The sequence below is a fragment of the Poeciliopsis prolifica genome, unplaced genomic scaffold, assembly GCF_027474105.1.
Source record: "Poeciliopsis prolifica strain line A6 unplaced genomic scaffold, Auburn_PproV2 SCAFFOLD013, whole genome shotgun sequence".
NCBI classification, from domain to species: Eukaryota; Metazoa; Chordata; class Actinopteri; order Cyprinodontiformes; family Poeciliidae; genus Poeciliopsis; species Poeciliopsis prolifica.
In genome coordinates, this window is record NW_026562388.1 from 6,334,873 (window position 1) to 6,608,649 (window position 273,777).

The 273,777-nt window shown below is 36.5% G+C and overlaps 1 protein-coding gene and 1 long non-coding RNA gene across 3 annotated transcripts; both read right to left on the reverse strand.

Moving 5' to 3' along the window:
• Positions 1 to 2,023: 2,023 nt before the first annotated feature.
• LOC129365386 (leucine-rich repeat and fibronectin type-III domain-containing protein 2) lies at positions 2,024 to 122,524 on the reverse strand. Its single transcript, XM_055038558.1, has 6 exons — positions 121,749 to 122,524; positions 84,286 to 84,410; positions 62,995 to 63,124; positions 48,028 to 48,115; positions 6,121 to 7,516; positions 2,024 to 3,657 (listed from the first exon to the last, which is right to left on the reverse strand). Exons 5-6 carry the CDS (start codon positions 7,494 to 7,496, stop codon positions 2,667 to 2,669), a joined length of 2,367 nt encoding a protein of 788 aa, XP_054894533.1. The 5' UTR covers positions 7,497 to 7,516; positions 48,028 to 48,115; positions 62,995 to 63,124; positions 84,286 to 84,410; positions 121,749 to 122,524; the 3' UTR covers positions 2,024 to 2,666.
• Positions 122,525 to 185,071: 62,547 nt separating this feature from the next.
• Positions 185,072 to 196,679, reverse strand: LOC129365422 (uncharacterized). 2 transcript variants are annotated; one of them, XR_008606514.1, is made up of 3 exons: positions 196,607 to 196,679; positions 190,116 to 190,157; positions 185,072 to 185,147 (listed from the first exon to the last, which is right to left on the reverse strand). It is a non-coding gene; the product is annotated as an uncharacterized LOC129365422 (long non-coding RNA). The 2 variants fall into 2 exon arrangements; XR_008606513.1 differs by lacking the exon at positions 185,072 to 185,147 and adding an exon at positions 189,590 to 189,797.
• Positions 196,680 to 273,777: the final 77,098 nt, after the last annotated feature.

The window sequence follows — 273,777 nt, forward strand, 5'->3', positions numbered from 1 at the left end:
TCCATTTAACCTGGCTAAATGAGTAATTATCATGCTTTCTTCTTTTTGTTGCCTGAAGAGTTCCAGGATCCGGTGATACATCATGCTGTTGGCTGCTTTGGGCAAATGATTAAAAGGGTTTGATGAATTTCAAACACTATTTGCATTTGGCTACAGTAATTTGTGCTGATAGTAGCTGAAACCACACTCTTAGGGAAACAACGTTCACATCAATGAGCCGTTGGTCTGCAGGGACTCCTGCAAACCAGCACCAGATAATCAAATTACTTTGCAAAGCAGGATTTCAACCTGAGCTGGACAAATGTTATAATTGTCTCCTGGGAGACCAACTTGGTAGGGGGGCGAGCAGAATGAGTATTTGCTGTCAGTATCTTTCCTGAAGCTGGAGTGATCTGAATATTGAGAATTGGGGGGAGGGTAAATTATTGTGAAATCGAGCTAACAGCTCCTACCTGAACTAATTTCACACTCTGAAGCTTGAACTTGAATTTAAAGCTTCCTTTTCAATAGCACTCTGTTTGTTGAGTCACCTACTTTTACATGAAATCTTCTTACTCATCACACATTTTCTCTCCACTCAACAGCAAGGATACAAAAGAAAACAAATATTGCCAGAAGGCCCTCACCTTACCTCAATTGGGGGACACTAATTCATTCCCAATTAAATTAGGAGATTATCTATACAGGCTATTTTGATCAGAAGATCAACAGGTATCCTTTCTAGATGCCAAAACTACGTCAGTTAATGGTATTTATTTGCCAGTGCAACGAAGCACCATCTCTGACTGCCTTCCTGAAGTGGATTTTTTCTTTATAGGAGTTCAATCCCACTGCTGAAAGGTAATTTTAGCTACTTTAATTCACACTTTATTTCATTTGCTCAATCCCCACACTCATAAGTCTGGCCAAGGGATTTCATGTCCACTGATGGGTAAGTTGAGAAGTCTTGCCTCATTTCTTTTGTCACCAATGCAGGGTGGTTCAGTGTTTATTTTGCAGATGTCCCTCCAGTCTTACAGTCAGATCTCTTCCCCTGTTTTACTCCTACACCTAAACAACCAGGATAGTTAAACTACTTTACTTGAAGCAGTATTTTATAAAACTGAGATCTCCAGGTGTAGTTCCCCTCAGTTACGTCCTTCAGTTCATTTGGTGATTTCTCTGAGGGGTTCAGGAGAGAGTTGTAAAATGTAATCTCCACCAAATCTGTGGAAGGGGTTCTTCCAATTTGGCCCAGATGGCAATACCCAAATTACCTTTGTTGGTAATTTGGGCACCTTCTACATAGCAGAGTTTCACACCATTTCCTTATGAGAAGCTAATTCCATCCAGTTGCACAGATGTCTTATTTCCCACAACTAATGACCTTAACTGAGTGATGGAACATATATTGGCGTGTAAATTGAAAGCTTTGTCCGTCAGCTCAGGTCTCTCTTCTTCACTATTCACTGATGCAGTGTCCACATCACAGCAGATGCTGATCTCATCGACAAAGTAATCTACTCCTTAGTTGTACCCTGACTTGTAAACAAGAGCCCCGAGGTTGTTAGGAATCCTCAAGACGGCTGTAAGATTTAGCATTTACAGCAAATCCTGGCAATGGGGCTTTGTGGTCTTGGGACATATCCAAAAAGCTACCAAAGCCACTTCCACTGGGACCTATCAATACAGAGAAGCAATGATTCACAGTTTGGGTATTCTACCCACCATCTCTAGGGCATGCACACTTATATGGACACTATTTGGTTAAGATACCAAACGGTGTCTAAATGACAATTTCATACAAAAGTGACAAAGTACTTGAAGCTTAAAAAAATGGGAAAGATTTGACTGAGTTGTTTTAGACTCTATCCTGATGGTTTTAAGTGGTTCCTGCTCTGATTGGCTGTTAGCTCAATTCCCCAATTTGAGTTCCTATGATTTCTCAAGATGAGATCACTGACTGCTGTGTGCTGCCTTTCAGATACTGATTGGTTAAAAAAAAAAAAAAAAAAAAAAACAAACAAACAAAAAAAAACTTTTGTGAACTTGAGTACAAGCACAGCCTGTGTTTTAAGTTAGCTTTTGTTTTGTTTCTCATACGGTCACCTCATGCATAACCTGAGAAAATGATGATGATAAATCTGCAATTGCTGAGGGAAAATAAGGGTATAAAATGGCAACATGAGAGTTGGTACATCCTGTGTAAACCTGTTTTTAATGTTTTGAGGTGAGTCTTCTGGCGAATCACCTGAAATAATAAATAGTAAAAATGATAAAAAAGAACATGAAAATAAAAAATGACTTTGTTTTAATTTTCTACTATACTAGCTCCTGTGGTCCCCCTCTTTCTACAGCTGGAATATTTCCATTTTGAGTCTGAAACGTGTGATTTAGGTTATCACAGGTGAAGTAAGTCCTCATAGAGTTCAGTTCCTTTAAAGATGTAAATCCAGTATGAGTATCTTATCTTTCTGTAGATAGTTTTTCCATATAGGTAATTTCTCCAGTTGATTCAAAATGAAACATTTTTCAAATATTGTCAAGAGTTTCAATCTTGGACAGTCAGCTTTAGTTTTTTCACATAATCATTATAACAATATTCACATGATTGAAGTTCATACAGAATATTCCACTGTGTTCATGTTTCTTAGTTTTTAATATAGATCTATTGTTTGGTCATAGACTCAGACTGTGCTCTCCATAACCCACTCGGAGCTCTCAAAAGTGGGTTTCTCATCCTCACTGTCGTCGTACTGCAGAAGCATACCGTTAACAGACAGGCTGCGTTTAGTCCAGATGTTACTGATCCTACGTGGCTGACTGCTGCGACACTGCACTGCCCCGACATGCCCCATGTCGAATGAGTGACTCCTCTTGGGTTTATCCTCATGTTGAAACCCAAGTAGACGCCCCAGCATTGTTGTGGACTCAGCCCTCCCAAGTAGGGGTTCTTTGTCAGATGGTGGTGCCACAGCCACTGTCGTCATGGGATTGGCAACAGCAGAGGATGAGGAAACAGAAGCTCCTTGGTGGTCCTTTGCTGCACCCCGTAGCTCTAGCGACGTAAAGGCGCCTAAAAGTTGGTCGAGGTTTTGCCGAGCCTTAGTGCCATGCACATGCCTCCTAAACTTGGTACTTGGCAGGCTGCTGCATTCGCTACTCTGCGCATTATAGCCTGCTCCTCTTCCTGTTTGGCTGTCCAACGAGTTAGAGGACGATGATGACGAAGAAAGGCTACTCTGGAGGGATCCACACTTAAACTCCACCATTTCTTCACGCATAACTACTACTGTGGACTTGACTTGTGGTGGGGCTCCATTGAACCTGTTCACTCCCCCATTTGTCTGGGAGTATGTGTTACTTACAGTGGGTAATTTATTGGTTTGAATCCCACTGGTTACCTTATAGCGCACCATAAGAATGATGATGAAGACCAGCAGAGTCGCAACAATAATGCCACCAATGACCAGAATCATAGTGCCACCCATAAATCCACTGTGCAGAGACTGGCACTGTGGGTAATCTTCTGTGGTGACGAACTGGATACATCCAACAATGTTGGTGGCAGTGAGAGTGGTTGCGGTATCATCCCAGATGGCCAGGACACACAGGTCATACTGCATTCCAGGCACCAGATTGGTGACTATGAAGGCCCGGTGAGTCCTGGGAATCATCCTGAAAGCACAAATGGGAAGATTAAGCGTGACAAAAGTCTTTCCGCAGGGGATCAAAACTGATAAGAATAAACATGCTCATAGCACTTTTGAATTAGACAGAGCATATAAAAGAAATACCAAAGAATAAACATGATATGTAGCATTTTATATGCAGAAAGTAATTTAAAGAGATTACCACTTTTCTTCCACTTTATAACATTTGATTTGAAGGATGCAAATGGTAATGGGATAAAATCTAAATATTCACTTTATGCATATTGTTTGGGTTGCATGCAATTTGTGGTGTGTTTCATTTATCATACCTTACAGTTAATTGGATTATACCAACTGTTTTGGGATGTTTTATTAATTAGACATAAATAATTCTAAGTTACCAAATGGATTCATTCTGAGAAAACAAGCAATTATACTGGATTCCTTTAAGCGGGAATTATAAATAACTATTCTTGTTGATGCTTGAAATGTCTCTTTCTCTCATCTGTTTGATAGTATGATATGCTTTGGATGGTACACCCATCAACTTGTTTGAACTCTGAAGGCACCACTGGGAGTGTTTGTTGCTCAACATAAGTGCCTTGTTATGCAAACTGCAAGTGAACTCATACATTTGCTCTGCTGCCCCTCATGGCCATGATTGATTTTTATTTATCTGAATTCTTAAGTGGAAATCTCAGACAAAGGGGAACATTTGCAAGCAATAAACTTATATTACTTTATCTGATATGAGTTTAGAAACTGGTTTTCATAAGAAGATTTATTCTTGTTCCTGCTCATCCTCGGGCATAAATATGCAATTATAGATACAACATGGTGAACATTAAGAATTAAACAGTAAACGCAGTCTCTAATAATTTATAATTTATCCTCATCAGTCTCTTTCATTGTTTGATGAATTTCAAAATATTTGTTGAAGCATTGCTTTTTCAAAGAAGGGAACCTGGAATTTGATTATGCCATTGCAGCACATTGATTAGTTTTTTTCAGCTATTGTGCTGTAAATATAATATGTTTAAGATCACTGTCCTGTTAAAGAGAATGTTTAATCCAAGCTTCAGATGTCAGAGCAGCAGTTAAATATAAAGTAAAATTAATTATTTAGGTGATTATAAAAGCCTGTCAACAAACATCACATATAGTGTGTTTGCAATTTAAAAACTGACACAAAATTATTTTACGGTACTACTAGCCACCAGGTGAGCGTAAACATTTGCTTCAACATCAAACGTAAATAATGAACTCTTTGACCCTTTTGAGCTACTGCAGCTGCACATTTCTTTTTATTCATTTTGATCTAATGAAAACAGTCCTTTCTGGGAATGCTATAATCCTAAAAACATAATGAATGCAATAGATTTTTGGTCAACAAGTTAATTATGGCTTTTAAATATGCTGCAAAACAATAAAAAGAAACAGGGATGCAATTTAATGTAATTTAAAAGAAAAAAGAAAATGTGGAGAACTGCTTTAGTATTGTCTAGGTCCTCATGAATGCAAATGTAGATGACTCATCCGCTATTGTCACCAGGCAGAAAAAGAGGAAAGCTGGCACAGAATGTTCATGAAAGAGAAGGAAATCAGATAAAAAGCTTATTATTGGATTTGCACAGATGTGAGATGCATCAACTCCGCTTGTGCAAAGTAACATTCTTCATTGCTGTGTTTGGTTATAATCTCAGATTCCCAGCTAAACACCAGTCCTGTGCAGTAATAGCAGAAAATAAATTACCTGATAAGATTTTGAAGAAATTTCCTGTCAATTATTGGAGCTTGGAAGGTGTCACATAAAACTGCTGAGGCTTAGAAAGGTATCTAATTTTCACAATGGCTTGTGCCTTACTATGTGGGCATTCTCTGGAAAGATCTATAAATATTATTTCAGGGTATACTGAATCTGGAAAAAGCTATTTTTCTTCTCCATATGTACCACACCAATTTTTAGCTGAACACTTTGTATTCTATATTTCCAGACAATTATCCATCAGAATTTCTTTTTCCATTTAGCATCTCATCTAAAACAGAATATTGATTTCACAGAGCCCCCAAAGATCTTCTGCTACTGTCGCTAAGGCCCACACTTGTATGGAGTTCAGCAGCTTAAGAGGGATACATTAGAATGAGCTCTATAATCCTTTTTCTTCTTGGGTTTCTAATTAATGGTTCAGGGCAAGGATTTCTCTTTGGATTTCTCAGCATGCAAAAGCTGCATCCCCACAAAACTGTCTGCTTTATGATGAAAAAAAAAGCAACCTAAAACGGATTAAGAATGATGAATGTTGATCTCAGAGTAATGCTTCAGAAGAAATAGTTGTCTCAAGAGCTCTGACAATTAGCAATTAACCCTAATACCTGAACTTATTATGACATTTTGAGGTAAATAAATTATATATCAGTCCTAATTGAGCCCTTTGGTCAGTGAGATTTCAGTTTTATTTTGGAAATAACTGACTGCAGCTTCTCTTACCTGTAAATGAGAACTTCATCATCAGAACAGTTGTACTGAAGCTGGAACATTTTGACCTTTGGGGTTGATTTACTTACAGTCCACTTCACCAAAGCAGAGATGGCAGTAACTTCAGATACAGAAACCACCTTTTCTGGAGGAGGCTTGGGCTCCCCTTTGCCTATCTTAGTAGAGCTTGTGATGTCTGAAAGTCCTGATTTTGGCAGTGTAGTACGATTAGTACTGTTAGTGATATGGGGCAGTTGAATGATTGATAGCTCGATGGAGGCAGTAGACTCCCCTGCGGCGTTGGCAGCAATACAAGTGAAAATGCCATAGTCCTTGGATGTGGTGACTGCTATGTCAAGGGTGCCATTTTCATATACAGTGGCTCTAGAGGAATTGCCAATCAAACGATCATCTGGAGCAACCCAATGCACAGTTGGCATTGGATCTCCAACTGCTTTGCAACGCAAACTAGCTGTTTGGCCCTCCAGCACCAGTAATTTGTGCGTATGTTGAGTGATCAGTGGGGGCTCGCAGACAAATTCCTCCTCACGAACAGACCAAAAGTAGCGCCCCTTTAGACTGGCTGGAGAGGCACATGTTTCCATATCATCCTCACGGTCCAGCCTTCGCAGCCACAGTACCTCACAGTTACAGTGCAGTGGGTTTCCACCGAAGCTCAGAGAGAGTGGAGGTGCATAAGGTGTACTCATTACCATGCTGCTCTGGGACCGTGCAAAGATTGGGTCCGGAGGAAGCTTCTGGAGGCGATTGGATGTCAGATCCAGGCGAGCCAGTTTTTCCAGGTCTGCAAAAGTCCCCTCAGCAATGAAGGCGATGAGGTTATGGTCCAGACTCATCTGATGCAGGTTGACCATCTTACGGATGGCTTCCCAAGGCACACTGCGCAGGTTGTTGTAAGACAAATCCAAATCCTCCAAAGTAAGCAGTAAATCATCAAAAGCTGAATCTGAGATTTGATTTAGTTGATTGTTGTTGAGGATCAGGTGCTGCAGGTTGATCAACCCTCGTAGGTCATCTGCTCCCAGTTCAGTCAACCGGTTGCTGTCAAGGTGCAGTGACCTCAATGTCTCTAGATCAATAAATGAAAAAGGCTGGATGCTTGCGATGGTGTTGCGAGACAAAGTTAGATCCACCAGACCTGTCATGTTGGCAAAGTCCTGAGTGGTGACCTTAAGAATGAAATTGCCTCCCAACCGGAGCTCTACAGTTCTCCGGTCTATGTCCGGTGGAACAAAAAGCAGACCTTTTGAGGGGCACAAGGTCCCCAGAGACTCTGAGAGGTTCTGACAGACGCAGTATTTGGGACATGCATGGACTAATGTCATAGCGGTTCCCAGAATCAGGAGGCAGATGACCACTTTGTCCATGTTACCTCATTTAAAGGAACCTGAAAAAGAAGAAAATAGGAAACTGTTAAGGTTTTGGTATTTTTCACTTGCACAAAATCACTTGTAGTTGGATCATTCTGATTATTATTTTGCAACATAACACAGGGTCGAGTTTCTTAAGGAATTTTACACACTATTGTCATCAAGAGTTTATTTTCTTATTACATAATCACATTACCTATCTTTGTTTCTTTCTTTATCTTTTTGTTTTGACTCACTTTCAGTACTCACCGTTTCTCCATAGCATTTGAACTAATAAAAATAATTCTGGCTAGAAATAGATTGGAGAAGCCGCAGGTGTTCGATGGAATCAGCACGCTTCCATGAACATATTATCAACCCTCACACCTGGCTGAGTCCTCCAAATGAATGGACACCCTTGGCTTCATCTGGTGAACTTTTAATTCCCCAAGATTTGTTTCATTAATTTTGAATATGCTCAAAATTTTAAAATCTATCTTTGTTTTTACCCAAGTAATTTCTACAAATGAAATACTCCTCTTTGGGGTTTTTTTTCTCTGGAATCATGGGCACAATCAGGTTTTTTTTTTTTTTTCCTTTGTGCTAATGTGTATCGGTGAAGCCAATACTGATTGCTTCACATGGATGTTTTTTTTTTTTCTTGGTTTAATTTACAAGACACACTCATGTGTGAACTGTCTTTGAGATTACCATCAGGGTGTGTTCAAGAAGTTCAGGCCATAGAACTAAGCTGAAAAGATGAGTACAAAAACATCAAGACATTCGCTGAGCAACTCGGCTTAATGGTTAAAACTAAAGTTCTGATGTCGCTGTTAGTCAGGTTTTATAATTATGGATCTGTGTTGGTGATAAATTGAGGGATTTCTTTTCCCTGCCATTTGCCGCCTCTCCCATTTATAGAATACATTCCTCTTTTATTTACAGATGTAAATGTAGAGGTATTAGCATGAAAGCACTGTTGTGAGACAAAAGCTCAAAAAAAATTTTGTAAATTGGTGTCTGTATCCCCTCTGTTTTTAGGTTAAAGTATTCACACCCCTTGAATTTCTTCACATTTTGTCACATCGCAATCACAGAAGTTGGCAATCACAGTAAGTTATTGGGATTATATCTGACACAAAGTAACACAATTGTAAAGTTATAAAAATTTGAAAAGTGTGGCATCCATTGTATTTAGTTCTACTTAGTGAACATGGTAAATATTCTTTTACTGCAATTTCAACTGCAAATAATTTGTGATATGATCTCATTAGGGCATGCAATACACATAGTTTTTTTATTACTATTTTTATTATTTTTAACATTCTTGTGTAAAGTCTGTGTTGCACACTTTCCACAAATTATATTGTTTATGTTATTTGCTTGTCTTCACTATGCAGCACTTGTCATAAGTGCAATTAAAACTCTTTTTCCACCTTTTTTATTGAAAACAAATACATTTTCCACTTCTTTAATATTTTTTTTGACTTATATTTCAGAACCCTGAATAAGGAATAAAATCTAAAATATGCAATGCTTTTCAATGGCATACTTACAATTTGCAAATTCCAGAAGAAGGATACTTTTCAATACATATTCATAAGGTAGGCTTGAGAAAGAAATTTAAGTTAATTTAAAGAAGTTAATCCAAAGCTCTTGCTCTAGGTACCCAACAATCCTCCCAAGGTAATTTTAAAGCTACCCATGTTTTTTAACGTAGCTAAAAGAGACCTGAGTAGGTTGAGTAGGTAAAAGCACTTTTCAAAAAAACCTTTGATCCAAGTCTGCCAAACTGCCAGGAGAGGTCAGACATTTTTGAAACATGTAGGACAATATACTTATATGCTGAAGAATTGTACCTATTCAATATATTTAATGGTGAATATTTTAAAAAGTTGAATATCTTCAATCAGTCCGACTTATTTGTCTATTATATACTTATCTGAATCTTTGACCTTTACGTTTTGGATCAATCACTTTTATTCCAGCTCTGCCTGGGTATTTATTTTTGTGACACCCCAACATTATCACTGCCTCCCTATTAGCCTCCTTTAAAAACTCCCTGGACTTTAAAAACTTGATTCCACCCCCTGTGCCACAGTCCACCCAGCTTGGATGCAATGCAATCAAAGCGGCATGCAGCTGATATTAATACAGGGACCTACTGAGGAAACCTATGTGGCAAGTTTGCTCCAACACTGACACAACTATTCTTGACTTTGGTCCCAACGTTGTTAAACATGTGCAACATCAGTGCAATGATTTATTGGACATAAATTTTGTTTTCATCACAAATGCAATATATTCATCACAATGCACAATCCTGCAATTCTCAAGATTTAAAAACAAAAATGGTAATATAAGTGGTGAAATATGTCAGTAAACACGTTTGACATTTTTTTGTTTTATTTGATGGCCAATTTATAATTCACAATGGTAATGTCTGACAAGTTTTTGCAAACTCTAGGTAAAAGCCACAGTCATTGGGTGGGTAATAATAAACTACATGTGCCTTAAAAGCGCGAAAGTCAAAGTATTTCCAGCTGTTGGTGAGAGCTGAACAAGTCCAGTTGGCTTCTTTAAAAACACTTATGTTGTTTACTGTGAGGCTACACTCGATCATAACCTGACCTTTTCTCTCTAAGCTGCCACATGTTACTGAATCATCATATAAAAATTCAAAGAGCTCTGCTGAAACCGTATGAAATTCTCTGTAGAATGGTTTCATTTCATCCATATTTTTGCAGACTTGATGCATACGGTTCTGATCTTCTCAGCACTCTGTAGCTAATCCCCACAAGGCTTCACAGCGAGAACTGTCAGCAATGACGGACAGTTTCTCTCACGGACCTGTTTTAATGGACGGTATCTAGAAGCGCAGACTAAAAAGCCCCTGAAATAGCTTCTTTATTCCAGTTCACAACTCCCTTTTTTCCTCTGAACGGGGACAAGTGAAGCAAGAAATCATTTTGAAAAACAGTAGAAACTGCAGATCTAAAAGTAGAGCCAGCTGAATCTCAGTAATATTAATGATAATGAAATCAGAAATACACCCTGTAGAACGTGCTCTGTTTGTGGTTGCCAATCAATAAAAAAATTGGTAAACATAAAGTCAAACTGACCTGCCAGAGATGCAAAAGGTTCAGCTGTGAGGAGATGAGAGTCATGGACAGCATTTAAGGCCTTTAACTATTTACCTTCTGCCTGCTCTGAATTGTAATAAAACACAACTGCTGCTCAAATACCAAGAGGCTATACAATCCCAAGCTATATTACAGTAATTAAATGGTTGGATTCATTTAAACGGTTTTTAAGCATTTGTAGAAATGTTACATTTCATCTTTGTTAAAGCTTAACTTCTTATTTACAGGGTTTGTGCCCACTATGGAAAGGTAAATGTTATTATTATTATTATTATTATTATTTTTTTTTTTTTTTTATTTTTAAAATAGAGCTTGAAAGTGTTCTTCATTGTCAGGCTTTATGTCTATTTCCAAGGTAAAAAAAAAAAAAAAAAAAACTATCCACCCATTAGTTAATAAGCAGTCTATCCATTCATAAGTTCATACATCCTCCTGTCCATCATGCATCCATTTGTCATTGCATCCACCATCCTATGATCTGGTCATCATTTACACATCTGTTCATCAATTCATCTGACAAACAATTAATTTATTTGTCTCCCCATCCATCCATCCATGCATGCATATATATTTATAGACCTATGTAGAAATACATTTCAATATTAATAATAAAAGAAATTACAAACTAATATAAATTGTCAAAAACTAAAATATAAAGAAAACTTAAGCGTTTTTTATTCTGACTTTTTTTTTTCAAGTCCTTGTCGCATATATTTGCCTTGCAGTCACTTGAAGAAACAGTAGCTGATGGAGATCAATATATTTTTGTGCATTTCCAGAAAGTGAGCATGAATTTATGGATCTAATTTCCTGCCAGGAGCAACAAAGCAGACACATTTCTGATTATCATCTGATCAGATTGCGCCTGTGAGTACATATTAACCTAAAAAATAGATTTATATACCACATGTTTTACTTTAGGTGTGACTGTCAGTTGCTAAATGAAAATTAATAAATATTAATAATATAATATCAATAGTGCTTTTCTTTGTGGTCAACTGCATAAGATTGGATTTTAAAAAAAATCTACCACAATGAAGTCTGTAATTCTTGAAGAAGACAAAATAAGGAGAATGGTGTGAAGTTGGCTCGCCTGCTGATTTAAACATGGAAACAAAAATGCAACTCGGCTGGAGACCTTGTACATAAAGCAGCTACAGTAATAAACAGTTTATCCTCTGATAGTTTTTATATAATTTAATCAGTTACACATGTCAAATTGAGCAACATGTATTGGTAAAAAGTTATCACAGTGTTGTACTTAAAAATGCAAAAAAATTACATTATCTGTTTGTATCAAGTTTTAATTATGTATCCATTTGTCATCTCTGGCTTTATAGTTGACATACTGACCATGTGTTCATTTCATATTCGTTATAGGGAGTGTTTCATTTCTGCTTTGACAACATCAGCCTTTGTTTTGCTACTGCTCTTGAAATATCTCTGGCTTTGAAAGGGAAAAAAAAAAAGTAAGGTCAAAACTCCTTCCAGAAATAGAAATAGTTGAGAATCATGTGGATTTTCTGTACTGTTATAGAATCGTAATCTATCGTTGGTTGAATGGTTGAGTAGCTTCAACCATTCGCTGTATAGGAGAAGACATGCATTTAAATGTTGCAGGAAATCCCTCCAGGATTAGACACATCTAAATTGGTTAGTGAAGATAATTCTTTATGAAGTAACCTAACAACAACCAAAGGTTTGGCTTGATTGAGAAATTGTTTGAAGGTTTTGATTAACCCCTCAATTGGCTCTGAGACCAAACTATATTTTGCTTCAATTGAAAAGTTCTAATTATTTAAGCTTTGTTTTCAAGTAGGGACAAATCCAAGATTTAAAGTGAATAAGACAGCAAAGGAAATGAGTAAGAAAGTGTCTTGCTTCTTATGGTTGAACTGAGGATCCATCTTTCAAAACAGAAATTAAGCCATAAGCTGACATCCACATATTTTGTCAGTTCTTACACAGCACACTTAAGATGCCATGAAAGACTCCTTGAGTTCCAGAGGTTCATCAAGAGACATTTGTCAACCCAGAGTACTAATTATGCAGCACGAAAGAAAAATTTTCTGGAAAAATAAAACACACATGCCCTGACAGTCTCTTCTGGACATCTGTCCAGAGAAAAGCTGCCAACCATTTTGAAAAAAAAAAAAAAATCAGCTGCAACTCCCAGGCAATGATAGTGGAACAACATTTGGGATTACAGGAAGACAAAAGGTCACTCTTTCAAGAGAACAACATTATTTATACATGGAGCTGACAGGCTTTTTCTTGTCTGTGACTGTCAAAGCAAGTGAGAAGTCAAAGGAAAAAGAAGCAGGCTGTCAAACTCAATCTCCAGAGTTAATCTCCACCGACCTAACACGCAGGCTGAATGAGAGATATACGAAACGTGGTGTCCATCCCTAGGTTACAGGTTAGTTTAACTTAGTAAAAATAACTTTTATATTTTGGTGTTGTGTTGTTCTTTTAGCAACCTTCGTAATGTGAATCCCATAAATCTCATTATTTTCATTAGAATGATTTTTAAGAAACAAGTCTGTACAAATAAGTATCCCCAACCTGATTTAGGAATGTATTGTTATATTCTCTATTTCCATTGTGTGTAAATGACATGAATCATTGTACCCAAGGCCTCTCCGTAAGAAATATCTATTTAAGGAAAAAATATATACAGAAATGCCTCTTTCCCTAAGTTTATTGACAATTTCAACATGCTACTTACTGTCTGTTGTTGGAATTTGCTTTCTTTATAAATTTCACAACAGCATTAATGTAGGGTAGCTATATTTTAAATCCAAAAAAAGGACACACCAGTGAAAGACTTTCACATGTCAACAAATACAAAATAATTAGAAATAAATTGAAGGGGTGCACAATATATTGGTGTCAACATCTGTATCAGCTGGTTTTGGTCATATTCTAGCACATTGGATGCAGTCAGATAAGTAAAATTAGGCTGACACGAGCAACTAGCACTTATTATTTTCATTTTCTTGCCATTTGTGTTTGTGTTTGGAAGGGGAAAGTGAGGTACTTTGGCTTGTATTTGTTTTGTTATGTGCCTGTGACAGTGATGCAGCAAAGGATTATGGGATGTTTTAACAGAGAAGCAATGTAAACAATGTGATCACTTTTCAACACTGTCAAAAGGAATCATATAAGCTTATAACAAATACTAAATAGTGTTTAAAAACTGGCATAATGCCAGTGTGCCAGTTTTTGCCAATATCAGAATTGGCAAAAATGGTCATACTTGTGCATCCCCTATAATTACTCTTCTGTATGTATGTTTTACTTAAGTCAAACTGGACAAAACATACACAAATCTTAAATTACATTCAATGTAATAGAAATAATAAAAAAGCAGCAGTCTCATAAAGTCACTTCAAAAAATGTGTATATTCCAGACTTTAGTTTTTGTCTTCATTCTCCTTTGCCAGGTGTGTGCACTATGCAACTCATTTGTTGTGACCAGGATGTTATGAAGGAAATTTATTTTCCCATTAAAGCTACACTTGCATTTTGTAAACATCAGCAGAAGTGCTGGCACACAACTTGTGCTGTCTGTTCTGTCTATGAGCAGATAAAACCACCCACTTGGCAGCAGCTGAAGACAAAGAAGAATGTGACATGAAAGAAAGGCTGTCCATGCATTACACCGGGCGATATAAGTATACCCACTGGTCCCCTGGAAAACGATGAAACCCTAGACATTTTCATCAATCAAATAAAGCCCCTGGATGCCCTGGACAGAAAGTGACAAGTAGACATGTCCGGGGAAAATGATGGTTGGTCACCCACCCTAATTTATTGACACTAAAGCAGTTTTCACACTAGAGTCTTATGGTGGTCATATTGAAGATTAACACATGAACAACCAAGCAAAACAAAAAACTAAATCAATCAATCTCATCTCTACAGAAAAAAAAAGTATGAAAAAAGAAAAATGACCAAACACAACAGTGACTTATCTTTTTATTTTTATTAATTTAAACCCTGTTAGTAATCAAAACTATTGCTCCACTCTGTTAATTAGGATATCTGTCAATTTTAATAGAGATAATAGTAATAGTAACATAATAATAATAAATATGACGTCAGTATGGCCTTAGTATCAAGAAAGGAGTTTTCAGTATTTGACAACATATAATAAAAAATAAACAAAATAACAGCAAACAAATCAGCTAAATAGAGATAATTGTCAGGTGGTCATACATCATGTTGAAGGGAATATTTCTCATGCAGCCTTTTTATTACTTTAATCTGATGATTTAAGATGTTGAAACTAAAGTGCCTCAAATTGAAAGCTGCTGCTTTGAGTGACAGAAGCGAGCGTAAATCAAAATGTCTGCTTTTTGGCAAGGTGCCAGAACAGCTTTTCTTTTCTTTTTTTTATGTGTTGTGAGTATAGGTCTCTTACGTAAGCGTAACCTTCATATGAACATGACTTCTGCAGCTGTTTTGCCATCTGTTTTACAAAACTCCAACTGTTCTGTAGGTAGTGCTGGCCCTGAGAGAGAGGACAGTAATCCTGATGGCTTCTTCTTCCCTTTCTGCAGCAACAAATCGCTCCATTGTTGAAATTCAAGGATTTAATGCAGACAGGTCACTCCGCAGTCTGCTGAACACTTTAGACCCCAATTCATGCTCAAGAAGCATTTCTCTGTTTTCCTTTCACTGTAGAATTGTTTCTTTTGTGACACTTTGGTTTGTTATTTTTGACTTTTCTGTCCTTTTCATATCATTTGATTTTTCTTTATACAGTGCCTTGCATAACTTTTGTCCTTTGATTTTGCCACATTTGAATCGCAAGCTGCACGATATTCCGTTTGGATTTTATGTCATAACCACACCCTATTACAGTATATCTGTCAACATTTTAAAGATCTCAAATGTTGCCCTGCGTTTGAGAATGATGCTTCTCCCTCTTTTTCAGCATGATGAGGGTTTGTTTAGAGTGATGTAAAGAGTTAGTCATCTACTTCACATGTTTTTTTTTTGGTATAATCTGACCCAACAATCTTCTACATGCCTTTCGAGTCATTTACATCTAAAACATACAGGATAGTGGTCTCTGAAGACCAGTATTGGGAACCACTGATCTACATGGCTGGCAGAATACTGTAAATAGGATATATTTTGCCTTTCTTTTGAATACTTTTCCATACAGAGATGCTAGAGCCCTACTGCAGCTCATCCAGTTACCATTGCTGCTTCTCTGATTAAAGCTGTTCTTGTGCAGGTGAGCGCCTTCCCTGTTGTGCCATACTCTCTGGATTTTGGACAATGGACAGAACAGAGCTCTGTGAGGTGTTGAAAGATTGGGTTATTGTTTTATGACCTGGCCCGGCTTTTAATCTCTTCACTTCTCTGACCTCCTTGCTGTGTTCCTTGGACTTCATGGAGTTGTTTGTTCACTCATAACCACTTAGATCACCTAACAGCTGAATAAATCATTAGAATTGATTAGAAGTTGTTTTCACTTGATTTTATTTAGTCACTTATCAGATTGAAGAAGGCTAAAAAATCATATGCAGGTTACACTGTAAGTATTTTGTTGCAGGGAAAAAAAATAGCAGTAATTTTTAGGTTCGAAAGTCTACTTGATAGTCTTTATTTCTCTCTGGAGACATTACTTTATTTGTTTCACTCTTTAAGTTACCCTTTATCGCAAAGGATTTAGTTTTCTGGTTCATGTGTTTATTTTCTGCCCGTCCCTTGATCCCAGAAGCATCCCTTGGAATTTCAGGTCGGTCACACCTTGCCTGTATGTGTGTCGTTTCCAAGCATTTTGAGAGCATTTCACAATTGCCTTTATGTTGGTTTGTCATATACATTCAGATTACCACATGGAAGTTTGTGTTTTTAACATGTATGTCCTCCCATTAGAAGGAAACTTAAAAAGGGAGGAATTTTCACTACATGCCCATTGGAGAAACATATTTTTAACATTTTCTATGCATTTTAACTTTTGCAGAGATAAAATGCAGTAACTCAACAAAAGTACATTTAAGTAAAGGCAAAATAATGAAACAAAAAATGCCACCTAGTCTCCAAGCACACTTCTGAGAGGACAGACAAAAGTGGACTCAGTTGCATTACATCCCTCTCCCTCTCTCTGCTCTGCAATTTGATAAAACAAGTCAGGATGACAGCTAAACCTGCAAGTGTTGTGCACAAACCACTGATGCCGCCTTGCATCATTTGTGGGTGCTGACACTGAAAATGGTGACAGCAGCTTTCTCTGTGCACATATAAAGTTGCCCCAAGACAGAATATAAATGATGGACTTAAGGTCTTTCTGTTTCTTTTTTCCGAACATGAATTATTACATTCTGACATCTTTTTAAAGCCAATCTGAATAGATTGACACATTTTGAAATCAGAAAGCGTCAATCAAATGCCAGCGCTGCTTAAATTTAATAATTGGTCATAAAAATCGGTGGCATTAAATGCCACCAATCATTTGTATTAACTGCCAACAAGACTTGCATCTTGATAGTGACTGGAATCATGCCAAATGTTCTTTGGGAACCTTTCAGAGGTGAGCTTGTTGATATGGCTTGAATCATTGGCTTACAGCATAACCCAAGCGAGAATGAGAATGTCAGAAAATGAAAAGTGGGCATTAACCTTAAGGACTTTGTGGTCCAGAGGAGAATTCAAAGCTTGAGCTACACCACATCATTAATGTTCTGAAGACAACCACCATGTGTGACAAGATGGTCTCTTTTGTGCTGGTTTTTAGGCTAAGATAATACAGGCTTTGTGTTCTTTTTGGTTATGGTATCTTGCAGCTTTGGAGCGTTTTAATATACAGTTACTGTAAGTGATCTTGGTACAGTTGATTTAGTTTACACTGCAATGTATTCACATCAAGACAAATGCATCTCACTGAGGAGAAAAACTACCACAGTTGGTTTCAAATGTCCAATACACCTCAGGTGTGAAAATATCCTTAAAAATGACTTTGTCTTCTTTCTTTTTTGACTGACAAATGTTTTGTTTCTTGAATGTCTTTTTAGATTGAGGCCTAATGTCTTGATTTTTTGCCTACTTCATTTTTTAAAAGTGGATGTCTGGGTGTGGCTGGTGAAGTCAGAATAAAAATGTAAATAGTTAATCCATAAATTAAAAGGGAATTAGTTTTAATAGCCTGAAATCTGAAAAAAACGTTTTGCATTTCTCCAAGGTTAGGAATGCACAATTGGCATTGGCTAGTTAATACATTTTCAACAAATTGGTATTAGTTTGATGAATGAGATAGGGAGGGCCGATATTAACAAGTCATATTTATCTCCATCTTGTTTGCTGTTTGTGGATGTATTTTGGATGGGCATGTGATGGTGATGATGAAGCACGGAACTGAGGCATGTTTAACTAAAGACAAGTAATGTCAGCCACATGGTCATTTTTTACTGCATCGAAGAGGTAAGGTAGTATGAGAACAATTTCGGTCAGCAAAATTAATATCAGAGAAGAGCCCACATTCTAATATAACTACAAGTTATTTCTTTCTGATATTGAAATTTGTTTGATCTCAAAACACTGAAGTTTGTCAAAGAAGGAAGTCTGAAGAAGTCATGTGTAATTTGAGTATTGTGTTAAGCACACCCTTATTTTCAACTCGAATAGAGGAGCTTCTGGACTTCAGCTCTGAGATTTCAGGAAAGCTGAGGACAATGAGCAACAATGTCGGTGGTTGAAGGACGGCCTGTTTAAACTTCAGGTTATTTGGCAAAGTTTCTTTTTGCATGTCTTGATCCTTTAGTGTTTGAGTTTATGTGCTCCCACATTCTCTGGGTGATGTAATCCTGCTGAAGAAGCCCAAATTCTCACCATGCTTAACCTTGTCAGAAAACAAACAAACAACAACAAAAAAAAGAACTCCCCCAGTGCTGAGTTCATTTTTCTCAAACTTCATAGAAGCCAGAGAGTTTTTAGCTGGTAAACACGATTTCTCTGAAAGAGTCTTATGGCGTCTGCAGTTTTTCGAGTTGTGATAAGGTTTGCACTTTTAAACAAGGCAAAAATGAAGGGAACTGTTTTGTGGGGCTTGAGGAGAGGTTTTAACGGGAGAATCAAACATTTCTGTTTTCTGAGGTCACACTCAGAATTTAATCCTTTACTCAGTCTACATCAGGGGCTTTAAAAATGCAGCAGCAGTGACTCAGCTGTGGGCTACAACATAAGCCTTTCTTTTTTAAAGCACTGATTTGTTTACATTTTGGGAAACTTGCACCTTTAACAGTTTACATAATTTCTCATTAACTGCTTTGGATTTTATTATTGCTGTGAATGAATCATGAATAATTCACGTGGATGTTAAAAGCAGAAATCTCAAGTGACCATGACTTTCAGAAGATAAATGCTTCTATGCGATTAAATTTGTCTGAGTTGTGTCTGTCAATAACATATCCAGAACCTTGAAAATCACTACAACCACTTTTTTACATTTTGAAATTAGTAAATGGACAATTTTTTATTTTATTTTTATTTTATTTGTCATAAACCAAAACAAAGAATTATATAATTGAATAGTGAAAGATGGATGGTTTTCAGTTTTTTGTAACAAAGGTGTGAAATGTGCCTTTGCACTTGCGAACATTTATCATAGCTGCAAGTCAGTGGCGTGCGGTGCGGCACGAAGCTGGTGAGGCACTGACTTAATCATAATAAGATATACAAATGTAGACCACCTGCATGTAGTTGTTTACATAAGGAAATTTTGTGCATGTGGACAACGCTGGAGGGCAAAGAGACTATTCTTTTACATGTCATCCTTGGCTGCGCGGCCGCGCTAGGATAATTCCGTTAAATCAATGAAACTTGGACATTTAGGTATTATTAATTCCGTGCTGTGCACCACAGCAAAGGGAAAAATTGTTGAAGAACAACTCAAAACCACATCTTTCTCACTGTTTGCATTGGCCAGGCTACACACAGACTCGTCGCCATAGCTACTTACCTCAATGCCCCTCAAAACCACTGAAATGTTTCCCACACAAAGAGCAGCACATTCAGTCTGTTGCAGTAGCATGGTTTTAGGCGTAATGTTTATTTTGCAATTATTAATAAGTTATTGCTCTGGTACAAGGAGAAAACTATTGCTGCACTTGACTTTACTGTATAGCTAGCTCACTGTTACTGTATCTTACTCTGCAGTTGTGCAGAGTAACTCATGATTAGCTCATGATCCAATGTCTTGGATCATGAGCGCCCCCTGCCATGAGGCAGCAAAGCTACCTGCCTCACCTTGAATCTGTTCTCTGCTGTTTCTGATCGCTCCTCAGCACACAAAACACTTTACACACACAGTTGGTGACAAAAAACACTGTACATTATATACATAAACTAAATTATGGAATATCAGTTCATATATTAAATGCTTTTTAACCATTTTATTGATGATGTACAGACACCAATAAAATACTCATGCTCTCAAAATGCTCTCAAAATGTTCACGAGAGGTTTCGCAATCCCAGGTGAGGCTCAACTCGCTGCTGCCTCACCACCTGCGCTTCTGAGCATTTGAATGGGAAAATGCGAAAATTCAGCGATTTTGAAGAAAACATAATCAAAATTGATTAAGCTAAATATATAAAAAACATACTTTACAGTACAAACCTCAACTCAATTTATATATGGGTCGAGAATTAAATTTAAATTTAAATCGAGAATTACATTTTCTCACATTTTTTTTCCAAACAGCTCAGCTCAGCTCAGCTGGCGGCATCTTTGAACAGTCATTTTAAAGGCTATTTATCTTTGGTCCGTACTTTGACAAGGCTACTCTAACAAATTAATATGTTTTGCGCCAGAACTCTGTATGTTTATGTTCACTCTCCTGCTGGAACAGCAGCAGCTTTCCTTCCAATGTTGCACTATATTTGCATCAAAGATTATTCCTCTCACCCCAACAGGTTTGCTCAAAAATAACAAGTATTTTTAAAGAGAAGAACTTTGCCAGAAGGCCATCTTTATTTTATTTTTTATCTTCATTAATCATACAGGTCAACGCCTCAAAGGCCATGGGTCTTTTTTTTTTCCTCTCTGGATGTCAGCTTTGTGCAGCTGACATTCAAAAGCAAACACTGAGTAATCAGAGGGAAATCACAAATCCTTCTTGTTATTTGATAAAAGCTCCTGTTGTATAGTCAGTAAATGAATGGCAGAGTAACAGATGGGGATTTAACATAAGCCACATGGTTTCTGACAGCAATAAAAATAAAACCAGTCCAGGGAATAAAATAAAAAAGTGACCTAATTAACCTTTAGCTAATTTCCTGATTGTGAGATGTTTTACTGTTTTGTGCATACATTTCATTATGATATTTTGAAATTGAATATATAAACCCAAAAATTAACACTAATATAAAAACAGCCAATATGGAGTTTTCTAGTGGGCATTTAACCTGAGTTAGCCTTGTTTAATCTGAGAATCTAAATGTCTGTATTTTGAGGTAAAGTTTAATCATCTGAGCAGAGCATGTTGTGTTACATTGTCAGCAAAACTGCAGAAAATATGAGCCAAGGGGGTTTTCAAATGATTTCTACAGATGGAGAATTACCGGTTTTATTTTCTTAACCACCACTATAACAACGTGGGCAATTCAAGCCACCTGGAGCTTGTCACTTTGTGACTCATTGATTATTGTTCCACAAATGCATAAGCTTACGCTCAGTTCTAAATGTTATCTTGGTTTTTATACATTTCTTTTTACACTTTAGCTTATCAGGTGTGTAGAAGGAGCAAAAAGGTGTAAATGTTCCTGGAATTACACATTTGTTTCAATTTCCGTTATTTTTCACAGCAAAAGGATCCAAAAACACTCCTTTTTTTAAAAACAGCACGTGAGTACCATGTGCTTTTGGGCCCTCTGGACAAGACAAAGCATTATGCAAGTACAAGCAATTTACCATTTATGATTTGATAAACCTTTAGGCTGCATTCTTGCTTTCCTTGTGATTGCTTTTTGATCATTATTTTGTACATATTTCCTAATTGTTGGTTATGGATATAACCAGCATTAGCTACAAGTCTAAAAACAGTTATAGGGAACGTTGCTTACGAAATCCATCTATTCTACTGACTTTTGCTGTTTCAGCCTACTTTCTCTTTTTGTTGTGACTTGGCATTCATTTTCGTAAATAAACCTAAAATTTATTTTACAGTTAAAAATGTAGGATTTCATAATTCTCTAACTTTTCTTACAGTCCAATTCATTTTATCTTATGGTGGCAGACTGACTCCTCATAACTCAGCTAAATCTCTGCTCCTTTTGAGATGTGGTTTGGGAATAAAAATATAAGAACCAAGCCAGACTGAGTGAGCTCTCTGTGCATGGTCGGACGTCTCCCACACAGCTCCGTTTGAAGCTGCGTACATCGTTCCAGTTGTGGATTCGCTGCTGCATCCATCATACAACACTCCTCACACCTCCCGAGGCAAGGCGCAGGCTGTGCACTATCTCAGACATAAATGGGTAACTGACAAGCCGCACTGCCCACGCCTCATGTCTTTACTCTCTTCATCCAGCCAAAGAGTCTCCCCTCCTCGCCCTCCATATATCTGGTTCATTTAATATTTAGTTGGCCCCCTGCCATGCACATCACATCATCAGTCCGACCTGCTGAACTTTCTGGCCAGAACCTCTGAATCTTTCAAGCATGAGATGCAGCAAAAGGTGAGGGTATTCAGGGTCAGGGGTGATCGTCTTTGTGCATTTGTTTTTCTAAACAGCTCATCTTAGCTTGAGCTCTTGTTTACAAGGAATGAAGAATAAGAATCAGCTTTTAAATTCAACATCTGAATATAAATTCAATGTGTGTTTTATAAAGTTGAGAAATACGACTTTTAAGTGGAAATATAAATGTCGTCATGCCATGATGGAAAGATATCAGCTATTGTTGGTGCCAATCAATCTTGATCTTTGACCAATTTGAATTTTAGAATTGTATAGTTATGAAGCAGGAAATGTTTACGACAATGTTCACAAAAATCCTACCAAATGCACCCCTCTGCCAATTAACATGTTGTAGGCTCAAGTCAAGGACAAGACAACTAGAAAAAAGACAGGAAAAAAAAGCCCTGTTTGTAATCACTGCCAGGAGAAACCCTGACCCTTTAGACAGTTATAGGAGCAGGACTTTGATTTGATAGATGCATTTAATAAAGCCACCTGACAATTTTAACAATACACTTCACTTGAAGTCGAGATGTTTGACTACTAATCCATCATGTAAAGAACAGTTGTGGTGGGGTGATGATTTGGTTTTGTTTTGCAGCTACAGACCTGGAGCCCCTTGCGCTCGTTGAATCACAAAGGCATCAGAGGATAAAGTTCTCTCCATACAAGTATTTCACACACAATATATGTATTTTTCATTAAATAGAATATTAGAAAACATTTGAAAAATCTGTGAAAACATTGTTTTTATTTTCAAAAAATACCCCAAACAAAACAGTTGGAATATTTGAAATATTCTGGATATCGGAACCTAAAGCCTCAGTCTCACATTGTGAATGTAAACTTCAGATGTAAATAATGAGAATCCAACAAACTCTTACCAAATCTTGACTTTTTTTATATATATTTTGAAAATCTATGTTTTTAAAAACACCTTTGATGCCCAAAAAGCAGTAACTATTAAGCCAGATCTAATGTTTTGGCTCACAGACTGATATGCCCAAGTGTTTAACAATTTATTATGTTTATTTATGTCACCAACGCAGAACTAAATTCCTCATCTGACGTTCAAAGTGAATAAAACTGCAGCAGTTCAGTGACTCTGCTTTGCTTGAAGAATGACTATATAATGTTGGCTCATTAACCTTCAAGTCAAGTATAAAATGAATCGGTTGGAAAAAGGGGAATGAATGCTGTTCAATACATTGAACCCTGTAGTCAACTTTATTTACAGTCTTGACCTATTGAGGTTTGATATAAATTAGCCAGACTTCCTGGAAAGAGATTTAATTTTTCCATCTTGCTTGGATTATCTGTTTACAATCTGAAAGCAGAGGGTGTTTCACATTAACACAAACTGCCTGATAACGAGTCAGGATCAGGACTGTCCCAGGACTTACGTTGTGCTTTTTTGTTGTTTATTTTCATCATTTCATATTTAGAAATAAATAGGCCGTAAACAGTAATATTTACATACAAGTGCATCACTATAAATTCTAAGTAAATCCCAGTTTGTTTTTTTTACCTCTGATCTTTTTTACACACTAAGTTTAGTTAAAAATTTTGTTCAGGAATGGTGGTTCTATTCTTCACTAGTCTACTGTAGGGATGAAAAGGTTAGGGTTTAATTACATCAATACAAGTTCCAAATGTTGGTATCACTGCTCTAAAATTTAATTATCATTAAAGTAAAATTAATGCCACTATATGAAGAAAGTATTTTTTTTTCTTAATGTCCATCAACTGTGCAGTTCTGCTCAGAAACAGAAAGAGCTAAATCTGAAACAGGAATGCTTCAACACATACTTGGCTGTATTTTTGGACTCATTGCATCAGGAAGTGTTTTTACGACTTATTTCTTCCAAACAATAAGAAGAAAATGATTCATAATAGTCCTCCACTTCCAGCTGCCACAAGCTGCACAATGTTTAGTTCCATTTAGCTTTTGGCGAGATGCTTGTGATCCTCAAAGTGGTCTGATTTGTCTACTTAACCTATCAGCTTGTCAGATTTCTTGTATTAGCACAATTTGTCAGAGGTTCTGCTTGTACTCAGCAGGACTGCCAAAGTAATACAAGTTTAACAAACATGTTTGTTTTTCTCTAAAGCATCAGTGCAGCAGATGTACAAATTTCACAACAGGAGTCTGAGACTTGTATACGGTGCTCTTAGTTTCAGAAGTCATACAGGAAACTACATGAAACATACTGTTAGGTATTTTCCTCGAACCTACAATAAAATAACCACAGACAACGTATATGAATTAAATATGGTCAGGCTTCTGCAGAAGGAGAAATCCCGATCAACAGCCCCTCCGGGCTGGTCAATAGAGAGTTCTGATCTGCTTTCACGTGAGCTCCCTCTTTATTGTCAAAGCATCAAACAACAGAGGTCGTAAAACATTTAACACAAACAGACCAACAACTCAGTTCCAGGTGTGATATCTAATTTACAATCTGAGCCCAGTTCAGCTCTGGGTCAAACTGTCACCTAAGACCGGGTAGATAAACACCAGAGAAAACTTTAGGGTCTGAGAACCATAAAGTTTTACTATCTCGCATGAAGACAGTCGTAACCTCCAGGTCAGTTTATACTAAAATCACAATAATACTTTAGACTGAATATAAACTAAAGTAACAATAAAATGATAATAATAAAAAATATCTAACATTCCCCCCTTTTTATCATTTTACTATGTGTATAAACTGCTATGCAGAAGCCAAATATAGAAAAGAAAATAAAAGAAAATAATAAAAAACCAATCTAAACACAGAGAATACATAATTAATAAAAGTTATATAATGAAATACATGAAAAAACAAAAGAATAAACAGTAAAAAATCAAATGCAGTTTTCTTATCCTAAACATCACTTGTTCCCACATTTTCGGTGTAGGAGTCATTCAGCAAATGAATTCATCTGTTTATTGATTTCAGAAATTCATCATTGTTCAGAAAATCGTCAGAAACTTGGAACAAGTCATCTTCAGTTGTTTCATAAGATGCCTTTGTCAGCTGATAGTTAATAACAGTCGTGTTAATTGTTTTAAATATCATATTTCGTAGACAAGGAATAATGCAACCCGTAAAAAGACAGAACAGAATTAACACAATCAGAATAGGTGTCACAAGCTTTAACAGCAAGGACCACCATGTTCCAGAAGTGAGCCATGAAAGCAAATCAAAAGAAGATGAGCCGCGTGTTCCACTTTCCACATACTGTTTTAAATCTTACACCACGTTGGGCCAATGATTTTGCAGACCCCTCCCTGAGGGGCAGTGAGACAGTCCAGGACAACACGGTTTTGCATAACCATGTTTCTCAGTTCAGTCAGTTCTTTCATGGTGCCATTGGCCAGCTGGTATGTGATGTTGATCAGTCGTAATAATCCGTACCTGTTTATCTCAAACATGGTATCGAATCTCTCCTAGACCAACCCACGGAAAAAGACCTTGCATGAATTTTTCTCCGCCGTTCCAAATCCTGAATTCCCATGGAACTCCAGTATGTGTTGTTAGGCCTCCCCATCTTTTGACCTCTGGCATAGCTGTTCGCTTGGAGCGGGTGTGTAGATCATTTTGTGCTTTCCAGTCTGCTAATATCCGAGAGCCATAATCTCCTGGCACTATGGCGGTGCACAGTGTTGTCATCTGTCTCCTCTTAGTCTTATGCGTGATGTTGAAACTCCTCTCCTGAAGCAGGTTGTGACAATCTGGGTTTTCCTTCCAGACTTTGCAGTGTGGAGTCGCCCTTTGACCCCTGCAGGCTGTGCAGTCGATGAAATCCTGTGTCGGTTCGCAGTAGGTGTAAACTCTGTTACACAAGTGCCAGGGCAACGTCCCTAGAACAACATGTCCATTATTATACACACAGATCCTCAGAGATTCTGGTTTGGCTCCTGCCAACGAAATGATCTCTGGTATTTTCCATACAGTTTGTTGAGATGACGAAAAGGAATTACATCATCTGCCAGTGAACAATTTAGAAATTGAAACAGTCCTTGCACTGCCTCTCCCATCCGGAGGTCAGCTGAGTAGTCCTTCTCACGTGGTCTGGTGCTTAGAACATAGAGACACATCTGTTTGTCGTCAGCAATGTTACCTGGTCGGAGACCTGAGTTGTATGGAAACTGGCAGCTGCGCACACACGTAGCAGTTCACAGCATAATGTGGAATCCAGGCTCTGCAATAATTGCAAAGTCCGAGAAATGACATCATTTGCTTTTTAGTTTCTGGTTTAGGTGCTTCAGAAATTGTCTCTTTCCTTGCTTTTTGTATCTGCTTTCCCTCAGCAGAAAGTGTATGTCCCAAATAATTTACTTCTTCTCTCACCCACTGCAGCTTATCTTTATAGTATTTACTAAAGTATTTTATTAGGGATATTCTTTGTTGACTTAATAATTCCTGTATGTTAACAGGTCAATAAGCAACACAGGCTCACTTTATAGTTTAAAGAACATCATAATTAGTTTCTTTTCAGTTGTGAAATGTTTAAAACTTCGCTTATCTTTTTTATTACACCTAAAGCATTTGCTTTCCCAAACACAGAAACAAAAAACATTAAGAGCTGTAATGTCTTTTGGAGAATCCAATAAATGAACTTTGTGGCCAGTTTGCATCCTTAAGAGGGGCCTTTGTTTCAAAGAAAAGTCATTAAGGTTTCTCAACAGATCCACTCCCTGAATTTAGAAACTAAAGCTGCATCAAAACCTGCCTTATGTGAGAATAAGCAACATCACTACAACATCCTATAACCTTTGGTTTCGAACAAAACTATAAGATTTAAAAACAAGCTCTATTCCTTACGGAAAAAGGTTATTTAAATCCTTTGCAGTTTTAGTTTTCACAATTTACATTTAAGGTTATTCCATTAGTCTGAGTAATCTCTATTGTCAGACCACAAGACAAATCCACACCTCCACCTCATGAACTTTCCTTCACCTCTTGGAGGGGGTGATTTTATGGCAGGAAAGAGAGCTAATAAGGATTTCTGGAGAAACTCCTAATTGTTCTGTTTTCCTACAGTCAAGGATGAAAACCTTACACATGTGGAGACTCATCTGTTGCTCCATTAGGGTTGTACCATAGAATATGTTTTTATTTCACCTAATTTTAAGATTTGGGAGTCTTCTATTGCTTATTTCTAAATTTGTTATTCTCCTTTAACATAGACTAGTGTTGTGATGAGGTTTCATATGGTGGTCAATTGGATCTGGTGGGGGTAGAAGTTGCAGAGCTGCTGCTGTAAACGGGGATTGCAACTCCTCCCTTCGGCTTCATTTTTCTCTAGTCTAAATAAACATACTTGTTGCTTTTTCTGTTTTGTTCTTATTATTTCTTATGTTTATTTCTTATTTTATTTGCAACCCTTTCTTCTTTCTGTAGTTGCTTTTAATCATCTTTTTTATTTAAGTTTAGTACCGATTCTCTACAAGGTGTCCCACATGCACCATAGTCAAACAAGAGAGTCATCTTTTTCCCATTAACCAATAGGTTAATTTCAGGCTTAATGTTATCTAGTGATAGGAAATCTGGTAAATTTCCTTTGTTTGATCAATTTCCATTTCATTCTTTTCATCTAATTTGGGACGCGAAGTCTCATTATATGACTCTGGTGCACTTGTTTACTCATATTCTAACATCTTCAGATCATGCAACGCATTTTTTATTATTTTATTTTTAGATCATCCTTTTATTTTATTTCATTTATTTACTGAACCATTTATTTATTCAGATCCTTGTTTATTTATTTGCCAATACTCTATATCTTCCTAACCTTCTTTCCCTCACTTTTTTGGACTTCCTTTTGTTTTACTTATTTATTTAAAAGTTTTCAATCACACTCTTTTACGCCAGCATGAACACAAACAGAAACACAGAACACAAAACGATTAGTCAGATATGTAGTCAGTCAAAATTTTTATCAGTCATCGATTATCAGTCAGTCCTCATCTTTTGCTTTTCTCAAATTGTTTAGCAACTTATACTTAATTTTATTAAATTTTACTGAAGCTTCAGAAACTTTCCAATATTTTTGGTTAACATTTTTCATGTTTTAATTTATTTATTTCTTCCTTTAAACAGTGTTCTTCAGGATCCTGTTTTAAATAATGTGCACATTTAAAAAGATATCTCAAACTTATGTTAGGCTCTAACAACAACCAATATTTTCCTGATGTCTGGTACCACTTTTCGAACTAGCGCTTGTTTCCAGTTTACACACCACGTTTTTCAATTGTTTTACTTTCAACACGCCATCTATACCATATTTCTTCTATTTAGTCCAGTACTTGGTTGATTCCTGCTCTTTCTCGGTTTGTATTCCGGCAATTTGCTGCTGGCAGAAGGAGGTGACCTAAAACGCTGGCCCAGCGAGGAAGTTACCCCCCGGGACTTTTCAAAACAGGTCCGCAGAACCTGACTACCGGTAGATTTCAGCGCGTCATACTCCTTCCGTCAGCGGCGTGTGTGTAAGGAATCCCGGACGAGCCTCCAATTTTTTTTCCATTGATCAATTTTTTTAGCTTCCCATCTATTTTATATTTCTTTTTCCATTTTTTTTATTTTTATTTATGTATACCATGCTACCAGGAAATCTGGACAGCATGTATTTCTCATCCCCATCGGGGCCCTCAACGAGTGAGGAATTACACGAATTTGCATTTTCCATTATACAAATCACTTGCAGTTTTGGCTTCAAATTTTTATTTATTTAAAATTTAGTCCAGTTTTGCTAACTCCTAGGGAGTTCTATGAACTGGGGATCTTTTCAGTAGGCCAGCAATTAAAAATACCTTGTTGTGGTATTCTCCACTTCAACTCTTTCGAGTGGGAGAATCTTGCCTCTGCATCCACAAGAGGTTTGCTGCTTACCCCCTACTGTTTTATATGAGGTAAAATACAGAGCCGTATTTAAACCTCCACACAGTCTTTCACGCATACGCACACATCAACAAAGCAGCACACAAACCAGCAATGACATATAACAAGACAAAACTGAGATTTTTAGCCAAAATACCATTTGACAAGGAACCACTCACACCTCAGAGTTTTAGTTAAAAACATCGTTTAACAAGGGCACTCACACCTCAGAGTTTTAGTCAACTCGCTGGTTGGCAGGGATTCTCAAACCCCAGAATTTTAGTTAACTCGCTGGTTAACAAGGGCATTCAAACCTCAGAGTTTTAGTCAACACGCTGGTTGGCAGGGATTCTCAAACCCCAGAATTTTAGTTAACTCGCTGGTTAACAAGGGCATTCAAACCTCAGAGTTTTAGTCAACACGCTGGTTGGCAGGGATTCTCAAACCCCAGAATTTTAGTTAACTCGCTGGTTAACAAGGGCATTCAAACCTCAGAGTTTTAGTCAACACGCTGGTTGGCAGGGATTCTCAAACCCCAGAATTTTAGTTAACTCGCTGGTTAACAAGGGCATTCAAACCTCAGAGTTTTAGTCAACACGCTGGTTGGCAGGGATTCTCAAACCCCAGAATTTTAGTTAACTCGCTGGTTAACAAGGGCATTCAAACCTCAGAGTTTTAGTCAACACGCTGGTTGGCAGGGATTCTCAAACCCCAGAATTTTAGTTAACTCGCTGGTTAACAAGGGCATTCAAACCTCAGAGTTTTAGTCAACACGTCATTTGACAAGGGCACTCACACCTTAAAAAAAAATAAATAAATAACCATTTAATTCACCTACGTTTTCGTAGTTCTCAAGTTGTCCAGTCGGATCTCGTCACTCCGCCGTTGACAGACAAAGTCGGACCTGTGTCGCTGGCCCAGCAAAGAATTCACTTCCTGGGTCTTTCTTTCCAGGTCTCCAAATGACTCTGGCCGTGCACGGATTCAGCGCGTCTTCCTCTGCCTGACAGCGGGGGGTTGAGAGATCCCGGGTTTCGGCACCAATAAATGTTAGGTATTTTCCTCGAACCTACAATAAAATAACCACAGACAACGTATATGAATTAAATATGGTCAGGCTTCTGCAGAAGGAGAAATCCCGATCAACAGCCCCTCCGGGCTGGTCAATAGAGAGTTCTGATCTGCTTTCACGTGAGCTCCCTCTTTATTGTCAAAGCATCAAAACAACAGAGGTCGTAAAACATTTAACACAAACAGACCAACAACTCAGTTCCAGGTGTGATATCTAATTACAATCTGAGCCCAGTTCAGCTCTGGGTCAAACTGTCACCTAAGACCGGGTAGATAAACACCAGAGAAAACTTTAGGGTCTGAGAACCATAAAGTTTACTATCTCGCATGAAGACAGTCGTAACCTCCAGGTCAGTTTATACTAAAATCACAATAAATAACTTTAGATAATAAAGTAACAATAAAATAATAATAAAACATCTACACACACATTCAGAAGGATTTCAGTCAAACTAAGGCTACAAACATTATGAGTGAAGTTCGTCAGAAATAAATGTGACATTTACATACAAGCATATACAACTAAGCTCAAAATTATTCAAACCCTGTGAGACTCCTAATTGGTCACCAATTAGAAGTAGGGTTTGGTTACTAAAAAACAAATTATTTTTGCATTGATCATTTAGAAGGCTGTTTTTGATAAGCCATTTTTGAAACAAAAAATTAAAAAAGCTAAATTACTTTAAAGTCAGAATCCTATTTTCAATAATGCTTGTGTCATTTGTTATTGAAAACAAACTATGCTTGAGTTAAATTATTTCAATCTGCCAGTGGTATAAACAATTGGACTTTACTCAGTCCAACGTGCAAACAGTTATTCAAAATTGTTACTATTGTTACATCCCCAGTTCTAGTATAACAAATATTTTGACTCCATAATTGGAACAGAAATTATTGAATAAAATCATCTATTACCACCAGAATTTTAATGAACTGGGTTCTCGTGTCAGGGGGAGTGTCTTTAAAAAGCAGGACACTGAGGAAATATTCAGGTGACGCAAGTTAAAACGTTCGGGAAAGGGGGAAAAAAGGTGCTTGGATGATTAATTTTATACACTCTATTTATACTATGATATGAGGTTACAATGTGTGGGTCAGAAGATTTTGATGAGTTTGTGCCCTCTTGCTTTAGATTTTAATGACAAAATGAGTGGACTACCATGAATTTCCGCCAGAAGTCTTTCACTCCAATTTGAGATGTAATTCTGCCTTGTAAAACATCTGTCTGTGCCTTATGACCTCTATCATAACATGAAAATTCCATCTGCATGTCCAGACACCTTCATATCCATTTTTTTACTCTCTGTAAAGATTTAGGAAAAAAAAAATCTTTGTAACATTTTCTTTATAATAATGTTTTGTGTTTCCAACACGTCTAACAAAGGCCTCTAAAGAAAGGTTAAAACTTATCTATGGTGAGTCCCATTAGATGTTGGGACACTGTTATTTTCCCTCTTACAAATGGCACTTCAGTATATTTTATGTTCAAGTAGATAAAGGAATCAATGAAACACCTTTTTCTTGACATTTAAAGAGTTCTGTGATTCTGCTGGATAATTTAACTCTTATATTGACCTTCTACAGAAAAGCTGGCTGTTTGACCAGAACCAAAGTTGGCAGACAAGTCTCTAAGAAGCTTAGGAACTTGTTTCTCTCAGGAGTTTAAGAAGCATTTACTCACAGGTAAACACCCATTTAATACTAATAGTGCTTTACGTGCGAGAACTTGGAAAATAACAACTCACTCCACTTTCCAACACCGCTGATGGACAGTAGCATACGCAAAATCCTCATTTCAAAATTCATTTGTCCACGTGAGCTAGATTTTAACCCTGAAATTAAATGAAGTTGGTTTGAATGTCGCAGACCACTCCAGAAACCTGGGACACCAGTGTCACTGTTCACATTTAGTCTAGCTTTGCATATCCATGCACTGAGCAGTGGCGTGACCAGCCAGAAAATAAACCATATTAGACATCCAACAAATGGAAGTATGCACATTATAGAATAATATAGCACTCTTCCAGGATTTAAATGAAAAAGTTACTTTACAGCCAAATCTAATTATTAGCAGATCTTTCACTCATCTATTTATCTGACATCTGCAAGGCTTGTGGCGCTGAAACTTGGCAGATCAAATGGAACATTTTCAGGATTAAAAACATGTGACTTGTTTGTTTGGGGGGCTTCCAAGTCTCAGTATGAACAAAAAAATAAATAAAATAAATCGACTCCTGACAATAAGTTGGGTGGGGATTTTCTCTTGCTCTGTGGACTTATGTGTCATTTTCTTCATGTGCCATTTTCTTTTGGATGTATCAAGTTTTGTCGCAGTGGAGAAGACAATCTCAGAAATACAGACAATTCTCATTGGAGCGCCTGTTTGGTCACTTGAAGTATTTAGTAGACAATGCCCTTCAGACGCAGAGAAAAACCTTGGCCAATACTCTTAAAAAATAATTTAAAACACATCTCTGAAGGAATAGCACCGGCTTCCTTGCTCTCTTATCAGAAGCTGCCAGATGCCAGCCCACAACACCATCCCACACACAGCCCGAAGGTGCACCACAACATGAAGTCTTTGCAGTGGGGAGGCAGATACAGTAGAGAGGAAGCGGTAGGGAGGAAGAGGAAGAAAGAGATGAATAGCCTAGGAACATTCAGAAGAAGTAGAGCACCATGCGGGGGAGGAGGGATGAGTGTAGTAGTATAGGGAAAAACTGGTGTCAGAGACCAATCTCTTCTTTCCCCCTGCTGTGCAGGAGAGGCTAAAGACCAAAGGAAGACAACTTTGGATGTCTTCTGACAGTTTGATGTGTGACTGTGAAAAGTGAAGTAAGAAACAAGTCATATTTGTAGGTTCCCTCTGCAGGTCTTTGCCAATAGTAAAAAAAAAAAGCTGTAAATCACTTGTGAGTAACAAGTTCCATCCATTTTCCTTGTTATGGCTTGGGAATGCAGCACTTGTGCAGATACTGTATGCAAAAAACCTTCAGGCTGTCTTTACTGTGGGAGGAAGCTTTCTAAATTTTACACGTGGAAGGCAGAAACCCTTTCACCAGTGCGAAAGACACTGTCTGATGAAGCCATCTGTGATTAGATTTTGACAGGCTGCTGAAAGTACGTCGGTTGACAGCCTCGAAATTCAATTTTACTTCACATTTCTTGTGCGCTCTGCTTAAGGACGACGATATGTGGCGACGATCAGATGTACACACACAGATGTACGTGCTGCAGTACTCGCATGAGTGCTGGCAGCTGCTCACTGCCTTAACTTCTTTTTTTGCTGCCAGCAAAAGCTGATTACCAGTGCCAGTCGTCCTCCAAACAAACAGTAGGGAGTTAGCAGGGTGTGCAAGGAGCGCAGTTTAGTCAAACAGAAAGATAGAGAGATGGGAACATGGGAAGGGGTGTCAGAAAGGTTCCTGAGTATTGTATGAAAACATCATTTAGGTTTGTGGTGACACAACAGAGACTGAGGTTCTGGGATGGGATGAGGTCAGACATGCTGAAGCAGAAGGCAATGAAGGCTTCTAGAGGCAAGATGAAGAATTTTTGTAATTTATCTTGGATATAAATGGTAACTGTTAAAGGTAATTAATAGTTAGAAATGTGTTGAAGAAGTTTTGGGCAAAGAAGATATCTGACAGTTCTGATTTTTATTTTATTTTTTATTGGAGCTTTCCAGACTTTTATTGGGTTGATAAAATAAGACACAAATTACCTCTTAGAACAACTAGATGAAATGCTCAAGTGAGTCCAGGCGATCTGCCAGTTGGGCTACAACCAGGAACTTAACATGAGCAAACATCCAGACTGTAATAGCACAAAGGCAGTTGACCAGCTATTCATGCTGCCTCATTGATATGTATATTATCGGCAAATTGATAAAATTTTGATGTTTGTAACTTGTTTTTACAATCTAAAAAACACTAATTGGAAGATTTCAACTCTGATTTGAAATTACAACTGAATGACCGGTCTTATTATATGACTTAAAATGACACCTGAAAATACTTTGATAAGGCTGTATGTAAGCCCCCTTAAATAAACAAATGGTATGAAAAAAGTTAGGAAATTGTAACATGAATAAACTTGAACATGGAATTTTGAAATAAATTCCATGAACCCAAATAAAATTATATATAATAAAAAATTGTAATAGTTGTCTTTCAATGAAAGTAATGCATTTAATAAAGTACTTTTTGGCATTTGAAGGTTTTATAAATGTACATTTAAAGGTGAGATGGGAGAGATTTAATGCTAAACAGACCTGAGTTTTGTATAATTTCCTTAATGTTTGCTCATACAATGCACTGCCTATTTAACCAAAACTCTGTCATTAAGCTTTAGTCCTGAGTTGGTCTGTTGGCCTACAAAGCACCTCACTCTAGCCCTTCCACACTCAGTTGCACCAGACCAGCGGCAGCATCAATTAGCAAACACATGATGGAAATGTGAACCTGCTTAGCTCCTAAGAATGGTTGTACATGGCATAAATAGGAGGCACAGAAAAGCATTGTCGTGGTGACATGCTGAAGATGGAGTCGGGGCCTCTTAAAGAGACAGACGGCAATTTTAAGTTATCACATATGACAGTGATACAAAGTCCAATTTATTTTACATTTATATATATATATATACAGCATTTTCACAACATCTGAAGGTAACAGTTATGTAAGTTATGTGCAAGAAAAATAGACAATACCCACTCTCTGAGAAATAAGTGTTCTTAGGTTAAATGCCTCCAGAAATTGTACTTTTTACATTATCTTCAGAAGGCAGAAAACAGATCATTTTCACAATAATTCCACCAAAGCATGAGCAGAATATGTTTACCATTGCATCTAATTTAACCTGGCTGGGGACTGAGTTCATTTGGCCAAAGCCCTAAGACCATGCAAGCAAAGCTGAGATGACAAGACAATCAGCAGGAGAATGTTTGCAAGCACAATTAATGCAGCCATCTGCAATTCAAACTTTACCCAGCATTAAAACCTCTAATGCAGTAAAACCCAACCCATCTGCCACTGCAGCAAGGAGAAAACAAACACCGACAAGTTTAAGCAAGCATAAATTTAACCCTGCTCGTTCCATAGACTGAGGGCGACAGAAATGATATCGGCTGATTAGTCTCCATTTGCATCGTCCTAATGCTCATGCAAGCAAAACGTGTCTGTTTATGCAGAAGTCTGTCCATATGGGGAACTGTTATATAATTTATACTGCAGGTGTTAAAGAGCTTAAGCTTCCTGAATGAGACACAAGCAGATTTTAAATAAGTTCTGTCATATAGAGAGGAGTGCTAGTCTGTTTGGAAAATGGCTGACAGGCAGGAGCCTTTAGAGAGAGATATGCTCAAAACACAAGGTTAAGATATCCAGAACCAATGAGCCAGCTTTTTGTCAAACAAATAGGTCTTATGTATGACATTGCTTGTGGACAATGCACAATGTTTGTAATATGTTCTGCAGGCGAGCCAGCAGAGAAGCCTCATATCAAATACAAATAATCCGCATATGATTGAGTCAGCCAATATTTCAGCTACAATAACAGGATTAACTTTTGTTTCCCACTCAATATGTGTTGTACTTTCAAAGGCTGATAAGGTTCGCTGTTTAATTAGATTCAGAAATAATACATGATAATAGAAGAACACAAAGAATTGTATGATTAAAGCAGGCAGCGATTTGGAGATACTAAATGTTCCCTTTGATGTGAGACGCTCTTTCCAGCATGTGCAGCTCAACAAACAGCCTTTTCGCAGAGCAGATGCTGCTGCCTCTCTTTGTCCTGAAACTGTCCCAGCAACGAGGGACAGATCTCCAATCAGCAGAGGCGCTTACAACGCTGGTAATTTATAGTACTCTCCTGTGCATGCAGATGCTACTGAAGTAGCACACTAAAGCTCAACTGTGGTGTTCTGATTGCCTCTGATCCATCTAAGCTCCCTAATATCTCCAAAATCGATCACTGCAGGCAAACGCTTCATCAACATTATATTGTAAAACAATTAATCTTTCACCTGAATTGGAAAAATGCCAACTTGTGCAGGTTAAGCACAAAACTGGAGCCGCTGGAAGGTAGAGAGAGAAACATTTTCTTACAATGTTGTGTTCAAACTGCTTCTTCCAGGGTCAATTCACCCCCACCAACCAGAAAAAGCTGCTCAGTAAAAGCTCCAGGGATGTACCGGAAGGTCCAAGGTTCTGACCTGGCCTCCAAACTCCCCAGATCCCCAACCAATTAAGTACCAACAGTTTGGACTGAACAGGATCCACAGTGGCCTAAATAGGCTGGACAAAACAGAAAGAATATAGCATAAAGCATCTTCAAATAATACACAACATGCTCAGAGGTTTCACTTCTTAACAGCAACTGTGACTCAAAGCCATATCAGACGTGTATGTTTATTATGGAAGACGCTTGGATATTATTATAAAAATCTTGAGATTTAAAGACATAATTTTGATTATTGGACATTTTGGAGATCTCTGTACATTGGTTAACAACAGTTAGTTAATACAATAGTTAAACTCAACCCAATTTAGAGAATCGGCAAGAATTTTAAACACTTAAGTTAAGCGACCAGCTATTCAAAGCTAGGGCAATTCCAAAGTAGGAAAGCAAAGAAAGTCTGTGTGCACCGTACTTATTTTCCACTCGGTGTCTGTAAATAATGTACAAGCATCTCATAATCTCTTGACAATTCAAAAAAGGCATAAAATGCAATTACATGTACGATAATGGAATCTTAGATATTTTAAGTGCTTGCGTAGAAGGCAATAGGACTTGTTTTGTTTCTTTTAGACATTTGCCCAAAAGGCTTTTTCAGTTGTTATCATAGCTAACAAAATTCGGACTGTTAAAGTGTTGAACAATCACACTCACCGACCTGTCAAGGTCATTGATAGAGCTGTTAGGGTCACTACTACTTTCTGTGACCTACTAGTTGTCATTTATGCTAAAATGTTAGTCTACCATCATAGCTGCTCAAGTCTAAAATACAGTCTCAGAACATATTGCTACAAGCACATACATCCGCCAAAGGCCCCAACATACCTCATCCAAAGCCAAACGTGTGATGTGCTGCATTGTGGTTTTGACATGTTCATTGCACACATCTTTCACATAATGGCGCTGACCACCTGGGGTACATCCCTTCAGCTTTCATATACGCCGCGACCCGGGCAAGTTCCCTCTATGCATTCTGTTTTACTTTAAGAAAATGGTCACAGACAGCGCCACACTTTTCTGCAGACAGCCTCCTCCATGAACCAATGTTATAATTGCAGTCCAGGAGTTATTAGTCATTCATCAATCATATTGTAGGTGTTATTTAGTGAAGAATCACAAAAATGTACATAATTCCTCATCGCTTCACAAAAATGTTCCTCAAATAAACTCGATAAAAACGTTTAATTGAGTCCCACCACAAATATTGATATGCGTTAATGTTCCCATGGAACCAAAAGCAGGAAAAATAGTTAAAGCAGCAAATAATTCCTGAGGCGACACTGTTGTAGGCCTTCATCTGATCCACGTGAACATGACAACCAAACCAAACCTTCAGAACCATCTAGCAAGGTGAAGGATCTAGTCCACTGTTCCACAGCATGAACAAAAGCCATATTGCTTCTCCTTATCTGAGATACAACCGTCAATCCAAGGAAACTTTCTGAAGAGCTTAGAGCAAACTTTCCCAAAGAGGCTGATTTAGAAATTTGATCACTTAAAACTGGATCTCAGTTACCAGCCTCTAAAGTAAAGATCAGAACCATCATTCAGTATTCTACTTTGATGGGGTTGTGGCTAAACCTATTCTAATTTAATCTAACTGTCTTAAAGTTAAATTTTAGGAATGGTTTTACTGTCATAAAATGTCATCAGTAATTTATTTGGTGCGAACAGCATTCTCTATTGGGAAATGTATCTTTGAACTTGAGTACAATCTTTGTCGTTCCTTAGATTTACACACAAAAATTGTCTAGGTTTTAGTTATTTCAAGATGGATTAATAAAATGTTGAATTTCATTTATTTCTTTTCATGTTGTTTACATCTGAGGACTTTGAAGGCAAAATGGAGACCGTCCAGAAAATATTTGAGTCACAACTCGTCTGTGATGTTAATGTTTACACAGAAAAAGGTTCAGCTTTAGCCTCAGTGCTTTAGGGGGAATGTAGGCACATCTGAATGGCTAAAGCAAAGCATATTGATTAAATATAGCAGCCAAAGAGTGAGTGTCAGGGAGGAGGAGTGAGTAGACAACCTCCAAAAATCAATTTATTGATCCTTGTTGGCGGCTACCTGCTTCTTTTGACAAGGCAGGATTCTCAGATAAACATCTTGCATGCACTGAAATCAGACATCCGATATTGTAAGCACTCCTTAAAACAAACTGTAACTGTCAAAGCTTTTATTAGTCTTGTTCTACATTTTTATCAAAGTCAGGATATATCATCAGTCTTTATCATCCCAGATATACATTTTTTGATCATTAATAACTTATTCCGTATCAATGTTTTTTTTAAATGGATTTCTACTCTTTCATGACAATATAATAGTATAGATAATTCAGTTAAAGCAAAAAGAAAAAAAACATGTGAATTAATCTTAACACTAGCACACCAATCTTTTTTCTCATTCTGTATATCATCTCATCAGAATAAGAATAAGACTTAGAATAAGACTTTGGTCTTGCATTTCCATTAATGACTAATTCTGGAGCATGTTCTCTGACATCAAAGCTCAAAAGTAATAATACATTAGAAGCAAGTTTTCACTAGTTGACTACAAACATGGAAAAATGATCTCAAGTCATACTTCAAGAGGACGTTGCCACAGTTGCCACAAGTGGGAAAGTAGAAACCGTCTGCTGCTCCTCAAAGCATAACTGCTTGCAGACAGTTGCTCTGGAGCAAAGCAGTTTGTGTTGAAACAAAGGAAAGCACATTGGAGAAGCCATTGTTGCTATCCACCAACAATTGGGTGGCAATTGCTGGTGGATAACTCATATGACTCTGATACCAAAGACTCAAATGAAAATGGATCATAAACAGCAAATATTTTGAAACAATTCAAGGTGATGCAAGGGCCCAATCAAAATTTTGATTTCAATCCAATAAAAAAGGCTTTTGTGTACCTTAAGAAAGTGTTTCCCAACCCTCCTCCACAAGGCACACTGTACTTCTAGTTTTTGATGTTTCCCTGCTTTAATCCGCCTGATTCAGCTGATTGCAGTTCAGTAAACACCTGCCAATTGAAATCACCTCATCCAGGGAAACACGTAAAACATGCAGGGCATGTTACAACATTGCTACAAACTGTAGCAATGTTGTAAAAAAGAATACGAGAGGCTGATTTAGTCATAGAACAAATGACGGTTGCAAGGTATTGCAGATACAGGCTGTTGACTTGTGGAGTGCACCTAATTTTTTTGGATGATGATATTTTCTTGCCTGTCATTTCAGGTGTGTACTTATTAAAGTGCTTATTTTTGCTGTAAAAATGTTTCAGAGGATGAGAAAAAGGATATTTCTGCAACAGGCTACTGATGCAACATAGGGCAATGTTAACAAATTCAACCTACGGGTTTCTATCTGCTTTGCATGATACTGAAATGAAGTCAAAACAGCTGAGCAAAGAGGATGTCGGGAAGACAGGTGAAGGATGATGCTGTGCAGAACAGGGGAAAAAAAAGTTTAGCAGATAGACAACAGGATTATTAATGCGTTCCTGCAGGTGAGATTTCCAAAGACGGCATCACAAAAGCCACTCTCTCTCTCTGAGCAAGAGCAAGTTCTGCATTCAGACTTTCCCTCCTTTCCACAGCGAGAAAACGCATCAGACAAAAGCACATGGCAGCCTCTGCAGCCTTTTAAATAGCATTAGTTATGCTCCACAAGTTTGTCACACCAAATTGTATGAAAAGTTGTGTGGATTCAGTTCAGACCAGTTCCCCTCTTCCTCAAAAATTGTGCATCGGGTGTGCGCAGCAAAGTGTCAGAGGTGGCCTAGTTTTTCGGGATGTTTCATATCTGAAGGGCTTTGCTGGAGGGGGAGTTTCATCTCCGGACTAAAACTGATTAATTATTATCCGTTGAAATCACATAATGAAAGCACAAAGCAATTGAAAAGCTAATAAGCAATTAAATCAGAGAAATAGACATGATTATGTATTCATCTGTGTTATTCTGCTAAAAAGGATTCAATGGCTCAAAGTAAAACTCTCTGGGCTTGTGATTTCTTTACCCCCCTCCAAAAAAAAAGCAAAAAAAAAAAAAAAAAAAGACATTTACTTCAGAACAAGAAGAAAAACATTATGTATATTGTTACCTTTTGATCAAGTAATGTGCAATGAGAAAACATTGTGTAGGCGTGATTGCAAAATACCTGCACCATGTACTATGTAATTCACAATAACTTAAAGAGAGGCTTGCTTGATTGCAACAATGGATTACCTTAAACTACAAAATGTCAAAAAGGTGTGAGAACTGCAAGATGTGTTGAATGAAATCAAACTAAGAATCTCTGGCACCGGGTTAGCTTTATGTTTTATGGTGGCAAAGGACTGGAGTTGTAACAGGACATTGGCAGAAAAATAGAAGATTACATATTTTAATAAAATAAAATAATCTCTCAAGGTTAACACAGGAACAGGTGATGACAAAGACGAAGGCTAACAGATGACTAGACGAGAAGTGAAAAGAAAACCAATGAGAAAACCTTATTCTGTGAAAGTTAAGAATCAAGGCTTTTGGGTCATTTTAAAAATGATTTTCAATGCAATTTCTTTGTTTAGTTCAGTGTCATATTCTTAAGAAATGGACAAATGTAAGCTAACTGAAAATAATTGTTTTATAGCAAATCTGCTTGCAAATGAGTTAGTATATGTAAAAGTAAGAACAAAGTGATTTTCATGTTTTAAAAGTGCCAAGCAAATAGCTACAAAATGCCATTATGTGGTTGATTAAAGATATTTGACTTGCAGTGGTTTTTTAAAACAATTAAGAAAACTTTTTGGAAACCAAAATAAACTGAAAGGGGGAATGAACAGTAAAATTTGAATGTACAAATGCTCTTTTTTAAAAGAATACATTTTGCTCTGAATCCCTTAAAGTGGAGCTCGGCATCTCCATTGAAAATCGTTTAAAGGAACACTGCAAAGATCAGAGCATTTTCCATGGCGCCACTGAAGCAGAACGAGCCTCTGAGTCTGATATGGATACCCTAATAAGTTGATCTCTATAGCATGTAAGACGACAGTGGGAAATCTCAAAGCTAAAGCATGAAAAGGTTTAAAAGCCTCGTGTATTGAGTGGATGACAAGCTCATCGAATGAAGAAATAAATCAAACCATAACTAAGCGAATGAGTCCGTATGTATCTCAATACTCCAAATTGAGTTTCTGAGCAGCAGCCAGTATTTGGTTTGACATTTGGTAGTTTTGTTGTTAACAAGGCAAGTGTTGTGGTATCTTTCTGTGTGTGTGTGTTTTGAGCTAGAGGACCTAAATGAGCAAGAAGACATCAAAAGAAACAGGGGGGGATAGGGGGAGCCAACAAGACATAAAAGGGAATCATTAAAAAAATTGTGATTTAAAAGGAGACTTATTCTGTCTTCAGCTGTCCATTAGGTTTTGTAACTTTTTTAAATATTTTTTTTATGATTTTGTTATGAGTTTGTTCGGAAACCAATGAAAACCTGAAATAATACATACATAAAGGAATTATTGTAACTTGTCTACTTACAAAGTATTTCAAGACATCAAGGAATATGCTAAAAATAAAAAAAAAAATGAACTAAATTCTTGGAAAAGAAAGGTGGAGGACTTAGATTTGAGCAACTCACAATTGTGTATTTGAAGATTAGTATTGAAAAGGAAAAGTAGGAAAAAGTAAACAAATATTAAGTAAAGCACACAAAACCATAAAATTCCTTTAATCGGCTTACCGAACATGGCGATCATAACGTACAAAAAAAGCGAAGATGGCTGACCATAAATGATGGAAAAGGATGAGACTATTTTAAAATGTTGGTATTTGTTTTTTTTTTTTTTTTTTAAAAAGAACAAAATATATTTTCTATATGTAATATAAATCACAATAATTAAATCAAATGCTCAGTTCATTACTATGTATTTCTTACTGTAAATATGTACTCAGTCATTCTCAAGCCTATGGTGAATCACTCAACAGCACTTTAAATGTCTAACACGATTAGACGTTTGAAGTGAGTTGTAGCTCATTGAAAACCAAGGGTGACAGTATACTGGATGACTAATTCAACACAGTTTATATTGTTCTCTGTGAAAGTAGCTCCCATAGCAACTCCAATAGTCGGCTCCCTTCTCTGTATCTTTGATCACTATTCTTTCATCTTTTGTGAGCCTGGCGCTGGCACAAAATTGCAGCTTAGTGTGATATATGACATTCCATCTCAGCAGCGTATGAAAAATAAATTAGATTTCCCTACACCATTTCCTGATCAGCCCTTCCACCTCCCTCATCTCCACCACCAAGGCCCTTCCCTCCTGAATTCACACCTGCCTCTCTTCTTCCGGCCCATGCATGCGAAAGCTCGACTGCAAGAAACAAACACAGAGGGTGCGTTCGCACCAAGTGTGTCACAGCAGGTTTCAAACTCAACACCAAATGGCTTCAAATCTTTTAGTCTTACTCTGAATCACCCCATCTATACAGGCAGTAGAATTGAGTGATTTTAAAACATTTGCATGCAAGAAAAACCTACAATAGCAGATCACTTTTCATTCTGTCATCCTAGGTGTCTAGAAAATCTTCCCTTTTCAGTTCCAGTTGATACAAACAGCAAGTTCAGTTTTAGTTCTTTATTTAAAAGAAACTTTAACCATGTGAAAGACGAGCTCTACTAATCATATTTATCAAAGTAATGGTAAATTATTCTGCAATTTTAAACTCTGACTTATTTTTAAGATATTCTTTTTCACAAAGGAGAAAGAAAGAAATTACTTTAAGAAAAAAAAAATCTTCCTTCATTCCTTGGAGAAATCAAGAAAGACAAGGAAACGAGGGAAGTTGAACATGTGGTGCTTCCTACAACTTTGATAACAAACCAACTGGTGAACATTAATTAACCTGGATAAACAAACTATGTGGTGTTCAGGTGAAGAATACACCTCAATAGGCCAGACTGCAAATAAATTTAACTGAAACACATCCTAATGTACAAACCAGAAAAGGTTCAGCTTCCCTGAAGGGCACTCAGACTGATTAGTCAAACTTTCACAGTAATGCCCAAAAAACAAAAAAAAAAACAAAAAACAAACAAAAAAAAAAAAGAGTATATGAGAACAAAACTAGGTAAAACATTAAAGGTGCAAATTATCTGACTGAAGCTTTGCTCCACCAATGTGAAACCGTCCACACAAAGTGTGAAACATACTTTTATTAAGACGTCAGACTAGTGGAATCACACATTGAAAGGGGGAACTAATTGAAACAATACATGATGGATTTCCCAAGACCTTGCAAAGGGTGGAGTTATTCCTTTATTGAGTGGAAGCTTGTCGGATTTCCTCACCATGAGTCAAAAATGATTTATCAGGCCTTCAGTCAGTGTGCTATCTAAAAATCTTTTTGGGGATTTTTTCACTATGCATGTGAGTCCTCTGTTAGTCAGGGGAAGATTAATAAAAACTTCACACATAAAAGAGCCTTTAATGGAAATTAAACAGGAAAATTAAACTTTATAAGCTACAACATTTTATAGCAGAGAATCCATATGAAATATCCACATAATTTATAGACATGTTTTTTTCCCAAACAGTTACATTTATATGCTAAAATAGCACTAAATTTACTTTTTCTACTCTTGTATGCGTCATATTTTTGTGTCAGTAAAACCCCAAAACAACAAGACTCTCTTCCACTGGTGTTCACTCTCACTTGAATCATTATAACCCCCCTGCAGCCTACATTTAAGCATTGTTTTGTTTTGATACAGGATTTACTAAGCTCATAAAAAAACTTGAATGCAGACAAGAAAAAAGTTTATTTTGCACATTCTCTATGAGTCTCTCCTCTGGAGAGAACAGGCACAAAGCATCAAAAACGTGCGCTTACTCTTGATCACATTAAATCCATCATGATGCAAAGTGTGCATGAAGAAAGTAGGACAGCTTTCACCGCAGCTCAGAACTGACACTTGCTTTACAACAGAGACATCATCATTAACAGATGAAGCCTCGTTCTGAAGCAACATGACACTCCACCCGTATTCTTCACAATCTGCTGCAGCGGCTGGTTAGCTCAAGATTTCCCAGGAAACTGTCCAATCCAATAAATCTTGGCTCCCATTTAGCTTTAACTGCAAAGTTGTAACCTCATCCGACTGTTGCCAGAGACAGAATGTTTCTCGATTAGAAAACATTTGATGCTTCATCGAGATGTTTATATAAAATCAAAATGGAGTCATTTTTATGATGGTGTTAGGATTTTGTATTTGATCTGTCATCTTTCAGGGATGAAATGTTTTCCCAATATCGGCAATGCAATTTTTTCTTCTTCTTCTCCACACATGAACAACATTGTACACACAGGTTCTCATATATCCATACATCCCTACTGATATTTGATCAAATGTCTCTTAGCAAGCAGCATGTTTCTTTGCTGAATCCTTCTTATGATTGTATATTTTGCAAAATTTCTTGGTAGAATTGGTAGAATTCATTGAAATTTAAGTTAAAACGGTTTAAGATGTTCACGAACAGCCCATAAACCAAGACTCAAACACATCATGCAACTGCTGCTGAAAGAACAACATCTCTGTTCTTTCAGACAGACTTTGACATAGTCCACATTTATGCAATACACAAATGCGACCCAAATCCACTTATTTAGTCCATATGTGACCTATATGCAACTTTTTCACTTTTTTTCAAATTGGCCCATTTCCGATTTGTTCACCACACAAAAATATGATTTGTGCTACTTTCTTGTTTTGCTAAATTGGAAACATATTTGATTGTTTTCAAATATGTAGTTAGAACGGTTATGTTGCATTTTATCTGACTTTTATGAAATTTATATGAGTTGTTCATCATATTTCTGCACCGCCATGAGCCAAACATGGTAAATCCAGAGGTAAACAATGGCTGAAAATTATAATTTTGAACTTGAGGAAGAAGTCTGTCGCTGAAATGCATCACATCACATTTCCACCATTCCTGGCTCTGACTGCACATCCAAACAGGCTTATCTATGGAAGTATCAGTTAGCAATGACCATTTACGGAGCACTATTAGTTTTGCTAGTTTCTCTTTTGATTGGGCCTCTTCATTTTGTTATGATCTATCTTTACTGTTGGCTCCCATTCCTGAATAATGTTAAAATCAATATGTAGATGGCTCCATCCATTATTACTTACATAATCAACCTTGTTTTAAATGCAAGTTTTGTACGACAGATGACTTTTATGTTTTACTTGGAAATCAATTTGTATTTCAATATATTTGTCTGATGTTTACTTTTGCAGTAATCTTAAGCTCCAGCAAATTTTTATTTGACATTTCACACACAATTAGACTAATACTTCCTTTCTGGCACTTCCATTTTCAAAAACACAAACGTGTTAAAAAATAAATACATGCATTGTGCTTTTGAAAATGCACCATGAACTACAAGAAAGTACACACTTCCAAATCTATAGTTTTTTTTTTTTTTAACAACTTCAGTGGTCCTTCTTTCCTGTGAGCTGAGTGAAAGCAATCTTTTTATCAGAACTCTGTATGCTGATTTTACAAGTGTGTTTAATCCATACTGCTAAGATTGAATATCTCCACAAAAATTAAGTGTGAAAAGAACATATCGAATATGCCTAGATTAATGTGTCAGGGATGCTTTGTCAAGTTAAAAAAAAACAAGGCATTACTGTAGTTCGAAACTTAAAAAAAAAAAGAACAAATTGCCTACTAGATTAGAATGTAGATAGGAAACTGTATTAATTCCTTTTGGATATTTGCTGAGGAAAATAGTGAAATGTACCTAACAAGAGGTTCAAGTATACCAGTGTGTTATAGTTCAACAAACAAAACAAAAAAACGAGGAAATTGATTTGGGACACGATATTTGTAACTATAAAAGCTATTTGAGGCTGATGTGTGAGTATATTTCAGATGTGTCTTGCTGAAATTAATGTGCCGTTTTATTTATCTTCGAAGTTGGAACACACCTGAGATGACAGCATTTAAATTAACATAACAGGAGAAGTCGGGATTTTAACATGGCAACACCCAATAAGAGATTGCTTGCGATATCTCAGACTCTGAAGATTTCACCACCAGAGTAATACATTCACCGGAATACTGTAATACATATGAATGTTATTTCCATTGACATGACCAACTTTGCACTATAAATACCCATATATCAACTTTGCACACACTCAGTTTGTGCTGAGCATATTGAGGGAGAAAAGCACATCTTCATTTTTTTTAAAGCTCACTGCAGAATCCAGGAAGATATTATCAAAATGTTTTCTTCTGAAACTGAACAGAAATAATGATGAAAAAATTACTTGTGTTGGGGTAAAAAAAAATGGCTGATGTCTCCAAGCGAATGTCTTAGTGCAGTAACAAAAACCCCTTTAGCTAAAGCCCACAAAGAAAGTCTCAGCTTGAGCAGAGATAAAACATTCACATGCATCATTACTGTGATCAGTTGGGGAAAAATACTCTGCAAATGGTTCATGAGAAAAAAAGAAATGAGGAATACTTCATTTAAAAATAATTGTGGTTATAATATGCAAGCATTATAAGCTATGCAAACATTCACATGTGTAGGAAGTGTTGATAGCCTTTGAGTTTACGGCATCAATGTGATGCAGAAAGGGTTAAATTATACACAACTTTTACACATTTTTTTGGTACTTTTTGTATTGTCTCTTTAAAAAAATGTGTCTTGACATAATCAAGATTAAAAAATACATCATTATTTTAAATTTATTTACAAGACACAACAGAGAAGATGTGAAAAAACAAACAAGCAAACGATAGCAAACTAAATCCAATTGCTGCTCCTCTAGATTGCAAGGGGAAGCTCCTCTAAAAGCAGAACTTTTCTGAGTTTGCTGTTCGGAACCAGAGGGAAAGACATTAGCAATTACTTTACCAAAGTAATTGTTGTTGCCTATCAGTCAAGTGTCATAAGGTCATGTTCAGTTAATTTAAAGTCAATCACTTAACACATAGATTATTCCCAAGTGAAAAAGTTTCCCAGATGTAGAAATTTCCAGCAAATTCCAAGACAGACCATGCAAATCTCAGATGAAGTTCTTGCATTTTCTCTAAGACTAAAAAGACTTTGTTTTTGAAGTGGGTTAGGATTAGCCACTCTGGAACAATGTCATGTACATGATGAAATGGTTAGGTTAACTTTAAGTGAGCTATGTATGAGTTACTATCTGGGAAACCTAAATGAGCTGTAAAAAAGTTTACTTCACAATGAATTAACACTTAAAACAATTGCACAGGGGTATTGCAGCTACAGGTGACTGTATGAACTGTTGCATTTCCTACATAGTTTTTTTTGTTTGTTTTTATTTTGGCTTCTTTGATTAATAAATATTAACAGTGTGACATTATTATATTTTATTTTATTTTGTTAACTTCTTCCTCTTGAAAAAAAAGCAAGAATAAATTCAGAAACCAGATCAGAAAGTTCCACATTATGACCTTAAGATTCTGAGCTTTTGATTCAAAAGCGATGTCAGACTTCACGGTGTGGCAAAAGGCAACCTTACCTATATTGTGGTGTATTGTGCCATATGGTTCCTCAGAAAATCCTCCAGGCCACACATTCACTCTCAGAGAGAAGGAGGAACACTCAGCCTACAAAAGGAGATAAAAGAAAATGGCGCTCAAAGTCCACGTCCCACACATCGCTTTTGCATGAACATGTCTGTGGGAAAGGTGTTAAAAATGAAAAGGTCAAGTGCCGTTCCTTAGCAGGTGAATACAAAATCAGCCTTCATGCATTAACAAATCACTTGATGTTTTACATATTTGACCTTTGTGACTGTTCATAATTCTTTCTTTCTGAAACAGTTAGAAAACTGAGCTATCTCCTCTACATCCGAAACAAAACAGGCGTGATTATACGTCTCCGCTGAGGGCAAATCTCACCGCTAAGCTACAAAACCCTTTAAAAATTCAGACAGCACAGCTATGATTTGGAGTGAATTATGTGCTTCTCAAACAAAAGCAGGGTGAAAGTAGAGAAAGAGGGGGATAATATTGCTGTAAGGAAAAATTATTGAAATTTTGCACAGCAGGGTGTTTATGCTGGGCTTTGGCTCCCAAGTGACATTCTAATCTCTGCAATGACTTGACGAGCGTTATTTGTCTCTTTGTTCTCTGATTTTTCGTGGCCAGTCATCCCTACAAGCTGTTTTCCTTTCTAAACACGCAGCAGGGGCGCTGCATTACGTGTTTGCATTGGGTGATTGTGTGGGAGTGAGAATGCGGGTGCAGACACATGCATGTCAGCGAGGACATCTGAGTCCTGCTTCATGTGTGAGGAACCGTTAATGACAAGGCTCACAAAGATCATGCACTTATGACATGTTTATCTACAGAAGCTAACAGAGGAAACATGTGGTTCTTTGGTTTTGTTCTCTGGCTGTAACAGTGATTATTTCCTTTTGGGGCTCATGAGATCTGGTTTCACTAAACCACATGATCCAGCCATTTCTATCGATGCTGATACCCGAACCAATCGCGTTCATAGACATCCAGACTCTCGCATTATTCTGCCCCTGGTGTCGCTTTCCAGTTCATTATTTTGGTGTTCACCCTCAATTTTGCCCTTGTGGTCCAGCACCGGATGTCTGCCTGATGGGTGAAAACCTTGCAAGAACGTCACCATACAGTTCTTTGACAACTGAATGGAGTCCTACTTTAGTTTCTGGCTTTAGTTTTACTGGACTTTACCTTCCACTTCTTATCAAATCAAACAAAAAGGCCAAAATTACCAAGTTATAACAATCGATTAATATATCAATCAATCCATAATTGAGGTATCCAAAAAAAAAAAACACAACAAAAACCCAATGGATTAACAATTAAAAATCTAACTATTTAAAAAATGTAAGAACAAAAAATCTAAGCATATTTAAATACTTCAAAAAATAAATTGAAAATGAGCAGATGATTTCATAGCTAAGTCAGAAACATAACTACGGTAAAAATAAATCCATAACCAAATGGAATAACAGAAAAATGAGCTAGTTAGTAAAGTGAAAAAAATAAAATGTACAGATTAATAAAATAATAGTGAATCAGAATTCACTGATGGATAGAAAAATAAACAAGCAAACAGATATTCATTTCACATAATATAACAGTACAAGCATTTTAATACATAAAAGCAAATATTTAATTCTGGAAAATTGTAATGAATTTATTAAGTTAAAATGTAATATATCAACAATATTATGAGAACAAATTTTATGTTGAAACATTTATATTGAATGTTGAAATATGAATATTTTCTTATTATTAAATGTCCTGCAGAGCCCATCTTAAAGAAACACTTTCATGACTGGAAAACAAACCTGGACTCTCTCTCAATCTACTCTTGTATAGAACAAAATTAAGTTTGAACATTAAAGTTAATTATTTTGACATAAACATCTATGATGAAACATTAGCATCTCGCAAGACTGGCAGTTACAGAATAAATACTGTAACTGCAGGTCTCAGTAGTAAAAAAAGTTATCTAAATGTAAATCTGCCACTTTATTTTTTTTGTACAACAGACTCAAAGATGCAGATCAGCAATCTGTTCAGTCATAGGATTTATTTAACAAATCAATATATTTTGTTTTCATTTTTATTACATGGGGAGATGCACCTTTCCCTAAAAATATGTTTAAATGTTATTCTAATTTAAATATATAAACTGCAATGATTGAGGAATGTGATGTGTTTAATGCTGATTATTTTAAATCCCCCGTTTTTGTGGAGTTGTCATTATCCTCTACAGATTAACAGTCACAGATTGCAAACAACACATTATCATTCCCTGTCTTCATTGAGATTCCATTTAAAGCTGCTGCTTTGCGCATTAACCTGCTGCGAAGCACATTCAGGCTTGCAAAATGAGTGTGGGAATTGAGACTTTCAAAGATGCCAGGAGAGCACAATTTTATTACAACACAACAAGACTATTAATCACATTCGCAATGCATTTAGAATCTGTTCACTCCTGTCGGGCACCATCATTTTGATTTTGCAGAGTTTAATTTACAGATATGAAACTGTTGTCCAGGCTGCAATTTTCAGCTTGTAAACATGAAAGGTTCAGAGGAATCAGAAGAGAATGATGGCCGTTGGCTAAGAATGTACAGCAATGTATCCTTAGTTTATCCTTTGCACAGATAAACTTTCACACAGGCTGTGTGTGAAAGCCTGTGTGGAAGATGGTTGAGCCACTTTAAAGTTGCAAAGGCAGCAAGCTGTTCCTATAACAAAAATGCTATTTTTCATTTTATATATCTGCATAAAATGAAAAATCTACAAGCTGTGTCAACTTGTAGATTTCTGTTTTAGAAATAGTTGTTTCTATTTACACTTCATGTAACTTCATAAATTACAAAATCATTAAGTTCATTTTAAAACGTAAAAGTTGTGTATTAGATTATTTTCAGACAATGATGCATGGTAAGCATTACTTCTAGTAAGCTTGATGAATTTAGTTTAAATTTTAATGAAAAGTTCTGTTTGTTTTTTGTGTATTCACTGTTTACAATAGGTTTCACTAATTAAGATGACTGATAATATTCTAATATATTGTGATTATAATACAGTAATGAAGTATCTAGAAGCTTGAGAGAACCACTAACTTTTCAGAACATAACATGAACATTTCAGGAAAACTTTAGGACCCATTGCAACTATGGTTACAAGTCAGCTTGATTTAGCAGAAATGAAATATTTATATTCTAGTTTTTCTGCAGACTCATTCGGTTGTTACACATGACAGTGTCAGTGTTTGAGGCAGACCAAAACATGAGTTTCAATGACAAAACCAGGTTTTTTCCTAGCCTCAAAAATATCTTCCAACTGCGCCTCCTGTGGAGAAGCGTAATCACATTTTCCACAAGGATGGTTGTAGTGCCTGGGAGAAAAGGTTTTATCGAATCCTCAGACGTCATTATGGCAGTCCGTGTAGTTTCCACTCCATATCTGTGACCACTCATCCAGCCAGTGCCATTTAAAGAGCATCAAAGCTGGGAACTTGTTATTACATAGAAAAGAGCTTGAGATAACATACACGGGGAGGAATTACAAGGCAGCTGAGGGACAACTCTGGAACTGTATTCAGACGCTATTCAGAAAAAAAATATTTAATACTCATGCTGAAACAAGAATTTGAATTTTTTTCTGGGTAGGGTTCTAATTAAGTTTCTTTTGTAAAAATTCTTCCTCCGTTGCAGTTTCACAAAACTGCATCAGAGGTTGCTCAAATCTTCGATGCAGTTTTGCAATGAACAAAGAGTTGCTTGGATGAAGTAATTTTGATGGATCATACAATTCTAAAACTACTAAAACAATATTTGCAGGCTTACTTAATGATTTGATTTATTTATTTATTTTAAAGAGTGGGACAGTTTAATCCCAGTCCAAAATCCCATTAAGACTTTTGGACTCTCCATCCACTGTGTCTGTGGTTGAAGTATTTTGAAGCTGGAATAGGTGAAAATATTTGTCTCTGGATGTTCAAATCTGAAGGAGAAAAGTCGTGACAAGACTAACAGCTATCAAGAGGTAGTTACATAGCACGACTCATACATACATTTGTTGTATGCAAATATCGATACAACAATTTGAACAATATCTGTTCACTTCCTTCGACTTTACAGTCTCATACTGCTTTGTTGAAACAAGCTGTTTCAACATAAAATATCAGTAAAATACATTGACTGTTGTGGTTTTTATGGATGAAAGCATAAGTACCTCTGAAAGGCACTGAGTCTTCTGACCTCAAAAGCACATAACTGGTTTACTGTTTGTCCCATAGCTGTTATTATTCCTCAACTGCAGCTCCCTCTCGGAAAATAAAATAAAAAAAATAAACTGGCTTTTTTCTTGTCTGAATGGCAGAAGAAACTATGTCACTCCTGACGCCTCGGCTTGGACGAGTATGAGTGTTAACTTCAGCTTGGATGGCACAGACGTGCGGGCCATCTGGAGTCCTTTCTCCCATGCGAGGTTGGTGGACATGTGGGCTCAAATGGACCCAAGCTAAGTTTAAAACATGTCCCTTGGGAATTTTGGCTGGTTGTCATGAGCACAGAGCAGCTCTTTACCCTGGGGGTAATGTTACACAGGTAGCACTCAGACACTGTGAGCTAAGGGTAATATATAATATAAATGTCTAAATGTGAAATGAAATGTACTGTAAAATTGAAAACGATGACTGAGAATTTTCAAGGTGAAAAGCTTTCCCGAGGCCTTTGCGCCAAGAGCTGGCGTCTGTACAACAGTTTCTCAGAAAATCATCATGAGGGACTTTGTTTTGCCTGCCTCTGTTGACCTTCATAATTTGCTACCTCAAATGTACCTTGATACAGAGCTTTATAAAATAGTGATGGAGATGAGAGCAGATGACTAACCATGGCGGTCCTGCAAAACAATCTAATTAGATTGACATAGTTCAGCTGCTTGTCAATATATTTGGTAAGACTGGCCTGAATAGGAGGTCAGTGCCAAAAATCAGTGTAAAAAAATCTTAGGTGCTGAACATCAGAAGGAGGCTCCACAGATAAAACAATTCAGGCTCATAGATGTGGAAAGTGTCAAACTGAAATGAGATATTAAAAGGCAAAGAATGCAACGACACAATGTTGGCACTGTGCTTATGCAACACAAGAACTGACTATAAGCTAAAACTACATCAACTACCAACTGTAAGTTTGAACTTATATTTCCAAAAGTAGAGCAGTTTGTTCTTGAACTATGAAAGTTTAATAACTTTGAAAAGAAATATGCCCTGATTATAAAATATTTATCTACCCCTTCTAACAGCCAGATGAAAAAAAAGGTAGGCATTTATAGGCTTTATGATGGTTTTATCATTTTTCACTTAGGTTAGTGTATAGGTCTGTTGGTACAGAGTTATATCCAGATAAGTGATCAGGTAAGGGTTTCTCATAGTTTGAGTTCCACATCCGAGTAAGAATACAAGCAAATTAATACTTTAAGTTTTCTACAGTTTGAAGTGTCCAAATACTAGCCTAAGAACATTTTACATGCATTTATGTTCTCTAAACTTTTAGTTGACACTTTTTATAAGAAGTTGTAGTCTAATTTCAATCTATGCCCCGAGTAAGTCTTTTCCTGCCTCTAACAGGTGTTATTTCACACAATCTTCCTCTTAAAGTCCTTCCTGTCTGTCCCGATGAGCTTCCTCACAACATTACTTTGCCATCCCATGTTTCACTGGGCAGGTGATGTGTTTAGTGTGATTTGCTGTTTTAGTTTTTCTACCACAGTTGCTGAGTGCTTTCTTTCAGCAACTTTCCTCTTGCCTCAGTTTCCAAAGGAACAAATTTATGGAGAGGATGAACAATAGTTGTTCTGTCAGCAGGTTCTCCTCCTCTGCATTTCATCTCAGCTTTTCCAGAGCTATCATGCTTTTCCGATTATTTTCTTTTGGTCAAAACTGTCAGTTTAGGTGAATAGCCTTATTTTGGAAGCTGGTGTCCAAAGCTTAGGCTATTGTTTACAATTTATCGTTGCTGTAAACTTCTTCTCTACTTTATTCCTGACCCATCTGTTGTGTTCATGAATATAAACTGCACTTACTGGGCAGTTCACAATTGCGCCACACATGACTGCAATAATCTTTAAAACACATAACTGGTTGCACGTTTTCGATTTGTTGTAGCTATTGTCTGATCCAGCCAGAGAGAGAGAAAAAAAAACCACATAGAAGCTCAGTCTTTTGATCTTGTCAATATATCGAGACGATACACATTTAATGTCTGGCAATCTCAAAAACTGCATAAATAAAACTCAACCTGAGACAATTTTATGCACTGAAATGCATTAGAAGGTAAGCAGATTTAATTCAAAAAGTGAAGACCAAATGTTATGAAGATGAGAAACACACACAGATTGTTTTTCTTGTTTTAGTTCATTATGGCTTCCAGCTAATGAAAACCTAAACAATTGTTTTTGGCACTGAAGTAGAACAATTTAACAACTAAATTAAAGAACATGCTGGCCAATTCAAAACTAAACCCATATACTGTACTGTGTGTGCTTGCAATGATTGGGCAGGCTTTTTTCCAAATGAACTACTGCACCTGTATGGAATGGTTCTTGAAGCACAGACTCTATTGTTCACACACAATGTTTCCAACCCAAACTGTTCAGGAGGGTAACCTTCACAATCTTTTCAAAGCTGATAATAGACTGGAGATTTTTTTGAATTTTAATGTCTAGGACTCAGAGTCTTTTGGGGTTTTTAACAGTATTCTAATTCTAATTTCTTAATCCTTCATGCCTGATTTCAACCCAGAGAAAACCTATAAGCAAATCTGGTCAGGTAGCACACGGTGTCCTTCCAAACATATGATTTATGATGAAGGCATTTACATTTTATTAACAATGTGTCAGCATAATGTAATAGAGAATAATGAGCCCAGTAATAAATTCAATACACATCTTGTAGATAGAAAAAGTAAACTGTAGGACTAAACTTTAATTCTGAGTGTTTTAAAGACTATAGATCCTCTTCATAAAGCATTAAAATCCTTCCAAATAGTTGTTTGGGGAGTTTGTGGGGTTTTTAGGTTATTTTAAGACATTTCCCTGCTGTGAGAGCAGCAGTTTGCTAAATAAACACAACTTTGCTTCTGTGTCAAACAAACTTAAAAGTTGTCCGGAATGAGCCTTTCTATGCAGTGATTGGGTATGCAGGAATAGTGGAATACCTTGAGGCTTGTAGCAGTGTGATAATATTTGCTAAGCGGGAATCAAGGGAAAGAATAAAAATCTGTGATTTTTCCTCCCCTTGTCAATGTCCCACAGTTGTAAAAACCTGCCCTTGAACAAGCACAGAGGGCCATCTGTGACGGACAGGCCTTGAAAGGCGATTTCCTGCTATCACGTTTACTCGTCTCAGCAGGGCCTGTTGCATTACACCCACGCATGGCTCATGCAAACATAAGAAAAAATGGGTCTGTTTCTGATCTAAAGGGCAGGCTACCAACAAAACAATGTACAAATGCAGTGGGTAGCAGGGAATTGCCAAAGGTCAGGAATAAATTAGGATCTCCACAGAGAGCAGAAGTCAAAGTCAATAAGAATAAAAGTACTACTGTTTATGTTTTGTATAAGATCCACTTTCACTCACTGTGAAAAATGGAGAACACAAGGGCCATGAAAATGACAGGAAAGAAAAAATGACATTTGGATGACCTGAAAGACTAAAGTTGCTTCAGAACTCAAACTTTTCTCAAACTATCCTTTCCTGAATGAATGTATTCAACAAACATAAACAACAAAAATACACTGATTTTGATTAGATCTTCAACGAAATGCAGCCAATTTATGAAGGAACCTGCACCATGCTTTAACAACACACTGTACTTCAAAAACCTTGGTGCAGAAGTCATCAGAGGATGGGGCAGATTGGTTTTATTAGGAGTCTGCCGGGTGAAGTGATATTTTCTCATGTACAAGTTCCTTTTTTTATGAAATATTTGGCCGTGTTGTAGTACTCGAGACAGCTTGAGTCCATTTTTTCATGGTCTCGGTCTCGAGCGCTGAGGACTGGACCAGTCAAGGCTGCAACTGTGAAAAAATCACTAAACTTACAGCATACAGTTCAGTTTATTTGTTAACATGTTTTTCACTGGATGGAAAACGCACCGATTAAAATCCAAGCAATAACCTGATTTACCAATTATGTGTTTCTGTTACTAACCCCACCTTTCACTCCAGTGGTTTTCTTTGAGTGGCAGAAGAAGTCTGTCTAATCATCAGTAGCCTAATAGAATCAAAAGAAATCCGATGGCGACAGCTAATTCAGCAGCGCTTCAACTACGTCTATTTTCCTCACATAGAAAAGAAGCTCGAAGAAAGGTAAGTTCCGTTAATATAATGTTAACAAAGCTAGCTGTACAGAGACACATAAGCATTTGTGATAGGATTTTTACGGCTTTAAAAGTGGGTTCTGCTGCAGAACCCACTTTTAGGTTCCAGAACCAAACGCTGATTCTGATTCATTTGGTCCCGTAATGCTTGATTGCAGATTTTTATAAAATATAAATAGTAAAGAATGTCCCCAGTTCACAATTTGACATGGCTATACTCTTTCTTAAAACGGAATAAAATCTATTATTACACCAGTTTGCAGTTTACATCAGTCTTTAATCAGGTAAATTAGTGAATAATATCTTTCAGTTGTACATTTCTGTTAATCTAAGTATTCTATTTTAATAACTGCACATTGTGTTTTTGTACTTTAAATGTACTCTTACTGTAAATCCTCTTATGCATTTTTTATAGTTTTACTTTAGTGTGACAATTTGTGCTTGACTTTCCGGTCAGTTTGCTGCTGGCTCCCCTGAATCTCCCCACTAAGGAAAAGTACAAGTTATTTTTATTTATATTTTTGTGTTAAATATGCAAAAAGAAGCATGCTGAGGCAGCAACTTTGAGTCTCACATCAAGTCTGAATCTGGTTGCTTTCTAAGTTTTGTCCTTTGCTGAATACCGAGAAAACCAAGTACGTTGTTTTTCTAAACAACTGGAGGTTATTTTGCATTTTAATGTTTTAGTGAGGGACAAGGACCTCAATATTGAGTTTGAATTTAAATATCTTTTATCCAAAATGCCCAGGGTGTTAAGTTTGATCCTGAAAAATTCAAACAGACAAGACCTGATTTAGAGTCTGACTTTAAAAAATGAAGGTAATTCTTCTTTTTTTTGTTTTTCAGTGAAGTATGTGATGATTTATTCTTACGTTTGAGCTTTCTTTGTGTACCTAAAAGTGTTTTCCTTTTATAAAAGAGCCTGAAATGTGCTGCCAATGGCAACTCTTGTTCTGATGGAAAAGCTGTGGGCCTTATTTTCAGGACATTCCTCTCAAGAGACCGCAGTTGCTGGGTTACAGAAACACATCTCCAGTGACAGCCAGGATCAGTTTCTTGACATTGTCTTGGTTCCTTCTATGGATTTGATTATTCTCTGAAGGGAAAAGTGACACTGACAAGCATAGACATGTCCTATAAGATGAACCATGGAGTGCAAAACAAACCATAGGCTGTGTAGATATGATATGTAGGAAAATGTGATGCCAGCTGAGAGACAAAATGGACGTTGTAGCCACAAAATGGATGTAGCTTAATTTCCACTTCTTATCTCCACTACTTGTGACAAAAGTTCACAAACTATCACACTACCCATGTTCATTTCCTATTTTAAAGATGGTGAATACTGTTTGTAGTGTGCTTGTTGTGGGAGGACTAGCCAGCAGCACATCTTTGACAGAAATTAGTTCATCAAAAATGTTCATGTAGACTTTGAAATTCACACAGGCGAGCATATTTCTCTAGAAGCTGCACAAAGGATCATCAAAATATTATATTGTCTTCTCAGGAAAAAGCGAAAAGACATGTTTATTTTTGACAGCGGTCTTAAATTTACAGGTTATTTCTTTATTAGGAAGTAAGCATTTTCAAAGAGGTAATTAGGTTTTCCACAACAATGTCTGATTTTTTTTACAAATATTGGTGCATCTTTATACAAAGTACCCTCCATGACACATGAAGCCCATAAAGGAAACTATTGAATCATTCCCAGCTGTTATCACCTTCTCTGCCTGTGATTCTCCAGTTTTAATACCTTGTCAGACATATTAAACTCCTCTGTGGTACAGCATTTCACGCCCATTCCCCTCCCTGCCTTGGATTAAAAAGAAAAAAAAAAATCCCCTCTGAAAGCCATTTATAAATAGAACATGGTATCACTCTGAACATATTTTTGGATAAGGAGCTAAAGTTGCTAAACTTTCAGATTTTTTTTTTTTTTGCCTTCTACTGCTGCTGTCACCAGAGTTTTAGCTTCGTTTGTCAGATGGCGTCATGCAGCTGTATAGCCAGCATATTCGGATTTGGGTCGACCACCGAGAAAATGCAGCTCCAGATTTGTCTCAGTTGTTTCTATGACTCACAATAACAGGTTTTTTAATAGAGAAATCCAGAGAGCTCAACTTCAAAGGGGGGTTAATTTAGATCCTCTCAGCATTTGCCGCTCTGCCACAACCTTTACATGAGAGGAAGAGAGGATTTTTACGGCTTTAATTTGTTTTTCTGCACTTAAACTTCAGAGAGAGTTTGGTTTTACAGCATTAAAACAAAACAAAAAAAGGAATAACAAGAAAAAAAAGACAAATAGTGTTCCCTGAAAAGAGGCAAAAACCTGGAGAGTTAAATAACTGCGACCTGATTTCTCCTAATTTTTCTCTAGTTCTACAGCTGACAAGAAGATCAGCATCCTGACACACACTGTACTTGGGAATTTATGAGATTTCCCCACACTGCCAAAAATGAAAGGAGGGTACGGTGCATGGCATGTGGCAATAGATGAACTGTAAGGAGAGCCTTTGGGGTCTGCCTAATGAGGAGGATTAGGGAGCTGTGATGGGGCCGGTTGTCGGGCGGCCCCAACTTGGCCACTGGGAAACTGAAATAGGATGGAAGAAGTGGAAGCGCAAGTCAAATTTCAGGCTGGATTGTTTAATTGACAAGAGCAATCGAGGGATCGCAGGGTTATACTAACGTTATCATCTCCTTGATGACCTCCTGAGAGAAGATTGAGCGAGAAGGCAATTTAAAGTCCAGAAATGTCTTTTATTTCCCTGCAGAAATATTTTCTACCCTCAGGGGCATATTTACACTGTAAACTTAATTTGAACCTATTAGAACCTATTTTACCACTTTACTGTTCCTATAGTGACACAGAGCTACATATATTTTCAGAAGAAAGTGTCTGACCATTGCACTCCTGACAGGTTGTTAAAGAAAATTCTGCTATTGCAGAGTGAAAAAAGACATTTTTGACAGCCTGGATTTAACTAGTTAAGTCTCACCACAACATTTGAGAAGAAACGTGAGAAATCTCAAGTCAAGTCACCAAATACATTTTTGACTACTTTGCTGGGTGTGATCACCAGTTAGTGAGCAATTTTAGGCTAAAAGTTTACAGCATATTTTTATGACAAGCTTTTATGACAAGCTTTTTAGTATGTAATGCTTAATTTTCCTAGGGTATAGAACTGGGACGACACAGACGGCCATTTTGTTAACAACTCTTAAAAATAGTACTCATAAGAGAACATGACATTGAAGTAAAATTGATGTGTGTCGATATTTCTGATCTAGAAAATAGCTACAGAGATAGAAGACAATCTCTTTCCAAGCCTCAACCTAATTGTTTAAAGTTCTGCGATAAGACTGTACTGATTTCTCTTCGTCAAATTAAGTTGCCAACTAAATAATACTAGACTGTAAAGACCTGATCACAGAAGTAACAATTAAAAGTAGTGTGGCCTAAAGCAAATCTGTATGCCACCTTATCTCAAAAGAAACAGGAAAACAAAGGAAGATGAATTAAGAGACTCGAACTCCAGAGAGTTCATTTCCTAACAAAAGAAAACAAGTTGACATCGCCTGACAGAGATCCACTAGAACAAAGGAAAATTTATTGTAAGAAATTGAGCAAATTTCAGATCTACTGTCAGCCTCTCCACCTTGAAAACAAAAAATAATGTGTGAGCGAGATACAAAAGCACTATGTACTAGTAAGATTATGTGAAATTATTATGACATGGTTTAGATGTATAGAATAAAGTCTCCTTTATGGGTTAAAAATATAGACTTAAAAAATATAGTGATATTAGTGATATTTTCTGATGAAGGTTTGAATTTTTTTTGGGGGGGAGGGCTGTCACTAGAAGCAATAGACACCCAAATGTAAGCAAAAAAGGTTGAAAACAAAATATTCTGTGTAATGTCATACCACAAGCACTCATCTTTGAAAAACCACTAAAGTTTATCCATAGAGTTTGTATTTGCAGCAGCTGTTTATCGAAAGTACTGACATTTTGCAAATTTTTGCTTGTGATCAGTTCAAGCTAGTCATAAAATGAACCGAATATGTTCATACTTTATAAAAGCTTGTACCTATGAGGTTCTTCAGCTGAAAAGCTTTCATACAAATCACTGCTAATAGTACCCACAAAAGCAACCTAGCAATTAGTTAAGGGAAAAGCAATAAATGCTTGGAGATACTGCTAAGTTCAGCGATGTTCCTGCAGTGGCTTTGTTAATGTCATGCTCCTCATGCAAATCCTTTCCTATATAGTACACCTCTGCTGTAAATGTAACTCGCAAAGACTGAATTAGAGGGTCCAGCATAGTCACTCTACTTTAATAAGATGCTAATGGTATTTAATTGTATATATCAATCCAGTAAGTTTTATGTTTCCAAAACAAGTAATATTAATGCATCACACTGACTAAACATCAGTATGACATTTTTGTATTGACCCCGCAAGAATATCAAAGAATTCAGCAATTTTGAGAACATAAAACCCAATTTGCCTAGCAGATTACATCTTAGCTGCAGTTTATTTCATAGTGTGCTAAGAGTCTCCTTGCCACCACTTATCTAAAAGGCCTTATCTGTTTCCACCCTTTAGAAAGCAAAGGTGAGACAATCATGGATTAACTCAATGCCATGGGAGCTTTGCCCCTGGGATAATTAGGAAGAATGACTTCTGCAGGAATAGCACCAAGTGGCACGGACGTTGAATAAGAAAAAGAGAAAAAAATATTTTTATTTTCTAATTTATGCCCTTTGGAATTTGCTGAATGATTGATCTGCTAATAGATATTGTCCATTCATGTTTCCTGTATAACAGATAAGCTACATTTTTACTTGTTAAATATGACAAGAGTTTTATTTGAGATTTTCTACTGTATGTAATTTGTCATACAGTGGAGCTTTCATTGGATTGGACATGTTTAAATTGTTTGTTTCACACCACAGTTGTAAAAAAAAAAAGACCTTTAGATCGTATGAACATTCAAAAGACGGAAGTAGTCTCTTCCATCAGATAGGTTACTGAGGAATAGATTGGTATTTTGAGAGTTACATACTTCCATATACTAACAGCTCTATGCCAAAAGTCTAGTGTTGCCTATTGTTCTGCAACACAATATTTGTTTAGTAATAATAACTGCACTCACAAAATGCAGTTATTGCTTGAAAGCTCTTGGACTTAACAAATATTGTTGGTTTTAGAAAGCAAATCCAAAGCATTAGATATGTGGTGTGACTCAGTCCCCAGTTTGTGTCCCTAATGTTGTGTCAAAGTGTTTGCTTAGCAAAGTGGGTGTTTCTCACTATGATGCATGTCTATCCACAAAAACTGCATCTACAGACGTCTTTAACACAAAAATGTAGTGGAGAGACAATCTGTCAAACAGCCTCCAGTTTTAGCTGTCATGGATGATGATCTTAAAAAAAGGAAATAAAACAGTCTGAAAAATGTTTTCTGTCAGAGAAAATGATTCCAAGTGGAGAAAAAAAAATATGACAGCTAAGTGAGAGGCTGTGATGAATGGACATCATGCAGGAATGCGAGTTTTAACAGATTTTATGCTTTAGAAGAGAAAAATGTTCAGTGTGATGGATCTGCTATGATAATATATCAGGAAAACTTTCTGGATGACATGTTTACCCTTTACGTAGAAGGTACAGGTAATTTTCAAATGGAAAAATATTTTAATCAAGTAAAGTTATACCCATAAAAATGACATAAAAAGAGTCAAAGAGCTACATTTTTATAATAAAAATAAACAATTATAGATTTTAGTGAGATATTTAGGAATTTTTAACTTTTTTTACATTATTAGTTGAAACATCCTACAGCTTAAGACCAAATACATCACCTTACCAAACCGATACACATTTATCTAATTTCACAAGTTGGCATGCTACCACCATACATTTCTGCTGCACTTCTTTGCAAAATATCTCAAACACTATATGACTGGATTAAGAACTCCAGTGGAAACTATTGCCACAGAATTTCAAGAATTAATTTAAGTCTGAAGTTGTGACACAAGATCTTGGTACCTCTGAACCCCATATTGCTAATATCAATCCTTTTTAAAATGAACGCAAAAAAATTATTTTCAGGTTAGTATTTTCTTCTCTCTGATAGATTCTAGATTACAATTAGAGCCATGGGATTGTAGAAGTATAAAAAAAATACAGCATTTTTTTTTTTGCTCATTTCAGTAGATATGTTTTTGAGTTTTTTCCTGGCAACTTTGTCAAAAAGTCTAATGGGTCTTATTTGCCTTACGGTGTTGGTAGCTTATCTCTGGTACAAAAAAAGAAAAAAAAAAGAAAGTTTGATATTTTCCTTGTTGCGTGGTTGACCTTATTCAATTACAGGCCTGACTAGCTACATCTGGTTTAGGCAACCACAGTCTGAACCACAAGATGAACAGCTTCCAAGATCCGTGGGCTGCTAGAGGTAGATCCAACATAATCCTCACATCATCAACACTGCAGTATCCCCACACACCCACCCAGTGCAAAATGAAGGCTGCATAATAATCTAAAACCTAACATCTGTGCAAAACATCTCAGTCGTAGTAAATGAATACATGCATACTCACAAACACAGGCTTCTGCTGTTTGATCAGGTAAGATATCCAAACACATATTGATTCATTTGAGAAATATAGGGTCCAAGTCCACTTTGCATCTTCTTGGCTGTATTTGTCTCGTTTTGGTTTTTCAAGCCACCTTCAAAAACACAGAGAGAAGCACAACAGTTGGTTTGAAGCTTCAGTAATTTATCTTACAAAGTATTAAAACAGCGACAGATGTTTTTTTTTTTTTTTTTTGTCATAAGATATGGCATTTGGTATTATTAGAGTTAGGACATCAAATATTAAAAGTGCACTTTAGAGTCCAAGATGAAACAGAACAGCACCTCTTTAGCTCACGTTGGTTTTTACAGCCCTCCATATCTTTGATTAAAGCCTCCAGACTTAAAGGTCTGTTTAAGGAAAATACAGAAAGGTCAAACAGTGGATGATTCACATCCATATCAAAGGAGTCCATCCTGACAACATATGATCACTTTATAAAAATGAGGAAATCATGAGTTGTGCAGCAATATAAAAAAAAAACAACAACAAAGCATTAACACATCCCCTCATTAAAATGCTGTGACCATGTCAGAGCACATGTCCTCCCAGAAACCCTCTCCCGCTTTTCATCCTAATGAGTGAAGATGAAAGCGTGCCGAGATTGAAACAGACAGGACAGGGTTTTAGCAATATTTATTTGGGAGAAGACTGAATGTTCTGGCTTCAGGTTGAGCTGTCCAAGGTGAGTAAACAAAAGTGTTCCCATTGTCCCTTTGCAATTAGTGCCATCTTTGTTGAATAATACACACATTTTTAAAAGGCAGATTATTCTTAAGATCCTCCATCTGCCAGACATCTAGACAGGATACAAGTGCAAAAATACTGAAATGCTGATTTAATCTAAATCACGTCTAAAAACTTACTATTAACCAGAGTACCAGTTAATATCTTTTATATATATATTTGACAATGTTTATTCTAACAATGGTATTTGATGTAATGTTGCTTGTGTTTATTATGTTTTTTTTTTTGCCATCTAAACCCCAGTAAAATGCACTATACAAATCAACTTGACTTGACTCTTTGGTAGAACTGACTCATGAATGCCAGTGCATCCAAAATTTCCTTAATCGTGTCCTTCATATCAAGTTTATATAAGGGAGTGGGAACTTGCGCTCCGCACCTGTCAGAGTTCTGGATGATATAGATGTATTGCTGTAACTGAGAAGTATGAATAGATATGGAGGTAGAAAAAATGCACATTTTACTTTACAGTATGTGACAAAGTGATTCAGTTTCTGTTCACCGCTTGTCCCTTACTCTTATTTCTGATTCACTTACTTCCTTATAGTTGGTCATAATGCTTAAATTTAAACATTAATTTGAAACTTTGCTTCACTTACTATCCAGGATTTGCTTGTGCAAGCATTATGTTGCAGTTTCTATCTATTTACATGTTTAGGATAAAGCTACTACTTCTTCCTTACCAGTTGAACTGGTTTATTTTGTTTCAAAGTATATTCATGGTATTTGTTTTCCATTTTACTAACCTTGTCGATATGCAGTGTGGCCGGCGTCAAAAGTCACAAATAAAAGTCAGAAGAATCCCGTACCGGTGGCTGATGCTGATGCTGTTTTTTTTTTTTTTGTTCACCTTGCTGATCCTTGACCACACTATTTTACACAATATTAAAATCCTTGGCTCCCAAAATTATGTTGTAATCTCAGACAAAAGTGTCATTAATCATATAGGACTTGAGTACTTGAGTAAACACAAAGGCTCCTACTCCGAGGAAATACCTCCTACCTGTGGGAATAAATAAACACTGTCGCTCAAGAGCTAAAGTATCAGATTTTTAGATGTAAAAGGACTTCTTTGTATCATGTGATTTCTGACTCTCACAGTGACAGCTACAGAATATCCTCCCACAAATCCAATTGACAAGCTCCCTCTGCAGTAAGGGGTTTTACAAAGCTCCAGAGATTTCCTGACTCCCTCGGTTGTAGTGGTTATTTGTTGCCAGGAACACCTCTGCTTTCATTCAAGCAACACAATATGGAAAATGAGATTCTGAAGCCTGGAGGTAGTGCTCTTCATTTTTACACAAACCCACCTACAGCAGCCCAAGCGCCCACCATATCTTGTGGGCTTTCTTTTCTTTTCAGGAGCAAACAGGCATGAAGTTGTGAAAATCCAACCAGAATTGAGGCAGTTAGGGTTTCATTGTGTATAATTGATATACTGTAATTGGTTCATATGTCGCATAAGTCACCAGCAATTGTCAGTTTGATTCATAATTGATAAATTGGAACCAGGGAGGATTTTTTTTTTTTCTTTTCAACACCAGACAACTTTTTAAGCACTTTGAAAACAACAAGTGCGAAACAATGTAACAGTGCAGATACCAGAGAACATGCAAACACAAAATAGCAGATTAGAAGATGAAACCAATAAAACAAGCAGGACAGACAGTAAAACTAAACAAACAAAAAAAATAAAAATCAGAAAATAGTGAATCAAAATACAGACTAAAAATATCTATGAGAAATGTTGCAATATAGTAGGCGTCATCTTTGAGTACCACTTGCACTTGGAAAGTATTTTTCTTTTCAATCACTATCTTTTGGGTCTATTTTCACAATTGAATTAGCACAACATTCATCATTGAGTGTAAAATAAAACTGAGACATAGCAGGTTTGAAGACACGGCAAAAATGGAGCCTTGTAGAGAAGAGGTAAAGATGCAATTATTGAAAGTGACGCCAAAATTGTCACAGAGTTGTACCAAAATAGAGGGAAACTTGTGATCCCCACCCATTATTCTGGTCATTAAGTAGTGAACTCTGCCGAAATCTGTTGGGCTTAATAGCAGAGTTTGTTCACTGTCATCACAGTCTGTTGCTAAAAGAATATAATTAAAAAATCTCAACAAGCTGTTTTTGTCCAGTGGTGAATTTTAAATTCATACTGCAGCACTTACAAGATTGTTTGTTCAGTTGGGAGGGAATTTACTAGGTTGTACCTCTCCCATCTTAGCACATGAAACAGATGAAATGTGTAACAAATAAATCTGAACTAGGGTTACAAATTACTAAAAACAATTCAATATTCAAGGAGAAGTTGGACGATGGATGGATGCTTGTTTTAAAGTATTCATTTCATAATATTAAAGTCATTTTAATTCAATTCTTACTTTAGTTTATGTCATGCTTTGTCGTGCTTTGTTCAGCAGTTTGGGTTCATGTTGTTTGCAAAGTGGGCTATAAATAAGGCTGAGAACATGTCCTCTTAAATGCATGCAAGCGCACACAGAAGGACCCCATCAGGCTGGCGGCTTTGAATCTTCTACTTTCCAGCTGCAGTCAAAACCGATAAATATATGTTTGTGTCATCAATCCTGGTGGGCTCTGGAGTAGGAATGTATTGTGCAGGCTATAAATCATTCTTCCTGCATTTACTTGTCATGTCAGCATGACAACTCGGAAGTCCAAAGAGAGCCTACAGGACTATGTAAGGTTTAAATAAAGGTGGCTGTGAATACATAAAAAGTAAGGTCACATATGTTAAAAGGCTAATAATCCAAACATTCAGTCTATGACATGTATGACAGAAATGTCTTTTTTTCTGTGAACATTCTGTGAAATAAACTAAGAAGGTCATAGAAGGTTGAACGTCAGCCAGAACATCTATTAAAGCTTTAGCTTTTGGTGAAATATCTTGGGGAACGTTGGATGGAGAAACTCATCAGGGGGACATGAATGTTTTAACAGAATCGTCTTTACAACATTTTAAAGTTTTTGACCAATAAGTAGCACTAAATAAAAACGTTTTGTGGGTTCCAAGTGTGCTTCATCACCCCATTGTTGTGTGGGGTGATGTTGCTTCTAATGTGATGTTTGTGAAATACTTTCCGACCAAACAAGATTAAGAGGAACAAGGTCAATGGACTACTTCTGTTCATGACCAGCGTCGGGATGTTATAGTAGTTATAATCAACACTCTTACAGTCTTACAAACTGGGTTCAAAATATGAATTAGGTTAAGTTGCCTTTTTTTCAACAGCAGGCAAAAAGTTATCCACAGATATGTTGTATTTAGCTTCGCTCATCTCTCAGTCAACTCACAAGCTTCCCTGCCACTGCGGGAGAGACGCATCCCTGCAGAATAATGCTGCCATTCCTCTTTATTGCCTTAACTATGGCTTGCTCATGCTGATGTGCTGTGTTAATATTCTGAGACACATAGAAGGTTGAACGTCAGCCAGAACATTTATTAAAGACTAAAACCGGGAGCTGACTCCACACGAGAGACGCAAAAATAACTAAAAGATGTGTCTCCCATTCTGCTTTCAGAAATTCTAGGAACCACCAGCAAACCTGGCAAAGCAAAGAGTTCTGCTAGAAACATGTGGAACAATCAGTTCTATGATGTGTGATGAAGCTTGGTTATTGAGGGATTTATTTGCGAGCAGGAGTGCTCTAGTTTCTATCCTGGATTTAACAAGGAGCCAACGAAAGGAAGCTAATATATGGGAAATATGATGTCTCCTTTTTGTTTTCATCACAACTCTTGATGTAGCGTTTTAGATCAGCTGAAGGGTGGGTTGTCAAAGAATTCATGAAATATTTAAGTATCGCTTTAAAACAACCACAGCAATACATCTTTACAGAGCCACTCGATACCAACAGTGGACTCCTCTTAAATTAAGCTACAGCTTGTGTTTCACTTGTTTGAAACAAGATGTCTACCACTGACTCCAATGGCCTTTTAACATTGAAGATACATTTCAACAATCCAGTAGTAGAGAAGGCATTACAGAATCCTTGAAATTTGTGACTTTGTCAACTCTTTAAAGTTTATTCACAAAGGCTACACGTGTTACTCCATACCTGTCCAAATTTGGCTTATCAAAGACCTGCAGGAATGGTCTGTAAGTCACATCCAATATTTGTCTGCAAATACCCATCACAGAAAAATGACAGGTAGCTGGATATCCTGCGACATCTTCTATCTGCAGGGATTTGCATACGTGTCAACTGAGCTGCAAACGAGGCGCCTGAAAGATTTGGGGTCAGATTAAACACTTTGTACATCCTGCTGTTGTTTTGATCTCTGCAAAGGACTCGGCTTCATGAATGCTAATGAAAGGTGGCGATGTTCATAAAAATCACTTTACTGACTAGTCAATGTCATACAAGAAGGTGTTATATCAGTTGTGATGTCCTCCAAAGTTATTCTTAAAAGTTCATCCACAGATCGTTGAGCAACACGTTGAAGGGGGTAAAAAAAATGCTGATTCGTTCAGATTTGGTTTCCCTCTGATATACACATGGTTCTGAGTCAAACCTAAACTTTCTCTTCTGTGATTTGATCAAGCAAGTCACTTTCTCGCGCAACCTAAACAACTTTTTTTTCAAAAGTCCACTTCCTCCATTTTAAATACACAGCACTTATTTTATGTACACATGATTTGTCACAGCAGCCGTTAACTTGCTCTCACAGCTTTTCAAACCTCCTCTGCACTGAACCTGCTGTGTTCTTACAACATCGTAGGCTGCTGTGTTTAATTCTGCTGCTCATGGCATGTGAGTCAACTAAATGAGCTTTTGCTCCATAATTCATATGTGTTAAAGCAAAAAAAAAAAAAAAAGAAAAGAAAAATTATGTTGAATTGAATTAACGTTATCTCAGCTGAAACCTGCTGCTGTTTGATGTTCGTCTTGATGCACAAGTCTCATTACATAAGTAGAGTTGTTTGAAGAATTGAGGACTTCTCTGCAAAGCAGTTTGTGTGTAGGATAGCCATCAACGTTCCGTTACTAAATATTACATGAACTATATGAGGAATAGATTAACCTTCAGCATACAAGATTAATGTTATCCAAAGGGTGACACATGGATAAGCAGAATATTATAACGTGAATTTGTGCTGAAACATAAAGCCAAACACAGACCAAGTTTTTAAACTCACAAAACTAAATGTTTTCAATTCCTCAGCAAAAATTGCTGGCCTGTTTTTCCAAAATGGAGAATCTAAAAAAGTTAGCAGAGTGAAACCTTTGCAAAGATGGTGTAGCATATTGTAGAGAGGAATATTCAGACTCTTGACCTACAACAATAATTAATGAATCAAAGAGCCCCCAGGGCAAAATCTTGGGATACACAGGACCTTAAAGGGCCAGTATTATGTATATTGCAGACCCATAGTGCCATTTTATTGGAAAATCAATGACTATGTTATCTTCAATTGTTATAAAAATGGGGCGTATACTATAAAATACAACTTACGAGAATTTTGACTTTGCAATATGATGCCCTGAAATTGGCAAATGTCTCTTTAAGAAACTCTTGGTCTTTCCAATAGTCCGCCTTTAGAATGTCATTGCTATTGTGCCTTTTCATTATGCTGTTGCACAGTTAAGATTGAACATTTCAGTGATAAGCATCAATGTCGACATTGCTCTGTTAGGGATGGGATTACAGAAGAAAGCCTGTTTTTCTCTATAAGCAATATAACTGCTAAGATTTGCAAAGCTGCATCTGAATGAGTCACAAGACTTCTGGGACAATGTCTGTTGGACAGATGCAACCAAAATGTAGACTTTTGGCCATAGCCAACAGCACAGTGTTAGGCAAAATTCCAAATACATCATATTGGCACAAATACCATTCCAACTGTTCAGCATGGCAGTGATTGGGTGATGATCTGGGCTTGTTATGCACCTTCTTTTCAAAAAATCAATGATGAACTCCAATTATTAATGTAAAAATAGGTCCCTCTATTATAAGAAGTAAGATTGTTCCTCTTGCTGTTACTCCAGCATGATGGTAAAAAGAGGAGTGTATTTTTAAGCTCTGCTTTCTTCCAAATCAACTTTGACGGGAAGCATGCCCCCATACATTATATGTCTGTAATTTCTAAGTAATTTCTTCAACTTATGTTCGCATTTATGAACTGTTCCCAAATAAGCCAAACAGATGTTTACCTTGTGAGTGTGAGTTGGGGACATTTACAGGGAACAAGATCTATGTTTGACATCACAACAGATGTAGCATAGATTGTGTATTTATAGACTCATTGTTATGCAAAGAAGCTCCTTTTGGTACCATTTAAGTTATGTCCTTGAATGAAAAGTTTGAGTATGGTATTGTTTGTGTGTATATGTTAAATTCCTTAAATGATTTTACTCTTGCACAAATGATTTTAAAGGAATATTTAAAGGTTTTTATAAAGAGACCCATGTTCAATGTCAAATTACAACATAGGCAGATTCGATATGCAAGATGTAAGTTTAAGATGGATTACAACCAAAACAGATTTTTAAAACAAGCCTATTCTCATTTTATCCCCCAGTGGACAGGTGAGTTAAAATTGTTTGAACTTACTTTGTTAGAATGAATAATATCTGTGTGTGTGTATGTGTGTGTGTGTATTTCTCATTAAATAAAAAGCAGCAGAGCGGCAGTATTAAATGTAGGTGGTGTTACGGAGGTGAAGCTGCTCTCCTCGGCAGCGGGTCAGTCACAGACGACAAAGGCTGGCATTTTTAAAGGTCAGCTCACACAATGTGAATGCAAGGTAACTCTTCCTCCTCTCAACCTCTACTCATGGCACCACCACCGTTTTCCTTTCCTGCTGGCAGATAACTGGTAGGTCATGACCATGCTATTGCTAAGATGTTTTAAATGCTGAATTTTAGCTTGTCCTCACTTGCATACAACTAGAAGGTTTGAAGAGAAACGTGCATGTGTTCCTAATAGCAATAGGAAGCACGACTTTTACAAAAAACAACTTTAACACCCCACCTACAGTCATCAAGAATGGAGAATGTATGACTGTACAGTCATACAGAATAAAAAATGAAATGAGATTCCAATGTGTTGTGGCCCAGTTCTGGTTTAGAAATGATCTGTCTGCAACTTAGGTGTTGCATTGAAAATAATAGGCTTAATTAGTTCTGGCATCTATTTAATTCTGGGCAGAAGATACCCAGGCAGAACCAGAACTCACTGGATGAACTAAAAATGGATGAATGGGTGAAAGACTTCAGATACAATTGAATGGCTTCCATCACATTTACTCAATTGGAACATTATTAGAAGATGCACCCTTTTAAATAAATCTGCATTTAATTTGGGAAAATCAGCCTCATTCTAATCCTCCAAAGAATCCCTTTGGTATCTTGCTTTGAAATAAGATAATCAACAGTCTAGAAAACTAAACATTTTCCAAGGGAGGTTTAAAAGGTTTAACAACCATTAGCCTGAACAAGAATTAATTTCTTTAATCCTGCTATAATCATCTAACCTCTCTCCCTGGGAACCATTTTGAAGCCTTTAAGATGGGTTACTTTCATTGATTTTATATAGAAGTAACATATCAATACTGACTTAATTAGACAACGGACACATTAAGTTTTAAACAGCAACTAATTAATCTTATAACAAATGGTCTGCTGCTTTCAGTCCTTTTTCTTTTTGGTCAAAATGAGAATAAATCCCCTGGCAGGCATTGATAACACCGACCTTCATGTTGCACAAAGAGCTCCTGCTCTTTCTGCATTACATCTAATTAACTTCATGAGATCCTACATAAAATATTCCATTAAAAATTCACTAAGCTGTCAGTCAGAGGAATATGACTGAATAGCTTTGCTTCCCTTTGATGAGAGCAGTGATGTTTGTTGGTAACACTGCAGCTTTCCGCCTCCTGAACACTATTCCATCCAGCTGCTGACAGCAAACATAAACAATAACAAGAAAAAAAAAGAGATGCTGAAGCACAAAAATACCAGAACCGCCCCAGAGAGACTTGAATAAAGAATCAGGGTCGCCTCTAAATTTAGCTTTGGAAACAGCACACAGCAAGCATCCTCTGATGATGATGATGATGATGAAGGGAGTGTGAAGTTTGCTCCACATTTGCATGACGTGCGACTTTTGTTTTTTGGCAGTACAATGTATGTATGTGTCAGTTAATTAGATGGGGAGAAAGCAGATCCCTCCATCGCTCGTTTCTTTGATCAATAAAACATGATGGATTTTTGTCAGAAGTACTTGGAAAATATAATTAAATGGATTTCCTTCCATATTTAATGTAATTCTCTCCCAATTGCTGTTTTAATGAACTTTGAGTGCCTTGGTTGAATAGCATTATTTGCTATGAATCACATGTTTTTCTACTCTTGGTGATGAGTTGTGTAAACACAATTTACTTGCTACTAGTTATAAAACTGCTACTTTCTCAGGACCAACTCTTTGCCAGCAAAAGAGTTATGAGCAGGAACAGCTAAAAATATACACTTTCTAAATATATTTGATACTTACTAAAAATGCAAAGTTGGTCTAGCAGATGCAATTACATAATGCACTTAAAATTTTGACCTAACAGTGATGCTGTTGTAGATTTGCTGCTGGGTAGCAGATACAAAATAACAGCTGCAATAAAGTAGCCTTAGACAAAAGGAAATACATGCCTATCAGTATTTAAAGACATTTAAAATTTGGCTTAAAGTTTTAAATACATTGTTTGTGCTGTATTAGACTTGTCCGTATTAGTATGTCTTATCTCATAGCACAGATGCTAATCATTAGTACTTATTACGTTTCTACACAGTCATCAGCATTGTGATAGTGGACTTGAAAAAGTAAAAAAATAAATAAAAAAAATGAATATAATCAGAAAAAAGTATCTGTGCAATGCATCCAAAACACCAAGGGTGACAATAGGTTTCTGATTTGTCTCTTTAAGACAGAGCATTTATCACGACCACCTGGAGACACCCAAACACCAAAAACAAAGCAAATAATCTTTAAATCACTGCTAAGCCTGTTCCAGTCATTTGCTTCACTATCAGTTCAGTTTCAACAGCTGTCTCTACGGAGCTCATCCCATTCCTCCTTGCAGATCCTCTCATATCACCTCAGATTAGATGGGAAGCCTCTTTGAGAAGTCTTTTTTTAGCCATCTTCTGGGTTAAAATGTGGGCCAAAGTTCAGTTACACACACACACGCACGCAGTCACACATAGCACTGCACTGTCTGCACGCTTCAGGTCATCTTTGTCCTGAAAGATGCCCCTGTGCCAAGTGGCCGTAATCTCTGTGAAGCTTGTATTCTTCCAACACCTCTTTGTGTTTGTCTACAGTCATTTTTTTTACACTTTGCTGCTGCTGAAAAGGGCCCCCAAAGCAGAATGTTTTCCTCAGGGGTCTTTGGAGTGCTGCTCTGAATTTCATTTTTTTACTTCACACAGTGTGAAATGTAACATATTATACAAACTACAGAACAACAATCCACGTTCAATCTATCACAACACACAATAAACAGAACTTTCTGGCAAACAGTCTAACCATCTGTAAATACTCATATTTTTACTCTACTGTAATATCTCCATAGAAAAAAACTACATGTTTATGCATTATGTAATTTACTGTCTTTATCATACTCCTGTCATCTAATGGTAATTTGTTGTTTATCAAACTTAAGGATGTAATTTTCTGAAGTTAAGAGCGGAAATGTTCCATTTCCATGCTGAAAGCTCTCTATCTACAAAAGCTTAATTTAAGACAATTTCACACTAATCATACTTAAATTAAATGAAGGACTCACTAAAGTGACTGACTTTCAGTTTGCTGTCGACATGACTTTATTTTATGAATCCTGAGCAATTCCATATCTAGTTTGGTGACATAAAGTTTTAATGTCCAGTTTGTATCAGGAGATTTGATTGAGTGATTCTCACCTTGCTTTTCTATTTTCTTTTTGCTGGCATACAGATGTTCATTTTCATTTCTGAATGATAACGCGGGACTGTAAAGTTGTTTTAAACCACTTTTTATTTTCCTTCACGCTACAATTAGCATTTTCATCTAAACATGCTAATTGTAGCATATTTAGAATTGCAATGTTAGTACGAGGGCCCTATTTTCTGTTGAATGATGCAATCTGACAGGGTTCTGGTAAGAAAGCTCAAATCACTTTTAATTTTTTTTTGCTAAGTTGGTGAACACTGAAAATTATAAGCAACCAAATTCAAAGAAAAATTACTGAAAGGAAAACTAGACAACTGATGCTACACCACTTCACTTTCTTTAAAGAAAAATATGAGTAGATTAAAAATAGTATAAGATGTTTGCACAACACAAATGTTGCTGAAGGTGACTTTGAGAATTATGACTCTCAAAGTCATAATTCTTTGAGAGTGGCTGTCCGATCAGCTGTTCCTCAAAACCCAACCAAAGTGGCTCTGTTGGCTTCACAATGTTTTGGGTCTGTTACTACTGTATCCACACTGATTTACATAACAAATATTACTCAAGGTATTTTTTACACAAGGCAGGAAAAAAATGGCAGTTTTAAACAAAGTCTTACTCTTCCAGGAATATAGAAAGTGAAGTAAACTAAAGGTGAACGCCATAAAGTCTGACAGTGAAATAAAGGAAACATCCAAGCTGGTTTTCTATCCCTTATCAATACTTTTTAATCAAGACCTCATTTTCTCCTATCTCCTTCCATTGTTATGATTATAAAACTTCTACCTCACACACATAAAAGGTTGACTCAGGTGTGTCGTTCTCTGGCTTGATAAAGAGTAATGTTGAGCTAGGGGCTGAAATACTTTCAGAAAACAAAAATCCAACTAGCTTTGCTCAAAATACTGAAAGAAAATATGTATTAATGTGAAACAACACACATGGATATATTTAATTGGTTTACACTGAATATTTTCCTCCTTTTGGAACTATTTTAGAGCTGAAAATCACACTCCACGCACAGCAGCTATGGAAATCTAAACTTTACAGAAGAAGTAGTCATTAGAGGAGTAGTGGACACCACAAAAGTTTCAAACCCTTTTTACCTGGCTGTATATTTGTCTTAAAGAATTTGATGAAAATCATTCACAGGTTTGATGTGTAATTATATTGCTCCGATAGATCTTTTGTCGAATCAATTTCCTTTTAATCAGGATGCAGAAATGCAATGCAACGTTTCAAAGTCAGAATCTACATTCTGGGAATACACATGCAGACATCACAATGATTGTGTTACTGTGTCCAAATGTCACTGGTAATTGCCAGCAATTACCAGTGACAATGCTTTATACCATTGTCTGGAAATTGTTGGTGTTTTCAGTTTCAAATGATGGTTGGAAAAAAGTTGTATATTTAGCTGTGACGTCATTGTTTCGCAAAGAACATATCCCTCAATACTCAGCTATGCACCATCTTATAGCTTTTGTTCTCAAAGTTGTACATAATTTTGGATATTTGAAATGTGATATTGTGTAGCTATAGGTGCACAGAGGCTGTAGGATCAGCTGCCAGCCAATTTTCCAAGATCCATGACGAAGGGAGACTTGGGTGGATACCAATAATTTTCTGCTCTGCTTCACATTTCTGTTTAGCAAGTGGAAAGTTGTAGCTTTATTTATTTTTCTGTCCATTTGTGAATAATTTTGATTAAAATATTCTATAAATGTAAAATATGCAAGATACTTATTTTTAAGGGCTTTTTGTTTACCTTAGTAGAGCTCTAAGTTGAAAAGATTCAATGATATTGGTACACAATGTAATATCTCACTGTTCAGACAAATGTAGAGACTATTACAACGCCTCTGAACATCAAACAAAAAAAGCCTTTAATATCAGTCTACTTATAGGATGAACTCCATTTGGACCGAACTCCTCAGTCTAAATGGCAATTGGAAGAATCATGGGATTCTGTAATACTTGGCCCATAATATCACTGCATTGCAGTGGCTGGAACCATCATTGTCATCTGTACCCCTCACATATTGCTGGGCAACTGCACAACAGTGCCACCCAGCCTCATCCAAACTCACAATGTGACCCCTATCAAACTTCATCCACTGCTGTAATGCTCTCTAAGCTATCACCCAGTCACTCTGTGTTTTCTGTTGAGTAAAAACCTACACAAATTAACCTGACTGAAGTGTGACTCAAAGGAGCAACAAAGTTGTAGCAAATTACACAAAGTCTAACAACTAAAAGACCTCTGGGGTAAAACATTTGCAGCTGACTCTGTTAATTAAAAATACATTGAATAGTTACTTGTTAATAGCCTTGTTATTAAGGAAGAAACACATGCTAAGCAATTTCTAATTTAGTCTCAATTTAAGTGTCTTGTTTGGATATAATAAAGCTAATTAAGAATGCTTTGGACTTTCAGACACCAAGAAGCTCTGAGTTTTTTCTCTTTCTTCTGTTTCTTGTGGGGTTTCTCAGTCTTTTTAATAACAGGATCTAAACCAATCAAATCAACTCATTTTGTTTAAATATTAGCACACAATAAAAACAAAGTTGATTAGACAATTTATTCAGGAGCCCCAGTTGTTAAACACTTATGTACATCAGTGGCTTAAATATAATTAATTATTTTCTCTCTGGCCTGGTGTTAAATTATAATGAGCATCCTAAATTTTGTGGTCTTAATTAGATTTTCTTAACTACTACATAGTTACTGAACACTCGCATGTCAATTAACCTATTTTAACAAGAGCCTCAACTGCACAACTTAAAAAAGTAACTGCACAAGTGAATTAAAAACAGTGCCCAAACAAGTAGCATCAGGCTACCATCAATGACTTCTAATTTTCTGTTTAGTCTTATTGGTTATTGTGGAGAGATTATGGTTGGAATCATTTATGTATCTGCTTCTCATTTCTTATAATTTCATAAAACCCAAAACCATTTTTAAAGTACCTTCATGCAACAGTTGTGTTTGATGCGCCTAAACTTTCATTCAAACTTTGAGAAACTGTTAAGTGCTAAATGTGAGCCAAAAGCACATTCAGGAGGCACAATTGGGTTTCTAGTTCTGGTTGTGAATCAATATTACATAAATATGGAGTACAGATATTACACTCTGTGCCAAGGTTCACCCAACCAGATATGACATTTTTGAAGGTTTTGTTGACATGTGGAAAGGTTATGGATGTATTAATCCCTGTGGAGTGATGGTGGGTAATGTTTTTCTAAACATCATTAAAACATATAGTTTTCTTTGTAGATAATGAGTCTATTTTTTGCTGTGTGAGGAAGTCTACCAGATCTTCCCCTTGTCATGGATCATCTTGAAAATAAATCTTAACATTTAATATTTTTTTATGTTTTGAAAAAGACCTCATTAAATGTCATTGGGCTTAGGAATAATGATTTTAATTTATAATCTATGACAATTCTATTTTTAGAAATATTCGAAAGCATTGATCAGTCAGACTTCAAACTGAGTCTGACTTACAAAAAAATGACTTGTGAACAGGGGATGAAGAAATACTGATTCATGTTTGCATAATTATGAGCTACAGCTCACTTCTCCAGACTGAAGACTAAGCCTAAAGGACACCTAAGGCAGACGTTTGTACATTTTGTACATGACAGTACAGCAGCATCACTTGCTAAAAGTCCAAAGAGATGGTGAATATTTGAAGCTGCTTCGTCGGTGTCCTACCTTGTGTGTTTGTGTATGTGTTTGCTCAGAGACAAATGAAAGCTTTCACTGCTGCTACCATCTTCCTCTCCTTCCTGCGAACAATTTCACACAAACTTTCTGCAGCATCTCTGGGTGTCCCCACCCAGAGATGCTTTCTCCAGGAACTATCTAACCACATGTCGTTGTCTGAGATGAAGTGACCCTAGAGTATGAAATGCCTTCTTCACGCAAGTGAAAAATGCAAGCGATGTGAGGTAGGTGAATAAGGTCGGTCAGATTTGTTTCCCCCCGGGTGGGTGGGTTTAGGAGGTAATGTACCGTACAGGAGATCCTTGACTAAGGTGTTTACGTGGCTCTCGTTTAAAATGCTACATCCCTGAGGCTCATGGCTCTGTTCATCAAGCACATTGACAGTTTTAGGACAAGTTCATAAACAGCTGCTTTAGGATGCTGTGATATTCAAGGATGCCACAGTCTAGAAATTTTCTGATCAAAGCTAAGTCATAGGAGTTTAAAAATGCTGCCTAGAAAACAGCTGCATTTTATACTAAGCAGCACTTTATTTGATTTAGGACATGAAATTGATTTATTTGGTGACACATAAATATGCTATGCTGAGTGCTTCAATGTAAAAGACTTCCTCCCAAAACATACTTCAACAGCATTTCATAAATCCAGGTCAAATCAAGTTATTATCTGTGTATTTTCTGGAGCACATCACATTTTAGATGAAAAAAAGCATAAACCAAGTTTTGTTGTAAAGAGCATGAAATACATCACATTTTCTCCCCCCAAAATATTGTCACAATAATGTCATCAGTTCTAGTGAAAAATATATTTTCCTAGACCCAAAATAAATGATTAAATGGCAAATAAAATAGATACAAGACAGTTAATAAAATGGATAAAGACAAAGTGAAGTAATCAAAGAGCCTGAGCTCATTTTAATGTAACACAAACCATTATATAAATGACTTTATACTCACTGACACTGCTGGGGAACAGCACATTGAGATTACTAATTGTTTATTGGCTTTTATTAAAATTTAAATCATAACGTATCATCTGTCTATATAACTGGGTTCTGGTCTGCATGAAGATCTTTATTAGCTTCATCAATAAAATCTGTTAAGAGCGGATATTTTGCAGCTTGGACTTAGTATCAGTTTCTTGACAAAGAAAAGCTGAATAGAAATTACCAAAATGCAAATCTTGCCGCTGTTGAATTTGAAACTTTAAAAAATATACTATATTTCATATCTCAAATTGCACTGCTTTTTTTCAAGTCAGTCTTTTACTGCATGTCTTTCATATGAATATTCAAATTGGTATGTAGACACCATTTTTCATACTTACACCGGGAATCTTGGCAGATGTTTTGTGAAAAATTGTCATTTATTTTTGAACTACCTAAAATAGCTCATTGCCAGTCTTTTAATGACATATATGAAACATGTTGCTTAGATTAAATCCCACCTAAGCATGCAGGGAGATTATTAATCATGTAATGTATTAACAATCTCTGATACAAATGCATACAACTCGGATTACGTAAAACAGAACACAGTGACATATCATACAAATTTATATTTACAGCAGTTCCAAATACAGCGGTTCATTATTTCTAATTAGCTCAACCTTCTGTCCATTTCCTGGTTTAAGGTTAAAGATGTTAATCCAGAGGTTGTGCTGATGTCAATTTATTGAAGAAATGTTCAGAAAACCAGACAGCTGTATGTGAGTAGACTACATATGCCTATTTATACAAACCCATTAAAATATTTTTAAACAAACATAGCAAACCAGAGGACAGCAGCTCCATGTGTTTGACCAAGACTAGACAATAACATATTACATCATTAAAAAAATCTATTAATCTTAATTTTGGTAGCAGCATTTTGATGGTATTATTTTAATTTGCCTTAAACTGCATAACTCCATGAATCCATCTTGGTTTCATATTGGTGGTGGAGCTGGTGGTGTACTGGTACAGGTGATATTTTCAGAGAAAACTCTGGGCACTTGGATGCATTAATGGTGGTCATTTGATGCCAAAATCTGACTGTTACCTCTGGTAGGAATATGGACCATACCACAAACCCTAAATCATCTAAAACTGGTATTCTGAATTTGATCATGGTTACTATGCTCTAAAGCACAGGTGTCGAACTCCAGACCTGGAAGGCCACTGCCCTGCAACTTTTAGATGTGCCTCTGTTGCACCACACCTGAATATAATAAATAGGTCATTAGCAATGCTCTGGAGAATTGATCTACACAAGTAGGTAATTAAACCATTTCATTCCAGTCTTTTGTACCTGTGGCACATCGAAAAACTGCAGGACAGAGGACTGGACTTTGACACCCCTGCTCTAAGGGTATCCATAGTCACTAGATTTCAATCTAAAGGAGGACCTTTGGAGAAAGGTGAAACAAGAAATTCACATCTTGGGTTTGCAGCAGACTAATCTGATGTAACTGCACAATGACGTCGACATGGACCAAAATGTCTAAGAAGAAAAGAAGTTCTGAAGACAAGAGGTGATCCAGCCCAATGGATGACCACCGCTGGGGAATGTGTATCTTAAATTTTCCATTAGTTTACTCAGAAATGCTGAGATGACCAGAATTACAGTAATCTAAGTGCAATTCACAAAGCAAAACTAAACATAAACTAAACAAAACCAAAACGCACAAAATACTCATAACTAAAGTAGAATAGATAGAAGTCCCAGAGGCACAATTTGTATCCAGCCTGTCTTTTGCTGATCCTGTTCAATGGAACATCCATCTTGAAAGATGTTTGTATTACCTTCCACTATCACCACTGTTTGGTGGAATATTTTACAATGTATAGAGCCTAAAGCAAACAGCAGGGGCCCTCACCTCATCTTCAGATACCATGATCTCCATGAGAGTTCCCTGAATTTCCTATAAAGTAAGGGAAATTGCTGGGAGAGCAGTGATGTGGAACTAAAGGGAAATGCGAGAGATGAAATAAAGAACAAAAAAACAACGAGGGAGGGAAAATGGATAAAAAGAGGGAAAAAAACAATTACTAAACATTTATGACGTGTATAGAAGTGGGATGAGAGATAAAAATGAGATTTTGTGGCAACTGATATGACAAAGTCCTGAGAGAATCTCTCCTATTAGAGTTTGCATGTTTTGCCTATGAAAAGTATCCCTTGGATGTTTTACCCTTTTTGTTGCATCTAAAAATCAACCTTGTTCAACAAAAGTTTACTTTTTTGTCAAAAAAATTGGCAATCGATTCTGCCTTGCAAAATGTTCCGAGTCTGTCATGTTGCATGGGGGTCAGATGTGAACAGCCGTTTTCAGTCCACCCGTTAAGTTCTATTGGCTTAAGGTCTGGGCTTTGACTGTGCCTTTCTGGAAAACAAATGTTCTCTGAAACTGTAGTTCTCTTGCAGATTGAAACAGTTTGTCCTTCTTGATTCCCTGTAGTTTCCTGGATCCATTGTGCCTTTACAAGCCTTCCATTGCCTAGAAGCACCCCGATTCAATGATGCTGTCACCACCATGCTTCATAGTGGAATCTTGTGCTTTTAGTGATGTGCAATGCTTGGTGATTCCCAATCATAGCATCCTGTCTGATGGCCAAAAAGGCTCAGATGTTTCTGTCTGAACTTTCTTCCACTTGGCCATGGAGTCGCCATGAGACTTGATGTGAGTTTTCTTCAGCAGCGCCTTTATCATTGACTCTCACCCTTAATGCCTTGACTGGTGAAAAACCTTTGCAGTACTTGTTCTTGTATCCATAGTTTCTTCCATCTCAGCTGCTGAACTTGTAACTTCTTCAGTACAGTCATAGGTAACTTGGTGACCTATCTCACTACTCTCCTTGCATGGGAGCTAATAGTCTGCAGCTCTTTCTCAGTGAGCAGCAACAACCTCACTCACTGAGGAAACCATGCCAATGTGTAAGTCTTTCATGACAGCACATGCTCAACACGCACACAGTTGTAACATGAAAGTGACATTCCTCCTGCTTTGTCCAAAATCAACTTCTATTTTTTCTATCAACTTTCTGCTTAAGCTTGTGACGCTTAACAAGCTCAAATGTGTGATATAGCAGTAGCAGAGGAGGACACAAAGGACATGAGGAAGAAAACAAGGAAGAGAGAAGTGGGCAGATGAGGATGAGGAGGGAAACGAGAGAAAGGCAGAGCAGAAAAAGAATGTTCACTCGAGGACTGAGGAAAAATAGATGAGAGAAAAGAAGGGTGGAAAATAAAGAGGACATATTTTTTAAAAGCATCTGTCAAGTTATCAGGGTCAGATAAAAGCCTAATTCATATTTTAGTAAATTCATATTTTATTGACATTTCAAGATTTGTTTCTAAAAATCTTGAAACAAAGATTAAAGCACTCAAACTCAACTTGAGTTTGAGGTTAGAGTTTTGATTATTTTCTTGTACGCTGATATCACACAGTAGATAAACTGATGGAAGAAAGACATTTTATATTGCCTAGAGTAGTTTGATATTAGATTGTTGAAGGTATTTTCTTCACAATTTTGGAACTTACTTTCAGCTTCAACTACTTGTGAAGCTATACTTTGATGGACTGTAGTGGAAATTAGAGCAGGGTGCAGGTATATTCTGACAGATGTAATCATAAAGTTGTATTATACCATTGTTGACATTGCTGATTGAACATAAAAAATAATTTCAGGAAGAATATCGACAAATAGAGAATCTTGCCATAACTACTGTTATTAATTTTTAAAAACATTCTTTAACAACCTGAGGGTTCAATCCTGCAAGGCAAGTCAAAAGAGATCTGAAAAGAAAGGGGAGATTTATTTTTCCATGACACCCTCCCAAGGAATTAATATGATTTTTTTTCTGTTTATTGTCTTCCCCCCACCCCCAACAAAAAAAAAAAAAATGAAATGGATTTTTGCCCCTGGTAGGAAGTGTTTTCTTTAACCACATCAAAACAATTTTCTCCAATGTGATGAATCTGCAGTGTTGACGTGTGAAAGAAGATGTCCCGTCATGACTGACACCTTAAAAGCTTTTTGAACAGCATGTCACATAAACCAGACAGACATCCTGGCTATCACCTTTATTATTTTTCCATTGACTAAAACCTGCAGCACTCCAGCATGCTCGCTGCAGTAACACAAGCTGGCAGCATTTAATCTGCTAATGCAATTAGCCCAGTTTTCAACGAGACACAGATCTATAGGGAAGCAATTAAAATCCAAATTCTTCTCAGAGTGTGGACTTCACAGGGAAAAAAACCCTTTGACAATAAAGTGTTTGTTTTGGAGAGTTGATAAGTGATTTTAATGTTTTGGATAAAGACAATGCTAAGGAGGGAAATGGAGAACAGTAGGAAGGACAGGAGAAGAAAGTGAGAATGGGGAAGAGAAGGAAGGCGAAAATACAAGGAGGTTGAAAAAGAAAAGAAAACAAACTCAAACGAAGAAGGAAGACAAAGGAGCCTCACAGGACTGGAAAAATATATATATATATATATATGAAAATCAGAAGCAGAAGGCTTCAATAAGAGAAGTAAAAGCAAAGCTTTCCAAGTTCATTGCTGTCAACTTCATCGACAGCAGCTGAACTTGACATCACAGCGCTTGTCTTGCACAAGTTAGCTTTTACAGGCATCTGTACGGCCAAACAAACTCTACCTTAGTAGTGCTGTAGCGATACATCTAGATCACCATAGAAATGCAACATGATATGGAGTTTAGCACAATAATATAAGAAATTAACAATATTTCTATGAAACAAGAAAATGCTCTGAAGATTTACTGGTTAAACAATTTCAACATTGTTGAATAATCTAATCCAGATTTGACTATCTATGAAATGTTTTTTTTTTTTTTTCTTATCAAGAGAAATAATTCAACCTTAAATTTAAAGACTTTAATCAGCAAACTAGAAGTAAGAAAGGATAAAATGATGATGAAAATCAAATTAGTTATATGTACCAAGTAAAAACAGTAAATTATGAAAAAGTAGATAACAATAGAACCAATAAAATTATGTACTAATATCACAGTCCAGGATGTATTTAAATACTGAAAATCAAAGGATTGTATTGAAGAGTTTTTTTTGTGGGGGACATGAATTAGCTAAAAATTAATTAGGCAAATTGATAGACCTGGTATTATATGAATTTTCAAAGACTTTTTAAAAAATGTTCAAGGTTCTACATGTTGAATCTTTTGCCTAAAATGTAGATCATATCTGAATGCATCTACTGAAACAGAGTAATTAATCTGGTTTTATGATGCAAAGACTGCAAATCTGAGTCATTAAAATGTTTGTTTTTATGGTTGCAAGCCTTTTTAATGAACCAGCCTTTAATTGGACAAAGTATTTTAATTTTCAATATTTTTAATAGAGAAAATGTTTTCACACACTCATTTTTGAGATACAAATTGCCTTTTTGAATGAATTAAATCTGCATTAAAAGTTTCCAAAATAAAGTAAAGCTCTATGTTCTTCTGATCTGATCTTATTTGTGCATGTACTGTTCACATAGTTTCACATGATGCAGTTTTTAGGCTTTATTTTAGTCTTTTACAGGAGTTAAGGCTGGAAGACAAAAGTGGTAGCAAGACGATTAAAAACATTGATTAGAAAACATAAAGAAAAGGAGGAAGAAATGAGCAAAAGATAAATAGTGAAAAAGAGCAGTGATAAAGTATGAGAGGTAAATGCAAAAAGCGTATTCTCCTGTTTCTGTTCTTGTGCGTGACAGGGGCTGCTACTAAGATATTATCATCCTAATTCTTTACACAAACAACTAGCAGAAAGAGGGAAGCCTTCTCAGTCTGTTTAAACAAAGACAAACTTTGTTCACTGACCTTGAATTTCTCCTTTGGGCAACAGTGAGTCACAGGTCCTCCTCCCCCTGCAGATGAATGCTACAATATTTGTGTGTGTTTGTGCCAGGGAAGACGTCCTCCACCTCATCCGCTCAATCTTTTACCTGCAGGAAGACAACGGAGGACACAAGGGATGAGAAATGGCACTACTCTGACATTTTTGTGATGCCTTATCTTTTTATTTAGAAAGAAAGAATAGGAAGGCTTCTTTTAGCCTTGCAAATATCTGCAGTTCAAATAGTGGATATATGTTTACCTCAGGCAGTATTTGCAGATTTTATTTATTTATTTATTTATTTTTTTGCTCTACATGCTTCTTGTTTTGAATGTGTTTCTGCAAGCTTTCTCAAATCGCAAAGGCCTGAACTTCCAGAAAATGTAAATCATAAACCATTGACACTGGGTGTCTATCCAAGTTGAAAACACATCAATCTTTGTTTTGCATCTGTTAAAATTTGGTGTCAAATGTCCTTCACATAATTCAAATTCATATTTCAGCATCAAGAAGGAGACAAAAAGTTATTTCTTGCGACATGATAGACCAACAAAACCAATATTCTTTTAGAATTGAATTAAAGGGGCAGTGCCATTTTATAGGACAGGAAAGTAACCATGTCACCTTCAGTTATGAAAATGCTGTGTCAAACATGATTTAGAATAAAGTTGACTTCATAATTGAATGCCTTGAAATTGGGCCTTATGTCCGAGCTTATATGGAATTTCTCATATTATTTTACTCTTTTGTTCTTGTACCACCAGTTAAAGGTTGACTGGGTTTATGTGCATTAAAATCTCTTCCACCAGTGAACCTATTGTTTCCCTCAGCAGTGCCCCATCATCCAGATTTGGGTCGACTTAAACTGAAGTCACACATTTATCACTCTGGCCTTGTAAATAGCTTCAGCATTTTTCTAGGCAGGTGCCGACAACTTACATAACTCAACACGAAGCCGGACTCAGTTTGAGCTAAGTGCCGTGCCAATTACAGCATGACACCCCCATCCATACATATTCTCAAGGATATTAATAATTTATGATACATGCCTTTATTGATTTTGAGCCATCTCCTTGGCTTTACTTTGCTAAAGTTAGGTCTTATGGTTGAATTTTTTTTGATAGCGTCTTCACTGAAATCTCATTTCTTCCAATTAAGAAAAAAAAAACATTACACAATGAAAGCTGGTATTGAAAATATGTCGATATGTAAAGTTTTTCTAAAAGTATCAACTTTATATTCACTGATCACATGTAACATTAAGCCTAATATGCCTAATATGCTTTGAGACATGGAAGCCACGACACTGATGAAGATGTTCGGAGCAGATCCTTAAAGTCCAATGTCCCAAGGTGGAAGCTCTATTGATTGGACTTGTTTGTTAAGTACAATCCAACATTTATTTGGATGTCATCACAAAACCAATAAAATGAAGATTGGCTCCTTAAAATATCTCACCTAACAATTTGCAACGTCGGGAAAACAGTGTTTTTCACTTAACTTGTCAGTGGTCATAATTTTATGTCAGATGAACATACTCATCATTCTCCCAAAAGAGTATATCCACAAATTATATAGATTCTAAGGGTGTGGCAGTTTTTAGTTTTTAGTTTTCCTTTAAAAGCTGAGGTTTACCAGTCTTGTTTTGGAGTTATATGCTTTTAATTAATTTGCTTTATGCAATTTGTAAATATGTGCTTTATTCTGTGTTATATTTAACACGTTCATCTACAAAACCTCACTTATTTGGTGAAATAATAAAGATAAAATAAGAGTTAAATTTCTATTTTAGGATTCCCTTCAGCCAAATTTTTCAAACAGAAACCTAATTATTTAACCTGAAAAAGCCTCTTTTGATTCTAGTTTCAATTCCAAATTTACTGTCAAATTAAGTTTTATATATATATATTATATATATATATATTATATATATATATATATATATATATAGAAACTAGAGAAATACCAGGGCCTCAGGGAGGAACTGGAGAGGGCCTGGAAGGTGAAGACCACAGTGGTGCCTGTGGTCATCGGTGCCCTCGGGGCAGTAACCCCCAAACTGGAGCAGTGGCTACAACAGATCCCAGGAACAACATCAGACATCTCAGTCCAGAAATGTGCAGTCCTTGGCACAGCCAAGATACTGCGCAGAACCCTCAAGCTCCCAGGCCTCTGGTAGAGGACCCGAGCTCAGAGGATAAGAACCACCCGCGGTGGGTGAGAAGGGAATTTTTTTTATATATATATATATATATATATATATATATATATATATATATATATATATTATATATATATATATATATATATATAACTCAGCATTAAATTGAGCCTTTCACCTACTCTTGACTCATAAATTTACACTTAACATGATACCCTCCAAATGATTTTAATCCAACACTATCAAATTGTTGCTAATTAAAAAGGAAAGCCCTTGACGCGCTTCACTTTCCTGCTGCCTTCAGCTTTCACTGCACAAACACTGCAATGTTGAAACATGATGAAAGGTTAACGAGGGGTGGTTTGTTTTCCAATGCATCACCAATTAAGACAAGTCAGCATTTATTTGTCCTGTAATGAATCATGGCAAAAAGCTCCGCAAAGTGGATCATTTTAAGCTATCCATTGGCAGTGGATATTGAAAAAAAAAAAAAAAAAAAAAAAACAGCGTTCCTTCTGTCTTTGACAGCTGCCTCAGTCATTCACTGCAAAAAAAACAAAAACAAAAAAACACTTGATGTCATTACTGAATGTTTACAGAAATAATTTCAAGAGGGATAGAAACCTTGACATTGTTTGTCAAATGGGTAAAGATGTCATTATTCCGCATGATTCACCAGTTTCCATACCTGCCGTGAGTTATTACTTCAGTTTCCAACCTGCGGCCTTTTCAAATCTGAGGTTCTAAAAAAATGCAGCAAAATAAAACGACAACATGTGACATGTGACAGTGTGCCTTATCTGCTCAGAATTACATGCATAGATTGCCTGTATGTTATTTTGCATTGGAGACTTAAAATGTGTTTGCCTACATTTCCACTGGGAACATGCAATTGAAAACAAACATATCAGCTTGAGTCCACCCCCTGCTCTGTCTTATATTTTCTACTCAAGTGCCTGTCTCTCTGATGCCTTATTTGAGTCACCTTTCTGTGTTTGCTTCAGTAGATTGTTCTGCAGCTCCATTAGCAAAAAAAAGTTGTGCTCAGACTCTGGCAGGTTGACACCAACTCTCAGTGAAATACTACCTACAGCCAAGTCCAGAAGGTTATTAGTAATATTTCTATAGAGAAAAACAAACTCTTTGAAATTGGATGAGACGTATACAAATTCAATGTATAAAAATGTGAATGAAAGTCCATAGTTGATCAGATTCACAGTCAGAGAACCATCACAAGATTACCAATGTCATTAAAACCTGCCATATTTAAATGTTAGTGCTGCATCATGCAAACACTGCATTAGTATCCTGCAGAAATATCCAGTGATAATAAGAGGATTTTGTGAATGCTGTACAGAGTGCTGACCATAATTGCCAGAGCACTGTATTCATCAACCCCACTGCAGTCTGGAGTTGGAAGCTGTTTTAAGATGATTTATTCTCAGATTTATTCTCTTGGTCATATTACCAAGACAGGGTCAACAAACAACTACAAATGACATTTGTAATTCCAGCTGGAATTAGTGATATTGAGTCGTACTCAGGCTAACTAAACTAGAAATGTCCCTTTATAACTGCAGTTATACATTTTACAGGTTTTTACAAATCTTCAGAAGGATTGCTGAAAAGTGTAGAGTCCTCTTTCTCTGACCCACTTTGGCCAGTTGTTGGCCTCTTTAACACAGTCACCAGCACCTGATAGCTTTTCTCTGAGAATTCTCAATCAGGCATGAAAGAAAGTTTTATAGACAGGTACCCCGGCTGTACATAATCAAAATTCAGTTAATTCACTATTGGTTCCCAAAATTAATATACTTGGAAAAACAAATTTTTCATAATTTCATTTATAGGCCACACAAAATGTTATATAGTGTCATTACGCTTAAATTAATAAAAAAAAAAAAATAACTAAAACAAAAAAATGCTGCTGAGCAACAAAACGTATTTGCCACCATCCAGGTTTTCTGTTTATGTGTGATACAGAAATATTTCAGCTTATCAAACCATTTTGAAGATCAGCTATCATGATAAAAAAGCAACCCCAGAGCCTAACAATATAAATATTGGCTCAGCAGTGGTTTTGGCTTTGAGACTCCTTGAAGGATGGCGTTTTGCCTTCCTGCTGATCTGGGCACACATCTTGACTGTGGAAAGTGAGGCCTGCAGAACTTAAGATGCTGGTGTGTACCCAGTGGAAGTGTACACTTAAAAAAAATCTGAATTGCTTTTTCTTTTATCTATTTGTGAATTATTGTTTTCACTGTGACTTGCAGGAGTACCAAAGCTTTTGATAGTGTAACCACTTTCCAGACACTGTAGATTTAGAGCATAATATGTTTCCTTTGGAGGTTTTTTAGTCTCCAGTTCAGGCTATTTATTTCTGCAAATCAGGCAGTAGTGAGCCCTAGGTGTGACAAGTGAAAATGAACTCAACTTTCCAAAAAATATTTCAGTATTTAACAAGGGAAAGAAATTAAATTGTTTTTAGATATTAGGCCAGGATTGTTTGACCAGCTTTCACCCCTTAATGACTAGAAACATCATTTGAAAATTGCTTTTTGTTTTTACTCAGAGCACTCAGTTTGATGTTGACATTTGGTGATTTAAAAATATTTAAGTGTGACAGAAAAGGAAAAATAAATGTCAGCAATAACTCCTTCAAAGTTCACTTTGACTATTCATTCACAAAAAATTCTGAGTAAATATTGATAAAAAAAAAAAAGAAATTTAATTTCAAATATTTGGGGACAGCAGCCTCTACATAACATATTATCAGTTTGGCACTCTGTGGTTCGAGCATGTCTAACACTTTCTGTATACCAAATATGTAAGCACGTAGGCGCGTGGATTAAACATTTATAATAGCACCCAGGCTAGCTAAGCTTTGTCACTGAGCAGATTTACCTTGCTGTTAAGCTTCTTATGGCACCTGTCAGCCCCCTTTTCAGCCTGACAATTGTGAGGACATAAAATTCATTTTCATTTACAACAATTTAGTTCATTTACAGCAGAAGGGACACTCAGGGGAAACATTTCTGTGCCAGATAGGGAGCTGTAGCAGTCGTCTACTTTAGGTGAAGACTATAAAGTCATAAAATATTAAAGATGAAGCAATAAAGATTTCATATTAGAGTCTCAAAAGACATTGCGTTCATTCACTCTCATGAAAATAAAAATCCAAGCCAGTCAAATGAGCCACACTGTGACTGTGATATACTGACACAAAAGCCCTCAGGTGTAAAAGAGCTCATCTCAGTCTCACTTCTCACAATCTACTGACGTCAAAATGCTCCTCTGAGCAAATTGTAAACACTGACTTAACACAGGATGAAACATTTATGAATAGCTGGTGCTTTTGAAATGCTTGGTAAAACTCAGACAACTTGTCCCTGACCCATCTGAGCATGGCAGATACAGCAGCTTATGGTTTTATTGCGTTGCCGGACGCTCTTGATCAAAGTTACGCTGCCATGAGGAGGTTTTAATGCTCCCCTACCAAGCCTCCTATGCACATGGATGATGATTCATGCAGGTTTTAATGTGATTTTCATGTTCTGCTCATCAGCATTACCTGACAAAAAGCCTGTGGACTCATACAGAGACATGGAGACTGCGAGCACAGAGCATATCTCAGAACTCCAAGCATTTACACATATCAGAGCAGAGAATGGCTGCTTCTATAGGCAATTTGGAAGAAGAATTTGTTATTTATATGGCAGTAGCAAAGTGAGGGTCAAACCTCTGACAGTGCAAAACATTGATCTTCCACTGGTAAACATAAGCCTAAAGTATGAGCATGTTATAGTGGTTGAACGCAGCGTGTTTACCGTCTTCTTATCTGATCAACTCCAGCAACAAAGTGACACAAAATAAGCATCCACAGACAACTCTTAACCTCCCAGTGTCACTCCGGAAAAATAGCAAGAGAGTAATGAAGAGAAAACAACTCCTTTGGTTAAATCAAATGCAGACGTCGAAGAATCGGTTCCCCTGCACAGACGGGCAGACGCACAAACAAAGCCAAAACATGTAATGTCTGTCACTGGGAGCATTTTGTCTGAGTTGTTGATGTCCCTTTTTTTTTTTTTTTTGCTCTTAATTATCAGCCAGAGCAGTGATTAAACGATACGCAAGACTACTTCCCACAATTAGCATTTTGTATACCACGCAATCAGCAATTGTAAACAAGACAGAAATATACAGGGGTGTGATAATGCAGCCCTATGATTAAATAAGTGCTGTTAAAACAACATGAACAACAACAATGGACACACGGGCTACAATCAATGCTTTTGTTATCTTCTGCTAACATTATAGAAGAAGCACTTGTTCTTCCTACAGTTATAACACACACAGTTAAGTGACACATTTGGAAGATATTTCAGATTTCAGACATGAAACTACTCAGAATTTTACATTTCAGAGGGAACTTGGGATGGTGCATTGATCTTGTTATAATAACTGGGGCTGCATATTTTTTTTAGGAAAACATGTAACATGATTAACCCACATTTTTCTCACTCTTATTTTTCTGAGATCCCTACAATTTTGTGAGCTTTTGCATGCTCATCACTAGAATCTATGCCAAGAGAGAAACTGGAGGCAGTGAAAACCCATCCATGTGGCCAAATGTTGCTGGTATGCAAAACTGAACATGGATCCTAAAATAAAAGGGCCCATCAATGATTGTCTTCAAGAAGAATCATCTGGTGGTGACATTTCACTGGCTGAGATGTATTATATTATGCAGCTTTAGTTAAAGTAGAAATAATTTATATTAGTATTAGTCTCAACATTTTTAACGCAATGATCAAAGTGTGTGGGACATTTTTAACATTTATGGCTTTAGATTTCTGTTTTAATAGAAATCTAAAGCCATTTCTATTAAAACAGCAGAGAATGAAACTGATCAAACTTGATGAACACCGTGCAAAAGTGTCATAGCAACAACAAAAATGCCTACGTCAAGCTACTAGGTCTAAGCAAAAATATGTTCCATGTCAATTAGTTTAGCTAACAATCAGTTTTACTTAAGAATATACTCTTTGGCCTTATTTTTATTGCGTACATCTGGCTATACAGCACTAATTTTATGAGTCATTTACCATTTCTGATACCACAAGGTATCAGAAATCTTCCTCAGAGACTTTGACATGACATTATTGAACAGTTGCAGCAGACTTGTTGGCCCCACATCAATGATGGCTCTCCTGTTCTACCACATCCTAAAGAGGCCCTAATTGATTTACATCTGGTGACTCCTTAGGCCATTGGAGAACATTACATCATTTTTATATTCAGGAAATCCATTTGAAATGATTTTCAGCTTTGCAACACGGAGAACTATCCTGCTGGAAGTAGCCATGAGAAGATGGGTCCTCTGGGGTCATAAAGGGATAGAAAAGTAAAAAAGTAGTGAATTGGTACTAGAGTGACAATGACTAAGCCAAGAAAATATCCCCGACATCATCATACTGTCATCAGCAAACTGAAATGGTAATAACACTACTCATCAAAACAAATAATGTTTTGATGAGATGGTTTTTGTCTTGTATTCTCGCCGACTTACTCTTAGCTGACAGGGGTTACACCTGGTACAGCCACACTTAAAGATTTTAATGTGTAGTGCATTCAGAAACAATATCTTACAAACTTTGGTTGTAATTAAGATCAGAATAGCTTTATAGGCCAACGTTTTATCCACAGTTAGTGGAACCAACCTACCCATTATACTCCAACTTCACCAACACATTTCTGTCCACACTGTCATCATCAGTTGGAAATTTCCTTCTTTTCATACCACTTTCTGTCAACCCAGGAGGGTTGTGAATGAACATTCCAGTAGATCACTGGTTTCTGAAATATTCCGAACAACCCATCTTGCACCAAAAAGCAAAGCCACTGAAGAGCTTTTGCTCACCCATTTTCATATCTAGAGCAAATTAAAACAAAGATGCCAGAATGTATTGGGTTGTTACCGTTCATCTGTTTGCCTGATTTGCTGTTTCCGTTGTGAAAAAATTGTACCTATAAAGTGACCCGGTAGATGTACTTGTATAAATAAGCAGCTTATAATTTACTGTATGGAGGCTGAATTATGTGAAACCATCTATTATTAATGATGATTATCGATGCACCAATGCATACATCACTTTAATGCTGCTTTTTATTACCTTAATTTGCAATTGGATTATTTAATGCATTTAAACTGCAGTAAATCCTTAAGAGCTGGAGTCTCGCATCTTCTGTAGTCACCATTCATTTTAATTGAGTGTGTGATTACCAGGTTTCTGTAGAACTTCACTGCAAGCTAAGTCAATAATTCAACTGTCTGAATTGGGATGTTGGGGCAGGAGCACGTCATAGGTCTACAGGACATCAACACTTGTTGGAGTTGCCCATCCTAGCTTTCCACTGAATGGATGTCTAAATTCGGAAATAGATTCTGCTTAAACCTGAATCATGCTGTAGCTGTTAAAGACATATAAGAAAATATTTCTTATATTAACTCATATTATCTTCTTTCTTAGTCATGCTCTTAACAGCATAAATGCTGTTTTGAAAGTGAGTGCCAACATATTACAGTGGATGCTCAATGAATCTGTATTAGAACTGCTTTGGTTGCACAGTCTTCAAACTGAGTCCACACAAAGCTGAATTTAGTCACTTAACCTCATACTTTGCTGCAGTTCATTGGCTTCTTAACTTTGGTTCTCGCTGAGTCTTGAGAATTGTTAGCAGACTATCTGCAGAAATTGTTTTAATTTGTCTCCCTGACTGCTGGCTGTGTATTTGGCAGGACAGGTGCAGCTACATTTACCCTAAAAAAAGTACACAACCATGAAAAAAAAAAAAGTTGCTTCCAATAAAAAGCAAGCATTGCAAACCTGGTAAATGCCCTCATGCAGCATCCCCAGTAAGTTTTGCATATACACCAAACAAATATAGGAATAAAAATAATCCCCTGCTCACTGCGAGGAGCTCACTAACACATTACTGACGCATCGCATGAAACAGATCAATAGGATCCAGAAACATGAGGTCAACCTGTCGTTTACATTGTGAATGATCCAAGTTTAGCTGGATTAGCTGTGACTTTATTCGGATGAAAAAGTGTTGCAACCCTGAAATCCTTTAATCCATAGGGAGGAAAAACCTTAACTCACCCAACAGCAGGAAATGTTGGATTAAGGTTTTGACTGAAAAGTTTAGGAGAAATTGTGTCAAAAGTTTCCCTTGCAGTTTTAGTCATTATTTACAGCTTTCGTGGAATTATAAAACATTGAGTGATCCAAATTCATCTGTAACTGGATATTTTATTTTATTTTTACCATAAAGCTGTCATCAAAATTAGCTGAAATAACCACCTGACCTGTGTGTCATGATGACTTTCACTTTTTTCAATTAATTTCTGAAACAGCCTTTCAATAATATCTATTTTTACTCCTGTCAGCTTTTTTATTCAGCTAAGACATCTTTCTAAGATAAGATCTCTGGTGTCAAAAGCTGAAGAGGAGATGAATATTCATGCTTTTATTTAATCTGATCTTAAACACCCTCACAGCCTTTTTTGTGTTGGAATAAGGAAGCTCTTCAGTCAGTTCAGAATGCTGCTGCAAGGCTTTGACAACACAGAAGACACAGCACATTTCTCTAATTTCAATCTATTCACATTGGGTTCTGCTACATTTTGAATGTTTTTAGTCTTTTCTTTTAGAGACCTGTGTGGTCAAGTCCCAGCCTATATCTCCAACTTTCAAAAACCCGCAGCTCAATCTAAGATCTTTTGGTCAAAGGCTATTATTGGTTCTGCATACAAACTTTAAGAGGTTACCTCTCTACCAAAAGAGGTAGATAGGTTTACTCTCTTAGAGCAATGCCCCCCTGAGTGTGCATAGATTATCTCTATCTTTGTGATGTGATTCTTTTGAAGAGCAGCTGAAGACTTATTTATTCAGATTGACTTTTAACTAGTTGTCTGCTGCATGATATTATGTGTATGCTGTTTGATCCTTCCTTTAATGTCTTTATCTATTGTATTTATGATTATTTTATTATGAAGCACAGGGAAAAGTGCTGTATACATAATATTTACTTACTTACTGTCTTACACTAATAAACCCTGAACAGGTTTCTACAGAACTTATTGATAAAGTGTTATTGCCATTTATTATTCTTAATTATGTAGAAGTAAAGACACATCTAAATCATGCAGAACCAGAATTTGGAAAATAAGTTGTTAAATGGTAAATAGCCCATGAGTGCATTTGCGCTACCCCAGTTAGAGAAGAAATCTGGATTACAACTGCAAAATATTCCCTGAAAACTCGGATGCAGGACGTTATTTACAATCTTAGAAGTTGAAAAGAACCCAAGAACATTTTGGTGTCCAGTGAAATCATCTTCTTAATATCAACCTTTTTCTATACCCTCAATACTGGAAATGTTTAGTACAAATACACTAGAACACATGCAAATACATATGTTTCACTGTGCCACTGAATGGGGGTGCAAACAACAATCATCATAGTGTCATACTGGCAAAGTGTGCCTGTTGATGACTCTCTCTCTCCACGTGAAATTCAAGTCATGTGCCTGGAAATCTAATTAAGCTAATTCAAAGCTTCATTCCGGCCTCCTTTAAAGCTTGAGCTTAAGAAGAGTAGAAAGGCAATGAGGGGTGAATCTAATTAGAGACGCTTCAAATATGTTTCCCTGAGACCTGCCAATATGTTTAAAAGGACAGCTATCTTTGACGCTGCAATGGTACTAAAAAGGTCCGATTACCAGGAGACCATCTGTAGGTAGCTGTGAAAAAAGTGTGCCTCTGCTTTTGCTGGTCCCAAGTAAACAGCTTGTTGTTTCAGTTAATCCATCCTGTGGAAGGGTTTTATAAATCCACCAGTGGCTTTTTCAACAGCAGCCTCATATTACAAATTTCTGCAGCCTACGGTCACTGTTTCTACTAAAGCCTATGCGCTACAGGTCAATAACTGTGCTTCATTTTTCTTTCTGTCTGTTTTAACTCAGCTCTTCCTTCAGGCAACCAAACTGGGGAGAGCTTGGCATTGAAAAGAACCAATTTGTTAAAAGGACTGTGGAGTGCTCTTGTCTAATGTTTCATTAAATTATCCCTATTCACCCGCTTCTAGTCTGTAGTAAAGCCTCTTATGGCAGCAGTGGGATTTCAAGCAGCAGAGCCGAGGTCAGTGCTTTGCAATCTGATATTTCTTTATGTGGATTTTGAATGTTGCTTCAATTGCGGTTGCATATGATGTTGATGTGTTTTTGTTCAGCTGTCCTTCCATTGACTTGAAGGACTTTGATGTGTTCAAGCCATAACTGCAATATGGTTGTTGCACCTCAGTAACACAGATGCATCTTCCTTATGTTTCAATGTTATAGGAAGACAAGCTGCCTTTGGTAATTACCGCTTCTTCTCACACATTTAAAACTACAGGATGCAAAGTTTCACTTCGATCTAAGTCAGGCTGCCAAAATTTATTTCAACAGGTTACAAGTTAATGCTTGGTTGAAACTGAGTATTGGAAGTAAAGAAAGTAATTTTGTCAAGAAGAGTTAGCTAACCCCCTACCCCCACCAAAATAATGTGTCACTGCGCTGATATTGGTGTGATGTTAACATGGGTTGTATGCTTTTAAATATTTATCTTTTGATTTATCATCGGTCTTAATCTGAGACAAGACCATAAGGACATACAGCCACAATATCTAAGGTGTGAGGTTTTGTTATGGCTAAAAATGCTAGGAAAATTTCAAAGCAAAAGTCATCATCCCAGCGATATACATATATATCACTGAACTTGGGTTATTAAAAAAAAAAAAAACAACAACACTTGGCAGAAACCAGCATCCATTTCTTTGAAATAATAATAAAATTTTAAAAAATCGAGTTTTCTGATTAGATTGCCACTGGCTTTATGGACAAATTTTTTTGTCTGATTTGTAAAACTGTTCATCGTGCACCTTGTTCTTTGAGGTGCATTCTTGAACCTTGGACTGGTGCCCAATACATAATTTTAAGTGCATATTTTGAAAGATGTGATTTTCAGGAGAAAAAATGTTAATGCATTTATGCAAGTTCAACGCAGCAAAAAGTGATAGCTAATTAGCTGGTTTTGCTGATTGTTGGCTAGTTATTGCTGAAGTTATAATTTAAGTTTAAGTAAAAAAAAGATGCTGAATAAAACAAAAATGTTAGGACAAAAGAAGATTTTTTTTTTACCTCTTCTCACCAATTATTTAAACATGAACCACATCCAGATTTCATATTTCAGTTTTTACAAAATCTCATTTCAAACATGCCAGTATCATTTTATGTTGAAGATTTGCTTGACATTTGTCTGATTGCTTTACATTCAGTACCTCAGTACCAGTTAAAATATGCTTGTAAAGCGGCTGCCGTGTTTATTCACAGTGTTTTTTTTTTCCCAGTTCTAGTTTCAGAAACAGTAAAATGCTAACACACAGCCTGAGGCATATTAGTATATTGGAGGGCAAGAAGACATAGTGCTTTACTCTGTACTTACAACATCTTTAATCTATAATGGATCCATGCTGCTAACCACCCGCATGCAAGTTTGATGTGAGTCACCGCTGAACCACTGGAACTGAATTGCATGCAAGAAAAAAATAAATACATTTACAGATGATTTGTTTTTCTTACATACATACCATTGTGTATTCTGGCATCACTGTGAGCATATGACACTGTCACACTGATTCAGTACAACAGGCTAACGCAGCCAAAGAGGATTCTCTCATCTGAAATTAATGGGCTTCCTTTGAATTGCTATGCATTATGCATATAAGATGAGTGGCTTTATTTAAAAATCCTTGGTCTTCCAACTTGTTTCTTACTGATTCTTCCCTCTTTTAGTTACAAACACAAAGCATGGTAAGTCACAGAATAACTTAAGAAGACTTACATACAAACTTGATCTCTTCACAGATCAGAAGGCTGATACAATAGTTAGTGCACATAATGCTTTTTTTTCCTCTGCTCACAAAAAAAAAATCCATTCAGTTCATAAACAGACTTGTCATACTCACTGTGGCATTGTTTCTGTCTCTATTTACTGAACAAGTGATTCGTCAGCCACATATTTTTCAAGCAAAAGAAGAAACCATCACACTCAAGGATTTGGCTTTAAAAGAGCACAGGACAATATTTGCTCTGCAAGGATTAATATTTCTTCGCAGATAGTAATGATGTGACCTGAATAATCTCAGCAATACTGGATGAATAATGAAATATGAATAACATTGTCTCTAAGAATGAAGAAAAGCTGTTGGGTGAATCTCAATGTAGCTAATAAATATCTTGTATGGTGTGGGAGTCCTGGTGGATTTTTTTTATTTATTTTTAAATGTATTTTTTATTTAATTCTTATAAGTATTGTTTTCTGTTATTTTACTCTTGCCGTTTTCTTCCATATATTCACTCACTTACAGGGTATTTTCTGCTTTGTTTTCATATTTTCTCTAAAACAATCAGATTCCTGTAATGCTTTGACGTGGTGCTGATGGCTGGATATGTTTTTGCAGGCTTGAATCGCTCAATAAAAAAGACTCAAATGCATCGGATGAACCGCTGTATTTAGTTAACTCATATAAAACAAAGAACTCATTTCATTACGGATCATTTCATGATGAGTTTTAAAAAAACAAAGTTCCACAATATACAATCGAAAACAAACATGGTCATAATTTCAACAAGTCAGATGCATTATCAAGCTTTGTCTTTGTTCAGTTTCATTTTCTTATCCAGTTTTCAGCACTGGGGAAACAATCATCAATTTCTCTGTTTGACCCACAACTCTGAATCCTCAGGAGAAAAGAAGAGGCAGTGCAAACTCATCTGGCAAATCAATGACCTGGCAAAGTTGTCATTGCTTTGTTTTAGATTTTGAGACACACAGGCAGGATACACATGTGATACTCCTTTAAAAAAACATCTAGAAAAGCAGCCAAAATTCATTAACATCAACTGTTTCCTAAGACATCAATACACTTTGAAATATTAGGACCACTTTAGTAAATCATACATGTTTTCAAAATCCACTCTGCAGCTTTTTCTTTTCACGAACTGGAGTGGAATGTTAGATTATTTGGCAAACCATGAACATGCCTCCTACATGATCAGCATCTTTTGCTGCATTTCCCACCACTTAAAATATTTAGCCTTATCAGACATTATGGGAATATTAACATTTATTTAGATCTGCATCACTTACGCTGTTGATCAAAGGCTGGCTTTTTTTTCTTTTGGAAAGCATTCTAGATGTTCAATTTAACTCTTTATTTTAAAGCTTCCAACCTTCTTACACCCACATGAGCATATATGTGGTGCAAAAGGTTTAGGATTAGCAGCACCATACAGGAAATAAAGAAAATGTCCATCATATGAAAATGCATGGCAGAGAAAACCACGCTTCTGTTGGATATTTTTCTTACAATTCCAGGAGCTTTAAACCTATACACGACAACATATAGTAGTGTATATGTTCAACCATGGAACATATACACTTCTATATGTAATGTATGTCTCTCTTGTGTGTGTGCAAGAGAGAAAAGAAATGCATGCGCGTGCAATATTTTATTATATTTATATATTTATTATAATAGTTTATATGTGCAATCTTCGACTCTCTTGAAAGCGTCTTGAAGATTCTCTTTCTTGTTTCTTCAAGAAAGTGAGTATTTCTTGAAGACTCTCTCTTCAAGAAAGATGAAGAGTGATGACTTCATCTTTCTTCATTCATCAATATTTTGAAATGTTAAATTTCAGCTCATCAGCATGATCTCCAGAATTCATAGCAACCCATGTCATGACGCAGCTAACAAAACATCAGAGATTCAGTTTTTCAGTATGCTCCAACTCACCAATACTTGATAACACTATTTATCTGACTAAATTTGAAGTTGTTGAAAAATGTATATTTTGTTTTTCCCCTATTTTATTTTCTTTCACAGCAATTGGCTTCTACAGACAGCAACACTGTTTGGTTCTGACTCACACCATCAGGACATACTTGATTAGATGGAAATCTCTAAGCTGGAGCTTATCTCAAAATGCAACTCAGTATTTGCATTAATAGAGCTGGTCAGAGCATCATTATAGCAGCAATTTGAATAAAATTAGAAGCCTCACCATTAGTTTGTGCAAATCTTGCCACATGTTTGCTATAAAACTAACCCTTGCATCCCATTTGTCACGAATATAGAAACCACTTTGCCAGGACACTGATTAAATGAGGGAGAAATTAAATCTTATATTTTTCTCCCTGTACTTAAAAATACAAACATGATCTCCATGAAAGCTCAACATTCTGCCAAGTTTTACAGAGGAATCTATAAAAATAAGAAAATGTGCTAACAGTCTAAACTGAACAAGCACATTAGTGTATTAGTTCTGCCTCCATCTTTTACTTCCAGGCATGTTCAGAATTGAAGAAGCCTTTTAGATGAGAGGTAAAAATAGATTTTTCAAGAAACAATCCTAACTCTAAAATTGAGACAAATTAGAAGAATAATTATGTTGACATATTTTGACTTTTAACATGTAAAAGTTGAAGTTTTTTCCGTTTGTTTTTTATCTTTATACACTGTTCACAAGTTTTCACTTTCCAAATGGATTCTGAGGTAACAACAACAAGCTGTATAGCATTTGCTGACCATTTCAAGGAGAGCTGTATTTCTTCAATGAGGGATGGCCATGCTCTTTAGCTCACAGGGGAATAAAAATAAAAAAATAAAATGGGACAGGGAAGTAAATACTTCAAAATAGCATATTATAGAAAACGTTAAGCCATACCCAAATATTGCAACTCCAAACACATCCAGGTTTTTTTTATGGTGGCCAGTACTTCTCCTGGCCGTCTTCATATGATTTTTGCTTTTTCCCTGATTTGAAGGCCATCCATGAAAGACACAGAAGCACAGAGATGCATTTTCCTTCAGTTGACCATATACTGTATGCCAGGTTTCAAACTAATAGCTCTATAGGAATCTTTGTCAGAGCTAAAATCCTATTTTCTGTCTGTCAAACTGTGTTACGTTTGATATTTTTCATAGGCCATCTAAAGCTAAAGGAACAAATTGTAAACGCGGTCTATCTTACACATACATGTCTGTGGACGTCTTCACAGACAGCCAAACTTTCGCCTTCCATCATCTTCCAAGTTGACATCAGATGTACAGAAAGTTAGCTGCCTCAGGGAGTTTCTAAAATCTTCTTCAGAAAAGTAGTTTGACTTGTGAACATCTTATGAGTGAACAACGTGTGCAGAGCCTCAGGCTCTGACACTCAGACTGATGTGACAAATGTAACATTTGAAAGTCTTCCACTGTCAAACAGCTTCGCCATGCCCAGCAGCAAAAATTGATATGGATCATGTTAGCTATTCAGCCCAGCTACGACCACTAAAACTCAATTTCTGATGTTCTAGGCGATGATTCAACTCATTTTAAAAGACTTTAAAGGGACAGTGAATGTTTAATCAACAACAGCCACCGTGTTGCTTCATTATTTTTTATTACTTGTTAGTTTATAAATTAATTAATTAGTTGTTGGTTAATTATTTTATTTCATAGACCAAAACAAATTAGCATATTATTGTTACATGAAAAAACAACAAAAAAATTATTTTCAAAATTTTTCTAATAAAAATCTGAAAAGTGCAGATTCCATATGAAATGTGGCCGACAGATTTTTCATTTAAGAATTCAAGGCAGCTGATTGACAGTGTTTTAGGTCGATATCAATTTTGTCTCATTAATTTTTTTTGTCATTTTTTTATGTGATTCAAAGTTTGCCAATATTTTCTCACATGGAACCTGTGTGTTAGTAGGCATTAGTTGAACCCAGTTGAACAAGTAACTTCATTTTCTTTCAGTAATCCTATTAAACTTGCATCGCACTTAATGTATGGCATAAATGACAATATGGAAACTAAAAAGGAACTGTTAAATTTTGGGACACAGTGAAAAGCTTCTTGTAGACCTGTAATATTTAGGCCAAAGTCTCCTGAGAAATGCTGAGAAACTCTTTCTGTTATATGATTGTCAGTTTGTAGCAACCGTGTCTGTTTGGAGACATTCAAACATCTCTGGTTTCAGTCAGCCAACAGTGAGACTTTCTTGTCTTGACCCCCAAAGTAAAATGAAGTGGAAGCTGAAAGCTTTCTTTCACTCCAAGAGCACATGCGATCACTCCTGAATTAAACATCCACTGCTGAGCTTTTGCAAAGATCCCACAACAAGCTGCACCGACCAAACAAATCCCAGTTCAAGCATGCATGTTTTCCCTCAAGACCCAGTTTATTCACCCATAATTCCTTTAACCTCAATTAGACATCTTCTGGCTATGATACAGCACACAAAGGAACAAACGTGTCTGCTGTATCAGAGTTGAATGCAGAGTCTCTACCCTGGAGTTTTCCCATTCACTTCGAAGGTACAGTAAAAAAAGAAAAAGAAAAAGTTGCAAAAAGCCTATGCGCCTAAGTGCCCACTGATGCTGCATGCACACATGAAGCCTTTTCAAGCACAACCTGAACTGATCAACTATTTTTATCTCACCATTGCAACCTGAAGCCATTCTATCATGTAGTCTGTCTGCAGGCAAATAGAAATCCAAACCAAACTTCGCTTAAAATATTTGCTGACTTTGAATGCGAACTCTTAAGGAACTCCGTCTAGGCTGAGATTCAAACCTTTCCCTTCCCCATTTGTCCCTCTTAACCTCTGTGCTAAAGACCCACAGAGATGCCAACAGATTTGGACTTAGGCTCTTGTGTCCCATAATCTCTGAATGGCAACTGTTAAACCAAAAAAGGATGATGGAAAAAAATAAGACAATACCTTTTTCTGACAAGCATTATCACAAATCTTTGATAAATATATGCCACTCTGACTTTGGTGTTAGATTTTGATAAATGGCCTGTACCATCCTACAGCACTTCAAACTACATTCACTCATTCATCCATTTGTCAACAAATTCACATACTGATGGTGGCAAGCTACACTCTAGCCACAGCTGCCCTGGGGTAATCTGACAGAAGTGAGGTCGCCATGCGCTGGTGCTACCAGACCCTCTCACCACCACCAGCAGGCAAAACGGGTAGAGTGTCTTACCTGAAGACACACCGAAACGGAACGGTTATTATAGGACAAACTCCTGCCATCATCACAACTGTCACACCCTTATTTTGTTTGCTTTTATGAGATGCTGTTGGCCTATTACACATTTGTTTGAAGGGACAATCTTCATACATTTCTTGAATATTTATTATGCTCTTTTGAAGGATGCAGATGATCGAATAAGGCAAATGCCTTGATTTGTTTGTATGTTAGGATGAGCTCAGATGTGAATTCTCTGTTTTGGCATTTTGCCCTGCCAAAGTGGCTGAGGAGGAAAGGACATCACGGCTGAGGCTCAATTCGTTCAGGAATGTCAGAACTATAACAGCCTACTTTAAAAGACCTGCATTTCTTTAAATTCTAGTGAATTTAAAGAAATTCTAGTGAATTTAAAGAAATACGGGCAATGATAACAATTTCTCGGATATCAGAGAGCTTGGATAACAGATTGCTATTCTAACAAATAATGGGATTTTGTTTTTACTTCACATCTATATGCTTGTTTAGATGTATATAGTACTTTTTACCCCTAATCCAATTTACATGGAAAACAAAATAACATAAAAAAGGCTATTTATTTACAGAGATTTAGGAAGTCAAGTCAGAATAAAGAAATTTATAAAAACAGAAAAACAGGAAAACATTCACTGAATGAAGTGCTTAAAACCAAATACTTCTGCAGGACTATAAGGAAGCTGCTTTAAATCTTAAACCACTGCTTCACTTCTTTTATTAAAATTTAATACACATGAGAGCTCAAATTTAGCAACAGCCCCAAGATATCATACCGTGGCGATACCGTTATAAGTCAGAAAATATTAGATTTATCTACTTTATTTGTTTAAATTATTTTTTCTTTCCACACATTAAGCAAATCATCAGCTTGGACTCTTTTGTTCAAACTTTCTTATTTTTTTTATGCATTCATCATCAACATATAGATAAGACAAAGTATTGAGGTGACAATAGAACATGAATAATAAGAAAGAAATCCTTCATTAAGAGGCAAAATGGATTAAAGAGCTGAAACTGAGAGCATAGAGAAAATGTGATCTAAAATATGCCACACATATCACACAGAACTCATATTTTGTTTTCAAGGAGGGCAGATTGCAATAAATTTTGATTCAGCAACAATAACAATGTTCTAATATCGCCCTTTCAAAAGGTAGTTCAGTTCACGCTTCATCCGACTTCAGTTGAATGCACCACTGTAGCACCACTTCAACAAATATTGCCTCAATTGGCTAAAAAATGTATTAAATCCAATATTACAGACAGATTCAAAGTCAGTTACATGCACTTCACTTTCTACCAACTGGATTAATTTTTTTAGCCAGAGGAGAAGAACACAGGAAAAAGTCAAACCCCTCTAAAAAAAAAGAGAGAAATCAGGCAGCCAAACAAGAAAAGAAAAGGGAGGAAGAGAAAAGAGAGATGAGCAGCAGCACACACAAGCAGTAGTAGTAGCAGAAATATCAGCAGGAGTTGTCAGAGAATAAAAGCTGCCCATGAGCGCTAACACATATTCAGTACCATTACAATGCCATCTGCATCAAAGGTATTACCACCAATCGTTTGACAGAGATGTTACTCCTCACTCATCACTGTAAAATCGGTTTATTTCGATATGTTTACATCTTTGCAGGGAGTGATTATATATTTAACATTAGTGGGCTGGCTGTAATCTCATGAGAATTACATGACTCAGGCTTGAAGAGGCATAGTCTAGATCAGGGGTGCTCAAGTCCAGTCCTCAAGAGCTACCGTCCTGCAACTTTTAGCTGCAGCCATACTCCAGTAGACCAGGCTCAGCTATGAACAGGCCTGGTAAAGAGTCATTCATTTGATTCAGGTGTGTTGGAGCAGGGATGCATTTGATAGTTGCAGGATGGTAGCTCTCGAGGACTGGACTTGAGCACCCCTGGTCTAGATAATGGTTTCACAATCATATGTATTTAACTCTTCAGTGCCTTTGTAAAATCGTAAAGAACCAGAATTTGTAAAATGGAATGTCATGAGATATGACCCTCAGTTTGACCAGCAGCTGGTCCCTCATCATGTCCAGATGATAGCACTGAGGATGAAACACAAGGTGAGCTCATGAAGGTAGTTAAGATATTCAATTTGTTTTCTACACCTAAAAGTTAAGATGTTTCATGTCTGGCCATTTCATCTTTATTGTTCTGGAAGTTAGGCCTATTCATAGAATAGAGGCTCATCTTGACTTATTCAGCTTAGACCAGTTTTTCAAAGTGTGTTACAACGTGTGTTATTTACAGCCACAAAGTATGTTGTGATCCCCCTGTTTTGTTGGATTTTCAATGTAATTTCATCAACATGACACTAATGTGCCTTATTATCTATCAGCTTGATGTGTCCAAAATGTATTTACAGTTTAAATCAATGGTTTGAGTGTAACTGATCCTTTTGTTGTGACGTCTAGCTTCTTGTGAAAAAACTCAAACCAGTCACAGTAACACCATGCTCCAAATGAAACTTTGGTCAGCACTCATGAGATAAAAAAACCCCCAAAAAACAGTTTGCAAAGAAAGGGCAGGTTACGAGCCTGAAATGATGTGATGTTAACAGCGAAGCTCCGTCATTGTTTTTGCTACACGCTTTCCCAATCCACAGTACGTTCTATTATTTATTGCAGCCTACATCCTGACTGCAGTAGTTGGCAGACGATAGAGTGCTAGGGATGCTGAGAAACAGATAGATGACACAACTCTACTGCTTGAAATGCTCGACTCTCCGCTGCAGGACAGCGAAGGATGAGCAATTTGGATGAATGACTCAGTCTTTTTCCTAAAGTGTAACCCTGCTGTTGTTGGGGAGAGACTTCTTTACGGCCCGACAGCAGCTTTAACAACTTTGTGAAAGTTCACTGTTTTTTGTTAAATATTTGTAACAGTATATACGTTTGGCTATTATTTAGAACAACATGAAATAAATTGTTTTTACAATGAAAACTATTACATAATACAGCACACATGTTTTGTACGTGTTAGAATAAAGTGTTAGAAGATAATTTGCTTCTCATTGATCGAACAGGAGTCGATAAGTACCAAGTGATCACTTCTCTGCCTGTAAATTCTCTAATGGTATAATATGGCGAACCACAAATCATTTTCAAGTCACGTTCAAGTTGTTTTTATTTGTACATTATTGATAATATAACACTTATGATTTTCTGTTATTTTTATTTTCTGTAGGTTTTTGAGATTCATTTTTCATACTAAATCTGATAAACACTGAATGAAAAGCTTCTATTTTCTTTGAAAGAATCCATACAATAAATGCTTTCTATAAAGCATGAACAACAGTTAACTAAAGTACTTGTAGGTTAATTCAGATGTTTTGTTGTTTGTTTGTTTTTTTTTTGTTTTGTTTTCAGAAAGATTTGATGTTTACTTTCAGTAAATTAGGTATTAAATGTCTTCATGACGATGGCAGAAGCAACATTGCTAAATTAGAAGTGGTTCCAAGTAAAGAGCTATTTAAAAGCACTCCACTGAGCCAAACCATCTTGCACACAAAACCTGGCAGCATTGCCATCGCTATTTAAAATTAATTCCTTAGGTTTTGTGTAGAATCTATGTAATTTGATAGATTTATTCACCACTTCAACTTTCTTTGGTACATTTAAGTGAGAGCATGTTGATTTATTCATTTTTTTCTAGCTTGACCTACTTTTAACCTGATTATTTGATGCTGCCATATTTTCAGAGAAGATCTTGCAGAAGAAAAAACTGCCTCATCAGTTCTTAAATATGAAATCTTTATCCTTCTTAAGCAGCTACATTAAGGGGTTCAGAAAATAAACATCCATGTTTATTCCAGTATCAGTCTGTTACTAGCCTGTAGTTCGAAATAAATATTTACTTGGCTTTCCCCTTTAAACTGTAGCTAAGATGTGCTGCTTGTTTTCCACATGATTACATGAAATGGTGTAATTGTGCTGTAATTAGCAATAATAAGATGCTGGCAAGCAAATTCTGGGATACAGGGAAACCTGCCAGAAGTGGAAAAATTAGGTGAGAACTAAACTATTTACATGCTTTGGGCCTTTAATGATCGGTTATTGCAACTTCAAGTTCCAACAAAATAAAACACAAAAAATATGGATAAAATTCTAAGCAGTATATATCGCTGAATCTAGTCTATAGTATTCTTACTAATCCTATCTTGAAATTGAAGTTGTGTATTGTGTGGATGTCTGTTCTCAGAGAGACGAACAGTTTTAATCAAAAATATAGTCAGACCCAGAGAAAAATGTTAATGTGTTTAGTTTGTAATAGAAAAACACAAGAGTAGAAATGTGTTTGCATAATCCAAAAGCAGAATGAGATGTCACTGATTAAATCTAGTGCATGCTGAAGTAAGAGCTCACTCGTGGTAATGGAGAAGATTAAAAATCTTTACCTTTTCAGTCAGTAAAGACTGAAAAGCCTTTATCGAAAACAGCAGAAGCTCAGAACTTGTCACTGGCCAATGTGAGCCTATGAATAGTTCATAGTGATCACTCTTCCAGGCTAAGAGTCATATTCCAGTAGCAGCCTAAATAATACTGATCTTTGGAAGCAAAAGCAGCAACCAGTGCAGCAGTAAACAATTCTGAAGCAAAAAATATATATATATATCCAAAGAAAGCAGAGGGAATATAATAAGCAGTCAAAAAAAAATCCATGATTTTTTTCTTTTTCTATTTCTAAATGTAGGGAATTCATCAAACCCCATTTTATTATGTTTTCAGCGATTCACTTGATATGCATTACATAAAACAGCCAAGAGAAACATATTGCACTGAGATTAACTTTCTTTTTACAGCAGTGAGTGAAACAGGAACTAATCAGTGAACAATGCTGGATCTGAGCTGAGCCTCACATGCTCTGCATGATTCAGCTTCAATGAAAGATAAATTTCTTCACTCAAACTGTCTCCTAATACTTACACTCGAGTAAGTTGCTTCATCTCCTGCAAGCAATAACAGGAGTGACACGGACTGATTTTCAGAATCTGACAAAAACGATATGCTACTCAGTACATCAATCACATAAGTCTGGATCTGTAGTGACATCACAGTAAATCTAAAGCTATCCATTTACTCCAACCATCAGGTCTACTGAACATTTCCCACATGTCTGTCGGCAAGAAAATCTAAAACCTAACCTCGATTCTGTCAATAAATGTCTCTCAAATTCAAATACAAACTGGACAAAATAAATCCTTAGAACACAGACTGAAACAAAATACACATTTGTGAATCTGACCAGTAAGTATTTATTCATGTAAAGGAAAACCAAATTTAGACTTAATAAGATTTATGTTTTTACTGCATCCTGTAGCATCACTATGTAGACTTACAGAAAATGCTCAGACTGCATAATGTGAACTGTGTTTTTCATAATGTTGGCAGAGTGATGAGGAGATAATTGGAGCAAAATATTAAACATTGAAATATATTTACATCCATTTCAAAGAAAGGGGAAGAAAACTGACTATTAGAGTCTAACCTCCAGATGCCAACTTTCAATTAGTCCAGACAACACAAATCAAAGCACAATCAATTTGAGTTTTACCAGAAGTATTTAGGATTTTGGAGCTTCAAAGCATGTTGTCAAGACAGAAAAGTGCTAGTTTAGTATTTTTTTTAATTAAAAATACGTCCAAATAGAAGGTTTTATGATTTATGCTTGACTCTTCAGCATTTATTATCTGCAGCAAAACACCTATGGAAGTATCTCCTCCCCATCACCCTCCAGACCTCTAAAAGGTGTTTGATGAAAATCGGTGAAAGGCTAATGAACAGCAGCAAGCACTGGGTTCGGCCACCAAACACACACACAGAGTCTTTGTGTGCAGAGCTGAATTGATAACTGTGGCATTTTGGCCAGTGTGGAGCGATCTGAATGGCTCTCTCTCTCCCCGGCGGGCTGGTCTGCTTCTGTTTAACATGCTCCATGCCTTTGGCATTTATGAACGGTTCAAATGACCTTTTTAAAAATTGGGTTGCATTTTGTGTATTCAGGGCCGAAAAAAAAAAGAAAAAGAAAAAAAAAAAAAAAAAGAAGCATCTGAAGTAATTTAAAAAGGCAAAAATATGTGTTCGGGTTCAGTCTGCCACATTCTTTCACAGTTCTTAGTTAGGGAAGGAACTTGTTATTCACTGCATAATGAATCAGGACCCCACACTGGTGACATCTCATTTAACTCCCAGACATTTTGTTTCTCATAAATGTGAAACCATCAGCTGAGAGATGTTACTTTCGCGACCATATTCCTTTCAAACTTGTGTGAAGTGTGTAAACATTGTCACTGAGAGGAAAATTCAAAGCACTAATGTGTTCATGTAATAACAGATAATGTTCTTCAAAAGAATGAATATATTATCAGAGTGAGAGAAATAAAAGATCTGCTGTATCAAATGAGGAGTAAGACCATGATTAGGAGTCAAATGAGTTTCCTTAGGCGCAGAACAAGCTTGATTACCTGCATTAATGGGAATTAGTGGTGTTAATGGAAATGGAAAGAAGTGCATGGACTGAAATTGGTCCTTGGCTAGGAAACAGCAAATTATGTGTTTTAAGTGCTGCTAGTAAAAGGTTAGATCACTTTCTCCCTTTTTCATAAAAGAAGGGAAGAAAAAAAAATACTTATGATCTACGACAGCTCAGAACTCAAGTATATGGGAGTGTGTACATAAATGCTGATATTTCAAACCAAGGGACACGTGTAATCTCAATATTTTTCTGAGAAACGTAACCGGATCTGAAAAGGCAAAAGACCACCCTTATAATGACAAAACTGGACAGAATCCCAACACCCATAGGAATCTCTGCATTCAAAACTTTGTTCAAGCCCACTTAATCCCTCATATAATATTGTGCAAGAATTGAGCGTACAGAGAGAAGGACCTTTGACAACTCCCCAGCTATGCACTTGTCTCTTTACCTCGTCCAACACATTTTACAGGACCTTGGGACTGAAAAGGCCAAAGAAAACACTGATTTTATGTTTGAAAGATTTCTGTGTTGATTTGGACATTTGTTTTGGATTATTATGCTACTTAATGATTCTCTTAAGACCCGCTTTGAATTCTCTGGCAAAAACAGATCAATTTGTATTTTAACTCTTTTTACAATTCAAAGTGTGCATGATGCTCTGTGCTTAAAGAAGGTTCTCAGGATTTTTTTGGAGAGAAACAGACCCCACAGTATCACAATCCCTTTACCAGTTGCAAGAGTCCTTGATTACAGGACTGTTGCAACTGTTACAAGAAAATACAGAAAGCTTCACCTGCTCCTCCTCTGGATGTCAGACACAGAGCCTGAGCCTGGGAACCATCAGGAGAATTCACTTCAAATAGGTAGGCTTTGTTTTCCCTTTTTATTATTTAGTGGAATTTGTGACAAAAAGGCTTGTGTGTGAGCGAATGTGCCGCATCATGGGTGTTGGGCCAGGTTTGGATCCAAAATGTTGTTTTTTGCTCTTTTTGAGACTTGCAGTACAAAAGTGTGGAAACTTAAGTTGGACTCTGAAAACTAAAACTGCACAATGTATAAAAAATACACATAAGGAAATGCATTTATTGTATTTCTTCAGAAAATTACCTGTAGTGAGATTAATATGGCTTTATAAGCAACTGATAGATTAATTCACCATATTTGAGTTATTTAGCATTACTACAGCAGTGGGTTTATTTCAAGGAGGCACATCAAATATATTGTTTTCAGAATAAAATCCAAAAATACATCAGTAAGAGAACTGCAGAACCACACAAGCCTGATTCTTTGAGTTTGACTTCAAGATGCACAAAGGTGCCACATTCATAACAATAACATGTGTTTAGTAACACCATTGTAATGCTCTGCCATCATATATTCTGTGTCACACAGAAAAACATACTTTGGAGTAAATTTTGCACTACAGCCAGATAGAACGAGAAGACTCTGATAATATGGTGGTCAAAATATACTAAGAGTGTCAGTAAAATTGTCAAGAGTCCCGTCTCTCAGAAGCCTCTCAGAAAAAAACAAAAAAAAAATCAACATAATCCAAGTGTATCATAAGAAGCCAGACTACAGTTTGTAAATTCTCTCAGGTGGAAAGACCTTGATTTTCTTTTAAAATGTGCCTTGTGGTCTGATGAAACTAAAATTTCAGTGTTTGGCCATGATGTTCATTGTGGCATTCGGAAGAAAATGTTAGAAAACGTACAATTATAGCAGCATAAAGCTGTGCGGAGGTTCTGAAGCACTTCACAAAAATAGCACATTATGAGGAAAGAACTTGAAACAACATGTCAACACATGGTTAAGCTTTGAGTACAAGTTGCTCTTCCAAATGGACAGTGACTAATTATAAATTAGTAGCAGATTGCCTTAAGTAAAGTTAATGTTTTAAAACAGCAATTCTAAAACTCTGATCTCAGTTCTACAGAAGACGGTGCGTGCAACCAACACGGCCAGCAAACTTGACACCAGTTTTGTCAAAAAGAACGTACCAAAGATTTAGAGAACTACTGTGAGAAGCTTTTGGAAGGAGACTCAACATTATTTACACAAGTTGTAAAGTTTATAAAGCAGTTTGACCAAATATTATGTTTGTAAACATCTACACTGGAAGAAAAAAAAATGTTTTAGTACTTGTTCTATTTGGAAGAGTCCTACCTGACCTAAAGCAGTAATCTTCAACTATAAATAAAAATAATTGCATTTTTAAATAATAAATATAAATATCTGGCTCCATAAATATAGTTGTCATTTAAAAGAGTTACTTTCTTATAAACAATAATCTATTATGGATGTAAAGTGGAATATTTTATGATGACAGACAATTACAATCCCCTTGGAAAGTCAGAGTTGGAAAGCGATCTAAATTACATTTAAAATATAGAAATGGAAACTTTGAAATTGTGACTCTTAATGTTTTTAATCCTATTAAAATATGACAAAATCCTTATTTTCACAGGCCTGTGTTCTAAAGGTTGGATGACTGCTCCCGTCAAAGTAAACTTCATCCTCCCTGATTAAACAGATCCCCATTAGGCAGACTCTTTAAATGTCAGTCAGCCTGGCTCCACTACTGATGGGCTCACGCTGTGCAAAACACCAAGCCCACCCAACAAATAAGAACATTGACTTTTTTTTTCTTTTCTCATGACTTACAAGCCTCAACTGCATCAGACACTTTCCTGCATTCGATTACATCCTGTGACTGCTCGTTGTCTGAGGCTCACACATTAAGAACTTCTCTTGCAGCTGTGGGTGTGTGTTTGGAGAGCCTGACTGACACCGTTCACTGCATGCTGATTAAAGTGACAAAGCAGATCTGCAATCAGGGAGGCTGAACCAGGGAGAGTAAATACTGGCAGACAGGTTTCAGCTGCAGTCAGTGTGAGCTCTGATTGATCAAACGTAACCCTGTTTAAAAGCAAACTGTGCTTTTTACAAGTTCTGGACTTGTCTGTGGCAAGAGAGGAAGTGACAGCAAGAAATCCTTCATTTTAACTCCTTTGGAGGGGAATTTTATTGCTCTAAGATGGGCAGCCTGACCTGCTGTCAGTTTGAGTTTAAAGCCTAGTAAGACCAGCTGCATGTTTTCGAGTCGACATATTTAGCACATTTGTCATATTGGTTATTGTTGAACCGTGCAAGGTGTTCAAAGGTTCTCAGATCCACTCAATAGTCCAGAAAGTACAACAATGAAGAGATGGAAAAGCAAATTCAAATGTGAAACACATCATATCTAATATTGACAGACATGTCAAAAGGGCGCCATAATCACTATAAAGTTGAGGAGGGACATAAATTTATAAATTAGCTGTAAAATAGTTATTTTCAAACAAATCTTATGCAAGAATTTTAGCATGACAATAGAAATATGTAGATCAGAAAAAATTTACTGATATCAACAGATCAGTAAATTTTTTCGGCTGAGGGTTGAATGGAAACTGGTGAAGATATGAAGTGCTAGAGGCAAACAAAATGATAAAGCAAGGCTGCAGCATGTTATTCTATGAAGACATCAGAATGTGTGAATATAAATTTACAAGGTTTTGCCAAACAGGTATCAGAGGCTGACATGACAAAACTGAGATCGCAGCATCTGGTATCTTATTGTTCCTGAAATGAAGCTAGCTGCAATGCAGTCTTAAAGAAAGCAATTTAGGATAGTAAAATATAAATACAAGAAGCTTATTAATGAAACTGCAAAAAAATAATAAGCATCTTTCAGTTTTCATTCAAATAAAATCCCCCATTCAAGAGGTGCGATGCAAATGGAATGCAAGAAAAAAAAATTTGGAACATGAATGGAAATTAAATAAACTATCTTGAGCAAATATTAACATGATCATGATCTAAAACGCAAGTAAAACAATGGTGTTCCATCTTTACATTACTCTAATTTAGGGCTCGACTATAAATATGACAAATGATAAATTGGTCCCCCAATTCCATCAATTCTAAACTGAAGAAAACTGAAAATGTCCTGTTAGCATTTTTAATGCAAAAAAATTTAAATTGACACATTTAAAATTTTAATTTATTAAATTTTGTACAACAACACAGAGTTTATATCTAACCCAAACTGAACCAAATGAAAAAACAAGCAATTAAAGAGCTTCACTAAAGGAATGTATATGGATACAGTACTGGGGGAATGTGAACCTTTGCAGTCAGACAAGGACAACACTTAGCAAACCCATCAACGGAGCAATCATCTGGGAGGACCTGAGAGGAGAACAGTGAGATTAAAAGACCAGCTATCAATTCATCAAAGCGGCTGCTGTGAGGGAACTCCAACTTTAAGGCAGAATGGGGACATTTTCTGCCTAATGACAGCAATTTATAAAAGCGAACAGACAACTTTGAAATTGGGATCTTGATTTATAATGAATCTTTTAAAACTTTGACTTTGGGAATTTTTAGTTGTTGATGATGCGATTGCTGCACTAAAATGGGCTTTACCTCCAGAGAGTTCCAGGATAAAGGAACTTCACAGGTCTGTGACTTCAACGCTCAAGGACACGGTGAAGAAAATTGAACTCAGCAGGAGAACAGCTTCTCCAGCAGCTTTATGAGCAGAATATCAAATTTCTTGTCTTTTGGTTTCATTTTTTATTTTTATTTTTTGCAGAATCTGCCTCTGCAGAAGGATAATAACAATCTACTGGATGCATGAGCAATTGACCGTTTGAACCCACTTCAGGTGAGTTTGTCATGAATAAGTGCAACTGCTCCATGTTTGAAAACCTGAATGCAGACCAGTGATTTTCCTCCTGGTTGCCCGGTCACAGCGGCCTTGTTTGTTTGTACCCCCTCCTGAATACTTTATTTTGCTCAAGAAGATAAGCTTTTCTGGCTGTTTTCTAAATTATAGCATCTTCACAGTGGTGACATCCCTGCAGAGCCTGAATGTTATCGCTCCTCTGCGGTGTGAGCAGCTCTCCGTTTAGGATCTGTTTTCTCAGCTACCTTGGAGGCCCCGCCACACACGAGAGAGGAAGATGATGCTTTTGTCATGTTCTCTGATAACTTCACCAAGCCTGTTTTTTTTTTTTTTTTTATCTTCATGCTAAAAATGAATGAGTGACAGAGAGATGAATAGAGATGAGAAGAGCCATATAGACTGAGGACATTAAAGGGGCGTAAGTGGAAATGTAAACGACTGCAGTGTGGGGGAACCATCAGGTGTTTCCTTCATATTAGCTCTAACAAAGTTTAATTGCCTCCTGTGTTTACTGCAAGGCAGAGAGGTGGAAGCAGACAGCAGTGGATTAATCTAAATGACATCAAAGTGTCCTCTGGTGAAGACCCCACAGGAAGCAAACAAATCAAGCAGGATCTACTCCAACAGCGTGTAGTGTGTGCAGCAAGTATACAGCATTAAGATTAAGAAAACCTTGATACGAGTGGAGACCAGCTACCGATCTGCTTTAAATTAAATAGTTGCTGAAGGCAAATGACAAGGCAACTACTTGTTCAACTCTGGGCTTAGACCACGACATCAAAAGAGTGCTGAGTCTTGTTATTGTTTTCCATTATCACCTTCTACAATGAGGCTGTTCAAGATGACAGTGGCTTCTCACTCGTACTTTGGATAATTATACTTATGAGAGGTATTGCCTGGCCCCCTTGTGCTCATAAGAATGACGGCTGAGAAGGCTGTAATGATGTGTATTTTATCTCAGCATATATTTTCTAGGAGAAACCTTACGAGCACACTTTATTAAATTCATGCCTATTGGTGTGTTTCACTTGCCTACAAAGTGGTAATTCTTGCTTTCTGAGGAAGGTGTGTCCCTCCTGGCTGACTGTAAACCAGTTGCAAGTTAGGAAATCACTAGGATTTACTCCTTGTTGTGCTCAATGACAAGGCTAATGTTAGCTCTATAAGCTGGAAACAATCTACTGTTGCATTCAAACACCATAAAGTCCCTTTCGAATGTATTAATTAGCTTTGAACCGAGTACATATTTTACAACCACAAAGTTCATTCTGTTGTATTTAGATTTTCTGTGATATACCAATAAAAGGAAACATGTTATATACCAAAATAATAACAATAAAGTTAAATAAAAAGGACACATGTCTGTCAGTGTTTTTAGAAAATAAAAAAGTAAATATGTTATGTGGATCTAGTCCTGTTTAGCCTTATTAACATCCAGACCAACTGATTGGCTTCAAAAGTCATGTATTTAACAAGCAGACTTTACCTGTTTCTAATTTAAACTCTGTATAAATCCAGTGGTTCTGTAAAAGTCTCAGAGGACTAACCAGACAGAACATGGGATAAAGTTGTGAAGAAATTTAAAGCAGGGTTGGATTATTCTTCTTGGAAATTCCAGAGGGAATTTGATGAGATGGAATAAATCAATTTCTAAAATCTTTGTTTGGGCTTAAGAACTGTGGCCCTGAAAAATCCTTCATTGTTGAAGACTTTAAAGTCTTAGAGTATCTGCAAGAAATTAGAAGGAATTTTAAGGAATATTTATTCCTGAAGGCTGGACTTGAAATGACTAAATATTATATGAATAATAATTGAGCTATATTTTACTGGGTTCTCCTGTGTCAGTACTTTGTACAATCGTACAAAGTACTTCGTACTATAATTACAGCAGAAAAGTATGTCTCTACCAGATGTGTATGACTACAGTCTGAATCTTTTTCTCCTTTCTTCTTTACAAACTAGCACAAAATCAATGTCAGATTTGATGTGCAGCATCTGAGAATTATCACTTTTCAAGACTTACACAGATTCTCAATTAGATATAAATTTACCAAATGCTTTAATCTAATCCGTTCCATAATAGCTGTGGCTGTATGTTCTATCAAGTAGGAAGGTTTCTGTCAGTGTTTTGCAGGTCTTCTTCATCGATTGGCCGTCATTTAGCTCCATCCACCTTCTGATCAACTCTTTCCATTTTCCCTGTCCCACTCTTTCATAAAGATAAGATTTTTCAAGTGTACATTAAAGTAGTTACCCTGTCGTCTGATCCTCCCACCTGATCTATCCAGAATTATCATATGCTGCTCGATTGCCTCTGCCTTTAAAGCTGTCTGTGTCCAGTTTGTCCTCTAATGTGGATGGCCACGTCTTGGTGTATTTGCATTCGTGTTGGATTATTTCTGTCTAGACCAATGTTTTCTAAAAACAAACAAACAAACAAAAAAAAAAAAACTCTGAGGGCTTCAAAAGACACCAGCATTCACACAAAGATGGAGCAGCTAAGTGGACTCTATTTAAGCAATGCTTTTCAGTTTTCTTTTATTTATATAAAGATTTTCTTAATACACTTTAAATAACAACTAAACAAAAATGTTGCATTTAGTGTCTTAAAATACCGCAGTTTTACTGGAAAATAAATTCCAAGTAAAGAAAAAAGAGACAGATGCGTGGAGAAAAGGAGCAGCTTTAGCAGAACGGTTTCTGTCAAAAACAGTTTTAGCTAATCACCCCTCACTGGCTTCTACGTTGGCAGACGTTTCTGCCACCTTTCTCCTCCAAGGCTGTGATCCATGAAGCCTGTGAGTTGTAAATTATTGTAACAGGCAGCGGTACATTACACCTTGAGTTTGCTGACAGGAAGCCAACCCTCAGTCAACGAGGAAATGGTTGAACACTCAGAGGACGACAGTCCTCACAAACTTTAAAGTGGCACAAAATAGGGTATGCTTTAAATGTGAACATAGGGAACATAATGTCAGGTTTTCCACAGTCTATATTTGTGCTTGGACCTTCAATCTAAGCAGCTTGCAGGCTTTTAAAATCTAAAAGTCGGTTGAAATCCAGCTGGAGTGGGCTGCAACTGCTGACTTAGATAAATGATCCTGCCATTACCTGATGGGCACCACTGTGCTCAAAAGTGCAGCGGCAACAACAGCAAAGCAGTCATGTGGGAGGAGAGAAAGAGGTCACAGCAGAGCGGGCTCTGCCGAAGTTGGAAATTAAACAGAATAAAGCATATGAAACCCAAAAGGTGAATTTGGTCCTCTGTAACCTGACCATGTGGTGTTGTTTTCCCTCCTAATGTATTTAAAGTGCTTAGCTGTGATGGTAGCAAGTGTTTGAGACCCAGACACGCTGGTTCCAGCAGAAAACGACTAAACGCTCTCGTGTTTCACATCCGCTGCCGTCTGTCCCCACAATTGTGCTGCTGGTCAGTGAGCTGTGGCAAAGTGACGATCCAACTTCTGCTTCACAAAAGGGAGGAAGCTCCCGGAGGTCTTCTCCAAAGCGCCATGACGTCTCGACCCTCCAAAACCCAGAGCTCGCTTTGATTCACAAATGCTTCCTGCTGCGATGGTTAGAGCAGGAAGCAGATCAAAGCACAGCTGGATCAGCAGCAAGGCCACCTGAATGACATGCAGGCAGGTGGACGCAAACAAAATATTAAGCTAATACATGAAACGTATCTGCACTTTATCATCTGTTTGCTGAGACAGGAAACACAAGTTTATCTCAGTACCTGCCATGTTTTTCCACCTACTTCAGGTGAACATCAGTAGAACATTGTTACTGAGCATTATAAAGAAGGTTTGACTTGTTGAAAACATTTAGTTTTCTGTGCTCCTGAATGGTAACGTGAACAGTGACATCAGAAGAGCTATTTTGAAGCAATCATTAAATAGTTACCAGCAGCTTGAGTCACCCTTTAGCAGACTGCGAGATGCTACAAGAAGTCTCAGAAAACCTTAAAATCTCATCACAGCATGATATTTTATAAACACAATGCAACCTTATGCACTTCTATTCTAGTTATTATATTTTAGTAGTCAAAATATTCTTCTACTTATGAAGTCTTGCATTTTCTGATTAGATTGTTGCTGCTTGAATACTTGATCACTTCTTTTGTTTTACTTTTTCATACAGTTCACTATATAATGGAGTAAATGGAATCTCATTGATTTTGATTAGTCACAGGATGATAGTCACTTTTGTGAACTATATTACTTTAACATCGTACTCAAATGATGTAAAGCAAATTAATAGCAAGTTATAATTTCCAGTTATTGCTGTGGAAATTACATTTGCTTTACCTTTTCGCTCAGTCTCACCATTCTAACACCACTGGCATGTGACTGAAACCACGTGAAAGCAGAGCTATAGATGACTCTGAAAAGACTTCAGGGTTGCTTCTTTCAATTTCTGCTAGTAGGAAGCTACAGATCCCACACTTGAGTCTTTGGAGGCAGCTGGTGAAACAAAAAATAAGTACATGAAAAAAGGAGCAGTCTTTCTTCATGCTGAAAACTACTAGTTTTCAGCACCGAGAGGAGGTTTTTGAAATCATCCTTTTCAAAACCTCCACACTTGACATCCCTTTGTCTTTCTTGGGTTTCTGAATAGGTGAGTAAGTATTTCTCAAAATAAGGATTTTCTTGAAGAAATAAAATGCTTGAACTGTTGGGTCAAACTGCTCATATGATCGCACCTGGATTACTTTAACAAAAAATATCAAAATCTACTGCAGTTTTCCACGACTTCTAATTTTAGTCACAAAAGCCAAATAGCATGGCTGAATTATTAAAAATAAAAAAAGAAAATTAGTCACTGACAAATGTATTCTGATTACCAAGACCAAAATGTTAATTAAAAAATGTTTATAAATGTTTAGCCAATAAAAATGTTCATTTTGGCTTGGTTTTTCACAAAGAAAAAGACCATAATGAAATGTATAAAAATTAGTGGTTGTAATGTGAAAAAATGTGAAAACAATCCCATTGTACCGGTACCTTTGCAAGGCACTGTGAATATTCAAGTCTTGGATGGTTGTCAAATTTGTATCATAGCAGTTTAAAAGAGGTGTAGGAAAAAAAGAATTCATGTGAGGTTTCCACCCTGGCAGCTGATGCTGAACATATGCTGCAGCAAGGCCACAGTTGCAGGGCACAAACACAAACAAAAGACCAACTCGGTGACAACCGCAGCAATAATTCAACAGGAAAATGTGTCCCTGTAATTCATGGCAATTTGAGGTGAGGGACCATGATGAAAATGCTCTGCAGCTGCGCTCTATTCCCAGATTAACTTTACTGTAAATCCATCATTGCTCTTGGATCAAATGTATTTGACTGGTTGCATGTTAGAGCTTCACAACCTTTCATTTTGGATTTATTTGTCTGTTTTCAATCCTTTTCAAACAATTATGCCACTGAAGGTGAGTAAAGATTTGCATTTCTCTTTGCTTCAATGCAAAATCCCTAATTATTCCCTGTTTTGTTTCTGAACTTCATTTTTCTCCTTCAGGCCAAGAACTGAACCCAAATTGATCTCCTTCAAAGTTTAGTGGAACAGCCTCCGCTACACCTCCCTGCTACTTGTCGCTGTGTATTTTCCATTGCAAAACAACAACTTTCCAACATTCATCGGGAGCCTTCTGTGCATGCCAAGCTGCTCCCCGAGGTAAAACTGCCCTACTTCTCCCAGTGTCCTCTCCATCCATCTGCCGTACCCGTGGATTGCGTTCGCCTGCAATCGCAGGTTACCTCATCTGTCAAAGCGGCCCTATCAATTTCAGCCAGCAGCCTCAACAGAAGGAATTAACCCTCCAGCGTCATCCTGGCGTCTAGCACTGAGAGACAAACGCCACTGATACCGCCATATCAGATGAGGAGAGCTGACACTAATGTTGTGACTGTTTGTGGTGAGCAGCGTGAATAACAATGAATGCAGAGTAAGAATTAATTAATGTCTCGCTCGTGTGACTCCCTGGCAAGAACAACATGATTATCTACTTTAAGGGGCACAATAAGCTGTATTCAGTTAACTGAAACAGAAACATTTGAATTTAACACAAATTGGTCGTTTTTGTTGCCAATCATGAAGATATAACAAAACCAAATTAAATTCACTTAAACACGTTTAGTTACATTTACTGGCTGATAGTATTGATGTCAAAATAGAAAACATACAAATGCAATGTGACTGAGGCCCCTGGTTGGAGGTCAATCTCATGCTGCTTCAAGCTTTAAAATCTAGATTTTGTGTGCCACTGATGTATCAGCAAGCTGTACGCTGAATATAAACAACTTCAATGGAGATGATGGATAGCTGAAGCCTTCCTGTCTGGAAAACTGTCATGTCACATAACATGAGTAATCTAGTTTGAGAACTTGGTCTTAACAAAACAAAAATAAATGTCAGGAGACCAAAGTAAAGGTAGCTTCACAGGAACTTCTTGTTTCCTGGGGGAATTCCTTTCATGTTTAGCAAATAATACTAATGAAAACCTTTAGGGGATATAGCAAATATTGCTTGTCACCTAAAGAGGCAGGGAAAAAAAAGCTGATTGAATAAATTTGAAAGCTTCAAAACACTCAATCGGGGCCCAACATTATTGCTGAAAAAGAACTAGAAAGTGGAAGTTCAATTCAAATATTCAGTGGCAAATTATTTATTTTTTTCCAGTGACATATTAAATGGCAAAGAGGGTGAGTGAGCTTAAAAAGTACATGCTATAGAGGTGAATATTAATCAAGAAAGATTAATGTCTTGGACTGACACTGAACTAAAACAACGGGACCTGTTTCTCCTCTATTCTCTTTGCTCTCTTTTGCTTCTGCAAATGAACATGAGACTGAATATATAAGTATGTATTGTATATAAACATATAGTTATACAAAGAGAGAATGAGAGAGAACGCATCTGCCACTGAGTCATTGTGTTTTCATGTGTACAGTGACTTTGCTTGAAAAAAACAGCTTATCCTAAAAATATGTTGGCAGTTTAGAAAAGAGGTAAAAACTAAATAAATAAATAAATAAATAAATAAATAAATAAATAAATAAATAAATAAATAAATAAAAGCCCCCACTGTGGGAGTGGAAACGCTGCGTCCTGCGGCAGTTGGACTTGTGTGCGCTGTCCACGGTGCTGAACCGCACGCACAGTCCGACCGGCTGGTCTCCACCTCCGGACACCGATTTCTCACTGCGACTCCGCGACTGCCGTGTAATCCACAAGAGGGTGGTGAATACAGAAGGTGGTGGAGTTGGTGCCTCATGGCGGCCATAGAGCCCACTAACCTCAGACATACACACAAGCATGCAAATAGCTGCGTTTGCTTGCACATGCACGAGCCAATATTTTCCTTAGGATGTCAAGGGAATTTCTCAATAACCCTCCTCCCCTCTCTCTCTCTCTCTCACACACACACACACGCACACCCCCCCCCCCCCCCACACACACACACACACACGCACACACAGCAGTCCATTTGTACAACTTAGAGAGAGTTTATTACGAAGCTTTGTGAATTACAAGGGGATATTTTGGAAGAAAAAAGACAATCTCGCAAACAGACTTAATCGACGCTACTCTCCTGCGTGCACACAATCACAAACGTGCCTTCGGATGTACATTTTTAACTCAATTAAATGTCCAACTGAGAACTCCAGCTGCTCTTCGCTGACCAGGTTACTTTCTGTGAGAAGCGGTAATTGTCCGAAGACTGAGCCACCCTTCATCCAATAAACACCCCACCTTGCCTTTATGTAAGCTGCCGCAAAAATGTAAACTGACTCTTCATGATCGCCGTGCATGCAGCAGATGAAGAATAAACATGAAACAGAACAGATCTAATCTCTTGGGGCTTTTGATGTTATGTCTTACCTGCACCGGCGGATAATGATCCATTATTTGACAATCGGAGAACTCCTTTTTTTTTCTTTCCCCTTCCCAAGGTTTGAGCCTTACAGCCGCTCCCTTTCCATTCCTCCACTAATTCCAGAAGAACCGCAAAACCAGGCGCCCGCCGACCGCATATCGCTCCTTCTCTCGCTCGAGACGAGTTTTTTTCCCTCCCCGCACCAGCAGATGCTGCGTTAAATCTGCGCTTTTTTAGCCGGAAGCCAAGCTGCGACATGGAGCTTCACAGCATTCTTTTTGTAGTAAAAATAACCAGCTCGCTGCAGTTGTCTGTGCATTTCCTCGCCGGCAAAAGTCGCTACATTCGCACAAACAGGTCTCTCCCCCCCTGTCTGCTCTTCGCTTATCGAATCCTCGTCCTCGGAACGGTTGCAATATCCAAAGTAGTTATCCGAACAGAAAGCAGGAATTCTTTCAAAAGGAGACAAAAAAAAAAATCCAAAACAACAAAGTTTATCTTTAATATTTCAGAGGTGACTTGCTCGTCCGGAGAGCGCGTAGATGGAGTATTTAGAGTCTCCTTGGTGGAAAGGCTGCAATAGAAAAGCGAAAAACCCTAGATGGCACAAACACCATGAAGCATCCCGGAGCCCAAAGAGAGGAGAACCAGCAGGGGCGTAAAAGGAGCAGGTCAGCCAGGAGCTCAGCTCCAGTGCACCCACACTATCGTAGGGAAACCAAAAAAACAAAACAAAACAAAAAAAACAAAGTGGGGCGTTGATTGTGCTTAATGAGCTACTTTGGCAACGTCCACAGGGAACAGAACCGTCTGCAGCGGATTAAGGACCTACCTGGGATTACCTTGTGTTTAGCGCCTGTTTAGCCTATCAGAGCTGTTGGCAAGCACGGACTTGTAGTATATGTGTCAGTACGGGCAAATGGGTTTGCGCTGTGTCAGTCCTGTGGTCTATCTGGAAGGCGCAGTTTATGAAATAACCACATACCACAATGACCAAAGGCATTCATGTCCCGTGAGTCATTTCGCTCTTTGTCACACAACAACCACACATTTCAACCAAATTAATATCATTTTAGGGCGACAGAATGTAAAACATGCCTGCAAAGTGAGAGAGAAATAATTCTTTGTTTTTTGGGAGGGTTTTTACAAATAAAAATTTGACTTACATTTTAGATTTTTTTTTCAGGCCCCTGATTTTATAAATTACAGAACTATTGCTCTACATATTCTGAGTTTTGCACTTCAAAAGGAAACAGCTTATGCTCAGACTGATTGGATGGAGATAACGTCTGTTATTAAATCTTACACTAATTTTTATTTGTAATAATAATTAAATACAATAAAGATAACTCATTACAAATGCACGCTACAGTTTTGCTCTTTTATTTGTTTGTTGTGTGCTTGTTTGTTTTTTGTCCTGTTCTGTCCAGTTGTGGTCTACTTTGTGTTTCTCTTCTACATAAATCCTAAGAAATTGCATTATTGTTTGAGGTTATAGTGCAATAAAATCTGACATAGCTTTTGGGTGTGAATACTTTTTTGAGGCTTTACAATATCAGAAACAAACCATGGGAAGTCAAAAGGACACACACACAAACCTTAAGCTAGAACAAAAACTGAACAAATTTAATAATGCATTTAATACTATTAGCTTAGGATCACATTATGTACACATTTCATGCTGCAGCTGTTCATTAGACTTTAATTTAACCCAATTGATCTGTCCAAGAGGACCAAAACCTCACGGTGTACGTTCATATATCATCAAAACCTGGATAGACACAAACCAGAACTGGTTCATTAGGTCCAGTTTTCCTGCAGCTGTCAGCTTTAAAATGATAGTTGTCTTTGGTGAGATGATCTCCATAGCTTTGAAAAGTGAACTATAAAACCTTTAGTGTTACAGTAAATTAAAGTAAGTTTTATTTTAATTCTCACGATGATTTTAATTTCAAATGAGCTTAGATGAATGATAACGATACAACATGCAGGATCATTATTTATTTAATAAGTCCACATAAATTCCTGCTGTAATATTTAGAAAAGAGCTATATGCTGGCAATGAAATCAACTAATTTATTGATTATCACCTGCAGTGTGACCACCTCTATAATAGGTGTTTGTCAATATAGACAAATGTTTTATGCTAACTGTAAAGCACAGTGGAGAAAGAATGATGACTTGGGTTAATTGAGTTTGCTGATTACTTGGGTAGTTAGTTCAGTAAATTGGTTACTTTGTTCACTGACTTGGTACTTGTTCCTTTCAAGAGAGTTGTTTTAATAACCGCAATCATAAACTGATTTCCTACACCTGACATTTAGCTTTTCTTTAAAAAGAGAAAAGAAATTTACAAATACTGCCATTATTGGTGATTGTAGAAACTAACAAATTACAGATGTGACATGCTCTTGTGTTGGTTTTTGTGGCACCTATATGAACTGTCTTCACTGTGTAATAGACTGTCAAGTCAAGTCATCCTGCCACAGTTTACATCCTCTTTTCAAAGAGACTAAGCAAAGCAAAATGCTTCCACACTGACTTTAAAGGAAACTGACAGGCCAGCTCCATTTGTTCACCAGTGACTTCTGACTAAAGGTTTTAGTCTGTGGCAGATTTACACAAATTACAAACTTCATAAAATCTAGGAGCACTTGCACAAAGCTTCAGAAAGACCTGGAAATAGCTGATACACCTATTCCTTTAAAAAAATAAGCAAATAATAACTAGAAGAAAATAGTTTAGAGCCCAAAGCTGGATTGTTTGGAAGTTGCTACACACATTAAGGGTTGGATGTTTTTGCATGTCACCTCAGAGAAACACAATGCCAGAAGTGAAGTTTAATTGGAATTTGCATTACTCCACATGGTACTACCAGATTCCAGCAAACATAAAGGAAAGATGAACTGAGAAAAGAACTGGGACATTCTTCAGAAGAATGCATCCAAATTACCCCCAGTATCTCCAGCATTTGTGGACAGTTTGTGTGAAAGAATAGGTAAAATCACAACTGAGCAATGCATGTGACTATCTTCCTCAGGATGTTGAATGCTTCTTTCCTGTTTCTACCAATACCTTAATTTGATATGATTTTTGTTTATTATTTGTGTGAAGATTTGTGATATTTAAATCAACAGAGTGCAGGCATGATTTGAAACTAGCTGCTCATCTCACCAGTGAAAAGGCTAATGAACCACGTAGTATTCGGCTCTACTGTAATATGTAATTTTTTTTCAAACTCCTTGAGATTTTCGAAATCAGCTGTCAAGCTACGCATAAGTCATTATAATTATTCTTAACAAGGATTTTTTTTTATGGTGCCATAAACAGAGCTGGATTACAAAGGAAAATGTGAAAAGACAAAAAAAAAGAGCTTGAAACTGATACATTTTCTCAAGCTTAAAGGCAAACATGACGATACCATGGAAACAAACATGTTGAAGTAAAAATAAGAGATCATGAGTGCAAAATGTGATATCAGTTTAGAGAAAGAAACTGCCTTCTTTATAACAATTTTATATAGAAGGCAGAGTCTAGAAGCATGAAAATACTGAACATGTTCTTCATGTCACTTTTGGTTTTCAATTATTCTACATCCAAAACTTTATCAAACCATCTTCAAAATAACTGAAGCAAAATGAGAACCTCTTAGTGATTGCTTTGGACCCTGAATTGTTGCCAGAGTAAACATTCATCCACTTTTAAAACAATACAGCAAGTATAACCCAGATAAACATGCATGAACACTCACCCTTATGGTGCATCTGTTCTGTCCTTGTCTGCACTCTGGTGGTGTGTGACCCTGCTCCTGCTGTGCTTTGCAGTATTTTCTTTTTGACCTGTTCTGCAGGGACATGCCACGCTCCAGTTCCAGGCCTATGTGATTTCTGGGCTTTCCAAGAGGGCCTCGATGACCATCTTCCCTCTTGCCATACACCCACAAACAGACATATGAAAAGTCTTGTCAGCTAAGAAATGACAAAATGGCAGCATCTATTTTTAATAGCTTTTGTTGTGGTTAAAAAGCAAAAATCCCTTTATGGGTTTTCATGACACTGATTTTGTGACACAGATAATGCAACCAGACCTATCGCACCACTTATGCTATTGCTTTTAAAGCATTAAAATTAGTTCATTACATAAAAATGAGGGAAATCTGTTGTACCTTCTGGTCCAGATCTAGACATATGGGTTGGCTTCACATTTTTATAGTTTATGATTGTATTTCCAATTCCATTTACATCCCATGAGGCAAATCATTTTGAATTTGGATCACTTAGAGATAAGCAGTTATTTTGTGAGTGTATGCGTGTGCATGCGTGTGTGTTCATGTGTTTACGATGCAGAAAGAGAGAGGGGCATGTGTGTGTTTGTGAGATGGTGAAGGAAAGTAAGAATGGGAGACCAGGGAGATGCATGCATCAAAATTACAATGAATGTTAACACTGAAGTTATCAAATGGCAATACAAGTCACCTATCATCTAGTCAGTGTTACTGTTTAATCCTCCCTGCAGTTGTATTCACTATAGCCACAGAATAATCTCCTGATCCCAGAACAGCTGGCCATTTACATAAAACCTGTCAACAGTGACAACAGAGCTGGTTCCCTCTGCAATGAGCTTTTCCTCACAGGAAATTTAGGAGAGCCTTTGGTCATTCATACTTTAGTTTGAATGACCAGACTCAAACTCTCAAACGATGTTCAAACATCAGCTCAGTGTAGGTTGTCAGCCTCAAACTTTGGTTTTCCATTTGTTGTTTTTGAAGTACATATTTTAATATTCTAATATTGATCAGGTCAAAGGAGGTGTGAAAGTGCAAACAGAGTTTAAATACCACCTTTGAAAAAAACTTTGGAAATATCACTTAAAGGACATATGAGAAGATTTGGGTGCTTGGACAGAACATATACATGTATTAAAGTACAGGCAGTTTAAAGCATTTGTGATCAACAGCTCTGGGTTGCAGTCTAACTCAGCTTGTTCTGCGTCTTCTGCTTTTAGGAGAGGGGATGATGGATGGGAGAGTGAATATCTGAGCTCTGAGACTGACTCTGTGATAAGAAAGAGATCCTGTCTATCAGCGGCTAAATCAGGCACAGGCTTCTCATTAATTAGTGAACGAGAACAGCAGAGAGGAACAGAAGGAGGTGAATGACGCAGTTATGTTGTTGGGGTGATGGAATAAGCTATCAAGCAGTGATCACATGAATGACCCAGTTTTTCAAAGACATCTGTCTTTAATACAGACAGAAAAGCAATGTCACAGAACACATCATGAGCTAAAAGTAATCATTATTTTGTTATTTGATGAAACTTGGATAACATAGGAAGCTGTCATGGTATAGTCCCTTCTGCTTTGCTTTCAGAAAATGTATTAAAATTAAAATCAGCTTTGATTATAAAATATTAGATGAATTGTCTTACATTATTTGTGATGCTATTGATTAAATATTAATAATATCATGCAGTCACACAAGCTAAAAGCAGACAAAAAAACATTTTTGCAAATGTATGTGTGTATTATTGAGATTCTGTAGTGGGTTGATTTATTGCATCTGTAACAAAACAAATAATCTGATTTCTGATAAAATATAATTTATCAGAATGTTACATCAGAATGTAACAGAATTTATCATTTTAACATAATTTATCTGTTTATCTCTCTGTTTGAGATAAATAGAGGATATCATTGATGATACCAGAGGAAAACAAATTTGAAGAGGACACAACAGCTTGAAACTGAAAAGTAAAGGCATGTTTGTGCTGAGGATCTAACTCACTGTAAAAGGAAGTAATTAAAACAGGTTGTCTGTTGGAAAAGAAAAACAAAACTTCACAATAACAGTAATTTATCTTATGTAGTTCATGATTGTGCTGTTTGGAGATTAGCATTTATGCTAAATAATAGTGATTATGTGTACAATTTTTTGTGCTTTCAATATGTGCATGTTGTCATAATGAAGAATTCAGTTTAGACTTTCTTCTAAATTGTGCAACACCTTCCACAATAAGCTTTTGACTTCTGCTAATTCAGCTGCGTATTTGTAGAAAATAAACTATTTTTGCTTTCACCGTCTGACTGATTTTATCTGCATCGCTCCAAAGCTGCTCTGACAGCATGATGGTGAAGATGCATAGCTCCGATCCTACTTTCCTTTGTTGCAATCCATCAAAGGCAAAAGGAATAGCCTGAGTTTGTCGCTTTATTTCTGCTGGTGGGCCATCCTTAGTGTCTGTGACCCAGTAACCACCTGACTAATAGAAGCAGCTGAATGAAAAACTAAGCAGCACACAGGAAGACTTTGAGAGGAAGTGAAGCTCATTTCATCTGTCAGACAACCTTTTGTGAGACTTTATGAAATTCTCTGAAAGTGACTGATGATCATTGAGAGTGTGTCCTGATTACAAGGCCATTTAGATGGTGCTGGCATTATGCAATTATCATCCATTAGTGATACTGTAGGATATTTGTCAAAGACTGTAGCTTCTAATTAATATGTGTGTCATTTTACACACTGACCTTTATGCTGCATGTCTCAAGATGTACAAAACAAAGAGGGTTTCTTTGTTTGAGGACTTCAGCGAAACCAAATATTCTTTATCTGACATACAGAATATTTTACTGAGATAAAAAATAAATCTGTGCGAAATTTGAAGCTTTTGGAACCATCAGTCTGCTTTAATTAAATTTTAGGGAAAGTAATTTATGTTAGCGGTTTGGTCAGACTTAAACATGAGGATCGTCATGTAATGACATGAGTCAGTCTGACAGGTCTTATTTGCTTCTCTTTTACTGGGAATTAATTCATCAACAGATGGGAAAGAGATAATTAAATGCAGCCAGCAACCAGTCTGAAGTGTTTAAGGTTGTTCCTAGGAACCCAGGAACTGTTGCTTTTCCAGAACATTTTTGAGATAAACACTTAAATCATGTTGCAAAGATTTTTGTTTACACTGGCACATTTAAATAAAATCTAGTGGACCCACTTACTTTATCAGCAGACTCACTCAGAGAACATCAATGAAAAAACAGCATCATAAAGAACAAGTTGTACTCTAGAGAAGTCAAGGATTGATCAAATTAAATAGGATTAGTAAACAAACAACAATCCAAGCTTTGAACATCTTGCAAAACAATAATCGTTCTATCATCTGAAAAATAACAAGAGTATGACAACTACCAAGAAAAGGCTCTCTTGAGATCCATTTTTTTCTCTTCTTCAGACAATGTGCAGCTGGCTCCACTAGAGCTCTCAAAACATCGAATCTAATCTGCAACCTTCTAATTCAAGATGACTACTGTAGCTACTGAGCCACAGTTGGACCACCAACATTAGAGCATTGTTGTTACAGAGGGCTCTACACTGAAAAAAATAAGTCATTGGATGAACATAAAAAAATTATGGAAAGGATTTCCACCTGATTACTTTGCTTTATTTCAGCACCATGTACTTGTGTTACTCCTATTTAAAGCAAATGTGTTAGGTCAACCTAATTTATTAAGATTATTCCAATGTAAAGCAAATGTGTTGGCTCAACTTGTTACAATGGTGAATCAATGGGTGATTCTAAATCAAACATGTTGGCTCAACATAATATATTGTGGTTATTCTTATATAAATAAAATGAGTTGGCAAAACATAATTCATTAAGGTTGTTCTAATTTAAACCAAATATTGGCTTAACCAGAATTATGGTAATGCAATGGATGATTGTAAATCAAATGAGTTGGCTCAACTCCATTCATTAAGGTTATTCAAATTCAAATGAAATGTGTTGGCTCAACATATGTTTAAAGGTTCCTTTAACTCAGTTACTATAGTGTGACCCAGTGTAATGCAATACAGCCAGCCCAACTAATCTGCAATGTTTAGGACCAAATCATTGATGTAACTTCATTAAGATGAATGTAAATCTAGTTGAAACCACCTTATTTTTACAGTGGTACCTTCACACTACCTGATTCAGTAGGTCCAACTCACTAAAAGTAAGTTAGCTCAACAAATATGCTTCATGCTAAAAGACAGCTAGTTAATCGTGTGGAAATCCTTTCCATTATTTCATGATGTTAGTTCAAAGACATTTTTTCAAGCATTAATCAAGCATTTTAAGATAGCACTAGGTGAAAGTGTATTAAGAACACACAACAATTAGAAAAGGTACAACACAATTGTATTTTCAGAATTGTTATACATCGTTTTTTTACACAGCACAAAACACAGCCGAGTTGGACATTGAAATAAAAAAACAACTACAAAAAGGTTACAGTTTCATTTTCCATCTAATTCTTCACAACATAAAACATGCCAGTATATTTGCTCAACTTAGAGAACTGTAACAATATAAATCTTTTCTACTGCAGACTTTAAACACTCATTTTCCATATGAAACTTTACTCAACTTAGCGGCGAGTTTCATATTGAGAACTTGTGCTTTCTTTGATAAGTTCTTTCCATCCAATTTCATTATTATTTCCTGTATTACTTCAAAGGTATGCTTGAGTTTACTGAGCAAGTTGAGTGCTGAACACACTAAACTTGAGGGTAGCTCAAGTTTAGTGCGTAGATTAGTCCCAGCAGCATCACTATTGCAGAAGATACACTGCCCAAGCTGTTCATAACTTCCACCTCCTCCAGGACAATCCCAACATCCAGATGTGCATCGGCAGCCTCTGCACCCTCTGCTCAAATGACGATTCCGAGGACAGTCTCGGCTTTGGCCATTTCTGCACATTCATCAACGTCCTAAGGGAGTTATGGAAGGGTATTGGGGGGGGGGGGAGACAATTCACATATAATTAAATAAATAAATTAGACTGACATTGATTGAGTCACTCATGGACCTTAGTTGTTGAAAGTATTTTAACAACTCTTAGGACCTCTATTGTAAACACAAAGAGAATTTAATTGTTGGATCTTCATTTAGGTACACACAGACCTTTGAGGATGCACTCTCGTCTGACCTCAGCAGTGTCATCCTAAATATGCAGATCAAAAAACAATGAGAACAATCTCAAAACTCCAGCAGTATAGGTTCACACACTTGAAAACATAGCTACATTCAAAGGAAGTCACAACAGTGATCAGTGGCTTGCAGTCTGTTTGAAAGATATTTAAAATTGTTAGTATCCCTTCATTATGCCATGACTAAAATGGAGTTTAACATCTTATTTAAACATCTAACTGAAGCTGTTAGAGGTTTAAATAAAGACATGAATATATCACCAAAGAAATATGTGAAAAGTACAGAATGGTCAACACAGTCTTATCCTTCTACTTAAATGAATATGCAAAGCATTCCATGTCTTACAAGTACATGGACAGTCTATGTGTGCATGGATAACGTCGCATATGTCGGTGTTTAAGTGTAAAATGTTTTAACAGGTCATATCTACGAGACAGAGAGCGACTACACTCCTTACATTTCCACATCCCCACGCAAATAAAGACAAATAAAACAGACTGGCCAAATAAAGTTTAGCTGAACCCTAGCTTTATAAGCTCTCTAACACTACATTCAGTCACTTTAGATCTGGCAAAACTTACTATTAGCCACTGAAATCTATAACTTGATAGCCGATGAGCCCCTTGACCAGAACTTAAGCAGGTGGATTACAGACAGGTGATGTTCTGAAAGAGATCAGATATATTTTCAGCCATTAAAATATGCAATTCATAGTGAACTGAGTTGTATCTTTTGTACAAGTCCCTTGAATGCCTCATGAATATAACCACAGGACACATGCAAGCACATATGTGCAGAACAATGGTGAATTGAACATGGTAGAAAGCAATAGTAACATAGGTCAAAATGAGCACAAACAATCAACACAAAAAACATCAACATTTCAAAATTAAACCAATGAACTTCAATATTGTTTCTGAGCTACAATTATTTGGGGACAACAAAGAAGAGTCCAAAAAAAAAACCAACATCTTTACAGCAGAGGAATATGTATTTTAAAGAAAGAAAATAGAAAGCTCAAGTCTGTAATAATGAATAATCCATTGAGAGTTTTAGCCTGACAAAATATACTAGAAATCCATAACTAACAGGTATTTTAGGAACATTTAACAAAGTTCAGAAAGCAATGCTTTCTGCAGGTTTCACCGACTGAAATGTAAGACTTTTTATTACCATAATTAATTAAGAATCTCGATGATGATAGAAAGGTACCAAAGTGTGTATCTACATTTACCTCCATAGTAACATTACTGAAATAGAATTAAAATAGTTAGAAATAGACTGATGTTAGATCCGTGTGTTAAAAATCCACTAAACCTCCAGGGAGCTCAGGAGGAGCAAAATTGTGACATTTCTGGGTCCATTTGTGTCTCTGGCAGCAGCTTTGTACACTACATATGGCTCTGCAGACTTTTTTCGCACAGAATGTACCTAACATGGTGCGGCGATAAATGTAAACTTACCAATGATATCACATATAGCTATCTGCCTTAACCTAACCGACTTAATCTACAGAACATAAAATAATGTGACACAAGTATGGAACAAGTAGAAAATGGTGCAAATGTTAGAGAAATTTTAAGTTACATATTTTTTATATGGATTTAGATGAAAATAGTTTGACTCTTACCTTCTTCAAATTAAGTAGATGCACGCCAGGAATCTCCCCTCTGCCCTTGAAAAAACCCAACAAGGTGCAAGCCAGTTATCTCGCGTGATTTTCCGTAATCTCTTGATGTCGCTGGATCCCCTTCAGCGGGAGATGAGTTTTTTTTTTTTTTATTGCAAGCGGGAGATGAGTCTGACACAATAGCGCTTTGGAACTGACGTCACTGTGTTTTTTTTATTAGATTAACTTTGACAAATATAGATATTGAATAAAATAAAATAAAAATATAAATATATATAGGCTATATATATCTTGGCACAGCCAAGATACTGCGCAGGACCCTCAAGCTCCCAGGCCTCTGGTAGAGGACCCGAGCTCAGAGGATAAGAACCACCCGCGGTGGGTATATATATGTTAATTAGATGTATTCAAGTTGAGATAACGTCATTCAATCACGTTAGTCCAGTTGAGAGAAAAAACCGATTGTCTCGCGTGTTCTCGCGTGATATCCCGTGATCTCACTCGATGTCGTCAGCACAATATCAGTCTGACTATAATGAATCATGCTAGCTCAACATGATTCAATTTTATAAATGTGAAGTCGTGGAATATCTTGTTTATCCAACATGATTTTATCACGTTTTCGCTTCAAACCCAATATTATTGTGTGAAAGGTACATGATATTATTTTGTTAATGTAATACCCCGACGTTCTTTTTTTTTGGCGGAAGATCTAGCTGACGTAATTGAATCACGTTATCTCACCTTGAATACATTTTATTCCATTTGCGAGAGAAAACCGATTGTCTCGCGTATTCTCGCGTGATATCCCGTGATTTCCCGTAATCTTGCGTGAACTTGCGTGATATCCCGTGATCTCACTCGTGGTCTTCAGCATAGGATCGGTCTGACTATAATGAATCATGTTCGCTCAACATGATTCAATTTTATAAACGTTGAAGTTGTGGAATATCTTGTTTATGCAACATGATTGTATCATGTTTTTTGGCTCAAACATGGAATTATTTAGTTAACAGTACATGATATTCTTTGTTAATGTGATAACCCCTGAGGTTCCTTTTTTACAGTGTACAAAGATTCAATGAGCATACAAGTACACACCACACTTTTCAGATGTTTATTTGTAAACAAACAAAAAAATGTTCAGTTTCTCTCCACTTCATAATTTTGTACTACTTTGTGTCAATTTGTCTTAATAAAATACATTGACGTGTTTTAACACGAACTGAGAAAATAGGTTGTGATTATGCTGTTTAGAGATGAGCATTTATGGTATTTATTTAGCATAAATGCTAATCTAATGCTAATTTGACAAATAGCTGTTGTCTCCTTTGAGTTCAAGACAAACTGCCAAGTCACTCAATTCAACAACGTTTATCGTTTCTCACACTGAATTAAAATTGTAATACTCAGTTTAAATCAGATGACTTTAGTCTGTTTTGTTGCTTGAACTTTTAGTGAGAAATCATCAGGGAGGTCAGCAGAAAAAATTGTCCGCACTCAGGGTGGTCCTCATTAGAGACAGTTACATCATTTTAGTTTACTTCATCTGGAAAAAGCTGCAATCAGTGACCTTTAGGTCTTAAAGTAATGATGGACTGTTATATTTTTACTCATCAAAAAGAAAGTGCTGGAGTTACAGCAATAAACAGAAAAGACTGGATAGATGGATAGATGGATGGATGGATGGATGGATGGATGGATGGATGGATGGATGGATGGATGGATGGATGGATGGATGGATGGATGGATGGATGGATGGATGGATGGATGCCCAATTGAGAAATGATTGCTTCCTGGAGGTGTAGACTGTTTTAAGCGTTACCCAATCACTAAAATTTGCCCATTAGGTAAGCCCTGCACCAGTTCACCACTATGAAGGTTACTGGAAATTGCCTGCCAATTAATGTTGATTCAATGTTTGGAAAGATGTCCAACAATGACTTCTTCTGCTGCCATTGTTTAGACAACAATTCTAAAACAACGCAGAAAGTGAACATCATCATTCACATCTTTGTTGATTGGACCAGTTGAAATACTACCTAATCTAAACCTAAAGAGGGCACAAATATGGGGAGGTGCAAGATATCAATATAAATAAATATGAATGTACAAGGAACAAAGCAGAGGACAATATAAATTCAATGAATACAGAGGAATTAACTAAAATGGCAAGACCTTTTAAACAATGTAGAAAGGAATGAAAAAAAAGTAAAACCTAAAAAAATACACATAAGATAAAACAAAAAAAACACAAATTAAACAAACACAGGATCAAAACATTATATTGTTTTTTTTTAACAATTTAAATTATTACGTATCCTGATTATTCACAATTTTTGAAACTGAAGTTTAAAAATTTTGTTTTTTAAACTAAATTTGAATTTAGTTTAAAAAATAAGATAAAGAAATCAGTAAGGATTCAATCAATGCTTCAAAATATTTTATTTCCACATTGTTGGCCATATCGATGAACTATTTTGTTACATTTCGATATTTAAATCTAATGGTATATATTCAGAAATGCATTGGAAAACTATTTTCAGAAAACCTTGGTCAGGTACTTGTTCAAATTTTCCCTAAGCAATACAAAAAAGAACCATCAATAAAAAAGCACTGACGAAAGGAAAACCACAAAACCAACAACCCAACTCGTTGACATAAATCCATTACAACCTGTTATATCTGCTGATGAGTGCAGCAGCATCTGTGCCTCGATGAAATAATTACCGGTGTGTTTGGGGTCAACAGATTCAACACAGTTCCTCATTTCAGGTCAAGGAACATGTCCATTTAGTTTTGTCTGGAAATGAGTAATCTCAGCAGTCTCAATCTCCGAGGGCAGTGTTAAATTTCCTGCACATGCTCTCTCATCTCCATGAGCAATTACAGGTGTGATGCTGTCAGTATTATTGAAAGAAAAATGATTAATTAACCAAGCAGATGACAGTCAGTTCCTGAATCAGGGGGAAACATTTGTCTTTTAAAGACGCTGGACACTGGATCTGCACAGAAAATCTGTTTATTCGATTGAGACACACTATGTCTGGTAATGAATGTGGAGATAATAATTTTAAAAAACTTGACTTTTGATTGGTATGGCTTCATTTAAAAAAAATAAAATAAATAATAAAATAAAATAATCATAAAAAAAGAGAGTATCCTTGTCCTTTCTTGAAATCCCTCACATAACAAAAACAAAGTGTGTTTCTCTGATATGACAACATGAAGCATGAGCCGTCACTTTTATTGCCGTGCATCTCTTTTACGACACTGTGCTGCAATAGAAGGAAACATAATAAAATAAAAATAAAATCTGTACTTTGAGCCATCACCAGCGTCACGGGGACTAAATTTCTGTCCCTGTTTCATTTTCTCTGACAGTGCAACAATGTAGACTACAAGAAGACAATTTACTGGGAAACAGAAACAACAGGGAAATAAGAGGAAATTGAAAAAGGGAATTTGCAGCATCAGGAAGTTTGCTGCAAAGACTCACAGAAACCCATTGTGCCCAAACATGGAAAAGAGAGTAATTTTATATTTCCAGGACACCCAAACCTGAAATGAAAAAGTCAAATTATGACGGCTCAATTCTGCACTGCATCAAATCACAAGAAAACATGACAGACTTTTAATAATCTAATATGCTCTGCCTTTGAAAGCTACTAAAAACAACTCTTCTTCTCAGAAAGCCACTCTGTAATTAAAGTCTGCCTTGCATTTGCCATCTGATGAGGTTGTCCCATTACGTCCTGTGGTTTCACTTTTTATTACACTTCATTTTCAGATCATCACATAAATGTTAATACGAGACAAAGCTGTGGAAAACCTGGATAAATATATCAAGCAGTTTCAAATGATGATTTTATTTAGAGAAGAAAAAGCTAGCCACACCAAACTGGCCCATTGTGAAAAAAAATAATTACCCATAATTTGTTGTGCCACTTTGGCAGAAAAACCACCCATCAAGCATTTGTGATAACTAAAAATGAGTTTGTTACATCACTGTAGAGGAATTCAGACCACCTAAAACCAGCAAATTGTTTTAATTCAGCGATTATGAGGGGTGTTTAACATATACACCTGCTTAGGGTCATGCAATAATTTCACTGGCAGATTTGATGCCAGACATTCACTAGGGACTTCCAAATCTTTTTTTGAAGTCATTCAGAGGTGGACTTCCTTCAGTGGTTAGGATTACAAAGTGCTATTGAGTTTAAGGCCGTGATCGAACAGCAGGATGTTCACCTGCAGGATCGTTTTAAAGAGAGCAGAAATCATGGTTCCATCAGTTACTGTAAGTAGTCCAGGACTTAAGGAAACAAAGCATTTGAGACCATCAAAATAAAATCACCCTGTTTGGCTTTAGGCCTGATGCTGTAAATTGCTGGGTGAGATTAATGCTAGATCCAATGCTCTACTTACAAACAGTTCAATTTTTTATTCAGTCCACAGAATATGTCCAAACAAGTCACAAGAAAAATCTGTTTTTTTGGAACGTAAACTATGCCTTTGTGGTCTTTTTAGTCAACTGTTGCTCAGGCCGTGGAGCTGTCCTTTGGAAGCCATTTTCATTATTTCTTATTGTCAAATTATGAACACTGATTTCAACAGAGACACATGAGGCTTGCAGATCTCTAGTTGTTCTCTTTGTGACCTTTTTGTGTTCCTGGAGTAATTCTGCTTTGTCTGTCATTCATGAGACTCATTGCTTGCTGGAGTCCGAAAGCCTTAGTTATAGTGTTAATATTCCAAACTGAAAAATGTCACTGACTTTGTTGTCGATATCTGTTGATTAATTTCTTTAGATGAGGACATGATATGTTGCTGTTCTAAGTCCTTTGGCCTGATTCACGATGCCAGACAGGTTCTATTCAGGTTTTAGTATGACTAATGAAATTGAAAAATAACAGAAAAATAATTTTGAAAAATTTAAAAAATCCAAAACATAGTTTACCGCTGTCAATCATTGCTTTAACAAAGGAACATTAACTTTTTCAAACAGATCCAGTTTGCTTTTGATGTCTTTGTTTCCTTAAAAATAAATAATATTATATGAATACATTTGTGCAAGTTATCCTGGATATCAAAATGTGTCTTTGTGATCTGAAACATTTAAGAGAGACAAAAGAGCAAAAACAGAAGAAAATCACAAGGGCACTTATTCAAAAGCACTGAATATATTGTACATAATTGTAGAAGGAAAAAAGAAAACTCAGCTGCATGTCTTCAGAGTGAAATGCCAAAGCTCAGTACTGAAAGCCCTGTTCTGTGAAAAAAAAACATTCTATTAACACAAATGTGCTCCTCAGATAAGAAAATATTTGACAGTGTGTCATAATTTAAAATTACAGAGCTGCTGCCGTCACACGGTGCCAGGTGGAGTCATTGTGTCTTATCGTCCTCACAGAAACAGAACAGAGCTGTTTGATGAACAACCAGCGGTAATGGAGCACATCATGTCCTCTGGCTGTTATCCAACGAGCCACTCTCAACCAAATGAAACACCACATTGTTACTCACTACCTTCAAACGGGATATATTCTATGATTTGATGCCCCTGTAGGAGGAGCAGAACAAAGCCGCCACATGTGTGCGCGACAAAGATGATTCATGCAGCTGTTTACTGATGTTTATTCTGATGATGCCATCTGGGACCCGTGTTATAAACAATGGTAATAGGCCCAAACACTGGGCTTGGAGACAGCAGGTAGACAGACACCAGGCCAAGAGATTTTTGTACATAGCATTTCAAAAGTAGTCACACCCTTAGACATTTTCCACATTTTTCTGTGTTACAACCTAAAATGTTAATTCATATTGCTGGTTTTGTATATGTACAACTAATATTAAGTATTTTATGATTGTTAGGGGAAAGAATATGATACACGGTTTTTAAAATGCACAAATAAAAGTCTGTGAAAGGTCACTTGCATTTGTCTCCATCTCTCTTTGTAAAGATGTCATTTTTATTTTGTTTGTCCCCACTAACAGAATACTTTATAAAACATAAAACTCTACTTTATAAATGACTAAAAAAATATTATACAAGGTACTTGATTCTCTTTATTTACAGAGTAGAGATTTTGTCAAAGCACAAAATCCCCTGACAAAATGTTCTTATTTAGCAAAAAACATTTTTGCACTTAGTTAAATTAAACAGTTAACTGAGTAATTAAGTTAAAATCAAACTTATTAGGTTGAAATTTTGCTGTAAATATTAAAGCTACAAACAAACTATCAGAATGCACTTATTCAGAAAAGCAGCAGTAATACAAATTTACCAAGGTGCCGCTGGTAATATTATGTGCTATTTAGTTTGAGACAGAAGGTGTCTTTCAATTATAACTTCCAATTACAGGGATCTGAAACTTGAAAGATCCTCCAAAAATGACACACAGATCTCATGATCTGTGTGTCATGAGATCACTAACAACGTGTGCTTTGTGAGAAGATTCAAGCAGTCTGTGCCAGTGCTTTGTTTTTTCAGCCGTTTTTGGTTTACACGCATCCTTAAGATAAACAGCCTGTGTAAAAACCTTTGTACATTTTTCCAGTAGTCACACAAACGTACTGGGAGTTGTAATATTTTGATTCACAATTATTTTTTATGCTAGATCACAAGCATTACTAAATACAAAATACATTTCTCCTTCACAGGAAAGTATTTTGTTTCAAAACAGACAATTGAAGACAGAAGTACTGACAAAGTTCCTTTGCCATCCAACTGAATTTATCTTGCTGCCTCTTTCCTTTCAGGGTCACTGAGTCAATCCTACTCCATTTGAGGGGAAAGGAGGGAAAACTGCTCCAAATGTAAAACACCTGTGACAGGCCAACAAATTCACACCTAGGGGTTATTTGGGATGCAACTCCCCCTGACCTGCACGTGACTTGATGGTTTGAAAAGGAGTTCAGAAACCAAAAATCCTTTCTTGGAGATATCTTCCTAGTTTACTGTACACCCCTAAAGTGTTAATCTTAATTTACTCTTTTATTTTCCTTTCAAGGAGACACTTTTTTAAGTTAAGCGCTCATTTAAATACATTTTTTGTTAAGTTTCATTTTCCATGAAGACTGGGTCAATAAATTCAGTTAAATCATTGGGTGATAAAATAATAATAATAATAATAATAATAATAATAATAATAATAATAATAATAATAATAATAATAATAATAATAATAATAATAATAATAATAATAAATCATTCTTTCAGTCTATAATACTCCCAAAAAACAAACAAACAAAAAAAAAAGAAACAATGAACCACAGATCAAGAAAATTAAGGTAGTGTTAAAGAATAAAGAATCTTAAGAACTAATAATATATATGTTGGCTTCTTTTGAAAACATTTCAATCAATCAATCAAATTTTATTTGTATAGCACATTTCAGCAAGGCATTTCAAAGTGCTTTTACACTCTATATTAATATATATTTTCCCATGATACAATTAGCCATACATTGAATAAGAAATACCTTATTTTGTGCTTCAAAACTTGAGAAAAAAGGTTGGAGTCTGCCTGGCTATTATCTGCTGCTGTGATGTGTATTAATTAGGTCTGAAATGATTAAACAGAGGGAAAAAAATAGCTCTGATTTCTAAAAGGTTAACTAAAATTATTCATAACTTCACAAACCAGTACAATTTTTAGCCGTTTCATCTATTGAGAAGATAAAGATAAGCCATTGCAGTAATTTAAATTTTTCTATCAATTTCTCTTAACTTTAATTCACCACAAGTAAACCAATGGCAGATTTATTTATTTATTCTTTTCCCAAATTAAGATAAAACTGAGATCTATATCAACATGATGTTTGCCCTGGAGCTGGATAAAAATTGTAAACCCTGCGCAACCAAAAATGTTGTTTGATATGTTTTTGGTCAAAGACGAGATATGTGATAATTCTTAAAAGTGATTTAACATTCAAAAAATGATTTTGAAAAGTCTGCTACTTGGAGCCAAATATTGGTCATACACTGGACAATGTATTTGTTTGCTGGTGTCATGTAATATTCTCTTTTAGTAAAAAACTGAATTTGGGGCTTTCTGTAATCTTCCAGTCAGATTATAATTCCACTGAAATCCACCTGCAGTCATGAATTTCTACACACTTAGAATGAGGCATTGTTAAAATCTGTATTTTCTCTTTGTGTGTCTTTATGTGCACTGCAGATGATTTGATGCTGTGAAAAATAATCTGCACATCTTTATAATTATGAAGAGCCTGGATCTACATTAACATGTAAAATGTCAAGTGGTAAGAAACCAAGAAAGCAAAACAAATATAAAGATAAAACTAATCTGGGAAAATGTTGCACATGTGTGACTTGCTTTACTTATTTTCAAACCTTTTGTTCTTGACAACTGGTAGCATCCAGAAACAAAACCAAACTAACACAAAAACGAAAAGAAGTTCATTTTTGTGCATGTAATGAAAGTCTATGCTCTTCTGGAGAAGTGGTAAAATTACACAGCTTTACTCTTTGTTCCTGCAATTACGACTATAATAATGTCAGTCATTCCTGAAATCGGTGTTCCACAGCTTTTGTCTTGCCTGTGAGATCTTTATCTTGTCAAAACATTCTTAACAAAGGCACAGAAGTGAATTAATAAGGAATCGAGCCCTTGGCAAGACTGCTGCATCCTATAATCACTGGAGCACTGAGGATGAGCAATCAATACCATAATGCAACATGGCTACTGCTGTGTGGTCCTCGCACACTTGCACAAAACACACACGGATTTGCTTTGTTCCTGCAGGTAGGTTCCTGTTCTTCCTCATGGCTTCAGAAGACTGACAGAAAGAACAAAGTATCATTTCAGAGTCTGAGTAGAAATCAACAGAATCCTTCACCATTTAAATATAATGAACAAGACATTTTCTCAGATGCTAATCAGCTGTCAGCCAATTCACTGGTGAAAATGTTAGCTCAGATCATGCTTCCAGCAGCAACGCTAACCTGTTTTTAGCTATCACTAATTGGCATGGTTACTGTGATTATAAAAGAAGCCCAGTTATATTGTAACCTGAAAAGAAAGTTGGACTTAATTATATAATGTTCCAATTAAAAATCAAGACTCTAAGAAGTGTGGTTGCCATGGTGCATTTGAACAAATCAGAAAAACAGGCAATGCACCATGTATTTACAGCTAGTAGTAATAATATCCATGCAAATTGAATAACGATGATATCAATGTGTGCTGTGTTTTTTCATGTATAAAGAAATTGAATCAGTTAATTAAAAAGTTCTGTCAATATAAAATATGCAGCTTTTTCTGATTTTGGTGTTTGCTGATATCCTTTGATTAATTGTGAGTGTACACATTGATCATGTAAGATGGTTGTTTTAGTGTCATTATAAAATTTACCAAACCCTGTTGTTATATTCATCTAGCTATATATGGACCCAACTCTCTGTCTTCATCCCCCTTTGTATGTTTTTTTCTGCTTTTCTTGTGAGTTCTAAACATTCTGTATTTAAATGTATAGTTTGTACATTTCTGTTATTTTATTTTTACAGGTTTTAGCCCTCAAAACAGCAACATGAAGAGAAGAAGTGATTTATTTTTTCACTCGACATGCAGTTATCTAGTTCTTTCTCTGTCAAAGAAAAATTTTGGTTTTGCCACTTATCCTTTTGCTGGATTGGATGTCCTGTTGTTTATCTAACTCCAACCTTGAGATTTTCCTCATATATTGAAGGTAATGTATGAGAAATTAAATAATCCAAGTCATTCATGTTAATCTCAAACGAATGTAGCACAAATATTTTCATCAGCTGCTCGGTGGAGGCAGGATTGTAGTTTGATCAGTGTGGGAATCTTGATTTGTGTTGATCCTTATTTCTCTTTAAAAGCAGCAACATTAAAGAAAAATGCGAGAAAAACAGATTTTCTGTTCAAAAAGCAGCCTGTCTCCCCAATCAGTAAACGCAAACATGAAGACGACACACCCACCTGATTTCTCAGCAATGTTAAATCCTGAGGACTTCTTTGATATGTGAAGCTTCGGCATAAGGTGACTGTTTTTAGCTTTTATCAAAAGCGCAAAGCTGAAGACTTCAAAGAGCCTGCTTTAAGCTGCAGCTGTTCCCGTCACTTTTCACTTGGATGTCTTTATCAGGTTTAGAAAGATCTATTTTTTCTATCCTGGATCATTTAAAATTCAAACAAAAGCTCAGAACATTTTTATTTATTTTTTTAAACTCTTTTATCTCTTATAAAATTATAGCGTGCAAAAATTGTCACCAATTGCAGCTTTACTGTTCAGAAACCTCAAACTACAAAACTACTCTCATTAAACTGCTTTAGGTCATCTATTTCTCAGGCATGGACTCCAAATATTTGATCCATATTTGAGATGCATAATTTCAAATAATAATAAAAAAAAGAATCTTACCAAAATTAGTTTCCTAATAAGAGGGGAAATTTACATTGTGGATGAAATCCAGTTAGGTTAACCGGGACTTTTTCTGCTCATGTCTTGTTCACTGCGGAGCTCGCAGTGCTCTTCATGCTGCTCAATCAATGCTTTGACTTCAGGAATCAACATGAAGCCACAGGCTGTCATTATTGTTCTCTGCTCAAATTTAAACTTGGAGTTTTCTAAACCATCATTACAATCTTTGATCAACACTTTCTGTTTTGTTACTTAAACAGCTTATCTCAAAGAGAGCTGCTGGAGGCTCTCTTTGTATTTGGCTGATTGAGTAACTCAATCGATTTTTCTTGTAAATTACTAAGTCAAATAATTGCCAAAGTTATTAAACTGTGATAATTAAGTGTGATGAAGGTGGGTGTGTGATATCATTGATGATGATGTCAAACTAAGGTCAAAAACTTGTATCGCCTATGTCGTCATAGTACGTCTCACCCCCATAAGTTCAACAAATGTCAGTGAAAAAGGGCATATCTGGCGTTAGAGGCTTCCAAACATGCAAAAAATACTCTATGGTATAGCTTTGACTTTAAAAGAACAACACTAATAAATGAACTGCCTTCTTTTTAGAACTGAAACATATCGCAAGTCATCATATCCACATATGTTATTTTTCATTTTCTTCTCAACATTCTTGACTGCCTTTGCGTTTGGCCAGCAGACACCACTTGACTCTGAGTGCTTTATGATTAATGCCAGGGGCATACATGAATACAATGTAATTACAGCTTATCAAAGAGGAGGCTGTTACTTTTCAGCAAAAGCAAAGGAGAATCCTGACAGCAATCTAACCACCAACAAAAGGAGAGATTTTTCAAGAATGACTTTCAGCTCAGTTCGTCCCCATTTTGTGTGTCAGGGGCCTTCACTTTGTCTCAAGGTTGCGAATGTTTACAATGTGAGCAAATTATGGATTGTTAAGAATTACTCACTACACAAACATTGTCCGCGGCATAATTTTTTTCACAGGCTTCCAGCACATTTAGAGGGACTGCTGCTGCTGGTTCTAGCAGGGCGAGGGAGGCCGAGGAAATGCATTGTGAATGCACAGGCTACTTCTTTTCTTCTCTGTTTGAAGAAATAAATCCAGAGTACAGGTGCAGAGAATCGTTTGTCCTTTGTTTGCCGTTTGCAGTTTGCAGTTTCACACAACCCAGGCGTTCAGGGACGAACAGAACTCGGCTCCATTACTCAGTTATCCAGCATTTCATTAGATACCTGGCAGCAAATATTAGCTCCTCTGTATTTCTTTCATGGCCTATGGCACCTGTCTGATACCTAATTATTTTAATTCAGCAGGCAAGAGTTTCTTTTTCTCTTCTAGTTTCTAAATTACGCTATTTTCAATCTCACACCAGGTACTGCTGGTGGGGACAGAAAAATACCTGTTTTTGGTATTATTTGGGATGTTTGATTAATCAACTGTGATCTGAGTTTTGTCAGGAATTTGCTCTTCATATATGTTTCGAAACAGAAAACTGTCATGTTAATCATCTTAGCTGGTTTTAAAAGGTGCATATTCAGGTGAATTATGACAAAAGTTCTACTATGAAGCTGGATTTTCTTTTGCTTAGCTTATAGATAATAATAGTTACATCAAAAGAAGTGAAGTACTTCTTTGGAGTCCTGGTCAGAAGTTTAAATGGTTTTGAACTTGTTTCTCATTTCCAGAATGACATCATTATGCAACAGGTTTCAGTTTGCTATGGATTTTTCCTCATCCACATGGAACCAAACTTAAACATCCACACTGAGTCAGGATGTCTAAGGTTAGATTTGTACCAAATATTGCCCCGATATTTTGGTACAAGCTCATTGTCAAGTTGTAGGTTGATCACAAGTTTTGTAGCCAACATGTTTGCTTACTTCTGTCTGAGTACTATTGTCAAAAATTTGGGATAATTTAAATTGGTTCATTTTCTGGCACAGACATGGATTCAGGAATAGTCAAAGCATTTTTTTTTTTTTACTCTTGACGCTTTGGTTTAACACTTATTCTTTTCCAAAACCAGTTTTAATAAATTTTTAAGATCAGTGTCATGTAGGAGGACCATACTGTAATAGTAGTTGATACATTTATATTAAGTTTGAACAGTCTCTCTAAATTCTCCCTTGGTTGGGATCTGCATGTGCATGGCTGTTGGTATTGCCCAGGGTGAACCCCGCTCACTGGAGATAGGCACCAACACCCCTCCCAAGGGACAAGAGTGTACAGAAAATGGATGGAGGGTTAGCTAGCATATCTGCTTTTCAACAAGTTGATAATTGTCTTGCTATAAAGCTCAACGTTTTCATGTTTTTCCTTATATTCAGAATAAAATGTTTTTACTTTTTCCTATAACTGTATTCACTCGACTCTGACCTGTTCTTCAGCCTTTTTCGCTAAGTGGAAAAGTTTACCTGAAAAATGTATGTTCAGCTTTTTGTGCATTCAGATAAAAGGAAACTTTTATGTTTCATTTAGAGATAGATTTATATTGACCAAATGCCTAAATACTTCATCAAGAAAGGTTTGAAAAATCTAAGAAACAGCCATTTGATTTTGCAAATAATTACAGTGTTTGGATGTACAGACTTTTAAAAGGATTCACACCTCTTGTCATAATACAACCACATCACACCATTCCATCTTACCCTCAGTTAACCAGAGACCCCCATGCCATGCCTTTCCTCACCCCACCTTAATCTTAATAGCAAGTTTCTCTCTCTTACATCGGAATCTGCTTCACACCTCTCAAAAACCAGACTTGCCCTGATGCTCAGCACCTCAATCTTTCTCCTCAGTTGCACTTCAACTTGACAGTGCATCCATAAAAAGCCTCTAAAGCAAAATATGTGACAAGATGTAGCTGATGCCCTGCAGACAGTGACATCCAGCCAGAAGAAAAAAAAAAAGGGAGCACCAACCAGCAGTGTAGCTTCGAAATATACAATAGTCCTGCTGTGCCTTTCTGCATGATACCTGCAGGGAAACAAGAACCATGTCCACAAAGCACATTAAGATGTCACACAGCCTGCTGCAAAAGTAAAGGGATTACCCAACTGTTCTAAGCAGAGAACTCAAACCAAAGATTTAGAAGAACATTTAAGGCATAAAAAAACAACATGCGACATGCACAACTTACCTACAAACAGTTGGAACATAACAGTCTCATCAAGAAATGAGGCCACTGGCTAACCAGAAAATATGTATTCAAACATACTGTATGAATAGTCCCACACTGTGCCAAACCAGCAGAACTCATTAACATGTCCGCAAATTAAATAAAGGCTGGAAGGGTAGCAATGGGAAAAATAAAATGGTCAATTTATATGCAAATCTCAACCTTTTCCAGACAAGAGGCAAAAATAATACCCCCTTTTTTCTCTGAAATATTTCCTGAATTACACGTAATGATGTGTACAGCATAATTTGCTTTCCTGTTGGTAGAGTTTCTGTCTGTGCTCATTAGGCCATCTTAAAAATGTCAACCACTTCAGTTTTAAACCCAACCTAATGTGAAAGTCACTAAATAACCTTTCACAATGATTTAAAAAACATTTCTGACTTGGTCAAAACATGCAGAGGTGAGCTCTCTTTTTCTCTTGGTGAGGTCAACATTAGTCCCACTGAGAAAGACATAAGAACTGCAATGCGGCAATGCTGTATGGTTTTTTATGGACATGTTTATTTTATTACTCAGGTCAAATTTTTAATTCTTCAGCTATGTTAAATCAATAACTAAATGCGGAAACTTTGACAGCAATTAAACTTTCTAACAGTATATTGATACCAAGCACATATAAGTTGTGTTTTTAATAGATAAAGAAGGACAAAATTCATATAATAGCCATGATACAATATGCATTACAAACAGGATAACACGCATCAGCTGCTCATTAGCTGTGTTGATTGCAATGCAGTTAGTGTAAAATATTGACCACCTGGTGAATTCTAGCAGAAATCTTGCAACATATTTGAAAATAGAAAAGAAAGCAAAACTAATTTTGGTCAAAAACGCAGCTAGAAATATGCCAGAGGCTTGTTGGTGACTGGGACAAAGTCAGCATGTATTGACAGCCTCAGATGTGCATCAAAAACAACTTCCCATGTATTCCAAGGTAACTCCCTGCCCCAGTAGAGTCTGATGGCACTACACTGAAGGTTAAATGCTTGTGATAAAACTATTCGAGTCTGAAATCCAGTAATCTGTCATGACTCGATGCACTTCAGCATGACTAATGTTTGTTAAAGGTGTCATGTTGGTGATATACACCACAATGCTCCCAGGGTCTGTTCTCATCAAAGGACATTTAACAAATAGGAGATGGATCGGGTGGATTTTTATTTTTTGTTTTATTTTTTTATTTTTTTGAGATTGAAGAAGCACTGTACAATCATACAATACTGGAAAAATTCACAGAATACCAGCATATCATCCTCTCAGAAGAAGTCTGAGTAAATCGTCGAACCTCAGAAGCCCTCCCAGAAGAAAAAGGTCAGAAGGGAAACTTAAAGGAACAACACGAATCTCTACAAATGTTATGTAACCATAGTTTTAAAAATATGGTTATGTCCAAAAGCACCACCTCAGTACCTTTGCCATATTTTGATTATCTCTTTTGACCAAAGTTGCTGAAGTCAAACCAAAACTTTACCTTTGTTTCCATTTGGCAGCACATCAATTGTTCTCCTAATGTCCTTAATTGCTTTGCTGTCCTAAGAAACACATGACATGTAAAAGGTGATGCATCATCAACTTATTCTTAGAAAATGAGCTCAGCAAGTCTGTTGGCTGACTGATCCATCAACTTAGTTTTATTTTTGAAAATTTTAATAAACAACAAATTGTCCTATCAAGGCTGTACATACTTGTGTTTCTTCCACAAAATACGTTCTCAAGGCAATCTGTTTTGACATGGACTTAAAGTTTTTGTTTTATTCTTGCAACTTTTTATATTTCCAACCTTGACTTCACTTTCAGGGTTTTTGGTCACTGCCAGCTGTCCTTTGAATTCAAGGTTTTTCAGAGGCTCTTTTGATATTGAAATGATGTGAATATGCAAATGTGCATGCAGCTTATGAAGGGATTAATTAAGAGTCCAGAGACATGCGTCTGATTACAATGACCATAGTGTGTGACAGACGAGATAAACACAGACAAGCTGCTTCATTAAGCTCTGAATACAGACACTGATACTACTGTTACAAAAAAGATTTTTAAAATGAGATCTGATCAATTCCATTCCTTCTGTATTTAAGTAATAGTGTGTAAGACACAATAAAAGAACAAGACTATAGGAAATATCTCTCTCATTTTTTAACTTTAATGCTTCCAGTAGTGTCCCCACCTCTTTTTTCAGGAATGATGTGAAAAGACAAAGTGAGGGACATGGGGTAGATTTTTTTTTTTTTCTTTTTAGCTCTTAGACCTTGAATTCAGATCCACTGGATCTTTGCAAGCCTGTAGACTCTAATGGATGTCCTATGGTGTTTAACAAGCACAGAAAGAAGCATGCAGGGAATGAATGCTGGAACAGAGAACCATGCCTCCTTTAACAGCCCCTCGGAAAGTCTAATCAGAGGAACATATTCAGCCGCACGACATGGTACCTCTTTCTATTTGCCTCTATTGTTCTTCACTTTTTTTTTTTTTTTTTTTTTTTCAGAACACTTCCAGGAAACTTTTCATGTGTATTGTAAACTTTTTTTCCCCCCCTGGTCAAACCAAACCTGAATGTCTCTGTACTTTATTTTCATTCTTGTAAATGTAAAAGTAAAAATATTCTTTACAGATTATTGACATATGGTTGAGCATAACAGTCTTTCATAGTTTGTTCTGAACAAAGGCAATTCAGAGGGTTCATCTGCAGTCTGCAAAAATCAGAAATTAGATTTCATCTAGTCTGAACAGAAAAGGAAAAAATATATATAAACTGTGATATAAACATTGATTTGAAATTAAAAATTATTCAATTTTGCAGGTTCTTGGTCTGTGTCAAGTTTAGCCACAGACCATCTGGGTCTGTGGCTAAGTTTGGGTCTGAGTTTCTGACTTGTATCACAGTTTGCCACTGGCTTGTTCTAATTATGTAATAGATTTTTGCTGACAATTTAAATACCCCTGAATATTTTTCCAAGGAATTATTTGTTAGGATAAATCTTATATGTTAATGTTAAATAAATAGACAGTTACCAAAAAACTAAAACAGGGGAAAATGCAGCAAGTAAGTAAATGTAGCAGCCACTTAATGCACAGCTTAAAAACTGGGCATTGAAACTATATTGGCATCTTTGTACCAACAGTATAGTTGGAGCTGGTATATGTTGCACTCACTGCGGGAGTCGGTGCATGGCTTACTTGTGTTTCACATAGTTGATCTTCACCCACTCAGTCTGAAGTAAAGCATCTCTCTTTGCATGAGGAATGAGGAAGGTATAAGAAATCTGGAGAGAAGCTGTGAAAATAAATATAAATAAATATATAAGTAAATATATAGGGAGAGAAAATGTGTGAAATATTATCATAATATATTTGTTATATGCATATGCAATAATGGATTTACTGCTACATGTTAATGAAGCTGTAAATCCAAAGTACCCAATTTCAATTTGAAGGTATTTAGATCAATTCCATAACGTGTTTTTGAGTTCCTGTGGAAAATCTATTAAGACAGAATCACAGGCTCTAGACAAAGTTTGATATTTGTCTGGAGTTTTAGCATGTTTGCATTATGTAATGAAACCTACTAGTTGTCTGACAACTGCCTGATGACACAACACTATGTAAGCTGGATCCCGCATATACACATCTTAGGATCCATTTATTCACCCCAAGTAAGTAAGTAAGCTAATGTTGTCAATGGGTTTTAGGCTCTAAGCTCATTGATCAGGTCTGACTTCATGCTGGTCTGTGATCTTGAGCTACAACAGATGTTGGCCCATTTGAAACAGGGGATAAAATAACAGCTGCATGAGCATGTTCAACATCTAATCAATAATTGTATCCAGACAAGGGGTGTAATAGATTTCTGATGCTAGTTTCAGTTTTCTATACTTATCAAACAAGAAATTGTTTGTAATAGAGCACATGTTTTCCTTCTCCTTTTAACTCCATGGTGAATCTGCAGTTTGTTGCTGTAGTTTCATAATATGCATCTCAAGAACTTCTACATTTTTTCCTCCTATGCTTTCTATGATTTAACGTGACAGCTCCAGTCAGGAGATCAGACAGAAGCACAGCCTGGACCACAACAATGAGGGTCAGCAAATCATCTCTGTGCTTCTGGTGGCTTTCGTTTAGCTCGTGCACAGTACAGGATGACCCACATTCCCGTCTGTTATCTCTGATTGCCGCACCGCTGCTATGACTTGATTAAGCGTTTGCAGCCACCGTGCTTTTCTTGAAGTGTGGTGGCGGGGAAAAAGCAAAAGCGAGTATTTGACTTTCAAATGAGCCAGGCAAGAGCTAAACTTGGAGGCGATATACAGGGGACTATTGCTGAACACCAGAAACAGAGAAAGGTGAGGAGCCTCAAAGAAGCAACACAAACAAAGGACAATGATGTGAGACACAACATCCACAAGTGGCAGCAGTATTGTTGTGTCAAGGAACTTACTGTGAGTAAACACACCAGCGGAAATCTGTTGAAGTTATTGCAGGAGGAAGAATGTGTGCGCCAAATCTTTTTTAAGCTAAACTGTGTCATTCAGCTGTCTGTGCTGTTTGTTGTCACTGTGGGGTGGGAAGAAAAAAGTTAATTATTGCACAAAAAGTGTGTCACAATCAGAGTGTCAAAGTCAGAGCAGAAGCCGTGATGAACATCTGCTGGAACAAGTTTGATGTAATCTCGAACTACAAAACATTCACACATCCACAACAGGTATTGTCAAGGGTACTCCCACACAGCTTAAACTGCAAATTGCTGGGTGAGGAGGTGTAAACCAAAAACCTGGAAGGTCTTTTTCTAAAAATTTCAACGGGAAAATTAATATTCATAATATTCTCATACAGACTGCTTGTCACACTGCTAAATGAAGAAGAACCTTTATGAAGAGTGTAAAGCGCTTTGTGCATGAGAAAATAACACAATAAAAGCACAAATCATGGAGGCTGGTATTGGGAGGTCCCAGGATTTTTTTTTTCATCCGTCTAAATGAAAGAGCATCTGAAAATATACCCAGAAGTTTCCTATTCCTATTCTTTATTTTTGAACCTCGAGGCAATGATATTTTCCGCAAAGAATAAACGAATACATTGCGATAGACAAGTAGAAGACTTTTGAATATGCTCATGTAGTATTGCTGAAGCCCCTGTGAGCGTGGACAACAGACACGAGGCTCTTTTCCACTAATGTAACGTCGCACCTGCTATTATCATCATTTCACCTGAACTTTGGCCTCATGTTTGCACAATTTATTTTGACATTACAGAAAACATTTGGAGTACTTTCAGACACTTGTCGCTGTGACACTGCTTGTTCAAAAGCCAACAGGGCAGAAGACTGTTTTTTTCCCCCAAGACATGTTGTAGTTTGTAAAGAAGCTAAAAAAGCAACAAAAATAGACTTGATTTTAGAATAATAACAGGTAGAAATTAAACACTTATTGCACAACTAAACAGTCATGAGTTACGTCCAACTATGGAGATGCTCAATATATCCAGTTGCTGTAATCATTTTTAATGTCAGTCTGTGAAATATTACAATTGCAAAGGACTGGTTGTAATTTTGCTGCATACAATAGATCAAGTGTTATAATATTTTATGACATACAATTGTAACTTATTTTGGGGGCTTTAAATATAAGATCATCATTGAATAAACTGCAGAGTATCTGTAAATTTCTTACAACCGAACTCAGGATAAATTCAGTTCTTATTCTCAGCATAAACACATTTTCCAACTGTTTAGTTTGTTTCTTTTACCAATAAACTAAAGGAGTTAATTCATGGTTAAAAATACTGGCAATTTTAAAATATTTAATTTTCCATTGTTTTCTATTCATGAGTTATTTTAAAGAAACTGATTTCAGGATGAAATGTCCCGGGGCAATTGTAGGTTCAGCTCTCGTACTTCCCTTCCTTGCGAGTGTCCCCTGTAGATTGCCCTTTAACACTTAATTGAATGTCAGTCAGAGCGAAACTGGAGTGTGGAAGGGTAATGGTTTAGTGGCCGAGAGTTGCAAAGACTGCGGTGGATAAGACAAGAGCTCATTACAGGCCTCTGAACAGGGAGTGGGATGAACCTGGGATGCCAGGTCAAAGCAATTAAATAATGCTGAAGAACCATGATTATTGTTCACTTTGTCAAATAAACTCTATCATATTTTGAGTCTTTTGCCAAAGAGAGAGAGTCTGTACTATTAGGGTACATAGAACATCTCTTTAATTTGTAATTGGTTAAAACATTTTAAACCAATAAGCAAACTTGATAATTATTTTTCTTTTGAGTGGTTAATCTGTTTCTTTAACATTATTTAATCAGCTTGTTGTGGATAGTTTGCTTTTATCCATTTAGATTAATCTAAAATTGGGACATTTAGTAGATCAAGCAGCAAGAAGAATATCAAGCAGCAAGAAGAATATCTATCAATTGACCGACCTACCTACCGAAAAAAGATATTTGTATAGCTGCATGAGAAGAGACTTTTTCTTCTGTGTTAAATTAATCCCAAATTTCCAACATATTACCTTGCTGCTTAGTTATTTGTCATTTATAATTACGGAAGTTGTGTAGCTCGTCTGTTTTAACTTTCAAAAGAAACCATTTAACCATCTGCATATGAAATTATTGTCCCTTTATTTTTGACGTGACTTTTTAATTAAAGTGCTTCAGTTGACAGAATCCTAATTTGTAAATAAACACAAACATGAGCACAAACATGCATCCATCTCAAGTGATAAAGCACAAACCACAAGAGGTACAATTGGTGCCATAGTTATGTCATAACGCATTGTCTTGACAGCCACTTAGTGTCTGATTTGACCTGAAACCCTCTGAGGTTTTATTTTCCTGTTTTTTTTTACATCGCAGCTCATCAGATCCTGGACAGTCCTGGAGTTGTCTCATCTCAGCGCCTTGACACTTGACAACAGAGCCAAGCGCTCTCACAGAAAATTGGCCCCCTTTTTCTTACTGAGACGCTGGTGCTCTCCATCTCTAGTGCCTCAGTCATTTTGGTCCTTGGCCTGTATGCATGCACAAAAATTACCTCTCTGGCCGCTCAGTGAAGTTCACCTGACACGGTGCAGTGGTGTAATGACTCAAGGTTAAGAGCTTGTCTGCCAGGTGCAGCAACGAGTGTCAAAACTTCAGGTATCAGGTTTAAAGGCTCTGTTTTCACTAGTTTATCTGGAGAACTGCTTTTCATTCTCTTTTTCTGATGAAGAAGCAATATGAAATTTTGACTTTTGTGGGCTTTGTTCTTTATTCTTAATTGGACAGATCAACTGAGATACATGCAAGAAGTTATTATACACAGTGGAAGCTGTCCTGCAGTTTTTAGATGTGCCACAGGTACAAAATGCTGGAATCAGATGGCTTAATTACTCCCTCCTTGTGTAGATAAGTTCTCCAGTGCCTCGCTAATGATCTAATTATTCTATTCTGGTGTGGTGCAGCAGAAGGACATCTAAAAGTTGCAGGACACAGCCCTCGAGGACTGGAGTTTGAAACCCCTTCTGTACAAACATATGTTTTTTTTCTTTTTGTCTGAAGTTGAATCAGACCAAACCTTCACCACACTGGGTGCAGATCATGACCCTCAGTGTCACTCCTGGCAACTAAAAACAGAAAACTGAGACTAATTTACTCAGACTACCCAAAATCACATGCTAATAGAATGGAAAGACATTGCAAGATCTAATGATTCTTGAGGTCATAATTTTTTGGTAGCAACTTAAAAGCATGCATCAACAGTTTGAGCTGCTGGTAGTAAAATGGGAAGACTTTCTTAGTAAACCTTACCAACTTTGCAGATTCACATGATCCAACAGATCTACAGCAATTCCTACTGCGACAATAACAAGATTTTTAAAATTATTTTGCAGTTTTATGTACCGTATTCCATCCTGAATAAAGAACAGTCCAGATAAACTGTAAAAAGGCAAAAAAGAAACATTAAACTCTTGTCTTTTTGGTATATTTGTTCCTTGTTTAAAATATTTACCATAAAATTGTTTAGTATCACATTCTGTAAAGAAATAAAACACAATTTTTGTATTGCTTGGGAACTTTGTTATATTGCAACACTTTTAAGTACCATTAAAAAGATCTTTAAAAAAGTTTTTTTTTTTTTTTTTTTTTTTTTAGGAAAAGTCTTAACTTAATCAACATCCCAATGGAGATATAGGAGGACAATGTGAAAGTAAGTAGGTTAACATGATGGATATTCTATTAAGTCACTTAATCCTGAATAAAAACGGAGACAGTGGACTCTTCTCTCTCTCTCTAACATTGTGCAAATTGTAGTCATATTTTGAAAAACAAGAGATCATCTGTCAGAAATTTAATATTCCTCATCATCTGTCAAAACAGCTAACATAATTTATCTCAATTCCTGAAAAGTTGACTATTTGAAATCAAAATAATATGTATCCAAATTATGTGGAAAGTAATTACATTTACAAACTGTTCATTAAAATCAATATCTGTGAAAACAATAATTAAAGTTTTGAAGTTTCTGAAGATTTGGTCAAGAATTTCTCTTCTACATATTTCTCTTGTTGTGTTTCTATCATATTGATGGGCAAAGTAGTTTTAATAGTTTTGTTATTAAAAAAGTTTTAATTACAGTGATATTCCCCCCCAAAAAATGACAGATCCTCAATATTATTTGCAAATAACCTGATTTACAGCGTCTACTATGTGTGAACGACTTCAATGACCATGATGGGGATGTTTTGCACAGCCGAGTTTGTTTACCGTCACGTAAGATTACGTTATATTAGAAACGATTGCATGAAGTACACAGTAAAATGAAATTATGGTTAACGTCATCCTGAAAAGATGAATTTCCCTCAGTCAGCAGCTGTTTGCATCACATTAATTCTTTGGCAAAGATTAGCGCTGTATGCTCAGGAAAGTTGAGTCTAGTCATTTGTCTTGGAATCGGGCCCTTCACTTGGAATTAATTATTCCTCATATGGGAAGGAATGGCAAAAAAAATCTCACTCTATCTGGACTTCATTTGTTACAATTACAGTCAAGGCAAAAAGAGAACATATTCTGACACATGGAGTAATTTGGCCCATTCATCAGCAGTTGCTGGAGTTACACTTCTCACCAGCACTCCAAACAGAAGTGCAAAAAGACCAGATTGGAGTCAGGAAAGGAACTGGTTGGTGCTAATCTTAGCCACTTGAGCGGCTACTGATACTAAAGATGTTTAGTATCTTTGTAATTAAATTGGGAAACTTATGTTGAGATTTAGGAAGTAAAGTAATTAGGAAAGCCAATTCAAAATATATATTTTTCCTCCTCTACAAGAAATCCAAATGTAAAGTTTTGTTTATTTCTCATGGTCTTAGTTTTTCATATGAATAAATTTACTCATTAAATCCATCCATCTTTCTATTATCTTTTCCGGGGTCTGGTTGTGGGGGCAGTAGCCTAAGCAGAGATGTATAGACTTCCCACCCCCCAGCTATTTGGGCCAACTCCTCCAGGAGAACTCCAGTTCCCATAACAGCTGAGAAACATAGTCCCTTTACAATGCACAAGGCTTCCTCTGGATCTCCTTCCAGACTTACCCAGAACATTTCACCAGAGTATCGAGGAGGTGTCCTAACCACTTCAACTGGTTTCTTTTGATTTTTTTGAAGCAGCAGCTCTACTGTGAGTCCCTCCTGGATGATCAACTTCCCCACTGTGTTTCTTAGGGAGAACACAGACACCCTGTAGATGAAACTAATTTCAGCAGCTTTTGTGTGTAATCTTGTTCTTTCAGCATCTACTCAAATTTTGTGACCATAGATAAGGATAGGAACGTAGAATGACCGGGAAATTCCTCCACAGGACTCTCCAAAGGAGACCGTCAAATATCTTCTTCAAGAAGGTGGGAATTGAAGCTCAGTCTGATAGAGACTATCAGACGCTCCTAGCAAACCCTCACAATACATTTGGGCCTGGCAGGTTTTACTGGCATCGTCCTAACTATGAGCCAACTCACCACCAAGTGGTCAGTCGACATCTCTGTCCTCTTCACATGAGGCCCCAGATCAGATGAGACAACACAAAGTCATTCATCAAACAGCAGCCCAATGTGTTCTGGTGCCAAAAGCACATATGGACATGTTTTTGCTTGAATATAGAGTTAATTATGTCCATAAAGAGAACCGAAATCCCACCATTAGCCCTAAACTGCCATTTTCATTAAGGGACAGAAATGACCAAGACAAGAACCCTGTAAATTCAGATCTAATGAAATAAAAAGAAAACAATTAGGGTTTTTTTTAAAAATTGTATTTCAAAGTAGATAAGTAATCATAAAACACTTCTAAAGCAAAAATAGCATTTCAGTGAGAGGCACCTGGCATAGTGGTGATGTGTGTGACCCAATACGGAGGCTATTTGTATGTTGGGGTCTTTGCTGCATGTCTTTCTCCCTTTTCTAACTGCCCTTTTCCTGTGGGGTTATAGTAAATAAAGGTCACTCGGGCCACAGAAATCTTTGCATGTGGAGAAAACTACTGGGATTTTGGAGGTGGCTTGCAGTTTGAATAATGTGGTAAACATGGCTTTTGTTTAAAATAAATAAATAAATACAATAAAATTGTCACATCCTCCAATTAATGCAAAGACTACAAACAGGTGAATACATACATACATTGTCCTATAAATAATAATTTGCATGTATTTTACATTTCTTATAATACACATCAAAATACCACATATCATTTAGAGATAAATGACTATTAGATGAAAAAGAGCTTATTTGGATTTCAGATTTCTTTTTCTCCCAAAGTTACAAAAACAAGGGATGGAGACAAAATGTTTCAACTAAAGAGTAAAGTCTTTTCATTTAATTGTACAGGATGAAGACTTTGTCCTGACAAGAACGTCCCTTTTCTGGGCCATATCCAGCATTTGTAGCATAAGCCTCTTAATGGGAGGAAGACAGAATACTTTCCAACTGGTGCTGTTAAAACATGAGAACAAGTTAGGAATATTTAATTGGATACTTGTACTGAATGTTCATTTGCATTATAATCATCCTCTGGGGGTTACAATTTAAAATCACTTAATACTGTAATGTTATTAGTGCACCTTCAAGCAGTCACAGTCAGCTTCATGTTCAGTTCATTTCTTAGGGAGTTATCCTAAGACCTATGTTATCGTTGGAAATTCCCTTCTAAGCTGCCACAGTCTCTCTACTCCATGCTTTCTGTATGATAAGCAATTTCTTCAGGTGACAGACTTGGAAGAAGACTTGAATCTCTCCTTGAGACTCTTTCTTTGTGTGTGACCACCTGAAAGGCCAGTGACTTGTCACATGGCAAGGACAGTCTGCTGCTTGCTGAGCACAACAGGCTGCAGAAGAGCTGAGATCAATGAGACCATGTTTAGATTATGATCAGCAGCAGACTGGTAATCTATTCCAGAAGCTTCTTATGGAATCAATTTACCTCTGGCTGAGAAAGGCATCGATGCAGTCTTTCAGATGGTTCCTGAGGGAGCAGACTGAGCAACAGAAAACAAAGTACCAAAAGAATTTATGTAACAGAAACAGTTAGCCTATAACAGAAATAGCCTGTAACAGAAACAGTTAGCCTATTTATGATGACTATATCCATGTAGTGAATAAGAATTCTTCAATTTTCTGATAACTTTCCCATGTATTTTTCATATTTTGAAGATTCTTGCATGACTTTTTGTTGCAACTGATTCCAATCAACCATTAAGCTTTGTAAAGGTATTATCTCTAAAACAAGGACACTGCAAGGTCAGGTCTTTTTATATCTAGCCACAAAATGGTGGTACAGTGGGAAGCACTGTGGCTTTGTAGCAAGAAAATCTTGGGTTTGCATGTTCTCTTTGTGCATTTGTGGAGGTACTCTGGGGCCTAAAAGCCTGATTATTAAGTCAATTGGTCCTTCTAAATTTGATAGTGGTCTGTGGCTCTGATGTTTCTAGGGTGTGGCCTGGAAAGGTTGCTGGAGACAGGCACCAGTAACATAAAACACTAACTTCAATAGTCATACCACTCACAATTATTCCAGTATCGAGGATTGAGTTAGTAAAAAAAAAAAAATAAACATCAAAAAAATGTTACACAGAGCATGCATATTTCCTGACTACACTTGACTCTAGTTGATGGCATCTGTATTTCAATGGACTTAAAAGTTGTTTTTCCAACTCAGGAAAAAAAAAATTGCATTCTCCATTTAAAATTGAAGCCTTTTTTCTATAGTTCAATGTTTTCTTAGTGCACATTTTCTTTCTTCTTCACCGTGTCCTATCCAGATTTGTGGCAATCAGATTTATTGTGCATGTACATGTATTCATATGTTATTTCCTCAGTGAACAGGTCAAAATGTCTGTGTCTGTGTCAGAATGTCTGTGCAAAGTACATCTTTAGTCTGTAATGGACTGCCACACTTTGTAAATGAAGTACCCACATTTAAATGAATAGTGAGCTTTTTTAAAATCCACAACACAACAGAGAACTGCATAATTAATTATCCAGAGACTGTAAAATACTGAGGAATGTTGTGTTTTATCAGGCTAAATTAATTTAGGTGGTCAGTATCACATAATACATGTGCTACTAACTTGTTACAGCCCTAAGCAAACAGCTCTTATCTTTTAATAACATAGTGAGTTCAACAGCTTTGTTCTGTTCATTTTAATAGGTTCAGTCACTTAATATTCACTGTAACATGCAGACAAATTATCAATGAACATATTGTTTAAAATGTACACAAGTATTTCTGTATCATTACAAAACAAACTGTGCATCAAAACAAACACCAAACACAAAGTGATATTGTGTCAAATATTAATTGGAGGGACTTAAAAAAACATCTTTTCTTCCTTACATTCATTCTCATTCATTTAGTGATTCAAAGAACAAAGAATCCTTTAAACAAAATCCCTGCCAAATACTTTGTTTATATTATACTGTACTTTTGTAGTATTCTCACTAGGACAGTCAGTGTAGTGGCACATCATGCTCCAGTTTAGATTAAGTGCAGAAGAGCAAAACAAAGTCAGGAGAAAAAAAAAGAAAGTAAAAGAAACACTGCTTTATCTATAGGAAACATAGGTAGGAAAATAGTGTCATATTTTTTTTTATTAAGTGTTCCCTGTGGACATATTCTGTCAGAGGAAATCTACCATACTGAATAATTGTACACAAACCAGAGTAAATATTTGCCTTACAAAATCACACACAAACACACACAGCTTTTATGTGTATCCACAAGAAGAGTTTCATTAAAACACAAAAAAACCTCAGAAGATCTTAAGATGTTCTAAAGAAGTGATGATCATCATCATTTCTGTACTCATATGAACTGATTATCAGTGCAATATTTCCTTATGTTTGGAATCTTGTGTTTTTGTTATAAATGCTATGAGTGAATTAGTATTTTGTATTTAATAACAGCCAAGGTGGTTATTGGCAAATGCTCTCTTAATTTTTTTTTTTTTATGTTCACCGACTGCTTTGAAGAATTTTATGTCCCACAAAATACTAAAACAAAGAGTGAAAGTAGATATGCTAATATTTTTCCAAGTATTTAAGCTATATTTAAAAATAAAACCACAAGGACACAGAGCTGCAAACAAAAACCTTGAAGATGATAAACAGCATGCATTTTTAAGCTCATTTCCATTACAAAGCTCAGCCACTTTGTTACTGCAGCTGAAAAACAACATGGTAGTGAACACATAGACTACATTTGCACTTGAAGAAATGTCCCAAGCTTGGGCAGAGAATGGGCAAAGGGAAAAGAGCACCACAGCTTGCTTTAAGTTTCATTCAGAGCCACAAAATCCAACAAAAGTAGAATCTTTACTATTTTGAGACTTTGCCTCTTTTCTTTGAACCTTACGGTTGTACCTGTTCTGAATAAGAAGATTCCTAGTCACCAGGAGACTGACATGTTAAACCTTTAGAGCGTTGCATGCTTTCACTCTCTCGCATACATCCCAACAATCCCCTGGAGAGAAGCACAGAGGTGTTACAACAGGGAGGAACTTGTTGATCCGAGGGAATATGAAATCTTCAGAAGAAGTTTTCAAGAGAGGAACTCAAACTGCTGCAATATTTTATATCCCTGGTCTCACTCAGGTGATTACATATTGAGAAATTATTTCAGCCTCAAAACAAGAACAGGATGTAGAATAATCATTTTAAAACATATTTTTCGTTCTTTTTTCTGTTATTTTTAAATCTAACTCAAGCATGACATTCTTGAAAAAAAAATCACATACATACAGTATTTCTTCATTGATTTAAAAGCTTAGAAAAAGCCAAATCATGTTAAATTATTTTTTTCATACATATTTAATTATTTTTTTGACCTCTGCAGAAAAAGACAATACTCTGCAAAGATTATGTATTTTATCTTTGAGAGGGTAGTAATATCATACAGTTGAAATCTGGGATATTATACACTATCTTTTTGAACATTATGTCATGGTGTAATGTTATTCCCTCAATTAAAAACACACAAAATGCGTTGCTTTGATTCTGTCATACAAGTTTAAAAAAATCTTTGAATCTACCATGGCAGCCGTTCTGGGCTTGGTCACACAAAGCACCACCTATTTCCACAGCCGATCTTCCACCTCACATACCACCCTTCCCCAACACCTTCCCAATGTTCCTAGATAAATTTATTACGTGATCTGATTTGCCATATTTTGAATCTCTGCTGAATTAGCTGGGTGTCATTAGGGACATTTTCTTTTATGGACTTTTATGTTCATCATTTGATTGTGTCATAAATTGCCTATATAACCAATCATTAAAATATATATTTACATACTGCACACAATCAATGCAAGAACAAAAAGCCACAATTGACAACAGTCTCCTAAATATAACCAGAAAAATTTTTGAGCTTTTCAGCCTTAGATTCAAATCAATGGACTGGAAGATTTAAGCTGATAAACTATAATCGAGGGAATCAGATTATAGAGAGTCAACTTAATTCACATAACACATTTCATCTGGATTGCTTTATTATCAAAATGCTTTATTGGAAGCGAAAGTAACAGAATAGATAAAATAAACACACCAAACACAATGAAAGGATGAAATTCAAAATATGCATAAAAACAATAAATATTCAAACACCACATGAAATAAAAAACAGTGGCATTGACTAGAAAAATATTTTTGTATTAATTTATATTTCAGCATTTTAGCACCACTTTTAACTTTAAAATATATTTTTATCAAAACAAAATCATGCAAATTTTTACACAAATCAAAATTAATATTTTATTTTTCAAAGCTCCAAAATAAGCTAATTGTACATTGATGAATGTTGCATTTATTTTTGCATATGCAGCCCAATGCTCACTGCTCAGGATGCAAATACAAAAGTGAAGACAGACAAGACAAAACAGAATGAGCAATTACTTTTTCTGCTACTGTTATTCTCCTTGATTTCATCACTCACTGTAAAAAACGGATGATGTAATAAGCTAACGACAGAGAAGAAAGCTCATAGAGTGTTTCTAAACTCACAGGCTTTCCATCCTCTATTTCTATTCCGTTCAATCTTAAAAGTATGTAACTGAAAATTGTCTGGGTATGACGAAGGCAGCTGAAGAAACAAAAAAATAAGGATTTTAAGGAAAAGATTTGCAACTCTGCTAAAGTTGGAGATATTTTGTTACAAATTGGTGTGCATGCTGATGTGAACACATTAGGTTAGTTTTAAGAGTGGTCAAACATGAATTCTTCATCGAATGCAGATTTATTTGATCAAAAACAAAAGAAACTGGGACCATTTTAGTCCTTTCTGGCAAAAGGACCACAATAACACTGGATAATAAAAAGGACACAATAGATGTACTTGTCACAACTGGACAGTGAACAGAAAGAGAAGTTGTAAATTGTGATCTCAATTTTCTTCTTAGCGTAGAACTGGCGGATCACATTCATCGCAGGCAAATGTAAGCAATTGGGTAAAATTTAAAACCTCAACACAGTCCACACCACCAAGAAGCAATCATTTCTCAACAGTCAAGAGCTCAGACCCTGTGTATGTAGCAAAGGGTTTGGCACAAGGGTTTGATTTTTACCAGGCTTGCGATTTATTTGATTTATTCTCAATTTGTAAAGTCAAAGAGAATTTGAATCCAAATATATTACTAAAACTTTCTTTTTTTCTCATGAATCCAATATGATGTGTTGTAGTCTTGTGAGCTGGAAATAACATAATGCTCCCTAATACAGTTGGAGCGCTTTTGTATCACAAAAGTATGCATGATTGGCATGGTGAATCTTATTTCGTGACCTTAATTTTTTTTCTGTGGATATTCTTCAAAAGTACACTTCTGACATTTTTTTTTTATTAAATTCACCACTGATTGCACTATAAGGCCAGAATCTGTGAATAAAAGCCTCCTAATTACAGTCACATTACCCTTCTCTTTGCCTCATTAATAAAGAGAGACATTCCCATTCATCTACTGCTTTTGTGTAAATTTCTCATACAGCCATCAACACAGTGAAAGCCCCCATAAAAGCCTGGCATTCCCATCTCCCAGGGCTTTCTAGCATTAAAGAACAGCCTTCAATTTGCTGCTTTCTATCCATCGCAGCAGGGGTGGGTTTATAGCAGAGGTGAAGCTGACAAGAAGCTGAGGTACTTTCCTATTTTCCAGCCTTTGGTAAGTAAAATGACATACTTTTTTTATCCCGCACAAACGCTCTACGGCTTTAAGTGTACAGCCCAACATAGTCCCATCAAACCACAACAAATCCTCTTGCTCCGACTCAAAACTCTGAGGTGACATCCTCCAAACAAATAGAATCCTTGAGGGGATTAATTCTGCGCATGTTCTTTATTTCTATGTAAATGAAAATACACCTGTGATCTCCAAGTCCTTGTTGAACCTCAGCTTCTTGCTTTGCCACAGGACAGCACTTTGTCATGGCTGAGGAGCTGGAGACAACCACCCGGACCTTTGATGTGTCTGAAGTTGACAGGCGGGTCCCAGGGCTTTGTCACTTCACTCACAGTGTTATCTCAGTGCAGAGAACAGCAGGATCTGTTAGCAGGTGCCATTCAAAGGTGTGTGGGAAGTGCTTGGGCTGGGTGGGAAAACTGCATATGACACTTGAGCTTCAAAGTGATTTTTGACAGGAGACAGATGCATGTTATGGGCTGTAACAATTTCCATAAACTCTGATGAATCGTTGGCATTGCAATTCTGTTTTTCATGTTGTTTCTCAACAAGACTGTTAAGAATATATTAAATCTGTTACAAATAAGTTTTCTTTGCATTAATGTAATGGTGAACTGCCTGTCACTTCACCCAACTCTCCAAGTCATGCAGCCACAAAGCAGGTGAGACAACCATAAAGTTGATTATCAAACTGCGGTCTTGGGTGTCCTGTTGCCAAGAGCACATATGGACATCCTATTGCTTGAACATGGCCAATCCATTAAAGTTCAATAAAGAAACTGATCGGTTCAGATGGTGGGTGAAGTCCAAGGTGAGTCCAACTACTTCTATTTATTTATTTTTTTCAGAAAGTACATTTCAATGTTTTTTTTAAATTTCTGATTTTCAACAAAACAATGAGCATACAAAGACATTCTAGTCATACTTGAGACTAATATGAAATCTGATATGCATATACTCTAGTCGTACTTTGGAAAATAAGCACAAACTCATAAATGATAAAACAAGAACCAAAAATAAAATGAGACGCACCAACAAATCCCAGCAGTTATTTCCATAGGTGGATAAAAAGTAGATAACTAAAAAAATAAATAAACAAATAGATGTAACATAAAGTAAATAAAATATAAATTAGACAGAAAACAATTAAAAATGTCACTCTTAGTGTGAACCAAGCCAATGAAAGTGATATATACTGCTAAATGAGGGCAATAATGGACTCCTGATCCATGTATGTTAAAATACCCCAAATTAATCCTTCATTATTGCTGACAGCAAGCAAAGACTTTCTAGCTAGCTACTTATGCATTATTTCTTTAAGTTTTCTGCGGTGCCTTTTACAATCAGGAGGAACAATGTACCTTAGCTGAGAAAAATAGGTATTCATGCTAAAGTGCATTTTCAGGTTTTCTTTTGTTATTTCTACCAATACTTAGCAAATTCCTGCAGATGGGTCACCAGCAGCCATAGGTTGGTATTTGTAAGTATCTGTGCTAAAGAAAAAAACACTGTCTCAGGGTGAAAGACATGCTTCATGACAACTGACATTTCTCTACTGCCTGTGTGTGGGGTGTGTGCACTGGTATGGGGGTGGTGACTGAAAGCTTTGCAGACAAAAGGAGAGTTCAATACACTCGACAAGGGTCTCTAAAAATTTTGAAAGCTCTCTTTCCAAGGTCGATTGGGGTTCTGAAAGCCCTTCTGGTTCCCTGTGTGAGTTTAAAATAACACGTTTTGTCATGCTTGTCCTCCTCAAGCATGGTCTGTTAGACCAGTAGAGTAGAGTAGTGGTCACTGAACCTTAAAGCTTTTAACGCATAAATCAGCAAAACCTCTGAGCCAATCACTTAAAAAGGTATTTTGAAATTAAACAAGACCATAATGACTATTCTTTTAGTTTTCTCAGTTGCTACTGACTTTCTCTTCTACTTAAAATTATAATTGGTTTGGTAATATAAAGTTTACCTACTTTGCGTTTCAGAACTGGACTTCACCAAAGACGAAGAAAATGAATTCAGCACCGATATACATATAACTTAAAATTTACTGCACAATCAAGAAGCATTTGATTGTGAAAATATGTACTCTGTACAGTTAATTATTATTGTTAATACTATATTTTATCGTTTTCATATTTTTATGTTAAATGACTACTACAGAATCCTAAAATATTTGGATTAGTTGCCCAATCTGTTCAATAAAACAGATGGTTGTTATCATGAAGTGCAGACATAGTGACATAGCAGAGTTGTTATTTTTGCTGTCATTAGAGCACAAGCGTGATTAAGTATGTAATGAGTGATTAAGTATGCTTAATCCTAAAATTTCTACAAGGCAAAACTAAACCTAAAACCTAAACATGATAGTCACTTAAAGGCCAATTTAGAGTTAAAAAAAATCAATTTTGAAAAGGTCTTTTGGCAGAAAATATATTTGCAGGTAGCAACCTTTGAAGTCATAGATATAAGTCTGCTGGAATATGTTTGGGGGCATTATGAGGGGTCACATGGTCCACAAAACCTCCTCTGACTGATTTTAAATTGCGTGGGAAAGGGTTTCACAGACATTGCATCACATCTGTCTGTGCAAAGACATGATAAGCACATGCAGATTTCCCTCCTATATGTCACAGACGATGTTGCATAATCACAAATCCTATGTTCTGACTTCCTCACACCGTCACCTTTTCTGATCAGACTTTAGATTACATATCAAGGGAACTGGAATGTTTGTTTTTTTTGTTGTTGTTGTTTTTTTTAATGCATTTCATTACTGTGATTTATAATTTCTCCATCAGACTGGTTGTCATGCTGTCAAGTCTATTTCTTTTCCATTTGCGATTTATACGAGATGCTCCTACATTATAAAAATATCAAAATTTAAATGCGTTTAGTCCTCTCCAAGTCACAGATGTTTGGGAATTAGAAGGCACTACCTCTCCTCTGAAGTATATTATTTTCAAAGTTTAAAATTGGAATTACTTCTCTTAAATGATTAATTAAAATAACTTGTAACAGTTAAAATGCATTGTCCATGAAATTTAGCCTTTGAATAACCTCACAAAATTTGTCTATCCATTTGGTGAACCCATAGTGGAAAAGACTTGCTGAAAAGAGAATTTTAATCAAACAATTGTTACAATCCTTACTGCACACATTACATATAGTATGGTCAAAAGTACTTGGCAGAATTCATTAATATACAGTTTAATATGGGTAACATCAGGAAGCTTAAGCTTAACTTTAAATTTGATTATTAATCAGTTGTTTAAGGCAACACAAATCAACATATCAGGAACACATATCAGTAGTAGCTACCTTATTATGTGCACAGGTAGATATGGAAGCTATCTTCATTGTGGAAAGTATTTTCAACCTTAATGAATCTGAAGAAAAACAATCTCATTAAGTGAATTAAAGCAGAAGAAGTTAAATATATTATTTCAAGATAGAAGAAGCTTTGTTCTTGAAACACAAGAGTCACATGATGACTCTGGTGTTATCAGGAAATCTTTTTTTTTTTTTCTTCTAAAATGACAAAGTATGCTTCCTAACAATGTCAAAACACTGTTTTTGTTATTAGCGTATTGACTCTGTAATGAACCAGTTAATGTTACAGAGCCATTCCTCTTAAGAGCTCCCCTGTAGTGTTTTCACAGCTGAGAGAATAAAAATAGTCTTTTTTTGATTTGCCTCCATTATTAAACATATCACATCTCAGCGGTGTATTGTCTGTTGCCAGCCCTGGCAGCAGGTCTCGAGCGCAGTGGAAAATCATCTCTCCCAAGAGTTTTACTTTCTGAAAATCTGCAGCACAAACCAAATAGGACATCCTCTGTTGTTATTTTGGCTCCTGCATAACCTTGGTGATTTGGCTCAATGATTCTCTCAGCTGGATCTTTCAGTGTTGGGTGGGGGCATTGGAAATCTGTTAGACTTACCTTTAACTAAACACTGCCTTATTTTGTTGTTTGTTTTACTTACTGAGGTAATTCACTGTTGGGTGACCAAGTTAAAACTAGAACACATTATGTAAAAACATTTTTATAAGGTCAGTTAAAAATAAGCATATTCTTAACTGACCAACTGCACATGTAGACCGCCAGCTGACATCTAAATGATTTAATTTACATAGAGCTGTCATGGCTAGAGGACACGTATGCAATAGTTACAAGTAGCTGCAGCAAATATATATATATATATTTTTGACTCACTGTGCCTTATTTTGGCACAGTCAGTCAAAAAATGACTTTTTTAAAGGGCGCAAAACTTTCTTCCACCATTTTTCCCATGTTAATTCTGCAATTTTTACATTTTTACTTTCAACAATAAATTGAATCTTTATTTCAAATTTGTATTTACTATTTACTCCTATGATCTTTGTGTTATAACAAAGTTTGTTTAAGTTTGTTATAAATTTAAGTGTCTCACTCTAACTGTCTCGGTGTTAGACACTTTAATGTCTCACACTGAGGCGTTGAAGTGTGACCCATTCCAAAAACTGGAAGTCTGTAAAGGGACAAATGCTCTTTGTCAGCACTGCAGATAGATGTATGGCTACAACACTTCAAGAGTATAAAGTTTTCAAATAAAAATATATTATTTTCTATGCAGGTCCACAACCAAACCCTGCATCATTTCCACACATTTCCAGATTTTGTGGAAAGCCTTTACTTAACTAATATCCCTTATGCCAACTTATATTGTCTTGCAAGACTTTTGAGGGTTGCATTCCTGTGTGGCGTTTGGATATTCTTTCTGTGCATGTGCGTTTTCTCTGGGTTCTCTTTCCGATAGCAAGGAAGTTGGACATTCCATGTTGCACTCTGTATATTTAATTATTTGTTTCTATTTGTATGTCTCATGTTGACTTAGTGATGAACTGACAAAGTTTACATGCTTTCTCTCCCTTTGAACGATGGGTCTAGACACAGCAGTTAATAGAGAAACCTTTAGAAAGGAGGCAGAAAGGCTGAGGAAAGGATGCCGGTATTCTTTGTATTTTTAAGAGACTCTTTGGACCTTTAGTCTCGTTGAATAGCTACAGCCACATCCCCAAGTTGGCAGTGATGCTAAAGCAGAAGAGATGAAAATCCTGACAACCTGGGGTTTTTAATAACTGCTCTTTATATTCTTAAAATTTATGAATCTACATGTTTTATAGTGCAATAAAGTTTACAGTTTGAAGCCCATTGTCACTATATCCCACATACTGCTTTGGGCCACTCTGACTCCCCATTAGAAACCCAACTCAATTTTAGAAAATGTTGTTATCCCGACGAGGGCCATAACAATATGTCTGGAATATGCTCAAGATAGATAACTTTTTAATCTCAGTTCACACACTGAGAATGAAAAGGAGTGGTAAACCATCTTATTCAGCAATATTGGGTATTTACATAAGCACTAGTAAAATGCATGGAGCTAAATTATTTGTGCTAATGTAGCTTTGCTGTGAGGTCAATAATAATTAATGACCCATCTTGTATAGAAAGAAAATTAAGGTCATTAACAATTTATCTGCACAGTTTAGCATGAGCCTTGAAAAGAAAATTCTAATGTGAAAAATGTTCAAAGGACAAATAGAAACATTGATATGTTCCCAAATTACAAACACACACACAAGCACACACACACACACTTTTGCCTTAATTATTTACACTGATCATTTAATGCAAAGAAATGAAATTACAATGTTTGTCTACATGCTGCCAGAATTAGTTCTTTGACTTGCAGAATTTGCTTTGAGTGGTGAAATATATCTAGACTGAACTATTGGATGTTGGTTTCTTGGGCAATTTGAGTTCATATAGACTTCAGTTTAACTGCATATAAAATCTTTTCTATGTGAACTCAAATTGCAGCTGGAGGTTGTAGAATTTCTCAGGTTTAATTACTGCATTCCTTCTCCCTCTTAAGCAACTTTCTCCTTGAATTTCAGCTGCCTTGTTGTATCTCATTTCCCATTGACACTTTTTTTTTATTGTCAGTTTCAGCGATGGGAATGAACAAGAATGCAGTGCAAGGCAGAACACAACTGAAAAGAAAAAGTGGTGCAAGCGATAGATCCTTTACAAAACTTTTGAAATTCTAAAGGAGGCAATCTCCACAAATGTCTGGCAGTTCGAGTGTTAAGCTCTTGATCAGAATGAGTCACAACAACAAATAACAGACAATCTGTTTAATTAAAAAGCTTTCAGGAGCTCACAAAAGACATGCAGTGCACCAGTGAAGGTGCCTCAGTATGCACCAACATCCCTTCAAATACATTCAGTCATGTTTGTCATCTATTATTTAATGACTTCGCAGTTATAAAAATAAATTACATTGAGCAGTGTCACTTAGTGTTTGTTCTCCTGTTGGAGTGCCATTATGGATATGCAGTAAAACATTTAATTGTGTTTTGTGATAATTAAGTTTAACAGAAAAGGTGACATAGATGCTTTGTTCACCACTTATACCCGTTAACCTGTGAATTGCAAAAATGAGGCCTTTTTGCAAACACCTGCTCTGATTACCTCCTGTATGCTGGAGACTAACAGAGGAACTGTGCATATGGATGAACTGGGCATCTAAGTGTAAATGATAAAAACTTGAGCTATTTTAGGTTTTTAATTATCTGTTTATTTGTTTATGTTTGCCAGCTAATTGCATTGTCTAGTGCTCCGTGGGATTTAGCAAGTACAATGTTTCATAACAGAAATAATCCAAGCAGGAAACCACTTCAGCATTAATCCTTCCAGAAAGATCAAATTAATTAGCTTTAAAGGTTCCTTGTCTTTGATGTGTTCAGGATTTATATTTTTTTATTATGTTTTTATTTTAGCTACCCGTCACCTTTCACACTGGTACAGAAAACCAATGCACATCATCTGAATGTCAGTGGGTGGTGTAAATATTTTTGAATATCATCATTTTTGACATTTCTGTCCATTTCCATTCATTGCTTATTTACAGAAATGATGTGTAGCAAGAACTCTGCTGTACAGTGTGTCCTAATCAAAAATAATTCCTCAAAACATCTAACAAATAAAACATCTACAGATGTGCATGAGATAAACGGGAAAACTGAATCTGAGTGTATGGTGTGTGAAGTGTAGACAAATATACAGGGTGACATCATCTGATTCTCGATTTTGTTCTCAATTAGTGAAATCATACTCTGGGCTAACCTTTAAAGTTGAATTATGGTCTGCATTTTAATTATCTGTCGTATCAATAAACTGAGACTACGTTTAAGAATCATGAACTAGACAGGTGAATGTATGCAGTATGGCTTAATTAGGTAGTTTTATGGTCAGTTTTATTTTATTAAAACTGGGTACCAGGTTTTTATGAAGCAGCATATAAAAAAAAGACATTGGTTTAAAATTTGTAATAAATTATTTTTCACTTTTATAAAGCTATGATTTCAAAGCTGCCAATGATTTTTAAGTGATTTTAATCACTTCCCAAAAACAAAGCAACTGGAGTTTTATTTGCTTGAAGCATGAAGAAACAATGTTTCTCCTCCCCCATATTTTTGCTGTGATCTCCACATCAATTGGTTAAATAATAGAGCTTACATTATTTCCATGTCTATTGCTGCAAACAATCACGCAAAGCATCTCGAGAAAACAAGATAGCGAGGTCCAAGGGTTTCACGTTTCATAGATCAGTATAACGTCTTAATAAAAAGATGGTGGGCAAGTGGGAAGTAAGTCAGTTATGCTAGTCTGACTTTGACAACCTTCAGCTTTTCCCTCCATTGTAGCAATACCTGTCCTACATCATTTCATCTGTGTCAGTTTTCTGAAGGTGTTGTCCTTCAGTACTGGTTACTTATCCTTTGAGACCATTGCTATCCTGGTCCTAAACATATGGTCCATCTGGTGTCCTTTGGTAAGGCACTAAATGTCCTGAGACTGGTTTTGATGGAGAAATTCTGTTGATTTATCACCATGAACTTTTTTATGGTGTTAATATCTGCCCTATGTGTTCCCGAGGTGCATTCAATGCCCCCTTGCCTTCGGAGGATTAATAAAAGGGCCTTGTAAATTAAAGTGGCAAGCACAACCTTGAAATAACAAACAAAATCCCCTTAAAGCAACTGGAGAGGAAGGATTTAATAACATTGATATACATATGAGTAGGAAAAAAGGTTTTGTTACAGCAATGTCTGTAACAAATTTCTTCTTAAGAATTAAGAATTAGCAGACCCAAAGATGCACTTAAGATAGAAAATGGTATTTAACTTAAAAAGTCTCCAACCATCGGATTTAAGTCACAGCATCAATGTTTTTTTGTCTATGCTGCTGCTAAAAATGGCTCTTACTCCCATTATTGTCAAACATTTAACAAATATAATGCATTTAAGATATATCTAAAAATAAATTCATTTAAAAAGTTACAAATAAAATGTATTTTATTTTACAAATGCATTAAAAATAAAGTGAAAGGTTTGTTGGAATATTCACACCAAGAGTAGAAAGGGTAAAAATAAAGGTCAAATACAATCATTAAGGAACAGTAATAACATTGCATCATGTCTTAATTCTGATGCAATCACTTGTCCTGGGCAAATACAGGAGGACAGTAGAAAAAACAATTTATTTTCAACAGCGTGAAACCTCGAGCACAACCATCCTGCACTTTGTGTGTGGGGCAAAATATTGATAAAAAAAAAAAAAAAACGAGTTATAGAAACAATGCAAACTTTACTGCAAACATCAGGACAAACATGAAAAAATCAAAGCAAAAAAATTTTAAATCAGAAGTTTGTTACAACATGATTTGCAATTTATGTTTAGATAAAACGTCTTGCCAGAAAATCTTTGCTTTTCTGCCAAAATGTTAGGAAGCAGGTGCTAAACAGGCAGCTGATAAAGGCTGAGCTTTTATTTATGTTTTCTGGTTGACCATACTGTACTTACACTGCAGGTTCAGCTCCAGAGTTACTTTGATAAACTGAGTGCTGAGGTTATGACCTGCCTCAGGACTCGACACACAAAAAGTCAGGCACTGCCAGTGGAAGGAGAAAATCTTTCTGCAAGCGACAGAAAGTAACCTGATCTCTTATATCTACCTAAATGGTTGGTGTATTTCTCTATGCACATTTTAAACAGCTTGAATGTCCAAAATAAGAAGATGGGACTTAACTGCATATATTAATTTATGTATTAAAAGTATTTCTCTACTTTCAACCAATAATTTAACAGAACAATACCCTACAAAAGTGAGCCACTTATGACATTTTACAATGTAATATAATACAATTAACATGAAAACAATTTAGCTTGAACAACTGTACATTATTAAGTTATCCTAGTCTTACTAATTGACTAAATAATCTGTCAAACACCAACAACTACTCAAACATTATAATTGTAGATAACTGCATTAATAAAAATAAGCAGTCTTTGTTACGCAGATTTAATAATATATATGTAACACTATCACAGAACCAAGCAATTCTTTCTGAATGTGCAGTTTGCTGGATCCAGTGACTGATTTACCCCTCACAGTCTGTCATTCGTCCTCCTCTATAAGCTGTGTACGATCCCTTTCCGAAGAGTGAATCGTGGATTCGGCTGTAAGGCCTAAATCCCATCTCTCAGCCAAGCACGTGTTAATACAATGAGATTTGTGAGCCCCTCGCTACAAGCAACAAGCCGAAGCCAGGGAGCGCCAGCCATCCAAACCAAATGACTCTACTCTCTGGAGTGCTATGTGCTGTCAGCATGAAGGATGCCATCCTGATTTGTTTTGATTAGTGAGCATAAATTTCTGGGAAACAAAGTGAGGACAGAAAGAGGAGGATTCCCTGGTTCAGGTGTGTGTGCAGCACAGCCTGACCACAGTCTTGTATGAAACACCTGACGTTGTTTCCCACTGAAAGGTGTGAAGGACAATTAGGAGCATTACAAGTCAGACACTTTTTTGTTTCTTTGGAAGCCCTGAACAAATCGAGCCAAATCTGCTTCACATCAGAAACGACCTTCTGCCGCCGCTGTCAGCTGCCACCAAACCCATTACAAGGCAGGTCATCTTTGGAGATGAGAAGTCACCCCTTCCTCTGATGACCCTCTTCGAAAGTGACAGGTCCCAGAAGCCCCTTTTTGTCCTTGTGCATGCGGCCCAAGTTCTGAAAGACAGCACAATTGTTAGTTTTGATATTAACCTTGAACTTTATGGCACAGTACCCACCTATCTAGGGGGATTTTGTGATAGATCAACAAAGCTTTGTTTATATTTTTATAATGAAATGAAAGGGATGCACCAGATTTTACATAAAGTCATCAAAATGCTTTTACAGCTACCTCTTGCCCAGATAGATGCTTTAACTAAAAACTGTTTTTCACCTGGGTAAATAATCATTAAATAAATTAGCGGTAGGATATTCATTTATATTCAGTTCTTGAAGTCAATATTTTGCCAAACCACTTTTGCTGCTGCATCTTTTTTTGCAGAGTGTTTCTAAGAGTGTTCCAATCCTGGGTGAAATATATCCATACTCCTTTGCAAATGTAGCTTGAAATCAGACAGATTAGCTGGAAAAGTTTTGTCGCTGATGCTCAGTGTGAATAAAGTCTGGACTTGATCATTTAACGCCTGGATATGCTTTGATTGAAACACAAATCAGCCCCGCAGCACGATGCTGCCTACAGCATGTTTCAGTAAAGGAAAGGTGTAATTTTGTTTGATGTGCCCTTTCACTATGAAAGGGCAGACGCCATTCGTGTGTGTGATTGATTTAGTTTCTAAAGCTCACGTTTGTTTTCGCCTCAGCAGAGTATCTCCTGCAACATGTTTGATGCATGACAAGTGGTGAACTGCAAATGTAGGTGTTATTAAACAGCTTCAGCTGACAAGAAAAAACATTAAGCAGCATACTATTGTTTTGTATTGATATTTTCGCTTGATTTGATTCTTTTTGGTATGTGGAAAATGTAAATGAAAAACACCACAATTCACTTCTCTATTGCAATAAAATTTATTTTAAAAAAAAAAGGGGGCATTATTGTTGCGGATCCAGGGATCTAAAATTTATTATTGTCGTCTTACGAGATAAAAACTGAAGAATGATGCCGTACAATAATAATGTGTGTGGCATCTTCTTGGAGTGGTACCTATCAAAATGTTATGGTTTGAGAGGTTATTTATCCATCATGTCTCAATTGGTTATGTTTGACTTGGAGTAAGAGAAATGTGTTTCCTTTTGGCCGTCCATTGCGACACTAGAAGTGACAGAAGTGACACTGTTTGTTCTTCACTGTTCCCCTTCACAGTGCTGTGACTCAAACAGGACTTGTTGCTGTTTTCTTTCAGCTAAGCTTCCATCTACTTTTCAAAAGCTTTAGTAATTGCTAGCTTAAGCTTTTAAAGGGAGGTTAAATTCCAAAATCAAGTTTTTATGTCATCGTACATTATTCCATCATCAAAAACAGAGTGCAATTTGATTCTTTCATGCATGTAGGAGGTTCCTAAAGAGACATAGGCCAATTTCAGGTTGCAATGCAAAGTCAAATTTATTTTGAGTTGTCTTTCATATATGTGGCATGTTTATAATAACATGTAACATAGTTACATGGTTGTGTTATAACATGACATTATGTGCACAGCTTCATTGTGATGATTAACAGTGCCATCTCATTCATAATTCATATGCCACTTAAAGGAGTCCAAAAACTTTTCACAGCTTGTGACACATTTTTTTCCCCAGATTTAGGTCAACACTCCCAATGAAGTGGCTGTAGTTTTCTTCTCATGTATCTGGTCCAGTACTTATACTTATACCATTTTAGAAATGTCTAAGTTTTTATTGTCATGAGATATGGCAATAAGAAATGTCTGTTTTTTTTTTTAATTCAGCTTTTCTACATTCTATTTATAGCTTTTTTACATATGTAGAATTATTGCTGAGCATTTAAACCAGTTTCATGAGCCTTCGTGTGTTTAATTGAGATTGTTATCTGAAAGAATCTCCTGTTTATGCAGCAGCGAGTCCTTTTGAAAATGCATAACTGAATAAGCTCAAAATGGATAAATCATTTACATGATTATGCCGATTCGTTTGTTGGTCATTTTTATGACCATCTCTCCACAAGAATTTAACTACAAAGAAAGCTGATAAACTGGTGCACACAGTTCCCAGTTATGACGTTTTTTTTTTTTTTTTTTTTGCATTTCATGAAGCTATTTCCTTTTTTAAGTAATTTGAAAATACCATTGTATCTGTTTGATCATTTGAAAAATTCAAATGTGACAAAATAAAAAGTGAAAACAAGACATCTGAGAAGCGTCGGTTTCCTTTTTCTCTGTGTAGTGGATGTTTGTATGTGGAATTACACGATAAGAGTTGCCTGGAACTCAACGAGGATAATTACCAGTTTTCTAATGTCACTTTAAGTACACTCACACTGACTGGTATTTGTTTAAGCCAGCGATAAAGTTATTTCTGGGACACCTTTCAACCTGTTTTGGGGCTTTGGCAGAGCTGTGCAAATTGGCTGGTGGCTCAAGGCTCAGGGGAATGTGCAATTCTTTAATGATCACCATCAAGACGCCTCTCAGGATGAGAGACAAGAGCCTGCTCACTCTGGCACCGCCAAATAGCTTCTCTCCAGGACGGTGCCCCCATTTCCTCATCTGTGAAATAAAATCAAAACACATCTGTGAGGGTTCACCATTTACACTGAAGAGCTGGAACATCTGCCATTTGAAGCTTCTGTTTTTGCTTACGGCCCATCTGCTTCTCAGCTATAATAGGCATCTCCATTGTGATTTTATTGAGCATGTCATTGACAGGCCAATGGTCAGTGAGCCAAAACTTACTGGTGCTGCATCCAACTGGTCTCAGAGAAGGTTGATAAAAGTGTAAATAACAGCCAATCAACACGTGCAATAATAGAGCCAGCTCCTAATAAACTAAACAATTATATTTAAATTTATGCAATATTTATTCTAACACAGAACCACTATGATTTAGTGCCAATACTGGAGAAAGGACACGAAACAGTGAAGTCCACTTTATGTATCCATAATCTCTACTGATCATCAACTCTATTTGTGATTCCAAATGCCTCGCTTCAGGATTAGGATTTTCCTGATTGTTGAGTCTGAATATACAGCTTGGAAATATAAATTGACCCAAATAGTGAGAGCCTCAGTAACAACTGGTCCAATTATGTTGTAACATGAGCCGAAGTCAAACATTTGTAAAGTAATTTTTAATATAAGCAGCATTTATCTAAAAATAAGGTAACATAGTTACTTGATTGTGCTATAAAATTATACTCTGGCTCGAAAACGCATAATACTGGCCCTTAATACTGGCTAAGATTCAGTTTCTGCAACACAAAGAGACTTGTGAACTTGTAAAACCTATTACTTAGTTTTTTACAAACTAACAAACTCTTGGTGATTGTACTAAATCAGTGTTTTGAAAGAGTCAATTCGTAATCATGCAGCCTCTTTGTTTGTAGAATTATTGTTACTCATCCTTATTTCTTAGCCTTTTGTGTTTGTTTGTTTCATTGCCTCAGCTAATCAAGAGGGAACAATGTACAAATAAATGTAATTCTTTTGTGAGACTCTTTCATGATCGCTAATATAATTTGAAATTGTCTAATATGCCTATGCTAATGAGTGTGGCCATTTGAATCTTTATACACACCGTTGAGGTCATGTGCTCTGTCTGCTTTAACTAAATTAGGACAAAAAAACAAACTCAGTGATGATTAAATGCTGGAAATAAAAATCAGATTATGTTGAGAGCTCTGTATTAAAAAACATATTTTAGTACAAAACGCTTGTGGACTTAAAACATTTTATCTGCCACCTTTATTTTATCATCAGGAAAAAATGGCTTTGAAGTCAGTTTACCTCATAAACTCAACACTGAGTTCATTATTAAAGACAAATTATCATCAGCTGGGAATTTCTGACCTTATGGCTCCAGATTTATCTGTATCTGCAGCTAATGAGGCTTTGATACAGCGTAGTTCACGTCCATCTGCAAATTAATGAACACATGGCTGTTCATTAATTTACAGATGCAGAGACTGAATTTAAAAAGAAAATGCTCTTGGCTGAGCAGTAACAGCCTGCCACCAGGACGAGATTGAGTCAATTAATTATGTTTGAGTTCTAAAGCTGTGATATCCTTATAAAAGAACATTTTAAAATTAGGCATGTAAAACAACATTTGGCTGGAGTTACCTGACAGAAAATGATTCAACTGTTAAATATATAAAATGTAAGGAAATTAAACAGCTGCTTGTTCATATTTGTTCTAGCCAAAAAGGTCTGATCTGGCAAACTGAAGGAAACCTTTTCTGCAAGAAAATCCCAGCATATCGAGAAGAATGTAATGCAGCAGCCCAATGTTGTGATTGTAATAGCAGTAACAGTAAATTACCAGCAGTTGAAATCTACCTTATGTACAGCATGTGCATAATTATTTATGAATGGGACAGAGTGTGTATCTTGAATCCTAGCCTAGAAATGAGCTTCTGCTGTCAGTTTAGCTAAGAAAAAGTGCTGGCAGTATTTCAGAATTGAAAATTGAGACATCAAATCTGACTGTCTTAAATGGATTCAGGCAGAATTACTTTTTCATATTGTGGCGGAGATTGGAGAATATTGACGATCAGCAGGCATTGGCATTGACTTTGATATTTTCGCTGCCGTTACATCAGCTTCTGTAAGCACAAACTGGTGACAGATTGGCAGTAATTATTTGAACCCTCCAAGATGGTGTCATGATCTTTAGAAGTCTGTTTATATGTTTCGCCTCATTTTGGTATTTATATTCTGCCTCCTTTCTTCTGTGTGGTGTGTCATTCATTTCTCCAGTTTTCTCAGTTGTACTTCTGTTACAGCTGCACTCAGCTTTGAATTAAATACTTTCTCCCACTTCAATTATTAACCCTGCAGGTTAAATGCCGCAGAGTTAGCTCTTGGTCAGACCACACTGTTAATAATACCAGTATGTTTCTTTGTGTTTCTCTTGCGATGTATTATTTTGGATTACCTAATGAGCTTGATTTTTTTTTTTTTTTTTGTAAACATCTGAATTTTCTTTGATGAGTAAAACTGAATATTGACACATTTAACCTTTTACTGCCTACTCCATGCTGTACAGCATGGACACGTTAAAAGAACATCTTCAGGCTTCAATTCCAGATCTTCCAAAAACTGTCCCAGGACCCCGATGCAACTGCCATGCCATCGTCAGTAACTCCTTGATCTTGTATTTAGTGATGTTACTGCTGTTTTTTGCCATCTTGTCCAGTAAGACATAACCCAACACTTTTTTTTTACGCCACTGCTTTATATCATAGTGGGGTTTGCTTGGTCCATGTGGTCCAGCAAAAAATAAATGAATACATTTTAAAAATAGCCAGAATTTCCAGCTGTTCATGGATAGTTTTCTTGATTTTGTGATTTTTTTTTTTGGTAGTCTGGCCACTACCTTCCATGCTATTCTGCTTGAATAAAATCTCGTATCACAGCTCAGTCTGGGGTCTCGGCCATTCAGTCGGATTCCTCTGGCCCAGTCAGCGAGCAGAAGGAGACATTGTGAACGACGGCAGCTATTCTCTGCACTGTATTAGAATTGTAGTCTGAATGCACTTTTAGCAATGGCAGCATAAGAAGTGAAAGATCTTCAGTCAAATATTGAATTAACATTAGTAGCCGCCTCATTCAGCTCGACACTTCCCTCTTCACAGTGGAGAATGGTTATTTCTAGTCAGCTTTATAGCACTGAATTGACGCATTATCGACGTCATGGGCAAACATTAGCGTTTGGATAACAATCTCAACAGAGTTTAGAACTCCAGAAAGCAATCGCTTCTCAGTAGCTGAGAGCCCAGAGCAAAGATTGGTACAAGGGGCTGCTTTTACCAGGCTAGATTTTTCCTTTTTCACCTACAAAGTAAACCATTACAATACAATAATAATAATTGAGAGTCATTTGGGAGCCAAAAGAGCTGGCTCTTCTTTGAGAATAGTGCAACAAGAGCCGGCAGTCGGAAAAGAGCTCTCTCTTGTCTCTTCTACAAACAGCATCATCAGCAAAATTAGTATTACCATGTTTAAAGGTGTGCATCACAGTAATGTTGTTATCCTTTGGAGAGATAAGATATCAGAAACTCTGCTTCTTTTGTTGATTTCAGTGGTGTGTCCAACCTCTCTGTACATGTGTGACTTTAGAATAAAATCTTAATGTATTGAATTTACTAACTTTTGCAGGTAAACTCCACAACATGCAGACTGCTTTTATTTTCCATGACCTCACCTGTTTTAAGATACAATATTTTAGATGTGAACAGTGATGGATAGCTTTGCACCCACAGAGGCTCGCCTGTCACTCTGGAAAAGGTAAGCTCTTTATCTTGCAATGTGTCTTCTATCTTCCAGCAATGAGGAGGAGGAGGAGGAGGGGGCGCCACGCAGACACCCTGGAGTAAATGACCACTTAGAGGATTGTTGACATCTTCATAAAACAGTGGGTGTGAACTAAGGTGCTGGCGATGGGGACTTTGAAAATGGCATGATCAGAGTAACCTTTAATAACTGTGGGAAGCCTTTTCTTCTCAGGGCCGGAGGGCGTTTTAAGATCTCAATGTCTTATTTCACAGCGTTTGCGAAATCACAGAGTCTGTGAGTACTCGCAACATAAAAACTCTGAGCTGTCCATTGTGAACAAAATATTAGATTTGGGGAAAAAATACATTGCCAAATATTTTCTCATGAGAACAAAATGGAGAATTGATCAGGATGCATATCAAGCGAAGGTAAACTAGCAGGTGGTGAATAATGGCGGAGGAGACGGTAACTAAAGTAGTTGTAAAAGTTAAAAATATCATTGTAAAGACTTCATGCGAAAAGGAGGGGATCTTTTCAGCATGATAAATGATCCCCTCTCCTCTGAACACAATTTAAAGATCACTTATTTTTTTATGAAAAGCCTGTAGGGGACTGAGATAATTGCAGACCGGAAATCAATTCTGCTCATGTAAAATCTATAATTAACTGTTTAGGTGTGCCACAGGGGGAACTGCTTTCTAAATTATTACATCCATGGACCATAAAAACATTAAAATATATGTTCATATAAGATGACAGTTTAATAGACCGAAACTGAAGTCCTTTTAAAAACAATATAGAGGATATATGTAAATGTTGACCAGGCAACTGGCTCACCACTATTCTCATTGATTTCAACTTTCTTGACAAAACACATCATCTGTGTTGGTTTCCTCAGAGTAAGACAGGATTTTCTGGGCTTCACGTTTGTACAGACATAAGTTTTATCCCATTCAGAAAAAAATGTTAATTAAATGGATAGCAAAGAAAATAAAATTTAATTGCAGTGCTTTGCAAAAATATATAGGCTTGTGCATTATTGATCAGTGACTGATACAGTGTGATTTGATATACAGTCAACATTTCATTAATTTTAGACGCAAACAGAAAAAAAACAATATCCCTCAATACATTTAACCCACAATCTTGATGCAGTGAGAATCACAAATTTTAGGATAAAGAAAATGTGACTCAGTGCATGTCTGTATTATGTCACTAGACAAAGAAAATATATTACAGCTGAATAACCTATTTACTGTAGTAAAGCGTTTCACCAAAAAGTCTTGTCTATCAATCCTAGTGTTGTTTTGTGACACCTCAGTTACAATTGTGCACTAAACAATGAAATTGAAGCAGATTTTAATTCAACCAAAAAGATTGGAAATGATAGGATCATACCTTTTGTGAATCAAGCATATGTCCCTGACATTTACCAGCTTTTGCCTAAACTTCTTTAACAAAAATGCAGCAAAACACTTGCTGTTAATTGATCCATTCAGAGATCAAAAATGTCAAGATGTCAAAATTTTGATTCATTCAAACAACAAGAAGAGAAAATATCCGATGGTTCAGTAACTTGACCTTTTCAAGCAGCAGCCAGCGCCAATCAAGGAAATATTGTTTTCTAGGAAGTGGTGTATCTCTAATTATAACTTGTGTACTGCAATGAAGATATTAAATTAATTATAGCTGATCATCAGTCAAGCTTAGAAGAACATTTCTTTTGAAGACTAACAATAACTTGGTCTATTAATGATTCACTTGTTTTACTTAAAATGAATCTCAGCTGTTTCTGGACTCCGTCTCATTCTTGTCGCCATCGTCTCATTCCTCTTGAATAAATCTGAGAGGAGCGTTTCACGCAGCCTGTCAGCACAATCACACGATTGCTGCTCATATTTCCACCACCATTCACACGCTGTCGTGCACACATAGAACAGAGACGCAGGTTAAGTGATTTGTGTCCTTCGGAGAGTGTGCCGTGTGTTGCCAACTGTCTGAGTGTTTGATTGCTCCATTGGAATATGTCTGAAGAAACTGATTATGCTGCATCAGAGAAACTCATTATGAATTATGGATGAATCTTTCTCTCTCATGCGGTGATGAAATTCTGCTGAGCGATTTCACTAAGAATAACATTGTTTACAGACTCGGAAGATCCTTGGGTGGTCTTTTCATCGGTCTTTGAGTTTTGTAATTATTTTTTTAATCTGCTCAACTTCAGTACTATAGTTTAATTAACACTAATACAGTATGAAAAAGCAACACGTGCAGCTCATATATTGGTATTGTGGGGTTGTAGAAGTGGCATAATGTGCCACTGTGGAGCAGAAACAGACTGCACTTTTTTTATGAGATGTTCTCGCACTTCCTGTTGAACCTGTAAAATACGATTCATTCATATTAACAGCAATATGCCGTGCAGCGTCCGAGCTAGTTCAGTATAAAATGTGTCTTACTGCAAAATCTAATTTTGTATATTGTTAAATTTCTACCTCAACTCTGAAGGCCTTTCTTGGTCTTTCAAGATCTTATTTTATTTGAGGACCTGACCTGTGTTTCCCACAAAAAGGAATATTTTGTAGTTCTTATGAGAAGTTTTCCACAGTGATATTTTTCTAAATAATCTAATCTCTATTAATTAATTCTATAAAAAATAAAAAAGTAATTACACAGTGACTTAATAAGAAACTTTAATTTACTACTGGTTTGAAAACGTTTTTTAGATTTACACAGAGTGCAATTTTCTGATTTATTTTATAAAATGTTGGAAAACTATAACACTTCAGGGTCTCCGGCATATGTGCTGAAAGGACTTTGATGTTCACCTTTAGCTCAATATACATCCAGAACCCGGCTTTGGGTTCTGGATGAACTTCCAGAACACGGTTTTTGGTTGTTGTGTCTCAACTATGTCTATTTGTGCATAAAGTATCATGTTTTCATTGATCTTCTCAGTGTAAACCATGTTTCTCATCTGGATACTGGCAGCCAGGGCTTCAATTCTCATTCGACGCCCACTAAGCAGTCAAGAAGGTTTAAAAGCCACTAGAGAAGAAAGTGTCCTGTCCATGCAACAACTGCCTGTTTTATTTATTTATAAACCAGACAGCAACAATAAGTGTAAAGAGAAGGAAATAAATCAAGAGGAAATGAACAAAGTAAAAAATGTCAGTCCTTACTGATGGGAGGAAGGAAAGATGAATCTATATAAACACACCAAAGACTTGGTGTCAGGCAGCAGAGCGAATCCAGCCGGGACAGAGTGATAAAGGCGTCTCGATCTGCAGTAAAGACTTTGTTCATTCTGCTGTCTGGATAAGGCAGAGCGGAGAATGCTTACAGCTGTGCTCTCTCCTAATCTGAGGAAACTAAAGTCATCATTGCTCTGCCTTTAAACTTTGTTTTGTTTGGAGAGAGGCATATATATGAGTATGTATTTTTGTTATACACACTATTTCCCATTCAACCGAAACAAAAATGAAATGCAGGAATAAAAGAGCTGATTTTATTTGTCTCTCCCAACAAATAAAGTTGTACTTTAAGAAACAAGCTTCACATATACAGTAAAGTTTTCACTCCTTTTGAATGTTTTACCTTTTTCTTTTGTATGCTTCGGTTTATTGTCTCTGCAATCACCTGAATCAACAACATTTAGTTAGGCTTACACATCTGAATGCAGCAGTTTTAATCCACTCATACTTGCAAAACTAATAGATCAGATTCTGTGGGAATCTGATCTATTAGTTTATTTTAGGTATGTTGAAACTGTCTTGCTACATTTCTCTATCGGATCGATGTTGGGGTTTTGACTCAGCCAACCTAGAATGTCTCTGTTTTTCAACCCACTTTTGTGTAGATTGAGATGAATGTTTCAGTTTAATGTCTTGTTATCTTGGTGGAATAAATGTTCTCAGAAACCATAGTTCTCAGCAGAAAAATAAAAAAAAGACTTTCTTACACTCGGCCATGGAGCCTTCCTCACGCCTTTGGGCAAACTCGAGTCAAGCACCTATGAGTTTACTTCAACAGTGGTTTTCTCATTGACATTGTCCTGTAAAGTTTTGGCTGGTGAAATACAGCAGTTGTAAGCAGAGTCTCCATCTCAGCTGCTGAAGCTTGTAACTTGTCACAGGTAACCTGGTGGACTCCACTATTCTCCTTGCACATTACTCAGTTTGTGAGGACAGACTGATCTCAGCAGATTTACCCCATACCCCTTCCATTTCTTGATCATGATTTTATCTGAACTCCAGTGGATGTTCAGTACTTTAGAGATTTTTTTTTTGTGTGTGTCCATCCTCTGAATTACACTTTTCAAAGACATTTTCTTTGATTTTCTTAGACTGTTCTTTGGTCTTCATGCTGGAATAGTAGCCAGGAATACTGATTATGAAGGGATCTACCCAAGACAGCGGTCTTTACACTGCAATCACTTGAGGCACATTCACAGCTGATCACTATTTCTCACATTGTGACACTACAAGCACCAATTGGCTGGACTTCTGTTGAATTAGGTTAATCACTATAAAGTAGGTGAATTCCTATCTATGCTTTTGTCTATCAATCCTTTCATTATTTTGTAGAAATTAGTTTTTACTTTGTCATTAAAGGGTTTTTGTCTTTTTTGTGTTTAGAAGAAGCACACTTTGTTGAATAATTTGTAAAACAATTCAAGGGGTTGAATGCTTTTTATAGACAAGTTTCACTAACTTTCATTTTTCTTTACAGAATTCTTAAAGTTTTTTAATCATGTGGAAAGTATTTTTCTTCCCCACTTCATTATCAATTTTTGAATGAAGGGAGAGAATGAAAAAGGTTATGAACTGAGTCTCCCATTGCTAATCAAATCAGTTCAAAATTTTAATAAGCACTCTCACCATTTCACTATTATGTTAGAGTGGGTTTGGCCCTGGTAATGAATTAGTGCTGGCTTCCTCATAAAGCAGGCAGGATCAGCTCAACATTGACTTATGCTGCAACTTATTTGTAATGAAGCAGCTCTCATTCACACTAACAGGGACATATAGTATTATTGCTTTGTGTTAAAAAGCAATCGTCACACCAAAGTACATTTCTGAGTAGGTCCATGATATTTTTCTCAACATTCGAGTGATTCAGGATTTTTATTTTGTGTGTAATTTAAAACAAGATGTGATATAAATTGCAACAGTATAATCTATTGTTTTATAGATGTGTTGTAAAAAGAGAATGTAAACATATTGTGACATATTTATGAATTATTTTAACCGCCCACTGCCAGGTTTTAATGACAGCTATGTAAACATGTTTTTTTACATTTTGTCATTACATGTTGCTGTGTGTCTGAGGGAGATGGTTTATGTCTGAATGAACACGGGGTTGAGTGATGAAAGGCTTTAGCATGAGATGTAAAGCCATACTTTTTTAAACAAATTGAGGAATCTATCTGCCAAAACACTGTTGGACTGAATGAAACATCTATTTAGACAGTTTAAAAAAGTTGATTAGTTACAATAACTTTAGTTAATGAATAACTGGAGTGAAGAAAAGTGATCAGTTTGGCCTCCAGCATCCTAAACTTCTTGGTCTTTCTCTGTTTCTTTAATGTTAAATCCCTGTATTGTAGAGATAGCTCAGGATATCAACCCAGCCTATGCATTGATATGTGCTTCCAGAACTTTTAAATCTATGGTACCTAGCAGTATTGCCTTGGGATTCCCTAGAATAAGCTGCTGGTAGATGGAAAGACTTCTAGGTTTCCCTCATGGATCTCTTACGTACACAAAGCATGTAAGTGGAAGGCAATGAACGGACGGATTTCCCATATCCAACAACTAATGGTCAAAGCCGTTGGGTAGTGTGAGCTGTGAAGAAAAATGCTGTAAGAAACATTGCTTCTTTATCTTATTTAGCTGGAAAAGCTTTTCCAAGTCTGTAGATTATCTTAAGATCTACAACTGCTTTGTGTGTTGAAAAGAAGAAAAGAAAAACATCTCTGGTGTGCAGCATTTGACCCTCAATAATCCTAATATTTAACATAAAGTAAGCTCTCAGACTGCAGAGACCAAAACTACTTTTCTCTTGCTCTTTTTCTGTGTCTTTAATGTTAAATCCCTGCATTGTCTTGGTTATTTAAGGATTCCGGGGGAGAATTGCAGCAGTTCATGAACCTGTCTGATGAAAAAGAGGATGTTAATATGGTCTCGTAAGGAAGCAGGAAGACAAAAAGCAGCAATCTCAAGGTGACCCCGACAAACCTCCATAAATATTTTATTAAAGCCTGAAAAACTCCTGCCACAAAGCTTCAGTCTTGTTAACATGCATACACATGTTCTTTTGGACACCAAAAATCCTGAACATTTTTAGACACATTAAGTGACACATTTCCCTGCTTTTCTTTGGGGCTCCCGGTGGGTCGACTTCATTATCTGCTTCTCCCTGAAAGGCTTAACTTGCTGCAGAGCTCCGACTGGTGCAGTAGGTTTCACTGACACCGGGAAAGAAATGCCTTTGGCGTTTCAAAGTGATGCATGACTTCCCTTTTTATTTCTGTCTCCACTTTTAATCTCTGAAAATCACAGACTGTCAGTCAGCATTTAGTCCTCCTCCAACTTGACCAGAAAATGTCAAATCTGCAAAAAATAGAGTAAAAACCCGATGTGCTCCCAAAAAAATTATGAGGGTTTCTGGGATCTTCATATCAGACTGAATCTGTTTGGCTGGTGGTTCAGACAGAATACAAATGATTTGTAATTTTCTTTGACATAAATAGGATTTAGAAACACAGTCTGCTTTGAGTTTAAACCTTTTCAACTTATCTAGAGCTATAGGGGTTCTTATATGTGAACAAAATTAGAAAATAAAAGAATGGATTCATTTTCAGGCAGCTTAGCCATTAACATACACACCATACTGGGCGTCCACCACCATCCATGTGAATGCTGGCTAATTGCTGATAATAGCAATTATGTTTCAGGGAAACAGTAATTATACTGCTCTACTTTTACAATAATATATACTTTGACACTTAAAAATAAAGTAATATTGATAGCCAGTATACATTGGCACATTATAATTAGGTAAAATTATCATGTGATTTCATTCATATTTTATGCTATCTGCAGAGCACGGCATGACATGGTGGGTTCTGCTGTGTCTTAAAAGCAGCCTCATATATCACCCAGCCAAGAGATTATTTGAACTTCCTAGAAGAAGTAGTTAAATTTGACCACCGTCTTAAATTCAAGGATGTCAGGAAAAAAAACTGCAGTCTGCAGCTCTGTCTTAAAGAACAGAGTGCTAAGGCTTCACTTCTAGTGCTTTAAAGCCACTGTCCTGCAGCTATTGTGCAAGACAGTTTCAACATACCTAAAATAAACTAATAAATCATTAGCAAGCCTCCGCAAAACTGCATAGGATGCTGAGGAAGCATTTCAGATATTTTATTAAATTAAAGTTCAAGGAAGGTGTCTCTTAAAGACAGAGCTGGGTGATCAGTGTTGCAAACCACTTTAATCAATTTTAGTAAAATTTAAAATTCATAGTTCTTAATTTTTTAGAAGGCAATAGACAAAATATAGTTGATTTCTGTCAAATCCGGTGACATTGTTTAGATTTTTTTTAATTTATTTTAATTTTAAAGCAAAATTTGCTTTTTCTTTGGTTAATGGCAGGAAGGAGATTTTTATTAATTCTGCAAATATTGAATGCAATGAATTGCAATGAAATGTCCTCCCCAAGAAAAACCTCTTTATATACTCAAACCTTCTTTGTTTTGCAAACCAAACTGTCCGACACAAATTATTGCTGGGTCTGGACAGCTTACTGAGCATTTGGAGCCGTTGGAACATCAGACCTCCCCTCCAGGCGACACTGACAGTGTTCACTTCCAAAACAGTGTCAAGGGGAAATGTTGCGGAGCCACAGCAGCGCACAAGCCTGACGAATCGTAGCAGCACCACAAAGCAGACATTAACAGCAATTACATGCAGATGAAAACATTTCTGCTCCCACCAGTGGAGCTTGTTGCTGCTGGGTGGATGTTAATGTTGTTGCTTTACTTGTTTAAAACCCTAATTCACAGGGGAGGTTTAATTTGTGATAAATGCACAAAAATGAACATTGAAAAGACCTTTATTTCATCTGCAATGTAGATGGTTTTAGTTACAGAAGAACTGAGGCAGATATCTCGCACGAGGAAAGGACTAAACACCAAACAAATCATTTGTTTGATGCTGTTCATGAGCTAAAATTATGCCGGTGTGTTTAAATCAATGCTTATTAATCTACCTATAACTTAACTTAACCAATTATTCTGGGTTCAGTGGACGTAAAGTGGAAACTCAATCTTGAATTGTAACCAAAGAGCCCGCCATTTCTGTTTACATGGAGAGATGTCTGAGTTTGTATTCTGTGTCTTGAAGAGTTTGTGCCAGCGCAGCTGTTGAAGGTTCCTTGTTCACTAAAGCAACAACTAATCACCTTGTGAATAAATTCTCTTTAATCTGCAGTTAGGAGAGAGTTATTTATGTATGACAAAGGCAAAAGGAAGATTTGAGCAATAAATGTTAATGCAAAGATCTCAATAAAATGGATGAAAGTATAGCTTCTGTTTGACAAACAAGTAGTATATCACTGTTAATCTGTGTATTTGATTCAAAGCTCATTTCCAAAACTTTGTTTTTTTAAAGTGTTATGTTACATTCATAGAAGCTCTGAGTATTTGTCACAACTTATTCACATAACTTATTCAGTGATTATAATAGGAATAAAACTAGTTTTATCACGGTTATAATTCACAAGTCTGTTCCCCCAAGTTAAGTTCTGAACATATTTTGTTATTTCAACATAAGAAAATGTGTATAACATTAAAATGTGACATTAAGGAACATAATAGTGCATCATTACACCACTGCAGTAATCACTCCTAAATTTTCATGTCAGACAAAAGAAGCAGCAATCAGAATTGCAGGGTCTTGAAAGAATAAGTTTTAATTTTCTCTTTTTCTTTTCAGAAAATGGTTTCTAATAACAAAGGGTTTGCAAAAAAAATGTGGTCAAATCTACAAAATATTTTTCTCCACTCAAACAGTTGTATAGCTATTTTAGCCTTCACCCATCCATCTATTGTCTATACCGGTTTATATTTGTAAGTGAGGCTACACTATTGGGTGGGAGTTAGGCTGCACATTGGACCGGTCGCCAGACGACACAGGAAAACAATTATGCTGACACACACTCTGACCTGGAGGACAATTTCAAGAAACTAATAGATGTAACAGTGATGATTGTGTGCAGTGTGAAGAATCCATTCCCAGACAGAGCACATGCATGCATGAGAAGAACATGCAAAAGACACTAGATCCCCAACACCATCAACTGTGCCACTGTGCAGCCCTTTATGTTTGCCTCAGCAACAAAATGATATTGGAAGATTGCACTCTGTTTTCTATAAAAGATCACCAAAATCACCAATTAATTATGACATAAAGATAATATTTTATTTAAAAAATGAACGTAGCCTTGATTTTATTGTCTCACATCTGCATAGACCCTGTTTATTTTGTTGACCAGGCTAACATTTACTCAAAGCTATATTAAAATGGATGCCAATATAATATTATATTTGTTATATTTGTTTCTAGGTTAGTTTGTATTAAAGCTTACTGTGTACATTACCCAAAATAACTTTATGATGTATGTGCTAAAATATAGAACAACAGTGCTGCTTTCACAGCTACTTTTTTTTTTCTCTCCCTTCCTACATCTGGCTACCTTAGACTGTATTACAACTTTGGTTTTCTAACCATACATGATGTGGTTTCCAACTAAGTTAGGCTAAAACTAAGTTTTTGGAAAGGTAAAAAAAAATCAGTCACATCGGTGGGCCTTCGAAAAATATAATGTACACTTTAGAAAGTGTACAAACTTCTGATAAAATATAAGGCTTTCGCGATCCAAGAAATATGACACCCTGATACATAATTTCAAAACGTCTAGCCTATTTCAAGTGAAACAACCTAACAAAGTTATTCCAGAAAAATTCAAAAAGCTGCATTAACCTGATTGCATAAATGTGGATAACGCTCACCCCATACTTTGCTGAAGCACCTTTTGATGCAGTGTCAGCATTTTGTATTTTGAGAACACACCAGCCAATAAGGAGGTGAAGACTAAGCGCTTGATCAGTCAGACAACTTCGACTGTGCTGCTGCTTCACACAAAAACTTTCACACAGTGCAGAATAACTCTAGCACAGTCTAACATTTGGGGACTCTATCTTTCATGCACTGTTTCTGCTTTCCTGCTGCTGTCTGCCTCTGCTTGTTACTTTTCAGACCTTTTCCCACCCCATCAACCCTTTTGAACTGTGAGGTCAGAGACCTCACTTCCTGACATGCAGAAAACATGGAACTAACAGGGAATAAAAATGTGTTAATCACTAGCATGTTAAATAGCATGGTTATGGAGTGATAAGGTCAGAGTCTATATGCTAAACTCAAGCTTCTACTTTATTGACTAATTATGTTCATGTAAAACTTGTCAGTTTGAAAAATTTAATGACCAAGAAATAAGGCTAATGTGTTGCAATAAGGTTTTATTAATGTTTCCATATGTGGATGTTTTATCTGAAGCCATAGTTTGCAAAGAGGAGTAGAATAGGATCCGTAGGATTTAATTGCACAATGTATCAGTCATGAAAGGCAGGCACCCAGGAGGCAGGCAGGAACACTGATGGAGTTGAATTGCCTTTCCAACTAGGTGTGTTCGACAGTTGACAACAACCTCTTTTATACTCCCTATGTCTCAGCAAATGGAGTTTAGCTACAAGAAAGGAGGATTTTATTTCAAAGAAAACATTCAGGCCCTGCTAAAATCTCAAGTTCTTGTGGGAGAATGGGTTATGCTCCAGAGGTGCCAAAGTTTTCTTTATAGCCACCATTCCAAATTGTGAGTTTCATGTGGTATATCTCACCAAAATAACATATCAACCCAAATAAAATAGTGTGGCAGTAGCGTCACCCTCTGGGTTTATTACTTCTCAAAGGTAACTGACGTTGGTTGAAGAAAAAAACCATTGTTGTTTGTGTCCATATACGAATAACTCCCAGAGAGGAGACCTAAAGTTTTGAAATGGCCTACCTGACGTCCAGAACTAATGTGAGAGAAAATCTGTGGAGTCACCTGAAAAAGAAAAGTAAAATAATACAATCAAAAAGTGCAATACTGATAAACTCCTTTCATTGGAAAATGCAACCAAATGATGAGTCAGCAAAGTATTAGTTAAAGGGTGTCCACACTTAGTCAATGAGGTTATTTTAATTAGTTTTCCATCTAACACAATTTTGTTTTATAACTGGAATGTACAGGACATACGAAATATATATACCACATAGATGTCACTAACGGTATTACTGCTACAAAATGTGGCTAAATATAATTCAAACAATTCAATAACTAACTATCATCAATTAGTTCACACTACACTATAGAGGAGCTCTGTTTGCACTGATGAAGAGTCACTCTCCCCAACATGTTGAATATTTGGAGTGCTTAACTTGGCAGCAGAGTTTAACTTGTTCTCTATTTAGTTATTTGATCACTTGGTGATGATACTCATAGACTCAGTGGATTCAAACATCATTGTTTATTTCAAGTACTCTGACATGTTCTTAGAGTAGAACATGACTTTCTACTGATAGTTGCTAAAACAAAATCTGCTGTGTACTTCTGTTTTGTATGTTTCTGTACATCTAAAGGACATCTCTCGGTGTTATGTTTGACATCTTTCAAATAATCTTTGTTCAAACCCTTGGACTTTTTAACCACGGATATCAGCCTCACCTTGAGTTTCTATGGTTTTCACGTCTGGCTTTGTCAGTCTGGAAATGACGTGTCACACACATCATTACCATGACAACTAATGTCTTCTGATATAAATGTGACTGTGCGCACAAGCCAAAACCATTCGATGGTGTGCAGACATTTGGATTTCTATCTGAAAATAGCAGCAGATGATGCTGCATGACATGACTGATGTGGATGAGCACATCACTTCATGAATCCAAGCAGAACGTGGTGCAGCTAAACGGCAGTATTAAGATGAATCTCTGTTAGGAGGTGATAAATGAAGCTTTCAGAGCATCCTGATTTGTTTCTGTTTCCCTTCCTCAACCTGCCAGAATCAGACAGAATCTGCTTTAAAAGGCCAGTAATCTGCTTGAAAAAGGAAAATACTGCAATTGCAGCTGGACCTATCATGGCTGTCTTGCAGGTTTTTTTTTTTTTTTTTTTTTTTTTTTCATTTTCTGGATACATATCAAAACAATGTGGCATTTCAAAATGCTCCCAATATGACTAGAGCTGTCTCCTGAACACATGGGCTATCTTGAACAAACAAGTTATTTTTAACTTGTTATTTATAGGCAACCCAGGTTGTCCTGTTGAAACAGACTCTGTGAGGAGACAGAAATAAAAACTCCACTCCGCTATGGACCATTAAGGAATAAGACATACATATACAGGACAAGGCAATGTGCTTTTGTTTGTTGATATTGTTGTACTTTCCAAAAGTTATTTTGCAGTTTTGTGCTTTAGTGTCATCATACTCTTGAAATTAGATTTAAATCATTTAAGAATTCGGCAAATATGAAAAAAAAAATTTTCATATCTTGATATTTAAAACTCTAAACCTGAAGGACCTCAATTTTTTCTAGTCTTAGTCATGTTTGTAGTTATTATTATTCTATTTTAATAAGGTCATGTTTTCCTGAAATGGACTAAATATATTTGTAGACAGTTCAAGTCGATTAATATGTCCTTATAATATTGCTGTTCATAGTCTTACTCATTTTAACCGAGGGTAAAATGAAGATGAATGCTTACTCAGTGTTTCAAATATAGACATCTGCTGACAGTCTCGCCCAGCTTTGGCTTTTTGTGACCGCAAAAAACTGAGAAATATGGTTCCTGGGAGGCAAGAGGAAGATAAGCTACCATACTGTCAGCCAGTATTAATCCTAAACTTTATCATCCCCAATAAAGCAAAATCCTTTATACAGCATAATCTTCATGAAGAGCAAAAAATGTAGAGGTGCAGAGATGAGGCAGAAGAAGGGCAAAAAAACCCTTCTTTAAATTATATTAACTTAGTTTTCAAGTAAAAAAAAAAACTTGAGCATCTCTGCCAGATATCTGAATTTTAAATCTACATTAGAAGATTACTGGTTTCCAATTTGTCCCCAGGTATCCAAGGACACCACGAAGTGATTTAACACAGGGGCCATTCAGGCTTCCCATCAGTTCTCAGTATATTTCTGTCTCAAATCAACAAAACGTGCTCCCAGGAACAGCATTTCTCTTCCTTTTTTTCCCAGCTGTGTCCGCCTCTCACTGGCACAACATCCATCTTCTGATTTGTATGGGGAGACTGGCATCAGCAGAGAGGGATGAGCACTGATGTGTGGGATGAGCTGTGTGAGGAATATCACACTGAACCATGTCAGTCAGGGTAAAACGCAGACCACCGGCATGTCAAACAACCACATCTAGGGAATTTAAATCCATAAATGCGTCTCTGTTGGAAGCTCCTGCTTTGGTATGGAGCCCGGCTCCTGCCTACCACCTGGAAGCTTGAATAGGCTTCCTTAAACACCGATATTTTGATATAAGTTATATTGTTTTTGGTGCTTTTATTCGTCGTACAATCCTTTGGGGTTTTGTTTGAATAATTGAATAATTGATATCAATGCTGAATTGTTTCTACATTTCTACTTTTTTTTCTGAAATATGTCATTCCACTGATTACAAGGTCAGGTTTTTAGGTTGAACACTGTCAATAATAAATATTGGAAGTTCTGATTAATCATAATCAAATATCGGATAAGAAGAACTTTGACATGTGACAACAAGCTTTCAGAAAAAAAATAAATGAATAAAAAAATAAAAACTTTTGTCCTACACAAAAAACGAGGTCATAATTTCATTTTGAATTTTCAGAGACGAGGTGGCTAGTTGAACTAGTTGATTTTCATTCATCAGTATTTATGATGAATTATTATGTTACTGATTATGTTACTTAATCAGTAACATAATAAAACATATTTTATTATTTAAGCAAAGCAAAATCAACCTTAAATTAAATTCAGTTGCATGTTTTGGTTTAAAGTAATCTTGACTATTATTAAGAAGTGTCTTATGGATGTGAGTATAAATGCCTTAGCAGTTGAGCTCCAACTTCAATCTGATGACAATTGCATTCTTTGAAAAAATAAATCTTATTAAAAAAAAAAACATTGATGCTTGTCAAAATTTCAAAAAAGCATTTGATTGCTGATTATGGACTTTGGAGAGCAAAACAAAACAAAAATATTTATTTACATTTCACTTCTTCATTGGATTCTCAACAGAATCTTAAGATTCCTTAATAAAGCCTTAAGAATTGTTTGTCAAAACCTTTTTAAAAGATCACCTAAAAAAATCCAAACTGCGTGGAAACAAAAGAGGAAATGAATGGTAACTGAGGACTTTCGCACCGAACGGTAGAACAATGCACTTGAAGTATTTAAATCAAACAGGACACACAATCACAAAGAAAATAAATTTTTGAGGTAGTTACTTCCATTTCTATTTCTTGTGAAAAGATTCAACCTCGATCATATTAACAGAGCCCCATCAAACCTTCCATGATCCAGATTGTTTTCATCTGACACCATAATTAAAGAAATAAAAAGAAGACACTTCCTTTGGCTGCTTGCCGTGATTCAACAAATTACACTGGATCATATTCGCTACATGGGACCTACATTTACATTTTCAGGAGCGCAGGATGTCCCACAGGATGAGGGGAGGCCAGCCTTGGCTGACCCGACCTTGCGCAGCTCTGCCAGTCTGCGAGCGGCAGTGCAGGCAAAGGGCTCTTCAGTGTACGTTGCATTTATGTGAGAGGAGGTCTCGAGGGCAAAGGTTTGGATTAATTCTGTTTGTTGGCAACCGTGGGTACTTGAAGACCTTGCAGTCATTACTCATTGGTTTGGTCAATTCTGCCAATAATGAATTATTTAAAGGAATGAGAATGCTGAAGGATGATAAAAACTGTACGAAAACAGCAATTTCAAACACAAAGGATTCTTAACCTTTTGGTTTAGTGCCTCCCTCTCTATGGTATATCTAATTTTGTCTGCAAATTACAAAATTAAATAAGAATGAAAGCACAAATGAAGAAAAACCTAAACACAAACCAGGCTTCATATTTAACTGCTAAAAAAATAGCATTAAAGCATGATTGGATCCATAAACTCCATCAATATTCATTCATCTTAATTAAAGTGGATGATGATGGAATATTACAATCTGAATCAATGTGTAAAACAAAAATACCTCCTTCAAATATTTTCAAAGCAGCCACGATTGCTCTGCTTGAATTCCTTACCAAGTCGTAAAAATGGAACAATTATTTTCTTATTAATGAATTTGGTTCCTGTGGAAAATAAAGGATTTTATGTTCTTTTGGATGTGGAGTCACTGATGGTTTGAATAACCACAACACAATTATCCCTGGGCTGATGTTGCAGTGGCGATAATGTTTGTTTGTTCGTACATTTGTGGGGCAGGGACACTAAGTAAGATTCACAACGTTTCAGAAAGAGTAAAATCTATTGAGATCTGCCTACATGTATAACTTTGGTCTTTTGAAAATCCACCATAACTTCAAATTTCTGCCCAGCTGATTTATCTGACATTCATGCCCATGAAGAGTGGATATGAACTACTGAGCTCAACTCTTATTTTTTTTTCTCCAATTGCCTCATTCTCAACTCCACTGGGATTGGATCATAATGATGTAGATGCAGAAGCAAGTGAATTACCCTCTCTCATCACCATACTTTCATCATTCAGCATTTTTTCCCACAGAATCAGCGAAGGGAGAGTTCCCAACTGAATCAAGAAGCAGGTATAACATGGTCGTCTGGCACAGAGCACTGCAGACGTAGTCCACAAATGCAAACCATACACCTCCAAAATCTGGGAGTTGATCTAACGTTCGTCACATTATGGTGGTGATGAGGTCAGCTGTGTCAGACAGGCTATCAGAATTTCTGGCTGGGGGAGGATTTTCCATTCTTGGAGAATCATTGTGTCTTAAGAGGTAACCTAAAAACTCATTATCTCAATTCTTATCTTTTTTTTTTTACTTTCATGCCACATAATAAAAACTTGTGAGGTTAAAATGATACTATCTGGAAGCCAGGAAACTATCTGCCAGTGAATAATGTCAGAGGAGTCTTTTCCACTGGCTCTAAATGAAAATTCTCCCATCCCCCCAAAAAAGTGTAAGACCCTCCGGTGCATTCAAATCAAAATAAGCCGACATACATAGTTAAAAGAGCACATGTGTCTCCATTTGCAGTTATTTTTTTTTTCTCATGTGTAATATGACATTGTTCTGACTGCCATCAACGCAGCATTTAAAGAAAGAAGAAACTCATTTCAGAGCAAATCAGCTCTTCGATTGTATGTTTTCTGTTCTTGTAGAGATGTACTGTGAAACAAAAAAAAAGTCATGACTCATTTCTCATTTTAGCAGCCGTAGTTTTCCTTTGGCTGCTAAAACAGCAAGTCAATTTGATTGTTAAAGACTCATCAAATACAAGATGATAAACATGGCATTCTAGTGACATGACAAAAACAAATTTTCATAAAACTGTCTCAGAACATTATGCAGTAAAAATAAATGTATCACACTTAAACAGAAAACTTTAGAGAAATTTTGCAGAGTTTACTCACCAGTGCACTGCTAATGTTTGTGCTAATATTAATGCACTGCCTTCTGATTTTTAAAAATCAGATGTTTAATTTGTGGCACTTTGTTACCAGAAAAACACACTCATCTCTTAGCAACAGATTAACAACAAATATTGTTATTGTTCAAACAACATAAGATTTCTTTTGCACTTATGAAATAATACTTATCTCACCCTACTTAAAAAAAGAACTGTGCGGCTGCTGAATTTTTCAGAAAATTGAAAATGTGTTGGGTTTTTTTTTTGTCATTGGCAATAACTATGTTATTACAGACATTCAACACCAACGTAAAAATCTGATCAAAGTAAAATGTGGCAGTTCGTTACCAGAAAAAAAATGCTTGTCTCTTAACACCAAATTAATAACAAGTAATTTTATTGTCTATAATACATTAGCTCTATTGAAGACTAATATGTGTCTAAGCCTATCTGCTTAGACACATCAAATTTACATTAAATATCAGATGTTTACTTCAGAGATGTTTACTCATCTCTTAGCAACAAATTAACAACAAATCTTGTTATGTTAAAAAAAACAACATTTATTCTGCTCTTTTGAAATACTGCTTATCTTATGCTACTTACTACTTGACAAGAATTGTGCAATTGGTGAATTTTGCAGGAAAGGGGAAAGGTTATTTTTGTTATAATTATATTGTAAAACAAACTTTCAACGCCAAAGTAAAAATGTAATTTATACTTTGTGGCAGTTCGTTACCAGAAAAAACAAAATGCTCATCTCTTAATACTAAGTTAATAACAATACTGTTGTTTATAAAACATAAGGTCTTTTAAAAAAAAAGTACAAACCAGATGTACCCCGCCTCTCACCTGTCGACCGCAATGGGATAAGGGTGTAAAATGGATGGATGGATGGAAAATCAGATGTTTACTTTGTGGTATTTGGTTATCAGAAGTTTATTCTTGTCTCTTAGCAACCAATTAACAAGAAATATTGTTATTGTTCAAAAATCGTAAGATTTATTCTGCTCTTTTGAAATACCGCTTATCTTATACTACTCACTACTTAACAAGAATTGTGCAATTGGGGAATTTTGCAGAAAAGTATGGTACTCTCTTAGCTACTTGAGCTAGGATAGTAAATGTTCTATGTTATTTTTTAATGGCTAAATGGCTACACTATATGACTGCTGATATACAGATAAACTTGGTTTGAAATTACCACCAGAATACCGACTTGTCAACATTTGCATTTTCAGCACTGACTTCTTTGGCTACATTGAAAGTGAAATAAGTGATTAAACTTCTTGCATGCATGAAGAAAACTTTGTTTCTCTAACCAGTCAAGCAAGAGCACAACAGAGTCTTTATGGGTATTATTCTGCAGATTTACATAATTGCTTCTGTTTAGAGTGAAACCAAAAGTGACAGATGAGTTTTAGAAACCTCAGTGAAGCTAATTCAAAGTCATTAGGATAAATGAAAATTGACAGAATAGCAATAGTGGGTATAGCATTTCTGGTATTCTAAATAAATCTAGTATGCTGAAGCAGAATAAAGGTGAAAGGCTTTTAGAAGCAGAAAAAACTTCAGAACTTAAGGCCTCGGTTTGTTGTCTATGAAGAAGTTGAACAGATAGTCTTTGGCTGTGTCCAAGACTTGTACACACAGCTGTGTTAGTCTTTCTATATATTGCTCAACAAGACTAGAACTCATTTTCCATCTTCTGTAGAAGCATGTGCCATGACAATAGACTCTCTGCTCAGCCGCAGTGCAGGCAATTTTCCACACAATGCTTCATATGATGCCTTCGAGGATGACAATGCAGAGAAGGAACCTGTACGCTTTCAGACACCGCTGTGCCTCACCGAAAACAACTTATTACTACAACACATGATTCAGACAGGATCTGCAGTGTTTTCAAAAACAGAACAAACACATTTCTGATGTTTGTCATGTGTGAGAGACAAAATGTGTGTCTTTGGGGCTGAAAACATGAGTGGAGAACTTATTTTATGGGAATTATTTTTGCAGACAGAGATTAAAAGAAAGCTGTTCTCAAACTGAAACTGAAGTAGTGTTTGGATTTTGTTCTTACAAAATTACATTTCCAACATATGATGGTAACTAAGAATGATGAAGAACTCAAAATTATTTTAAACAGATAGAATATTATGTACCTGTAAAATTTTGATTTCAGATCAACGCTTTTTGTCAGTATTATAAATTTACGTTTACCTCCTCCTGGGCAGCAAACAGCTCACAGACGTCACAGTGGAGCAGTTGATGAATATTAAAGGAACTGATATATCCCTGGGAGGCTTATGAGAAAAAAAGAATAAAATACTCATGTAAATGTTTGCAGACGACACAGCAAAGATTTGGAATGAGCAAATCAAATTGTGACACTTCTGAGTTCCAGAACAGAAAGTCCATAACTTCATATTGTTATTGTTGTCAGAGTGAAGTTAGATAGACTTTACCAGGGTCTTGAAGCTACAGAACGTAACTTTTGTGAAGAATATATTTTCTGCATATTTGTTAAACGTGCCACCATGTTTTGATAATATGTTTTGAGTGTCAAAGATTAAGGAGGCAAGGGGGGAGAGGATCAATGGCTCCATACGAGATTGTGACTCAAGGGAGTGGGGGAAAAAAAGCGATGAAAAGCCTTTTTCGTAAGCAGTAACTTTTGCCATGTCTTTTTTGAATATTTTTTTTTATTATACTTCCTGTAAAAGATAGTTGTCAGTGACCACATCATCCACAGCTCCTCTGGGAGTTCGTGTGTCTCAAGGGCCTTCCTGTAATCACTGGTGTCGATGTGGGGGCAACGCACAAGGCGATCATCGCTGTCCCTGCCGAATGCTTGACCTGACCTCCTCACAGAGCTCTTCATCATGAACATCACTCCAGCTGGCATCAAATTATCCCTTCTCACAAAGCTACAAGCCATCCAGACACTGCCATGTTCGGCGGCTGACAAACTGCAGTCGCCTTTGCATAATGATAAAATTGAGTAGCTTAATCACTTCAAACTGTGATTTTAATTGACTGTTAGACTGACATGCCTGGAGTAAGTAAAGCTTATGCTTATGGAAAAAATGATGAAAGACTGACCAGAAACTTAAAATACAGAGGACATGTAAGGCAAAGAAAAAGTTATTTAGCCATGCAGAGTTATTTTGTTTCAGTCAAATTAAATATGTATGATTTCCTTGAGTCAAAAGGGATAGCATTTACTGTCAGAATTACATTTTTATATTAAATATACAAGGATTATTTCCTCAAGCATGCAGTCAAAACTGTTCGGATCACTTATAGAAACTTTCTATTTAACTGCTTCCTCTTCTTCCTTGCAGAAGTAATCATATTGCTTGAAGTGTCTCATAGTTTGTCACCTTAAATGCACAAATTTCAATGTATTTAATGTAATTAACCATCTGTAAATCTTAATTGTAAAAAGAAAACAAGATAGATTTCAACCCTGATGTCCATTTATATTCAGCCTTTTCACCCTGATACCTCTAATAAACTTCAGTGCAACTAACTAGCTTCAAAAGTAGCCTAGTTATCCATTATGCCCATAAAATCACGCTGGTTGTGTTAATGCCTTAGAGGTTTACTTAAAGTACAACACTAAACAAACTGAATCTGGCATCAGCACCTTTATGGAAGCTGTAGAAAGCTATGATAAGTCCTGGTTGCCACAAACAACTTAAGGTATCATGTAGAGAAAATAGGGCAAGATGTATAAAGCTGGGAGCGACAAAACCCAAAAGACATGCAAGTGTGATTGTGGCATCTATAAAGCGTCGACACAGGGGACTGAGTCAATACCCTTTCAGATTTTAAAAAGAAGAAGAAAACTGTTTTATTTTTCTTCTACTTGCTTTTTTGTTGGTCTATCATACAATTTAGACAATCTCAAGGGACATCAATACTTTGAGTGACCGTGTGAGAATTGACTTGCACAGCATTTCACATGAAAACAGCAAAATTCCAAATGAACTCATGGCGATAGATGTGCAATTTATTGTCAACATAAAATCAGTTCCATTAAAGGAGTGTATAGAGGTCAAAGCTCGAACATGGGAAGCTGAAAAGTAATAGAAATAATCTCTAAACCACTACCATACAGTAACAATGTTACAAAGATCTTTTTTGTATGTAAAATTTGTAAATTTGTCTTTCCTCACAGTTCTCCATGTCAACACAAACATCTTGCAATAAATAAAAATGATGGTATTGCCACAATATAAAAGCAGAATTTTAGGAGAAAGCATGTGTATGTTTCTTTGGAATGTTTTTTTTTTTTGTCCAATGTTTAAATGAGAAAGAAACATTTTGGTTCAGTGTGTGCAGAGCAAAGCCTTTTTTAAAGGCTTGCAAAATTATAACAAAAAATTAGAATTTATGAAAACAGCAGTAGTTTAGTAAACAGTGTTCCTGAATTTGCAGTGTAATGGGAATCTGATAATCAGCAGTTTTTCTCATCTCTGTTCTGTTCACAAACACTTTCACAGATTCCGAGTAAACTTCAGCAGTCGGCAAGAAACCAATATATCCAGGCGCTATCAGGATCTGAAATAAATTCTGGGGCAGTATTTTTTTTTTTTTTTTACAGTTATACAAAACCCATTAAAACGATAAAGTATTTCATCACGACAATATACCTCTCCTAAATTTGTTTCCTAGCTCTGATAGTTTCTTCTATTTTTATTAAACACAGATATGCTCAAAGGAAGAAGGTGTCTGTTTAAAAAAAAGGACAACAAATTATTCAGCAGCTTGTGAACCAAATTTTAGCAGAAATAGCTGAGTATCCATCATCTATCTGACTATTATTTATAAGTACATTGTAATGATGTGTGCCCACTTCTCTTTCCAATATTGCTTGAGTATTTTTTTGTTGTTTACATTTAAACACAGATGATAAAATGATTAAGAAAAAGAACATTTGTTGATAAATGAGAAATTAAAATAAGATATTTTATCCTTCATTAAATAGAGCCCAGTGTGTGCTGTCACGGCTCCAAGCTTTCTTGATCCTTTTCCATGAAAATGTGGAATGTTCTCACATATCCACCGGTCTTTAAGTTTTATGTCAAGGCAAATATTTGCCAGTAAAACCCAATTAAACCCAGAGCTGGCTGTAGAGCTTTGGTATATTTTATGTGTATTTAAATAGATTATGAAAGGTCAGAGAATCAGAAATAAGTCTCATGCAAATTAAAAATCAAACAGACTGACAAACAATACTCAGACTCAGATTTCACATTCAAACATTCAAACCTGACTTCTGGATATGAATGAAAGTCCAGAACAATTACAGAGCCAATCCAATTGCTACATTCACTTCAACTAAAACACAAATTGCACTTTAAGTTTGTCTCATTAAGGAACTCTAATTTGTGATTGTAAAATGCAATAGGCACTTTAACTTTCTAAGAAATCTTAAATGTAACTTAACCATCTTAATTATTTTTTATGCCTCAATAAATAAAAGTGACTTGCTTTACGCACAAGAATAAACAAAGTAATTAAGCTGAAATGAAAGTGCACCAAATCTCAGTAACATCAAAGTAATTGATGAAGCACAAACAAATACCAAGAAATAATTTAGTGTGGAAAAATGCTCTGTCTACTTTTAACAAGGTGCCTAAACCTTGAAAATGATCAATTTATTTTTTGTATCATATTTAACTTACAAAGTTAAATATTTCTTACCAAATTATTATTATTATTTTTTTTTACATAACAGTTCAAGTTAATTTGGTTTTACAAAAAACTTTTGAACAGCACGTTACTTAAATTATGCATAGTTTTATTATTTACCCCTAAATTAGGGACTTGAGACAACAGAAAGTGAAGGTTCACATGTCTCACTCAGAAACTCTGTACAGGGAGGACCTTGTCTCATCTCTTTGAGAGACTGGTTGATCATTGGGATCAGAAAATGTTCTTTTAGCAGCCCATTAATCTTGTGCAAACAATACTTACCATCAAAGCTGTTTTCCTACTTCGAAAATCAAGCACTTTGGTCTGCAAGTTGTAGTTTTTAATGAACAATAATGCTGCAGACATGTCTTTGTCAGATGGCTGAGGGAGAGCTGAGTTTTAGCCGAGTGAGTCAACATGCAGATTTTTACTGATCTGTGATGCAAGCATCTACGTAACTTATTGGACACTTTAGCCTCTGGAGACATGTTTGGTCAAGTGTACAAATATTTAAAAACGATTATTCATGTTTTTTTTAAATATTAAATTTTGGGCCTCAGCTTGCATTTTCCAGATTGTCGCCTGTGACCCCAGAATTTTGCTTTTGAGCAATGCCTGCTCTACAGAATGACTGAATTTACCATAGAGGGTTTATGGAATTAAGATCTGGAAAAAAAGCTTTAACCTCCACTTGAGGGTCCCGTTGGACCCCACAAGTTTTTTACTGTGCATGCAATCTGGCGGGGTCTCACTGACCTTGTATGTGCTTTTACAAGATTTTTTTGCGTGGTTTTGGAAGTTGATGGTTTGACGAGACAACCTGTCCCCTTATAATACACATTTATTCTTGCCTAAATTTACTCGGGGCATTTTCTTGTCACCCTGTTACAAGGTGAATAAATTCAGCTGTGGTGGGAAACCCTGGTTAGTTCCCCCCCTAAATTCCCTACACCTGCTTTTCTCATCACTGGCTGCACTTCCTCAAGATGTTGTCATTAGTTGAAAATATAGCTTACACCTTGGGGAGATGTACAAAGCAGATGTTTAGGGTGTAGCAGTTCCATAGGGCTACAGGGAAATTATTGCAGATATAACCCCCGGAATCCCCTTATTATTATTCATGCATTTCTTTCATTTCTTTGGAGCACAATGGAAAGGAGAAGGATAACATAGCATCTGAAGCAATTTTTATCTAAGAAGTGATTTTTAACCTTAAAATGTGTAGATTAAATAGAGTGCACCACTGGATACAGTCCATAAAACAATGAAGTGAGCTATCATCATCAAGCCTAAAGGAAATTCAGTGCCTGCTAATGTTCATGACTACAGAATTCATTACAACGCTGCAGGGGAAGTTAACATTTCGCATGTTGCAGCAACTTGAAGTGTGCAGTTTCTGAAATCCTATTTCCCTTAAGCAGATCAGGATAATCCTTAGCTGAAATGACAGAATAAGTAAGTTTGGACAGGGATTGACGGACATAATCTTCTTACACTGCAGCACAATAGAGAAGACTAAAACTTCTATCGCTGACCCATCAACATCCCCTGACCTCCTCGCAACATGTAGAATCAGAATTGAGATGAATGCAGCTGGAAGTATTACATTTTTTTTTTTCTGTTTGTGTTTTAGAAGGAGCTTTGATTGTTTTTTGCAGTAGGTGGGGGAAAGATTTTAGGGACACTATGCTTTTCCCACTGAATTAGATCCTGAAAAGAACCTGAGTGCTGTGGTGGGAGGGTGATCACATCGTTTAAAATAGATGCCAGTAATACAGTAGATTTCCTTCCATGTGGGAGTTTAGCTCTCTACTAAAGAGTTTAGTCATCATGTTATGCAGCTGTGAAATGCACTCCTGATTTCTCTGAAGCGACATCTGTGATGTAAGAATATGGCAAAAATAAAAATTGTTTTACCACTGTGACTTTTTCAATTTTTTTCCTGTTACACTATAGTGTAATTTACTGGGAAAGTGCATGAGATAGATCAACAGAAGGTGGCATATAGTGATCAAGTTGAACCAAAACGATACATGGCTTTAATTCATTCAACAAATCTAAAAAAACTGAAAAGTATGGCATGAATTTTTTTCCTCTGATTCACTTAATCCATTTTTTATGACCCCACTAGGTACATGGTTGTATAGAAAATGGATGGATGGGTAGATAATCTGAGGTCGAAAAGGCTTGATGCATAAGAGGGAATGCCGCTGTCTATCCATTAATTTAACTTGTGTTATGAAGCAACAGTCTCTTGCCTTTTAAAAAAAAATATTTCAAGCTCACACACATTGATGTGCAAATGAAGCCCAGTGTCCTGAAGCTTTTAGATGCATCTCTGCTCTTTTAGATGCATCTCTGCTCCAACACACCTGAGTCAAATAATGAGTTTGACTGAGCAACTAGACCTGCTGAGGGATCACAGATTGTATCAGAACAACTAAAATCAACTGAGTACATCAAAACCTATGAGAGAGAAAGTTTATGCACTCCTAGAATTCAGATAGGACCTATTTCTATGCCTTCTCATAAAATGAAGGAAATGGCATAGACTTAACTTAAAATGTTAAGTTTTACTGCAATTGTCCAAAGTGTTATCCTTCTTGGTATATTTACCAAAACAAACAATGTCAAACCCAAAAAAAGGAAGAAAAAATAATAATTTCAAAGTGCACTAATTCCAACACCAAGCCTCTGTTTGAAAATAAATATCCGAACATTTTGTAGTCCCTTTTTAGTCACTAACAGTCTGATTGTCACATTGTGAGCTAGTGTAGTCAAAGGGTTCAAAACAGGTGACCTTAAAGAATAACAAACAATACAATGCAAAAAAGAAAACCCTCCATTTGGCAGAACCTGATAACGCAATCAGTCACGTCATACTTCCATTTAAGCAGGAAATGCTGGGTCAGCCTTTCCCATATACCTCCTCAGACTGTAGCATCGAAAGGGGACAAACAATGGTGAGTGACAAGAAAAACAAATTTACTAGAAATCTATCTTGAAACAGAAGAAACATTCATGTTAGAAGTTTCTTGCAATAAGTTTGAGCGTTAACTAAAACTTATGCACACATTTTAGACTACAATTTAAACTTGCAACAAACCCAGAAAAGTGAGTGAAGCAAAGTTATAACAGCAATGTTTAAATTGAAGTCTAATGACCAACTATAGAAAGATTGAATAAGTGGAAAACACAAACTGAACCACTTTGTCACACACGTCAGCACATGATCACTTAGTTATGACCTTAGATAAATTTAAACTTCAGCTGTACAAGCCAAATCTGTTAAATTGTTCAGTTGAACTGATTCCTAAGAACTCTCTGCTTGGCTTCCTGATTGTCTTCCTCCATCACCAAAATCAGTGGGAAAATCAAACATCTGTGAGCACGTTAAAGCATTTTTTCCTTTCCAAAATTCCCTCTAATGGTAATACGTTCATTTAGACCAGATTGTGAGCAGTATTAGACAGCAGATCAGCTAAATTGCAAATAATGATCTATTACAGTACCAACTTTCATGTCTGACCTGATGCTGAGTGTAATTTCATGGAGACTCTGAAAAAGAAAAATCAGCAAAACTTGCACAAGTATTTCTAGAGTGGTGTAAAAAAAACAACTTATGGCTCTTTGCAAAAGTATGTATATACCTTAAACAGTTTTTTCACCTGGTTGGTAACATTACAACTAAAAAACTGAGTGAAAAGTTCAATACGAGTTAAATAGAAAATACTGTGTATGTTTTTGCTTTTTTATAAATTTCTATCTTTAAACATCGCCAAACAAAGTGCTTTACTTGTTTAATTTTCAGAGCCAAAATTATGGAGAAAGTTGCCCGAGAAGTCTGTGTTACTCCCTGGTCAGTGAGAACATCCTTCCATGAGTCGGCAGTCATCAGGTTTAATTCAGATAGATGCTGCAGCCTCAGGGTATCTGACTCACTGAGTTGTCAGAGTATGGCATGGCAATGGTCAGAAACAGAAACATAGCAGTCTGTAATGTGCTGGTCAAACTATTCCACCAGTGAAATAGTTGTTTTGTCACTGTCAGTATTTTCTAAAAAATTTACATCCTGTTACATTAGTAGACTGCTTTTAAAAATGTAGCATAATACCTTCAGTCTAACATTGTGGTAAGGGTGTTTTTATATAGACAATAATAGCGTGTGTTTCAATAAAATAAATGTTGGCGCCACAGAGCTAGTTGCTAACTAATCAAGAAATAATACAATTGTGAAAATAACTGACATCTGGATTTATTTAAAACAATATATAATTGTCCTTTTTGAGGTGATTCTGCTTCATTTCTTTCATCTGAACAGTTTTTTTATATCTTTGAATTTGATTGGGGTTTAGATGGAACGCTGCGATTCTCACATTTCTGTGAAAAGCCTTTGTTTTCCTTAAATGTGTCAAACGTTTCAGGATCTCTCCACATGACGGCTGTGGCAGGTTTCATGGAATGAGTCACAGAAAAAGGTGAAACATTGTCAGAAAATTGGCGCGCTGGCTTTTGTCAGGCCCACACACTGCTCTTCTGATGCCTCCAACACATTGCAAAGCTCCTCTGGGGAAAACTTGAAGGGAGATTGCGCCGGTTCATTCACGGTGATCCTCAAAAACACTACTCACTTATATACACTCATCTGCAAGGCTGTTCCCACTCAGCAGCACACCAATCAATTGTGAATAAGGGCTGTGGAATAATCCAATTGCCTCAAGAGCCCTTGATGAACCTGAAGATAAGGGAGACTAATGGCTTTCTTTTTCCCTGGTCTCTGCTGCCCTTGGCTTCTGACTTCCTCTGTGACAGAGTAGCCGTCATCCTAAACACTCCAAGCAAAATCATCACCGTGTTATTATTTATTATTATTTGTTAACCTGCGGTCAAATGTTGGGCTCACAAACAGGGGAGGGCACTGTAATCCCTGATGAGAGCAATAACTCTGGTCAAATGAGGGTGTCGCAGGGTGAAGTGAGGGAGGAATTCATTTGGAGCGAAGTCGAGTCGCGCTTTTCAGGCGGGATTCGGTTCTGTCGGGTATCTCTCTATGTCTCAAACTCTTTTTTTTTACTGCAGCGTTTCCAAACAGAAAGCAATGCAGTTCAGTCCCACGTTGAAGCATTACCTTTGACAATATATGGGTTTATTATTCATGTGCATATTTGCATGACAACAATGCAGTCACACTAAAAGATATTCAAGGTGATCCAGATTTTATGTTACAACTTTTATCCAAATTGTTTTACACCAAGAAATTACATTTATGCAAGTATTCACGACCTTTGCTGATACTTTGTGTATCCACCTTTGGGAGCAATTACAACTTCAAGCCTAATATAAATGAACAAGATCTGCTTTTTTAGCAGCAAATATTATCAACCGTGAGTAGATCTATAGTAGTACACAGAAATATTTACTGTTTAAAATTGGTATTTAGTTGCACAAGTTTCTCCAAAAAAACATCATCTTCAGTTCAGCTTGCATGCATTTATCATTTTAAAATCTCAATTCTGTTCTCTTCTGTTGGAAACATGTTAGGGGGAAATAAAAGAAACCTGCCTATGAATTTCTTCTGAACCAACTTGGTTCATTGAATCATTTTCTCCCAGTTCACTTTGTATTCCTCCTCTATCAGGATGTAATTCTGCTGATTATACACTCTAACTGTAATTCACCAGCTGAAAAGAGCAGATTTTCTAGTACTCAGGAATCTTGTGTTATGCCTATTTCTACAGCAGAAAAAAAAAAAAGTATTTCATACCATAAGCAGAGAAATAATTTCTTCATTTTGGAGAAAGCTCTGTTAGGCAGCGATTAGACCCAACCTTTGGAACATGCACCTGTGCTTTCACGATAACCTTTCAGCCTGAACATCAACTTGAAGGATTTCTGCTTTTGGTCCACAAACATACCTTCCTTCAAAGATCTTCAGATAAATTCAGTGAATGAAACATTTTCACGACTCAGAATGAACAGCTGACCTCGACCTGCATTGGATTGTCATGGGCTTAGGGCTGTCGTATTTTTTTATTTTTTTGGGTGACAATCTGATCTTTGCTGAATTTTCTAGCCTCATGATGTCCTCAGTTGGTTTTGTTCAAACTTCCCAATTGAGATCATTATTTGGTTTCCAGTCAAACAAAAAACAGCTCTGAATGAATCTGTTTTTAAACTTTCAGTCAAGCTTAAGCTTGAAGTTAGCTGTGGTTTGTGTTCTTCTGGTTGTCTAGATATTTTTGCCATTGAGTCACTGAGTTTTCATCCTGATTTGGTTATGTATAAATCTGTATCCCATTTCCTGTTGTAGTGGGTTTTTTAAAAAAAATATTTTTATTTGTTATTGTAATTAGAATATTGATATGATCTTTGCTATTCAAGCTATCATTTTGGGAAAGCCGAAGATAGCACCACCTCTCTACCAATAAATAAATGGTGTATGAAAAATGTAGAAAACAGAAAGGACAGGGGAGCATGAACGTGTCCTTTTTTTTCTTTTATTTGCCAAGTTGCACCATTTCATCTTGGTTTTGACAGAAAATCTCTGCAGAATGTATTTTTAATTAGCTAAAATTGAGACTGATCACTTCAAAAACTGTTCTTGTTCAAAGCTGAAAATTAAAATCTAATGATAATTAGATTAATTAAAATAGCTACTTCATGAACGATCTCCTAGTCATTTATCAAGAAAATTTAAGCAATATACTCTCCAAACTTGTGTGTATTGTGTATAATTATTTTTATACTTAGACCACTTTACTTATATAAAGTTGAAATTTATTTCAAAACACAAATCAACCATAACTCAATCTGTATGAGATTCATCGGCAAATAAATGAGAAGCATCTACTTTACCGCCTCCTGCTGAACAGAATGATTAAAAATCATTTACTGCAATAAGGATTTACTTTCTATGTTCATAACCAGCCCAGAGGCACCACTTATGGGCAATGTTACGTGATTGAGTCGTCAAATGAGGAAGGTTTGATAAGTTATACTTGCTCAACAGTACAGTGCTCCAACCTGTTTCATGTGCTGCTCCAGGTTCTTTCCAAAATCCAATTGATTTTATTCTGGAAATGTTGCCTATTTGTTGAATTTGTGTTTTCTTCAGTCTGTTCTTACCTGGTTTTTAAAAAATAAAAAATAAATTACTGAAGCAAAACTAATAATTACCACTTTTTTTTCTTGTCTGTAAATGTTTGAAGATGAAACATATTCCATAATGATGTATTTAGAGTTTAGTGAAATCTAGCTAAAGGTTAGGGATAAATGCTTTGAATGAATGTTTTGTGTTCATAATATTTTTGTGAGTTAGATCCTTTCACGTTCTGGTTCACTTCCTTCAGTTTTTCCATCTGCTTCTTTCCTGCTACATTAGACCATCAGTGTACATCTGGTTTCAGATGTACAGTGTTGTGAAAGCCAACTTTCCCTTGGCTTTTATAAATATCTGCAGAAGATGCTCTTAGACATCAAGACTTACTCGGCATTGGCTTTATTGATTCGCAACGTTTAAAAGAACATACCACACAAGGTCCTCTTAAGTTTTTTTTAAATCTTGGAAGTTTAGTGTTTTATTAACAATATTTTTAGTTTACACCTTCATCTGCAACACTAGAACAATGTCTCTTTTTAAAAGGATCAGAACGCAAACAGTTTTACTGATAACTCCTGCAAACTTGAGCTGCTGGATTTTGAGACAGAACAGAAGATGACAGGTCATTAGACTTCCAGTCAATTTTATATCCAGGCCTAGTGGTGTCTTTTAAATAGTCGAGAACTGAAGTGGACACATGCTTGGATTTTATGATACACGCAGACTGAATTCATTAAAAGGCACAGGAACATTTTCATCTGGTTAAAAACTGAGATGTTTTAGTGATAGGAAGGAGATTTTAACTTTGGTTCATAAATTATTAATGGAATCCATCTTTTCCTTCAATGTTTGATCCTGGCTAGGAAAAGGGAAACACTCTTGTTTCTCTCTCTCTCTTTCAGAGAGAGAGAGAAACACTCTTTTCTTAACTGTGACCAGGGAGGCCACAGGGAAATCCCACTGCACCAGAAAAAAAGACATTGACATTCATTCCATTTACAATATTCTTTAAACTGCTAAAAATGAGAACAACTTCCCTTTTTAACAATTTAAAGAGGTACTTTTAAACATTTTTATGTGCTTTTTATCTGAATTGAGGAACCCGTCATTTTGGGAGAGTGTTTATTGATGGAGCCTTTGCCAAAAAATAATTTATATCATCAGTTGTTACATTTTTCTTATTTCCATTTCCAATAGAATTTAAATGAATGTCGAACATCCACTTTGCAGCTAAAAACAGTTCAGTTCCTTTGTCTTCAGCTTTCTCTGGACATGAAATTTGATGGACAATTAAATAACCTGCTATAGTTGTTTTTTCACAAAGCTCAACAGCCATGCGATTAAAAAAAAACAAGAAGAAACTAAACGAAACCACAACGTTGCTGCATGTCAGTCTCCGTCCACCTCCTTCTGCACCCACACTTGTTTTTCAGAGTTAGAAAAAAGCCATTTCAGCTGTGACAACTTGCCTGATCTTAAAATGAGAGCAGACACACCGACAAAAGATTGACTTTTGTGTTTTTGGCCTTCGCCTTCACATCCAACCAATTATAATCAAGATCCGCTGATCCAGCTGCATTAACCATAACAGCAAGCTATTGGTCCAAACTGATTTTTTGTCTTTCCTTTTGGTCTTACTGTAGCCACTAGAACAATATTTCTTTCTCAAGACGACAATTTTGATCTGTGGGTCAAAAAAACATAGATAACTTTTAAAGCTGAAAATCCTTTTGATCAGCAGGTTTACTTCTATGACTGTCTTACAAAACTTTTTTTGACGGAAAAGTTGTCAGATCTACATCAGACGCTTGTGTGCTAGCGAGTCTTTGCATGCAGCACTGTTAGTATCTCTTTTCAGCCCCTGGCGTCCTAAATATTTTAAGCATGGGAAAAAAACAACACTTGTTTTGATAAGTAAACAGCCCAAACCCCTTAAAAAAGTTTTAAATCAATTGAAGAATGTATTTATTTGGCCTTATATATGCTTATCACATAAATGTTTTGGTGCATAAATATTTAATCTTATATATACAGTTTTTTTTTTCCTCTGTGGACTTTTCTGTCAAGAAAATGTTAAGATATGTTATAAAATAAATAATCTGCCAATGGAACTAGTACTTTTTCTTCAATAGTAAGGAATTATTTACTTAAAACAAAGCTCCTACACTTTGATGGTTACTTGTAAGTTGGTTTTATATTATTTCAAGTGTACTGGGGTATTTGCACTGGAGACTGGACCAAAAATGCTTGGTAAGAGTTTGTGTTTTTTTTTTTTTTTCTTTTTTTGGGGGAGGTGTGGGGGGGTTCAGAGTGAAAACTGCTCAATAAATAATAATAAAAAGATAATTACAGAACCCCCTTTTTTCCTATTGAGGCAGCCAGTCATCTCTATAATTTTGTTTTCCAAGGTTACTAAGATGAATTCATGTGAAAACATACTATTACTACCAAATTTCTATTAAATACTATTTACAAAGAATACAAAAACACAGGCTGCTTAGAATAAAAGTGGTGGTTCGAAGCTTTTCCTTCAGTGTGTTTTCTAAAAACTCTGGTCCAGTAGAGTGTCCTCATTTTGCCTTTGCAAAGTATTCTACCTGATTTTGTTTATTGTATCTATTCTTTTGCTTTTGTCCTTAATCCTCCTTATAGGGTTATTATCCCTTTAAAAGAGGCAATTTGGATCTTAAATCTGTTTGAAAATAGACATAGGGGTAGCGCATCCAAAATCTGTGTCCATGTCATTGGCGTGGACGATCACAATGCTATAATTGGCTAACGTGTTTCTAATGCCGCTAATAAACTCGGCTCATTTGCATGCCTTTCTGTGCCTGATATGCAGAGCAATTATCATTTATAACCCGCCATGAAAATTAATGCACAGTAACTAATCTGCACCTATGATGTGTAAAATTATCGCACAATATTTGTTTCAAAGCCCAGGAAAACCACAACACTCTGGCATGACTGATGGTGTTCCTGTTTCAGTTTGGTGCATCTCGGTTTGGAAGAGTAAAAATGGGAGCATAATGTTTTTCTTTCTTTTTTATGAGCTCAAAATGTCGCGACGGCTTTTTTTTTTTTTTTGAGATGGGAGAGTGGGGGAAAAAAAACAAAGTCCGTCTCTTCCAAAAGCAGCATCTGCTCTGAGAATTTCCATTTTTAACTCAGGCCAACACCCTTTGTGCCGCAGATGCTATCTCATAGTCTCAGAGTGGAGACTTCAAGTGCAATAAACAACAACTCATAAAAATAATTAACACATCCTGGATATATCTATTGATCTGTTTTGGGTTATTTGTTTCTTGCTGCTGGAAACAAAAACAGTGAAAGCTCCTGAAATCCTTGGTGCAGACAGTGCAGCAAAATTAGATTTTCTCTTTTTCCCGGAAAGGGTGGACAATAAACTCAGCAGCAACTGTTAAACTACATGAAACATAAACTAATTTGCTTAATTTACAGAAGGGAGGGGACAGCAGTTGTCACATTCCTGGGAACATAAACAAATGACCTCAGTTTATTTTAACCACACCTAAGAACACATTTCACATCTGCTGAATCTTGCACAATGACATGTGTAAAGAATCTGTAGTTAAAATCTTCAATCTTCTCAATTTTCTCTAACTGTAATTCTTCGTCATTGCAGCTATGATTCCTGGCTTCATGTTCCTCTGAGTTACATACACTGTATGTTAGGTTGAGCTTCAAGAACATGCTGGTCAAAATGGGAAGAATTGAAATATTAAAATAAATTATTGTTGACATGCAGCAACATAGCCAGATTTTAGCATTTTTGTGGCATTTTTTCAATACTTTCTTATTTGTAGATTTCAAATGGCCCAAAACGGCATTCAGAAAAAAGTAGTACAAGGTCAAATAAAATAATTAATAACATGAGACAAGGACAAAAGTTAAAAGCCAGAAAGTTGTCATTTAGCCAATTTTTTTTCCTTTTATACAATCCCACACAACCTGGCATCCTCACTCCTCAATGGCTTCCTCTCGCCGTGCGCTGTATCCTCAAGCTTTTCTTCGTGATCTTCATTCTGACAAAGGTGTGCAACCAAGCTTACACACAAATGCATGCACACATAGTAACCCCCTGACAAAGAATGGCAGACCCTGACAAATAGGAGACTTTATGAATAAAATACTTGCAGAGGTCCAGACAGACTGTCAAATCATCCATACGTTTGGACTCCTGGGCATTCAGTTGAACTTCTTTGAAATAGTTCAAAGGTAAATTGTACGACTCTTTCATTCCCAAAAACACTTTACAATCTACTGAAGCAGCTCTTCATTTTAGATTTAGATGTCAAGTGATTACAATTTGATTTATTGTCAGTGTATTCAGAACCTTCCATTGAAGGATCAACTACATTCCTGTTACCAATTTATGCTATCAGGTAGAAGAGTTTGACCAGTTGGAAAAAAAGGAACTAACTTTTTTCTATCATATATGAAGTCATTGATAATTGGATTTGAAGAAGGACTTCTGCTTTTTGACATACTGTTCAGAAGCAGTTTACCAAAGTGATTTCTTGTTATTGAGAAAACATTATTGACAGATTGAGTCCCGAAGATTTCCTTCTCTTTTAGAAATATTCATAGATGAAAGCCGGATCACTAGTCTTAGACTTTTTGGGGAGTGACTGGAGTGTATGTGAATTCTCCATTTTTTAATCAACCAAAGGACAAAAAACATGGATTAATGGTCTTACACATTTTTACCAAAGTGCTCTGTATGTAATTTTCTGTTATTATTCCATCTCTTTATCATTTTGTTGCAAACATATTGCTTTGTGTGCTGGACGAAAGGAAGGAAGGAACAGTCTGTTCTCATCTCAGGGCTTCAAAAGCTGACACATTATCAAAAACCTGAGGTGGCAGTGAAGGATGAACATCTGAACTAAAAAGGTTGCATGGATGACAGAGTAAATACGTCAGCGTAACCTTGGTAGTGGCATGAAAAGAAGGGAGTTTGAATTTCTGTGTTGGTTCTTTAAGATGTCAGCTGAGAGTGACATCTTTTTAACTCACTAACTGATGGAAAGTTTTGTAGCAAATATCCTACTTTCCTTAGCTTTAGTCTATCTTACTAAGGCTTCTGAATTAAGTTTTGAAGTGTCAACAACAACTAAAACTGCGGATTGCTGTATCCATCGCCTTGATATTTTCAATAAACAGAATGACATGCCATATCTAAAAAGAATGATAAGTTAATATTTTAAAGCGGTTGATCTAGCATTTGCACAGATTCAGTTAAGAGCCCATCTCAGGAGCTCATCTATCTTGGTACTTTGCTTGATTGATGGCAAAATGGACCAAACGATAAACTTAGTGGAGCTGTGTGTCCAGGAATTTGGACATTGGTGTAGTCATTAATTTCAACAAGCATTTGATCACAATTGTGATCAAATTGTGATCGGATGGTAAAGCTCTCAATTTATCCAAGAAGGCATGTTCTAGCTTTTCCTCATGGTCATGTCAAAAACGATGAGTCAGCGCTGGTTGAAAATGAATGTTTGACTTTTTTCACTCACTAATATAGTTGTTGACTTCATGCCATCTGTGTGACACAACTGACTAGTACGGTGTTGGTGGTGCAATTCTTGTTATTTATGCGACCAACCACCTTCATAAGAAAAATTTGGGGTTAAAGATGTCTTTTCTGTATAAACAAAACAAACAAAACACATCAGAAGGTACCAAATTAAAGGCCTTTATGCACAAGCACAGACCCTGGAGAGAAAAACCTTTCCTGACCAAAGAACTGGACATTAGCATATCAGTGTTGAGGTATGATTTGAACAGCTAAAAATGTAAATTACGTGTCCTCTTTTTATTATAGTCACCAGTCATTCACTGGTAAATTTGATGGTTTCAAATTATTTAAATCTTCCATTTACTGTGGAGAAATAATGTTTTGCAATAAAATCTTTCGCCTTTGCAGTTGTCAATACAGAATGGCTTGACATGTCCTCAGAACACCCTGAATATTTCTTTAATAATCACACAGGGACATAAATCCTCTCTGTAGCTGTCCATGGCAGTTATTATAGCATGATTAGGATGTGGATTACTGTGGACACAGTGAACAATCCGACATTCAGAAGAGCCTTTTTCGCTCAGGCTGCATTGAGCTCTGGTTTGGCTGTTTTATGTATCACTGACAGATTCTTCCTACTCTCTATAATTGTGCTCGTTAGTTTTGGTGTTACTACAGACTGATTTTGGCAGCAGGAATTGTATTCTGCAAGAATACTTTGTCGAGTCTTTCAGAGATGCCTCAATACACACAAGTGATAGTGCAGGAACCTCTGCCTTTCAGTTTAAGCTTCCCCTACAGTGCATTCTTAATTTTAACTACTCTCGCAAGGTGGATATCTGTTATCAGCACAAAACACATCCTCTCTTCTGCTGCTGGTTAAATTTTATGAATCAAGCCTTAAACCTGATAAAGAGGATCTGTTTTTTTTTTTTTTTTACACATCCCGATGAGACATTGCTAATTGATCTAAAAGTTGTAATTAATCATTTTAGATGATCTGTTCTTTGTTAGGAATTAACTCAGATGCTTTAACTGCAAAGAAAGGAGACAAAAGGTGATTTATGTGGCTCTAAAACAATCAGCTTGCAGAAAGTTTGCTTTTCTTCTCTTCCCCATTTTTCTAAAGAAAACCAGCATGTTCAATTTGAAAACAGCAGCAGGGACTCAAATCTATTTTCACTTACAACAAAAGAAAGAAATCTAAGAGCTGAGATTCAATGTTTATTTTTGTTGCCAGCTTTTGGGTTGATTGTTTGAATTCCATCATTAAAAGTGCATTTCAGTCACGCACAATGCAAAGCAAATGTTGACATCTCGCTCCAGTCCAGGATGGGCGTCTGCTTGATTGACAGACCAGAAATGGATTTTCTGACAATTACATTTTTAGTGGAGTCGGGGTGGGGTGAAGGGTGGGGGGTAGATATTCGTCGCTCTCTCACGTAGTCGTTCATACTGGCTATCAGTCTTTACTGCTTTGATGATTTTTCAGGCTGCAAGCTGTTCCCCGCCAGGCGTGAAGGTCACTAGCCCTTCCTCCACATCAAAGATTGACAGTGTTTCAGGTTGTCTGTCTCGCTGGATGATTGGCACAGAAGGTCCTCCACCGGGGGACTCGGGTGCATTCAACCCCATGAGGGTCAGGTCTATCGGGTAGGAAGCTTACAGCAATGCAGGTGGAGGGCTCGTGGTGTCCCTGGTTGTTGATTACATGACTCGTATTCCAGTGTGTGATTAGAGATGTGTAAGAGGTTAAAAATTGACACCTTGCCTTCCACATGACAAGGTTTAGTGTATAACGACCTGTCTCCAAGATGTTTTCACTGCTGTAGTTGGCAATAGACAGTCTCCATACTAACACAGAAATCGTGTGTACAGGAGGTTTTGAGAGGCAGAGTCGAGCATTTTTTTAGTTGCTAATTGTGGGAAAGCCTGAGTTTGCACATTCTTCTAATTCCAAAACTGGAAGCAAAAGCTAAAATGCTTCTAAAATATAAAAAGGTGTTTCTCCACGTTAACACAGTTTACCTAGATTTAAATTACGCATGCCGCATGCATTTCTGGGAAAGCCCGCCCATATTTATGTAAATTATAGCCACAGCAAATTGGTTGGCATTCTCAAAGACCAGAGTTAGATGCACAATGCATAAGAAAATTACTGTGTACAGAAAGCTGGCAATAACTTTGGCACAATTAGTTGTGAAACAGAAAAGAATAAGCTGCTCTGCTGTGGGCTTTAGAAAAACGCACAACAGATGTGTCTACCATTGAAGAGTTACCTAATGTTGTCAATGAGAATGACTCCCATTTAAATACAATAGTATAAATGCTAATTTTTTTGTTGTTTAGAAATGCAGAAGACACAGACTGGATGTTAAGATTGCTGAGTTTGGGGGATCGGTTAAAGTGATAACAGGTACATGAACACACATATTCTTTTCTGTTAATTTATTGACAGAAAAAAAATAATATGCAATCATGTCTTAAGTGCTTCTTTTTCAGTCTGACATGATTACATGAGGTAGTGCACTTGTAGTGCACTTTGTAGTACAAGATGTCACAAGTTATATTTCTACAACCAAAAGGGGTTTGCAAAGCAGCCAAACCATGAGTGCCATTCATTTTACTTTGCCCTGATTGGATGGACCCCTAACAGAGAGATTAAGATTAGGAGATTAGATTCCCACTGTCAGGGGTTTTTGATCTTTTAAAACAGTCAGTTTTAAATGCTTGAGGGGCTCTCAAGTATTCGTTAAAGACATCTGCTCCGTTTGGTGGGATTCAATGACACCTGTAACCTAAAACAAAAAATGGCACACTTTGAAGTTGAAGGGCAGGATTGCTTATGACGTCAGAGATACCTAAATCCAGGCCTCGGGCATCCTTTCTCCAACACCAGAATCAAATGAATAGCTAATTACCAGGCACCTGCAGAGCTGAACCACATGCTGATGAGGAAATGCAGTAATTTGATTCAGGTGTGTTAGAGAAGAGACGCGTTCAAGGATTTTATCATAGTATTTCTCAGAGTCTAGAGTTGGACACCCCTGATTTAATGCAATCTGCCTTTTGTACAATGAAAGAAAATAGCAGGAGTGGGCATGAGTGTGGGTGAAGTGATGGCAGAAATGCAGACGATTGCAGTGATTTGGAAATTCTCTTCTGAGATTTACAACATCACAATGAAAAGAGGTATTTTTTTTTAACTTTCTTACACCATTTGAAACGATCTGCTTTTCTGACAGAATTTTTTAAATTTTTGCTTAGCACTACGATAGTATCTCACCCAGGAAGATTTAGGATACAAACATTGTAAAAATTGTATACATCCCTCTCATGCAAGAGTTGACACATGTCAAAATACTGTATAGTTTGCTCTGCAGATATATGTTTTGGTTTGCAAGCAGAAATTCACCTATCTTCGTTTCTGCTTGTGCCTTGCTACCAGCGTTTGATCATGCCGACTGCCAGCAATTGCAGTTTGGACAGTGACCACTCATTCCTACACCAGGGAAACCCATAATAATGTCAAGTCTGTCAATGAAAACTTCAAGCATAATTAGTTTAATCTTTTCATTCAAATGAGATGGGCCCTTATTTTATCTAGTATAATCGGCGCCTCTATAGTCTTTTTAAATAGTTCAGCACAGTTTTCATCACTTCAACTTTTCTTTGCAGATAAAATATAAAGAAATGTAAGGAAGATTTCACTTCAGAGCAAATTGTGTGGGAAGTGATTACCATTTTCAAGGTCAGGAGATGGACTTTTAAGATCTGAAGCTGGAACTGATTAAAGCAGTTTAAGTTAATTCAAAGTGGAGCGGTGACTGTAAACTCCATGAGGCTGCCACAGAGCGCTGAGCATCTGTCAGTAAAGGAAGCTCAGCATTATTACAGTACAAGCCAAAGCACCTGGCAGCGCCGACCTGAGATTAATCTGGTTCATCAGCCAAGGTCACAGAAGCTGTGGGTAATGAGACTGTAATTTAGGAGGAGTAGAGGTATTGTTCTTTGCAGCTAATCCAAAACTATTGGGCTGAATATTGAAATCAAATCCCTCTATTACAGCTGGGGGCAAGTTCAGCTTTGGGCAAAAATCTGTTTAAAGTGCAGCCGGTGTGAAGAGTCTAATAAATGTTAATCCTTTTGCATTTTTGTACTTCTCTTTGCATCATTTCCCTTATTTTCCCTTTTGCGCTATCCCCCCTAGTGGATTGATTCGAGGATTACGACTCCCCACCTACCTGCAGCACAATGCGAGCTGAGGATTTATCCGACGCAGCACTCTATGAAAAGCAGCTTTGAAATGCTGAGCTGAAGTATCTGCTGCAAATGACTGAAATGTGTGACAAAACTTGCACACTGTACACTTCACGAGAACACAAGTTGCAGAAGAGTACATATATATAAATGACTGCATGAAAATTAGGTTAGTTGTGTGTTAATGAAGAAATTAAGCGAAAAATTTATTTGACATTGTGATTCTTTGACTATAATATAATACTGCACACTGCAGCTAGTGGGAAGCAGATGCTTTTCTTTGTATCTGGTGAAATCTTCAGTTCTTTTCACTGGCATTAATCTACACTCACATCGCAGAATTTTTAAGTACTTGACAACCTTCCTCTGAGAAATAGATTAATCAGAAAATGACTCTTCACAGCATTAACTATTTCTACTATTCCTATTTTTTCAGGGGCTCTTAACTTAAGCAGAGTCTGTAATTTGTATAATACTGGGATACATACAGGGAGCTTTGTAAGGATTAACCAGTAGTAGTAGTTTTATGAATAAAACTAAATAATTGCTTCTATGATATTTACACATAGTGGTAATATAATTGAGAACTAAGTCAACTGAGAATTAAATTAAACACAAGTTATTTTGCACAGCATCCAAGCTGTTCTACGTTTGTGCACCTCACAGCTGGAGAGACCAAGTTTCTCCATATTCAGCTTGTTAACATGCTGTGGGTTTGAGTCTGAAGTGTGGTGCAGAGGGAGTTTCCTCGTTATGAGAAGTCCTACAGGATATTTGTGGCTCGTGTGAGCAGGAGGCTCAGGTGGGTGTCATTCATACCCATAGGAGATGATCAGTCGACAATTTTTTCAGCGGTCCTCAGATGCTACTGCTGATACTTTTTTTTTTTTTTTTCGTGCCAGTCAAAAAAACACTCAGGAGTAAATCGGTATGGATCCACAAGAAGAACATTCTCTCCTGAATTTTTCTTGGACATGTCTGGGTTCTAGTTCAAATGTTAGGAAAACCCCAAGGAACTTAAGTTGGTGTTTACAGTTCCTCTCTGTATGCAGGTTTTTTCATCATCTCTTCAGTCCTGCAATAGTTATGTCACCTACTAATTTATTAAGGGTGTTATGAGAGAGTTATTTGAAGCTATGCAGTTGTGGATGAAGACCGTATAAAAAGTTAAGCTGAAAGCCTTGGGTAATGCCAGCACTGAGGGCTGATGGTAGAAAACATGAAGTCGATTCAGAGGCACTTTTGATCAAAAAATACTTGATACAAAATCCTTGAATTATTGAATGTGGAAGAAGTGTAAGAAAGCCTAAATTGTTAGAGCCAAATAGAGAATTATGAAGTGTAAGGTAATTTTATATAAGTGGCACATTTTCAGCAACAAGGCAGTTCAAAGTGCTTTACATGAATAAGAAGGAAATACAAACAAAACAACAAACCCAAAGAAAGACAAAATGGTAAAGGCACAAAACTAAATATTAGTTCCCCAATAAAAATAGTTGATAATTTATAAGCTTTTGGGGTTTCTCTGGTTCTTAAGTTTGTTCTGGATTAAAGAGCTATAAACCAACTAAATGTTAGTTCTCCATGTTTGACTCTTGTTCTGGATAGCTAAATAAACTAACAGGAGTTTCTCTAGTTCTTGCTCCGATATTAAAAGTGTAAAGATAACTAGACTAAATATCGGTTCTCTGGGTTTAATAAGAAAAATAATAAGTAGCCCTTAATTTATAAGCTAATAGAGGCAAGGAGAACAACAGGATCAGAAAGGCAATAGTCAAACTAAACATCACTAAACACCAAATTAACAAGATGGACAAAGCCAAAAAAGACAAAGCAATTCAGGAAGTAAAGAGAACAGAGGGAACTTGACCAACCAGAATCTGATCTTATTGAGTTTCAGCTCATTGTCTTTTTTCTCTTATATTATGAGCCTTGTACCCATATTTGACATTCTTTCAAATATTAGAAAGTCATTTTACCTGTGTTCTCCACCACCTGTTTCTATCACAACTTCAGCTTGACTTCCATTTTTAAAGAAAAATGACTTGGGTTTGATGGATGTGAAAGAAGTAAAAAGTTCATAGAGTCAAAGAGCCTCATTACATGTCTCTTTCTGCCTAATCATTCTTGATCTCAAGCTTCCTCATGTAATGAAAGTGTTTTATGACCAGGGCAGCAATCATTCACTCTGCTCTACTCTGCAGCTCTGCTCTGTGCTCACATCATTCCATCATTTCTGAAATGTATCTCTCCAACGCCCTATTTTTTTTTTCCTCTCAACCATCCGGTTTATTTAGATTTGAGGAAAGAGCTCAGCTGTGCAGAAATGAGACCTTTTCCTTGATTAATTTTAAGCTTTAAATGAAGTTGAGAAGACAGCAAAATTTCAAAGTGTGCCTGAGGGATTTTCATATCAGAACAGTCAGGATATTTCGCAGACAGAAGCCAGTGTGTGTTGGCTTAAATCCTTAATTTTGTTTTTTTCATCAATAATAAGTGGGCATTAACAATCATATTTACAGACAATATGTATTTCATGCCAAGATGTTTTAAAAGCTAGATTTATCAGCGTAACATTTGTAGATTTGATGTTGAAAAAGAAAACATGCAGAGAAAAATGAATGGAAACTAATCTGGGAATCACAAGAGTTGCACTTCTTTGTTGTTTTTTGAATACTTTTGTTGCTTCTGCAACTTGTCCCTTATATTTTATTCTTGCTAAGTATTTTATTACAGAAGATATTTTTCATTATCTGTCCATGCATCCAAAAAAGAGGTGACATCTTAAAAACTCTTGAGTCCAGGAAAGTCAAAAAGTTTTGACATGAAAAATGTGTAAAAGGTCATGAATGTTAAGAATTTGCCAAATTTTCACAATTCATAGCTGAAAATAGCAATGCTTTGAGACAATCCATTATTACAGAGTTATACCTAAGGTTTATCTAACACATTTTCTCTATTTACAAAGATTAACAATAACTATAACTAAAAGACAGAAAAACAGAAACTGGTACAAAATAATTAAAGAAGAAAGTTTATGTTTCTTTAAATATTTGTACAACTTGAACAGCTTGTCAAATGTGCTTTAGTAAAAGGCAAGTAAACTTCTCTTGTTCCTTGAAGATGTCTTGCTTCTCATCCAGCAGCTTGAAATAAGATTCATTCTGTTCCCCCAATTCCAGATCAGGAGCAAAAACTGGATTGTTGTCAACAAAAGGAATTTCAGCACCCTCTCCAAAACTACTGAACAACAAAAAAGAGACACAAGCAGCCTTCTCTCTGTTGTATTTGGTTCATCAGCAAAAGATGAGACAGTAATAAGTGCCAATTTGAATAATGCATAACAATGCCTGCGTCTTTTAGGGGCAATCAATTATTCACTGCCGCAACTGCTCCCTCTCACTGTGTTTTCTAATAGTGCTAACTAATGTCACAGAAAAACTGACACCGCCTTGAAATATTCCTTTTGTTTAGGGTTCATACATAAGCAATTAATCGAATCGAGAAAACACAGGAGAAGAAGACGGAAAGGTAATGGCAAGCTTTTCTTTTCCTTTTTTTTGCCATCTTTGTTGAATGAAAGGAGGTTAGACAGGTCCAATTTTCAGCTCCGCTCTTGTGGATAAACGCAAACAAAAACAAAAAGATTCCCTGTTCGTCTGTTTGCCTGATTAAACTGTGATTTGTGCAATTATGCAAAACGTGCCAAGGAAATTTTAGTTGGTTCTGGCAAAGTCATAATAATATATGGAAGCAATGTTTGGATTTTAAGACTTTAAACTGCAAATGAGTATGCATATGGTTTATATCTTTTCAACACAATGTAAACTCACAGCAAGTCATTAAACTTCCAGAAAAGTAGTGATTGGTGCTTTTAAAAAGTTTCCCATTATGAGTCTGTCACATGTTTAAATACAATATGCAATCATTTCCTTTGTAGCTCTACAGACATTTCCGGTCTTCAGCTAACAGACTCATATTATCTTGTAGAATCAGCAGTCAGTTTGGGCTCAGGAGGTGGGTACGCTCCTTACTTTTAAAACCAGGCTAAACACTTTCCTCTTTCACAAAGCTTATAGTGAGAGCTTGCTCAGTTGTCCTCTTTAACCTGCTCTACCCCTGTTTCAGAAAGCTCAGACTAACTCTAACCTTTACCTGCTACACTTTCTGTGTATTTCAGCATCAAAGAGTTAAGGCCACCTTTGGTTAAAGCTTTCATTCTCTTCATACTTGTAGAAATCTCCAGAGTTATATATTTCTGATCTGTCTGCTGTTTTTGTCACTGACTTTCTCAGTCTAACTGATCAAGGCAGATGACTTTCTTTCTGAATTCTGCAGAGCCGCAGGGATTTTAACCTGTTTTGTTGCTTTATTTATTATTTTCTTGATTCATAGAAGAACAACCCAGATGTGACAGTTTACATACAGCTACCATTACTGCAATGAAATAATTTTCTTAAAGCAATCTGCTTCCAGCAAGAAAAAATAATAAGAAAACATTCGGTATTTCAATCTTTTAGCATGTTTTTGTGAGGGGCCCAATTTATTTCAACTTAGGCTAATGCCTTTTAGCCCATGGCTGAAGATCATGTCTAAGTTTACTTGTTTGTCACATGAAACAAGAAGACATGTTTTTCTAATAAGTCACCAGGTGTTCAGGAACAATCCAAAAGACACAAAGGCCCAAGTCTCCTATGAGCCAAACTGCTGGAACACCATGAACTGAGAAGTTGTTTACCTCAAACAAATATTCTTCATCAAAATTCACATTGACAAAGCATGTGATTGGAGTCAAAATGAGGCTTTCAAACCAAAGTACCATCTGTTAATCACAGTGCTTGGCTGTGCTCAAATAAGCACTTTCTACAGATATATAGAACCACAATGTGGCTTTCAACAAAGGTTTTAAAAGATGCACAAACATAAAACACAAAACTGACACAAAACCTAAAGCTCCTTTAAAAACGTTGTTAACTGAAAAACACTTTGTCTACTTTTTAGATGAGTCAACAGAATTTAGGACACAAAAACACAGAGGGAACACATTACACAAAAGCTTCTGTTTGAAAAGCTCAATTCCCTGTAGTCTTAAAATGTGCAGAGGGGTTGGACACATTCAGTATTTCTCTGGACCTACCTTTGTGGAAATTTGTATCTTCCAAGTTGTTCAAATCATTTATAACTCCCACAGGAGTGTAGTTTAATTTTGGGTATACTTTCATTCTCCACCACTTGGCAATTAGTTGGGATACCAAGAACTTAGTTTTTTGTGTAAGGCTTTTTAGCAAATCAAGTCAAATTTGTTTGGATATCCCAATTCAGCAAAATGGCATTTAGAGAGCGCTAAATACTCAAATTTGGAGGAATCCCAGCAACCCCAGCAATACAACCAGAACTGAAGTGGAATGTGGCTTTGATGTTAACCGGACTTAGTTGAAGTCCAGATCAAAATCAAATTCATATGCTATCCAGGCAAAGCAGAATGGGCAAACATTTCTGTCCCTAAATGTTAGAGCTTGAAAATTTTACATACAGTAGCAAAACAATTTGAAAACAATGTATAATTTTCCTTCCATTTCACGATTATGCACTGATTTGAGTTGACTTGTAATGCAAGTGAGTTATTTCAGTAAAAAAAGTATTACTGTAACACAAAACAGGCTTTCCATTCTTGTCGTTTTAGGAATTGTAGATCAGATTATCGTGTTACTTCCTTAAACATAACCCAGATTTCACTTCACCTCTTAACCTACATCTGAAATTAGGAAGAGGGAGATGAACGAGGTGACCAACTCTTTAAGATTCAAACTACTCCAAAGGATGGCACAAGTGATTTGAAAAAAAGTTAAATTTTTTGTCTTTGATGTGAAGATGCTGTCCTGTTTGGAGCAGCTGGGCATCTTTCTATGTACACTGTTTGAATATTAATTTTTGGAGATTTGAGCAGTGTATGGATGAGTGAGGCAATCTTTGATGTCGTTCCAGGAACACAACAGGGAGCTGGAACACATAGCTCCTCAAACAAATAAAGAAGCAGCAGGGGCATAATATTGTTCTATTTTTAAACTATTCATATCTGAGCTTGTTTCTTTTCCTCCTGGGATTGTCTTAAAAGGGAATCTAAGTCCAACACACATTTTGACGTTCATCTTAATTTCCTGTGGGAGACAGCAGCAGAAATGTGCAGGAGCAATGATGTTGACATGGATCTGTGTCTAATTAATTACATAAATACACAAACCATTAAGGTTTAAGGTAGCAGTGAGTCGGCTGAGTGTTTGATTCAATCTGTCTTGATCTTTAACCCCAGCTCCATGTGGAGAAACAAAGACGGGATGATTTACTTTGGCCTGAAGCTCTCCTAGCTTACAACAGCAGGTCCTTTCACTCGTTGGTGCTACCAAATCTTCAGGGGGCCAAAAGGCGCTGACTCCTCGCACAACAAGGTCGCTCCCCTCTAACAGGAAGCTGAAAATACAGGCGTTTCTTATACCGATGGCTTGAGAAAAATGGGAAGGGCAGGTCTGAGGTAAAGACTGGATTATCAGCACACAGGAAGCTTTATTGGATTTCTGTCTTCAGATGGTGGCAAAGACCATCTAATTTAGGAAAAAAATAAATAAATAGTATAGTCTTCCATCACTTAAGCAATGTAATAATCCATTCCTCAGATAGATCCACATCAGCTGAGCATCTTTGCACGTCTCATTGTGAACCTTCTGGCTATTTGTTGTGTTCATTGGTCTTCAATGCAGTTTTGTCCCTAACAGTTATGTTTTCATTGAGATTAAGTTACTCACAGATCAATGATATTTAATAAATTGTTTTTTTTTCCACTGAAAGCAATTGGTTGCACTGGAGGCATTAGAATAAAGTGGGCTGAATAAAAATTTGTTTTTATGAGATGAAAAAAAAAACGATTCCTTTTTCTCTATCTCGCAATTATACACTACACTGTGATGATCTAATCATAGGATCCCTTTAAGAAAGTTTAAAATTTATGAGGCTGATGTGACAAAAATGGCAAAATATCCAAGTGCTTTAAATCCCTTCACAAGGCAGCATACACTGGACGCCACAGGAAACAAGTATTTCTTCTTGGTTTGAAGCTTTACTGTTTCCACTTAGCATAATAAGTGGCAGTGTGTGCAGTTGACCATTTGGGCAGTATCCAGGGCAGCATTAGAAACTTTTCTGCCGGTTCCACCTTGTGCAGGAGTTGTTTTCTTTTCTTTTCTTTTTTTTTGCACATGTGCAGTCAATGGGGCATTGCTTGCTGCTGAGAATGAGAAGACTATTTTAAGTGCTTCACATTCAGTGTGGAACTGCACTGAATGTTGTTGCACCCAGAATTTAGATGATTTCCTGCTTTAGCTGATGTTTTCTATTAGCTGGGGGAGACAGAAAGAGCAGTTTGCCACGATTCCATTCATGCAAGAAACGCCACAGATCACAACTGCAGCCATTTATTATTTAGTCCAAATTGAAAGACATAGCTTCCAATATCAGTCACAAAATATGGCTGAATGTTTCACAATAAAGTGTTTTTGAGCCTTGCCAACAATTTTAGTCTGCTATATGATCTACCTCTATTGTACTTGCAGCTCTTAGTGATCCCCAGTGATTTTGAGATCCTCTTTTATGCTTGTAAAGCTAGTTTAGATGTCAGCATGGGTAATTCTCTGGTACGTGTATTGAGACTGACTTCAAACTTTGTTTGGTGAAGGGGAGGAAAAGCTTTGCCCACCAGCTTTTCACAGATTTTCCCTTGATGGCATCAGCACCATCACACCTCTGGAAGTGATGCTATAATTCAGGTTTTTGAGCCTTGCCAACAATATTTTCTGCTCTATAGATCAGAAAATATTCTTTGAATTGGACATCAACCTTCCAACACAGTACTTGTTAAAACAGTCAGACATATATGTTATCTTTTTTTTATCACTTTTTGGACCAAGATGTTACTGGATGATTCTGGATGTATTGAATGTCATTGAAAATGGACTTATATATATACTTTTTCCTTTTGGTAATATTTACTGTGGCTTTGAATTTTAATTTCATCCCTTTCTCTTTCTCTCTGTCTTCTCCAAACATGCTTCATAGATAGCTGCAACTGTAGAGGAATACAAAATCAAGACATTTTGGATTTCTGTAATGATGTAAATGTGACCTTTTGGTTCCACAGATGTGAATTAATCTGTTCCCATTTTTGGCTATGAGCAGAAGGAATTTGAGTCCCGTGTATTTCTTTAATTATATTTTCCATGACTTCAGGCACCTTTAAATTCCTCCATACAACTGATCTAGTTCATTAAACTCACCTATTGTTTGTTCCACAAACATCCTCTTATGAATTAAAAAAACATGACCTTTTTCAACCATTTCTCTGAATAATCTGTTCTCTTTTATTTATTTAATTCAAATTCACTTCAAGTGATCTTGCTTAACTCCTATTTGTGTTTTGGTCATCAACAAACCATTACAGAAGAAGTGGCTTGAGTGTGTTTGGTTTCTTAGCTGTTGTTGAGCATGACAAGCAGTTTCATTTAATATTTTTGTAAAAGTTTGGGTCAGAGTATTGAGTTTAAGATACAATGAAGCATCCCAAAATGGCAAAGGGGCATACCGTACCAAAATTGGTTTTAAACCAGATGAAGCATGCCGACATTTGTGGAATGGATCCAGTTTAAACCCTACAAAAATGTATTTACTTTTGATGAACATTGGGTCTCTGCCAGGAAACCAAACAATTTAAAAGAACTCCAAGGCCTACTCTGTGAAGAAGCAGAAAACTTCCTGTTGGCTACAAAATCCTCATAGTTAATCTGGAACAATAGGGACACACTTCACAGTCATCACAGTTTTTACTCATTTAAAGAAGACTTGGAAGTCACTCTACAAAATAGTTTCAGCAAAAAAACAAAAACAAAAAAAAGTACATCACAGAACCCACTGTGAAAAGATCACACTGGATCAAACCAACTGAAAGCATCAAGCTCTCAAAAAATAAAAAAAACTGCTTAATTAGATTACAATACCTACTAACACCACCAGAGGGAGATACTATGAGCACTCTAAGGAGCCATAACAGGATTTTGCTTTATTTCAGCCATTTTATTTTGGCAAATAAAAGTTGAACAGCAACTAAACAAAACTTGAAAATATATTCCATTATCAGACACTTCAGGCTGGTATAGCCTGATGCAGAAGAAGAGAAGAAGGACAAATATTTTATTATATTTAATGTTATGTCTGAGCGTATGGTTTAAAGAAACTGAAAATAACATAGTTTATTTGGGCCATCTCTTGTTTTGCATAACTTAGGTGGAATTAAAAATTGCAAACCAAAAAGATAAAGATTATAAAGGTATTTATTATGTAAGATGTATTTTTTGAGCTTTATATCATGTTATAGTGCTTTTCCCTCATCTAAAACATACTTGAAGTGTAAAAAAAACTCAAAAGAAAAAGAGCTACCATCTCTGCAGTTGCAGCCATGCAGGCATGCATGTTTTAATGTTACAGACCACAGTCTTAGCAAGTAGCTCAAAATTTGAACTGGTATATTTGTGCATCTAAGGTGTGAAGTTTACCTTTAAGCAAACACCTGCAAATAATGTTTTATGACTGTAGAAACACTTTCACACAGCATTAGAGAGTGTTCTTTTTTCAGGCACAGTGTTTGATATCTGACAGCATGAAGATGGGAAAGGCTTTGTTGGTGGTTTTATCATTCTTAAAGTTCAGTTTCTGTTTTGGTCCAAGGTCCTCAGCCTTCTATTTACTTATCAGTGACATAATTTTAGAACCTCCTTGTGTTGTGACAAGGTCGAACTCGGCGTGATATTATCTGCAGAGTGCAAACATGAAAGTGTGCTTGTTCACAAACCACAATAACAAGTTTGTATGTTTGTTTATACCTCTCAATAAGAAGTATAAAGCTGCAGACCACCAATGCATTAGCTGTGGTTATTGGGCCACCCTCAGCTCAGTCAGGAAAGTGACCAAAGGTTAAATTTAGGAGAATAAGGGAACAAACAGTTGACACTACCTGATCAGCTCAAAAATTCATTCATTCAATGTTTGAATGAATGAATGTACTGAGCACAAACCTGCTGGCGGGTTTGTACTGGTTTGTACAATTGGGAATTGTGAGTAAAATATAACATTGTTTCCTCCATATGAATGATATTGTATCCAAATAATAATAATAATAATAATAATAATTGGGGTATTAGGCATACAGTTCTATCAGTGTGACTCACTTTGAACCCATGTACCATAATCATAATTTCCTCATGCTGTGTCATCTGTTCACAAAAAAATGGGCAAATGGTTTTAACTCCTAGTTTTTGCCTATGCATTAATAGTAAGACAAAATCTATGATAATGTACATGCTAATGATGAATCAATGTGAACTTATGAACATGGACTGTTACTAAAAGCAATTATTTTGTGTTATTATCAATGTTTGCTACATTGACCAATGGAAATAAAACATTCATCGATGACAATTATTAAAACTAAAGGTTTTTAAATACCTAATGTTTTCAATAACCATTTCAACATCTTTTTTTGGCTGCTGTGCAAGTCTCAGCAATCAGTTGAGATTTTTCCAGAAATACAAACAAAGTTCAACGTTCTAAAGCCCTTATTTCTCAGTACTAGTGCCCTCTCAGACATGTGAATAGATCCACAAATGCACCGTCTCTGAGCGCCGTAGTCCACCACAAGGAGCATGAAGAGAGGAAGGCATGTGAGGAGACAGCCATCAAAACGACTGAAGCTCACCACACTGTTTGCCAATCGTGGCGTACACACCAGCTCCGCAAATCATTCTTCAGGGGAAACCGTGCAGAGGCCTCAGTGTGGAGCAGTTTAAGGTAAACAAACACCACTCCCTTTCCAGCTGAAACTGCTGCCGGCTATGTACATGTCAAATAAGCCCACTGTTTCCTGCTGCTATTTTTAAACAGCTGAGGCTGTCTCCTGCTGAGAGCCAACTGACAAGTAGGTTTTAGCATTTCCTTGTCCAGCTGCTGCTATTGTATGCACAGCGATGACTGAAGCCTAATTAAAAAAGCATCAAAGGCACTCTGTTGTAAAAGCAGTGGAAATGGGTACACATGCTGTTTCTTTGGCATAAATGTCCTCCAGGTTTTGCCTTAAGGTGAGGCCTTTGCGTGGCCTGCCGTGAGTAAGAATTGGCCCTTTCCATTTTTCATGAGGCTGACAGGTACACACCAATCTAATTTTGTCCTTGGAGACAGTTGCAAGGCCCCACTCGCGATTTATCTGCAGGTCACTGGCAGGGCTTCATAGAAGGGGACGGCTGAAACGATAACAAATGACGGCATGGATGGCTTGACTTATGAGCACGCCTGTCGATAAAGTCCTCTACGCGCTGCGCTTCAGCATGTTCCAAGAGTGGATCAGTGAACGCAAATTCCCATAATGGAATGTGAGTGCCAGCTTTAAGATGGAGGGAACCCCCCGGTGATGGACAGAGGAAGAAGAGGACTGACGTATTGTGTACTGCTGTGATCTAGGTGGTTATATTAGATCTATGCATCAAGAAGATTAAACTTGATGACAAGGGAATGTGGCATGCATATTTACCCATGACATCATTACCAACCAAATTGCAAGGCCCTGTAAAAATGATGCAATTTAATGTTGCACCTATGTGGGTCTTTACATATATTTGATCTGGATGGAGGATGAGACATTTCAATCTGTTTTGTCTCATGGAAAAAACATATCCATACCAAGCAAAAAGGCCATCCACCGTGAAGTGGCTTCCGATGTCTTCGGTGATATAATCTCATGCGTCTCCTCTGGGATGTTTGAGGCTTCCTCTCACAGACAGATTAGCCTGCTTACCTACCACTTTGATTTCCCCGAAACCTGCAAGAAAACTGTGGCTAAATCATTATAGTGCAAATCAAGGTGGGGAAAATCAATTAGTTCTCTATCAGACTGCAATCAGCATCATCATGACACGCTGTCGCTTCCCTGCTTAAAGGGTTTCCCTCAAAGGAAGAATTAAGTTATGGTAATTAAATCCTTTGCACAAAATATCCTCTTATTAACTTCAAAATTCTGAGATAGGAAAATTTGTTTAATTAACCCTTAGTTCATTTAGGAGCTTCTTGTGTTTTCAAATATTTTTAGGCATGAAATATATCATTTTATTGTATGTGGACGACATATCTTAAACAACACTGCATTAAACAAAAAAAGAAATTAAAGTAGTCAATGAATTCATTTATAAACAAAACAAGTTAAACAAAAACTTAATTTTTGAGCATCTGAATAGCATCCAGAGCTCCATATCTTCCTCAGCATATTAGCGCCACCTGCATAACATCCAGTGGATTCCAACCATTTCCTTCCTGACTTTCAAAGGAACTGTTGCTACTATTATACTAACCTAACTTACAGTGCCATGGAAATGCATGTGTACTTTCAAGCATTTGTGATCATTGTTAATAAGTCTTTTAGGTTCCTGAAGAGGAATGTTAGAATGTTATTTCTGCCTGGCCATGCTGGAGGAGTTTTGAGCAAGAGCAGGGTAAATCGTGACTACACATATACATAGCCAAATGTGACTATTCATGATTTACTAGGTTGGGTGATTATGTTTTCGCAGGTTAACCTGGGTAATCGTTTTCTGTTTAGCTTTGCTCGACATTAAAGTTGTTTACTCTGAATCTTTTTAATGTGACAGAAGCAAAAATAAAAGAAATCTGTGAGGGCTGAACTTTTTCACTGCACTGCGGGAAAAAAAAAAATTACTGTTTCTGGCAATAAATTTAGTTTAGAAAAAATAAATAAATAAAACCAGTATATATAAAATGAAACAGTCGAAAAACAAAACACAGTTTACTCCAGCTACAGTTTCTTGTGTATGACTACTATTGACTAAAATGCTTGCATGATGTTCACTTTATTGGCCAGATGATTTATTGCAATGTCCTCCCAGCAAACATATTGCACCTTTGAATTTTAACGGCTATTATAATCTTGAGTTGTTCATTAATTTGTTCAGCATTTTTAATTAGACAACGCAGTCATGTATAGTTTATTACGGACATTTGAAAAAAAGTTTTCCATCTAAGGACACCTAGCAGACTGCAATGTATCACTGCAGCAATTCCACCTCCTAAGAGACCTAATGGCCAATTGTTGGAGCAGAGTGGGAATTGTGGGAATTCACCACGTCACCATATTAGATTAGACTTTTCAATCAAAATTTGATGCATCAGTCTCATGAGACAGAAATCCAGAGGAGACAAATTCTGTTAAATCAGGATTACCCCCCACTAATCTGGTTTGTTCTGGCCTGGGAAAGCAGTGCCCTCTCAGCTGGAAAGGCTGCAAACACACATTTGAGTCAGAAGTCTGCCAGAGGGGGATAAATAAATATATAAACTTTAAATCTCACACAATCATATGCAGAAAACTCATAATCAGAGGAGTTTCCCTCAGGGATTTGATTTGGATGCTGATTGCGTGCTCTGTTAGGATCAAAAGGGACAGAATGACAACGGATGTGACGCCTCAGCCTGATTCACAGGCCACTCTGTTGAATGAAAGTGGGGAGGGCCAGAGCATCTCTCCCTGGAGGACAACATTGTTACCTTTTCCAGTTCATCAGCGGCAGCTGCCCCCAGGAAACAGTCGATACCAAGTGTTTGGGCACTTAGTCACCACTGTCAGCTGTCAGATATGGCAGATTAGAGCTCACTTGACTACACATGGCTGACAAATCACTGGGATTGGTTACAGGCGAAAGTGCTGCATGTGTACCGCTGCAGGTGACTGGAAAGGTTTGAGGAGAGGTGAGGCTTATAACAAATATAAAACACAATTACCCTTTTTAATGTCAAAATCACCTCCAGCTTTAGGGAGTTCTAAAATGAATCCAGGGAGACAAATTTTTAATAATCCGGATAGCCATTAAAAAAAAGTGCAGCAATTCTAAATATTCTATCAGTCATTCTGAGAAAACTGTTAGCGAATTGATAGTTGTCTTTGTCCAGGTGAGAGCCCAGAATTTTCAGTTCAGTTAGTGAGTATAACAGAGAAATTGGCAGGAATGATTTGAGTATTGCTGGTATTATTCCAAAAAAGAAAAAAAAAATAGAAACAATAACATTTTGATGATGACAGGGCAGGCCAAAGTTAGGTACATTTGGAAAAAAAATAATGATAAAAACAAAGTAAGTTGAATGTTATTGAAAGCACTCTAAACATCTTCATTAATACATCCACTTCAGACAATGCACCAGTATCACTGGAAGCCAACAACATCATCAGCATGACACCACCACCACCATGCTTGGCAATTGGTACAGTTTACTTAGGAACCAACATGATGGCCACTTATGGGTGTATTTAGCGTTGTCTCATTCACAGAAAAGAGTCAAGGGCATTTCATCTTCACCATAATGTTTTCAGGACCTCCTCAAGATTTTTTTGATGATTAGACAGATTCGAGATTCTTGAACATGATCTCACTTTAAAAGAGACAGAAATCATACATTATGAGACCAAAAGTGATGATGGGAGCAGCAGATAATTTTACTTAACATGCCACAATTTAACTTCAGAATTGAGTACTGTGCTGAGACGCAAAAGCTGCAAAATTCCTGCAAAATGTTATTATATGTTAAAAATGTAAAGATGCATTTACCTATTAACAAAACCAGACATGAGCCAGATAAATAGAAATGCTACAAAGAAAAGAAAAAGTGAAAAAACAAAACATAAGCCAGCGGTGTGGTGTCCCTCATGTTTAGTTAATGGAAAAAAAGATACCAACTTGCAAGAGCAGGTTGTTTTTGTATTTTATGTTATTCACAACATAACGTCATTAAAATTGCTATTTGTTTTTCTTTATGCTTCTAAAAATGATTAAATGTTTGTGTTGCTCCCACATACATTTCAAGAAATGATAAAAAACAAAACATTCAGCTTTAAAATTGTCCTCAATATCAGCACATAGTCACCACTACCGACTTCGACAACAGAATGAAAACAAGCCCCAGTCAAATATTAAATGTGTTTTAATGACACTATTCAATATAATTCAATTAGGACATTTCTGCTCTGCTGTAAATAAGCCTTACACAGGCTTTTAAAATATATTAGTGTGTCCTGTAGCTGGTAGAAGAGATTTTATGCTTTTGGGATTTCATATTATTTAATATTAAATTAATTCCAACCAAAATTAAAGGGATATTATAATGATTATTGAAACAATTATCTATAAATTGTAACAAAATTACACCATTAAAAACACTTGCAATAAAATTGCTTGCAAGAGCCTGACATTTAAAAAAATGAAACTTGACTCAAATAATATATATAGTTGTAGCTGGCGCTGAAAGGAACCAAAAGCTGCTGTTTACAAAACCTAACAACAACAACAACAACAAAAAAAAACTGTTGCAGAACTTGTTAGAAGCATTTACTGCTCAGGTGTGTGTGGAGAAATGTCTGATGTGAATGTTAAAAACACCTTGATTAACAATTTCTCAATGTTTTCAGATTACAGTGAAAAGAAAATGTTACTTCTACTCTGACTCTGTTTATAATCCATAGAAGACCTGGATATCTTCTGCTATCTTCAGCCAAGAATTGTTGCTACATTGAATATGGTGGTATTTATACACATAGACCCAAATATAACTCTAAGTGGCACAATTCTGGCTGAATGTGTGACCACTCTTCTTATGAGAATTGGTGAAGTTTGTTTAAATTGGCTTGCCTTGTGAGGAAAGCAAGGTAAATAAAATATATATTTGGTGGTTGAAAGTCACAAAGTTGGTTCTGGTGTTTTTTAGGGGAGATATCTGCTGCTAAAATCAATAATAATTCTATTTTTTTGTTTGTTTGTTTGTTTATTTTTAGTTAAATATCCTTGAGCTCAATATCAAGCAATAATTGCCACAACTTGAGCTCAAACAACTATTGCAATTGAAAAGTTTTTCATAATAACATGCTGAATTTGAGAAATAGTCTTTTTTTATTTCATCATTCCTTGACGCAAAATTCTCTCAATAAATCAACATCAACACTAAACAATTTTTTGGTATTTATGGTTTTATAAAGTACTAAGCACTCTTTTTCGCAGTTTATTAAAATGTCAAATCTGTCCACAAACCACTTATATAAAGATGTAAACAAAATATTGAGCCCTTGAGAAATTACAGCATGTCAGCTGCACAGAGGGACACGCTCCCTCTTCATTCAGATTAGAGCTTTTAGTGTCAAGATGACCTGACTTGCTGATGTTGGAGCTAAAAGCATTACTTTTCTTTCAGACTTTCGAAATGCCTGATTACGTGAACATCTGGATCAATTTGTCCATTCTGTGGTCTCATCTATATCTTTAGTACAGCTAGGAGAATTATATTGGAATTCTGTGTTTCACTAAGTCATTGTTGTTTAGAATAAGTTGTTCCTGTAAATTCATAAATGTGAGCAGAACAATAATTGCGTGTTAATCTACTTCATATTAGGATCTTTGCAGGAGTGATGTTCTAATTCAATAACCAACTATTGAGTGAGAACATCCTCGATCTAAGAGACAGTGTATTGAATTCCCATGTAGCCACACTTGTGAAGCAGCAGCAGTATAATTTAATAACTTCCCCCGCCATATGTGGACAGGTTTTATAACCGGCCTGTGTGGGTTTGACACTTGGCCATAATATCTGCTTGTTACCGTGATGGTGGGTATTGTTTTTGTAACACTGTCAGAAACTGCTGAGAAAAGAAAAGGTCTGCGGATATATGAATAAAGAAACTGAAATCTGAAGCTGTGGTCAGTTTTTGTCTGACGTTTGATGTTGGAATAATCTGCAAATAACATTTGGTGTTTTGGTGTTTGTGTAGACCATCTGCAGCTATTCAGACCCACCAGAGGGGCCTCTGAATGTTTATACTTCAAATAAATAGCAAAAAGAAACTCCTAGCAGTTTCCCAGTATTGATTAAAAATTTAGTTTTTTTGTTGTTTTTTTTTGTTTTTTTTTACAATTTCTGGGGAACCGCCAGAGGACTAAAGCAGTTCTTCATGTCTTCTGGAGATTAGTAGATACCCAAGGCATCAAAGACATTTTTTAAAGTAAACAAATACCTAAGCATGTTACTGAATTAACTACAATCACTTTTCTTCAAATGATCAAATGTTTGTGCCTACCATTTTCAAATAAATCCCCAAATTTCAATTACAAACCCTGCTCACCTTGCAAAACTGTTACCATCAAATGTTTGACATCAAACATTTGACGGACCACTTCTCTCTTTTCTTTACTACTACTACTACTACTACTACTATTATTATTATTATTATTATTATTATTATTATTATTATTATTATTATTATTATTATTATTATTATTATTATTGTTGTTGTTGTTGTTGTTGTTTTTGTTGTTGTTGTTGTTGTTATTTCTAATTATCCTGATGTTCCTATACAATTTCTATTCATTCCATGTATCATCAGGTATTAATAAATAAGTAAATACATTTTAAAGTAAAAAAGGTTTACAACTTCATTTATTTTGGATTTTATTTGTGTATTTAGTCTCGAACCTGTTAGGGAGAAGGGTGATCAGAAAACGGATGGATGGATGGATGGATGGATGGATGGATGGATGGATGGATGGATGGATGGATGGATGGATGGATGGATGGATGGATGGATGGATGGATGGATGGATGGATGGATGGATGGATGGATGGATGGATGGATGGATGGATGGATGGATGTGTATTTAGAGTGTTTAAAGAAATTTACAAACAACTTGCAAGTTTTCTTTTTTTCCTTTCACTTATACATTGTTTATTAATTCACTAAACTTTGGAAGAATGTTCAGAGAAAGCCAAAAAAGAACCTATTCATTCATCAACCTAGGAGTAGTTCAAAAGTTCTATTTTTGAACTTTGAACTACTCCTTTGCAACCTCTTGGATTATATCCTCTTTATTTCACCTGTAGAACAACTTTTTATCTTGTCAATAATTCTTGTTCTGTTCTTAGGACAGATCCTCCCTTAACAAAAATGACTTGCTACTCATCGTGTAATATCTTGTTTTTACACCGTGCTCCGACAGTGAAGAGACAGTGTTGCTGCCTACTGATGTAAGTATCCACCATACAAGCTGTCCTTTTTACACACATACACCCACGCAAACACACGCACACAGCTCCGCTCCCGGCTTATGTTAACACCTCTCTCCTCCTTCATACATTTTGAACATCAAGGTGCAACAGTTCTACTTTGAACAAGCTGCGAGAAAAGAGTCTCACATTTTTGTGGTTCAGAATGACAGTGTTAGCAATATTCTAACATTGTTGGTTTAAGGCAGAATCTCTCAAAAACGTGAGAAGAAATCAGTAAATCGGTTAGATTCTTTTGAGCTATAACCTAGTAATTCATGCTTTGTTTGGGACTAAACAGCATTTAACATTTTCTTGTCCTTCTTTCTGCATTTGGAAAAACATTTTTCTTTGCTTTGGCTTCCAACCACGGAAAACAGGATTGGCTGTTTTGTGCCACACTTTGCAAATGTAGCTCAAGTGCTGGTTAATTTGTCACCATCTTTGCTGCCAAGCGTTACCCAAATTCATAACATTGTACTTGCAGATTTTAGTTAAATATTAGAAAAGGTCCCTCAATGAAAACAAATTAGAGGGGCAACTAGTCTATGATGAAACTGCAGCAGACAATTAACAGCATTTATTGTGGTATGATTTTTCTGTGTTAAATACCTGGACTGAGACCTGCATATTATGTTCTGTTTCAGAGCAGGATAGGTCAACCACTTGTTTGGGAAACATGAGATTTAAAATTATTTCCTGTTCCACAATCTGAGCAGTTCACTAATGGGACTCAGTTCTTTTCTTATGAACTGAGTCCCATAAGAAAAGAGTATGTATTAGAAATAATAGAAGGTTGAAGTTTAACTAAATAAGTTACTGCTTTGATTTGCAAAATCAGAAAATTGGTAGTCATGCTAAAATAATGAACAAGTTGATTGGTGAACATCCTCGTTGGTTGATGGTTCCAGGAAAACTTTTACATACGTTTTACTCTGTTTTAGTGATGGACGGAGGGTGCTGTAAGCAATCACATTACTTTTACTCAACATGTTCAAATGCAGATCAGCTTGTATGAAGCTAACTGCCTTTTCAAAGTTATGCAGCATGCAGAAAGTCAGAATCCTTCATTCCCTGGGCTTCTTTCCACTTTGACTCCAGCTTACTGTCTTCGATTTGCTTCATTCTTTGATTTCCCTCACAGTCTGCCCAGGCTCCCCATTGCTGTCTCGTTGCACCTGCTGGGGAAAGATTGAGCAATGTTCTTTCCACTGCATCAGCGCTTCACACAGTCGCCAGCCAAACCTTTTCTCTGAAATGCTGAGCACCTGCATCACCTGCATACCAATTAGACTACAGAAATCACGTGGTTCATATTCAGGCCTAAAAAAAAAGTCCTGGAGAAATCCCAGAACATCACCACCCCGGAGTCGGCGTCTAACATCATGTCTTCTCTGGACAGAGCTCTTAGTAGCCATCAGATTTTTTTTTTTTTTTTCTGCAGCACTGATCATCATCACAACTAACACACATGTGCATGTGAAAGCCTGTGCAATGTTTTGTGAGATGTAAAGAAGGGTGCTTTTAGTCCTGATCCAGGTGACCGATAGACTACATCTTCAACTTGAAAGCTTGCTGATTGGAGATGCTGCTGTGAAATTGTTGGCCTGATGGTAAAGCTGTTGACTTTGTCATAGCCTGTTCTCCTTATCTTGAATCATTTTTCTTGGTTCAGTACTTCATCATTTTTTGCTGATTTGGTGTGTGAGAATCAAGTATTGTTCTCTTCCAACACACAATACAACTATGTACTATTTTATATTGATTTCTCACATATGCTTATGAATGCCTAATTGCTACCTGAATTATATTGCTCCATACAGGGCTCATGATTGCACTTAGATATCAAAAAATATTGTTGCAATATTTACTGTAACTCAGCTCCTCTTAATGAAGAGCTGCGGCAACACATACATATGCATAATTCTGTCAAACTGTGTGTAAGTGTGTGAAATGTAAGAGAAATGCTAAATGTTTCGAGGGTAAACCTAAAATTTGAGCTTACAAGATTCGGTGATCAAACAGCTGGGAATCCTTTGACTTTTAAATCAAACCTCACAAGCAAATTAGCAGCTAGGTGTCAGACACAGCAGGTTTTATTCCTGTAAACTGGTAAATCTGAAAATATACAGTTTAAACAACTTATTGGAAGTCAAGATTTTTCTCCCATTGATGAATGAATATGAGGACATTACTCTTTACAAACTAACCCTTTATCGTCACAGCAGTGATACAGTGGTTAAAAGAGTCAAACATTCATCTCTAACAAATATGGAAAATGATGATTTAGGTAACTGTACAAATAGTGAAGTACATGAAAGGGGTATCAGTAATTAGTCTATTACCATGCTGCATGAACCCAAAGTGAACATCTATTAGAGTTGTTCCATTAGTCACTATTCACAGAGGCTACAGAGGGAGAACCAATGGTCCTCTTTTGTCTACTCATATGTAAATGGTTTAATTAGCACAACAATAAATAAAATTCAGCCTGAAGCCTGAATTCTTCTTTACAGCAGCTGGCCCCCATTGCAGAGGGACTGTTTTCAGTCACTGTGAGATTGGGCAAAAATCCCAAATGATTATTTTCTATAGCTTACAAAAAAATAAAACAGACAACATCAGACTTACCTTAACAGTGTGCGCCATCCAGTTGCAGCATTCAGTTAAATTTGAAAAAAAAAAACATTATAAACACCCAGTCTCTTTGGAAGCCATGCTATCTCACTGCCTTTATGTTGTTTACAGAGGATTTTCTAGTGTCGAATTGTGATTCATTCCAAACCAATTTTTCCTCAGTCACTGTGCGTTTAGCTTTGTCCATCAAAAGAATGCCATTCTGGAGCTGGTGTGCCTTTTGATCATGTTTTAGAGAAGTCCTTTCAGTTTACACCTTGTAATAAATCCTATTGTTTTTGCTCTGTGTATTCTGCTCTCTGTGGCAGACCTGGATAATAATATGTCTACCTCCTGCAGAGCGCTCTTCACTTTGCTGGATGTTATAAATGGGCTTGACTTCGCCACATAAAGCACTGACACTTTCCAACCCTGCTATGTGTATGTGTTGTTCGTTTTTCACATAGACAAATATGGCATTTATCTGTTGCGTTTCCCTTTTCCTTTAAGTGTTCCTTCAAGACCACCCAGAAAACACCACTCAAATTTTGCAGAATGTGATAATTATCAACAACTAAACTCAGTTATTTCTTCTGCCTGAGCAGCAGCTTATTTATAGTAATTTCAGCGCAGATTTTGGCTCAATGTCAGGACCAAAACTTAACTTGTTTTAAACATCAATAAAGACTCACCAATTAACATGTTTTCACCAATTAACATCTTGAAAGCTCTCCAATGATTTCTTGGAGAGCTTTAACAGAAAGAACACATTTGATGGTCCTGGATATGAAAGGAAAAACAAATAACTAAATACATTTTGAAGCGTTATAGTTCAAAACACTTTATATTCTACTGACTCCTACTGGCACAAAAATGTTTTATAAATGTTCAGGCTGTTTAAAACGTGATTGTTCTACAAAAAAACTAAGAGATACTAAAAAGCGTCAAAGATCTGTTTTATTTAGCTTTTTTTAATTGTTGAAAGCTATAAAATCTTCAGTTTGCGACAAGGTATGTAGGGGAACATAAAACCTGTGCACAAAAGTACTCTGGTCAGAAAAGACCAAAATATAATGTTTTGCTTCATATAGAAATGTCAATGAATGGCAGAAAATAAACACCCTAACAAAAGATTGTGGTGAGACATTAATGGTGGCAGCAACACGCATTTGAAGGTTTTTAGTTTTCTTTCAGCAGGGATATTTTCTTCATTAGTCCCCTTTACGCTGACATAAAACATCCTTTTCAATTTACTAGCGAACATTTCAAGGTAGCAAACAATGGAGCAGCAGCTTGACATTAAGCTTCTATCACTGTGTTAAAACTTTGAAATCTACCTGTTATGGCAAGAAAAGTTGTTAATTATCCAGGAGGACTTATTCATTGAAGATGTTGATGATATGGAAAAAAAAGAAAACTGTTCATTTAAAAGATTAAAACCCTCAAATGTAAATGGCACTATGAGTGAAGGTTAAGTGACAGGAAGAGTAGATAGCAGATAGAGGGTGACTTAATAAGTACACCTTTGAATAGATCTGTTGAAATCTTCAGTATGAAGAATGACAATATTTGACGGATGATTCCTTTTATCATGCTGCAGAAAAATCCTCCTCTGTTGTTTGAATCTTGGTGAAAGTGAGTAATGAGCTGTTTTGTTTGCTGAAACTGCTGTTTCTGCTCCTGTTTCTGATAAGCGAAACTGTTTGTTGTTGTTTATTTGTTTGTTTCTGAAATCCCACCTTCAAATAACCAAAGGACGAAACCATTTGAGGCTTCAATCTTTAACCTTCATACGGAGAACAACCAGAATGAAAAACACTCATTGTAACTAGTAGAACGGCTTCTTATAGACCTGTAACCTCTTTTAAAAAAAAATTTCTTGATGTCAAATATAGGTTGAATTTCCCTGGAGTGTGTTGGCGTTTTCATCTCTGATGCAAGTTGTTTCTTGGCACTATTTATCTTCTCCCCCAGCATATGAAGAGCACTCTAAACTGTCTGAGTTTGTGCCAAGCATTTGGACAGGTGCCTAAAGTAGCGGCGCACCGTCTCCTGTCCCCCTGGGCTCCGAATGTATTTGATATGCTACATTAGATGCCTCGCAGTCAACTATGCCTTCACAGGCCAAGCTCTGGGACTAAATTGTCCTCTCTGCGCTCTGGGAAAGGCCTTCCTTCGGGCTGGTAAACAAGTCGGCTTGTTAGTGTGGCTTTCTGTCAGAGGCGTGGGGAAACAAAAAAGTTGCTTCAGCTCTCTCATCCCACAGGCAACTCTCTTCATCAGAAGGTGCGTGCTGCAACTTCATTGTACTCTAATTTATGAAATCCAGTATTTCTCTGTGGAAAGAAAGTTTCTTGTTCCAACTTTTGCAGCGTGCGTATCTCTGCCGCATTTCTTCTTATCGTACCAAAGCCTTCCTTTTAAAACCTGAGGGAATGCACCTAGTTAGTTAAGAGCAGTGTGGAAATATTGTGCTTCTCCTTTCAAGAAAGAGAAAGCTTTCTTCTTTGCCCCAATTTAGGCTCCCATGAATATTGGATGTATTTATGAGGAAAATATAAATCACACTAAATAGATATATGTATTTCTATATTTGTAACTTTACAAAGTTTATACAAACATAAATCAGTTTGACATACATGACACTGCAAAAGTCTGCATTGAGATAAATTAATTGTCTTAGAAGAAATTATACTGAGTCAAGCGTCACGTGTATGGAAACCTAAAAGCAAACGCAGTCGTAGCAGATTACCACATGCTCCCATTCATCTGCAGTCCTTTGCAAAAGCTTTACAAACGCTCCAGTGAATCAATACTTTATACAATCACTTACAGCTACAATTGCAGCTGCAAGTCTTCTGAGGCATTTCTCTGCCCGCTTTGAACATCTACAGACTTAAATTTCTGCCCACAAGATTTACAGAGAAGTGAAACACCTCAATACAGTCAGACTGACTGGAGGGAACGTAAATGTTAACTCCTACATGAAGGTGAGCCTCCATCCTAGTTTGTAGAGCTTTTCAGCTTTAAAATATATTTTCTACTTATGTGTTCAGCTCCATCCATCTTCTCATTAATTTTGACTAGTTTCCTTTTCACATTCTTGATTTTGGGTTTAATCAATTTGCTTTTAATTTTACATGATATTTTTATATTTTCTCAACACATATTAATGTAATCTGCTTTTCCATTGCTCAGTTAGTTTATCTTGCTCAATGTTTTCTCGTGTAATCATTATGTTCAAATAATTCATTCCTCCTCAGTCCGTGCTCCTAACTCACTTTCACCAGTTTTGCAATCAGACTAACCTGTTTGCCATCCCAGTAATCACCTTCCACCATGTATTTATGATCTCTGTTTTGTTAGTCGTTGGTTCCTTCATACTTCTCATCTTTCTTATGTTTTCATCGCCGTGTCATTGTAAGCATTGCTCTCTCTCCAATTTCAGTTTGGAGGATTGTAATTAAACCTCTCTGTCAGATTTGTCTGCGAAAGAAAAACATTTATCAGAGCATGATGCCACTTTAAGCATTTTGCTTTTAGGTCAGTAAGTTCAAATTTGGACTCATGTGACCAAACGCCTGCTTCCATTCATTCAGTGTTCATTCTATGTGATTCATGGAAAGTTTCAAACCGAATCTTGCTCAACAAAGGCTTTCTTTTTTGCCTGTCTTCCAAAAAAAAAAAAAAAAACATATTTGCAGAAGATGATTTATATTGACATTGTAACCCTCTTAGCTATTTCTCATATAAACTGAAGCACTTAATAGTAAGTGGTTAATTAATTAATAATTAAAATTGACAACTCTAGATTCTGATTAGTGGGATCAAAGTCATAAGAATCAACAATCTTTTTAAGCATAATTTTATACTCAATGGGCAGCCTGCTCCATTTTTTTTACCTTAATGTTTTTGTTTTTATTTTCACCTTGACTTCATTTTGAGATAAAAATAAATAAATAAAATAAAATAAACTGTTTACAGTCCACCTCATCTGCATTATCCAGCAGGAGCAACTTTGTGTATTTGCATCCTTTAATTACCTCTCAGTGGCTGTTGTTACACTTAGTAGCAGAGTCGGCAGTTCCTGCTCAGGATTCAAATTACCTCCACTCACACGGGAATTAAAAGGAAAACGATGCATGCATGTAATCCACTGTTACATTTTTTTTCTTCATTATTATCAGCCTCAATGTTTACAGCTGCAGCTGTGTCAGAGCTTCTTGTACTTCACATTAAAGCCACTGAAGTGAAAGACTGGATTTAAAGGATAATTCTCGGATTATTCCACCCCGTCGTGTTTTTCATTTGCAGAGAGCCTTCATGTATACAAATCAAGATGCCGGATGGTTTAATCGGCAGATGAGTATCTCCCGATGGGGAACTGTGATTTAAGCTGAAAGGTAAAGCAGGTTTTACTTTATTTCAACAGATGTTTTAATGATAAGATGTACCTTTACTTCAGAATCGCTGAGTTTTCCACTCAGGATGGATGGAAACATTACAAACATATCAACAAGAAGAGCTGAATAATGCAAGCAAGTTGGACAATTTGCTTCAGGTTCCTGCTGTTGATTGATGATATGAGTAGAAATCATCAGCCACAAATGGGGCATTGTGGGACACAAGACAAGATGATACGATACCATGAAAACACAAGATGACTCACAGATCATGTCGGTGTGAAATATTCTTAGACTGAGGGAGCTTTAATGGTAATATGGTCAAAAATAATTTTGAACGAAAAGTATTGATCAATTTTTTCTTGACGTAAGTTAGTACAATGAAAAGCTGGGGCCAACAACAAAACACATTATCCTAACAAATTATATTTAAATGTAACACTAAAAGGAAGATTTCTACTATTTATGACATTTTAATAAGCCTCGTTATTTTGCAAAACAAAAATAACAATGCTAAAATTGCAATTTGCTGCAAGAGATGGTCGGGTGCCTTCTTGTTAATTTTGTTGTTGTTTATTCAAATTACTGGTTTTATTTCAGTAAAATCTTCCCGGGAGCTCTGATGGTGACTATCAACAACCGCAGTGATAATGAGTGCCATTTACTCACCCACGTGACACAGTCACTGATTGGTTGTTTTTCTTCTAATTCAGGGATGCAGCAGTCTGTAATCCATATGCTAAAGGAGAATAGCTCCTGAGCTGAGAGTAGATGAATCGCTCCAGAGGGAGAACTAAGAAGTCAGAGTAAAAGAAGAAGGAATTCAGCCATTTCACTCGGTGCCATTTATTGACAATTATAGTCAAGTACTTTAGGCACCCTTAGAAGAGCAAGTGACACTGCTTCAGTTATCTTCAGGCTCGAATAAACAAGGCAGAGGTGACTTTCAGGAATGTTCAGTCACAGCTATTAACCTGGAAGTGCATCTTTACTGTCCCCACAGTCTAAAACATGTTCTCTGTGAAATGTCATTGTTCTCTATGACACAGTCTGATTGAATCTGTGCAGCAATAGAAAATCAATCCCAACTGGCAATGTTTGAGATAGTCAGAGCTGTAAGTAATTCCCTAAAGCCTGCTCACAAAAAGAGCAAAATGCTAAATCTACTCTGTAATTTGGATCAACAGTAATATAAATTGAGATCAAACCTGAAAAGAAGGAACTCATTTCATATGTACATTTTCTAACACTTTTTGTTTTCTTTTTTGTAGTGATCTACAATCAAACTGCCTGGATATTCTATTGGACCAAATCAGTTGAAACAAATCCTCAAACTTGCATATTTGAGATGTTTTTATGGTTTAACACAACTGAATCAAATAAATGGTTTATTATTAGGCCTCTGTAAAACATAATAGCATAAAAACGGAGGTGTTTCAACAATTTAAATTGCAGAGCAGGGACATTTCCTCTTTTCACATCATGCATGCAGGACACTAGCCCTCACAGACTGGAACTGGACACCTGCCCCACAGACCCATTCAATAAATTAGAATGTAATTGAAAGGCTCTTTTATTTCAGAAACTTCATCACTAAGTGCAACACCTAGTGATAATTACAAATAAATAAATTTTAGAAAGACTTTTTTTTCTGTTAATCAGGACAATTTTCCACTTTCAGTTGAGGAAAACACATTTTAGAGTGAAGCTTTGTTAATTTATGTTTTATTATTTAGCACATCGTGTTCCGTACGGAACATCATTTACTTTGTAGGGAGCTCTAAATTTTGCCTCTGATTTGTTGATGAAAGCTAAGAGTTAACAGCATAACGTCCAACCTTCAAGTTTGGCCCGTGGGGATTTTATTGATTGATGATAATGCCTGGGTTTTCATCATCTTTGGGGGACCAATAAGCAGCATCCTTAAAATGACTGGCGTGATGTCTGGAGTACTGCAGCCTTTCTCTTCCGGGTGCTGCTGGTTCAGAGCAAATGGTGGGAAGAGCACTGAGGGAGTCTTTATACAGGTGAGTGGATAGACTGAACACGCCGGGCAGCTGAGTAGTTGATGCTTGCAGTGTAAGTGTAGCTTTACGGACAAACCGCACAATAAATTTGAGATTTTCCCAACAAACGAGTGGCAGAAATCATCATGGTGGTGCATGGCTGGTACATGAGTTTCTGAGTGTGACGAACGAAGGTGGCCCCCATTTTTATGTTTGTCCTCAGGTCTACTGGTCGTCTCTCCCCCTCCTCCACATTTGGTTTGTTTGTTCGTCTTTCCACGTTACCTTAGACTGTCCCCTGCTTTATTTATTTCTCTCTGCCCCCATTTTACCTTAATTCGTGAGATTTTATCTGAATGCCTTTCACACAACTTTTCTACATGTCTCAATAATTGTGAATTAGCACAAATCAGCTCTTCGTTATTGCATTTTGACATTAACTCCTCCATTTATTTTTGGAGAAAGGAAAAACAAAATTAAGATATTTTGCTAACCTTCATATCAAAATGTATGAACCATATAGATGTCTAAGAAGAAATTCATAAATTCTCACTGTAGTTTCGTTTTTTAAGATCCCTGATGTGAAGGGAGGAAAGAATTAGTTTAGGGAACTTAACTTGCAGTCCAGAGAGGTCTGTTCTTGTCTACCAGTCAGCTCAGCAGCTGTATTGAGCTTTGGGCATAATGCCACTGTCTTAATTTGGATCACTGCCAGGAAGCGACACATCCTTAATGAGACAGCCGTTGCAGAAATCACGCCTACAGACTTTTGCTCAGACCCTTCCTCTCTCTGTGTGGCCTTTAATGCATCATTTCTCCAACAGCTTTACTTTTTACTTGTACTGTTCTTTGGGAGAATGTAATACCATTAAACTGCCTCGTGAACTCTTTTTGTCCATTTTCTGTCTGTAAGAATTATTTTCTTCTGTCCAACCATGTTCTTTATTCATGCAGCCACCACGTTGGTGCAGTTTCTGGGAAAATTCTGTGATGCTGATTAATGTTAATTAAACTTCAACGCATGCTCTTGCTTTTTACACAGGGAGCTGGGTTTTATTAATACAGTATATGCATCCATGAAGCCTTGATGAACAATAAAAAATGTTTCCTTATTTTATTTTTACAAATACACAACCAGCTTTTCTACATTTTTATTATAAACTTCCAAACTGATTGGAAGCAAATGTTTGAGTCTTAATTGCTTTTTACACTTTTCAGAAAAACAGGTTCTTGGATATATTCAAATACTGGTGACCATAAAAAGATTGGGGTAGAGGTGAAATCTGTCCAGGACATAAGAATAAAATTAGACTAATATAATGCTTTTAGTAGGACACTCAAAGTTACACAATGATGATGGCAAGCGACTGAGTCATAGTCATGGCTGCCCTGGGGTAGTCTGACAGAGGTCAGGCTGTAAGATGGTCCTGTCCACAGTGGACCAAGACAGGCTGCTGAATGTAAACCTTTTTGCATTTATTACTTTTTCACATGTAGAGGTCTGAACATAACTCTCACCACTCGACTATTATTAGACTCAACCCTGAGCTGGTGTTTAGTCTTTTATTCTTTAGATAAACCAGATTCCCTCTGAAAGTGCTGTTACCTTCAACATGGACTGGAGTACAGTGTAGGGTCAGTGACTCACATCTCCTAATTGCCCCATTAGAAGCTTTAATGGCCCTTGATTGTTCTTACTACAGTTCATAAGCCTGTTACATTCAACTATGCTCAGTACAGAAGATGCCTTCAGGATGAGATGTGAAACCTTTTCAAGAAACGAGAGTAGCAGTTTAGTTGATTTAATGACATTTGTAAAAAAAAAAAAAAAAAAATTATATATATATATATATATATATATATATATATATATATATATATATATATATATATATATATATATATATATATATATATATATATATGTATATATATGCTAATCAAAAATCAATTATCTGCTTAATAAATTACATAAAAATGAAATTAAACATTTAATGGTACATCTAATAAAGGATTTAATGATGTATTTATTTATTTGAGTTACTTTTAATCTTCTATAGGTTTGAAGACATTAACATGGAAATTACACCAGATGTTGGTAACAACCTCAGCATTTCCTACATAGAAAGAACACAAATTAGGCCATATGTTATGTGTGTGAAAGTGCAATCCTGTAGTAAAGTTAAATATATATATATATATATATATATATATATATATATATATATATATATATATATATATATATATATATATATATATATATATATATATATATATATATATATATATAAAATTTTTTTTTTTTTTTTTTAATGTTATGTATTATGCCTTTATTTCATGAGAAAAGTCCCATTGATCCTGGTTCAGACTGGCAGTAGCACACAAACATTACAAAACATTCAGAAAAACAGAAAAGGTTAAAACCATCATAAATAAATAAAAACGTTCCTCAGCTAAAACATTCAAACAGGCAGATGACTGGTTGCTAAAATCAATAAGGACAGCCTTAAAGAATATCTAATTATTGCTTACTGAGCCTCATGCAGCTTTAAAAAATATTTTACTGGTAATGGCAGAATTCTGCATGGACAAACTAGTTTTGTGTATTCCATTTTGAGCCATTCTTCCTCATAAAACTCTGATATTTCTAGGAATCTATTCATTTTGCTTTTTATTATTTATAAATTAGCTTTATTAAATCCAGGTGAATAACACGGTCAGTTTATTTTCTTTCTCTGAAATTAACTCGGAGTTGCCATTGCTTTGTACTTGTGATTGTTGTGTTGCTTGTTTGTTTTTATTTTTCAATTCATATAAAATATGTCATGTGTTATTAGTATGTATTAGTTGATTTTCCCAGATACATTAACTGGGAATTAATATGTGTTTGTTACTTATTTTCCCTGCTGCAACTTGACAATACATCAAAATGGAAAATATGAAAAAAAAAAAAAAGCTTTCAGTCTGTCAATCTGAAATAATTATCTAGAGTATATGCCTCTACTGAGACTGTGTTTACACCATCAATGATCTTATTTTGTTGTTGTCTTTGCTGCTCACAAATATTTTCTGTTTTTTCACTCCATATGGCACACAATCCTGATATCTCACCTCTGTATGATGATTGTGCACTTGTGAAGGCAGTGATTTGAAATATGTCATTGACATGCAAGGCCCCGCGTCCAGTGATGACCATCTGCTTTGGCTAAATAATGATGACAAACCAGTTTGCATATCCAACATGACGGAAATTTCTGGCTTAGTTAAATCAGTCGATGAAGCTCTGAGCTATCGTGGGAGTTGTTCCTTATCTCTGCGGCTGTAACATATAGCAGAGCAGTCACTGCAATCTGCTGAAAGCTGATAGGAGCCTCTCCTTTTCATGTGCAACAGGCATGACATCCCCATACTGTATCAATACAGATGATTCAACACAATCCTGCCATGTGATTGGCTGCCCTGTCTTTGATCGCAGTCTTATGACTCTTTGTGAATTCATGGTGAGTTGGTTTGATTCAGAATCAAAAGACACATCCAGCAATGTGTCAGGTTTCATTATCGTTTTTCAGTGAATTGATCAGAGCGAGTCCACAGAGTGGGATATGTGCCTCACTGGCACAAACACTTACATGCATGTGTGTCCATCCATTCAGTAAGATCGACAGCATGCTTTGATTTTTCAGGATAGTTTACAACCTCAAGACAGGAAGTTAAATAATCCTTCCTAGGATAATTATAGAGAATCTTCATAGTTGAAAATAAAGCCACTTGTTGGTCTGCTTTAACTTCAGACAATTAAGAAAAAAAAGTTGTTAGTGCATTTTCATTTGACGTCACAAGCGTCTACAGTTAAACCTTCTAGTTTGATTGTATTGGTTTAATCAAATAAGACAAAGTGTTCAGTAGATGCTGATTCAAGTGGGAATGGGAATTGCATCAGTTTGGTCTGTAATATATAATCTTTTGATGATTCTTGCTCTGTTTCTGAGGCATTTCTGCTTCATAAAATCCCTTAAAGGTCAAAATTTCAAACTTATTCCACTTGGTCCTGGAACAGGAAAAAAAACATCCTCACTTTATTTAAATGTCAGTTCACTTCTTACAGTGGGAGTCATTGTGTTGGTATAGGCAGCCACATTTGAGATGGTTTATTCGTCTTCTGTCATAACTATTTATATGCAGATGTATAAATAGTGTTGGCAGGTGGGAATATGAAAACCTAAGAAACTTGGAAAGATGAAGCAGCAAACTAGTAAAAAATGAATGTCGTAAATCTTTGCTGTCAGCCATACATGTTTTAAGAAACTAAGTCACTTGGCACATTTCTAAATGAGATAACATTTGCCTCTTAGGTGTATTGATATTATTGTACTTTAGGGGGGACTTGCACAGATACAATAATCAGCTTTGACAATTATAGATAACTTAATAGTGCATATATTTTTCTTTGATCCTGAGGCAAATGTAATATAAACTGTGGAAAGGGAGCAGAAGCTAATATGGTAGAAACTCCTTTAATTAGTTTTTTATATGTACAAAAGGAAACAAGAAAGAGAAAAAAAACATTCAAATTCTTCAACTGAAAGGACTGTTTTAAACACTTAAATCGTGCATGTTGAACTGTTACTTTTCTCCTACAAACAACAATAATGTTAGAGTCAAAAGTATTGCTTTTCTATTGAAAAAGCTGCGTCTTTGTAACATAGTCGCTGGGCATAAACGAATTATAAATCCTAGGTTCATTATTCTGGAACAATTTTTCATTTTCTCTGCATAACACAAAGCGACACAGGACTTTGCTTCGCTTGTCTTTTGTGTTGAATTGAAGGTTTCCTGCTTTGTTTTCCATAGACTGTTTCCTCAGTCATTCACTTCTCTCTACAGACTGAACAGCAGTCAGCTTTAACCTTTGAAAATGGAAATAATAATAAAAAAATCTGTCCATCTGTGGGATTTATTCAAGGATTTTCTACCAGACTCTCTGCATAGAGGGAGAAATCTTCACAACTTGGAGAAAAATCGAACTGAGACATTTTTGCCCCAGTGGTTTTGGGGGTACTGGCAGCCGGGACATTAAGAAAGGTGGATCTTCCCCATCTCCTCTTTTGATTGTTTTAGTCATTTCAAATTTAGAATAACATGCAAAAGGAGCTATTTTACAACAAATTACCTTAGGGATACTTTAAGGTCACATTTTCACCACATTTAGTTAGAATTACATGAGACTAAAAAATTTATCAAAACAGAAGAAGGCTGTGGCCTCTATGTTCTCTAAAAAAATTTTTTTATTCAGAAAGGATCACTGACAAGCTACAATTTATACACCAATTAAACAAAGGTTCAGTTTTGAGCACACTTTTCTAAAATATGCTTTCCAAAAGTGATTTAAACAGGTTTAATTCTCATATATGACCAATGATTTTGAAACATCAACATTGATGTTTCAATGATTATATTGTGATTATATTGTTGTTAAAATCAAACCAAATTCAAACCAGTCAGTTTTATACTTTTCACTTTTCTCCATTTTAAAATTAATTTTAAAAAAATTAAGAGATTCTTTGTAAAATTCAGAGTAAATTAAAAAAAACAATAATTATGTTTTTATACATTTTGCATAACTGAAACGTACCAAACCATGTATTTTGGGGGGGATATTTGTACCGGTATTCCCTTAACTGAGAACCAACCTGGCCTTACAGTGTAATACAGCAGCATTTTACTCCTTTTATATGTGAGTGAAAACCCATCAACGAGCAATGACGAGTCAGTTCACGAGAACACAATAGAGATGAACCCTGTACCCTTCGCTGGTCTGTGAGAAAGGCAATAATATTCTGCCCCTGGTGCATTATGAGGATAGAAAACCCATGAGTGACTTGGATCAGCAAAAAGAATGTGTTTTACGTCCCAGAGCAACCCGGCTTCCAAACATTTCCAAGCCTAGAATCGAGGCGCATGAGTTAGATTGGTATTCCTCAATGTTAAACCAAATCTAACTGGCTTATCTCATGGACAACACATGACCAACTGCAGGAGAGTTTGTACAAACTGGTCTGTCTTAAGGACCTGCTGTTCTCCAGTCTGTCATATCAGATATGTGTCTATGTATGTCTGTCATATAAGAATGTGCTTTTGCAACTGGCAAAAGCACATTCTAGAGGCTCAGAGCTAAGTCACACTACAGATGTGAACCAGCAACAACATCATTCATTCTGTTATGAAGTAATATATTTCAATTTCAACATAAGAGGTGTACTTTTGTGCTGTCCTTCAACTAATCTCTAGTGGCTCTCATTAAAAACGTGTCTGCTAGATATCTTAATGGAGCTAGAGGCTGCACTTGACATCCCACTGTGTTTTTGCAAAGCCATGTTGCTTTTAAAACACCCAATGATGCATAACTAAACTGTGTCGTGGAGAAATGATAATCAGATTTGTATTTAATTAGGCCACAGTACTCAACACAGTACTAACCCATTTTTTGTTGCAGGTGAGCTGAATGAGTTACACAAGACATGGAGACAAGTATCCCTGTTAGACAGTTTACAGCCGATCCCCTATTCCCTTTTCTACGGCCAGCATCACCTGGTGAAAAACATCAGCAGATGCGCTGACAACATGTTTTCTCTTTGGGAAAATGTATGGCCAGTGATGTGTGTTTGAACAACAAAAAATGGCTTCAATCACTGCTCCAAAGATTAGTTTCACAGCCTGTGTGACAATAAAGTTCACCATAAAGCTCTTTAGGCTCTTATGTTTGCCTCCCCGTCTGTTTGATGTGTTTATAAGGTGTTGTCCTGGGGCAAAAATCCAAATCAATAATGCAATTAGTACATCCCCGCCTCTTGACTCTCACCAGGCAAGATTTATTGGTTGGGACTGCAGCCGTGGCACATGGGGACCTCATCACTTCTTCATGGCTGAGTGGACAGCACAAGCAAGTAGGGCTCAGGTCCACTGGCACATTCATCCCAACTGGGAGGCTGGGATATCGAGGCATCCTCTCTGTGCAAATATCAGATTAGCCTGACCTTTACCATGAGGCTTTCTGCAGCTTCTCCAGCTTTCCGCTGCAGAAACGCAGCTCACTTTTAAAAAACACTGACATTAAGGATCTTACTGTTGTGATCTGTTAACATTTCTCAGTTGAATAAAATGAAAACAGTATGAAAAATGACATTATTTACTTCCAGTATCAAATTTGTCAATGGATTAGATAAGATACTGTTTTCACCTGATTTTTAGTTTCAACTTTGGAGATATTTATAATCAAAGATAACAAATCCAAAAGGTTTATGTGACTACCTCCCTGCCTGCATGACACACCTTGCCCACTAATTCATTGGGAACGAGAGTAAAGCTTTGTGATAATAAATCCAAAATATTGACTTTGTTTTCAGACACAATATTTTTAACTAATTTGTTCATATTTGTTCCCTTGGAAGATCCATTTACACCTGAGCTTTAACTTCTTGTCTAATGTCTTCAGACATTAATTTAGCAGTTCTGAAAACATGTTTTTTCCTTGGGATGCTAACTATTAGCTCACAATGTTTAACTCACAAACAGTACAGGATATGAGTTTAATGTAAATTTGTGTTTTTTAAAGGTAAGAAAGCATTCCAAGCCATATCTGAGTTGAAATTTTCACCACTGTGGGAGTTTCAGCATCTGATAGGCCGAAGTTGTTTTAATGATAATTCTAGTCTGTTCTGTTACTTCTGTACATAACAGCAGTAAATGTTTTTCTTTATTTTTGAACAAAATAAAGAAAAACATCTAAACAATGGTAGTCCCCACACTGCGCCCAGTGACGAATGATGCTTTCAGAAGCTCGACTCAATATAAAGACGAGTCCAGACCTAAGTGCTCTCAAATGTTGCTTGAAATGGAACAAAGATGGAAACAGCTGGCCACAGTTTTGAAGAAAATTTAGAAAAAAGTATTAGATTTAAGTTAGTTGCGACCTTGAGGTTTAGTTTAGTTTGGAAGTTTTCATTTTCAATCTACAATTCTTATACACCCAAATCTCCAAATCCTTTGTCAGAGGGCGTCAATTTATGTAACTCTTCACCACAAAGTGTTGCCATTTTCAGTCAAAGTTTGATGTAAAATGCAGCAGATGGGTCTTATTTCTGACACAAAATAGCACCCTACACCTGAGGATTATTTTCCACACGATGAATTAATGTGAATAACCCTGCTACCTCCTTCGAGAAATCACTGCTAATGCGGTACATTGAGCTGGGCATCGTTAATTAAGTCCTGTTGAATAAATAACACGTGTTCATGGAAAACCTTGGAGACGGTAACGAGAACAGGTGCGCCAGTCTGTCCTTTTCCTTGTAGGACTTTGAAAGGGATCCCATAGGTCAACATACTTTTAATGTAATACAAATCCTTTGTATTTGTTGCTTTATCTTCTGCACTCATCTCTCCATTAGTGAAACAAGACCGAGTGCTCAGACAGCAGTCTCGCTTTCTCTGTGAAATTATTCTCTGGTAAATCTGCACGCCTGATTTATTGTTTCAACCCTTTAGTTTATGGGACTCCAGATCTTTTAAGCAGTTGCCTTTTTAAGATCATTTTCTTCCCGGAAAAGGCAGATTATTGTCCTGTGTGTGAGGAGGCGGTGAGGACTTCCACTGATAAGGGCTGCTGATCTTCTACTACAGTGAATAAAGGCAAAATTCACTCCTCCGTGACATCAATCAGGAAGAAAAAGCTTCAGAGTCACAGACTGAGCCCTGTGTGTTCAAAAAGGAGCCCTGTGTTCAAAAAGGAGACTGCTTTCGTACTCTTTAATATGGCTGTAGAATAGTAACGCTTTGAATGAAGGTAGTAATAGAAGACATAATGCAGAAATTATGAAGGAGGGACCGAATTAAGAACAAAAGATTTGCTTTAGAAACTCAACCTACCTGGTGTTCAACTGATAAAATGCATTTCTTCCCTAAGATTAATGATAATCTTAATTATTTTTCACACAGCCTGTGTACATTCTCATTTAACTTGAATTTCAAAATAGTCCCTTCAAAGATAACTCCTGCTGAGATCTATTTCTGATGTCACGACATTGTCCTCATCCAGTGTGAAGAACCCTGACAAATGTTACTGAAGCAGAGTTCGAACACAGCATCTCAAATATTGGGGATCTGTCAAAGCACTGTTTAATCCTTCACACTCACGGAAAGGTTCTGTCTGTCAATCAAAACTAAAAACTCTAATCGTACTAGTGCAAAGATGTTCATATTACCTCGAGAGGAGCAGCAGAGATCCACAACTCAGGTGCACAAATGTGTTGGTAATGGAAGCCTTGACGGAAGAGTGAAAAAAAGAAAGACAATCGTAACAAGATGCTACGAGAAGTTCTGTTTGGAAACCTTGTAGGGAACCTGGCAAATAATGGGAAAAGGTGCAATCTGGTTCCACAGTGGTTTCGATCAACCATGTTTAAAATGACCCAATCAAAGTGTAGCTCTAAATCCAGTTGTAAATCTGTTAGATTTTAAACTGGGTACACACAAATTCTCGTCCTCTATGAGAATTTGTGTGTTTTTCTTTACTTTACAGAGAAAAACTGAAAAATATTAAGTCTCTGAATTTGCTAACCAGATAGACAAATGAACTAGAAAACGTTCAGCTGTAACTTATGTTAACCAATCACAAAAATATTAGCAAAATACATGGAAGTTGGTGGATGAGTAAAATTTGACTAAATAAATACTTTTGAGGGCTATTGAACACTTTTGTGCAATGCTAGGAGTTGAGCAATAAGTTAGAAGGTGGAAAGATTTTGTTTTTATGATTTCTGCTGTATGGATTGTGGGTTGTTTGATTATCTACCAGGACAATGACTGTTCCAAATCCTCTTTCACGGTGGCACTTTGTCTTTTGTCATGACCAGATATCCAACTACATCATGAGTGAATCAGATAAAACAAGCAGAACTAGTTATTTAATGTTTTTTTCAGCCACAAAACAGCCTTAAGCTGACAAAGATGGATTCTCTTCTGCTTGCAGTCTCAAAGCTCATGGGAATTCAGCTACTTTATAAGAAAAACAACCACTGACAAGTTCTGTTTTTCTCAACAATGCTTCTTTTACCACTGTTGACACTGCTGATGCTGCATTACTGCCACCATGCTAAACTGTGGAGTATAAACACAAGATGATCCCATTAAACAAAGATGAGGCTTCAGCCACAGAAAAGGAAAACTCAAGTTGTTTGCTGTTAAACCAAATCAGTGAACTGAAGGATATGGAAATGATCTGGAGAATTGGGGAAAACAACAATCCTCAGTGGATTTGTCACCACAAACAGATTCATTTGATCTATTGTTTGTCGTTATACTGTAGAAAAAAATATATATAAATATAAATATGCCACTGTCAGTGTGAGCATGTAACTGCTTTAAAATCTGGCTGAGAATTTGTTTGTGCTGTCTGTTTTCATTATGATGTCCTCATAAAACATTTTTATGACTTTGCTGAACACTTTCGCTGCTTTATCCCACTCGCACATATCATGCTGAATACTGTGAAAGTGGCGTATCCCAGGGTAAAAGGAGGTTGCAAAATGCAAAATCTCTCAGAAGTCTTATGCATCGCTGTGTCTGTAAATCCCAAAAAGGTCTGCTTCCATCATAACATGTGTGTCTGATGTGTTGGAGTCTGTTAGAGAAAACAGGAAACACAAAGATAGCAAACCATTAAGCTATTTAAATTATGATTGAACAAATAATTTGTTTAATAAATGTTGTCTGGGTAGTGAAGACTAATAAACAATCTGGTTGTAGTTTTGGATAAATGCTTCTGGCGTTGTAGACAGTATACCTCTGACCTTGGACTGTTCTCTTGAGACAGGACATGGTGAGCCACCATTAGCACCTTATCTATCCAGAAAAGAAGACACCATCCCTCATTCTCTTATTTGCTGACAGCAGTGCACTGCTGCTGTTTCCAGTATCCTTTTGCTTTTATTACCAGAGCATCAAAAGTCTGTATCCCAGGATAACCAAGCAGCAGATCCCCCAAACTATCCAGTCAAAAGAGCTGAGTGAGGGATAAATGAACACTATTGTTAAAAGTTTTTTGTTGTTTTGTTTTGTTTTTTATTACACTGAAACTTACCTAATCTCTGTCTTAGAAATAAAATTTGGCACATCATAGTTTTGTAGCAATACTTTTTTTTTAATATGTTGAATTTTTTACTCTTTGCAAGTTCACAAAGAAGTCTTCTTTTCTCATGCTTTACATAACTGCAAGTTAAGTTATTTTCTCTCTGAAATGTTACAATTTCATGCTTGTCACTTCCTCTGTGAAACGAACCGAGAATAGACAGGGAGTGAAAAACTTTATATCTGTGAATTATTTTAAGCATAGTGATCTGACTAGAAGATATGGAACAATTCACCAAAATGATGGGTTGTTTTCATCTTGCTACAGGTTTATCTGGTTGGAGATATTTTCCGACTAAAATAACGAATCTTGTATTTGCTTACAATGAATGAGTTTACCTGTTTGACCCAATTTGGACCATGGTTCAACTGTCAGAAACTCAGATCTGGATCTAATCAAATGTTTATGATTTCAAAGTTCAAAGGTTTTGTCTTTGTAAAACAAGAGAAGATAATTAGCCCCTTGCCACCATGCTTGTTTTCTCTGAAGGTGATGCTTTGCATTATGACCAAACATTTCTTCTTTAGTCTCATCTGTCCAAAGGATATTGTTTAAGAAGTCCCATGCTTCATTTAGAGGAAAAATCAAGAATTGCTGTCATAGTTTATTTTTGAGGAAGACACTTTCTGTTTTAACACTTTCAGACAAGTTTGATTGAGCCTTTTGTAATTGCTGTAAACTTCAGCATTAAACATATTATCTTATGCCTGTTGACTCTGAGATGGAAATCCAGGGTTTTTGAACATTTCTCTGAGTGTTTAACCTTGTAGAGAAATTGCTGGGATGTAATATCTGAGGAAGATGGGCTTTTTTCTTAGACGTATATCAGTTGTGAATAATCCTTCTGTATAGTCAATGAATTCAAATTGTTTGTAAATAACATTTTAAACTTGTGTTAAGAAGTTATAAAAAAAGGGTTATCCTTGATGTCTTTCCACATGGACATTTTGTTAGCACACACATGCTTTGTCCACATATGTGCCAAAACAACTGGCAAAGGAGCTTTCATCAGCAGTTGTTGTTGATCAGCTAATAGTGAAATGTCTCTGTCCGCACTGCAGCTTATTTCTTTCGCAAATCATACACACATACTTTGTATGTCAACAGAGAGTATTTTGTTGACCTGAAATATGTTAATTTTATTGATTTTAGATCATTCTTATGACATCTGAGATGAAAAATGATCAGAGCCTTAAAGTACTTTACTATTGAGAACAGGACTATGAGCAAAAATTTAATGAAAACATTTAATCCTTTTTTTCCTAATTGAATGTTAACACTGAATTTTAATGTTGATTTCATACCCAGAGACTAGCATCCACTTGTGAAAGAAACACAAGTGGATGAAACACATTAAACGTAATGCTACGATGGATTTTGAAGCTCAATTAATAAAAGAAAAAAATCCAGTTAAACCAATCAGAGCATTCTACTCTTGTTCTTCAGCTAAATTAATCTTTAAACAAGAATTTAAATTGTTTTAAAAACCATTTTACTGGATACTACAGATTGTAGAGACCTCACATGTTTAAATTTGAGAATGCATGAGGGAGGATAATGTGGCGTAAAGCTGATTGACCTGGCGTAGGAAACTATTGCTTGGGGAAATTATCCAGTCTTGGATAATAATTTTGTTCTGCTGTAATCGTCTGGCCTGGTTCCAATCAGCTGCAGCTTTCTAGAGGTAAACACAGAAATGAAATAACCAGTGTATAGGACCAATTTATAATAAAAGTAGATGAAAAGCTGAACGGTTCTAGGAAAAAAAAAAAAAGGTTTTACATTTTTGATGCCTTCAAGTGATCTTTTGATGTGATCTCACTAAATGACTGTCTGAAACACACCAGTGGTTAGGATTTTAGGAAGTAGTCACTTGATAATGACAGAGAAGGTTTTTCCGTCAAGTCCCAAAATTGCACATCATCCCTCTTTCCTGGTTCAAACAGCTCCTTCCACTTGTCACTCCCTGCAGGCCAGGAATCCAATTATATGGATGTATTCACACAAACCTTTTGCCAGTGATGAGGGAAGAGGCGGAGGCAATGGGGCGCAGTGGTGTAAGAAACTAGAGCCCTCTCCTCATTTTAATGGAGATCTTGGATTCCTTCATGTGTACGTGAGAGGCACTGCTGACTTCTGCCGGCTGATGAAAAGCAAAGGCAACAGGTTCACATCGATCTCATTAATAACTGAAGCTAAAAATATGAAGCACTTATGCAAACATTCTGAAACTTAAAAGGAAATATGATGATTGTTTGGTATTGTCTTAGTTCATTTATTTGTTTGCTTGTTGTTGGACTTTATCTGCTTTAAAACAGCAAGACCTATTTTGAAAGCACTTTTTATCATTAACTCAACAGAGCTTTGCAATCTCTCTATGTAGATTTCAGAGTGAAACTAGTGCAGAGTTTTTACATGACAGAGAAGGACTGAAGTCAAACTGCAGATGCTTGGTCACGTGATTTCAAGACATTTGTTTTCCACACACCCTTCTAGAGCCACAAACAGTAAATGGGTTGAACTTATATTGTGCTTTTCCGGTCATTTTGACCACCCGAAGCACCTTACATATTCACCATTTGCACTCACAAATCCACACACATTTTTACATATTGATCAGCAACTTTAAGTTACATGCCTTCCCAGGGGCACATTGACATCTGACAGGAGGAAGCTGCACTCATTCTTACAACCTTCTGATTGCAAGATAACAACTCTGACCATTGTGCCACAATCGCTACAAGACAAACCTGCAAATGAAATTAAAAAAGCTGCTGTGAACCCCCACCTGCTGCAATGTGCATTGTGGTGTTTTCTCATTTGTGTCGTTTACAACAATACATTAAACACAGCTATCATGGCAGAGACAAATGACTGTTATGCGTTTACAAGTTTGAAGGAGTAGGAAATAATGAGATCAGACTCAGACTGGAAGTGATGTATTATTAAATAGGAGTCAGCTTTAATCAGTGTTCATGTTCAGATCTGCCTGAGACACTCGTGCTCTTACCAAACCATCTAATTTTATTTTCTACGTTATAGAAAAACAAAAAAAACAGATTCTTTGCCCACTGCATTGGACCAGAACTGAGCTGAAAGAGGTTAATATTTTGGTTGTGGTATGTACATCCTTATGGCCTCAGACAATTCATTCACAAAACTATCCATCGTGCTCAACATGGACAACATGAGGCTAAGATCAAAATGACGGCACTTCCATCACACAACTGGGACAGAGCACCAATTTTAGAAGTTCAGCCTGACCATTCAAAATCCTTTGCTAGTAGAGCACTTTTCCACAGAAACTTCTTCCTCCAAGACACAAGCTTCACTTTATTGGAAGCAATGTTTGTTTGTATTGTTCATTTTCATTCCTTGGGCTTTATTTCCAAACAAGTTCTTGGAATGGGCACGTTAGGACACTAAACTGGTCTTTGCGTTTAAAATGCAAATGAAAAGAATATGTTTTACACTAACTGTTTTTTTTTCTTTTGTGATCCTTAACCTTACATTATATCCGGCTTAACAAGCAAATCATACAGATTTTCCATTCATACACAGATTCATTCTGCTACGGACTCGTGCAAGTAGCCCAGCAAAGGCCCATAATGTGTTTTTGTTAGATTTTCTGTCAAGCTTCTGTAATTTTTTTTCCAGATGAGAGACCATGTATGCACAAAGGGAAACCATGAGTTATCACTGCGTCAGAATTGGTAGAGAAAATGAGAGTAATCATCTCTGCTTCGGCGGTCACCTCTTAAAGGTCCCATTTTATGCGGCCGGGTGGAAACAAGGCTGTGTCACCTCTATGCTCTGGAGACAATAACGACGATGTCATTTCAGCGCTATAGACACTGTCACAATGAGCCGGATGATCATGCGAAGTGACTATGCATAAAAATCTCACGCTGTCTGCAGAACAGCGTCTGGGAGTGGAGATGACAGAGGCTGCTGGAGGACCCTGAAAGAAGTGTGGAGCCTTTCAGTAAGAGCACTAGTGTCGCAGGCAGACCTGAACATGAACACTGATTAAAGCTGAGTCAAATTTAACAACACATCACCGCTTCCAGCCTGAGTCTGAACCCCAGAGGACATAAAACGACTTAATGAGCAGTACTTCCTGGTTGAGACTAATGCAGCAGAGATTAAAACAATGTTCTTCATGAGATGCATGCCTGTTCCAGGACATGTGTAGGTTGTCAATACAACTCAGTGCATATTTTTTTGCCAGAAGGCACACAATCCACGTGACTAATCATCATCAGCATTCTCACTGCACCATTCTCATCAGTACTGTGGTCAGAGCCTGCAATTTTCTAGAACTGCTTCATCTTTTCCAAATTGTTTCACCCCTCTATATTTTTTTGTCCCAACAGCTGACAGCCGGTCAGCATTTTAAACAGTCTCAATAAATCTGTAGAAACATTCTCGGAACAGTCACCACAGACTAATGACGAAGAAGCCACTGGGTTTTTCTAAGTCATAACCAGGCAGACGTGACAGAAGCTGCTTTGTGACTTTCGATTTAAGACATTGTTTGGGTTTAGAAGATGGAGATTCACACAAAGATGACAAAGATCAATCCTCTTTTTATTGTTTTGGTGAGCACTTGGAAGACACTTTAGCTGGCTGCTGGTGACACTCTCCTCTTATTCTTACCGACCTGAGGCAATTTTCCCTCTTGTATCTTTGTCATTTGTGTCATCTTTCCCGAAACACATAAATCTGTCTGAGGCAGCAGCCGTTTTCACAACACCCTTTAATGAATGGTCTGAAATGAATCATTCAGCAAGTAGAGGAAATGTTATTTTTTGAACTGGGTAAAATGTTGATTCATAAGCTTGAGGTTGGAAAGTCTATGAGGTATCGAACACCAAATAATGTTTTTTTTTTTTTTCTTAATACCATTTGAGCTGTTGCTTTTTTGTTACACTTGCTTGCCTGTTTCAGATCATCAAACAAGTTTAAATAAAAGATGATGATAGTTCAAAAGCCTTCAAACCAAGGTGGCCTGTAAAAGGTAGTTATCCTCTAGACTTGGCTAGTTAGCCAAACAACTGTCATCAAACATTTGAAGTGACTTGTAATGAGTCTTTTGTGGAGGAATTTTGACCTACTCTTCCTTGCATAATTTTGTTTTGCCAACACTGGAGGATTTTCTAGCCACCATAGAATCAAGATTGCTTTCAAGTTTGGTTTTTGGCTTGGCCAAAATCATCTCCTCATGTCCTTTTAAATTTCAGATGGTGATACGATGAGTTATTAGTTCTTGTGGTTTACTTCATGTTGTCAGACAAGTTTTGTTTCTTGAACAAAAACCTGTCGGACTAGTGAAACTTAAAAAAAAACCATATATTAATATTTTTTTCCATACAGCTTTAGATAGCTTCTTTCCCTGAAGAAATAAAACCATCATTTGAAGACTATTTTTAAAGTCAGGCTATATTTGTCCAATGCTAAAAATGCATTTGATAATCTGAAATTGTCAAGCATGACAAAACATAAAACATATACTTTTTAAAAAGTAGATGATGTTTTCTTTTTCGCTACACGATTGACAGTCAAGCAGACACTTGGCTATCAACAAAATACAAACATTTAGGGCAAATGTGAACACAGGCATATTCTCACCATTCACTTGATGATTTTTAGTCAAACACAAAAAGGTGGGTTCGTAGACCAGAGTAAAAGCTCATAAATTGTGTCCAAAACTTGTGTTTTCTTTAGGAGACGATTCCCATAAAAGTGCAACAGCTCCAGAGCTGCTTTTAATCTAAGACAGATGGAAGGAGCAGCATTCGCTACCAGTTTACAGTTAGGTTTCGTTCATCATTAGTTATGCATGTAGATAATTCATACATGAAGCATCCTTGTGTGAATTATGTAAAAATGTAAAAAAGATTTTTGTCAATTCCAGTTTCATAATTTTATTTTATTTATTTATTTTTTTTTTGCATTTTGATTAATAAAAAACCACAACTCAACATCACAGTATATTTTTTGACTAACAGCTGATAGTTTAGACTATAGCTGGTGTAACCAGGGGTCACTGGTTACACCAGCTGCCCCCAGTTGATTCCAATCACTAAACCCAGTTTTGAGTGTTGTTCAAGAGACTAAGAAAGCGCCAGAAAGATTTAGGAACTCTCAGATAAAGGTCAGCAATTCAATCCACTGTTCAATCCCACTGCTCAGGGAAAGATGAGGGTAAAGTGAGAAATAAAGGGCAACCCTGTGCAGCCTCTTCTCTTGTAGACATGGTTCCACGTTATTAAACCACGTCATTTAGACACGAACATGACATTAACTTTTTAGTAATCAGTTTTTGCCCGGCAGTAAACAGTATAACTGTCATCAGCGAGACAAAGCCTGTTTTCAATAGGCTCTCTCTGACTCACACACCCAGGAAAGAAGTGGGTTATCATTCTTTGTTTGTGAACTCTTATCCGAGTTAATATGTTTTCCATCCTAGGGGCATGGTTTTCCAGCCATATGTGATCCATGGGACCTTTGTGTTACATTTGGTTGTGGAACACAATTTAAAGTATCATGAATTTTCTATTGACCTTCTGCCATAGTGTTTGTTTCACACTGGTGTAAAAAAAAATGGCAAGTTTTTTTTTAATTTTTTTTATTTTCATTGATCACTTCTTTTTGCTCCAGGCTCCAAGTCTTTTCATCACCATAATCATATTGATTTTTGGAGATTACTTATATCCTTGGCACAATGGGACAAGATTATTCTCACAAAGCCAGCATCCTCGTAATATCTAGGTTTACAATACAAAATCAGAGCACTACAGACTTAAGTTTCAGGCTCTTTTCTGTCAGAAAAGATCAGTTCAATTCTTCATGGCCATTTTTTTTTAGATATATGGACATGGTTTGTAGGTAAGTATTTGTAATTAAAATCATATTCTTATTTGTTATTTACTTCTCCAATAAAATGCCTCATTCTTAACAAACAGACGGCACAATGCCTCGTTTGGCATATTTGTTTATGCTCTTCTCTCCTTTTATAGCGTAAATAAATGCTCTAGCTAACAAAAAGTATGAGGTTTTCAAATGTCCTCCAAACTCCTCACACAGCAATATAATGGGGTCTGTAGAAAGCAATCAGAACTGGCAACCAGTGGTTTATCTGCTGCTAATGGACACACTGATAGACTTTATTTTGGGTCATAAAGTTTTGCAATGGGATAATAAAGAGGAGAAGACAGATGTGCAGATGGAGCTTGGCATGTTAGAAGGGTTTTTAAACAGGGTTTGAATCCCTGAAGGAGAGGTTGAGCCACCTGTCATCTGGTGGTGGAACATTACAATGATCTACAAATACTCATTGCATTCTCAAATACATGCAAGGTTTTCCAAGATCACAAGAGCAGTTAGAAAGGGGTAATAGGTGTTAGCAAAAGTTGCCGGGCAGTAATGAGTTTAGCTAAACAAGAGACCTTACAACTTTTAGCTCAGGTTTATAAACAAGAATTTTTAAAAAGCTTTCTGTCGCACTAAGCATATTGGCTTTTGTGTTTTGTTTTTTCATTTTGCCACATTTTTATAGGTGGCAAACAATTTTTCTATAACCTATGAAAAAAACTGTCATAAAATGTGTAATAGCATGTCAAATTGCAATTGTTTAACATATTTAAGATATTTCATGTTGTTTCAATGTTTATCACATTTAGCAAAAAATGCCATCAGTTGAGCTTTAAAAAGTTTAGATTCATTATTCTGGGACTAAATGTCCTCTTATACATGAGAAGAGGAAGTGGAGACTTGAAGATCAATACGGTACAAATGGCCATTTTAGGTTTGTGATGTGTAAAACGTAATCGTTCCTACACAATTTATTTCAGGTTGTCATGTTCTTTTCATCTATCCGTATCCTGTGAATGTTGCCTCGTCTCTATTAAGGCGAGAACAGGAAGCTGCGTCCTTAATTTCATCAGTCTTTTATCAGTCTGGTCTTCCCTGTGTCCCTTGTTGACTCTTATAATAACTCAAAAAAGGTGTGCAATTTCCTCCAATTCTGAAAATAACCAGTTGCTTGATAACTAGATGCAAAAACAAACTGACAACAAAGGGAATTCTTAGATGTTAAGGGCTGAAGATTTTTTTACTCTTTGCTTGCTCCTTGAAATAGCTTCCACTAGGCTAAAACCTTATGGAAGCATGGTCAAAGATAACAGATATTTTATTGTGTGTTAACTTTGTCAGCATGCTGATGTTAGTCTTCTTTCCAGAGTGTCTAACCTTAGTATTGCTCCAGCTGCCAATTTAAACATCGTCACTGTTAATCATGTGAGCTTTGCCACACTTAGCGATATAAACATTGCTGCAATGAAAGCATTGCTTCATATGATAAATCCGTCTTTGCCACAGTCATTATTGCTAGCATTCCTACAAATGGTAGAATGCTAATGTTAACATAGTTATAATGGCCAGTGGTAGCACTACAGTGTATTCATGCTGCAGTTACCATAAGCTCAGACCTTATTCTTTGCATTTGAGAGCAAACAATTTCAATTTTAAAATATGGGGAAACTGGTCTCATTAAGAAGCTACATCTTGTGAACATTGTGCTGGTTTAGGTCAGTAAGTCCCTGTTCAATAACAAAACTTCTCCAGACTTTCTCCTAAATCAGTAAACATAAATACGTGCTTGAGGTACAAGTTTGAGATTGACACTGTCCTACCTTTGTCTTGGGTAGTCGATTTGTTTTGCATTGAAGCCCAAGTTCGTAATTAATTGATCCACAGACCCAGAATCATCTAGTATCCAATTAACTCCCAATATCACTCAAATATTAGTTAACCACTTTTCCATTGGTTTACTATAATAATTAATTAATTAATGAGGATAATACTCTCATATAGTTCCCCTCATCAATGTCACCCAAGCCTGCTGACCTGGTGTTCACCTCCATGTCTATTGTCCTCAAAATGCCCAATTTCTCTGCACATTGTCATATCCTCCCCACAGCTGAGGATCTGCTGCAGGGAAGCCCTGTAAATCTCCTCCCTGAGGCTTTAACCCATTAGGATAAATAGACTCAGCAGAAGACAGACTTCTCTAACAGCTCATCCCCCTTCAGCCCCAACGTGCCTGCAAGCAGCCCTGCATTGGATCTGACATGCTTTTATGTTCACGGCACATTTCCAGTTGTTGTACAGCATTCATCAGCAACTATTGTCACACAAAGGCCTCCCAAAGGAAATCTGTGTATTAGACAGCAAGTGGAGCTCACAAGGGAAAAATAAATAAATAAAACTGATATCCATAATCTGAGTTGTGTTGTTGTTTTGCTGAAGCATTCTCCCTCAGAGAGGAGGAGCCTGATTTACAGAACGGTCTTTAGCGGTTCTGTAATAAAACTAATGAATCTTCAGTTACCTTTAATCTGAGTCCAATTAAGAAGATATAATGAGTTTAGCTAAACAAGAGACCTTACAGCTTTTAGCTCAGGTTTATAAACAAGAATTTTTAAAAAGCTTTCAGTCGCACTAAGCATATTGTTTTTTGTTTGTTTTTTTTTCATTTTCAGCCATGAAGAAACAGTGATAGCACCTGCAGGTGTATTAAATTTTTGCGTGACAGAAGAAGCAACACCGGTCAAGTTCATGCCTCAGCAGCTGTCAGTCATCAGGATGAGCAGTCCACCTTAAAAAAGAAAAGGTCAAAGCCACCACAGGCTATAAAGAAGACAACAAACACAAATATCCGTTGTGCTGTTGTCGGGTTGATATTGTGTCTTCAAACTTTATGATATTCATAGCACATACAAAGATAACTGTAAGCTTTTTTTTTTTTTTAAAGTGACCATTTAAACAAAACTGAAAACTTACACTGTTTTGCAAAGCAGTGCAGCAAGCGACTTAATTTTGTTTTTAAAGCATGAATCCTGCTAATATTAATATAAAATAAGAATATTTATTTCTGATGAAACACAGCATGATTATTATCTTATGTCCATCTTATCAGACCTTAACTTTAATTTATGTGAAAACAAAGTTAAAGTACCTTTAGCCTTTCAGTGAAGGGTCATTTAAAATGTCTTACTGAATCGTTAACGTAATTCCAATACAATAGTTTTGAAGGCCAGAACTATAAACGTGTTCTTCATCAGTACAAGATATGCATGCATTTCATTTACCATTTCATTTTTCGGGCAAGAATTAACTAACAGCAAACTTCTTTAATAGATTATAACATAAAGAGATACAGAATACAACGTATTCTACATTTCCTCCAACCCACCCATGTTCAACATTATACATACAGGCTCAAATATATAACTAATGTCTGGTTAAATGTCTCATGGCAAGTTGCAGAGAATCCATATAATTCTTGTGGCCATTGATGAGGTCTTGGTGTTTTTCTCATTGGATTCTTGACCGCTCTTTTTTTCAGTATTATTCAGTATTATAGAGCTTATTTAAAATGGTAGGTTTCCTGGCACAAACCCTGCTTTAAGTATAGTTTATAAATTTCAAATCGGGTCTAGGTCAAGGCCGTTAAAGTCAGCCTGCTTTATTTATTTCAGAATCAATTTTAATATTTGTTTGGAATATGGGTTCTGTTAGAAGAGTTTCCCTAATCTGGTCCAAACAGTCTCCGTCGAGCAAAATAAATTTGGTTAGGATGCTGAAGAACAACACAAAAAACACCAAAACTCATTGTCTGAACTGATTTACAATTATATAAAAATCATTATTATTTGTACATTTAATTATTTAAATAACAATTAAGTTTAGTAGTGAATACTTATCTGAATATAGTAGATGCAACAGACATTGATGTTAGTACTTATTGTGAACATTTGTGAAATTGACCATAGTTCCATTTCACAACTGGCTTGGAAGTGATGGAAGAGCTTCCAATATGACCATCAACATAGGAGAACTCTGTTTCATCCATTATAAGACACATTTGAGATAAGTCTTCAAGGAGTTTAGTTGATCATTAACCGGAAGATGTTAGAACACCAGGGTTACTCACCACAATGCAGCCAATTTAACATCATTCACGTATAGGGTGCTAGAAAAAAACGCCTTCAACAAAAATCAACACCTTGAACCTCCACTGACCTTTGCAGCTGTCCACGTGTACATGCCAAATAGCTTCTGGAGAAATGTTTGTGTTAGAGGAGGCAAGAGCTGAGCTGTTTGGCTACAACAACAGGAGGAATGTTGAAATAAGTCAAAGTGAATAGTGAGCCAAATGTCAAGCATGGTGTTGGCAGCATTAGGCTCTGGGAATCCAAAATGAGTGATGCAAAACATTTATCAAGGTGCAACTTGTAAAGACACATTTAACAAGAAACCACTGGCATTGTATGTTCATTATCCTACTATACAATATGTTGTAGTGGCTGTAAAACCTAAAATAATACAACACTTTCAACCTCTTGCTGTCCTACTGTTTCAAACAGTGGACCAGTAGAAACCAAATACACTCGCTCTAATTCAAGACTGCCTGACAGTATTTTGTGAGCAAGGGTGAAATGTTCAGGTAACACTGGCCTCATCAGTTCGATCACCACAGCATGCTTATCAGCTTTGCAGAGTCTGAAACCACTCATGTGTGTCCAGCTGCAACCGTGACGCACCATCAGCTCAGAGAAAAAATATGAAGCACGACGACCCCTGAATGAATAATCATCAGTGTTGAGCGTTGGTAGAGGCATCGCTGATGTGACTTCAAGCATCCAATAGATTAAGACAGCATCTATTTAGGGGCCTCTTTTATATGGTCTTTATGTTGAATACACAATGACATATATTAATGCCCAACCAACACATAAAGGCCTGTGTCGATATTTTGAAAAGAACTGCAAAAGGGGTTTCATAATACACACCCTATGACCCATTTCAAAAGCTAAAAAATTACAAGGATGAATTTTAAGATTAAGTAAACTACCCTGCATTGAATGATTCACACAAATGTAGCTATTGGTTACCTGTGTCAAATGAAAACACTGTATTTCCATCGGATGTAACTATTCCTTAAAAAAAACAGGATTTTGATTTCTATTACACTTGTGTGCTAGTATAATAGCTATGAGTTTAATAAAGCAATTGTTGTAGTGTGTCAATCTGGGACTGATTGGCCTCTTGCACACTTTTTCAAATTCATCATTAAAAGCATCATTCACTATTGGAAAACATGCAAGACAGCTGACCCAAGAGTGGATATTCCAGCAAATCATGGTCAAGGTCAATCCATTAAACAAATTGCAAAACACCCAAGAGCTCCAGTTCAGATGTTCAAAGCCTCAGTTGGCATAATAAGTGTGAAAGTTCATAACACTAAAATTAGAAATTGAACAAACACTGGGATTTGTTTTCTTACCATGTAAAACCTTCTGATTGCCCTGAAGTGCTCAAGTAAGTAATTAATTTATTTAGTCAAATCAGAAAGTGAATCAAGTTGCTGTCAGTTGGAGCCATGACATTTTATCACATGAAGGAGATTAATTTAATCAGTGCAGACAAAGCATCTACCCAAAGTATCTAATTAGATAACTGTATTATTGGCACATTGCCTTTGTGTGACATTTCTGTTGGCTTTGTGTTAGTAGTGCATATGTGTGATTCACATAATGAAAGTTGAAGCGTCAGATGTCTAGGAATGCAATGGAGCAGTATTCACCCATGGCACCATATCTTAAGGAATGACAGCCATTATAGATACACGATACTGAGATAGGAGAATAAAAGCAAAAGCAAAAGGCTTTCAGAAAGATCCACATCGAAGCTGAAGGTGGCTCTTATATTGAGAGTGAGGGACACTCTCTATAAGAGTATCCCTTTTATTTGAGAGGGACACTCTCAATAAGAAGGACAATCTCTTATTCTTATTCCTCTAAATACCCAATTTTACTTTTGGTGTGAAGCCAAACCTATCTGCTTCTACTTCGTGACAAACTTATGTTAGATTTTCCTTTCAGGCTCAATCTTTTAATCTAGTGATTCATAACAGTTGGCGATTATTATTGAGAGGCTTATTTGCATATTCAATAACTAATCCTCTTAAGTTACTAACTGTGGACTTATTTTGGTGCCATTTCTCATATACAGTTGCAGTCATGTGTTTATTTAAATTTGTAGCTCTGCAGACATGTTCATAATTCTGATCCAATTAATAAATTATCCATAAACTGTAAAATACACACATGCAAACACTCTATGTGCTACTATGAATCTTCTGCAACAATAAGGAGAAAATAAATCATGAAACATTTACTCTGTCCCTAAAACAGCAAAACGTCAAACGATCCTTTACCCAAAAGTGTATTGTCGCATTAAAATACAGAGAAAAGAAGACAGCTTTTCTTTGGTGACGTCTTACACAGACTGCAATTTTTTTTTTCTTTTCATGTGTCATTTAAAAACATAAGAAAACCAGTAAGAAAATGTATCCATCCTCCTTGGGTTAAGAAAATTCACTTACACCTTGCAAAAAGCAAACACAGCTGAGGAAGACAAACACTTCTACAGAACCCATGCTAACTCTAAAGCACACATTCAACTACCTTTCTGCATAAAATAACACAAATGAATGTAATGCCAAAAGATGAATGTTTCTCACGCTGAAACACTAAAAACGTATCAGAAACAAATTTGACTCTATGTGAAGCAAAACAATGCAGAGATTCATTGATAAACTTGAACAGGATGGTTTAAAAGAACAGTTCAGTGGCCGCATTTTCAAGGTTCAGATTTCACATATACAGAGCGAAGATAAAGAAGGCTGTCGCTACTGACTTCTGTATGATGGTTTCAAATTTGCTTCTCTCAATGCAGAGTGAGATATAGTTGGGATCTGAACTTTTAAAGCAGACAGCTGAAAATGTGTGTAGAGGGGAGCTCAAGTATTTCTAGATTTCAGAGATTTACAAGGGGCTGTGTTTGTCACTCAACCCAAATGGAGGCCCACTGTAAAAAAAGTAAATACTTTTATTTAAAAAAAAACAGCAGACTTGGAGAGATTAAAAATGTACGATTTTTTTTTTCTGTTCATAAAATATCTGAGATTAAGTTGAAGAGTTATTTTCAACTTAATCTCAGTCACAATTATTTAGAGGAAGAGGCCAGTCAATGTTATTTAGATATGTTAAGGCTTTTAAAAGTTATGGTTTTAAAATGGGAAAGTTTTCTGTTTTTGTATGCCTTAAAGTGTCATCAATAATCTGCTGAAGAAAGTCCCAAAGATGCTTGAGTTTTCACAAAGAAAACATGTTTCCCCTCCCTCACAAGATTATGGGCTATGGGAATCAGCCGCCCAAGAGGGCTTTTGTCATTACTTAAAAGAAAGAAAAAGTGAAAAGCTACACATTACTGAATGTAAAAGAATGCAAAACATTTTGAAGTGTATTTGAAATCAGTAGTAACCCGTCCTAGTGCTAGTGAACGTGGTGATCAGAAAGCTCCTCTTTTAATCAGGACTTGCATGAGACGTTTGGACATCTAGACCTTTTTAGTTGCCTGAGCCAAAAGAAAGTTGCGTTTACCCAGTGAAAGCTGGGATTCACATTTCCAAATGCCAAGATATGATTAATATTTCTGCAAATGTCAGGAGGGGAAAGAAGTAGGCTGTAATTTGTGTTGTTTGAGCCATTAGGCTTTCAAAATAGTTCTCACACCTTAAGTGTGATAAATATGTAGTTGTAGTGAGAATAAGAACTCACAGACCAAAGATTGATCTTTTGAATTATGGTGTCTGCAGAGTGTAGCATTGATCACAGAAAATACTGCTTAATGTAGACCATAAAGGCCACAGGTATAAAATTAATTTTAGTACTCCAGCAGGGTAAAGAACAAAAAAATCTCAAGCTTTATTCGCTTGTAATTTTTACCACTATCTAATATGCCCTGCAGAGTGTTTTATGTCAAAAGATTTTATAAATGAGTTAATTAAAAAATTATACTTTCTAAAATAACAGGCTTTCTTTCTCATCCCTGACTTTATTATCATTATACAAGAACAAGGTTGTTTCTACGCTGTACCATTTTCATTTACTATAATTGATTTGAGAGGTTTAATCCCAGATTTAACAAAACACTGATAAGACCTGCTATTTGTAAAAAAAAAAAAAAGAAATTATCCACAGCCTTATGGCTTTCATATGAGATCAGACTTTGTTACCCCCAGCTTGCTTCTTCAAAACAGATGCTGTTCATTATTTTGCAAATTAAGTTTACTGTCGAAATATAAAAAACCAGCAGCTGTTTCTATGAACCAATCAATCAAGAGCAAATAAAACAAGCTCAAGTAACATTACAAGTCTGTCCAAAGAAAAACCCTAACTGTTACTTTAAATGCATATGGCAGCATTAAAATTAGTGAACTGCTTTATGTCAAACATCTTCACGGAGAACCCTTTTCTTCTAATAACTCACTGCAAACAGAATTTATAGTCAGACAATAACTTGTGGCAGAATTCCTGAAAAATTTTAGACATCACCTAACTTATGTGGTTTTATATTTTCAGTACAAAATGCCAAACCAACACAACAAAATGTTTATTTATGAGCAGAATAAGCCTGTGCACTGTTCAAACACCATTCGTCATTAACGTTCACACAGCACATTCTTTCTACAGACGTCTGGAGTTGCACTACTGGCTTTCTGTTATTCTGGGAGCCAGCACCGACGACGCCTGTTTTAGTGATTCTAAATCCTCACTAATAAGCTCAGCACTTGTCGACAGTTTTGAAATGTATGAAGGAGGTGACAAAAAAAGAAGCAGAGCAGGAGAGTTTTAAAGTATTGATGTTGAGTGAACTTGTTCCTGTACCTTCCCTTGTCGAGGGAAAGGTATTTATCTTATCTTAATGTTATCATTTATTGCAAAAATTTCTTATGATTATGGATTTTGATTTATTGTTGTCTCAATAAATTTCAGTTAATGAGGTGTAATTTAAAAAATTGACAGTTTTATCAGAAATTTTATTTTTACTTTTTCCTCCTGTTTGCTCCACTATCAAAAAATATCTGCACATTTGAAAACATTATATGAGCAGTATGTGATATGAAAAACAATTAGTTAAGAAATTGGTTTCAAACTGGAACATTTTTCAATATCAGTGGTTGTTTTTGTGATGCTATGAATTTGTGCCGTGTAGTCCCAGCCCTAGAGTTACCAAAAAATACAAAATAAATAGTTTTTCATCATCATTTTTACTGTTATCACAATAGTACCAGAAATACTGTGATACAATTCAAAGTCCAAATAAAACACACACACACATAGATATATATATATAGATATATATTGATATCTATATATACATCTCTATATGTGTACATATATATGTGCGTGTGTGTGTAGTGCAAGCAGCATAAGGTGACAATAGTCACCCCTTATTACTAGCACCGTCTATCACTTTGTTTGCATGTCGCTCCCTAAGTCCCGCTGGATCAAGGTTTTCCTCGTCCAGAATGAGATGCGATGTTGGGAGTTACCATAACAACTGCAGCTCTTCCCCTTCTACTGCCTGTTTGTGCAATTTGATCTTGTTCATCAACTTGTGCTCTTCATCGAAGCAGCTGAGTGGAAATACCTACTGATGCCACGTAGCAAGTCAGATCTGAACAGAAACTGACCACAAAAAAATGGCAAAGGTCTGATTCTAACAGCTAATATGTGTCACACTTAGGAGAGAAAGTCACAATGCCTTGATCAGAACTATGCTATTAATTTTTTGTATGGTAAGACGAAGCAGATCCTTCTTTTGTGAGTAATTAGACACTGTAGTGTACTACTCTCTTCTGTTTAGTTCAGGTTTTCTGTAGGATTTCCAATTCGTATCATTCAGCCTAAAGACGAGATGATCCAATTTTAGTTTTCTGTCCAGGTTTCTATTGATGTTTGCTGTAAGCCTTTTTACACACCATTTCTAGATGGAGACAATAAATGTGGAGGGCTATATTTACATGAAAAGTACAATGAATATAATGCATCACTCTGCTTTCTATGACATTATTGTGTTATTAAATTGTCCTGAAAGGACTGAGTGT

Coding starts and splice junctions, on each gene's coding strand:
- LOC129365386 (XM_055038558.1), bottom strand. CDS start 7,496: ATGGACAAAGTGGTCATCTGCCTCCTGATTCTGGGAACCGCTATGACA. Junction 3,658..6,120: donor GATGAAGTTCTCATTTACAG/GTAAGAGAAGCT, acceptor TTGTGCTTTCAG/GATGATTCCCAGGACTCACC.